The sequence below is a fragment of the Erpetoichthys calabaricus genome, chromosome 7, assembly GCF_900747795.2.
Source record: "Erpetoichthys calabaricus chromosome 7, fErpCal1.3, whole genome shotgun sequence".
NCBI classification, from domain to species: domain Eukaryota; kingdom Metazoa; phylum Chordata; class Cladistia; order Polypteriformes; family Polypteridae; genus Erpetoichthys; species Erpetoichthys calabaricus.
In genome coordinates, this window is record NC_041400.2 from 159,693,468 (window position 1) to 159,981,825 (window position 288,358).

The 288,358-nt window shown below is 38.0% G+C and overlaps 1 protein-coding gene across 1 annotated transcript; it reads right to left on the reverse strand.

The window, feature by feature from the left end:
- Positions 1-20,016: 20,016 nt before the first annotated feature.
- itga1 (integrin, alpha 1) lies at positions 20,017-229,130 on the reverse strand. The gene is given in 31 exon segments (XM_028805627.2): positions 20,017-22,585; positions 29,630-29,743; positions 31,426-31,524; positions 31,613-31,717; positions 36,761-36,862; positions 40,807-40,920; positions 41,061-41,163; positions 44,285-44,374; positions 50,036-50,112; positions 54,370-54,447; positions 63,143-63,278; positions 64,994-65,079; positions 66,795-66,905; positions 78,720-78,856; positions 83,174-83,340; positions 89,674-89,804; positions 96,265-96,321; positions 96,323-96,520; positions 99,617-99,760; positions 103,870-104,012; positions 107,588-107,732; positions 112,485-112,558; positions 124,552-124,717; positions 135,617-135,767; positions 152,339-152,487; positions 154,354-154,481; positions 160,251-160,365; positions 162,571-162,659; positions 172,004-172,116; positions 180,221-180,341; positions 228,825-229,130. Coding segments are annotated over 31 exon segments (3,552 nt in total). The 5' UTR covers positions 228,868-229,130; the 3' UTR covers positions 20,017-22,519.
- Between the last annotated feature and the right edge of the window lie 59,228 nt (positions 229,131-288,358).

Below are 288,358 nucleotides of genomic sequence, written 5' to 3' on the forward strand. Positions count from 1 at the left end.
CATCTATGTAACAAGGTTTAGAAAATAAGATTGACAATAAATTTTCCAATCATAACCACTGAAAATATGTTAACAGGAGGCTCTCAACTAGTAACTTACAGAACTTACTAGGAGGGAAACATGAACTTGGCAAGATAAGCATGAATGATGTCCTGACAAAAAAACCCTGGGGGTTTTGGGGGTTTGTGCCTTGCGATAAACTGGTGTGTTGTATGTATCATGAAAATTCAGACAACTTCTTGTAGACCACTAAGAAGAAAACTCAAGCTATAGATCTTCCACGGTTTTAACAAAATAATTGCTTTTTTGATTTGAACACGGCATCAAGACTCAAGAACCTTTTAAGGGCATCTCAAGAGACTTAATAGAATGTCTCACTGATTATTCCAAATCTTTAACAAAAACTTCAGCTTCCTCTTGCAGTGCTTGAGCCTGTTTAGTACAGCATTTACATCCTGCATAGGGCCTTTGAATCTCTCTTGTCTTTTCAGGAAGTAAACTGATCCAAGGTCTTTTGGTTCCCCTTTTTATTTGTCTTTCATGGGTCCCATAACTGAATATGGTTTTCCGTCTCTTCAGATTCTCTCAGTGGATGGTCTTTAAGACTTGTTTTCTGGAGTCCTAATTGGTCATGCTCATTGGAAGCTGGTTTCTGAACTTCGCTTGGGATAAAAGGAGAATATACTTTGAAAAATCAGGACTTCTTTGATTTTTGCCTCAGATTTCTAATGTGCTCTCAGCCCACAAGTGAAGTAAACCTAGAAAATGTGTTACTTACTTTTAAATAATAGAAGGAATGTCCACAACATAATAAATGTTGTAAATAATTAATTTTAACAGGTTGCTCTGCTAGAAAGGTGCTGTTAGGGTCAGAAATGATAGAGGGTGGGCCACAAAGAATAATTAAAAAAGAGGTAACTTCACTTGTAAATGAAAATTAATTTAATTTGTTATTGTTACATGGCTACTAAAGGGCTGTGTGTCATGAGGGTTTAAGTGGCGCTCCAGAATCACTGTGTGAAAACTAGGAGATTTACCCCAGTGCACCCCTCCTGATTATGATGGAAGGTAGGCAACCACAAAGGTTATCTTGCTTTTTAAGCAAGTACTGTTGGAACACAAGACATGTCCAAGGATTGTTGTGAGAATGAAAAAGTAACCAGGAGATGGTCAAAAGGACAGAAACATAGCTGGGCAAAACAAGAGGTCTTAAGTAAGTAAAAAACTGAATATGGTAATCACGGACCAAGGGTCAAGATGTAAATCAGGAATCAATCCCAGCAGACCTGTTATTGCCTCTGCAGCATCAAGAATAAAGGATAGTTCAACCAGATGAAGAAACGTTATCAAAAAGCCACACCTAGATTCTTTAACCAAAAGTCCTTCCTATCTTTCTCCAAAACTGAGTGCCATACAGAAATTTCAAAATCAGAGAACAAAAAATGGATTAGGTTACACCAGAAAAATCAAAGAAAGTGCACACAAACAAGGAAAAGTTTGTTATTTAATCTCAGACATCAAGAAGTGTATAAAGCTGACCTTTACACAACTGAACACCAACATGCAGTGTGACCCTTGCCATCACCCATAGCATCTGCTAGCACAAAATCTTTGCAAAATAGTGGTATCCATGAAAAAAATTAAGTTGAAGGAAGCCATAAAATATTTTAAGGAACCTTAAAACAACAGAATCCCAAAAATCTAATCCAAAAAATCCAGCTAATGCAAAATCCTTAACAGAAAAAAGAAAGATCAAAAAGAAGTTAAAATAAAGCCAGAAAACATTAATTATGAATCTAAATCATGACAGAACAATACATTTGAAACTACAAATAAGGAATATTTTTTTATTTGATGAGTGTCCCCTGAGGAACAATGCATACTATGATCATATAAACTACCAATATGCTGTATATAAACTAAATAAATAATAATAATAAATTTTATTTATATACCACCTTTCCCATGCACTTATATATATTGTAAAGACCCCATATAGGAAACAATGAAAAGCACACAACAAGTTGCGGATATTGTCTTTTCAAACGGGCTCAGAATTGAACTGACTCAAAATGGCAGAATTTCTGGTCACATGGGTTCCAGGCAAGAAAAGGCGGATCCAGGAGGGCTGATAACAAAAGAGACGTCAGTAGTGTAATGGCCGTCAATCTTCTGTTCTGCAAAGGGAGGAAGAGAAAAGGCATTAGAACACAGTGCCAACTGCTGGTTCAGTGGGTAATTGCTATCACCTGAGCCCTTATGCTGTCTCCCATATGCACAAAAAAATATATATATATATACATTAAATTACTCCCATGATGTCATCAGTACAATAATTGTGATGACATGATGCTGTCAACACAGTGTCATGTAAATAAAGGAAACGTGAGCAAAAATAAACTTTGACAGAAATGGAATCATTGGGTGAAAAAGACATAAAATATGCAAAAATTCACATATAACAAAACATTAATATAGCAAACACTGGAGCTTAAGAGTGTAGGAACACCAGTGGTATCGCTCAAAGATCTAGGAGAATGGCCAAAAACCCAAGTCCATTCCCTCTCTGCACTTCTTTAGTTTTCCTCCCACATCCCAAATAGGAGCTGCTAGGTTTTTTGGTCCTTTATATATGTGCATTGATCCTGTGATGGGACGGCACACAGTCCAGAGTTGTGCCCATTGCTTTACGTTTAGTTAACTTAAGCAAGTTCAGGGGGGCATTTTTCGTACGTCGCTTAAATCATCCGAGATCAGGTGCCTCATCTTGGATAAGTTAATGCCAGTGAAACTCATCCAGAAAAGTCGGTTTTTCAAACACAGCCGTGTATTAGATTAGTCGAGCTGGATCTAATCATACGAGATTAATGCGCGCGCCCGCGCTGAGTGAAAAGCCCATATATATTGAGTCTAGAAAACATGATCAGCAAGTCTTTGATAGGCTGTAACAAAATGATGAAAGAACGGGCGCATTTTTTTTTCACACACGCGGCGCAAGACCTTTTATTCGAAGGACATGAAGAATTTCAAGATTTAATATGCACAGGGGGTAACACTGCAAAAGCAGCCCAGACCAGAAAAGACGGCCGGCAAAAAGTGGCCGACAAATTAAACGCTAAGTAGTGTGCATTGTACTTACTGAATGCAGCGTTTCATTTCCTATGTGTCAGATTAATTATTATTTAATATGTCATAATTCCAGATCAAACGTGAGCACAAGGAGAACATGGGAACAGGTTAAAATGAAGTACAAGAATATACTTCAAACTGGTAAATATTGGTATATAACTATTTAAAGAATTGTTGACATAAATAATCATATATAATATAAAAAACATTAATTTTAAAGCTAATAAGAAGGCAGACAAGCAAAAAACAGGTGGAGGTTCACGCGGTCCAGACCTAAACCCTGCAGAAGAGTTGGCTCTCCAGCAAAATGCCCATCGCCCTGTTTCTGAGGGCATTCCAGGGGGAAGCTCCTCCTCAGAACCAGTGGCAGGATGCAGTGGTCACTTCATTTCAGGTAAAGGATGGTCATTGCATATATTTGTCCTCCATGTGTCCAACAGGTATGTTCCATATAGCCCTCTTTTTTGTTGGGTCAGTTGCAGGGAATGTCATATCCCTTGAACCTGTGTCTGACCAACGAGATATTGACGAAGGTCAAATATTTGATGAAGACACTGTGTCTGATTATTCATCAGGATGAGAGGTACATTTTCCAAATAATGTTTGATCAAACTCCACTGTGATCAGTCCCATGTGCCCCAATCACATTTGGAAACCCTGATAATGAGAATGTTAGGCTGATTGAGATTCTTCATGGAATTGTGGGTGTTTTTGCCTGTGTTGCCTACCTGCAATGGCATGAAACGCCTCTTTTATTGTCTGCACACGCAGGTGTCCAGGAAACACTATGAAAACCCGAAGGAAATATTTCAGAGCCAAACAGACTTTACGAATTGCCTGGCAAACTGCACTTTAAGTTAGATTTTCCGCATCGCCTACAGTATATAAAAAAGTATCGCTTGTAAAAAACCTCAAAGCAATGCATACATTCAATGCAGTCATAGTTTGACTTCGAATATAAGGTGCTAATAAATCTTTGAGGTACAATATTCCCCCTTGGCTAAAGCGGTATCTTTCGAAAAGAATTTCCTCCAGGAGCAATAAAGGATCTTGCCGATCGCACAAAACCCTCTCTATATGAAATTCTCTTCTTATAATTTGCGCACCAATATCTATTGGTCGCTCATTCATGAACGGCGAAGCCCTGACTGGATGACTTCCACGCACCGTCACTGATCATGTGTGTAAACTAATCCTTGTTTACGTAGAACATACCTGCTCCGAGCAGGTTTGCCGATTAGGATGTGTTGCTATGACAACACTTCCAGCAAGAGTTTCGAAAAACCGACAGATCCAGGATCAGGGCAAATCGTCAACAATTACATCCGGCTAAACGACTAATCCACGTACGAAAAATACCCCCCAGGAGTGGATGGGTGAACAGGCGCAAGTACAACCAAATGAAATTTATTCACTTTTAACGCAACTTTGTAATAATAAAATTTGATGAAATATTTTAACTCTGCTTTACAGAAAATGGTCTGTAATTCCAAACAATGTCAGCACTGTTTTCATATTGTGAGCTAAACTAATAAAGCTAAGTGAGAAGATGCTTTCTTTTAAATGCCATAAAACAAAATTTCAATTACTAGATATAAAGTGCTTAATAACACGGTGATGCAGTTGCAGGAAAGCATTCTGGAATCAATTAGAATGATATTTAAAGTCAGGCACAATGGAGCTTAGGTTTTTCCACTACATACCAATTTGGCTTACTTTTGTGTCTCTGTAGATACAAAGATTTAAAAAAATCAATCACTTCCCATTTTCTGGAAAAAAGCCTTATAGTAATATACAGTACCGTAATAGTGTAAGACTGCACCTGTAAAAGCTGGAAATCTTGCTGTTTATTCTTCCCATGAGGAATTTGAGATCATTTGATGATTATAGGATCTCTAAATGAATGTGTCTTATGTTTTTGGTCTAAATCAGCAATTGATTTTTTTAACTTATAACTAAGTTTTAGTTAAAGTAATTGATGCTCTCAAAATAAATCAACAAAATGTTGACCAGTCTGCCATTTGCATATGTGTAAAGAGAAAAAGGGCACTAAGAGGTTGTAAAGCAGGAAATGGACCTTTGAGAAACCACATGTGAAGAACGGATGTGAGAGAGGGGTTACGCAGCTATGGCTGTTCAATTGGTGTCCCAGTCCCTGAAGCACTAGATTAATTGAAAAAACACAGGGCCAGACTCATCCACTCCTCCCAAACCGAAAAGCCAAAAACATCAAGGAAAGGATGAGGTAGAATGCTGCAGTCAGTATATTAGGGCACACTGCTTGTGACAGAGTTCTAGTGATGGTGCTGTGCTGTGTAATTTCTTCGAGCCTTTGATTTTCTGCTGTTCCTGTGTCTCTTTACAGTTTCAGTGCTGTAGGTGATGGCTGTTTCACTGAAATCCCCTTCCTGTCAAAAACTTGAGTTACCTCCCATTCTTATATTTTAGTATTTCTTCTGCTTTCATTTTTTCTTGATCTTGAAATGTGTACCTGTCTAAATTGTGAATATTTTATTCTGATTCAGCTGTTGTTTTTCCATTAATCATTAACAAATTGTGTCTCAATGAATATTCTCAGTGAAGCTCACTTTGGTACTGGTACAATGGAAGGAAGTGGGCACCTGCTAATTTAGACAATGTTGTATCCAGGGTGCAATTTAAAGTGGAAATTTCAACCTGGTTCAACAAATTTAGTTTAATGGTGATGAATGGATTGTTACATATAGACGTTTGAAGATCACCTTCCAGGCTCAGAAAAGGTTTGCAATACTCTGCTGGGGCATAGTGGGCTCTAACATTAAGAGTGCCATCTCCTTCCCTTCTGTAGCTCCAAGAAGCCACCCAGTGAGGACACCTCCGCCAGACCCCTTCTGGTTGGGATGGCATAAATTCGAGGGCTTCTCAGTCTGAAGAATACAGTCCCATATGACGGAACTCTCTGACCCAGACCCGCTCGAGAGAGCTGATAATTTTGAGAATCCACAGAGGCTAAAAGGGGTGCCACCACATTCTCATTTTTGTTCTTTGATTTGGACACTGGCAGTAAACATGGTGGCCCGATTGACACCCCAACATTACTTTGGTTCTCCTCTCCCTCATTTTCACCTCACGGGATTTTCATTTGAGCAGACCTCTAAGTCACCAGAGATGCCCAAAATCATCAGAAAGTAGTAATGCATGGTTTTCGTTTGGGCATTTGGAAAGAAACTAACATCAGTCTTGTCTGTTAAAAGTCACAAGTCATGGTCATACATGTGGTGCAATTTCTTAACAGTCCCTTCATATGGGTTTATAATTCTCCAAATACTCAGAAGAAAAAGTGAAGGATTGTGGGTAGAATCTAATACAGTGCAGGGGTTTAGTTCACCCAGGGCTGAGTTACTCACACTGTTTATAACCTCCTGTAACTTCAGTCATGAATCCTGACTGACAGACTAACTTTCAATGTAGTTAGTACAGGGCATCATCAGCATGCATCTGCAAAGGCATGATCATAGCCACACTGACCTCTCTGTTTGTGTTCTTTCACAGGTCTTCAAAGACCCTTTTCAAAGAAGAAAAACAGCAGCTAAACTCATTCTCAGCTTTTCTCATTTACCTTCTTTCCTTTTCAGCGTGAAGTAACTTTCAGTGCGATGAACCCTAAATTAGAACCCTAAAAAATATAATGTAATCTTTAGAAACAGGCTGATGAAGTACTGACCAAAGTCCATCCATCCATCCATCCATCAATTGTCTAACCAGTGCAGTGAAGCACTAACTGCAAGGTGGGAATCAACCACGGCCACACTAGCTGTCCGTTTTAGTTCCCACTTACATATAGAAAAGAATAGAGACAGAATAGGAACCATTACATAGTTTTTCGATTTTTAAGAAAAATATGTTAATTTTAAAATTAAGTAGATAATACAAGCACTGCAAAATAAGCCCTGGTTGATTGATGTGAAGGATTTCCCAGTTGGCAAGATACTGACATGACTAAGGGCAGTAGCAAAATGGCAGCGGGCAGGGGTGTGTCCCATGGAAAGCCTCTAAGCAGCACAAAATAATTAGCAGTGATGGGAATGATTCTGCATGTTATTGTGGAAGGATAGAGGATGATGTGGGCCCAGAAGTGAAACTGCTAAGGGTATCAAATAGAAAAAGAGAGAAAGAGAGTAATGACCTGAGAGGAAGCATGCAATGCTCTCCTATGTTGCTAGAAGGCAGGCTGGGATGATGAGCTCTGTAATAGTACCTGGGACATTGAGGATTCCTGACCAACAGGGCACAATGCAGGCAGCCAGGGACAATGCTGAATATTCAAGGAAGCACTCAAGAGAACTGGTCAGCAGGCCAGTACTCTTTCACCTGGCTGCTGGACAGCAGAGCCTGTCCATGTTCTCAGTGTAATTGGGGTCAGTACTGGACCAGGCACTAAGTTTGAAAATGTCCCTGTCCTGTGTTAATGAGGTGATGTGATACAAATCAAAGTTATTTAGAGAAAAGCCATATCATACATTCAAACTATAATTATATTTGCTATAGAAATCTCAGAATATTGTGGCATACATAAATTGGTCATTAAATTCATAACTACAGATTTAAATAAAGACAGAACTAAATTAAGTATTTAAAACCTCTGCATGTCTCCAGCATTAGTACACTTGGGAGTGATTTGCGATTCTTGCCTTCATTTAGCAGTCCTGCTGTGTCTGCACACGCTGATTTGTAACTGCCACCTTTTTATTTTATGCTGCTTACAGCTCAGGGTTCACTGGTGCAAATATGAATTTAAATTAAAGATAATACTTTTTTTTCTTTTAGCAAAGCACAGGTTACACTACTTAGTAAGGTGGTCAGAAATGGTGAGTGGAGAGATCAAACCCGAGCTTGGATACTAAATTGTCATCATCATCATGCACAGCTCCTGCTTGGGAGGAAAGCACAGACATCAAAAAAATATTGAATTGTGAACTCAAAACTGAAGTACATAATGTATTGTGAGGTTTGTTTATTGTTAAACCAATGGTGTTTAGACACTTTGAACATTTCCAGATTAGTGCACACAGTAAAATACACAGGAGAAGCTCATAAAGGTTAAGTACTAATTTAACACTGAAAATTTTGCTGTGTAAATGCTTTGGGATTTTAAAAATGATGTCTTCTTAAATGCAGTTTTTCCTGAGCTTCTTAATGATTTGATGGGGGGTGTGGAGATTTTGAATTTATCACTAACTCCTTTTTAGAATTTACTTCCAACAATGTAATTTTTGCTTAATGTAACATTTTATTTATTCAGTGATACCATTTTATTCTTTCCTCAGACAACGCGATTTTGATGTGATATCAATAAGAGCTGATGGTCGGTTATCAAAGCTTTGTCATCAGAGAGTATGCGACATGACACTTTAAAATTCATAGCGGTGTCCAAGATTGTGGATATTCCTTATAAGCAAGTTTCTAAAGTTCTAGAAAAAACTTCTGGACTGGCTTAGCTTCTTTCTCTTATTTTGGTTTTGACACTAGTGGTCTTTAACTTATCATTTTTGAACAGGTTTATCCTCCTGAATCTTCAAAAGAGTAACCCTTGTGGCCTGCCATATCATCTTTAATCATGAGGTAATGGTAGTTACGCAGTATAATGTTTCTCTGCACATTTTATAGAGCAATTTAACCTGATTTTAACAACCTATTATGATGCATTTTGGGGAGCTACATAGATTTTAATGACACTTCCACAATAAATTTTTGATTATTTCTCTTAGTTGAGCAAGGCCCTTAACCTGAAAATTTCTCTAGGCAGGAGCGGACCGGCCATTAAGGCATTTGGGTAATGTCTGGTGGGCCGCAGACTCTGGTCTAGTCATGGGCCAGCCGTTTCATGAAATAAATTTTATGTACTGGTTACTGTTTTACATTAAAATTAATTTTCTAAACTACTAAACATTATCTGTCCAGTTCTGTGATTTATATAGTCCTATATAATATATCGTATTACGTCATCAAGTTGTTTTAGTTGTCAGTACACAACGTTGCAACGAAAAATTTGGTCAAAACTGCCTTTTTCCGATTTCTGTTTCGATACCGCTACATTTCAGTTAGCCTATAAATTACAAGGTGCTACTCTGGTTGAACCTCTTAACTGATGCTTACAACAGCATTGGGGTTGCCTACAAGCTACTGCTAACACTGCTTGTGCCACAAGTGCAGTGTGTAAGATCATTCTCTGCGTTGAAGAAAATCAAAAGCCGCCTGAGAAGCACAATGACGCAAGAACATCTTCAGGCATTCATGTTGATGTCGGTGGAGAAATGTATCCTAGCCAAACTTAACACTAACAGTATTGTTGATGATGTGGCTGCTAAAAGCAGCGAACTGTGTAAGCTACTAACCTACTAGGATACTGGCACTTGGACATGACACTGACATCTGACATGTACACGTGTAAGCCGTGTTACTAAATTTTTATTTTTCATTACATTTATTTCTAAGCATGTCGTGAAATTTTAAGTTGTGTCTAAACAATAGTGTACAGATTAAGTTTGGCAACAGTTTAGATAGAGTTCATATCATAGGCTCATAGCAATGATATTCCAATGAATAATGGGCTGAGTGGGTTAACCTTGTCACTTCACTCATTGAAGGAAGTTTTGAGACCCAGTCTGCTCCTGTCTCTAGGGGTGCTGTGCAATGGCTTACCCTGTGTTCTGACCCCCAAAAGTCATGTTAGATGACCAAACAACTTCTGATAGAAGTTAAGTATTTCATTTAAGGTCCTAGCCTTCCATATATTTTCTAAGAGTGAACAATCAGGTCCAGATGTGTCTGATCAAGAAAAAGCTTCCCACCACAGAGCAGTATAGAAACCTGTCCCTTTTTAATAATTAGCATTAATGCATACCTAAAACTTGGAGCTATGCCTGGGACAGAGGAGACATACCCATTTAAAGTGGGAGCCCCCCAAAGGTCACACAGCAACACCTGTGAATCATTTATTTTAAATAATTCTACACAGCTTTATAAAACGTTAATAGAATGTAAAGTGTTATTTAAAATGACTGACGCTCTCTGGTTCTTTTACAAGTGCTGCATGAAACCAAAAGAAAGAGGACAGGGTGAATAAATGAGATTAGTAGAATTTGTTAACTCGATCTACTTACATTTTAAAAAGTGAAGAACACTTTGATTCAATTTTTTTTATCCACTATTAGCAGCTGACAGATGAAAGTAGAAAAAATATAATAAAAGAAACATGTAGTAGTTCTTTCTTGTGTGGTGATCCACTTTATTACAGTTATGGGAAGTCAAATATTATTACAAGAGAAAATTTCAGTGAACAGATGGCACAGAATATGGTTAGCAAACTGTATTGTTTTTAACTTTAACCTTGGGAATTGTAAACAGCTTGTTGCTTGTTTTGTTTTAGGATAGACAGATGACTTTTATTTTCTAATTGCTCTTTACATTCAAATGCACCACAATCTGAGAACTAAAATAGTTTTTGGACATCAGTTTTTTACTTAGTATAGTGACGATTTGCATTCTGGAAAGACACAATTCAGTTTGACGACTAGGATCTCGCTTTTCTCTAATGATCCTACTATACTTTACTCTGCAGAGCTACACAGAAAAGCTTTCACATTGGCCCACCCTGCTTGGGTAAACAGACCTGCCTATGGAGAAATGTGCCCTGAAATATTCACACAATCTTGAGAAGTGATGAAGTGCTGATCTAGTAGGAGGAAGTGTTGCAGCTACAGTTTTATTTTTTCACTGAAGGAGCATATGAAAAAAATAATGTTACCTTTGTGTTTTTGTGCAGCTTGCACACTGAAAGGCTTCTGAAGGAAGTATATAGATAGATAGATAGATAGATAGATAGATAGATAGATAGATAGATAGATAGATAGATAGATAGATAGATAGATAGATAGATAGATAGATAGATAGATAGATAGATAGCACTTTATTTGTCCCAAGAATGACATTTAGCTTTTACGAAAGCTCAAGAAATATGACAAAGAGCAACAACTCCCCTCAAATACATCCAAAGAAGTAGAAATAAGACTGACTTGGCTAAAAGTAAGAGAGCAGTCACAGTGAGGCATTATCAAAGCATATTGCCATATGAACGAGCCTCGGTTCTGACACACATATGTTGAATATAATTCTTTGGCTAAAAGAAGTGCCTGTCAAAGCCAATTTGAAGTCCTATGTGAGGTTGACGGATGTGCCCAATCATTTCCATAGCAGGTAGTGGGGATTATTAGATTTCATTGACCAATTAGGGGGGTTCCCCCTCAGTGTCTGGAGCACACAGCCCTTAAATAGCACAAACATCTCTCTTTTGTGCATATACCACAAACTTTAAAGGAACATGTTCTTGTTGGTGTACAGAGAGTGCACATTTTACTTTCATTAATGGCACACAGCAGATAACGCCACCCAAGGAGGCCACGTATGTCACCTAATGTATTGAACAGTAACGATGTCCACTCATTATCAACATATTTTCATATTTTCATTTCATTTAAGTTTGCAGGCATTAAGGGTGGTAAAGTTTGTGGTTTGATGTTTGATGCTGCAGTGTTTCACAATTTCTTAGGTCTCAGGCTTCATTAGAGGGGACGTGTCTGCTTATTGGGACGTGTGTAGTCAAACAGATGATATCATTTGGTGATGTGTCATTTTCAGTGCTTGTACGCACAAGGTATGGAGTTGGAGGCAAAGCAGAAATAACAGCAAACCACTTCTAGACTGTGTTCCTCTATTCTAAAGAGGGAAGCAGACATCATAAATAACCATTACACCTCTGCACCATTTCCGTGGTGTAACCTTAAAACAGTCCCTGTGACTTGCCATGGTCCATTTTCTTGTACTGTCTACTTAATGTAATGTGTGAATCAGAGAGGAATCTTTAAAGTAAGTTCAAGTTATTATCATGTGCACATGGCACAATGAAATGCTTACTTGCATGTCTCTTCAGAACAGTAACAATGATACTATACCAACAAAGAACCACACACAAAAAGAGAGACCCAAGTAAACAACGAAGGGTTTTTATTTAAAGATGAACACACATACAAATGGTAGTAAGAACACCAGCTAAAGGATTACCAATTACTACAAAACTAAGAAAGACTAGAACCTCTCTGGGTCCATCTAAAAACATCAGTGTTCCTCTTTCCTATGCAGAGTGGCTATTCCATTTGCTAAAAATTCAACAGTCAAGGAGATGAAAAGAAAACTAAAATAAGAAGTTACAAATGAAGAATCAGCAGTATAAGGTATATAATACTAGTAACTCCAGCATTAAATTTAGGGCATATGACAGGACGACAGCAAAGGTTAAAAAGAATATTAGGAAAGCTAAAAAGCAGAGAGAAATAAAGTAGAAAAGATGAAAGATAATCCAGAGAGATTCTTTAGGTATTTTATTAGCAAAAGAATAGTTAAAGGGGAGGTGAAAGTTATTAGGAATTGTAAAGGCAAGCTAGAGTTTCAGAAAATATAAAGGGAGAAGTGCTGCTTAGATTAAAAATGCTGAAATCAAACAAATAACCAGGAGCAGATAACATTTATCCTAGAATCCTTAAGGAAGTTAATGAGTGCATATTTATACATATTTTTAAAAAATCTGTGCACACTGAGAAAACTCCTGATGATGAAACTTACAAATATTATCCTATTGTATAAAAGGCATGATTAGTTTCATCTAAGTAATTACAGTCCAGTAAGGAAATGATCAAGCAGCACATATCGAAAACTGCTGTATTAGCAAATGGTCTGCATGGGTTCATACAGTGGAGATTGTGTTTAACTAATATTCTGTGAGAAAGCAATACAACAATATGATCAGAGAGGTGCATATGACATTATTACATTGATTTTCAGAAGGCTTTTCATAAGGTATCACATGACAGGCTATGCATCAACCTAAACAAGTTGGAATTCAGGGAGCAGAGTGTAGGTAGCCACAAAATTGTCTCAAATATGGGAAGCAAAGAGTTTTTGTGAGGAAAGTTTTCGAATTAGGTGATATTCAAAGGGATGTCTCTCAGGGATCTTTGCTGGGGCCAAATCCCTTTTTAATACACATGATGTGATGATGTTGATATGAATATTAAAAACAAGTTGGTTCAGTTTGCTGCTGATACCAAACTAGGTGGAAAGGAAGATAATGCAGAATGAGCTAAATTGTTACACATGCAGACTATATGGATAAGTATAAGATTTAGCTGGTTTAAAAAATGAATTAATGACTGCTCAAATAATGTAATTTTACAAATTACTCATGGTAAATTATCCACTTTGAATACAGAACTAGGAAGAACATTCCTGTCACAGATTAGGAAAAAGCCCAATTGAAGAAAATCAAATGGACACTGTGACGATATTAGGATGACACCCTGGCATTTGTTTGTGTAGGGAGAAGAGCTAAGTTCCAAAATACAGTAAGCTAAAACTTTACTTTCATTGATTTGTTTCATTGGGTGGGCAGACAACTCATTTGTGTAGGCACTGTCCACGCCCTCCACACTTGTAGCTACCCCCTTGATGAATAGCCCACTCCACATCTCAAGGCAGTGTAAACAGAAGACAAAACAACGTCAGTGTGTTGGGGCACCACCCTGGTGACCCCGTATAATTGAAATAAGAAAGTAAGGGAAAACACAAATAAATAATTGGACGGGAGCTCAGAACTGAACTGAACTCAAAATGGATGCACTTCAAAGTCATATGGGTTCCAGGAAGAGGCAGGGTCATGAGGGTGGATAATGGAAGTGATGTCAGTGGTTGAATGGGCATCAATCTGCAGAGAGAGAAAGAGAGAAGGCACCAGAACACAGCAGCAGCCCCTGGTTCAGCAGGTAACCATCACTAGATCCTTCAAGATGTCTCCCATGTACATGTAAGTGACAGTAGGTACACAGAGGTTGCCATAGTGTAGGCAAAAAGGTGTTAATCCATTGTTTTATGCTAAGTAGAATATGAACAGCCTATCCTTGAATGTTCAAATCTCTCTGAGGTAGTTGGTCCTGTCAAGGATGAAGAATCTTACTGATGATGCAGGCAGGTTTTTGGTCTAACAATATTAAATGTTATGGCAAACCACAAGCAGGTACACTGGCTTCTTGTCTGATAAGGAATCGTCTTCCACTAGATGATAAAGATATTAATTCCAAAACCTTGGATTATATAAAAACATTGTTATATAATGAAGTTAAATCAATATTCAATACATCACTGTGGTCTTTGTTTTTAATAAGCTTTGAACTCAGATACAAAACGTGTTTTAGAAATATGACTTTAATTTATATTTACATTTATTTGCTTTTATCTAAAGCAGCTTTACAAAAGAGGTCATCATAAACAAGTAAACATCAGTCTTGGGGGGCTGTTTTAGGACAAGTGTTAGAGGACAAGGTTACAAAATTGATCAAGACAAGTGAAGGGCTCATAACATAATACAAGGTAGTAACAATTTATAGATTTTAAAACTTAACAGTTAATATCATTTAGACAAGAATTCACCAAACAGCAGAGTCTTCAAATGCTTCTTAAACATACTAAGAGAGTCAGAATTTCACAATGAGGTGGACAGATCGCTTCACCAGCCAGAAGCTAAACATAAAAAGTGTCTGGAGTGGGATTTGATACCACGCAGAGGTGGCATCACTAAACGTCATTCAACAGCAGAACTGAGCGGTCGAGAAGCAGTATAGGACCTCAGAAGTGTCTCCATATATATTGGTGTTGACCCATTGACAACTCTGTAGGCATGTATTATGGATTGACACTTAATAGGTGCCAGTACAGGAAGCCAATGTAGCTATCTGAAAAGAGGAGTGACACGTGCCCGTCTGAGCTGGTTGAATGTCAGGCGTGCTGCTGCATTTTTTAATCATTTGCAGTGGCTTGCCAGTAACACTTGCCGGTACTCCTGCCAGTACAGAGTTGTAGGAGTTCTGCTGCACACTTTGCAAAAAATTTCAAGAAATAAAAACTGTGTTTCACAAGAATAAAGGAGTTTAGTTCCTGTCTGGAATTGATTACATGCGTTAGTTTCACATGAACTTGTCGTTTAGTATTTAAATAAAGATATCTAGTCAGGAGATAAAGAAATCGCCAGACTTATTTCCTGTCATGTGTAGACATTGTGTTGAGCCACCAGATGTGTTCTGGTAGTATAATCCCCTTTTGCCAATTACTGTATGATGACCATCTTGAAAGTTTTAACTGTAAAAATTCATCAGAGAGTGCATATTGTGTACCTGTTTTGCAGGAATCAGAAACAGCAAAGCTCGGCCCTGCGTAGGTTCGGGTTTCCTGTGTAGAGATTTTCCATTGCAGAAAATACAGAATTGTGCACAATGGTGAGTTCTGGTGTGTCTCTGTGTGGAAAATATGAAGTATGTCACATTTTGAGAAAAGTTCAAGTTCAAAGTTTATTGACATGTGCATAGTAAGGAAACACGTTTCCCTGTACAATGAAATTCTTTCTTTGCTGTCCACAACAAATGACAAAACCAACGTATGAAGATAAATATAAATAATAAGTAGCAGATAGATAATAAGTAACAGAGGCAGCATAAAGTATAAAAACAGAAGCATAAAGTGTAATGTGCAGGTAGGTGTGTGATGAACAAGTCAAACACAGTTACAGTTGTGAGAGGTAGATAGAATGAGGTGAACCATGGTTATAAACTCCAGTCAGTTATTTAGGAGTCTAATGGCCTTGGGAAAGAAAGAGTTCTTTAGCCTGGAAGTCCTGCATTTCATACTTCTATACCTCCTGCCTGAGGGTAGAAGTGTGAACAGTTCGTGTTGGAGGTGGGTGGGCTCCCAGGGTGGGTGGGTTCCCTGAGGATCGAGGCAGTTCTCTTGCGGACTCTGCAGTTGTAGATGCTCTGCTGAGAGGGCAGTGGTGTCCTGGTGATCTTCTCAGCAGTCTTTACCACTTCTTGCAGGCATTTGTGGTCCATAGCAGTAGTGTTGCCGTACCACATGGTAATGCAGCTGGTCAAGATGCTCTCAGCCATGCAGCTGAAAAAGTTGCCGAGAATCTTAGTCAAACAAACAAGGCACAGCACTCCTCCAAAGTGATGTAAATGAAAGGCACAAATGAACTGATTTTATTGAGGTACAAAGGCTGAATGCATTATGCAGAAAAAAACACAGAAGTGTGAACAAGGCTTTAGGGCAGGGGTGTCGAACTCCGGGCCTGGAGGGCCGCAGTGGCTGCAGGTTTTCATTCAACTCTTTTCATAATCAGTGACCTGTTTTCACTGCTAATTAACTCCTTTTCCCTTCATTTTAATAGCCTTGTTTTTAAGGATTCAGTCCTCTGAATATATTTCTTTCTTCATTAAATGACAGCCAAACAGAAATGAGATGTGAAATGAGCCAACAGATGACCAGCTAAACTGGGATTTCAAACTCCAACCAATCTCTTAATGAGAAGCAGATTCTTGTTGTTAATTATTCCCATTATTTAATTCCATGGCTTGTTGTTGCTCTCATTCTGCCACAGAAGACATTTCCAAAACTGTTGGTTTTCTGTTTTTTCTAAGAACACCATCAAAATGTTTGGGTGATTTTGGAGATCAGCCTTACAGAGACCTTCGCCTTTCTTTATTTTCAGATACTGTGTGATGGGCACACAATGTGGCAGCTTGTTTTGTGTCTCATTATTGTTTGGCTATTAATTAAGGAAAAAGAGACAACTAAGGGGCCTGAGTCAAGTTAATTAAAACTAAGGCCAAAGAAGTTAATGTGCAGCAAAAACTGTCACTAATGAAGAAGATGGTTAGAATGAAAATCTGCAGCCATTGTGGCCCTCCAGGACTGGAGTTCAACACCCGTGCTTTAGGGAGTGATATTCTTTGTTTTCCACACAGGAAAACTCTTTTCAATGAGTTTCACATTTCATTACTGTGAAACTGCATGCAAAAAGAATTTCTGTGCCAGTTTCTTGCCAGTTTTGCTTATTACTAGTATCAACCATTAAGTCTTGGAGTTGACAGCATGATAGCTCCCAACCACAATTTGTTAACCATTGTGTTTTTTTCCCTACAAGCACCCTTTGTCCAATTGACTTGTATAGTGTGGCTAGAGTTCAATGTGAGAAAAAACTAAAAATGTCATCTGAGCCAAACTGTTCACATTTTCCGACCTGAAGGACACTAGATAAAAGGTAATTTAGCAGGTAAAGGAAAAGTAAAGACCACAGTACATATGGAAATCCTTAGGAGTCAGTGGACCTTACTGGTTGAAAAGGGATTCTCCAAGTGAGTCAACGGGGAACTGTGCATGTAAGAAACTGGCATGAGGCCAAATGTAGCATTTAAACAATTTCTAACAAATTAGAAACACCTGAAATGTGTATCTGAGAGTCTTAGTGTACTGCATGAAAGAGGCTCATCCTTCAGGAATTTTGGCAGCTCACTGAAGTTGGAGTTTTGGTAAGTGGTGCCAGAATGGCTGGGACTGACAGTTAAAACATTACAAAGGTGCATTTTTTTTAGTATTTATTAAATAAACAGATTCAAACAGATTTTAGTGACAGTAATTCCAAATGATTTTTCTGTGCCTTTAACAGTATATAATATAAACCAGTGCATTACGTTCCACATAACTTAAACAGCACAAAATGATCAAACTAGCATATAATACAATTGTTCTGTGATCATAGATGTGTGAAGACTAATTAATCTTGTTTAAATGTTCATGGATATTATCGTCATTAAAAAAACATATTTTCCATTATCATAATCTTTGCAAAGACAAAAAAAACAACTAGTGCAACAAGTGCAAAACTATGTATTCATGTATATATTATTGCCTTTCCTGCTCCCTGAGGAATGCACCAACCCACAAGGTCTTACAATAAGAAGGTCCAGTGGAACTACTGTACTGATACAAAGCGTGCTGTTGTCTCCTTTTAATACAAACACACTAGAAAGTCGGAGAGGTCCACACAAACTGATTATCACTCCAGAGGTAGTCACTCGCTCCGAGTGATCCCCTGATGAGAGATTCTAATGATCTGTAAGCAGCATGAGCTGAAATGGAAGTGAAAATCAAAGCAAACATGTATGTGGATATAAGCCATGAGGAGCAAGGTATAAAAAATATCTCAAAATTTTACTGAAGTCTTAACTTAATTGTTATAATAAACAGGAAACCACAGACCTGAAAGGCAAATAAAATCACTAAGCAGAAAATCAGAATGCACAGTACACTAAGTGCTATACTACTGTATAACATGCACAGAAACAGCTACACTCTTAAAAATAATGGTTCTTTAATGGTATTTTATGGCTCTTTACTGGTTTGTGCGGTTCCTCATAGAACTATTGCTTGACAAAGTCACCATTTCATTCTGAGAAGGGTTCTCTGAATATGAAGCTGGTTATTTGTGCTTTGCTTCCTAATATGTAAAAAGAAAAACTGAAATCTTTAATGGTTTGTAGGCTACCTATCAGCAGACTATCCAATTATAAAAACTTGGACATAGTCTGTGGCATAGTAAGCAGCAAACATCTCTTTAAAATCATGGCCAATTAACATTTCACAAATCTGTTACCATCAATTCATGGTTATTTACTGTATGGAGCCTGTTACAGATCTAAATAAATAAAGGTTCTTTCTGGAACCTTCATGTAGATGGGCCTTTTAGGAACCAAAGATGGTTCCCTTAAGGAATTGCTCTGAAGAATCACTCTGGCACCTTTACTTTTAAGAGTGCTGGTGGCTATTACAGAAACCAGAAGTAACAGTTAAAGAGCAATGGAGAAAAACCAGGCCCCCCCTTATAAGTCCTTTGCCACTCACATAACAAAGCCTGGCAGATATGCAGGGATGGTGCGAAGCAGCACAGAAAAGGGAGGCTCAAGGACAGAGCCCAGGCCCTATTCAGGTGCTCAGCACACACTATTCATTTACCTATCAGGACAACACCTCCCATGTTGATGACCGGTCGAGCAAAGGAACAGCACAACCCAACAAAGTCACACTCACCGTGCCACTTGGAAGGCAGAAAGGAGAAATGAACACCTTTTCTAATAGCTAGAGCGATCACAGCTCAGAAAGAAACAAGAAAGCAGTGGCAGGTAAGAACCTTGAGTCAGATAACATATTCAAATTTGCCTCTCAAATAATTAGGAAAAACCTGAACAAGACATTTAGGCAGCTACAGTGTTCTAGTAAAACATGTAACCCTGAGGTTACTATATAGTATATATATAATATATATATTCATAGCATTCGTAGTCTGAATCACAATCTGATTGCATTATTTGACAGTAAACTATGTAAAATATATATATATATATATATATATATATATATATAAACTGAATATATATACTCACACATATTTTATATATAGCAAGTATATAATATGCTGTATATATCCTGCATACAGTATACAGCACATGACTCTGAGTTAAGCAGGTTTCACAATATTTGTATGTATTTATCTTACTTCAAAAAAAAAAAAAAAATATATATATATATATATATACTGTATACTGTATATATACGTATAGTTAGACACATAAGCCTGGGAGTGTCTTCCTATTTTTGAGCAGTTTAAGACAGGGAAGAATAATAGTGAAACACCATCATTAATTGTCTCTGTGTTGTTTCCCTTAGAGTGGATAAGGACTATTCTAGCAAACTCTGACATTCCATTGGTCCCTGAGAGCACAACTCCGCCCCTTCCGGCCCAATCCCTACAAAATCAGAAAAGCCACTGGAGGTTGTATGCCATCTGGCCCCCCTGTAGAGACAGTCTCAGTTAAAGACATTGTAACAGACACTTGGTTAGCTTTGTTTTGATGCAAACTTTGTATCTCTTTCTTTTCTTTTTTTACTTTTTAAATTAATAAATGGAGTTGCACTTTTGATGCACCACTATCCTGCTGACTACACCACAATAACAGACAAGCCACACAGAGCTTCAGGGTGTTGTGGTTATAATGCCTTTAACTGCATCCATTAGTTCTGTATGGGATCAGCGTTCAGATTGAATACCAATTTCCAGTGTCTTTGCTGGTTATACTGGGGCTGGGGTAGAGTTGTGCTCTGCAGGGTGGAACTATTTGCCCAAAGAGTCTTTCTCTATTCTAAGCGAAACAACATATGTAGTTAGTTTCACAATTATTCTTGTCCTGCTGAAAACCAGGAAGCTGTTCCTGTAGCTAGAATGTGTAAGAATATATACATGTATATTTGCTATTTTGTAAAGAAATACAAATATCTATTTTAAATTATCAAAATAAAAGGTGAAAAAAAATTAGAAGCAAACTAGAATTTATGTAAGCCTGCTGTTGTGGATGCACAAATAAATAACATTTAAAATAAGAACAATGTAGTAAAAACACATTTGACAAGATTTTGCATAGTAATTTAAACAATAAATACATTGTATAAATTGAACAGTAATAAAGGTAATTTAATGTTGGCATGTATTCAAATAAATTCTACTGTTAATTTCATCAGAGGTTTTAAGTTGCAGTACATACTGCTTGCAAGTGACTGTTACTAGTCTAGCAGTTCTTTATCAATCAAGCAGCGTGCCATTTTAGTCTACAGTAAAATAAAGACCTTTAAACAATGCCAGGTGGGAAACTAGTAATGTATTGACACCATAAAAAATCCCAGGTTTAGATAAATGTTCAGCTAATCTGTAGTCTGGTATTTTACATAACTGAAGTGGGTCATCTTGTAGACAGCATTATGGGGGTCTCTAGCCTAATCATTATGTCAATAATGAAGCTTTGTTCCCATGGATTGCCAGATAGCTCAGTGACCCGTGATGAAGAAGGTGTTTCTGACATTTAACTACATCTAGGGAGTAAATGGCTTTTCCCTGGCTATCTTTTAGTGTTCCATGGGAGAGTCATAGGCAAAGATTTCCTGGCAATGGGAAGATGTGCATTAAACTAGAGAGCAATGATGCATGAAATGGAAAAAAGTTTATGTCCAATTCTTGCTAGCTGCGTCACACATAGTAGGGAATCCTTACATCTAGCGCCTGAATGGCCTAAAAAGAAACAATATTGTATTTATTGCTCTGTTATTACATCATTTGTCTATTTCTGAATACCTTTTCTGGTTTGGTGTGTCCATAGGCCTATACTTTGACTTTATAGTTATACAAGTTTGTACTCTAATTGTCCTATAGGTTTATAAAGGATGAGAAACCATTAAATGTATTGCTTAAAGCATTTAACTGATCAGCCCAACAGAAAAACAATTAAACAAACACAAATTTTTATAGACTTTTCTCATGGTATAAAATTACGATTGTCACTTAAAATACATGGATTGCAAACACTTTTAACTGAAACACAGAACAGTGTAAGAAATAAATAAAGAAATTACAGGGCACTTCAGCTACTTGAGCATTTGCTCTGGGAAACAAAAGAACATCAATCAGTGATGAAATGATGCTGGATCTTCCCAAAGGAGCTGAAGAGTCACATGTGTTACCATATGTTCCTCTAACCTTTCGTTGCTGGCTCCAGATGTTTAACTTCCTATATATTAAAACGTACATCACATCCATTTCTTCTTGTTGCTCTTAGGCACGTGGTGTGCTTGAGGTTTTCCCACAACCTACTCATCTCAAGTTTCCATTTTCATTTTCATATCTAAAAAAATGTAACTCCCACATTGAGCCTTGGTCCAATGGTTCATAGAGTTCCCACAGCTCAGTTGTGTTGCTGTGAATTTTCTCTCATCTGTAGGGAACTTCCTTGTAGACAGCATGTTTGCTTTATAAATAATTTTAGACATCTGTCAAATTCATGTCATCACTTTCTTTAAGACAATGTTCATGTTATAATCATCTGGTTTCACTGCGTGAATTATCTAAAAGACTGATGGATAATCACAGTTGATAAATACTGTCCAAAAGAAGGCTTTCAAAACTGGACAACATCCTGAGCTTCCATGGCTTTGACAAAGTGTACATTTTGTATACACCATTGCTTTCATTACTTTCCGCAGCGCAAGTCAATATTTGCCTGTTTCCAATTGTGTTTTATCCCGTTGTTATTGCAAAGAAGTGGGAATCCATCCTGAGACAAATGGCCCGAAGTAAACAGTTCACATTAATAAACAGGATGAAAGACGAGACCCCAAAGTAAAATCACATGACAAGCACAAACTTGCCACATCACGCTTGTTGTGTCCGGTGTGTCCGCCATTTCAACGATAGATTAGACAATGTGCTACGATGAAACTGCATGTTAGCAAGCAAAAAAAAAAATAACTGTTGCATTTATAGTTCCGTAATAAGGCCAAAACGAACTGAAGATTATCAAAGCAAACCTGCAAAATGATTACCATTACAAAAAGTCCTTTACAACAAGTGAAACAGACCAAAGAAGCAATGTTATATAACACTTTGGTTTTGTTTTTCATTTTGTTTTTCCTTCAAGGGTCGCTTGAAGAATCCATACTGTCAAAAAGAAAACATAAAATAATAAGTTTGGAGTATTAGTATAAATTTTTCATTAAACAATAATTAGGATATTAACTGAATTATTTTAAAATGACTACTAACTTCAGATTGTTAAACAATTCACTCCCCCAGACAAAAAATAAAATGCATGCTTAAGGGCACCTTAAGAAATAAGGAAAAATGCATTTAACCTACAAACCTGGAATCTGAAATGAACTGCCATTTTCTGCGGTGGCAGCAGAGATCCTTACAGCTTTTTGGAACTGTCTGATTTAAAATTTAACATTAGGAAACATTCTCAATACTGCTTAATCATAGTCAGGGTTGGAGAGCAAGAGCCTATCCTGGCATCACTGGACACAAGGCAGAAAACAGCCAGGACACACACCACCAAAAATGACTGATAGACTGAAAATAGAATCAACTTGTATCACTCCATTAAATTAAATGCTTGGCTGAACAGATGAGCTTTTAGCTGCTATTTAATTACTCTAATAGAAACTTCTGTACACAAAGCAGGGGGAAGACTGTTTTATAATCTTGGTCCACCAGACCAAAAAAGCTTGATCACAGCATGTCTTCAGTCTTGTACATGGAACAACTAAAATGTCTTGGTAAGATGATCCTAGAGCACAATTAGAGAAATGACAATAGTGGTAATGGTAGTAATTTGCAATGCTACTTCACAAAGACATACAATTCAAGGGAACTGACAGTTCACCCAATTCTTAACTCATTTAAACAAAGTTTAAGGTTTCTGGGAGTTAAAAACTCTCCCAGCAGTACTGAAGGTAGAACAGGACCCCAAGCTTGATTGGTTGACAGTCCAATCACACACTTGCTTAGTGAATATGTAGAATCGCTCATTGCTTTAACATGTGTGCCTTCTTGGTATGAGAGGAAATCCAGAGTATAAATCAGTTGTTGCAGACATAGGGAGACTGTGTAAACTCTACATTAGTGGTCTCAAACTCCAGTCCTGGAGGGCCCCAGTGGCTACAGGTTTTCATCCATCAATCCATCCATCATCCAACCCGCTATATCCTAACTACATGGTCATGGGGCGTCTGCTGGAGCCAATCCCAGCCAACACAGGGCGCAAGGCAGGGCGCCAGCCCACCGCAGGGTTTTCATTCTAACCCTTTTCTTAATTAGTGACCTGTTTTTGCTGCTAATTAACTTCTTTTGAATTAATTTTCATTGACATGTTCTTGAAGGCTCAGATGCCTTAATTGTTTCTTTTTCCTTAATTAGCAGTCAAACAATAATGAGATATAAAACGAGCCAAAACATGACCAGCAAACTGTGTCGATCATACAATAACTGAAAATAAAGAAAGATAAAGGTCTCAAGAATGTTGATCTGCTCAGGTCCCCAAAACATTTTAACTGTGCTCTTAGAAAAGAAAAAATCAACAATTTTGGAAATGCATGCTATTGCACAATAAGAGCACCAACAGACCATGGAATTAAAGAACGAGTTTAATTAACAACGAGAATTGGCTCCTTGTTAAGTAACTAGTTGGAGTGAAATTGGTTGGAGTTTGAGGCCCTGACTCAGTTGGTCTTCTGTGGGCTCACTCACTTCACGTTTCATTTCTGTTTGGGTGCCATTTAAGGAAAGAAATGCAGCAATTCAGAGGAACATCTTTTAAAAAAACAAGTCAATTAAAATTAATTCAAAAGAAGTTAATCAGAAGCAAAAACAGGTCACTAATTAAGAAAAGGGTTAGAATGAAAACCTGCAGCCACTGTGGCCCTCCAGGACCGGAGTTTGAGACCACTGCTCTAAATAGACAGTGAACTGGTCTCAAATTTAAACTGGAGCTGTGAGACAGCATTGTTATTCACAGTGCCATGCCACTCTAGATATCTAGGGTCATCTAAATAATTAAAAAAAAACTTTTTTAGTGCTTTAATTGCATCTTTTGTTACATTAACCTGTACACTAATATTCAAAAGTTTGTAATCACACAGACATTTTCATGTTTATGATAGAAATAGATACATTTTTTTAATCAAGATACTATTAAACTGATTAAGAAATACTACATTACTAGTGTAGCTAATGGCTATTATTGTTTGAAACAACTGACTTTTAATGTATTAGATTAGATTAAAACAAACTTTATTAACTCCAAAGGTAATTTTAAATGCACACAGCAGCAGAAATATAAAAAACAAAGACATAGACTCACAGGACAAAAATAAAAAATAAAATACAATAAATAAATCCATGTATATTTGTGCAGACAAAGCACATTAAATAGTATAAAAATGTAGTCTAGGATGTCGAGAGGAAATATTGAATTGCCTGATAGCAGAGGGCAGAAAAGACCCCCAGAGTTGCTTCTTAGCACAGCTCGAAGTGCTCCAAGACATCTCCCTCCAGAGGGGCTAGAGGAGGTTTTTCATGATGCCAACCATCCTCTTTTCTGCAAATAGCTTCAAGTGTGTCTAGGGTTATCCCTGTGATGGAGCAGGCTTTCCTGATACATCTGTTCAGGCATTGTGCATCCTTTGAGCTCAAGTTGCTCCCCCAAGACACCGCAGCATAGAACAATATACTTGCTACTACGGACTGGTAGAACATATCTAACAGCTTGATGCGTACATTAAAAGACCGGAGTCTTCTTAGGAAGTTTTGTCTGCTCTGCCTCTTGTAACAGTGCCACTGTGTTGTCAGCCCCATCCAGTTTGCTGCTTATGTAAACCCCCAGGTACTTGTAGCTCTGCACCACTTCCAAGTGCTCCTCGGGAATGTTGATTCGTCTCAGAGGCTCATTTGGCACAGCCTGAAGTCAGTCAGCCATTCTCCAACCCACTACATCCTAACACAGGGTCATGGGGGTCTGCTGGAGCCAGTCCCAGCCAGCACAGGGTGCAAGGGCAGGGTGCCAGCCCACCGCAGGACACATACACACACACACACACCCACACACCAAGCACACACTAGGGACAATTTAGGATCGCCAATGCACCTAACCTGCATGTCTTTGGACAGTGGGAGGAAACCAGAGCACCCAGAGGAAACCCACACAGACATGGGGAAAACATGCAAACTCCTCGCAGGGAGGACCCAGGAAGCGAACCCAGGACTCCCCAGAGCAGAAGTCCACCACCAAATCTTTTTTCTTACTGATTCTCCCTGCACCACAAGACAAAGTCTCCCACAAGCCTCCTCAACTCCGACTTGTCTGCCTTATTAATGGAGCCTATGATGAAGGAGTCATCAAAGAATTTCTGTAGATGGTAAGTGGCAATATTATACTGGAAGTCTGCTGTGCAAAAGATAAACGAGAAGGGATTCAGGACTGTTCCCTGAGGTGTCCCAGTATTACGCAGTACCATTTCTGACACACAGTCCTTCAGCCTCACAAACTGCTGTCTGTTTGTCAGGTAGTCCATGATCTAAGAGATTGTGGGGGCATCAAGATGCATAGCCTTGAGCTTTTCCACCACAGTTGATGAGGCAGAATGGTGTTAAAGGCACTTGAAAAATCAAAGACCAAAATCCTGACTGTGGTAACTGATCAGACCATCCTCCCTCTACGCCTGTGTGTGCAGAATAGGCAAACTGCAGAGCATCAAGATATTCTGAAGCTTCTCAAAGGTCTTCCTGATGTATGAAATAAGAGCAACTGGTCTGATGTCCTTAGGATCACTGGAATGTATTTTCTTTGGCACCGGGTTCACACAGGATGTTTTCCACAGCTGGTAAACCAAAGGAGAACAGGTGCTGAAGGACCCTACAGAGCTGGCTAGCACATGTTTTCAGCACCCTGGGGCTGATTCCATTCGGCTCTGCAGCCTTGTCCATGCAGGGCTTCCCCAGCTCCCTCTTCACATGATTGGCAGAGCCATATTTACATTTGACTTTTCTGCAAGGGGCCCATTCTAAGTAGCCATGCCTTCAGTTGTTTCCTAAAGGTTAACTCCCTTATCTTATCTTTAGTTAGTCACATATAAATGCTAATTGATAATTTGAGAAACCTTTGTAATTGCATTAACACTGCTGAAACCTGTTATTCTATCCAATAAACAAATTGTCTTTCCTTGGGTTGTAATGTACTGGTATTTCTAAGGTTCAGGTCTGGGTTCAAAAATAGCTACATTGAAACATGTCAATCTATTGTTTTTTGCAAACTGAAAGTCATTCCATGTGACAAATTGCATTTCATGCAGAGATGTCTATTCCTATTTTAAAATGTTTAGAAGAAAAAGCCATATCTGAAATTGGAAAAGGTTAAAATGACCAAAAGAACATGGACATTGAATGGAAGATGACTGGAAAAATGTATTATGGCCAGCATCCTGGGGTCATCTGTTCTCTGTTGCAGATGATGATAGTGTTTGGTGTTTTACTAATATACTAGAATGTTGTACCGTGTTAGCCATTACGAATGTAGTGAAGAGTCAAGCAAAATGACACCTTTAATTGGCTAACTAAAAAGATTACAATATGCAAGCTTCCGAGGCAACTCAGGCCCCTTCTTCAGGCAAGATGTACATGCATATTGTAATCTTTTTAGTTAGCCAATAAAAGGCGTTTTACTAAGAAAGAGAGCAAATGAGGACATGTGAGGCATTTGTTTCTCACACCACACACTCTGATGTCCTTATTCTCTTACGCATTTGTGCATCTGGGCCTTTCCCTTCTTTTCCTGTCCTGGTTAAATCCACTTTGCCCAATTCTCTCAAGACTGCAGTACACATATTTGTATGAAATCTTCAGTTTCTTAGCAATCTGTCACATGGAATAATCTTCATTTTGCAAAAAAAAAAACCAACAGACTGATATGTTTTGTGAGAAAGCTGTTTCATTTTGTCATTTTTTGAACCAAGGGAGCAACTTCAGCAATACCTTGCAACTCAACAGTATACTTGCTTCATTGAACAGAATAATAGGTGTTAGCAACACTGATTCAATTACAAAACTTTCTATAATAATCAATTAGCATTTAAACATGACCAAATAAAGAGGAGCTGTGGCAACGCACTGTAATCAGTGCATACTCCCAACCTAAGGGAGATTACAATTAAGACAACAAAGCAATGGATGCTGAAAATGGGAGTTTCCAGTCATATGTACAGTATATAGTAATTCAAAAATCAGTCGTTTCAAGCAGTAATAGCCATTAGAAACACTTGTAATGTCTTGGCTGTATTTTTAAACCAATTTAGTTGTATCTTGATTAAAAAGGTATCAATTTTTATCAAACACATGAAAATTTCTGAGTATTGCAAACTTATGACTAGTTGCATATGTTTGTGGTTTGGTTGTGCAATGATTACATCAGACAAAAATGCAGGAAACAAAATCTAAGAGTGCAAGTTTGAATAATTTTAACAAACGTCTACCAGTCAAGGAGGACAATGTCTTCGGCATTGTCACAGCCAGAAGGATACCTCTATTACAGAGATTGTCAACTTCCTTGGCAATTACTGTCTAGTCTATTTCTTAGTTAAGTGAAGATGAAAGTGAACATCAGTGTATGTTAGCAGGCCTCAACAAACATTTATCACAATCCAAGTTAAAGCATTAAATCAATTTACTACAGCACTAATCAAACACACCCTGCTGTGGCCCGGTGCCTCGTCCAGATGTTGTTCCTGCCTTGGGCCTGGTGATTGCATGATGACTGCCAATATAGGATCCTCTTGTCCTGCGACCCTACCCTGGATTAGTGGGTTAAGAAAATGAATTGATGGATGGACTTATTAGTCACATACTAATGAGAAAATGTTTAAGTGATTTAAAGCATGAACAGCAAACCTGAAATGTATTTCTAGGTATAGGCCTTCCCTGCTACCTCAGAGCTTCTCTTGTTCCAGTGAATATATTTACATGGATATACATTGTGACGGATGGCCGGGGCCCATGCCTGGCCGGGGCACCCCTTCACCACATCTGCCAGGGGGACAAGGGTGGGAAGCCCAGTATCACCCCTTGGACGCTAGATGGCAGCCTCCCTGGGTTGCAGTGGTACCTCAGACTCCCCCAGGGCTTCATGGGAGTTGGAGTTCTATGCAGCTCTGTGGGGTTCCGCATGTGCTGCCAGGAGGTGCTGTAACAGGAGCTGCTGGCCCCTTTTGGACACTGATTTCGCCTTACCCAGAAGTGCAGCCGGATATCAGCAATCAACCACCTGGAGCTCTTCTGGGTACCCAATAAAAGGGAGCCAGCGACCACCACTCAGCGGCCAGAGTCGGTTGGAAGGAGGACAAAGCTGTGGAGGAGTGGTGGTGAAAGAGAGAGGAGTGTGGTGATTCAGTGTTTAGTGCTTGGGACTGTGTTGTGGCTGGAGGAATTACGGGGAAGATGTGTCCTCCAGCTGAAGAAAAATAAAAGTCTTTTTATTTTATACGTGCCTCCCGTGTCAAGTCTGTGCCAGGTCAGACGCAATATAGCATCTTTCTTACAACATATATACATATATATATGCAACTTTTAAGAGTATAAATATGGTCTTTTCTTAACTTGCAGAAATTTTGAATTTAATAAAAGGTCTATTTGATGAGAATTTTTTTGTTCTCTTTCACTTAACAATCAAATAGAAATTCTAGTTCACTTATAGATTAATTATATATCAATTACAGTTCATTTTTGGATGCAAGTTAAAAAAGTGATTTATTGGTTATTAGCAACCATCCATCCATTATCCAACCCGCTATATCCTAACTACAGGGTCACAGGGGTCTGCTGGAGCCAATTCCAGCCAACACAGGGCTCAAGGCAGGAAACAAACCCTGGGCAGGGTGCCAGCCCACCGCAGGACACACACAAACACACCCACACACCAAGCACACTCTAGGGCCAATTTAGAATCGCCAATGCACCTAACCTGCATGTCTTTGGACTGTGAGAGGAAACCTGAGCATCCGGAGGAAACCCACGCAGACACGGGGAGAACATGCAAACTCCATGCAGGGAGGACCCGGGAAGCGAACCCAGGTCTGGTTATTAGCATGTTTCTAGTAAATATATCTTGGGAATACAATTTTGACAAATCTTAGTTTCAAAGTTAATGATAAAGCTTACCTTCCATAATACAAAAATCACCAGTGCTAAGAGCAAGAATCCTATAAGAATACTAAGTATAATTGGCCAGTACGATATCCCCCCTAGAGGCTGCTTTGATACATATATTGTTGCCTAGAAAGAAAAAAGAATGAGAATATTAAAATTCAAAAGAAATGTAAAGTTTGCATGATTTAGAAAAATAAGTTGTTTTCTTCCATGGTTCCCTCCTGTGATAAAAGGCAATGAAAAAAGTATAAATAGTTGGCATTACAGAGCTAGTTTGGAGTTAAATATACTTGATAAGAACTGTGCAACTGTGTAATGCACTTTTTTGGGAAAAAGCAAATGGTTGTGTCTAGTTATCATTTTTTATCTTTGTGTTTCCAGGCCCGGTCTTAGGTATTATGGGGCCCTAGGCGAAAGGGGGGTCCAGGGGCCCCCTGAGGGGGGCAGAGACCCCCTGGAAGCTCTGTGAAATGCGTGAAAATTAGACCAAGGACTCGATCTGGGGCCCCCCGGACGCCGGGGCCCTAGGCGGTCGCCTACTTTGCCTATGCCTAAGGCCGGGCCTGATTGGGACAAATAATGCTGTAGTATATTTAAGTATATATGACAATTGCTCACTCGGACAATTTGTTTTGGGGGCCCCCAAGAAGGTGGGGGCCCTAAGCTATAGCTTGTGTAGCTTATACTTAAATCCTGCACTGTGTGTTTCTACTCAACAGTTTCTTTTTGTTATAGGCACAGTAGTAAGACAGTGCTATGTGTATTTTTCTATTTCAAGATAATGGCAACTTTGAAAAAATGACAATCTTATTACACAAAAAGACAAAGCAGCACTAGAGAAAGTCTAAAGAAGTGTGTTGCAAGGCTGATTCTGGGACTAGGAGGTATGAACTATAAGGAGAGACTGAAGGAGCTGAACCTTTTCAGTTTAAGCAAACATAAATTAAAAGGGAATGTATTTTGTGTCTTGCTATATGGTTGCAAGACATGGATGTTATCCAGTGACCTGAGACGAAGACTGGACTCCTTTGGTAGTACGTTTCTTCGGAGAATACTTGGGTACCGTTGGTTTGACTTTGTGTCGTATGAGCGGTTGCTCATGGAGTCCTGAATGAGGCACATTACCTGCATTGTGAGACAGCGTCAGTTATGGCACTACAGCCATGTGGCACATTTCCCTGAGGGTGATCCGGCTCGTAAGATCCTTATTGTTGGGGACCCGAGTGGCCAGACCAGGCCAAGGGGACACCCGTGTAACACCTGGCTGCGACAGAGAGGGGGTCATTTCCGGAGGGTGGGACTGGACTGTGTATCTGCCTGAGGGGTTGCCAACCTGTTTCGTTGTGTGGTGGGTGTGGCAACACGCTGTACCAGTGCATGCTCCCCAACCTGACCTGATGTGTTTAAATTATGAAAGAAATTAGTACGTAGCATCCAGGGTGTCACTTTAAAATGAGTTCAACAAGAATAAAAAGAATCATTAACACATTGCATACATTAACAAGTAGTACGGTGGCAATTAGGACTCTTGGAACTTTTAAATATCGACTTGATGTTATTTTGGAGAATCTAAGTGAATAGAATGGGCGAGCTTATTGGGCTGTATGGCCTGTTCTTGTCACAATTTTTCTAATGTTCTAAATGTTTTTTTTGTTTTATATGTCATTAATATACATAAATCAAATGTTACCAAGTTTTGATTTTATTCCCTGCATCCTCATACATTCATGGACATTTTCACAACTATGAATGAACACCCAGTACTGAAACTTATGACAGCAATTGGAAGACTCATAGCAATGACTTACTGGTCTTCTGGTACCATCTTTATTTAAGATGAAAACTGAAGTCTGATCAGTGATTTCAAGCACAGCATCTATGCTTAAGGACAGATTAGAGTACTCTGCCTAAAATAATAAAAAATAAAATTATTCCAAAATCTATATTATTGGTAATACAAAGGCTTTATAAAACATAGAAAGTTATTACACTTACTTTAATAAATGTAGATTTCCATATTCTCCATGCAACAGTGACTTTTGTTGATTTTGATGGCTCTATCTTACATATTAAAGATCTGCATTTCAGAGTTTGACAGGTCTACAAAAATATTGAAATACAAAGAAAAGAACATCCTTACATTAATATTTACTAAAAGTTCAGCCATTAGTATGATTAATGCAATTTGAATTTAACTATTTCAGGGCTGATGTCGACTTTTGTCAAAAGGAGGAGTTGATGATGGTAATCGACTGTAAACGGTGACAAAACCAACTGTTATGTTTTAGTTGGTCTCTCGTTGCTAGAAGGAAAGTTAGATTCATTGGTTTGACCGAGATTTTCTGCGCTTGTGTGAGTAGCAAGGCGCAAACAACAGCCAAAATGGAACTGACATCTGGCGAGAGATCAAAGCAAATGCATAAAGCAAAATACTCCGCGGATGACGTTTTGCCTATTATTATCTCTGAACTGGACTATGACTTGTCGGATTCCGATTTTGATACAAGTGATCGAAAACGAATGTGAGGTTCCATCTTCAGCTGATTGGTCCCCAGCTAATCGTTGTACTGACAATGTTCGCCAGGTAGGACTGCCACTTAACAATGATAAGAGGTAGAAACCAGATTGCAATACACTGCAACCGTGACCGCCACACGAAGACAGCCTGGCAGCAAGCCATATTCTTGGCAAACTGGTAGCTACAGCATGCAGCAACAGGCGTTTTATGTTGATTTCTGTGTTAAACCATTGCTTTTCAGAAACTGTCTTTGGGAAAAAATATTCAGCCCTCAGAGAGTTAAAATTAAAGCTACAATAGATAAGGCACTAGCAAACCATCCATCCATCCATCCATCCATCCATCCATTCTCCAACCCGCTGAATCCGAACACAGGGTCACGGGGGTCCGCTAGAGCCAATCCCAGCCAACACAGGGCACAAGGCAGGAAACAATCCTGGGCAGGGTGCCAACCCACCGCAGGACACACACAAACACACCCACACACCAAGCACACACTAGGGCCAATTTAGAATCACCAATCCACCTAACCAGCATGTCTTTGGACTGTGGGAGGAAACCGGAGCGCCCGGAGGAAACCCACGCAGACACGGGGAGAACATGCAAACTCCACGCAGGGAGGACCCGGGAATCGAACCCAGGTCCCCAGATCTCCCAACTGCGAGGCAGCAGCGCTAACCACTGCGCCACCGTGCCGCCCTCTAGCAAACCATAAGGGTTAAAATATTTGTATTCAATATAGACTGGAATGGAATGTTTCAGTGCATGAACTTTGCAGAATAATTGGTAATACTGAATTTAAACCACAAATACCAAGGGTAGACTTTCTTGATTTCATGAATAAATCTGATAAGCAGGGCTTATCCGTGCAAGCTGGGCCTTTTTTCACTTTAACTTTGGGGACGCTGGTTTTCCTCCCACCTTCGAATAATTTGAGGTATCAGTGAAGTGGAGATTTTAAATCATTTTCATATTGTTTGTATTTGTGTGAGAGGGTTATGTATTGAAGTTGCATCCATTTCATGGTTAGTTTCTGTCTTATCTCTAATGTTGCCAGGATAGGCTTTGATACCTTGAAACCCTGAATTGAATTAAATGGAAGAATGTGATGTGAATTGATACTAAAAAATTGTTACAAAGGAGAAAATTGGTATAATGTAAGTGTTACTGTGGTCAGCGTTTAAAGATTCAAAGACAAACCTTGCACATAGATTTGCTAGAATTAAGAAGACTACATAAAAAATTAGATGGGATATTTAGGACTGTATATTTTAAAATAAGCTAGTGTTGTGAAGCTGTTTCCATTTTGTTGTACTGGAGATGTTTTCACTAAATCATAGATAGTGTGATGCTGATAATTTCACATGCCTGAGGAAAGGGCCTGAGTTACCTCGAAAGCTTGCATACTGTAATCTTTCTAGTTAGACAATACAAGGTGTTATTTTGCTTAACTTCTTACTACACTGGAATAAAAAAACTCACACTTTCCTACAGAGAAACCTGACAATGCACTAACAGTAGAAATAAATTATTGAACAGGACAAGGAGGAGGACAAGATGAAATCCAGGACTTCCCATCCATCCACAGGGGGCACAATAGTTTGATCCCTTTAAGAGGGTGGGCAGAAGAGAGACTGCTAGAGAGGCCCTGGCACTTACTGTAAATACTAATGGAAGCTTAGTGGTGTAGGGACACTAGGGGCTGCTAAAAGAAGGTCTAGCCCGGTGTCATATTTGGTTTTGGGGTTCTGCTTAAAGTGACCTCATGTGTTTTGTCATTTATTTGGTATTTCTGCATTCTCCCCATGTATATTTCTCCATTGTGACTTTCATCCACTTGATATATCTTTCTTATATTTTTTGGCATCTTTCATATTATTCTACTTGCAGAAGGGCTTTAGGAAAGTGCACTCTTCTGTTACAGTATAAGTAAATTTTGTCAGAATATTTTCATTCCTGGTAAAGATACCCATGAAAAATTGACCTAAGGAGGAGGGTGAAATGAAGATCAATCCAAAAATAAACCTTCCATGATTGATCTGACTAAACTGAGTGGAACTGTTTTATACTGGATTACTCATACACAAGGTTCTGCAAAAAGTTTCCAGTTTTTTGAAGTTATTTAATGTGAGGTACTTTGCTGAGTTGTTGCAGTATTGTAACCTGTGGTCTGGTGGTTTGGTACCCTGCTGCTGTGTGCCTGCTGTCAGTTTGCAATGCATTCAGTAAGTTGACAGTACTTTACCTCACCAAAGTACATACAGGTGGTCAGAGAGGTTCAAAAATGGTCCGACTAACATGACACAAAAAAGGAGCAGGGTTGACCCAAAGCAATCATCCTCACCAACGTCAGAGTATAGACAGAAGAAAATCAAATTATAACTAGGAGAAGTCATTAAGTGGCAGGTGGTGATGAAGTAGAAGAAGCAGAGTGTAATTGGCTTTGGCATTCAACCAACAAACATGTTTTATGTAAATCATACAGGAACAGAAGGAAGAAGTCTGTATTGAGAAGTAAGGAATATGAAATGGTTGTAAAATAAATCTTTAAATTTTTGAAAAATACCAAGGCAAATCAAAAAGTAAAGGAAATCTGAAAATTATGCAGTAATAGCAATGGATAGAAACTGATACAATACAACACATCCACAATGGCTGATAGGTACTCTGAGCATGCACACTGCAGCACTTTGCTATTAGTTTAGTTCAGCAGTTCCCAACCTGTGGGGTACGCAGTGGACTGGTTGGAGATACGTGAAAATAATATTGGTAATGTCGGAAAACACCAAAAAAAGAACAAATGACAAAATCAAGTCTATGATCAAGAAATTGAATGTTTGGGAATAATGTTTCAAGAAAGACCAGTGTGAAGTTTTTGAGACACTTCACAGTTTCTTATCTGAGAACAAGCTGTCAAAAGTAGTATAATAGCTCACTTAAAAGGACTTAAGGTGTCGTTCAGACAGTATTTTCTGAAGAGAAATAGTGAGGATAACTGGATTTTAAATCCATTTAATGAATTGTTTTTCAACAAGCCAAAAAACCATCAGTTTCTGAAAAAGGAAAAAACTGATTGAACTTTCGACTGGTTCTTCTTTACAATCTGATTTCAAAAAAAGAAATGTCATTGACTTCTGGGCAGCAGTGAAAGAAGAGTACCAAGAACTCGGTGATAAAGCAATAAAATATTTATACCTTTCACGAACACAGAGCTTGTCGAAAGAGCATTCTCGTCTTATGCATATATTAAGAAAAAAATATCACAATAAGCTTGACGCAGCTCCTGATTTGAGGTTATATCTGTCTTCATTTGAACCTGATTTTAAAAAAACTTGGATCCATGAAACAAGCTCAAGGATCGCATTAAAATTATTAAGAGCCACGTTGGAAGATTTGTATATCAAGATGAATAATTGTTATGTACTTTCATCATAAGTTAATGTGGGTAAAACTTATTTTAATGCTGTTTTTATTTGTTTTGATCTTCTGTTAGATTGCTCTTATAGAAAACTGAAATAAATTGTAAAATGTAAAATCAAAAATAAAAGCCTATAAATGTCATTACATTAATTTGCGTTGTTTGATTATTTAGCTAACCTAAGGAAATTAAAAAAAAAATTTTTTGAGGGATGGTGAGGGAAATGAAGAGAGGGGGTGCTCATAAATGAAAAGCTTAATCAAGGCGTACAGGAGAGAAAAAAGTTTGGGAACATCTGGCTTAGTTGAAGCCAAGGTCAAATGTACATGGACACTCCACTGTGGGATTGCAGCATTGCTGAACAACATGCCATAGTGAAATTTCTTTTGGCAGTGGGAGTGAAACCTGCTGAAATTTACTGAAGGATGTCGGCTCAGTACAGAAGTGAAAACAGCATGACTCAACGAAAAGTTTATGAATGGATAGAAAGTTTAAACTGGGACGAACGAGCATAACTGATGAAGCTTAATCTGGTCAACCATCAACAACTCCCACAAAAGCCTACATCGACATGACAATTGACTTCATCAGAGAAGACCGATGGATTACATTGTCTGCTGTTGCTATACATTTGAACATCAGCTGTGAATCTGCATATGCCATTGTGCGTGATGGCATGCGGTACGGTAAAGTTTGTGCAAGATGGGTACCCAAACAGCTCACTAATCCACACAAGCCAACATCTTTTCGTGAATTTCAACAGGTTTCACTCCCTGGACCCATAGAAATCTCACTATGGTGCCTTGCAAACAATGGTGCAATCCCGCAGCTGAGGGTCCAAGTTCATTTGATCTTGGCTTTAACTAGACTAATGGTACCGCGCTGAGCTGTGTGCATTCAAACTACCCGTAAGCAATCGCGAACGTGTGGTATCACGTCAGATTCAATTCATTGTGGTTTATTTTTTGATTTACCCGGCTAAAGTACAAAACCCTGAAGAACACTTGCAGCACACCAAAGGACATACAATATTAATTAAGATATTCTGTTTGTTATGAAGCTAATCAACAGACTCTTAAGATTTTAATTTAAGGATAAAATAGTTTAGATTCACCTGATGCATCTATCCAATATTGTATGGTCAAAAGGTTTGGATACAACACAGTAACTGTTATGCAAAGTTCTATATGGGATGCAACGTACTTACCACCACATAATTGTTAAGCGTTTCCTTCTTTGGCGATAATTCATGAGGATTGTCTGGTCCAATTTTTAATTTATTAACCAGATTGCCTTCACATTTCACATTCTGGAAAACAAAACAACATAAGATAACACAACTGAATCAGTATAACGTTAATTTCTAAACTGGCTACACTAGAATGTGACAAGAGAATCCCTTTCATTACTCAGGTTACTGTTTTTATATAATTATAATTAAATGTAAACAGCACATTTTAACTAATGGATGCTGTACATTTGGATATTTCATCTCCATATTCTAAGAATATGCATATTTTATAAAGATGTATGCATTATTTTGTGTGAAGTACATCCTGAAGTGAATCTATTTTATACATTTTATAAGAAACTTTTTAATATCTTCAATTATATCTGCAGTTTAACAAAACCTTCCATTTGTGTGGACGTACCTTTATTTACTACTTGTCAAATGTCTTTATTCCATTCTCCTCTGCCTGAATTGTAATTTGCAACAGCACAGTAGTAACTTGTTGATAAAAACTTTGTATATGCCATAATGATTAAAAATAAGATATACTGTGTGGCTTATTCCTTATTTACAAGTAATCTGCACTTTTCTTTTTTTTCAAACCCAGATCACTTATGTTGGAATCTGAAGTGAAAGGAAGATGTACCAGCGATCATTAGAAGCAATTTAGACAAAGAGTAGTGAATGTAAAAGCCATTACTGGAAGGTATGAGAATCAAAATTGAGGCTCTTAATTCTGGATATGCCAAAGAGTGAAAAATGCATTAGAGAAAACAGCAGAGAATAGGAGGAAGGAGGAAGTGAATTTCTTTTGAATATAGTGTACTATTCACCTATGTGACAGTTCACTGACCTGCTCATTTAACTCTGTTTCTAGCCTACAGTTGATTGAGACTGTTATTTTAAAATGTGTTCATCAAGAACACAGAGACACAGTTGGAAACTTGTTGTGGTAGACCGTAGAACTTTATAGACTTTCAAAACAAGATTTGATGCTATTTTTTAGAATTAAGTGGACAGCACTGGCGAGTGTTATCGAGCTGAATGGCCTATTCTCATCTAGATTGTTCTAATGTTCTAATGTGATAGTAATATGGCCACCTTATTAACAACAAAAAATGCCAGAAACATTAAACAACAGAATGTAAACACAGGAAACAAAAACATATAAATATGAATTGTGAAAAAAAACATTTTTGTCAGCTCTGAAACCTCATAGTCACTAGTACGTACTGTATGTCCATCCGTTAGGCTCATATGTGAGTCTTCCACATTTGGCAGAAGAAGTAATTGACAGTGCAATTACATCTGTTGAGCATTTCATTAAATTTATAAATACACAGACCTATGAAATTTGGGCACCAAGTAACAGGAACAAGGTTGTTACCCATGTTATTGTCAAGGTAAGTTGGTGGAGCCCTGATGATACCACAAAAAATATTACAGCCAGTAGATGACAATGTAAGAAACAGCCATCCATGTTGAAGCAAAACACTGAAATCTTTGAATATCTGCAAGAGTGATGACGGCTCAGAGAGAAGAAGACTGAAAGCAGTGTCCTGCATTTTCAGAGTAATATAATAGTATCTCACCCCAGTGAGAAGCAGATAAGTACCATGAGGATGGGATGATGTGCATCCCGGCACTTACACACAGGAGAGTAAGTGGTACTGACCAAAAACAATTGTATTATTACTTGCAAATGCATTTTATTGAGGATATAAGACCTGTCAGGTGGCAGGGTGATGCAGTGGTTAACGCTTCTTCCTTAGAGATGCAGAAGTTTCTAACTGTTTACAGGTGTCTCTGTTGACATCACAAAGACATTCAATAGGGTTTAACTGGCAACGCTAAATTAGTCTGGTGGGAATGTGTGTGTGTGTGTGTAGTAAGTTTTTCCTTTTAAGCATCAACATTAAATCCAGCACTGGTTTGTCTTTTTGTGCCCAATGTTGAAAGGCTCTTCATTTCTGTAGGAGATGTGCTAAGTACAACATTTAGTAATTCAGTTTTCAGGATGATGACATTTTTTATATCAGTTTGAAGGACTTTAGGAGATAAAGTCTTGGGCACCTCTAGGATGGTGTACGGCAGGGCTAGACCATCAAAAGAAAGCCTCTAGGAACAGAAAGACAGAAAGCAAAGGAGACTGGCAGCAGTAAATGCTGCAAGGAGCTGGTACAACTGTATTATGTGGTTCATGTCCTGGAAGGCAAAAGGAACCAGCATAAGAGAGTGAGAGAAGGACGGGGGGGTGCAGAAGACTGTGGAATTATGCAATGTTCCCTCAGCAGGCTTGAGGGCAGGTACTCCATGGAAAGAAACACAATAACTTTCAGGACAAATGCTACACTAAGGGCATCTTATCACCAAAACAATGAGACCATGATGGAAATGCCACAGATGGCAACATTTCCTGGCACCAATACAGCCCTCAGTCCCAGAAGTACCGTATATACCCACAGATAAGTTCTCCCGTGGATAAGTCAGGACTTGCTTTTGCAGTATAATATCTGGTATTTTATAATGTCGCTCGTATAAGTCGAATGTGGAAAACTCACGCTATTGGTCCAAGAGATTATGATATGCTAATGCCCACTTGAGAGAGTAACCACGGAGCACACTGCCTCTTTTTTCTATGTGGGTGCAATGTGCTGTAACCTCTCTTTTTCTATTGTGCCTACGTGACCACACGGTAATACCCGAAATATTCTGTAGCAACGTTTGCACCTTTTTGTGTTTTTTTGTATCTCCCACCCTCATAGCGCTTTGAGTACTGAGAAAAGCGCTATATAAATGTAATGAATTATCATTATTATTATTATTGTTATTATTCACCTTTATCGTAAGAGCATCCCTTGTCAACGATGGAGCGTTCAATCAGAAGAAAATATGAAGCTGGTTTTAAATTAAATGTTGTTGAAGTAGAGGAAGAAATTGGTAACTGCGCTGCTGCAACAAAATTCAATGTGTCTGAGAAACTGATGTGAGATTGGAGGAGGCAAGAAGATGTAAAAAAAAAAATGTAAGGGTCGCATTTTTGAATGGGTGTATAAGTCGGGGTCTGATTTTATGATCAATTTTTCAGGATTCAAGACCCGACTTATACGTGAGTATATACGGCAAATGTGTGGGATCATGTGGTCCTTCAACAGAACACACAGCTGCGAGCTGATTTGATGATGCAGCTCAATAAGTATACCTTAAAGGCCAGGGGTACAGGGACACTAGGAATCGTGATACAAAGTTCCTTTTTTGTGTTTCTGTAAAGTTAGAGCCATCACTGACCCTGGTAATGAATCTGGAGCTCAGCCTGGAAAGATCCAGAAAAGGCCAATTGAGTGCAAAGTCAGGAGGAGAGTGGGGAGAACGCTCAGCTGGCAGGTGGAAGACAGGCCAGGTTCTGAGAGAATAGAGAAAGAGAGAGCAAAAAAAGAGAGAGATAGGAGGTAGCGCATGGTGTTGTACTCTGATAGTTAAGCAGGTGATCCACCTCATTGGAGAGGTAGAGTACAAAACATTTTTATTCAAACCCAGAGTGCCACAGGTTTGTACACTATTTATTTTTTGTGTTTTCCTTTTATGTTTCTGGCCTTCTTGTTTTATTAATGGACACCCTTCCATCATAAGAGGTACGAGGGATCAGTTTTTCAAATTGTATTTGGGGGAACCAATCCTGGAAGAGACGCAAATCCATACTCATGCCACTCTTACTCACAAGGGCCAATCAATGTCTGCAAAATCTGAGAAGATGTCTGTGTCACTGCAGATGTAGACAAGCGACCCAAGGACAAGGTACACATTATAACTTCACATAGATGATACCTCAGCTAGCATTCAAACTAGTGTCCACATCAAGATACGAGTAGTTGGTAGGTGGAAAGTGGTAGGCCAGGTGCTGCCTGCTGCACAAACTGCTCTTAAGATATGCAACAATTTTATGAAAATCCTGGTGATGGCTTTTAAAACATGAAATAAAAATGTAAGAAAATCTATTTGTGGTCATATGTAAAATAACTTACAGGAGAAGATGACACATCTGACAGGTATAAAAGGATGTTTTTTTGAAGAGAGTGATAAGGATATGTGACATTCAATGTAAGAGTTGGCATTGGTAAATCTCTGACCTTCTCAATCTGATTAAGAACAGAAAACAAAATTAGTACAACCACAACAAATGTGCTACTTAATAAAAAAAGAGTATTATTATAATGAGGATTTGCAGCTTTTTTCATGCATCAATCTTTTAATAAAAAGACTAAAATGGCATTCTTACCGAGTAAGTGACATTTACTTCATCTCCGATCAGATCTGTTGAATTAATAACACTTGGCATTCTTTCGTCTCTTTTAATCACAAAATTATAATCGTGTATGGTTCTAGGAAAGAAAAAATCATCATAATCAATGAATATGACAAAAATGCTGCTTCTTTAAACTAACATAATTGCAGTAGTAATGGAAACACTAATCTGTTTTTTATTCAAAGAGAGATGCCTTATGTTGTCTAGAAAGCAAATTATTATCATAGTGTATTTCTGTAGACACTCCTCTGCCATTCAAATGCTATAATACAGATAATTTCCAGAGCATGTACTGAATAATACAACATACAGTTAGGTCCATAAGTATTTGGACAGTGATACAATTTAAATCATTTTTGCTCTGGGCGCCACCACAATGGATTTGAAATGAAGCAATCAAGATGTAATTGATATGTAGACTGGCAGCTTTAATATTATACTTCTGTAAGAACCAATCTTAGAAAGTTAAAAGTTTTGAGTTAAACTCATATTAATGTTTGCTTAATTTGAATAAAATATAATTTCTTCCATAGTCATAAACAATGGCACGGTCTTTTCCCCCTATAAGTTAGTAAGAGATAGAACCCTCTTGCTATAACTGAGAAACAGTGTGATAATAAGTCCAGTTGTGTTTAGAACAGGCCCCAGTAAACAGGGACTTGAAAGACCCATTTTTAACTTAGAAATGGGATAAGCATACAGTTTTCTGAATTTTTTCTCTTTTTTGCTATTTTAATTTTCTTTTTTGTGTGAACTGTTTTAGTTTGAAACTTAACTAAACTTTTAAAAATGAAGATATTTTGTCTGTGGAATCATTTCTGCGTGTCAGGCTTTTGTTGAATCCCCTTTTTTAAGTTAGAGTTGCTGAACTTTGGTAACTTTGGAAAAACGCAGCTACAACTTCTTTGCCTTGAAAAGCACTTGATTTTGCTTTCACTGTATGGTGTGGCTCATTGTACATCTGTACTGTCAAGCGTCATCCTATCAGTTTTGCAGCATTTGTCTGAATCGGACCAGACAGTATAGTCCTGTACACTTCAGAAATCATCCTGCAACTTTCCTTGGCAGTCATATCATCAATATACACCATTGGCAGTCACACATGCCCATGCCATAACCATGTTTCACACCATGTTCCATAGATGACGTGGTCTACAGATTATGAACAGTTCCTTCTTTTCCTTATCCATCATTCTGATACATATTGATCATAATTTCTTTTGTACAAAGAAAACTGTTCCAAAACTGGATTGGATTTTAAAAAATATTTTCTGGCAAAGTCTAATTTGTCCTATGCTTGAGTATTACCGATAGTTTGCACTTTGTAGTAAAACCTCTGTATTTACTTTTGTGAAGTCAACTCTTGATTGTAGACTTTGACAATGATAGGTCTACCTCCCAGAGAGTGTTCTAGCTTTGGCTAAATGTCGTGAATTGGTTCTTCTTCACCAAGGAAAGAATTCTGCAATCATCCAGCACAGTTGTTTTCCATGGTTGTCCAGGCTTTCTGGTGTTGCTGAGCTCATCAGTGTGTTCCTTCTCTTTAAGAATGTACTACATGGTTGATTTGACCCTCCTGGTGTTTCTGCTATGTCTTGCATGGGTTTGTTTTGTTTTCTCAGTCTAATGATGGACTGTTTTACTTGAATGGACAGCTCTTTGGACCTCATATTGAGAATTCCAATATTTGAAATTCTACACTTGGAATCAACTGCAGACCTTATACCTGCTTAATAGTTAATGAAGTAATAAGAGACCTGCTCACAGCTGGCTATGGAAGAGCTTGTCAGTCAAATGTCCAAATACTTTTGAGCCTCTGAAAATGGGAGGGACCATGTATAAAAATGGCTGTCATTCGTAAATGGCTAATACGATATTTTTGTTAAACCCTTTGAATTACTACTGAGCGCCTACACTTCAGTCATGTACAGTAGTTATTTCTTAATTTCAAATCCATTGTGGTGGAGTATAGAGCCCAAATTATGAATATTGTGTCCACTGCTGAGACAAACAAAGGTTGTTCAGGCTGGATACAGCAATATTGGAAATGTTGGGAAGTTAAATATGTTTTTCTTCATACCGCATAGTGGACGACAACTTTAGGACTGAATAGTTATGTTATCACCGTGGCGCAGTGGGTAGCGCTGCTGCCTCCCAGTTAGGAGTTAGGTTCGCTTCCCGGGTCCTCCCTGCGTGGAGTTTTCATGTTTTCCCCGTGTCTGTGTGGGTTTCCTCTGGGTGTTACGGTTTCCTCCCACAGTCCAAAGACATGCAGGTTAGGTGCATTGGCGATTCTAAATTGTCCCTAGTGTGTGTGCGTGTGTGTGCGTGTGTGTGTGAGCCCTGCGGTGGGCTGGCGCCCTACCCGGGGTTTGTTTCCTGCCTTGCGCCCTGTGTTGGCTGGGATTGGCTCCAGCAGACCCCCATGACCCCATAGTTAGGACATAGCGGGTTGGATAATGGATGGATGGATAGTTATGTTATTGAAACTACTAATGAAACAATTGCGAATACACAACAACATGTAAGTAAATTTGCAATGTAAGGTTTGTTATATAATTTACGTACAATGCTTTTTTTCCAAATTTTAAAGTAACCAAGAGAAAAATTGGTCTTTCTTAGTAGAAATGCATAGATTTAAAAAAATAATCTAAAGTGATATTAAATAAACATATTACAATATTATTTATTTCATATATAGATTTCAAACAAAATACACTTGCACTACTGGATATCCTGGAGCTCTTGGGAATCTAAAAATGGCTTTGATCATAAACTACATAAAAGAAAGAAGAAATTATAAAATGCCTATAAGATGAGAATACATTTTAAGAATTGTAGCATTAGGGAGACTAATTCAATTCATTTTCTCAAAAAATAAAGCATTTTTTAGAACAATTGAAATGCCAATTAAGAAAATTATGATAGAATAAAAATAAACCAGAATCAATAGCATAAGTAATATTTCAAAATGTACAGAATACAAACTATTAGATTGTTTCAGCTTACTTACAGTACTTTAAAGACCTTAATTCTAAGTAATTTTTAGAGTTTTCTGAAAGTACCAGAAGTCTCATTTTGTAACTAGTAGAAAGTTACTCGTTTTGGGGCATTTTGACTTCCTCTAATTTGTCAACTGAAACTCCAGCTATATTCAGAAGGCATTTTATTATTATGCTCCTGATAGATCTACATACCTTAGGAAATGTATCTCAGCTTCATATTTCACTGGGATTATGATGCTGTTATAATTATCAGAGTAAGTGGATTCAGGCTCCTCACTGTCACTGCAAAGAAATATCATCATCTTAATGGTGCAGCTATACATTCATTCATTTTCCAAATCTACTTTTTGTATTAACAGGACACAAAAGATTGAGGCCTTGCCTTGTACTATCACCTGCAGGCCAGAATACAACAAGCAGTTGATCACAGTCTAGTGTATACTCTCTCTCATGCAATCTCCCAAATTGTGATACATTTCATTTTAACAATATAATTAAAAATGAAATTGATTTTGCTAATAAAAAAATCATGAAACACACATCACTGGGCTTTTAGAGCTATAGCAAGTTCTTTTGTTTTTGTCACTGATGCCACGCTCTTCAAATCACTCCTTGACCCCTCATGCTCTGTGAACATAGACATCCTAGAAGATTGCACTATCATCAGAATAAAATCTCTTCATCCTACAATACCTCTGATCACAAAGAACTGCTTTGTAATTATTGCACTCACCTTGCACTTTAAGGAAGTTAGTAGATCCATGTAATGCTAGGAAAATGCATTCTACCTCATTAAAGAATTCCCAGAACTATGGCAAGCCAAATTAACATTTAGAGATATCTCAAAATGAATTTTATGATATCTGGAAATGCATTTTAGATATCTCAAATTGAATTATAGATATCTAAAAATACATCTATTTTAAGATATCTAAAAAGAATTGTATGATATCTCAAACAGATTTCAAGATATCTTGAAGTGATATGCTGTTCATTTTGAGATATCTGAAATGCATTTCAAGATATCTTAAATGCAATTTGAGATATCTTGAAATATGTTCATGTGCATTTTGAGATATCTCAAATACATTTCAAGATATCTTAAAATACATCTGCAGGCATTTTGAGATATCTGAAATACATTTTCAGATATCTTAAAATAGCTTTCTGCACATTTCAAGACATCTCAAATACATTTTCAGATATCTTAAAATAACTTCCTGCGTATTTCAAGATATCTCAAATACATTTTCAGATATCTTAAAATAACTTCCTGCGTATTTCAAGATATCTCAAATACATTTTCAGATATCTTAAAATCACTTCCTGTAAAATTTCTTATACTTTCAATGGAACTTCCTGCCTATTTTAAGATATCTTGAAATGCATTTAAGATATCTCGAAATGCAGAGGAAGTGATTTTGAGATATCATGAAATGTATTTGAGATATCTTGAAATGTGCAGGAAGTCATTTTAAGATATCTCAAAATGCATTTCAGATATCTCAAAATGAATTTGGGATATCTTAAAATGAGACGGAAGTTATTTTAAGATATCTCGAAATATAATTTAGATATCTTAAAAAGCATTTAAGATATCTTGAAATTCATTGTTGTTTCAGATATCTGAAATACATTTTTAGATATCTAAAATTAATTTCATGATATCTTAAAATGGGTCTCTGCTCTATTTCAGATATCTAACAATGTATTTGAAGATATCTAAAATTGTATTTCAAGATATCTAAAATGCATTTTAAGATATCTTTAAAATGACACTCAATTATTTCAAGATATCTCAATAGCACTTTCAGATATCTACAATACAATTTAAGATATCTCAAATACATTTTCAGATATCTCAACATCACTTCCTGCTCATTTCAAGATATCTCAAATACATTTTAAGATATCTTATAATAAACAAGAAGTCCCATTGAAATAATAGGCAGTTTTACAGGAAATGATTTTGAGATATCTTGAAATGCATTTAAGATATCTTAAAATGCATGAAAGGTCAATTTAAGATATCTGAAAATTCATTTGAGATATCTTGAAATACAGACACAATTATTTTGAGATATCTGAAACTGTATTTGAGATATCTTGAAATGCATTTGAGATATCCTGAAATGTATTGCAGATATCTTAAAATGTAAAGGAAAGTATTTTAAGATATCTCAAAGCGAATTTCAGATATCTTAAAAAGTAAATTACATTTTAAGATATCCGAAATTCATTTTGAGATATCTCTAAATGTTAATTTGGCTTGCCATATAAATGCTTTTTAAGATATCTAAATTATATTTCAAGATAACTTAAAATAACTTCCTTCTCATTTTAAGATATCCCAAATTCATTTTGAGATATCTGAAATGCATTTTCAGATATCTTAAAATGACTTCCTGCACATTTCAAGATATCTCAAATACATTTCAAGATATCTTAAAATGACTTCCTGCACATTTCAAGATATCTAAGATACATTTCAAGATATCTTAAAATGACTTCCTGCACATTTCAAGATATCTCAAATACATTTCAAGATATCTTAAAATGACTTCCTGCACATTTCAAGATATCTCAAATACATTTCAAGATATCTTAAAATAACTTCCTGCACATTTCAAGATATCTCAAATACATTTCATGATATCTCAAAATCACTTCCTGTGCATTTCGAGATATCTTAAATGCATTTCAAGATATCTTAAAATAGGCAGGAAGTTCCATTTAAAGTATAAGAAATTTTACAGGAAGTGATTTTAAGATATCTGAAAATGTATTTGACCTATCTTGAAATACACAGGAAGTTATTTTAAGATATCTGAAAATGTATTTGAGATATCTTGAAATGTGCAGAAAGCTATTTTAAGATATCTGAAAATGTATTTCAGATATCTCAAAATGCCTGCAGATGTATTTTAAGATATCTTGAAATGTATTTGAGATATCTCAAAATACACATGAACATATTTCAAGATATCTCAAATTGCATTTAAGATATCTTGAAATGCATTTCAGATATCTGAAAATGTACAGCATATCACTTCGAGATATCTTGAAATCTGTTTGAGATATCATACAATTCTTTTTAGATATCTTAAAATAGATGTATTTTTAGATATCTATAATTCAATTTGAGATATCTAAAATGCATTTCCAGATATCATAAAATTCATTTTGAAATATCTCTAAACACCATTTTAGATTTAATAGGAGATTTATGCATTAAAACACAATTATAGTATTGTCTCTGTTAAGTTCTCAGTGTTTTATTGTTGGTGAATAGTGATAAGTGAACCCCACAAAGTTTGCTTCTCTGACAGTTTGGTGAAATTGTGGAAATGTTTGGGAACTTCACTGAAGTCTGTGAAAAGCATTGAAGTGAATGGGGAAGAAGAAATTAACTATAATGGTACAATGGTCTTTAAAGTGTCCCTGAGGTCTAGGGAAGTGTCTGCCAACTATGCTGAACCGATTATTGTGGCCAGAAATGAAACCTGAACTGCAAGGCAGCAGTGCTAGCCATTGTGCCACAGTGTTTCAAGCAATATAAGACACAAAAGAAGCTTTAACCACAAACTACATGCAACAAATGGCCACAAACTAGAAATAAGTAAAAGCATATGTATCATTGTGCTCACAGAGCTCCAATCTTTGGGGCACTGATTGGCTGTTTCATGAAGCGGCAGCGTGAGACTGGCCCTTTCAATTAAGACACGGTTTCATGTCCTTTTTTGTTTCTGATCTCTGTGCAGATGCTTTGGAACTTTTTTCTTTCATCAAGAAGACAGAAATGCCTATTAAATAGTAATAAATCTTTTCTTATTATTATTTCACAGGGTATCATGTGTTTTCTGATTCAAGGATGATGAGAAAGAGGAGGGGGAGGGCTTCCTTAAGGTCTGTTTTGACTTGTCACTGCACCACATGGCTAATTGATTATGTATTCAGCCAGTAATTGAAATTAGCAACATGACGTGGTGGCAAGAAATTGAGTGCACAGCACTTTTCAGCAGTACTTATAATATTCTCATTATGGTCAGTTATTGAAGTTACTGCATTTTTTTTTAATGCATGCAGAGGAGTATGGTTACAGTACGCATTCATGAAAGTTCTGTGCATGTTGAACTTGCAAAGCATCATGGGGCTCTGTGAAAAAAAGTGTCTAAGCCAGCCACAAAGTGAATTTTCAGGAAAATATTTGGTGAACATGTAAAAAAATGTTTTGCCAAATTTGAAGAATCAACTCTATTAGTGAGACTTTTGTTCACATCACAGGTTGACATTTGTAGGCAAAAGTTTCCAAGGTTTGTCTTTTTCTCCCTTGCTTTAAAAATAAACGAAAGACCACCATAGTCAAGTTAATGTCCTTTGGCCCTAGACAATATCTTAATCTCTGCCATTTATGCCAAAATAATCCAATCCTTGCCAAATGGGGTACCCAGCAGTTTATTTTAAGTGCTTAAGCATTATGAGAGGCTAACACCTTAAAGACAGAATTGTCTCAGACACGGACAAACAAAAGGAGTGTTTTACAAAAGCAGTGAAAAATATCTGATTATTTACCAGGAGTGGAAAACTAATGGAAGCTAACTGAAAATAAATAATCCTGGTAGAATAAAAGCTGACACCTTACTAGGAGAAGAAACCAGTGGAATGAAATCAATTGGCAGCTGCCTCTTAAGCAAAAGACTTGTGTTGCAAGGCATAGTGGGTAATGCCAGTCTGTTCTATACAACCCATAATCCTTGATTAAAGTTCCCTTTAGTTTTCATGCTATGACATGGAGCTTGCAGTATAGTGTATTCAACTAAACAGACCCAACATACATCTGCTCCTTCACAAAACTGGCAGCAGTACTGCAGTGGTAAGACATTAGCAAAAAAGGAAACCCTCCCATGTGTGACATTTGCAGGACTCATTTTAATAGTATGGTGAATTTTTTAGAATTGAATTTTTTTTAAGCACCATACTTATTGTTGTGTCACTTGGTGTTACATCCAGAAGAAGTTAATTATGAGCAAAAACAGTTCACTAATTAAGAATTACTGTAACTAATTAAGGGTTAGAAAGAAAACCTGCAGCCACTGGGTCCTCCAGGACCGGAGTTGGGGACCCCTGTCCTATACAAATTGAGTTTGCTTTTAAAATATTTTGCTGGAGTGTTTTGAGGAACTCTTGTACCTCACTAAAATGGTTTGGCAAAAATAAGAAACCTCTGACCCTACATTGCTCAAAGACATATTTAGAAAAAAGGCTATCTTCAAGGTCAGGGTAATGGCCTTTGTCCAATATGCTGTTTTGTTATTGACAATCAAATTCATGATTGTCCTGTTCCTCTCAGCTAAGTAAGACCAATATATAGATAATGCAGACAGTCTGGTGGGATTACTTTTTTTCTTTTCACTTTCCCCCTATATTTGTTGACATCAGATATTCAGATATTCAAACACCCAAAATACCTAGACTCCAACCTATGTCCTCCTATTTTTCCTGCAAGATGGTCCAACCACCTTATGTGCACCTAAATACCTTCTTGACAACCCAATTATTATGTTGTAGTTTATCCAAAATGACATACTGTAATTGTCCATACATGTGAGAAGAGCTTTAATTCACCACTGCCAATCCATCCAAGCACATTGGGCGAAAAACGTCAAGCTCATTGAGTGAAACAAAAACAGCAAGTAAACTATTAAATCTGAACCTTATATGTTGTGCACTAGAGACAGGTCTCCTATCTTATGACTATAAATTAAGTGCACACTTTCCTATGTCTTCCACTTCCCTCTTTTCTCACTTGCAGGCCTATTTCATATCCTGCACTAGTCTATCAGGATCCTGGTTTTGTACTTATTGGCCACCATAATAGCATTAGCAGAAAACATATTAGTTCAAATAGTCATTAATGTATAACCAATAAGTACTGATACATACCTTGTGGCATATAAATGGATTGTGATATTATCCAAGAGAGAGGAGGTATTAAATTGAAATATAATTTCAAATGAATCCTGGTAAAGAAGAAAAACAATTAAACTGTGTTAACTTGGATGTGTTGTGCACTTTTGTAGCTCTACATGGAAAATTTTGGCAAAAATAAACATAACAAAGCCATACACAAAATCAATTAATATCTTGATAGCTCATAGTGCATAATGTTTTGTCTCAAGTGTGCTGTCCCCTTTGTTATATTTCTTAAAAAACTAAACAGACAAGAGAATTATTTTTGTATACATAATGTTAGCCTGTTAAGACTAACTTAAAGAATAAAATAATTGGTAGGTCTGAACATATTTTATTGCTTTTTCGGATTCCATTGTTGTTTTCTTCAATTGTGTTTTTTTACAAGCAAATTTCTCACAGCCTCAAATAAGGTATGCGCGATACATTTGATCTTGGTCTCAAATTAAACCGAAGAGTGCTACCTATGATCTGATATTTCATATAACAGTGCCTTTCGAGAACTGTGATCTACACATGATGGAGAAATCTGAATTCTTGAGGGATGTTTAAAGCTATATTTTCAGGTACATTGTGCTTCTGGAAGGGTAACCATCGCCAGTTGGTCTAAGGAGAAGGGCAAAACAATGGACAATCCACTAACAGGCCACTAAAAACAAATGTTCACTCACAGCAAAGAAAATGAGAACCACCTCTGCACCGAGCCAGCTAATATATAAAAAAGGCTAAAAAAAAAACCAAACACAAAGAGTTTGGAGATCATGTGTGACCTTGGCAATTCAAGATGACCCTTAGGAGGCATGTTACTTTAAAGGAAAAATCGAAGCTAGAGATTGTGAGAGATGTTGAAGAGTAGTGGATCAATATACTGTATTTGAACTTGACTCTACTCCCAACTTGCTACTTTATCAGGAGTGAGCTATCTACTCCACTGGACTTGCTCACAATAGAAATTTTAGTAGGATGTGGAAATTCTAAAACTATACTGAAAAAGAAATACAACACTCATTGTTTGACTGGAAATTTGCTGTTCATGGCTGAAATGACAATATATAACATTGAATAATAGGAAAAGAGTGCAACAGAAACCACAACAGGAAAATAATAACATATTTGAACATTAACAAGAGTCATCTTGTGAGTCTTTCAGCAACTTGTGTGACTGTCTCTTACAGCTAACGTTGCTTGACACATCTGGTGCACAGAATCAATGCGACTCTAAATCTGCAACTGTGGAATGTTATCCCATTTCTGCTGAAGGGCATGACAAAGTAGCTGGTTGTTGGCAGTTATGGGGGTCAAATCTCCAGATGCTGCAATCCAGGGCATCCAAAAGCTGCTGTACTGAGTTAAGGTCAAGAGAGAATGCAGGCAAAGACAGCACCTGGACATCATTCCTGAGGTCAGTTGTGACAATAGAAGAGTGTGGCCTGGCATTATCTTATTCTAGACCTAAGTCACATTGTAAGCAGAGGGCATCTGACAGGTCATCTAAAGCCAGCATCATGTGAACCAGTACCTCATTATCCTATCACTGCTCTGAACTTTGCATCTGCCATTCACCAACAGTATGCATGGCAAATCTGAAACAGTCTCATAGATAGACCTGTCAGATGAGTTTGTTTGCTTTTGTGTGTACTTTTGAATGGATCTTGGAATGTTCATCTCTCCTGATGGGTAGGTGAAAACTTGCTTGCAGTCAGAGCACAGTGGAGCTGCTTAACCAATTCTGTCTGGCAACCAAATCAGAAGATGTATCAGCCTGCTGCCAAGCCAGGAGTCCACCCCCTTGGTTTTCTGGCAATTCTTGAAGCATTATAGAGTAGAAAGAAAAATACTATAAATGTGCCGTTAATCTTTTGATGTAACCTTTGAGTTAAGGCCTTTTTTTAAGTTGACCTAACCAGACATCCAAATCTTATTAGTGTGCCTAACATACCTTAATAGAAGAGGAAGCCATCTTAAAAAAAAGAGAGACCTTGTAAACAGTATTAGCCAGCGACTCTCTGGATCAGAAAAACTGGTGGTTCAGGAAGTCCAGAGCTATGGAAAGGCAAAGCAAAGCTCTGGATTTGGGATGTGTGTTAAGATCTCCTACAAAATGACTTTTGGGTGACCTCTAATAGGTTCTTGCAAACTGATGATCCAACAAGAGGGAGAGAGTTGCCCAGTTGTTCCTCTCAGAAAATAGAGCAAAAATTAATTTTGACTTGGGACAGTTTGAAAATACAAAAGAAATACATTAAGGAAATGTTGTCATTAGTGGACAAAATTTCTCAGTATGCAGTCCAGAAGCATCTAATGGGATTGTGTACTTTGCAATGGCTGAGGACATTGCAGTTGTTGGGAAGATAGAAAAAGTAAAAACTGCATGTGTGATAAGATGTAGATATGTGCAGGATAGTGATACTTCATCTTGAATAGTGAACCTTTTTACGTTTTTTTTTGGAAAAATATGGACATTACCTGTGACTGGAACACAAGTTTTAAGCAATTTTCCGAAAGGAAAGCAGAATGTTTTAAGTGGTTCCACTCTGTGCTAACCTATGGAATGCTTATGAAAAGTTGAATCTAATGTAAAATAAATCTCAGCTTTAAGATAATCAAGTAAAGTCAAGTGGCCTTATTGTCATACTATCAATACACAGTATCGTGGCATACAGTGGCATAAAATCATGTTTTTCAGGACCACAGGTGCAACATATACATAAACACAGGATAACTGCAAGACAGGTAAAGAATTATACTATACTATACTGTACCAACTATTAGAAATAGATTGTAATAAAAATGAATAATAACAACTAAAAAAATCCCTTCTGGGAAAGAAGCACCTTTCTTGCTCAGCTCAGGTCCCATGCATGATTTGCACGAAGAAGGCTTTTTTGACTATAAGTCTTACAGTATATTGTGAAATGCTAATAGTTTTCATATTTGAGTGGTAAAAATTGTGTCCACTTTCTTGGTGTCAGTTTGAATCTATTAAAATGAGTGCAGCTCTAAACAGTTGTGCAGCTCTGAGCAGTCATGCACAGAATATTAAAGTTCACAGCGTATTGGATGCAGCTCTGCTGCTTGTGGGTTTTTTTGTTTCTTCTTTTATTCTTTGATTTTGATCTGTTGTTTCCCAGGTGGATGGGATTTAGCATATCAGGGTCTGGAGTTATAGCTTCCTCTAGGATGTAAGAGGATTACACTCTGAAAGCAAACCTTGAGGGAAGGAGCAAAAACATTTTGAAGTTTTGCTCATGAATCATGAAACTGAAAAACTGATTATTCTTCATGTGGAATGGTACACCTGAAATGAGGAATAAAAAAATGAAGAAACACTTTGGACTTGAGTACAGTGAAGGTTTCTCCAAATTGGGAGGTGTTGGTTGAGATTCTTTGGGCATCTAGTTATGATGCTTCCAATGTGTGTTACACTAAGCAGAGCCAAACTGAATACTCAAGAACAGGTCCATAACAAGAAGGAGTAATTTCAAAAATTCTAAAAGCTCTTGGGAATTCCCTATTAGGAGCAGTAAATTATTGACTGTTAAGTGTGTCCTGAATTGTTACCATTATAGCCTTCAAAAGGACTAATAAATGGAACATAGTATAAAATGAGATGAAATGTATTCAAAGACTAAAGTGGATATACTGTATAATAATGGAGCTTTGCAGTAATAAAAATGGTGTAGTACAAAGAATATTGAGATGGTTTTCAGAATGAAAAGAATGACAAGGATACAACAATGTCCTGAAATTGACAAAGTCAAAGTATATTACAATATAATATTCTATAACAAGTTATTCCAATTCAAGTGTATAGAGAACCAGAGCCTATCTCAGCTGCATTGGGCACCAGTTCATCACAGCTGATGCACACAACTTCACCTTCACAAGGCCAATAACAAGCATGACCTTTTTCATGTAGGAGGGAAACTAGAGTCTCTTGATGGAACTCAAAAAGAAAAACCCTCCAAAAGTATAGATAATATTTTATTAGCATTCTAGCACTATTCATGGACTACTCAAAGCTAGAGCAACTTTTATACAGTAGTAAATTATTTTCTAACAACCTTATGCTTAAAAATAATTTTGTGAATAGCTTAGTTTAATTATATTGTATATCACTTCATGTGGTTTCAGAGTTTGTCAAATAAATGTTTCTTGTTGAAAATGAGATTCTTAGAAAATGTGAAGAAGGGCTAGGATTTAATGAAAGCTGGCCAAAGAAAATGTGGCAAATGACATAATAGTAATGGATGTCTTCCATCTCATCTCCTGTAAGTGAAAGAGAAAAATTAAAGAAGCTTCCATACCTTTTCATTATTCCTTAGAAATGGATATCCAACTGCACATGTTATATTATGATTGGATTCACAGTCTTTCTCTCTTGGCTGTAGAAAAATGAAAAATACTTTGAGAAAAAGTTAACATGCACTTACCTTACATTATATTAGCTATGCATCTATTTTCTGAACTTACTTGATGCTTTTCAGGGTCTATTAGAGCCTGAAAGATTTCGGAGAGGGGCTAAGCCTATTTAGTGCATTAGTCCACTGCAGCATACACTCATTCACAAACCTTCACAGAAGTCCATTTCCTTTTTCTGGCAGCAAATAATGTGCTGTGTGACAGAGCCAGTGTTGTACAAATTCTTTACAGGTATGGCAAATTCAGCTACAATCTTTCCCTTCTTTATTTTTTTTCCATTCTTTCAATGTACATAAAAAAGATACATCAGACAGGCAAGCCTCTCTTCTTTTTGAGAGGTTCAAAACTACTCTTATTCCTTGTTCCTGGTATTTGACTTAAATGCATTGCACTTCTGGGTGTGATCTCATTGGCTCTAAGCTCTTGCATATGCAGAGATCAACTCGATGATTTAAGACTGTTTCACTTTGTCAGGGTGAGTTGCAGAATTGTTGGACTGAGTTGCTGGAAGATGTGTATCTTGACTGCCTCTGAATTGTTAAAATTATATAAATAAAGTCTGAAACTAAAAATCATGGGAAAAATCATGTAATTTGACAGGGCCTTTAGATAACATTTCTGTTAAAATCAAGATGTGTTTGCATTGTGTTGGAAAAGAAGGATAAATGCAGGTTTGTTTCTGTACTTCAAATTTGGTGAACTCCTTTTAACCTTATGATCCATATCTTTACAACTCAATTCTGACCTTTGCTACAAGGAACTGAACATTTGTAATGTTCTTTTAATCTCTGTCACTTGACTGAGTGATTTGTCAGGACTTTCATGGAACAATCGTAAGAGGAACGACAATTAAGAAAGACCTTATGTGAGTGAGCTTTCAGTGCCAGTGCTGTATCTGTTTAGTAAATGGCTCAAGTCAATTATGATCAGGACTAGAAGAATTCGTCAAGTGTACTTATCAATCATCTACTTTATGCATGATCTTATCTTATCCATAAGATGCTTTTAATTCTTGTGTTTTAGTAGGTTTGTGTTAACATGTTGTGGGTGGTTCATTAATGATGATTTTTATTGAAATTTGGTTGTATGTTTGTATTTTTTTACATGTATGGGCTTTACCAAATTTAATTCCATTAAATGGATGTAATATTGGCAAAAAAGTATATGTTTTTTTAATTTTACTTAAGATTTTAAACCAGTTCAGTATCAAAAATAAACAAGTATGGCTGATGCTGTAGAACATGGCTGTCCAACCCCAATCCTGGAGGGCCGCTGTGGTTTCAGATTTTCATTCTTAGTGACCAGTTTCTGCTGCTAATTAACTTCTTTTACTTTATTTGTAGCTAACTTGCTATTTAAGAAGCAGACCCCTTAATTGTTCCCTTTTTTTTTATTAACAGTTAAACAATAATGAGACATTAAGTTAGCCAGCACACGATTAGCAACCTGTGTCCATCAATATTTGAAAATAAAGGTAGGTGAAGGTCTCAGTAATGTTGATCTGCTCAGGTCCATATAAAACTTTGATTGTTCTCTTAGGAAAAGGAAAATGGACTGTTTTAGAAATGTCTACTCTGGTAGAATGAGAGCAGCAGCAAGCCATGGAGGTAAATAACGGGTTTAATTAACAACAAGCATTGTCTTCTAATTAATAAACTGGATAAAGAGAAATAGGTTGGAGTTAGCTGATCATCTGTTGGCTTACTTCACATCTCATTTTTGTTTGGCCGCCATTAAAGGAAAAAGAATCAATTTAGAGGATGGATTTTTTTCAAAACACTGCAATTAAAATGCAGAAATTGGTCCTTGATTAAAGAAATTGTCAGGAAGGAAAACCAGCAGCCAATGCTGCCTTGGGGATCAGAACTGGACACCCCACCATAGAACACTTTCAGGAATTACATTTTCTGTGATGGAACTTGGCATGGTTAAAGTGGAGAAATCTTTCCCCCAAGTAAAACCAACTGACTCTGGGACCAGACTGCATATAAGGGTGTCTTTCACACCTTTCTCCTTCTCTTTAACTGGTCTCTGAGCTTTGATATTGTATGTGACTTGTGTAAAAAAGTCAGTTATTACCTCATTTTCATAGGTCAGCAAGAAAAACAGTCTGGATAAGTATAGGTCAATAACCCTGACTTAGATGTCAATTAAAGGCATTCAGCATTTGGTGAAGAACATCTTAATGCCTGAGACTAAATCCTTTCAAGATAAAAAACAATTTGCTTATTGTGTAAACCATATAGAGGACACGTTGCTGGTTATCTTACTCTTGTCTTGATAAGCCTGATTCTAATCTAATCTTAGAGTGCCATCTCTGGATTTCTCTTTAGCATTCAATACTGTCCATCCATATAATAAATGTTGAACCATGTATTGTGTTTCAGATTCTGATTTTTCTATCTATTTGTTTGCATGCTGTTAAAAGGCATTCAGTGAAAAAAATGTGCACTTCAAGATAGTGTATCTGTTTCTTTTACTATTTACCATAAATATCAGTGGCCAGAGACAGAACAATGACAATTGTTCCATTGTCAAGTATGCAGATAACATAATGATGATAAGAAGCATAACCAGGCAGAATGAAAGACACTACTTAAATCAAGTATGTCATTGTTGGAGACAGAAATCTGTATGTTCACCACTCGTAGACATTGGAAAGTAGGTGGAAATAGTGATTAAATTTACACACTAAGAAACGTGCATTAATAGTAATCTTAAAGGGAATATTAATATAAAATACCAATACTAAATGCAATTAGCACACATTTCTCCCAGATAAACTAAGACTTTTCAAAGTGATGATTGACCTCCAACTGTCCTTATTATTGTTGTGTAATTTAGATTGTTATCACTATCAGCTCCATTGCCTGATTTAGTGACCTGAGAAACAAAATTTAAAGAAACTTAAGGATGTTACTAGAGAGGCAGCCAAAATGATTCAAAATGACTGGGATCACTTAATAAAAGTGATAAAAGAACATGATAAACTGATGGCTGATGGAAGTCACCCATGACATGAAGATACCCAACTTATTAATGCAAACTACTACTGTAGTTCTTTTGTCTTGGCTCCCCCCCCCCCCCCCAAAAAAAAAAAAAAACCACAGTTAGCAAAGTTTTAGGAATAGAGTGTCTTCATAGGTATGGCGATAAGATGTAGCTAAAAAGATAAATGTAATTGTGTAGATGTGACTAAATAAAAAACCTTAAAACTGAAATGTTGGTAAGCAACTAAGATTTGATGATGCTTGAAAGGTCACTGCCTTCTGAGGCAGACCATCCATACATTTCCCAATCTCTAAGGAATAACAGGAGATTCGCAGGTACTACACTATTACAGTCCTAATGGATGAAAGAAAACCTGAGAGTATTCAATCCTAAAGTATGTCTGTAGAAGTTTCAGGAATTCTGTGTACCCTAAAGACTGTAAAGTGATAGTGATGCATGAAATCTCGATCTGCAATCACGTTACTGAACAATTTATTTAGGTGTGACTCCAGTATGAGATGCATAGTAGATTATGTGCTATATCAAGGCATCTTTAAGAAAATGAGGTCCAAAACTCATCAAAAGAAGGAAAAGAAACTAAATTGTAGCATGAATATGAGAAACCAATCCAAGCCCACCTAACGTTTTTTTCAAAAATCCATCTGCTAAAGGAAAGGTAAAAGCAAAAGACAAGTCTGCTAAGGAAACGTGTGCAGTGGGTTTAGAAAAAAACAATAGTTTAACAATTGACTTTTTTGTAACTCTGTGACTCTTGTGATAATAAGATTAATTTGCAGTATAGGCACCAGGCAGACTTACCAAAACTGTTACAAGTGGATAAATGATACTCTAATGAAAAACTTAACAGGATTCAATGACTTTGAGTAAGATGCAGTATAAAAATATATGTGATATTTATAATCTTTTCATACATAATCTGAACCCTATATTTTGACTGAATGGTAAACCAGTCTACTTCAAACCAAGCTCTATTTTCTCTTTAATTTTATTTTATTTAATATAACAAAAAATATATAACAACACATTTCAAACAAAGGAACAAACATGAAAAAAACCATCAAGCTAAAAAGAAATGCACAACCTAATTTTCCTGTCTAAATAAGATTAGCTACTGTATATGACAAAAGCTCACACAGGGAAACCACCGTGAATATACAAACTCCACAATGAAAGTAAACTGCAGTTTGTAACTTAGCTGTTGGACAAATGCAGTCAGGTAACACCAATTTACAACAAACTACATAACATCTGCTCAGTTTAAGTCTGGGAGTCACGCTGGGCCGGAGGTTGTCTTGGCACCCTCAGTGGCCAAAGAAGAAAACAATTCTTTATGGAGTGCCAGTCCATCCCAGGACCCATTTTAGAATTTCTAGTTAACTTAATATACATGTCTTTGAGGATTTTTGGGGACAATCAAATTACCTGGTAAAAAACCAACCAACATATACAGTTAGCACCATACAAAGAGCAGATGAATGTGAAATTCACACCATGATTGCTACATCAATGGGTGGATCAAACAAAGAGAAAACAGAGATGATAATCTATACTAATAAAAGGCAAAGCCCTCACTGACTCACTCACTCACTGACTGACTGACTGACTGACTGACTCACTCATCACTAATTCTCCAACTTCCCGTGTAGGTGGAAGGCTGAAATTTGGCAGGCTCATTCCTTACAGCTTACTTACAAAAGTTAGGCAGGTTTCATTTCGAAATTCTACGCGTAATGGTCATAACTGGAACCTGTTTTTTGTCCATTTACTCTAATGGAGGAGGCGGAGTCACGTATCGCGTCATCACGTATTACGCCTCCTACGTAATCACGTGAACTGAAAACGAGGAAGAGATTTACAGCACGAGTCAAACGCGGGAACAAAGGTAAATGACGTTAATTGTTGAGTGTCTTTTAATACTGTGTAATTGTTGAGTGTCTTTTAATACTGTGTAAGCATACATATTAACACATGTGCAATTAAACGTGTGCATTTACGGGGTGATTTCTCAGGCTTAAAAGCTCGCCTTTTATCAAACGCGGGAACAAAGGTAAATGACGTTGTTGAGTGTCTTTTAATACTGTGTAAGCATACATATTAACACGTGCAATTAAACGTGTGCATTTACGGGGTGATTTCTCAGGCTTAAAAGCTCGCCTTTTATTAAAAAGGTAAATGCAAACTGTTTTCATTCTGAAGGGCACAAACCACGTTAGATTTCAGACGTTAAACGCGCAAAAATGTCGGTACACCAGATAAATAAGCACAACATATTATCAGTTGTATTGTATGCTTACAATACATATAGAAATGTGTTAATCGTTAACTAATATTATGGGATGGTGTTTTTCGACTCGCGCCTTGATTTAAACGATTGCATTTCTTGGTGGGTTTGCATAGCTTATTGTCAATATCTTTACACCTCTTTTTAAGACTTAATTTAAAAAGGTTTTCTTTTCTTCTTAATTAAAATTTAAAAGCAATACTTCACCGCTGCGAAGCCCCTCTAGCACTGACGTCCGAGGTTCGATTACCGTAAGCGAGTGCAGTGAGTGTGTACGCCTGATGAGCCAAGAATAAGGGGGAAAGACGTGTCGCGTACTCTTTGCATTATTTGACAGTAAACTATTTTCAACCATTCTATGATCTGCTTCTCACAACTGAAGGCACCGCGGCTGATGTTACCTCACTTGCTGGCCAACCATAAGCGTTACCTGGTAGGTAACCAGCCACTCACTTCACTCCCTTACGGGAATCGAACCTTGGACGTCAGCGCTACAGGCGAAGCCCCTAAAATTGCGCCATGGCGTGTGGTTCGTTTATTTGACAACATGTAGATCGGGGTAATTACATTCACGGCATTCGTAGTCTGATTCACAATCTGATTGTATGGGTGGTTACCTACCAGGGAACGCTTATAGTTGGCCAGCAAGTCAGCTCGAAGTGATCACTCGAGTGAAGGCAGCTTCACAAAAAAACAGATCCTTAACAAACTGTTATTAGTATATTTTCCCTCAATTTAAAAAGGTTTTCTTTTCTTCTTAATAAAAATTTAAAAGCGGTACTTCGCCGGTGCGAAGCGCGTGGATTTGACCGACTGACACATACAGACATATTCATGAGTGCAGGTACTTCGGAAAGAAAGCACCGTGTAAACCTAAAGTTTAAATTAAGTTCATAGACCTACAAAAGGTTGCCATTGATTTGAGGCAAGATTGCTTTTCTTCTGTACAACTATACGTTGCATTCTTGCACAGCTTCGGATATAGATATATATATATATATATGTATGTATGTCTATATATATATATATGTAAGCTTATAAGTACTGCCTTACTTCTCTTTAAGAAAGGAAGATGTAATGATACAGTAATCCCTCGCTATATCGCGCTTCGCCTTTCGCGGCTTCACTCCATCGCGGATTTTATATGTAAGCATATTTAAATATATATCGCAGATTTTTCGCTGCTTCGCGGGTTTCTGAGGACAATGGGTCTTTTAATTTCTGGTACATGCTTCCTCCTCATGCTTCTGGTTTGCCCAGTTGATTTCATACAAGGGACGCTATTGGCAGATGGCTGAGAAGCTACCCAGCTTACTTTTCTCTCTCTCTTGCGCTGACTCTCTCTGATCCTGACGTATGGGGATTGAGCAGGGGGGCTGTTCGCACACCTAGACGATACGGACGCTCGTCTAAAAATGCTGAAAGATTATCTTCACGTTGCTATCTTGTGCAGCTGCTTCCTGAAACGACATGCTGAACGGTGCTTCGCATACTTAAAAGCACGAAGGGCACGTATTGATTTTTTTATCTGTCTCTCTCTCTCTCACTCTCACTCTGCTCCTGACGGAGGGGGTGTGAGCTGCCGCCTTCAACAGCTTTGTGCCGCAGTGCTTCGCATACTTAAAAGCCAAACAGCCCAATTGATTTGTTTGCTCCTTTGAAGAGGAAGATATGTTTGCATTCTTTTAATTGTGAGACTGAACTGTCATCTCTGTCTTGTCATGGAGCACAGTTTAAACTTTTGAAAAAGAGACAAATGTTTGTTTGCAGTGTTTGAATAACGTTCCTGTCTCTCTACAACCTCCTGTGTTTCTGCGCAAATCTGTGACCCAAGCATGACAATATAAAAATAACCATATAAACATATGGTTTCTACTTCGCGGATTTTCTTATTTCGCGGGTGGCTCTGGAACGCAACCCCCGCGATGGAGGAGGGATTACTGTACTTGATTTAAACGATTCCATGTCTTGCTGGGTTTGCTTAGCTTATTGTCAATATCTTTACACCTTTTTTTAAGACTTATTGACTGAAACGGGCTTTCACGAAAAAAGTTACGGCTTTGCTACAGGATACACCCTCCACAAGTTAAGTAAGTAAAAATAAAATATATATTTCTGTTTTATTTAAACCTTTTAAGTTCGTATGCATAGCCCCATTTGGCTGTTTTAGTTTTTTTTTTCTTTCTTCAGTAATATTTAATCTCCTTAAAGAAAAAGAACATATGCATCTTACTTTTTTTGTATCTCTTTAGTAATATTTTAGTGTAAAAGGATAACCAGTATTTAAACCTTTTATGTTACTTTATAAATTTATGTTACACAATGTTGAAAAATTAATAAGAAAGCTACATATTTTGGCAGCTGCTGCTTTAATTTTCAATGAAATGAAAAAAGCTCTCCAAGAGAAAACGTCAATGAAGAAGAAACAGTTTGCACTATCTAAAAATGAGAAACTCTCATTTATAAAGGTTTGCTGCAGATGACTTAACTGAAAATAAATGAATAGTTCCTATGTGTATAATACATATTTATCTATTTTACTTATGCCTTTATTCCAGCAACTTACAACATCTGAGGTACAATTTGTTACATTACGTTTGTTTTTTGCAGCACAGGCAGGTGAAGTGACTTCCTCAGGGTCACACAGTGGTGTCAGTACCAGGATTTGAACTGACAAGCTCCGGGTTTACTGAAATATTACTGAAGAAAGAAAAAAAACGAAAACGGGCAAATAGGGCTATGCATACAGATGTCCATCCATCCATTATCCAACCCGCTATATCCTAAATACAGGAGCCAATAAGTAGATATGTATATATACAGTGTGTATATATATATATATATATATATATATATATATATATATATATATATATATATATATATATATATATATATATATATATGTGAATGTATGTATGTATGTATGTATGTATATATGTATGTCTATATTTATATGTATATATATATATGTAGATATGTAAATTTGTATATGTATATATATATGTATATGTGGATGTGTATATGTGTATATATGTATGTATATGTAGATATGTGTATATGTAGATATGTATATATATATGTATATATGTTTATGTATATATATGGTTACATAACCTCTTTAACACACTACTTCTCTGCTGCGAAGTGCGGGTATTTTGCTTATATATATATATATATATGACAGCAACACTCATAACAATGACAACACAATTACACTGACAATCATGTTACGTTATTTTTAAAATGTTTCCTTTTCTTTTTCATAACCTCTTTAACACACTACTTCTCCGCTGCGAAGCGCGGGTATTTTGCTAGTAAATATACATATATGCCATTTTTATTTAAAATTAAAGGCTACTTACCTCTGTCCTCACGTAATTAACATTTTGAGAGTAGCCAATCAGGATTCTAGCATTGTAGGCGCTATCTCTTTTGTTTGTAATTGAAACTGATAGTGAGAACTTGTCCTGGTCAGGCTTGATGATGTAGGGGTGAACACTGCAAAACACCAAATTACTCAATCAATCAAACACAAAAACAAGATCTTTCAGGAATATGATAAATATATGATAACACTGCAAGACACAGACTTAAGCATAAATAGGTAGAGATGAATTGATGGGTGTGTGTGTGTGTAGATGGACTGCATAAGATCACCATACAGCACAAAAAAAAAAACAAATATAGTTGGTACAGAAGATCAAACTAGAGAATACGCTTACAGGTATTGTCAGTAAACAATGCAAAAACATGCAAAAAAAGGATAAAGCAATAGGAAATAACATTTAATAACAACAGCTGATTGCCATAGTAAGAATCAAGAAACCAGAAAAAATTCTATTGCTCCTTTTCATGCCAGAAAATACCAACATTGACCTACCATTCAGGTAACAAGTTAAATTTAACTTTGACATTAAATTTCCATATAGATATATTTGTAACACTTTTAATTGACACTTTACATTACCACACAGAAAATAAATAATAAAAAAGAGCATAAATGTTTTGATGATAGTAAACCTAACTCTAATAATACGATTCTATTGTACATTACATCAAGGAAGGACTGACCTAAGATGGGCACAGTGGTTATATGCTGATATACTGTATAATAGGAACACTTTCAGATCTATATTTCGAATATCTGAAAATATGTGGTCTTTACTGTTATAATCTCTCTAAGTTAATTTGTTCTATGAACTGCTACAGATTTTCACTTTTTAGATCAATTACTTTTTTATTTGTAAAAAAAAATGTGTACAGTAAAAGAAAAGAGCAAAAGACTGAAAGGAGGCAATAGATTTATTTCACTTAGTAAATAAACATTCAATTTGTTGTTGAGTATGCTAAACCCTCAATACAAGGTGTGAAAGCCAGGCCGACCACAGACAGACAGACACCATCTTAAGTCCACCACACACAATTTATTTACACTATTTACAAGGTCCACCACAGTCCCGCTCAGCGCACCGTGCTCGAGCCCCAAACACCACTCTCTCTGGCCTTTCACTGGTCCTCTTCGGGTCGCCTTCTCTCCACTCTATGAAGCCTTGTCTTCTTCCACCCGACACCAGCTCCCAGGCAGCCCCTTTTATAATCACCCGGATGTGCTCCAGGTGCTCGTTGATGTCCTTCCGGCGGCACTTCCTGGTGTGGTGGAATTGCTGCATGAGCACCCGGAAGCATTCCGGGCGTCCCTGGAAAGTCGTTCCTCCACCTTCCCAGGTGTGGCAGAAGTGCAGGTCTCCCAGGCTCCATGATGCTTGGGGTGCCCCCTAGCGGGGGCCATGTGTCCCAATGGGTTTGAGCCTCCTTGCTCCGTACCCGTGGCCCCCTCATTATCCAGAGCGGTTGCCCTCTCGTGGCCCGGGGGGACGTATAACCCGCCTCCCAGTCCTTCCAGGCATCCCGGCTGGGTGCCCATGACAAAGGGTAAAAGCAAAACACAATTTAAGACAAAGGACTGGGGGAGAAGGAAAAACATAAAACAAAAGCCTAACAAGACAAAGGTAAGGGATTTGGGGAAAATATAAACATTCAAAGAAAAATGAAAACAGGGTGAGGCAATGTTGTGTAACCCTAACACAGATCTCAGTGCATAATACATTTTCAGTCTATCCATTCATTTTCCTTATCATTTGAGTTGTGGACAGATCTTAAAAGTAACAATTCAAAGAATCCCATTTAACCATTTTATTAAATAATAAAAATACCTATTTCCTGCAATGTTTGCATTTGAGGTAAGTTGTAGGTCCGTAATACACTTCTCATTGTTCTCACAATCCATTGTGAAGGGTATCTAGAATAGTAGAACACATGTATATATATAAGCTGTATATGCAAATTATCACTCTTATTGTTATCATCATTATAATGTAAATAAAGGCCCATATTGTTCAGTCTGTTTTGCTGTAACATACAAGTCCAAATTCCACACAAACTCATAAAATCATAAAGACACTGTTTCTGTAGTTGGCCAGTTATTTTGATTTGATATAATATTATGTTCTTCTCCTGTCCCTGCAGCACCAAAAAACCGCCTGGCGAGGGCACCTGACTCCTGTGGGAATAAGGCCACCTGATTCCTGGAAGAAGGCATCATTGACTAAAGGAAGTTACCATTAGACAGAACCTCCGACCATGACTGCCAAGGCTAAAGCCAAGGCTAGTTTTCCCTCCATGACATGCATTATTTTTGTTTATTTTGCCTTACAATTAAACAGGATGATCCCGTTGTCACCCCAAATCATTATACGTTTGTCTGTCATTCCTTCACATGCCCACTGTATATATATATATATATATATATATATATATATATATATATATATTTTCATGGCATATTCTATGACATGGCTTTAAACCCTCAGTCAGGTTAATTCTGAATCATGTTTGGGATCACCATCTAGCAGCTCCAAGAGTCTTTGTTTCCTTATACTATCAGTCACTCTTAAAAGGCCAATTGTCAGTCACCAGTTAAGTTAAAGGCACAACACAGTTATAGTCTACAAGGTCAGGGAATACATATTGTATCCTAGCAGTTAGGCAGGACAGTACTGACCTTCTAGCAGTCCTCACTGGAATTACCATTGAATAAGAAACCTGACCTCAGTTTCTCAGTTCATTGGACGTGGTATCACCGGCGCATCAGGGGATCTTGGAACCTCTTGCCTACCCTCCCTTGCCTCACGTCCCCATCATGAATCACTATTTCTCTACTGATGAGTCACCTGCCTCCTACCAATGTAGAGAAACCTAGCACACTGATGTTTCTTTCTCTGCTAATCTACTGCCACCATCTACAGAGTATCCAGCATATTTACAACCCTCTATCTGTCCCTTGTGTTCTCACATGGAGGTTCTGTCCAATGGTCAGTGTTGTCCTCTCTAACACTTGAACATCCGGACTTCATGGCCAATTTCCAAACCCTGATATTAGGATGTGAAGAGGGTAATGAAATCATGATTACAACTACTCTAACTGAAGACAAATGGGAACAGTTATATTGTATCTATATTGTATCTGTTAAGATGTTTATACAGTATCTCAGAACCAACAATCTGTCTGAAATGTCTAATAAAAAGTCACTCTCAGCAGACACCTGATAGTTGAAAAAAATTACATTTAGCAAAATGAATTGACAAAATGCCTTTGTATCAACCATAATGTGTTGAAAAGTCACCCAAATGATGCTGCAGATAAATGTAAAAATATGTATGAGGCATGTAAATGAATTCAAATAGGCATTCCACACTGAACAAAAATTGATAAAATAAAAATATATATTTATTTTGCAGTTCATTCAAACTTTATGCCTAAAGATGTTGGTATAGGCTACAGTTTCTCTAATAAGCACGTGTAAAATAGATGACTGGATACAATTTTGAGACATGGTTCCATATTACTTTACATTTTTTAAACAAATGTTACACTAATCAAATCATTTTAATAAAATATTATGTTATTTTATTAGAATGTAATGAAGTAAGGAAAGAAAACAGTATAAAACTTACAGATTCGCTTATTGATGTAGGAAGTTGATCATTTAAGACGGGGCCATTTTCTTCATCAGACAATTTAAATTCGAGCTTAACCTTTACAGGATCCTTGAAATCTGGTTTGTCCTTTAAAAAAAGAAACTCAAAATTACATTTTTAAAGTACTAGTTTTCTAATTTTTAGATGAGTTTTGTTTTTAAACTATTAGAAGCTGAATATGAAATCATATCAAAAAATTACAGACCACTTAATATAACACTTAGCTGCCAGTATCTAAACACAGCTATACCATATTTAAATCTAAATTATATAGGAAAAAAGACAAATATACAACAGCAATAATATTTTTGCATATTCTATTTCCCCATTCAAGGTCAATTTATAGTAATCAGTTATCTAATGGCAAAAACAAAATACCCAAACCAAATACTCAGAGAGACGTGAGAAGATCACGCAAATTTATACAACTCTGACTGCAATATCCTTGAGATGTCAGGAAACAACACTAAAAACCATTCTGCACTTAATAGTCACATAGCATATATTCAATTTGTTATACTGACTGTTCAGTGTAAATGAAATGTTTTTTCCAATTTCTGACAATTCACTTGAACTCAAGCTAAAATCTAAATTATTTCATATAAAATAATCAAGAGAATTACAAAAAGGAAAATGCAAATGATTTGGTGGGATCACTTTCCCCATCTAGAGTCTTCTTCAATATCTTTAAAACACTAGATAGTAAATGGGAGTCATACAAGGCCTATTTAATGTCTGTCAAAAGATTAAGTGAAGTGTCAAAAGATCTGTCAGCTTATTTTAGAGATAGAAGGACCTTGTTTGTAACTGAGAAAACATACAAAGACTCAAACCAGCTGAATAACTTTCTTGTACTTAAATGAAACAGTGTGAAGCAAAAGGGAGGAGAATTAGAACCTCTAAACCTAAGGGAAAGAAAAGAGGAGTTTAATGAGGACAGAGTCACATTGCTACCGTAGATCAAAAGAACTCTTTGAGGTCATCAGAAAGAAGGTTATAGATGCTTATAATTCTGGGAAAAGATGAAGATCTCTAAACAAGTGTAAATCAACCATTCCACTGTCCAGAAGGTCATCTACAAGAGGAAAAGATTTCAAACAACTGCTGACTTGTCTATGCAAGTTCAGATGTCAAGTGGAATGCAAGTTGCTGGAAAAAGTTCTCTAAAAATTCAAGAATTTCATCACGAAATCTACAAGTAACTCTTGCCATTGTTGAGGTGAAGTTACATGAGTCTACCATTAGAAAAGGCTACACAAATTAAGACTGCTGCAAATGGAAGATGCGCCAGGAAGAAAACTTTGCTGTCGAGGAAGAACATCAAGGCAAGACAAACTTTTTCCCAAAAAAATCTAAGCAAAGACCAGGGGCCTCATGTATAACGGCGTGTGTAGAATTCACACTATAACATGGCGTACGGACAAAAGTGGAAATGTTCATACGCACAAAAAAAATCCAGATGCATAAATCTGTGCGTTCGCCAACTTCCACGTTCTTCCGCTACATAAATTCCGGTCAGCGTGAAAAGTAACGTACGTGCATGCGCCTGCTGTCCCACTCCAACTCCTCCCAGAATTACACCTCTTTGAATATGCAAATCAATATAAATAGCCCTTAAGCTCAGCCTTCTGTGAAAAGACAATGACAAAAGCACGGGGTAAAATATAAGAATTTAAGCGAATACCAAGTGGAGGCAAGGAAAAAGTTACTATTTGTTGGTTTAAACAGTGATATAATCAACAAAAGGAAATTGATCGAGTGACAGAGTGTCGGAGAAACTCGAAAGTTCAAGTTCACAAAGTCACACAGTGTCCAAAATAAAAAAGAAGCGGTCAGATATCAAAGTTGATGTGAAAAGGCAAGTCGTAGCCCACCATCTGAGTGTCATATGAAAGCTTATTAGGGTACAAAGAAAAGAAAAAAAATACGGACATAGTGAGAAAAAAGCTTGAAATGCCAGCTGTAATCTCGAAATTTCCACTTCAATCACATAGTTTATTTTGTCATTAAAGTAGAACATCATAAACTTCATCTTTAAATCATTTAATTTACTAGTTTCTCAAATACCATCATAACTAAAGTAGCACGTTAAATGCTTTGTTTAGTATATGTTCTTCTATGTGCTCTATGTGTGTGAATCACTACGTGCTTCTTAAACGGGCTTTCTCTTCCTCCGACAGGACACAGACCATTACATTTGTGATATTACAGCTCTCTGAATAATTAAAATACTGAGATGTATACTTGATATAATTTTCATGATGATAGGAATTAAAGCATGTTATTAAACATGGGAACACAGTGGCGCAGTGATAGTGATGAGCAGGCGCCTCCTGCATTGATTGTTCCTGCCTCCCGCAAGATGCTTGCTGAGCCGTGTGCGACCTTCGATGAAATAATTTTAAATACCTTCGTAGTACATGTTTAATTATTCTATCCATCTGTCTTTCCAGTGTCATGCCAGCCTCAGCAAGAATACAGTGCAAGGCAGGAATAATCGGGGCGCCAGCTTGACGCTAGCGCTGCGACACCATGTCCTTACATATTTAATTATTAACAATAAAGATTATTTAAATGACATTAACATTTTATCTGTATAATGTAATAAACATATTTTGCTGCATTTCATCTTAAAAATGATATCGTCATCATATGTAAATACGCGCTTTATAAAGTGGCGCAGGTTGTGCAATGTTAAAACTGTATCGCAAGTTTACAGTGAGGTAATTGTAAACTTTTACAATACCTCTGTAAGTACAAACAGTTCTATAAGGAGCACTTGATGGACTGATTGAGTGTGTTTATAGTTCTTGAGATGAAACTGTTTCTGAACTGCGAGCTCCGTACAGGAAAGGCTCTGAAGCGTTTGTCAGATGAGAGCAGTTCAAATAGGCAGCATGTGTTTGATGCTGTATACCGATAATTCTCCCTCCGATCAGCTGCTCCGAGTGGTGCAGTGAGAGTGATATGGAAAAAAATGATCCACTGTGGCAACCCCTAACGGGAGCAGCTGAAAGTAGAAGAAGTTGCGGTGAGAGTAACAATGCTAAAGCAGCTATTGTATTTGGAAATAGTCTGGCTATTCCATGGACCATTATATTGTTACAGGTTAATTACAATCAGATGCCTTAAACTAATAAACAGTATGCGGTTAATTTCAATGTATTTGATAAAGCCATGTCAGGGATGTGGATCTAAAAAGAAAGGGAAACCACTTTGGAGCAAAAACACTGCTTTGACGCTGGGTGCGGCCTGTTTGCAAAACTGAGTGTAGAACTTGCGTACACCAGGGTTGGAGCTACCATGAAAATGTGCGTGGCCTTATGCCAAGTTTAGGTTTTATACATCACGATTTGAGCATGGAAACGGGCTTATGCAACATTTTTGTGCATATGCACCATTTACAAATGAGACCCCAGGACTTCTGAAACCATATAATCTGGGCAGACAAGCCAAAGATTAACTTTTTTGGCCTCAGTACCTGCAGAAATGTTTGGCAAAAACTAAAGACAGAATTTGACCAGAAGAACATGATCACTGCTGTAAAGCATGGTGGTGGAAATGTTATGGTTTGGGGCTGCTTTGCTACATCATGGCCTGGGCAGGTCACCATCATAAGATCCACTATGAATTCCTCATTGTACCAGAAGGTGCTTGAGTTTATGTCAAGGGTGTATGAAGATCAAATCCTGATATATCCAGATACAATATTTTAAAAAAGATGAGGAAGGTATACCTGTTTACGTTTCACATGACTGTAAACATATATTTAATTACCAGGTCCATAAATTACTTCATACATATTACAAAATGATTGCATAATAAAGTACAGTACATAAAGCTCTTGTTGCATATATACTTTTTAAACTAACAGCTTTACAAGAATATAACTGACAATATTAAAACTTTAAATTTGCATGTATGAATGGAGAACTATTTAACAGCATAAAACTTATAATGAACATGGATACTACAGAGTGTAGGGGGCTGATGGACTGCCTGGAGAAGAGGCAGACCTTCGAGTATGGACTGACAGAAACACAACAGAAGAGAAACCTCAGGAAGACAAAGGAAAGTTGGCAGAGACTGTCACTCAGAAATTATAAGTAGGACCAGCCAGTGCTGGAGTAGCAGTCTTTTCAGAGTGGGGTGACATGGATGATAAATAAAGAGAGGAAGGGCAAGAATTATAATTTTATGTACTGCCCCCACTAAGAATGTGACTGCATAGGGAAAATAAAGCGTTAGAGTAGTGTGGCATTGTTCTCTGCTCATATTAGTTATTTTGGCAGGTGTTTCCCATCAACCAAACAACAGGAAGGAACAACAAGTGTGTCAGGTTTGCAGCATTTCTGTTTAGAAATAAAGGCAGCAGTTTAGGCTTAATCATATTTTTGTGTGCCTCACAGCTTTTCTCACAACTCCTTTCATTGGCATTGGCAGCTCGCAAGTATCCTGTATAATAAATGTTACTTATTCTTCAATATAAACATTTGTCAAATTCCAAAATAATACTTCAACAAAAGATGTAATAGTGTAAAACTTTACAAGGCTTTGTTAAAAGTTACCAATATAGCAGTAGTTCAAATTAAATGGTAGACACTCACTGAACTGAAAAAAAAATCATGTAAATTGAATTTCCCACCTAAATAATCAGAATACGTACAGTGGCACACCTCAATCAAGTCATAAAATTGGCCAGCAGAGGACGCCAAAACACATAAATATTAAAACTCAGGAAGGACCAAAACAGTATCAGCCAGCATAATGAAATCAGAAATAGTCTGGAAATAGTCAGAAATATTTAATAACTCACACGTACTTCCTTAGGTAACAGTTTAGTTTAGGTACAAAAAATGCATCTATTACTCATTTACTCTTAAGTAACAAGATCTTAACTAAGGCTTCTTTGGGTCTTCATAACATTACAATGCATCAGTAAAATGTTTATTCATGTCTGCAATGTGACCAACTAACAAAACATCACTTTATAGTGGTCTGGGGCGGCTTAACTGAGACACATTTCTCTTGATATTATATATTTAATATAAGATCTGTGAATCCTTCATATTAAGTAATTTTACCATCATGTCAATATGCCACATTTCACAGAGATGAATACCCTGTCTATAATTGTTATAAGTGTTATGAAAACCAAAAGAAGCCTCTGTTAAGATCTTGTAACATCACAGTTGATGAGTAACAGATGCATTTCTGCAGTACCTAAACTAACGTTTTACCCTACCTTTTCATATTAACTGTCATTACTGTCTTGGCTTGTGACATGTCCAGTGTTGGTTTCTGCCTTGCACCCAAAGGCCTCTGCTCCCTAAGACCCTTAAGTGTATGATGCAGGTTAGATAATAGAATGATGAATGGATGTATCTTTTCCATTAAAAGCTAAAATGTTTTAGTTAATTGAGCAGTAGCAAATTCTCACTTGCTACTGTGACTTTGAATTTGTGATCGGCGAGTGAATTTTATTTTCACATTAGAAAAAAAGAATAAAAATACAAAATCATATAAGATTTGCTTCATTATGAATGGCCTATTATTGTATAGTGGAGTTTTTAATGAAAGTTATTTTTGTAAAAATAAATACTGTATCTGTTAATTATTATGCATTGTAAATACTTTCGTTTGCTAAGAATCAAACAAAATATTTAGCTTTCTACTTAAATTCATATGTGGAACATGTGTTTAGGATCAGTGAACATCCAGAATAGTTGTATGAGTGCGTCTGCTGAATCTTAAGAGAGAAACGACCGGAGGCTGATCCTAACAAACATGCCATTTCCTAACATTTATAAGCGCCTATATGAGGTAGATGTCCGCGTTTAAGGAATTCATTTAACCACTTTATGAACTGATGAAGACCACTTCCATTCTGGAAGTCTGTCCTCCAGTTATTGTCTTTCCCTCTCTGGAGTTTGCTTTTCTTCACAATCATGGTATATATTACAACGTAATTTGCCAAATAAAATTTTATTCTAAAGTGAAGCATATTAAAAATTACTAGCCTGATCACACATTTTATAATGGAGCTAATTGGTACTGGGGACCCAATGTAAAAAAAAACATTAATATCAGTATTGAATAATTAATTAATAGTTTATTTAATGGGACACCAGCCCATCACATTCATCACAGAACACTCCCTCCTCTAGGTCACATATTTTGGATTTCACAGAGAAACTGAGTACTTGAAGAAATCTCGAGCACAAAACAGGAGAATGTCCCAAATTCCACACAGGCAGTGACTTGGCCAGGTGGTGTGACACATAATCACTGTCCAGCTGAGCCTGCCTTACTAGTTATTATAATCTTACTGCTACTAGTCTACTACTACTACTATTACTTGTCATAATAAGCAGTTTTGTTACATTTTTCTTAGATAGATAGATAGATAGATAGATAGATAGATAGATAGATAGATAGATAGATAGATAGATAGATAGATAGATAGATAGATAGATAGATAGATACTTTATTAATCCCAAGGGGAAATTCACATACTCCAGCAGCAGAATGCTGATAATGAAAATATTAAATTAAAGAGCGATAACAATGCAGGTATACAGACAGACAATAACTTTGAATAATGTTAACGTTTACTCCCCCCAAGGGTCGCATAGTGTGGGGGAGGAACGATCTCCTCAGTCTGTCAGTGGAGCAGGAAAGTGACAGCAGTCTGTCGCTGAAGCTGCTCCTCTGTCTGGAGATGATACTGTTTAGTATAATAGTCTTGGACTATTTATAAGTGTTTAAATTAAAGTATACCTCATTCTTAGGATTTGTTAACCCAAATAATTCCTTTTTGACATTTGTTTTTTGTTAGAAAGCTTCCCTCAGAAGGTGATGTTTTGGCATTATTTTTTAACACTATTTTGTTTGGCCTTCAATGCCACCGTTTAGGGCAATTTGTTTTGTAGTGGTTGCAATGGCATTGCTACGGGTGACATCTGGGGTCACATTGTGCATGTCATTAGGAATCAAGAGTATAAAGGTCAGCTCTATACACTTTCATGTTTTCAAGAATGGACAACCTTATGTGCTTTGCTTCTGATCTTTTCACTGTTTTCCAGATGTCCTGCTTTTACTTTTTGACTTTGCTATTTGGTTTCTGTTTTAGACTTTGACAAAATATAGGATTGACATTTTGGTGACAAACTTCACTCAGTTTCTGACTCCCAACCTTTAATTACAAAGAAATATTTCTACTTTTCTCTGAAGGCAGTTACAATACTACTACTACTGCTACTACTACTACTACTAATAATAATAATAGGGTAAAAAGAGAAGCTTTTAGTAAAGACCATAATGTTATGAAACATAACAACTTGTAACTGCTTATAACTTCCTATTAAAGGTAAAGGCTTTAGGAATATATGAATTTATATTTAACCATTCTAGACAAGCATGCAAGGTTAGATAGATAGATAGATAGATAGATAGATAGATAGATAGATAGATAGATAGATAGATAGATAGATAGATAGATAGATAGATAGATAGATAGATAGATAGATAGATAGATAGATAGATAGATAGATAGATAGATAGAATTGAGCATGTAAAATTCACTGTGTCAGCTGTTACTCATTGTTGCTGGCATGGTGTGATGTGCTGTAAATTTCCATTCAAAAGAATTAAGACTGACTACAAACCTCGTGGTGTATGTCAGGATCCTTCACTGTCAGGGGAACAACACCATAAATTTGTTTAGTAAATCATAAGAAGTTACACCTTAAAAATGAAGTGGCTTCTAACAGTATTTTGTTATCATTTCATCTTCCCATGCTAATGAATGTGCTTCCATTATATGCAACAACCTTCTTTTTTTATTCTGTTACATTTTACATAAATGTTTATACTGACAGCTAAACTATTGCAACTGACTGTTCACTTCATCAAAGTGTTACAGTAATATTTCCTTTTTTCTAGAGTTAATAATTCAATGCTAAACACAGCATAATGTTTTTGAAACTGGCTTTAATACATACCTATATGTGTAATTTCAGTGTTTCTTCCTATTTATTTAAGTGCATTTTTTTCCTGGTACTATTTGAAACCCATCATGTCTAATTTGTGAACTGACACAAAAGTATGCCTCTTTCTAAATTTCCCCTTGTGCCCTTTTAATTACAACACAAAAAGTGGAACATATGGCCAGCAATATGTAATTAGCATACAATCCATTCATGGGGCCAGCACAACTCAGACACGAAACAGAATGACTGCTGGACAGTTGACAAATAACCCATCCTCATTTCCACTTTGTTTTAACTGTATTAACATGTCCCACCCGTATGTTTGAAAGAAAAGTTTTGCCCCTGAGTATACAGCTATGACATAAGGGATCTGCTATATAACAAAACACTAAGGTCTATGTGTCCCATCCTCCTGAGCAATCTGATTGGTCAGTTTGGGTTTTGTGTGATTTTAGTCACTTTGACTTTGGTGATGTGATGAAAGAGAAAGTGCAAGTGTGAGATGCATGAGGAGTAATAAAGGCATATGAGGCCTGCTGAGAGAGTAGCCTTCATAAGCATAAACACAACAAGGTTGAAAGGTAGGGAAGGTGCTTCAAAAATAATGACAATGCCTGAGAAGCAGGCTTTATGGGAACCCGCTCAAGAGAGGAAGCTCTGGTTAAGAGATGTTCTCGCACGCAAATACACTAGAAAGGCACTGAAGGTACATGTAGGGCAAGGGATAGCAGATATTATTAAATTATTCTATTACCTGTCAAGTACCTTGGCTAGTACTTCTAAAATATGCCAATGCATACATATTTAAAGTAGCTTTGATTTGTTTTGTTACATTTTCATGAATAATTTGCACTTAACTAATTTTTAGCTGTAAACAGTTCTTGTGATGACTCTGTTATGTATTAAAATGTTTCAATTTCTTGTATTCCCCGATTGTAGAGAAACAATTAGTGGTGAAAAAGTATATTATTTGCTCCTAAACGCAGATGAAAGCATGTTACTTTACTAATCTTCCTGGATATGAAAGGCAGAGCAAAACAGTTGCATTCATGCTAGAGGGAAATATCCTACACGTGATGAAACACTTTAGAACAGGGCTTTTAAGGATTTGCTATACTGTATTTTATCTATTAGTTACTTATTCTTATGTAACACATACAAACACACCTAGATAGATAGATAGATAGATAGATAGATAGATAGATAGATAGATAGATAGATAGATAGATAGATAGATAGATAGATAGATAGATAGATAGATAGATAGATAGATAGATAGATAGATGTTTGTCTAAACACACATTACAATGACTAAAAAGAAAGAAAATTAAAATTGCTATTGATTTAAAGGAGCCCCAATAACTTTTCTTGATACACTTTTGCTGAATAATTAATTGGCTGAAAGTCCTAAGTGTTAGTGTGTCAAAGAGAGCATTGTTCATAATGGCACTCGGTTTTGTTTTAATTATTCCTTTTGCATCTAATACTATTGTGAATATGTATGCACCCGTTTATTCTGTGTATTATATTTCATCACCTAAGGTATGTGGTACCACCCCGGGATGAGAGGGGGCACTGTTGCTAACAGTCTTGTCTCCTTTTTCCCTCACAGCACTGAAAAACCACCCCTTGTGGGCAATGGAATCAGAGAAGCCCTAACCCTTTCAGGTGGGGCATCCCCAGGAAGTAGCATCTCCTTTGGACCTGAGAGGCTGACTGTCAGGAACAACTCCAGACCTGGAGTACCCAGAAAATGCTGTTCGAGGGCAATAAGAGGTCATTGCCTGTGTTATTTGCTAGTGCCATTGTGTACCTGTTTTCTTTTTCTTTAGTTTAAAATCAAACAGGGTTTGCCTGGTTGGCACCCCAACTATTTTGGGACTTACTCTGCCTTCTCACTCGCCCCTACAATTAGTATTTAATTTAAACCCCTTTTGCTTTCACTTTGACATTCAAGAGTCTTTTTTCTGTTGATCAATATCAAAAAAGCCAAATTAAATTCACTCTGATTCAATGTTTTACAAAAGTAAAATGTGAAAACTTCCAAGTGGATAAATACTTACAGTATATTAACACTGTAGTAACACAGGTGACGAAGAATACTTCAAACAATTGTTTACTGAATCATTCAGAGCAGTGTGCTAAACTTAGTACGTCATATTCTGCAGGATTTCTATCCAAAACTTACCTATAATTAGTTTTTAGTCTTTTATTAGGTTTTGCTTGTCCAAAATCAACTTAATATCTGAAGAAGAGTCATAAGCTACAATAATGCATTAAAAGAGGTTGAGGGGTAGTCAGGATTAAAACAGTAGGGAATCAAAGGAAAAGTGAGGAATGAAAAAGATAAGCAAAGAAAAGCAAGCAACACAAGTTCAAGCCTCAGATGCCACACCAAGCAGGCCAGAGTTCCTAACTCAAGCCCAACATCTAACTCTTAAATCAAATCCTTAATTCTACTGAGGTGTGAAATGGGAGCATTACTTGGATTTTGTTTTGTACTTTGATATAAATGTGAGGTGTTTATTGCTACTGCCTTTATGAAGTACTCTATATCTAAATATATGTCAATGTATGTGTGTGTGTATGTATGTACAGTATGTCCCAGCATCACTTCCAAACGGCTGGAGCGATTTTCATGAAACTTGGTACACATGTTTCTCATTGGTGGACTAAAATGACTGTAGGGTGAAATCAACTCAAGCTCCGCCCCCTTCTGGGTAGGGTTGGGGGTGATCTTGTGGTCATGTATGCATGTTATTATCCAGTTGACACTCGGAATGACCACCAGAGGGCAAACTGGAGGTGACTGCCAGCATTCTTTATGTTTGAGCACCACCGCGGCCCTGTTGCTGTTGAAATGATAGACAAGCACATTAGTGAGTCTTCATTGTTTGTTAATTTATTTTTATTTTTAAAGTTGTGTTTTTTTATTATATTTTTCTCAAACAATTAAAAAAACAACTTTATTTTCCTCCCGGGCAATGCTGGGTATTTCAGCTAGTTGTGATAAAAATAAAAGGAAGTCCAACAATTTATGCATCTCATGTACCCTGAGCTAGCACAGGATGAGTGGCCAGTACACCATAAGGCACAATGTCTTTTCTAGGATTTCTTAAGAGTTTATTTGTTCTCCCTGCAATCACATAGGTATTCTCCCACAATCCAAAGTTATGAATATGATAACCAAGAGTGTGCCCTGTGATGAAGTGTAGTTACATGCATTTATAGTATCTGCCCTGCTGACATTATTTCCTAATCAACGTGAGTATGAAAAAGTGGATATAAAAATTCAGTGTGTAAACAGTTAATCTTATCCTGCTTTTAACTGCATCATTTGCACTGGGTATTTACAGCGTTAAAATGCTGAGAATGCTGTTATCCATATGTAGTAATGTGATGTGAATTTCCCCTTGGGATTAATAAAGTATCTATCTATCTATCTATCTATCTATCTATCTATCTATCTATCTATCTATCTATCTATCTATCTATCTATCTATCTATCTATCTATCTATCTATCTAATGGCTGATTTTTATTGGAGTGACAAATGCCACCTTCAATTGCAAAATCATTCATGTCTGATAAGTTACAAAAATGATTTTTGACACTGAGGGGTTAGCTGCTGACAGAAGGGAAGTGAGCAAGATTCACAGTACAAATAATACAGCTGATGGTCAAAGATTATGAGTCCTGCTGAAAATAAAGCAGACATTTTGTCCTTAATGCTCCACTAGATGCTGTACTGGTTAAATCAAGTCAAAATATTATCACAACATTTTATGTTGACAATAACCTCTTTCCATATTAATTTATTTTATACCTTTAAGATGTTTACTGCAGTACATATTTTCACTTGAAGGTACAATATCATTGACAGCTATGTGAAGGTGATATGATTTACTTGCCAACATGTAGAAGCGATGCACTCTGCAGACCGAGTTGAGGACAGTAATATTGGAATGAAGTTTACGTTCTGAAGTTTCAGATAAGAATCCTCTTGCTAACAGCCTCTGAAAGTCTATTGTTAAATTGTAATCAATGCCTAGAAAAAAATGAATGAAATAATGCAGTTATTTATATTAACGTATAAATGAAAAGAAAAAAAATACTTTGCAACAAAGTCTGATTGCTGGGTACCCCAACCCTTACCAGTGGAACACCAGGAAGTCCCATGGCTACTGACTTTACAAATACAATTTTAAATGAATTTTGCTCTATCATGAATACATGTATTTAATTTAAAAATTGATTTACAATTTTGGGGTGGTGTAGTCTTCCTCATGGTACTGGTGTATTATTAGACTTCATTCCCATATTTATCCATCCATCCATCCATTATCCAACCTGCTATATCCTAATTACGGGGTCATGGGGGTCTGCTGGAGCCAATCCCAGCCAACACAGGGCGCAAGGCAGGAAACAAACCCCGGGCAGGGCGCCAGCCCACCGCAGGACACACACACACACACACCAAGCACAATTTAGAATCTCCAGTGCACCTAACCTGCATGTCTTTGGACTGTGGGAGGAAACCGGAGTACCCGGAGGAAACCCACGCAGACACGGGGAGTACATGCAAACTCCATGCAGGGAGGACCCGGGAAGTGAACCCGGGTCTCCTAACTGCAAGGCAGCAGCGCTACCACTGCACCACCATGCCGCCCACATCCCATATTTAGTCATTTGTAAATTCACACTATACCTGTAGGGATTTTTCTTCTGATACTCCAGTTTTTTTACATACATCAAAAGAAATCCATATTATGATAAATGACAATTCCAGATTGGCTCTATGCACATTTACGCCTGATTTGGCCAGGAAACAGACTGGCATGCTAGTCAAGGTTAGTTATTAATGCCACCAAAATAAGATTAATCAGGTATGAGGATTTATGTTATGTTTTACAGATTCTACAATGAGTTTGCCATTGACTAATATGCAGAAGTAAATGATTTACTTTTCAAAAAATAAAAATTATGTTGTGTATGTTCCCCACATGATAAGCTAGCAAATCTTTTTAATTTCTTTTATACTAAAGACAGACAGTTGCAAAGCAGCCTAGATTTATTTTTTATGATGTACAGTATAGAAAAGATTAAAAGCAATAATATTTGTGGTAATGTGTTGGCTTAGGTATTACAAGCAGCCATTAACAGTTTTGTGACCAATAGTGTTAAAAAAACAATTAGAGTACACTAAACAGATAAGAAAAGATTCTTTACCCTAAGAGCTATATGAAGATCATATGTCCATTCATTATTTGTACCAGCAGCTACACATTCTTCCGATGTCTGGGTGGATTTTTCTAAGGCTATTCCAGATTTCCCTCATATTCAAACATGCAAGGGATTGATTAATTGTTAACAATTCTCCGTCTAAATACAGAAAGCCAACTGCTACTTATTACATTTGTATGCATTGTTTGTAGAAATACTGTGAGTGAGCTGCCTTCCAGCGTAGTGCTCTTTATTTGTGGCTTGCTCTATCCACAACGTGCCTGTCATGAGCTTGGGAGTACCTTAGCATTACGTCCCACCAAGCATAGATAAAAATCCCCAACAAGTGGGAGGATCCGTCAACCTTTGGCTCGTGGACATAGAGAGCAGATTTTTTATACATAGAATAAAGTATCACACAAAAATGCTCTTCTTAACAAAAGCTCCAAGGAGTACAAAAGACACAGTAGGAGTTGCCTGAAGTAGGCAGTCCCAAAGAAAACAACATCCCAAAAAAAGACAAATCCAGAAAGAATCATCAAAAACAGAGAATGAAGGTCACAAAATCCAGGAAGTACAAGTACACAAAGGCACAATAACTAATTACAACTTACCAAAACTACTGTGGCGGATGGCTGGGACCCATGCCTGGCCGGGATGCCCCTTTGACACTGGATCCGGGGCAGCAGCCATGGGATGCACATTACGTCCCCCAGAACACTTGGTGGCAGCCCCCCTGGGTTGCACTGGGGCCACAATTGTGTTACACCGGAGCCCATCCCTGTTGGGCTCCATGGCCACCGCCAGGGGGAGCTGCACGGCTTCCAGAGCCCGTGTGGGCGATTCTTCTGTCACACCCGGAAGTGCATCAAACACCTGGAGCACTTCTGGGTGGACTATAAAGGAAGTCAGCAGCCACCACTCTGGAAGCCAGAGACTGGAGGACAAGGACAACACTTGCCGGGAGGAGTGGTGGCGAAGGAAGGTTTGCTATATTTGTTTTTGAGTCTTTGCTTGTGTGTGTTTTGGGGACTGTGTACTGCCTGAGGGACACGGGGAAGACGTGCCCCATGGGTGAAGAAAAATAAATCTTTTTTTAGTTTTCACGTGCCTCCGTTGTTAGTCTGTGTTTCAAGTGCGCTGATGAAACGCTAATCTCACACAACCAAGTGCATTCAAATGAACCACAAGGAAATGCTTGTTTTCTCAGCCTTTATCAGGACTGAGAGCAGCCTCTTGATGGTAATAATAAGCAGGTGGCCTAACCTTTAAAGAAACCACCCAGAAAACACATGGAACACAGAAGGACAAATAGAAACTAAACTGGACACATAAAACACATAAAAATAAAACATATAATAACTCAAAAACAACAATATAATACATAAAGACCTGTAAAAACATGACAGTACCATTTTGCATGTTCTCCTTTACCCACATCATTTATTCTGGCCGTGAACTCTGTATACTGAGAGCTTTCCTGCTTTATCAGACACTTGGCACACTTCATGCACAATTGCATTATGCGTTATAAACAGAATATAACTGTAGATGAGCACTTATTCCCAATAAAATGTTGATGCCCTTTCACACAGTGTAGGTCGAACATACCAGATAAGCCTGCCATCAGATTTTGGATACCTGCTGATGTAAATAACAAATATATACTACACACCATTGCCTATTTGGAGAAAGATTACACTCTGTTAGTGGGGAAAAAGAGTCTGACAATCAATAGGCACAAAGGTGGACTCTTCCTAATGATATTTCTTCAGGCTAGGCACAAGTGACCGATATTTTCTAAACTGAAGTTGAAATGTATATACTTCTAGCACATACTGTATTTAATTTGGTCAGTTACTGTAAACCTCCTTCATTGGTACAGTTCTGGTGGAAGAGGCTGCTTGCTTATTGTACTGATAACCCATGGCAAGGGGCTGTGACTGCATGCTTTATAGCTCTGTATAACATGAATTTTTGTCTGTGAGAAATATGGGGAATGGAAAATGGTCTTAAAGAAAACTACTTCTTCAAGTGCTACAGAGTTAAATCATATTGACTTATAAGTCGTATTGAGAGGGTCCCATGAGAAATGGGCAGTTAGGAAGGAAAGACACAAAGCCCATCAAGGCATATTGCTGCCTACTGTGAGCAGGATTGAAGTCCAATTTTTTGTCCTTATGTACCCTTATGTCCATTTTCTAGGTAATGTTATTTATATAACATTATTTATATAACATAAGTTATCGACTGAGAACAAGATCAGGGCTGAAGACCCTCAGCATTTTAGATAGATAGTGTAGATACCCCACAGGACGATTGGGTGTTACACCCAGGACTGTGGTTGAGTCCTAACCTGGCCAAGATGCCATAATGGAAGGATGGACTAAACAGAGTCAATACAAGGTCTGGATGCCTTATGATCCTCGTCCTGGGTGGGATACCTGGAGATTGCAAGAAAAGGCCAGAGATCATGGCAGTGTCCCTCATATAGTGTCCCAGTTTGGACACCCACAGGGCTGCATGGTAGTCTGGAGGAGCAGTCCTGTAGAGGTCCAAACTGGGACACTATATGAGGGACACTACCGTGCTCTCTGGCCTTTTCTTGCAATCTCCAGGCATCTTGGCGGAGGGTAGAGAGCACTACCCAGGGAGGATCTCCCTGGCTTTCCTCATAAGTGTTTCCAACAGGCTACATCAAGTCACCATAAATACTCCTGGGTCCTCAATTAAAGAGACTGCACTTCCTTGACCAGGTGAATTAGAGCTGGCAGTGGAGATGAGCAACATTCAACTGGAGGAGTAGTGGTGCGGTAGAGAGAGATAGAAAGACAGAGAGTGAGAGAGAGAGAGAGAGAGAGAGAGAGAGAAAGAGAGAAGAAGAAACATGGTGTTTAATTGTTATACAAGGGTTTTGTGTAATAAAACCCCTTTTATTTGAAGCAGGGACTGTGTTTGTATATTCGTGCTTGGGGTTTGGGAGTCTGTGGCACCCCCTAACCTTCACAATAGACAGACAGACAGACAGACAGACAGACAGACAGACAGACAGACAGACAGACAGACAGATAGATAGATAGATAGATAGATAGATAGATAGATAGATAGATAGATAGATAGATAGATAGATATTCAATCTTACCTATTTTTGATTGACTGGCCTGATCAGAATTTAGTTTGTAATTGAAACAGATTGTAATATTGACACAAACTGTTTCCTTTCCTTTTTCGTTACATAGTTTCTTCTGCATGTTGATTTTACTTGGATCAAAACTGATATTAACTCGCACGTCTGCTACATCCCGTGACCTGAAGAAAGAAAAACAAAAATCATAAGAATAGCATTTCTAAATTTTAAAAGTGAACATAAAAGTGCAATGGAGGCTGTTAGATAGGTTTGAAAGAAGTAATTCCAGACAGTAAAATAAATAGCAGTTTAAAAAATGTATTGCATTTGATATCTGTAACTGGCAAATTGCAGGGTTTCTAACTTTTTGTTATTTTTTTTAAATGAATAGATAATGTTTTATTTTTCATTTATATATAGCACATAGATATAGACATAGATCCAATACAACTCGGAGTCCTGCCACGTGCAAAAGTTCGCTGATGACACTGCTATCGTGGGCTGCATCAGGAGTGGGCAGGAGGAGGAGTATAGGGACCTAATCAATGACTTTGTTAAATGGTGCGACTCAAACCACCTACACCTGAACACCAGCAAAATCAAGGAGCTGGTGGTGGATTTTAGGAGGCCCAGACCCCTCATGGACCCCGTGATCATCAGAGGTGACTGTGTGCAGATGGTGCAGACCTATAAATACCTGGGAGTGCAGCTGGATGATAAATTAGACTGGACTGCACTGCCAATACTGATGCTCTGTGTAAGAAAGGACAGAGCCGGTTATACTTTCTTAGAAGGCTGGTGTCCTTCAACATCTGCAATAAGATGCTGCAGATGTTCTATCAGACAGTTGTGGCGAGCGCCCCCTTCTACGTAGTGGTGTGCTGGGGAGGCAGCATTAAGAAGAAAGACGCCTCACGCCTGGACAAACTGGTGAGGAAGGCAGGCTCTATCGTTGGCATGGAGCTGGACAGTTTGACATCTGTGGTAGAGTGACGGGCACTGAGCAGGCTCCTATCAATTATGGAAAATCCACTGCATCCAATAAACAGTGTCATCTCCAGACAGAAGAGCAGCTTCAGCGACAGACTGCTGTCACTGTCCTGCTCCACTGATAGACTGAGAAGATCGTTCCTCCCCCAAACTATGCGACTCTTCAGTTCCACCCGGGGGGGTAAACATTAACATTTTGCAAAGTTATTGTCTGTTTTTACCTGCATTATTATCAATCTTTAATTTAATATTGTTTTTTGTATCAGTAAGGTGCTGCTGGAGTATGTGAATTTTAGTACAGTATCTATCTATCTATCTATCTATCTATCTATCTATCTATCTATCTATCTATAGAGGTGGCATGGTGGTGCATCCTGGGTCCTCCTTGCATGGAGTCTGCATGTTCTCCCTGCATCTGCATGGCTTTCCTCTGGGTGTTCTGGTTTCTTCTCACACAGTCCAAAGATGTGAAAGTTAGGTGGATTGGCAATGCTAAATTGACCCAAGTGTGTGTGTGTGTGTGAATGAGTTCACCCAGCGTTGGACTGGTACCCTGTCCAGTTATTGTTTCTGCCTTGCACCCTATGCTTGTTGGGACAGGCTCCTGCTGAGGATTGAGCAGTCATGGAAAATGGTATGGTGTATATAGCACATAGGAAGACCTATCATATTATTTTATGTACAAATTCATTTTAAAATTTGCCCTTCAAGATAAAAAAAGTTATTTTCATGTATGGAATAAACATTGACATTTTTAAAAATAATTTATATTATAACTGAAGAATGTTTTATCTGTCCCCTTCACAATCCTCTGTAATTGACACTGTTCTAATTTAAGGTCTGTAATAGATTTCTCCAGCAGATGGCAATCTTGAATCAAGTTAATTTTAATGGTGGACTTGCTCATCATGTTTTGAGGTAATTACTTCCTCTGAGTTCTTGTGAAGTCAGTTTTCACTTTTATTTATGTGATGTTTGTGTACTGTAAATGCATTAATGTTTTTGTTTAGTTTAGCGAGGGAAAAGTGTTTCCCATAGCTCTGGGGGTTTTCAGTTTTCTGAGTACAAATATGATCATATCCGTTGTTTGAAATGCCATGTACTGTAACTTATCTTTTCATGATATAACTTTGACAGGCTGTTGTAAGCTTGGGAAGCAATGCTCATATGTTGAAGACCGGACAAAATGCAGAAATTAAGGAATGGACCCTATATGTCTATTGTTTGATTCAACCACACAGTTTCTAAAAAAACAGTTCTTTGGGTCTGGCAGAGAGCCATGTGTTATACCTTTTACATAACACAATAGGAGAGCCTAATATGGGAATAATAATCCTTTGCTTTCTATGAAGTAAAAAATGCAGTTAAGCAAAAAATGAATAATGCCTCACCCTTTTACTGAGAATTTAGGAAATCATGGATGTGTATCTTTGTAATATAGGGATGCCCTGACCATGTATGCTATTCAGATCCTGAACCTAAAGTTAGTTACAAGATGGGAGGATAAATGGCTGACCCTATCAGGAACATATAAGCTTAGAGCAGGGGTCCCCAACTCCAGTCCTGGAGGGCCCCGGTGGCTGCAGGCTTTCATTCTAAATCTTTTCTTAATTAATGACCTGTTTTTGCTGCTAATTAATTTCTTTTGATTTCATTTTAATTGACTTGCTCTTGAAGACTCAGACCCCTTAATTGTTTGTTTTTCCTTAATCAGCAGCCAAACAATAATGAGATATAAAATGAGCCAAAACATGACCAGTAAACTGTGTCGATCATACAATATCTGAAAATAAAGAAAGGTGAAGGTCTCAGAAATGCTGATCTGCTCAGGTCCACAAAACATTTTAACAGTGCTCTTAGGAAAGAGAAAATCAACAATTTTGAAAAGGTTTGCTATTGCACAATGAGAGCAGTAACAAGCCATGGTATTAAAGAACAAGTTTAATTAACAACAAGACTCAGAGCCTAATTAAGCAACTGGTTGGAGTGAAATTGGTTGGAGTTTGAGGCCCTGACTTAATTGGTCTTCTGTTGGCTTACTCACTTCACGTTTCATTTCTGTTTGGGTGCCATTTAAGGAAAGAAATGAAGCAATTCAGAGGAACAATGAAGAAATTCTGTGGGACAAATCATAAAAAGTAAGTCAATTAAAATGAAAACAAAAGAAGTTAATTAGCAGCAAAAACAGGTCACTAATTAAGAAAAGGGTTAGAAAGAAAACCTGCAGCCACTGGGGCCCTCCAGGACTGGAATTGTGGACCCCTGGAGTTTCAACACAGTGAACAAACCAGGATTTAAGAAATATTCACTATGCAGGTAAAGGTGAGAGTGCCTAAGAAATATTTTGTGGTGTGTGCAAAGTGAACAAGAGGCACAAATTTACTTTAATCTTCCAGAAAGGACCAATAAGTGCAATAGGATCAAAGAGGGTTACACATTGGGTTTTTATTGTTTTGTTTCTTTTGTAAGAGGTTATATAAAGAATTGGATAATTGTTTTAAATTTGGAAAACATCAGGGGCCTCATGTATAAACGGTGCGTACGCACAGAAATGTTGCGTACAAACCTTTCCACGCTCAAATCGCGATGTATAAAACCTAAACTTGGTGTAAAGCCACGCACATTTCCACGGTAACTCATTCCTTGGCGTACGCAATTTATCCGCCCGGTTTTGCAGACTGGCGGCACCCAGCGTCAAAGCAGTGCTACTGTTCCTGTGTGATCACCCTTTCTTTCTTAGACCCACATTCCTGGCGCGGCTTTATAAATACACTGAAATTAACTGCATATTGTTTATTAGTGTAATGCATCTGATTGTAATTAACCTGTAGCAATATAATGGTCCAGGGAATAGCCATAGTATTCCAAATACCATAACTGCTTTAGCGTTGTAACTCACTGCATGTTCTTTCAGCTGATCCCGTTAAGGGTTGCCACAGCAGATCATCTTTTCCCACATTACTCTCACTGCACCACTCGGAGTATTTATATCACTGTATCTGAGTGGGAAATCACAGCAGCAGCTGATTGGAAAGAGAATTATCGGTATACAGCATGAAGCAGATGCTGCCTGAGCCACAACAAACGCTTTAGTCCCTGTACGGACTTCGCGGTTTAGAAACAGTTTCATCCCAAGAACTCTAAACACACTAAATCAGTCCATCAAGTGCTCCTTGTAGAAATATTTGGACTTATAAGTACAATTACCCCACTGTAAACTTGCACTACAGTTATAATATTGCACAACCTGCGCCACTTTATAAAGCGCGTATTTACATGTGATGACGGTATTCATTTCTAAGACGAAATGCAGCAAAACATGTTGATTATATTATACAGATAAAACTTTAACTTCATTTAAATAATCTGTATTATTAATAATTAAACATGTGAGGACACGGTGCCGCAGCGCTAGCAAGTTCAGTAATTGTTCCTGCCTTGCGCTGTATTCTTGCTGGTGCTGACGCGACACTGGAAAGATAGACGGATAGAATAATTAAACACGTACCACTAAGATATTTCAATGTTCCTTAAAAGTTTTGAAGAATCGAAGTTCTAAGCTTACAGATGGCTTCACGTCTATTACATAGCTTATTGTGTGGCGATTGACTTTTTGGAGAAAGAAAAGTAAGGACAGGAATTGGAGGTTAGTACGTTTGAAAGAGACAGTACTGCTGTGATAAATTATTTAATTGAAGGTCGCGCATGGTGCAGCAAGCCTCTTGCGTGAGACATGAACAAGCACTGCGCCACCGTGTTCCCATGTTTAATAACATGCTTTCATTCCTATCATCATGAAAAAGATATCACGTATACATCTCAGTATTTTAATTATTCAGAGAGCTGTAATATCAAGAATGTAATGGATTATGTGTCCTGTCGGAGAAAGAGAAAGCCCGTTTAAAAAGCAGGTAGTGATTCATACACATAGAGCACATAGAAGATCAAATACAGAACAAAGCATTTAACATGCCACTTTAGTTACAATAGGATTTGAGAAACTAGTAAATTAAACGATTTTAAGATGAAGTTTATGATGTTCTACTTTAATGGCAAAATAAACTACGTGATTAAAGTGGAAATTTCGAGATTAAAGTTGACATTTCGTGCTTTTTTCCCCACTGTGTGCCTTTTTTTTTGTCTGTACCCTAATAAGCTTTCATATGACACTCAGACGGTGGGCTACGACTCGCTTTTTCACGGCGACTTTGATATGTGATTTCTTTTTTATTTCGGGCACTGTGCGACTTTGTGAAGTTGAGCCTTCGAGTTTCTCCGACACTCTGTCACTCGATCAGCTTCCTTTTGTTGATTATACCACTGTTTAAACCAACAAGTAGTACGTTTTTCCTTTGCCTCCACTTGGTATTCGCTGAAATTCTTATATTTTCTCCCGTGCTTTTCCCATTGTCTTTTCACAGAAGGCTATTTATATTGATTTGCATATTCAAAGAGGCGTAATTCTGGGAGGAGTTGGGGCGGGACAGAAGGCGCGTGCACGTGCGTTACTTTTCACGCAAATCGGGATTTATGTAGTGGAAGAACGTGAAATTTTGCGTGCGCACAGATTCCTGCATCTGGATTTTTCTGTGCTTACGCACAATCCCGCTTTTGTGCTTACGCCATGTTATAGTGTGTTCTACGCACGGCGTTATACATGAGGCCCCAGGTGTTTTGTATGTGTGTGGCCTTTTGTAGAATGGTATTGAATTTTGAATTGTTTCCTACAGGTGCAGATAATGGCTTTTGGGAAAACCCATGTGGTCTGCACCTCAGAAACAGCACTCATAAACCTCCAGCCTTACACTGTGATTTGTTATTTGAAGTGAGCAGTCACTTTAGTTTAATTACATTAATTGAGCTACCAACCCTCCACACGTTCAATGTTAATATACTGTAAGTATAACTGCTTCAAATAGATATGAATAAGAAAGAAGTGTACAACAAATATATTTGGGCAAAACAGATATTTTTGATAAGGAAGTATAGTTTCTTACAATTTCCCTGCTCCTCTAAGAGAGGCCTGGAATAAAAGTATAATCTCACTAAAAAACTCGTTCAGAAAGTTTGAGTTAAGGGTACAATTCCATTGCCAAATGCCTGATATTCAAGCAGTGACACTTAACTTTCTCTGTTGTTTCTTTGCTGTCTTGTGTTTTTATACTCCACACTTTTACCAAGTACATTTTTGTTAATATGTTATGCACAGTTATTGCGTGGCATGGAAGTGTACTTGCTAGTGATGCTGTTTCACAGATGGAAGATGCTGGTTTCAAATCTAAACCTTGGTTTCAATCTGTTTACAAATTCTCCTTGTGCCTATGTGACTTTTTTTCTGAGGTAAATTTCAAAATATGAACAAAGTTGTTTTGGTAAAAGTGAGCATAGATATGTGAATGAGTGTGAAATGGAAAGGACTGGCCTCCCATCCTGGTTTGGTTTCTGCCTGGCTGTATCATTGAATTATACAGACAGAGCGGTAAACACATTTATGAATTAATTGGATGATATTAAACGTTGCTGACCAGAAGAGAGAAGCACCTCCAAGACCACCAATGGTGACATCAGTTATTCCATCTCCATTCAAGTCAAGAACTCCGTGTATGGATTGTCCAAAGAACTTCTGTTTCTCTCCATCACCACCTGAAGCAATTCGCTTAAAAATATAAAACATATCACTATAAACAAGTATAGATTTTTGAATTGCTGAGTGCAGAGAAAAAATAAACTATGACAGTTCTGAAAGAAATCTTAAAAATGTCTTTAAAAATTATACTGAATTGAGTCAGAAAATAGAACTATTAATTAGGAGTCAGAATAATAAAAAAATAAAACTTTAATATGTATGTAATTTTTTAATATATTTACTATATCTACAGTGATAAGCTACCTATATATATTTGACAGGCTGAAAAAGTGTCACACATCAGGGACACAGCCCAGCAAGGCTGAGAAGAAAGAAAGAGGGAGACAGATGTATTATGGGAGCAGGAAGCCTAGCAGGAGCTAATAATCACTGGAACTGTGATGAAGTTGGGGAGGAAGCTTCAGAAGGTTGGCAAGAGGTTGAAAGACTTCCTGGTTGATAAAGAGGACTAACTGGGCCCTAGGGCAAAAAAAATGAAAAACATTGGGACCATTTTGTCTTTTAAAAAGGCCGTACTAGCCTGATGAATAGAAGCAAAAGGTCAAAAAGTACAAGGAGTGGGACTTTGTGCCCTTCATAAAGGAGGCAACCTAAAGCCACCTGGGTAACCTGGACTTTTAAAGGATGCAGAAGGGTAAGGAGTGCAGTGGTTAGGAAGTCCCAAGATTTTAGGCACATACTCCTGGCCTAGGAAGTTACCCTGGAGGGCAGATACGCTGGCAGAAGGAAGAGAGTTCAAGTTAAAGAGTATGATAGATAGATAGATAGATAGATAGATAGATAGATAGATAGATAGATAGATAGATAGATAGATAGATAGATAGATAGATAGATAGATAGATAGATAGATAGATAGATAGATAGATAGATAGATAGGCTCTTCAGGTTTTGTTCTTTTATTATATATTTATTATGTTCTTTTTACTTAAATTAATCCCCCACTTGTGTTAATTTATACCTTTGAATTCAATTTCAATGCCCAATTTAGCAACCTTTGAAGCATGTTAGCGAAAGGCCCCACATCCCCTTCAGAAGGCTTTATTTGGACCGATCGCACTTTCCATTTTTGAAATCATTCTCTGCACTTTACTCCATATTTCAGAACCACTAACACCAGATTACAACTGAAGCCAGGAAGCACTTCTTCAGGTTTTTGTCTTTCAAATTAGATTTTCATTCCAGGACTTTTCTTCAAATCCCCTGTGCTTTAGGCTGGTCATGGCAGATTCTCTGAAGGTTCCTCCCAGATACGATAATAGGTGATTTTCCTTTGCTGAACTCAAAACTTTGTCCAACTGTCATCTGCTTAGTTGTGACTATGGTGTCATCAGCACTTTTGCAGATACTAACCAGTTGTCTACACCTACAGTCATATAAAAAAGTTTAGGAACCCCTCTCAGCCTGCATAATAATTTACTCTACTTTCAACAAAAAAGATAACGGTGGTATTTCTTTCATTTCCTTAATGACAGGTTTAAACTGTCAGTTTCAACTGTAAGGAATGTAATCAGGAAATGGAAGGCCACAGGCACAGTTGCTGTTAAACCCAGCAGGTCTGGCAGGCCAAGAAAAATACAGCAGCAGCATATGAGCAGGATTGTGAGAATGGTTACAGACAACCCACAGATCACATCCAAAGACCTGCAAGAACATCTTGCTGCAGATGGTGTATCTGTACATTGTTCTACAATTCAGCACAATTTGCACAAAGAATATCTGTACGGCAGGGTCATGAGAAAGAGGCCCTTTCTGCACTCACGTCACAAACAGAGTCACTTGTTGTATGTAAATGCTCATTTAGACAAGCCAGATTCATTTTGGAACAAAGTGCTTTGGACTGATGAGACAAAAATTGAGTTATTTGGTCATAAAAAAAGCTCTTTGCATGGCGAAAGAAGAACACCGCATTCCAAGAAAAACACCTGCTACCTGCTGTCAAATTTGGTGGAGGTTCCGTCATGCTGTGGGGCTGTGTGGCTAGTTCTGGGACTGGGGCCCTTGTTAAAGTCGAGGGTCGGATGAATTCAACCCAATATCAACAAATTCTTCAGGATAATGTTCAAGCATCAGTCACAAAGTTGAAGTTACGCAGATGTTGGATATTCCAACAAGACAATGACCAAAAACACAGTTCGAAATCTACAAAGACATTCATGCAGAGGGAGAAGTACAATGTTCTGGAATGGCCGTCAGAGTCCCCTGACTTGAACGTCATCGTAAATCTATGGAATGATTTGAAGCAGGCTGTCCATGCTCAGCAGCCATCAAATTTAACTGAACTGGAGAGATTTTGTATGGAAGAATGGTCAACAATACCTCCATCCAGAATCCAGACACTCATCAAAGGCTATAGGAGGTGTCTAGAGTCCGTTATATTTGCAAAAAGAGTCTCAACTAAGTATTGATGTCATATCTCTGTTGGGGTGCCCAAATTTATGCACCTGTCTAATTTTGTTATGATGCATAGTGCATATTTTCTGTTAATCCAGTAAACTTAATGTCACTGCTGAAATACTACTGTTTCCATAAGGCATGTCATATATTAAAAGGGAGTTGCTACTTTGAAAGCTTAGCCAATGATAAACAAAAATCCAAAGAATTAGGAGGGGTTCCCAAACTTTTTCATATGACTGTATCTTTATCAGTGCCCACCTCACTTTTTCTCTCTACCCTGTCAAGTACTTTCTGCTGGTGTGTACAGCTTATTTTTCTTTCTCTTAAATATTGTTTCATTTATCTAACAACACTGTACACTTGCCTTACTCCCTTTCAGTATATGAGTACAAATGACATTTCATTAATTGCCATTAGTTCACTTTTCTTCTCTCTTTCAACAACCTCGGCTCGACTCTAAAAGCTCACTTGATTAGACCCTCACTCCAGAAATATGTGCAGACGTCTTTTAAAGCAAGCTATTAAGTCTGTCTCCCTTAGATGCCATTATACTTCGACATCCTTAACTGAATTCAACATTTCAGACACTGCTCCAGTGGTACTTGATGCATCAGAGCTCTTCATCTTCTTCTTTAGTACCCTTTCAGTAACCTCTTGATATCATTCAGCTAGTTTCTTACATTTTCTGGAAACTGACATCATTATCCCATTTGCTAATTCACTAACTTCTATGTGTACTTCTTCCAGGACATCTTGATCTCATAACTGTCACTTGGAATGTTTTCTTCAGCATTTTAGTAGGGACTCACAACAAATGCATTCTGGCTCTTTTATTTTTGTAATCTGAAAACAGTCTCTTTTCTTTCTTCATTTTCAGCTCACTTGAAGACTGCTTCTTAGTTTATTGTGCTTTTGCAATCACTTTTTATTATTTGCTTCTTTGTAGATGTCATTGACTCTGTTCTTCTCTAAAAACTTTTTCAAATACTGAAAGCACTTTTTCGGTTAACAGTGTACAATTATGTTGAATTCTGTCTTGGTGGTTCTCAATATAAATCAAAGTTCAGATGTCTTCTTTTTCTGCAACCAAAACCTCTTCATGGTTTCTCTTACGCCAGTGAGTTGGAGGTATAATAAGGTTAAGAATAAGAATAAGGCTCCTGCTCTGTGTTGTAAAAGGCAGGTAAAGAAGGCTGGCATCAAGAAGAGCATTTGGACATTAAAAACCCCAAGATTTGGGTTGTACTGGGCTAACCTGGGTGAACCCAGGAGATGGCTGGGCAAAGTGAGAGACACTCCTCATTGTTTCCTTATTACCTTCAGACATTAACTCGTATTACTATTGTCTTAGAAAATGTATCTCCCACATTATTCAATTAGCTTCCACACTCTCAGCTTTTAGATATTCTTCCTGTTACTTTTTCTATAAGCTTCTGACCAAAAATATCACCTATTACCAACCAATTTTGTGTCGTTAGACAGATGTTCCCAAGCAATGCATTCACATTTTTCAGGTTGTCTGTGTTGCTTCTCCCAAATAATAATAAGCCCTTTGTGTTCTTTATTCAACTAGAAACAAATTTCACTATTTTTTTAAATTTTTAGCTTAGTAGTACAAATATTTTCATTGTGTGAAAGAGCTACAGAATTATTTGATTTACCTCATTTCTTCTAGTGTGTCCCTTTGAACTCCATTATAAATACTAATATTGGCCCCAAGATTAGATTAGATTACATTACATTACATAAAAAAAAAAATTAATCCCATGGGGAAATGCAGATGCATACAGCAGCAGAAACATAAAAAACAAGGATACAGCCTCGCAGGATAAATAATATATCCAGTCAATTAATTAATCGATAATAAATAAATAAATAAAAATAAGGCTAATGAGTACATCAGGTAGAAGCATTGAATTGCCTGATAACAGTTGGCAGAAAAGAACGGCAGATGCACTTCTTAGCACACTGTGGCGGAAGGATCCCGTGGCTAAAAGTGCACCATGAAAGCACCCCCTAGAGGGGACAGAGGAGATCTTTCATGATGGCATCCATTTTTGCCATCATCCTTTTCACAGCAGCTTCCAGTGTGTCCAGGGTTGTCATGTGGTGAGGCAGGCTCTCTTGATAAGTTTGTTCAGGCATTGTGCTTCTTTTGAGCTCAGGTTGCTTCCCCAGGAGACCACATCATAGAACACCACACTGGCTACTATGGACTGGTAGAACATTTCCAGCAGCTTGCTGCACATATCCAAAGACCTGAATCTCTTTAGGAAGTGCAGTTTGCTCTGGCCTTTCTTGTACAGCACCACTGTGTTTTTATTTGTTGTTTATGTGAATGTTCTACCATGCCCCCCACTACACCCCCCCCCCCCCCCCCCCCACCAAATAGGTGACTGGTCACAGAGACTTCTTGGCATGCCGGAAATCCACCAGCAGCTCTTTTGTACTCTATGTTCTTCTAAGGTATCACACAGTATGTTAACCTGCTCTGAAGGTATCCCAGATGTTATAACTACAAATCAAAATTTCTCCTTCATTATTTTGCCCAGCATATGCTACAACCACAATCAGTAGTTGTGTTCCTACAATTACCTTTAAAATTATATCACACTTATTTGCCATCTGAACTACGATATTTTTGGCCTCAGGTCTACCTATTCCACAACTGTCACTGTAACTCTACTGCCAGAAAATTCAGACATGTTACACTCACTCATAAACTTCTAATCTCCTGCATAAAAGATACTTCTTTTTTCCTGCTTGTCAACTCCACCAGTTTCCCCACATTATACCATCACACACGCAAACCTGCAAGTTAACAACTTTTAACCTTTTTATACACAATTCTTCTTGTAGCCTTCTCTTACTTATCTTGCTACCAAACCAATTCCCACAAAGTATATTGGGTCCATGGCCACCATTACAGTAATTGCATTAGTGGTAACTGTGGTACAAACAGATTATCTGCTGCCCGTTTGACAAAGGCACATGCAATAAGAATATTCAAGGGGTAATTTTTTTAAAGATTTATTTAATAATGTAAGAATCTCCAAAAATTGAGCAAAACTTCAATAAAAGCAAGCTAGGTTTGCTTGCATCTTACATTTTTGTATTATTATTTTTATGAATGTACAAAATTGTAGACTATTTAAAATATATCTGCATATATTTGAGGTTATAAGTAAACAGACTGTTGTGTTACAGTACAGAAAGAAAGATCACGGCAAACACCCTTCAGTCAATGAAAAAATATTACTGCATAGTCTTTCACCAGGTTATAGAAGATATAAATGTAATCCTTGTTTGCTACTGTTTGCTAAAACTCTCTGACAACAGCCTGAGAGAAAAGTTGATCTCTTCCATTGTTATAAAGTTCATTTATCATATTAATCCATTGTTCACATGTTGGAGACTCTTTTGAGAGCTGTTTTCATGTAATTGCAGTTAGCAGAATGTGCTTTAAATAGTTACTTTTTACCTCTGCTTGATTAAATGCTTCATTTCTCATGTACGTAACAAAAAATTCAAAACATATATTAAAATTTATGAAACTGTTAAGGGCTGTATGTATAGAATTTCAATATTTCTGTGATTTTGTACAATGACCAAAACACAGGTAAGCATTCAATGGTTACTTTTAATGAAAAATTATAAACTACTTACAAACTGCATCAGTTACTGGCAGACTATGTTCTAATAAAACTGTAGCCAAATTATTTGAGTCTAAAAATTCAGTTTTGATGCCAAACTATTATATTGTTGAGTTCAACTGAAAACATTCTATCCCTGTGTTAAAAAATTAACAAACGAATAGTGCAGAAATCTACAGATTAAATATAACCGCAAGGTCCTCAATGCTATCTAGAATGTCAAATTATATCAATAATTACTTCCAAGCAAATACACATTTAGAAAGACTTTCATAACATATTTGTAATGCTCAGATGTGCTACTTACCATTAAACCGATGCAATCTGTAACATTTATGGGCCACTAAACCTCTATTAAATTATGTAAGATCTTGCTTTATCACATTAATAAATCAAAATGATTTAAAAATCCAAAGTCTTACCTGTACATATTCCTTTCTGATAGATTTGCCTGATCCATGGTAGAAATATACGGCCCCCCCTATGGTCATCCTCCAACGGGGCTCCAATAACTACATCATTAAATCCATCAAGGTTAAGATCCTTCACCGCGGCAATGGCTGTCCCAAACCGTGACCCACAGGGCTCATTTTTATTTGAAGTAGTACAAGATCGTGAATGTACTGTGCAACACGTCTGATTTTTTGGTTTCAGGATCATCTGAAGTTCAAATGTATGCTATGAAGGGATGGAAAACTCAGTTATATTTTATTTATTTTTAAAAACAAATACATTTGATTCTGCAACAGTTAAAATGTCTCAATTTGAAGTTTCAAATGTTACCATCAGGCTCATCTTTTTGACTTATTACTAAGGCTTATGAGCAGTAGATTCTGACATCTTTTAATACCAGGACTTTAAGTATTTTGAACTCTAATGTACAAAGATGGTATTGGTGAAGCGTAGATCCTGTTAAACTTGAAATAAGTGAACTTAAGCCAAGTGGCTTTGTTTTCATTCATACATCATATTGCAGCATACAGTGGCACAGCATAATGTTCCCCAGGACTAGGGTACAAGGACACAGGACAAGTGCAAGACAGGTAAAAAACTATAATATACTACAAATAGGTATATAGATAAAAAAATAATAAATAAATAAATAAATAACAGGTAAGTAAATTAGATAGTAATAATATAAAATAATAACAACAACTAATAATAAAAAACAACAGCAGTAATAAATGTAGCAAATGTACTGCATATAAATAATCTGTTATGAGCAGACCTGCGGGCAGGGGGCAGCACAGAGTTCAGAGTCCTGATAGCCAAGGAGCAGAAGCTGTTGCAGAACATGACAGAACTGGTCTGGATGCTACACTACCTTCTACCAGATGGAAGTGAGACAAAGAAACTGTGGGAGGGGAGGGAGCAGTCCTACACAATGCTGTATGCTTTATGAATGTATCACTTTATAAAGATGTCTTTAATGGAGGGCAGAGAGGTCCCAATGATCTTTTCTGCTGTGTACACTATTCATTGTAGAATCTTATGTTCAGAGACACTGCAGTTCCCAAACTAGACAGTAATGCAGCTGGTCAGAGCGCTCTCGATGGTGCCCCTGTAGAATGTGGTGAGAATATGGGGTGGCAGACTTTCCTTCTTCAGCCACTGAAGGAAATGGAGACAACGCTGCATCTTCTTGGCTATGGTGATGTTAACTGACCAATTACAATTAGAGATAAATATCATTATCAATGTAAATATCATGATCAGTAATATTACCAATGGAAATATTAGATGTGTGATCAGATTATTGCAATTATAGTATTCAGGGGCTCTTGGAAGATGATTCTGAACTTAAGCAAGACAAAACATAGCTTAATAACAATTAAATTAATAATTACAGGAGGAAAGAGTATGAAACATAAAAGGGTAAATTAACAAAACCTATGCCTCAGGTCCAACCTATACAAGTAGGGTGCCTAACTATTCCGTTTGGGGTGGCAGGCCCACTTGCCCGCTATAAATCACAATTTTCCACTCAGTTTCCCTCAACCAAATCACTCTCATTTTGTACCTCTGTCTTTTCTTTTTCCAGCCAGTGGAAACCAGATCAGCTACTTCCTCCCAACTCCAATCTCATCAATCGACCTTTTAAGTTGTAGCCCACAATCACTTCTGGGTACCCCGTGGTTTTTTACGTCTTTTATAAGTTCTGGTGTTGTATGGGTATGATTTAGTGGTATGAGGGTTTCCTGCATCTTTTTCTAACCTTAAAGTTGATTGTGTTGGTTTGGACATGTGCAGAGGAGAGATGCTGGGTATTTTGGGAGAAGAATGCTAAGGATAGAGCTGCCAGGGAAGAGGAAAAAAAGAAGGCCTAACTGAAGGTTTATGGGTGTGGTGAGAGAGGACATGCAGGTGATGGGTGTAACAGAACAAGATGCAGAGGACAGAAAGATATGGAAGAAGATGATCTGCTGTGGCAACGCCTAACGGGAGCAGCCGAAAGAAGAAGAAGAAGTGTTCCAAGCCAGTTACCTCATTCCTTCAATCTGATTGCTTTATGTTGCTGGACCTGAAACTGTGTATGCAGTATCTGTGGACTTATACTGCAGTTTCTGTATCTCTGATGCGATGAAATTATCTTCTAGACATAATATAGCATTGCCAAAGTGAACACGAGTGCTTCTGTAAAGGAGAAGGACTTTATTCTGTCTTATCTTATAAAATTAATCTTCTTGTCTTGTTATTTAAATTGAATAGAAATGCTTCTCTACAGTAGGAGAACTTTAATTTGTCTTCTTATAAAATTAATCTTTTCTTTCTTTGTTATTTAAAGCAGTGCCTTTAAACGAATCATGCAGACTTTACTAATTTGCAAGTAGCTAATTCTGATAACACATTTAGACCCAGTTGTGCAAACTGCTATTCAAATTATGTAAGCCAGCTTTGTCTAGCTGCAGAGAGGACCTCTCAGATTTTAAACACCCCTACCTGCTTTAAAGATATAAACCTTTCTGCTACCGAAGAAGGTGATGGGACATGGGGGAAAGGAAACACTCGGGTGCCTTTTTTACAGAACACACACACACACACACACACACACACATTGTTTATTTCATGTTAAATTTCACAATTGCCTGAAAGCTTTTAAAGAGAGTAGCAATTGTGAATATCTAGGTGTAACAGCTCTGCTGCCTCAGTTTTAGGAAGATAAGTTCAAATTGTTCTCTGATTTCTATCTGTGTGTAGTGTGCACATACTCATGAGCACAAAGGTTACTCCACGGTTTCTCTCCCATCCAAAACTGGTCCTGGACTGTTTTTTTTTTTTGCGGTTTTAGACTCAATTTCCTTGTCATCCTGAATTAAACTAAAAGGTGTTGATGGATGAGTGACTGGAAAAATAAAATATGCTCTATATTTGTAATTTCCCATCTGGGCTTCATTTCTACTTGTTTTTCAGTAATATGTAACAAAAATAGTTTGACAGAAAACAATTGCACTTTTTTAATAGATTTTAAAAGCCCTGGAATAATCATTTGCAAATCATTTTAAAGAAAGACTCCATAGTTATGGGCTATAAAAGCACTATCCCGACTTATGTATTGTAAAATTTAAAAGAGATGTGAAACTTTGGACATTTGAGACCACACAGCAGGTGACTTTGCTAAATGTGAAAGCATCAAATATAATAGTTCATTACCTGCCATAGTTGCAGTTTCAACTATAGTTATTCCACAAGGTGGATATCACAGAAAAAACATTAAAACAGTATATTTAGACCTAGTCAGTATGTGATAGGGAAACCAGGACTCTCACCACTAACCTTGTTAAGTGTGTACACATACACCTGCCCCTGCTCGTCTCTTTCCGGCCCCATAAACATTGGAGCACCAATCAGGAGAATGTCAGTAATGTTATCATTGTTCACATCAACTGCTGTCAGGACGCTTCCAAAATATGAGCCAATCTAGAGAAAAAGGAAAACTTTTTAAAGCAGAAAGTCACAATTCATGGATAACAATATTCACTTACACCTTCCAGTACATGATGAGTCATTTTTTGCTTTCCTTTTTTATTGAATTTTTCAGCATTGTTTTTTGTCATAAATTTTGTATTTGTATTTTAGCAAGTTTATAAATAATTGTGACTCCAGTTTTTATCCACGGAATAGAAATTGAGGTGGTTCTGGCATAAAGTTCTGGGGAATGAACCTGGACAGAAATCTGGATTTCTGCAATCACATTGGCTACAGAGAAAAAAGGGAAGCATTAGTTGTAGATACTGAAGAGGCTCAGGGTTCTTTGTGTCAGCAAAACTTTTTATGTAAGCATTCCATTAGTCTATGGTTATAAATGTGCTTTTTTTTACACCACGTTAAGTTATAACAGTAACATGCAATGGCTAATTCTTCAGTGGTGTTTCAAGGAGCACCTACTGTGAATAGATATTACGATGTACTGTAACAACTACCTAGAGTGTTTTTTTCTGTCAATGCAATATGTCCATTTTAATTATCTTAAAGACATATACTATCTATCTATCTATCTATCTATCTATCTATCTATCTATCTATCTATCTATCTATCTATCTATCTATCTATCTATCTATCTATCTATCTATCTATCCATCTGTCCTGCAGTAAAAAAAATATTTCAAAATTGTACTCCCTTTTCCTATGCATGAGAATATATTATGTAAACATCTTTAATAAATGCAATAACATATTGCAATATATAAAGTCATGTGATAAGATAAGTATACCACATGAAATGTTTTTTTAAACATATGTGGACATATCCAGATTTAATCTTCATGTAAACAATATCTTTAGATAAAGGTGTTGTAATTGGAAAATATAATGAAAATTAATTTATTTAAAGACAAATGAGCAGATATGCCATTCCTGTCTGTTGAAAAGCTAAGTACACTATAATCACTGGTATTGCCCCCTTTGGCAGAAACAACTCCAAGCAGACATTTCCTGTAACTGTCTAACAGTCTCCTACATCAACTGGCAGAAAGTGTTTCTCACTCCTCCATTCAGAATTCTGTCAGCTGTGTGATGTTTGAGGGGTGTCTTGAATGTGCAGTTCATTTCAAATCCCTCTCAGCATCTCAATGGAATTCAGATCCAGGCTTTGACTTAGCCATATCAAAACCCTCTGTTTCTTTCTTTACAGTCACTCTTTGGTGGAGTTACCAGTATGTTTAGGGTCATTTTCATGTTGCAAGGTCCACTTTTGATTATGCTACAATCTTCTGACAGATGGTCTAATATTATTATTAATTACCATCTGGTACATTAAAGAATTCCTAGTGGATTCTGTGACGGTGAGCTGCTGAGTACCCAGTGGAACAAAGCAACCCAAAACCATAACATTCCTACCACCATGTTTCACAAGTTGAGGTCAGGTTCTACTAGTTAAATGCTGTCTTTGGTTTTCATCAAACATGTCTTCTCGTACTGTGGACAATTAACTCTATCTTTGCCTCATCTATCCAGAGCACATTGTTCCAGAAGTCCTGGACTTTGCCTAAATGTTCATGGACAAACTTTAGTCTTCCCCTTATGTTCCTTCTGAAGAACAAAGTCTTTCCAACCTTCAATGTAAACCTAATTTGTGCTTTCTAATGGTAGACTCATGCACTTTGACATAAACAGTAACAACAGCTACCTGTAGATTTCCATAATGAAATTCTGATGTGCTTAGAGACTTCTTTCAGCATTTTGTGTTCTGCTCTAAGGCTGAACCAGTTGGGGCAGCCTGGCTTAGACAAGTTGGTAGTTGTTTGAAATCTATCTTCCAGAACAGTGGAATGGTTGATTTCCAGTTCAGAGATGTTCTTAAATCACTTCCCAGATATATAAAGATCTATAACCATCTTTCTGAAAGCCTCACAGAGCTCTTTCAATGAAGGCATGTTGATAACACATACTTCACCAACAAAGAGCAAACAAAACTAAATGGCTAAGTTTTAAATAAGAGAGGCTAATTCAAGATCTTCTCTAATGATGTTCTGATGGGGCAACAGAATCTAATTTTAGGTATCTGAGGTAGTGGTAAATGTAGGGGTGTTACTACTATTTAAAATGCAAAATTTGCATTTATGTTTATTTAAATTATATAGTGGACTACAAAATATAAATGTCACATGATGTTTGTTATATTTTATCATCTTTATCAATCGATATTAGTTCAAATATTGGTATGTCCACATATATTATTATACATGTCATTAAATAAATAAAAAATATAGTATATATGAGCCAAGGAGAGTGGACTGGAACGTGCATGTGTGAACAATGACGACTTCACTGGACTAGTCAGTGGGGGGCTAGATGCCATTGAGTGAGCATGTGTACTGTGTGGCCATCGCATTCAAAATGACTGGCCAAGTAGAGTAACGAATCTGCATTAAATTTTGCGTTATGATTGAACATTCGTCCACGGAAACTATTTGGATGATTCAGAAGACTTTTGGGGAAGATGCTGTGAAAGAAAAATTACTTGCAAGCTACGGAAGTTTAAAAGCTAAACAAAGCCGTTTTGCTATAGTAAAAGGTTATTCATACAGGCATCTGTCATAAGACAGGGTGCAGCAAGCTGACCTAGGACAATTTCCAGTTTCTTTAGGAATGCGTCTGTTTGACACAGGAAAGATGACCTTTCCTTCTTTAGGGTCTATCTGACAAGTAAAAAAAAATAAGAACAGATGGCCCATTAGCATAATAAAATAAAATGTAAATGATATTATGCTTTTTGATTAAGTAAGGGGAAGGGGAGAGCAAAAATATAAAAAAGCAAATTGAAAAAGGAAACTTTGCTCTTCTGCCTTGCAACGAAGAATCCATGAACTCATCTGTGACTGAATAAAAATCTAATTGATCAAACTATTCCTGTCTTCCTCAGGGGGTTTCTTCCACAATCCAATAAGTACAGCGCAAATAAAAGTGTGACACAAATGCTTCAAAGATGACCGAGAATCTATTGAAATTGATCCATGTCCTGGACTTTCCCTAAACTAAAATCACCTTTGAAAGGGAAGCGATTTCAAACTGTTAATGAGATTCAGGAAAATATAATGAGGCAGCTGTTGGAGATTCTAACAAAGGATTTTGCAGAGAGTTTTGAACAGTGAAAGAGACTCTGGGAGAACTGTGTGAGGTCCCAGTGCCTACTTTGAAGAGGACTGAGGTGTCATTGTCACCTGTACAATGTTTCTTGTATCTTCTTCAATAAATATATCTATTTTTATTTTACATGGCTGGATACTTTACGGACAGTTAGGAACATGAAATTGAAAGGTTTATAATGAGCAACCTAAAATCCCAACCTAAGAACTATAAACATACTGAGTCAGAACCTAACCAGAAAAGTTAATGGGAGGAAACCCTCCAAAGTTACTAATCTGAAATGGTTCACAATGGAGTAGTGGGTTCATTTTACCTTCATCAGTTTGACCACCCAATTAGCAATTATTGTAAACATCTGGCTGCATTTATTGAAATCAGTTATTGAAGGTAATGGAATAATTACTTTTTTAAAGAATGACAAAGGACTTCTGATGGCTTTCCTCAACAACAGTAAAGACGTTATAAAATGTAAGCATGATTTCTTCACTCAGGAATCCTTTATACATTTGAAAGATCCAGATCATAATCTGATAATACTTGAGGTCAACCATACGGAGAGATTTATAAAGTTAAAAAGCGATAAATATTTTTTTTAACAAATTGTTTGAAGTTCTAAGAAAATTAGAAGTTCAATTATCTGTAGCATAGCCTTACAAAGTTTAATCAGTCTATAGCCTAAGCAAACTAAGAGTTACAGTTAAAAGATAGAAAGGAACACATTTCCACAATCAACAGCTGCTCTTTACATATTGCTCAAAAATGCATGCACATATCATTCAGAAAATCACTTTATAAGCTGGACATGAAGGATTCCTGAGAAGAAGTTATAATTTCAAAGAGATCATACTGTAACATATGGGTATTTGAAACAGAATGATTGTGCACTGCATTGATGAACTGTATAATGAAAACACAGTGTCTGAAACATAATGTTATTTACCTGTTCTCCATTTATTGTCTGTGTGATGCTCATCTCATCACCATTCATGGTATACACAATAACTCTTCCAGTATGATTGTACCGTGGAGCTCCTGCAATGTATAGCACTCCATCGGCCACAGATGCAGAATGGACATCATAACCTGGAAAAGAAGTTAATTGCTGGAAGAATTAAGTGATGAAAATATAGTGTACATTGGAAAAGTTGCTTTTTAACACTACAAATAGTACATGATAAAGAATAAAACTTTGACAATTAGAGGAAAATTAAAACACAAGGCAAATGGATTCTTCTTTGTTAAAAATTTCTTTTATAAATTTTTTCTTTTATAATTTTTTCTTTTTTAAAAAATTAAACTTCAATCCACATTACCCTTCAACTCCTTGAAAATGTTAAGACATGTAATCAAAATAAGTTCAACCCATGATCAAGTTGAATCTAATTTTAAAGATTTTTCAGTGATCATGTATGGAAAAATGTGTTAGACCAAGTGGAAGTTAACTTCCATCCAGCACAGACTCAGGGCCTGCGTGATCCTGAACTGAGTTAAGCAGTTGAAAGTGAATAAATGGCTGGATGGATCTGTCAGAGAAAAGATGTCACGTGCCACAGTCATTTGCAAAGTAATCTCTGAGTTCAAACAGAACAATTTTGATTAATGCTTTAACCTTAAAGGCATGAGCAGAGGAAAACAAAGGGTAATTTGCTAAAAGTACTGTTGCAATTTCAGAGAAATAGGGGAGATAAAATAGAAAGAAGAAAAATGTAGTAAAGATAAAGCAAATGGGAGGCTACAGTGCCTCTGGTTTAAAAGTCAAGGCGGCGGAATAGAATTTAGGAGTAATCATGGACTCTGACCTAAACTTTAAATCACATATTAACCAGGTTACTAGAGACTGCATTTTTTCACTTAGGGAATATAGTAAAAGTTAGACCTCTAATAACTTTACAAGACACTGAAAAATCAATTCACACTTCTGTTTTTGGTCAGCTAGATTGCTGCAAAGCACTCCTAACAAGACTACATAAGAAATATGTCAGTCTTCTGCAATTAATGCAGAATGCAGAAGCCAGAATTTTAACTAGAAAAAGAAAATCTGAGCACATCACATCAGTTTTAGTGTTGTTACATTGGTTACCCTTTGTCATTCAGAACTGACTTTCAAATATCACTAATAGTACTTAAATAGCATTAAATAATCTGCTAATAATTCCGGTCTTAGAAGAAGCTGTGAAGTGGTCTTATGCTGTTATGCATCTAAAATCTGGAATAGTTTACCAGGAGAGATACGCCAGGCTAATACTGTGGAACATTTTCAAAAACTAATAAAAACCCATTGTTTTAATTTGGCTTTTTTGGAGCTGCAATTCAATTTTACTCTTAACAGACGATATATTGTAGAATGCCCACTGGGTATTGAGCAGTGTTTTGGCCATGACTCCCACCATTACTTTTGTTTTTTCTGTCCTCCTGGCCATCAGACCTTATCACCAGACTCATCTTTAGAGTCTTACATCATGAAATTGTGTATAAGGAAGCTAATCTTCTACAAGATATACAGTATATCTGTTTTATAAGATCGTATAGATTTGTTTCTTTCTTTCTTACTTATTCATTAATATTTTTTCTTTTTCTCATGTAACTATCTTTTGACATCTTGTAAAGGACTTTGAGCTAAATTGCTTGTATGAAAATGTGCTATATAAACAGACGTTGTTGTTCATCTGATTTCTGTCTAAGAGTAGATACAAAACTAGGCACTTCCTTTTGCCATCTTCCTTGTGTGTGTTTGATTGTATCCTGAAGTTATAGCTTGTAATGACAAGAACCCATTTTGTTCTGGTGCAGCACCTCCAAAAGCACAGAAACCTACAAAGAATGAAAAACTCAGTTTTCAATGAAGTGATTGTGAAGCATGTCTGGTAGTACAGGTTCCAGTTTTTATGCTGATGTTACTTGTCTTGGAGCCTTGATAGCCAAGGTTGACTGATTACTGGAGTTGCTATAAGGCTCAAGAAAAGGTGGCAGGAGTTCAGAGCAACTATATAGGGTATGTATATGGGATATTAGCACCATCCCCTTCAAAATGAACGCATTTCTTTCTTTTTTCCTTCCCCAGTGATATAAAGCAACTTTAAAATATTATTCCATGTTTCAAGTGATTAGTACTACAGTTTTGAAAGGTTTTTTTATACAATAGGATTACTCTCCTATGGAAACAAGCCATCCTGTTTCACCATTTTCATTTTCCTTAAACAGATGAGCAGTGCTTTGCTTTTCCTTCAGGCTTCCTTTGTTTTTATTAAACTGTCTAACAAGGAATGTCTGTAGAATGTATTGTTCAGCTACTAAGCCATTGCAAGAGAAGTTTTACGTCTTGATGATGTGCCAGATGACTGGGTTTATGGTTGTGATGTGTGCTAAACCTGTACTGTATAATAAACGCTGGCTAACAAATATGATCCTGTGTCTTTTTTTTATTAACAGATGGTCAAGCTCTGCAGCTGTAGAGACTAATAATGAGTACTTCATCTTAGAACCTTATAAGGAAACGTAAGTCTCAATTACCAGACCACCTCTTATTGCTGACTGTTCTAATATCTAATTTTTGTACTTTTTGCTTGTTTTTTTACAGTCAGATGGTATTCAAAATATACACAAAATATTAGTTGTGAGAAAAAAGAAGACATTTCATTAACACTACAGCACAATGAACATTGGACAGGGGCAGCAGCATCACAGGAGAAAGAACACAGCTTAAGCCTATAGAAGGTGCAAATATTACATCTAGAGTAATAATACTTTAACAAGAAAATACTATAATAATAATAATCGCAGACCAAGCTCATCCAAATCAGGGCTGTGGGAGGACAGAGCCTATTCAAGTGGCATTTGGGGCGAATTGGGAACCTGTCACAGACAAGGTCGAGTTCATCACATGGTCCACTCATGCACACCTTCTCATGAGGCCATTAACCTGAGCTGCACGTCTTGAGTTGAAAACTCAGGGAGAACATCAATGAGACCCATCCATCTTAATCCATCTAAAATCATCTAAGGAGAACATTAAAACTAACACTGCTGGTTGATACCTATTGCCTAATGGCTCCAAAAATGGCAACTTCAGATACAAAACTTCCTTGTTATGTGTATTTATAATATGACATTCTTTAGTAAAAGTTTCTTTCAAACGTTTTCTATCTGCACCCCTGGATTTATCTTAAGGCAGCAAATAACAGACTCATTTATCATCCGGTGAACATTTGTAGTGATTTATAAAATATCCACCCATCTATCATCAAACCCACTGAAGCCGTTTTCAGAGTTGTGCTTGTCAAAGTATATCTCGGCAGCATCACACACAAGGCAGCAGCCAAACTTACATCGCAGCGCCAGTACATTCCAAGGATTATACAGAACACTGAAATGGGGCCAATTCAGAGTTTCCATTTAAATGAATATCTTTGCAATGTGCAAAGAATGCTAGCTACCTGGAAAAAACCTACGTAGATGCAGTGAAAGTATGAAAACTCCAAATAGAGGGATCCTAGGCCAGATTTAAAATCAGGGGAGCACTGCTAACCACTACTGTAAATCACATTTTTGCCAGTTTAGAAAACAGTAAAAAATAATCAACGAAGTAAGAAAGTGCAGCTTAAAGCAATTCAAAGATTAACCTCATCGGTCATTGTATGCAAATTTACTGAATAACTTACCAATATACCCAGCGAGAGCGTCATATGTACCCATTGGTGGAGTGTTAAATGCACTGTTGTTTGGAATTATGAAGTCATTTCCATTTTGCATGACCACTGTTCCATTCCAGTCATAAGCTCCAACTGCTCCCAGCATAACGCGCTCCTGCCAATATGCAAAAAGTGCTCATTTAAAAACAAACGCAACAACAATGATTAGCCATCAGAAAGCAAACTGGGTTTCAGATTTCTTTGTCTCAGCAGCACCAAAACAAAACTACAGTACTAGGGTGATGTGTATCTATCTTTTTGTAATAAAATCAGCTGAACAGCAATAGAGAAATTACTATTTCCTTTTTTTTAACAAAAAATGTTAATCTGAGAGCGTGCATTACATTTCTGAGACCATTTTTGCTGATTTCGATGTTTTTCTACACCAATATGTTAGATTGTTTGACCACATTTACAACCTGTCATGAAGAACAAAATACAGCCGGATATTTCACATACAAATTTCCCATATTTCAAAGGTTCACTATGTAAACCAAATATTTATTTATCTGCTATATTACATTTAATGATACACAAAAAATCCAGTATGTATCAAAAATCCCCAAAAACTTAATTCACCCATCACCACTCACTCTTAATAGGCATAAACACCATGCACCTATTTTAGTACCAATATGCTTTACTTTAGAAGTACATTTCCAAAAGAGCTGAATAGATAATATACTGGAAAGTGAAGGCATTAATACCAGGGTGTCAGGACACCAACCTCATTGAGATCAGTAGGGTACAAGGTGGGAACATTAGTGTTCAACTGTGATTGTGACAACAATGTCTGTCTGTTAGATAGATAGATAGATAGATAGATAGATAGATAGATAGATAGATAGATAGATAGATAGATAGATAGATAGATAGATAGATAGATAGATAGATAGATAGATAGATAGATAGATAGATAGATAGATAGATAGATAGATAGATAGATAGATAAATGTACTTTATTTATCCCCATGTGGAAATTAAAATTATATAGAAGCTCAAAAAGTATATATAAATATTGTAATAAAAATAACAACCACCCCAAACACACACAAGAACTTCTGGCTTCGATTATAGAGAGCTGCTGCTTTCAATTACAGGTTTTTATGTGGCAGTAAAATGGTCAGCATGCTCATATTGTACTAAAGGTTTAAATTTAAAGTCATTAATATTTGAATACTGTAGAGCAGGTCCAGCTTGTAGTGTCCATGAATGGAACATACTGATAGACATTGGTTTCCTTGTTTGAAATCACCAGCATTCAGAATGTCTCATCATTAAGATGTTGGTACCGTTTCCATTGCTGAATCAGCCAGGACATTATCTTTATATATAATCTTCATTTGGATCTTGATCTTTGTTTGTCCGCGAATTCACTGCCTTGTGTGGTGTTCCTGCTGTGTTCAGTAGAGGGCAGTAGTGATGGAGGAGGAGAGGAAGTGAGGGGGAGAATCGTTGGATGAGGTTGGAGTGTGGTGATTAAAGAGGATTGAACTAAAGGAGACTACATGCTGTTTGTACTGGCTGAATACACAACACCTTGGTTGTTACTTTTGTTTACAAACACTGTCGATAGCACTCTTTGTGTTTAGATCTGGTGTCGACACTGTGCTTTGTGTTTAGATCTGGCGTCGACACCTGCTTTGTTGCCGAGACTGTTGTTTTTTTGTGTTTCTATCGTCCGTCGTTGGCAGCACTTTGTCCAAATCGAATGTTCACCCACTTCTTGGAGTCGGCAGTCAGAGTATATAAGTCGGACACACTTCTGTGATTTTCCATCAGTCGGCGTTTGGAGTTCAAGAAAGAAGTATTGGTTCTTCCTTACTCTTTGGATTGCCACAAAGCAGCCTGCGAGATTGGAGAAAGGTTGAGAAGAGATCGTGAGAGGAAACGACAGCGTCATGAAAACGAGACGGACTGTGAACGGAGAGATGCAGAAATGCTCCTCCACCACCACATAATTACTATTCGGACAGTGATTCCGAGTAGGCCGTTCCTATCGAATCAATGTCCAAGGGTTTTGTTTTGTAATTTTGTTTCCCTTATAAAAAATCATAATGCTGTGCGACGAAGGGCCCAGTTCACGACTGGCAGCCGCGTTTAAACAGGGAGCCCTTCACAGACAACTTTAACACGCGCAACGTAGTTGGGAGCACATGGCTAATAACTTATATTAGCTTTATGTCAGGATTTTATTAATATCACTTTCAATATTTTTGCCTACCTATTGTTTTTTTCTTTTCACAAATTTGTGTAACTGTGGCTCACATTTATAAAAATGCAAATACTGGCAGAATGGTAGAGAACACCACCTAGATCATTTCACACGTTTCATTGCAGAAGATGTGAGACAGTACAGTATATGTCATAAAAGCATTGCAATAGTTTTCATCAGTATTTTACTGAATATTAAACCTGTTTTATTGTCAGTTATGAGGATGTATAAATAAATGTTTAAGGCAATAATGTTTTAAACTAACCACATATGACCCATCTGGCTAATTCCTGCAAAACTTCACTGAAGACATATCTCGTGGATCTGGTGTAAACCAATGACTAAATAAATAATTGTAAAATTGTTTTGTGTGCACTGATTTTGGCCCATATAAGTATTTTTAATCTGATCTTGATGAAATGAAAGATACAATTAGCTGATATGGTTTACTGTATTTTATAAATGCTGCTGTGCACCAGAAACTTTGTACAGTTGTCCCTAACAATTAGCACTATGACTGAATATCTGTAGGAAAAAAAACCAACTTTTAACCCAGGGATTACTGCCCAGAGTTCTGAAACACAGCGGAGTATTAAGAGCACATGTAGAGTTGAGGGTGTCACAGAATCAGCAAAACATTCTGGGATATCCAAACAACCAGGTGTAATTCTAATGAAAATGCTGCAGACTGATTAAAAAATGAAATGTTAGTCAAAATATAGGATTGGGTGGAACCAATAGAGTCTGGTTTTAAGATAATATAACCATCTTCAGCAACTTTTTGCTTTTTTTAAAAATTTTAAGTATTTTTATTCAGTTTCATTGTTTTATATTTTTTATTTTGTAAGGCACCTAGAGATGAGTATATTATTTACATGCTATTTACAGGTTTATGTGTTTATAGCATGTTTACTGTCACGACGACTTGTCTAGACAGCTATAAAATGTATTATTATTATTATTATTATTATTACATAGACCTAACTTACAGTCTCCATGATGCTATATCTACATTAAGCATGTTTGAACAATATATCTCTCTATTATATAAAAAAAGTCCTGGGACGAGATGAGACTTTTTCAGAGAGATACTTTGACGTCCCGCGAGAGGAGACTTTGTGCTAAGAGATTTAACCACACCTGGGGCCGGAAATAAAAGACAAAGAATAGATGACAACGTAGAGCGTTGTAAAAAGGTTCAAAAACATTGGCATGATACACATGCAGAGCAGGTTAGAGATAATGAAAGCACTAAAATTCGAAAGTCTCAAAAAAATTATAGTAAAGATCACATTAGCACAAACAAACAGAAATTATTAATCGGTGAAATAATGGAACAGTGAAAAGAGATTGAAAATATTGTTCAAATTTAAACTTTAAGTTGGAGACTTGTAGATTGTCTAATTCATGTTGCCATCAGGGAAAAGTAGTGTGGTTTCACAATGAAGAGGCATAACCACGAGAATTAAAAGATTTGTTGTTTGGTGAAATTGAAATCCACATCCACGAGCGGCAGAAATGCTGAAGTAAGTAGACGGATGATGAAGTGGCTGGTGCATAGCGCAGGCCATGGGGTTGGCAAGCAAAGCAAGCAGGGGGGCGAAGCCTCCTAGTGAATAAAATATATATAAACTATTCAGCAAATCTAAGCAAAGACAACCTTGGAGTAATATTGGATCAGTGTGTCTGTATCTGGTCAGTCTGAGAAGTCCTTTAAGGCCAGTACATTGTTGAGCTATATTTTCAGAATACCAGAGTACAAATCAGAACAGAGCCTAAACCCACAAATGAATGTACGGTTTGAAACTCTGGTGAAAATTTCTTATGAAACAATATATGTTTTTGGATTGATTGAAGACAACTTGGATTTTAGAAATCTTAGTTGCTGGACAAGAAAAGAAGGAGAGGAAAGTACACATAAGGTTAATAACTATCTCATAGGATAAACCAAAAATAAATATATAAATAAATATTTTCAAGATTTCTTTGTCTGGAACCTGGCTGTTATGATTGGGAATCTGAAAGCATGCAAGTCACAAAGCACTTCCAAAAATGACCACTAGAGGGAGAAATCCTGTTAAAAAAAAACCTGAACAGATAAAAAAGGGCCACGTAGAAATTTTTTAAAAATACTGTATAAGATTTATTATCCCAAAAATTCTCTTTAAGTATATGAAGCTCCCTAGGGTACACAAGGTAAAAAGGAGTTGTCAGCAAGGGCAATTCAAAGCAAATAAGACCAATATACAATCCAAGTCAAAAACAGAGAAAAATGGTCAGGAATCCAGAAAAAAATCACAAAAGTACAGTAGAACGCCAAAAAAAACAAAAAACTCACCGACTCCCTATCACATTTGGTATGATCTGCCAGGAACTATGGGAGATTTATAGTGTGCAGGGCAGTTCCTGGCAGTGATTGGTAGGTGGAGGACCACCCACAAAGCACATGGAGCACAGTACAGGCATAGAAAACAAAGAAGGTAATAAACAAAATATTAACATACCTCAAGGGTTCAAAATTGAAAAAAAGACATAAAATAGGACTTTGAACCCCAGCCAGAGATGTAACACTGGCAGGTACAATTAGAGAATGTTAGGGAATATAAACTTCATGCACAGTGTACAAGTATTTCAAGAAACTAATGAGCTTACCTTTGAAGAATGGGCACTAAATCCAGCCTGTGCCATTTCCATTTCAAATGATACTGCCAGACTATCTGACGTAGCTGGAAGTTTTAGAAAGAGTTTCAGTTAGTTTTAAAACAGGAATAACATCAGAGAGTGCAATTAAAAATATGGAAAGTACCACGATAATAATTTCAACTGATGTATTGTGCTTATTGAATAATTACTAATCATTCACTGTACATTTTTCAGCTATCTTTTGCATTATAGGGGCCATTTTATTTAAGACTTGGCTATGAGATCTATCATTGTTTTAATTTTTGCTTACAAAGGCAGACATATTCTTAGCGTGAAGAAGACTACTTTCTGTGACAGATTCTTTTAGAAGGTTTTTACCTGTTGGTTTTAACCCAGCTTTATTTCCAGTTTTGAGTATGGATGGGGTTTAAAGGCCCCTCCCAGTGGATTCATGAGGATAATAAAATAAACCAATAATAAAGGGTACCTTTTTTCCTCAAAAGCATTTTTAAAAGAGCACAGCTAATATAAATATGTCAACAGTCAACAAATATAATTATACATTGTACAGTATAATGCATATTATTGTATGCGAGTACGGCAATTTGAGCACTTAGGAGATTTTACCTAAATGCACTGTGCCATTGTGACATTCTATTAAGTTAATACAATTAATAAAGCTATTGACTAAATAAGCTATTGTAATAATCATAACTTGCATGTCTTTTTCGATACAAACAACTTGTATAATTTGCATACAGTACTTCTCTTTTAAATGGCCAACAGGTCCTCAGCAGTCAGTCCAAGCTATGGAAATGGCCGCTGAATCATGCATGCATGCCTTCAGCTTATTCCTGAATGTGCTGCCTATGCAAACAGTAACGTGGCAGTCTCACACCACATCAGTCTATCACACATCACACACACTGTCGTGACAAAATATTTAATAAAAATATCTCTTTCATGAAGTAAATAAAAAATGTAAAACTCTCCAACTTTCAAAACAGTTAACCCAATCCCAGAAGGCACCTGAATATTATGCCACACATATTGTACATTTTCTAACTTGTTTAAAAAATAAGAAATTGTTTATTTTGCCACAATTACAATAAGTAAAAAACATGTTTTCTTTCAATTAAATATTGTTAATATTAAATTTCTTGTGCAACTAATCTGATTATTTGGTTCTGTCATTGAATGGATCTAATGAAATGCAACACTGTGTAAAGGATTTCAACACCTAGGCATAGAGGAAGTAAGGTCAGGTTGGGGAGCATGCACTGGTAAAGCGTGTTGCCACACCCACCACACGACAAAACAGCTCGGGATTACAATTGGCAACCCCCCAGGCAGACACGCGGTCTAATCCTACTCCTTGGAAATGACCCTCTATCTGCCACAGCCAGGTGTTACGTGGACGTCCCCGTGATCTGGTCCAGCCACTCGGGTCCTTAATAATGAAGATCCTGTGAGCTTGCTCACCCTCAGGGAATTACATTACATGGCCGTTGTGCCATGTCTCACTAGTCTCACTAGGGACTTCATGAGCAACGTCTCGTTTGACACAAAGTCAATCCACCGGCACCCAAGGATTCTCTGAAGAGACACAGTACCGAAGGAGTTGAGTCTTCGTCTCAAATCGCTGGATAGCATCCATGTCTTTCAGCCATACAGCAAAACAATAAGCACCAGGATTCTAAAGACTTGGACCTTCATTCTTTTGCAAAGATTTTGGGAATGCCACACACCCCTTTTCAGTGACATCATTACCTTACCCCCATGCTTTCCCAATCTGTCTACTTACTTCATATATAAGTTAACCTCTTGACAAGGTCGACACTCTCTCCGCAGACAAACACACTGCTGATGGCTGTGCCCAAGAGGTCATTAAAGGCCTGGATCTTGGTTTTTATCCTAGACACTCACAAGCCCAGACACTCAGATTCCTCGCTCAGTCTCTCGAGAGCCCCCATCAGAGCTTCCTTTGACTCCGCAAAGATCATAGCATCATGAACAAAGTCAAGATCAGTGAATCTTTCTTCACCAACAGATACCCCACAGCCATTAGACCCCACAACCCTGCCCAACACCCAGTCCATGAAAGCATTGAACAGAGTAGGAGCAAGAACACACCTCTGAGAACCCCAGAATCAACTGTGAAAATGTTCTGCCTCCACTCTGCACAGCACTCATATTACCAGTGTACAAACCAGCCATGATTTCCAGCAACTTTGGGGGAATCCCACGAAGTCTCAGGATGTCCCACAGGTCAGGTCGACTAAGAGAGTCGAACATTTTATGAAAATCGACAAAGGCTGCAAAGAAACTCTGTTGATAGTCGCATTTACAGGATCAATGCGGTCAATGGTAGGCTTCTTAGGCATAAAACTAGACTGCTCCAATCGCTGGTAGGTGAGCAAGTAATCATGGCCCTTGCAAGAACCTTACCCAGCACCGAGAACTGTGTTATCCCTCTGTAGTTACCACTATCCAGGCAATCACCTTTCCCTTCCCAGATAGGGATGACAAGTCACATTCTCCAGTCAGTTGGAATCTCCCAAATGGAAGCAAAGATTGCTTGCAATGCAAGGAGGACAGCCTTATCACCAGCCTGGATAAGTTCACTGTGGATACCACAAGATCCCTACAGCTTTCCCTGCCCTCAGCTGGTTCATCACCTGTGCAATCTCAGTGAGAATGGGTGGTTCCCAGCTAATTGGAGGATCAGCCTCAAGAACCGTGGACCCAGAGATGTCCAACATTCTAGCCAGAGGATCAATTTTAAACAGCTGTTCAAAGTAGCCAGCCCAGTAGGTCGCAATTGCAACATCACCCGTAAGGACTACTGTATTCCATCACCCGCCCCAGCTGTAACTCTCTGAGGAAGAGATTTGGATGTATATAATGCTTTGATTCCATAGTAAGCAGGATGTCTGTCACTAGACCATAGATGGTGTGTCACTTGTTCACAGATTTCTATAACAAATGCCTCCTTATCTGTCCTCAGAGCTCTCGCAGCCATCTTTCTTAGTTCCCGGTACAGAACCCATACGCTACAACTCATCTCGATGATATCCAGGGTGCCCTGCAAGATGAAACACCTCCTTCTGGGAACACCGGTAACACCAACACAACCCTCAGCAACCTTCAGGGTCTTGTCATAGAAGGTCTCCCACATCACATTAGGATCAGCAGTTGCACCAAAGTCTGCAAGTTCCTCACACAAACTGCGTGCAAACTCATTAGAAACAGCCTGAACTTGGAGTCTGGTCAGGTCCATCCTTATTCTCCTAGCAGGTGATAACCTACTGACTTAAGCTGGATCTTCAGAGTAGTTAATAAAAATACAAGTAAGCTATGATAAAATAACTATAATGTATAAGTGAGATTACATTTAAAGTAATGTGTACAATTAAACTCACACGTAAGAAGACAAAGAACAGCAACTAAATGCATCTACTGTATGGGCTAAAAGGCATATTCTGTTCTGACCTTCTATTTGAAGTTACTCTGTTCAGTTTTAAACAGAGAGAACCATGTGAGATGCTATAAAGTTTTTCATCAGTACTTCAGTTTCATTTCCAAGTAATGTAACTTAGCCATCACATAAAACATCAATTTCTTGTGGGCTCAAACAGAGATTAAGCTTAAGTGAATTCAACAGAAATCAAGAAGTACTTCAGTTTGAATCAAACCTCCAAGTAATGTAACTGAAGCAGACACCATATTGAGTAGAAAAACGATGAGCCTTGGGGGCCACTTAGGTACTAGCTGTCCTAGTGAATTTAATGAATCAAGGGATCTACTTCCCTTTCTAAATGTATTACTATTTCTTCATTTTACAGAACAAATTCCTTTGCAGACAAAGTAATGTTACAGTAAGCATTTTTGTATCTTTCAATAGGATCTTCACACAGGAAGGGGATTTTTATAACATAATACATTTAAAGAATGTACACAAGAGGGAAAATTAAAAGTGTTTAGAAATAAAACTGTCACATTACCAGATGAACTGAAATTATCCGGGCTGGTCCAATACAGTGAAAAAAAATGTATATTTATGTTTGCAAGCACAACTCATTCTCTTAAGAATTTTTGTCATCATCTTTTCGAACAAGATCATCTCACCTTATCTCATCTCATTTTCTAAAATTGCATTTCCGGTAGGGGGTCATTGTAACAGCTAGCCAAGGCGGTCAACCCAAACTTTCATGTCCCCAGCTATAGATTCCACCTCTTACTTGGGATTTTCCAAGCATTCCCAAGTAAGCTGAGAGATAAAATCCCTCTAGCAAGTCCTGGGTGTGCCACGGGGTCCCCCACAAGTGGGACATGTCTTGAGCAGCTCTAAGGGTAGCTCCCTAGGGGGCATCCTTAAGACACGCCCAAACCACCTCAATCTCGATCTGGAGAAGCAGCAACTCTACTCTGAGGCACTCCTGAATTGCTAAGCTTATCACCCTATCACAGAGTGTCAGCTTAGCCATCACATAAAGAAACCTAATTTCTGCTGCTTAACAGTTTCATTCACCTCTAGTGTCCACTATCATTTTCTAGGGTTGCTGCCATGGGATGCCCCGACTGCCTTAAGACCACAGCTTTTAACAGCAGCTTCCACAGTTGAGGTATTTAACAGAGTCCATTCGGACTCAATATCCCTGACTTCACTTTGCACATAGAAGAAATTCTTTCAGAGGAAGGAATTGAACTCCTTAAGAATGGAAGCCTTAGCCATACATTTTCAGGACACCCTAACTGCTCATAAAGGATAACCTAGTATATTTGGCCTACACCCCACACTTTGAATTCAACCTACTACAAAGTGATGATCAGCTGACAGCTCAAAGCATATGGCTTTAAGTCAAATGACACAACTAAAAAAGTTTATCAGTCTTCTGGACAAGGTGCTCTGGTAACAGGTACAGGTACACTTACAATCCTCTTTATGTTCAAACATGGTGTTGTTATTGACAATCTATGTCTAACACAGAAATCCAATAACAACTCTCCATTTTAGTGTAGATCTGGAAGGCTGTTCCTACCAATCACATTCCTCCAAATATATTTATGTTCATCATTACGGATGTAAGCATTGAAGACATGCAATCAGACTACAGAGTCAGTGGGAAGCAGCACTCTTTCAAGCACCTCACACATCTTCTCTAAGAAGACTAAATTCTCTGAACAGTTGTTTGGTACATATGGACAAATGACAGTCACAGTTTTCCTCTGTGACTCATAGCCACATTGAGGCAACTCTCTCATCTACTAAAAAAAACTCCAATTGCACGGCCCTCAGCTAAAGGGCTTGTGAGTATCACCATACCTGAGATCTTTCACATAGAGTAGGAGACAGACAATCAAGAAGTTTCAGAACCCATGCTACTGTATGTGTGGAAGTGATTGCAGCTATACCTAGCTGGTATTTTTCCATCTCCAGCACCAGCTCAGGTTCCTTCCCTGTCAGAGAGATGATGTTCAGAGTTCCCAAAGCCAATCTCCATTGCCAGGGTGTAATCTGTCTAGATCTTTCCCGCCAAAGCCAATCACTAAAGTGGCATCACACCCAAGATGCTGAGCCTACAAGACAGATTCACATCACCATTTTGGGCTAAGCCCATCTGGTTTAATGTTCTGTTGGCCAACCACCAGGTCTTCATCGGTGAACACCATCCCCAGGCCTAGCTCCAGGTATGGGTCCCAGTAATCCTATGACACTTTCCTCTAATTTGTACCATCACGAGCTGTCGAGCTATCATCATCAATCGTTCCTTGTCTGACTTTTCAGCCCAAACCTGTTCACCAGGGGAGACCCTATCAGGCACAAAGCACCAGGCAACCTAGCTCTGAGCATCCCTTAGGTGGTAGCCTAGGGTGGCATTTTTTAAACAATACAAACCCTGACTTATAAACAGACTCAATACGGCTGTCTGACTTCCTTAACCTGGTTATATTCTTATATATTATTTTTACATACTAGTGAAGTTTGGCCTTAACATTTTAGAACCTGCAGGAACCATTATTGTGGTTCTCCAAATAGCAGCATGTACCCCAATCAATGTACCCCAGTGGCACTCTTTACACCGCAAGTCCTTGTTTCTCTATTTTCGTCAGGTGCATATTTGTAGTTTTATTTGTTTGGTTTTCTGCAAGTTTGCTTTTATCCCTTTTCTCTTCCTAATCTTGACATTGAGTTGATACAGATTTTGAATACATGCAGAGATTTTTCTTCCTGTCCTGCTCCTTATTTTGCAAGCTTGGAGCATTGTTCATTACCAGCAGATTTAGATCCTGTATTTGTGAGAAACAGAAATACTTGAAGGCTGGATTTCTGCCTAATGGCTGAACTGGTCAGCACACAATTTATAACTTTGGCATTTCTTGAATTGCCTATATAATACTATGTGTATTATGTCTGTTTTATATTATCCAGATTATATTATCATTATTATTTTACATTGGTATTAACATGAATCATTTCTGATATTAAAGAAAAACCTGATTATATAATGTAGCAGTCATTTGTGTGGTGTATATAAAATTCAGTATATATGGCTAAAGTGTATATATATATATATATATATATATATATATATATATATATATATATATATATATATATATATATATATAATATGTATGTATGCCCTTATAATTCATTTATTTCTCAGCAATTTCATCACTGGAAAGTGAACTAAAACAGTGGATTAAAAAATGTTTTTAAATTTACAAAGATGATATCAAGAAAAGAGCAGTTTTGAATATCAGTGACTTGTCTTTATATATAATACGCTACTGTGGCTGTCCATTTGTCTGTCCAGGATTTTAAATCACCTGTAGCTCGCAAACCGTTTGACCTACTGACCTGAAATTTGGTACACATATACTACGTGACATCTACTATCCGCTTTCGGGGTGATGATTGACCTCCAAGGTTATTCCTCTTTATATTTTTACTTCATTTCATTGTAGAATCAACTCTCGGCAGCGCCCAGCAGCTACAGGCGCCATTCTCATCCCTACCACCTTCACCATCACTTCCCCTACCTCTTCATATCTTAAATCATTCTTGAGGCAGATTGAAGACTTAAGTGCCAGCTTAAGGGAAAAATTAAGGAAAACGTACAAAGTAATTTCAACACAAACACTGACTTAATCAGTTTTAACGTGAAAAGCTGCCGACAAAAGAAAAGAAGCGGGCCGCTAGGAAGGAGAAAAGAAGAGCTGCTTAGGAAGCAGCAAGCGCATCAACTTCTGAGCAAATAAATGCTAAAGGTACAAAGAAAGAGGAGGAAAACTATGAACGCTTAAGTCAAGTGTATTCAATGCACGTTATCGTGCAGTGCACTGTTACTGGTATTTTTATAATTGTAAATACCTTTAACTAAACATATTATTGTTTTTTAAAACTAGCATTCTCTTTCAAAAATTTAAATACCATCCCACAATTAATTCATTTTTATTCATATTGGTATATCTATGTTTAAACATTTTGAAAATAAGATATATTTAGTTCTAAAATTCATCCATTTTCCAAACTCACTTATCTAGAGCATGGTCACAGGGACATTGAAGCCTATTCCAGCAAGCATTTGGCACACTGATTATTAAATTAATCAATAACTATGAATAAAGAAACAGCTGTCCTAACACACTATATGGACAAAATATGTTGACATCCCTCCAGTTTATTGAGTTCAGTCATTTCATCCACACTCATTATTAGCAAGTTCATAAATTGAAGCACATGGCCATGCAGTCTTCATTGAAAACACTGGCAGTAAAATGTGTAGAGCTCAAAGTGGAAGGGTCAAGACTTAAGGTGGGTAAAGCATGCCCCCATTGGAGTATGGAGCAGTGGAAATGTGTTCTCTGGAGTGATGAGTCACACTTCACTATCTAGCAATCTGGTGGATGAATCTGGGTTTGGTGCAAACCAGGTGAATGCTAAGTAAAGTTAATGTAAAGTTTGGTAGAGAAGGGATAGTGGTCTTGGGTTGTTTTTCAGGGTTTGGTCTAGGCCTCTTGGTTCCAGTAATGGATACCTTTAATGGTACAGAATACAAAGTCATTTTTAATAACTGTGTGCTTCCAATTTTGTGGCAGCAGTTTAGGGAAGGCTCTTTTCTGTTCCAGCATGACTGTGACTCCGTAAACAAAGCGAGGTCCATAAAGACATGGAGGAACTTAAATGTCCTGCACAGGGCCCTGACCTCAAACCTACTGAACACCTTTGGGATGAATTGGAATGATGATTGTGAGTCAGGTCTTCTCATCTAACATCTGTTTGTGAACTCACAAATACTCTTTTCACTAAATTTTCACAAAATCTCACAGACACATACCCAAGTCTTATGGAAAGTCTTCCCAGAAGAGTGGGGGCTATTATAGCCACACAGCAGAGGCAACTCTATGCTAATGCCCATGGGTTTTGGAATGGAATATCCAACAAGTTCATATATGGTAGGTGTGGTGGTCAGTTGTCCAAAATATTTTGGTCATATAATGTAAAACATTTATATTCTGTAGAATGGTAAAGAATGTATAACATTCTTTACCATTTATGATCAGAGGTCCTAGAATTGTAAAAAAGTAAACAGTGCATCAAAATATATCCTGAAATGTATATTTTAATAGGTTACTTTAGTAATGTCAAATAAAAATCGAGCAAAGTTGTAATGCATAAATTGATGCACTGACCAGCATTTGCCACCAGTCAGCTACATGCAAAGTTGTGCTTATGTGAATATTTCTGGGGAAGGGGGTCCATAGCTTTCATCAGGTTCTTAAAGGGGTCCGTGACTCAAAAAAGGTTAAGAATCAATGCGCTAGACTTTCAGGCCAGTTATAATTCTGCATGTAACATGCTATGGAAGATTTCATAGGTAACTTCAAGAATTCAGGTGGCACAGTGGTAGCACTGCTCTCTCACAGTAAGGAGATCAGGGGTTCACATGGCGGGTCATCCCTGTGCTTTGAGTAGTGAGAAGAGTGCTATATAAATGTTAAGAATTATTATCATTATTAACATTTTGTCTTCCTGCTGCATTCTGCTCACATACATTTGTAGTTGGATGTTTAGGAGGAAAGAGTGATCACTGTGGCCTGATTTTTACTAAACAAATTTCAAGATTTTATCTGTCCTTTTGCTTGTGAAAATAAAAAAAGCAAAAGAACAGAGTTAGGTGAACATTTCATTCTTTTAATATATAACATAGCCAGATAATTTTATATAACAAAGTCAGGTGAGAGGTCAGGGTTATGACACAACTCAATGAATCTGGACAGTAAAGTTATTCTCCCTCAGTAGTTACCACTTGGGAGTGTAAGTGTTAGAATACAAGCCATTTAAATGGTTGCACTTGGCATAGCACATGAACACAACACATGAGCACAAGAAAGAGAAGCTAATGTGACTCCCAAACACATGTAAACAAGAATTTTAAGTGGAATTATGAATGAAGAAATCATACAGCACCCAAGAAGACACACATTAAAAACGACAGGGACAGGAGCGTATAGTATAGTTCAAATTCAACCGAACAGTGAGAAAAACCCCTCACTTTCAAGAGAATGAAAGCAAGCAAATGCTTAAGTAAGCATTAATTAAAAAGGCACAAAAGAATCAAAGGAACTGAGCCAATAGCAAACAGTAAATAAACTAAGGAAGCGTTCTGGTAAACTTTAAAGATAAGTTCATGTGAACTTTGACCTGTAGCTGTAGTACTCTGTACTTTTTTAAGCAGATCCAGACCTTTGTAGTGTGTGTGTCTTGTGCCCTTAGAAATTCTGTATTTTCTTTGCTTAGATTACTCCAAGTTTTAGCCAGCAGAAAATAAGTGGATTAATTGTTTTCACAGGAGCGGCACGGTGGCACAGTGGTAGTGCTGCTGCCTCGCAGTAAGGAGACCTGGGTTCATTTCCCAGGTCCTCCCTGCGTGGAGTTTGCATGTTCTCCCCATGTCTGCGTGAGTTTCCTCCGGGTACTCCGGTTTCCTCCCACAGTCCAAAGACATGCAGGTTAGGTGGATTGGCGATCCTAAATTGTCCCTAGTGTGTGCTTGGTGTGTGAGTGTGTGTGCCCTGCGGTGGGCTGGCACCCTGCCCAGGGTTTGTTCCTGCCTTGTGCCCTGTACTGGCTGGGATTAGCTCCAGCAGACCCCTGTGACCCCATATTAGGATATAGTGGGTTGGATAATGGATGGATGGATGTTTTCACAGGTAAGGATTGTTTTAAACTGAAATTGGAAACAGAGGATCACCAGGCTACTCTAACATTTACATACAGTGGAAATCTGTATTAATCAGAATAACAGGACTGCATATGTATTATTGTACACAAAGAGCTTCATTGTCAACTTTAAGGCAACAATATGTGTGTTAAAATAGGAATAGTTTTGTGTATTTTACTGTCAACTGCTTAACGAATCAAGAAAACTTTATTAATAATTGATGCACAGTGTTTAGTATCATTTTCAGTCAATACCACAATACAGAAAAATATGGTACTTATCACTTAGCACACCATTTTACACAGCCTTGAACAAAAATATTTTCTTGCTTCCAAACTGCTGGAGGATTTCCCACAAAACATAACATCCTGTTGGGCTATTTCCATTACAATAGCCAGAGTTTGTTGACATACTGCAGCCAAATATTGCATAGACCCAGTTCCAAACCAATGGGTGCCTACTTCATTTACTGTATTGCCTTAGAAGATTATATTGCTGTGTTCTTAATTGAAAGGTATTACTTAATTTAAGAAAATGACATTTATTTCAGTGGTAAAATGATTTATGTTGCTGCTTTATGGTTCCAGGAGACTGGGTTCAAATCCTGCCCTGTTCACTACCTGTGTGGAGTTTCCAGATCCCCTCCATGTCTCTATAAGACTTTCTCTGGGTACACCATTTTCCTCTAGCATTCCAGAGATGTGCACTTTATGTTGGTGGGTGATTCTAAGATGATTCTGTATGCTACATGTACCTGGGGGTTCACATAAACAGCAAACTGGACTGGTCTGACAGCACAGTGGTGCTGTATAAGAAAGGGCAGAGCAGGCTGTACTTACTAAGCAGACTCGGAGCAAGCTGATGGAAGGGTTCTATCAGTTCATAACAGCCAGTGTCTGAACAAACTTATAAGGAACGCCTGCTCCATCCCTGGACATATTGGAAGCTGTTGTGGAAAAGAGGATGGTGGAAAAATTGGAAGCCATCACAAAAAAATCCCCTCCTTAACCCTCCAGGAGGTGCTCTCTTGGAATAGCCAGAGGCTCATTCCACCACGGTGTGCTAATAGGCTCCTCTGGGGATCTTTTCTGCCCACTGCCATCAGGCAATTCAGAGCTTCCTCATGACATACTCTTTAAGTTCATTTGAAATGTCTGCATAGTATACATTTATTTATTTGTTTTACTGATTGATTGATTGGTTGTATTATTTGTGCTGTGAGTCATTGTTTTTTATGTTTCTGCTACTTTGTGCATCTAAATTTCCCCTTGGAATATAAAAACGTTTATCTAATCTAATAATCTAATAAAAAAATGTGGTTATGTAAGGAATTGAGTTCTGCCTTACTGGGCAGGAACCAGCCAAGGATGAGATGTCTATTGAAACATGTATTATTATTATTATTATTATTATTATTATTATTATTATTTATGATAATGCCATCTTTGATGTTAAATAATAGTTTAGTGAGTTTTATATTCTTTCCCAGAAAACAAAGGAAACAGAACAAAAAAACCACTTCTGTTGTGGAGCTTTGGGATTGCTAAACAGTTTCTGGCTTTTCTTCACAAGGATCCATGCTTATGCACCAATTACTCTCCTCTTAATAGTAGGCCCCGGTGAACTAATGTATCTATGGGCATGTGGTTATAATGTCTTAACGTCCCCCACATACACACACACACATACACACACACACACACACCTTGTGGATCCTCCTTGCTTTATGAATTAGCCATTTCCTACGACTGTAAAAGCACCTGTCATATCGCAGACTTTCAGTGTTAATTAGGATGCAAACTCTGTCTAAAAAATCTGCTTACCAGAATTCTTACATTTCTTACCTTCTAGTGCAAAGATCCTTTCTCCAAGGGCATCAACAATTGTAACCAAAGCAACTTCATCTGAGACATTGAAGAAGTGTTTCTCTGTAGGCTTGCTTGCAATTGATTTAATTTCCTTAATGAACTTATCAAAGGTTTTATTTGTCCTCCTGTAACTGCCTAGCACCTACAATATAAATGAATTTTTAATAAATAAACTAAAACTGAAAATAAATACACTTAATTATACTTTCTAATATTTTATTAAAGCAAATGTAAACACTGTTTGAAGTTAAACATGTATTTTTTAGAATCAGCCTTTGTTTTATATACAGTAGCACCCTCATAAAGTATAAGAAATATATATAGTATACAATAATAAAGCAATTTCAATCTAATCTAATATACTGTATAAGGTTGTGTCTATCTATCTATCTATCTATCTATCTATCTATCTATCTATCTATCTATCTATCTATCTATCTATCAGTGTGTTTGTCTGGTATGCAAATCCACAATATTGAAACTGTCTCGGTCCAATTTTATACATATTCCCCATTGGTATAAGACAAGACTATATGCTATGTTTTGTCCTCAATTTTTTCCCTTGGGGAACTTTATTTAGTGATCACATGTTTTATCATGGGCTCACACCACAGACATCTCCATTCATGCATTCGCATTGCGGTGGTGGTCAGCCGTAATCCTGTGATGTCTGACTCAAAAGCAGCTCCTTACAGGTAATAGCAGAACTCCTAATCCAGGCCACACAGATACTGATTCTAAGAACTGCAAGTGGAGTGTTTCCTGGTGATGTCAGCTGAGCTCTCCAGGCAGCCCCCACTTTTTCTGTACAACACAGCCATACACTCCACCCCTACACAGTGCAAATCTTGCCGACTACACCAAGTCTCTTGTTGTTGACTAACATCATCAGCATCTCCGTTCACACATTTGCAATGTGGTAACTGGTGGTAGTCAGTCACAAACTCATAACATCTTGCTCAGAAGCACCTCCTCATAGCCTGAGCTAATAGGAGAATACTCAATCCAGGCCACGCAGAGACTACTTCTAAGCAATACAAGTGGTGTGCTTCCTATACTGCTGCATGCAAAGTATGGATTTAGAGAAAAAAAACAACTTTTATAAAATTTAATTGTGAAAAGATCTTAAAACCATCTACAAAAAATTTGTTCTGCTATGTGTGTCTGATCTACTTAGAGAATACCAGATCAGAACTGGTATAAACTGATCTCTACATGCAAGTTGTAAACATGTAAAAATAAAAAACAAGTCTGGCATAGCTCAGGGCTGCAGTAGAGGGGTGAGATGACAGAAGTATGTCAGGCCTAAACAGGATTGGTCAAAGGGCATGAGTACTAAACTAGGGCAGTTGGCAGTATATTATGGGATCCCATTGGTCCTGAAAGTACATCAAGGAATCAAAAGACCAGCATACATTTTGACTAAAAGGGAATTCTACTGTCTCTATCAGTCCATCATCCAGAGGCAATGCTAGACTAGAGACCAGTCATCTTACTAAGATAAAAGCCACCTGGTTATCTAGGCATATTGGAACCTAACGAGACAAACTGCTGCTTATCCAGGTTGTACTGGTATTATCTTGTCACACTCATTTTACTTTACTTCTGCTTAGGTATGTTTAGAAAGTTTAGGTTAATACACTGTATAATGCATGAATAACTCTATAAACCTCCTATCTTTCTTGTTTTTGTAATCTATCTTATCACCTGGGGTTATAGATATAAAAGAAAGGGGAAAATGCAGCCACATATTGCAAATGTATCTTTGTGACAGGTTGGTGAATGTAAATTTGCACGTGCTAAAATGGGGATTTGGGGCATACTGTTCAGGTCTATATAAGAAAGAGCCAGAAACTGAGAATAGGGTCACTTTAGGACCTTTCTAGGAACAAAACACACCTGTTCCTTATCACGGAAGTGCCCGTAGGAGGCCTTTTTAGGACTTGGCACAGGTATACAAAGTTGATCCTTGCAAATGGGTTTAGTCAGGGAAATCTTGGTTTGGGCCCAAACCTTGAAACCCTGCTAGTATTTTTAAAAATTTAAGTTAAGTGGGCAAATACCGTAAATGAGAATGACTTACCAAATTAGATTCACAAATACGTACATGCTCAAAGTATGCTTAGCTTATGGTCAGCAAGTTCCAGCCATTACAGCCACATTATACTTTTGAAATACAGACTTAGTTGGTTTTATAAATTATGCAATACTAGCCGTAGTAGTGAAACAGGAAATCAATAAACAAACAGGTATTGCTAGCTAAGTGGAGGCAAGGTACACTACAAAACGTGGGCAGAGGTACAGTGAATCGAATGGACGCTGCTGCTTGAGTGAGGAGGGCCCTGCCCAGCTCCCTACTCCTGACGTCACACTTCCCCCTCACATCAGCCCACAGCCTCTGTCTCGGAGATATATCTCTCCTGCAAGCGAACTGTGATTCTTAGCGTTATGAGAGAAGATGCAAAATCAACCGAAATGTTCAAGCAAAATATAGAAAAAACCCAATGAAAATCCGTTAAGTAGTTCTCTCGTTCATCAGCTAAGTGGAAGTAAGATACTCCCCAAGGCTGGAGTGTGAATGAGGAGGGCCCTGCCCCCCTCCCTTTGGCCCACTGAGTCTCTCTCGGATTTGTGCAAATACAGCGGTTCTGCATCGAACTATGATACATAGCGCAATGAGAGAATTTGCAAAATCAACCGAATGTTCAAGCAAATTATACAAAAAACCCAATCTAAATCCGTTTAGTGGAAAGCAGACAGACATGCAGACAGACAGACAGATGTTGGATTTTATATATAAAGAGATGATATTTAGTGAGGAATATGCTTTTGATTAAACATCTAAGCTTGCTAGAGACCAGACATATCTGGAAGTGGATGCTCAATGGAAAGGTAGTGAATGTATTTAAGAAACCCGAGGGATTTTATCACTGCATTTCTGCCAGATCCTTTTTGTTAGTGCCATTTTTGATAGGATTATTCAGGTGCTGAGGTAATGAAAAGAGTCAAAAGCAATTCAGCTTAAATAATCAAATCATGTAGATTCATCAGATGTTTTACAGATCCCTGAAATGCCTGATTAAAAATTGAGTTTAAAATTATAAATAACTTAACACACAACCTGTCGAAGACAAATAATAGAATGATTAAAAAAAAAGTCCTGTCTCTTCCCTTACGCGTACCTTCAGCGCCTTTCCTCTGTATCCACGTGTCTGAACCTCTCATGACTGCCGCTCCCTCTCTCATGTAATAGCATGTAAAGATAACAACTCTGTCTATAGTACCATGTTTGGACTCTACACATGATCAGAAATTGTTTAGTATGGTTGAAATGAAAGTGTGTGTAGAATATTGAATGAGTTAAAAAATATCTTTTGAGTGTGAGCCAACATCAAGATTTTCTACCTTCTTGGAAAATTGACAACTGAAACATTATAGACTAAAACAGCAAGGGTATGGCAAATGAACACATAACCACAGTGCTGTGTTAAGCCCAGCAAAGAAAGAGAATCTCTTTAAAAATATGATAATGATACATATTGACTACATCTTATAAATGCTATACAGTATATAACACATACAGCAGGTATTTGAAAGCATAATCCAACATTCTCAAACATGCTTCATCCAAATTAGAGGTACTGTGAATAAAAAAAGAATGCTATAAAGAAATCTAACATTTTCTATTTATGATTCTGATTTATTAAACTTGCCAAATTCAACTTCATGTTGCAACCAACCAGAGTGCCAGTCAGCTACACGACCAATTTAAAGTCACCAGTTAACCAGATGGGCCCATCTTGATGTGGACAGACCCCAGAGTATCCAGAAAATTCCCTGTTAGGTGTCAGAAGATATGCAAACTTGACATAGACAATGACCATTGAAGAGGTAATGCAAAACATAACAATATTAAATATACTTATTCCAGTTCAAAGGCCTGAGGGCTTTTAGCTTATCAAGACAACATTGCGCATTAGGCAGAAACAAACCCATTGCTAGGCATCATCAATCACACATCCACACTCACACAAGACCAGTTTCTGAGGGAATCTGCTCAAATAACTGGTGCTGTTTCACTGTCTTGCTATTTACCAGTCTTACCATTCAGAATTAAATGGGGTCTCTGTAGTTTTGATTGTTTTTTTGTTTTTTTTTACAGCTGTAAGGGTCTTCTTGCACCTTATCTTTCTTATCTTTCTGTGTTTTTATTTTTTCAGTGCTGTCTTTTTTTTCTGTGCTTTGTCTTTTCTACATCAGCATCAGATGGAAAGAGAAGTCGTGAGATGAACTAGTACATCATGCAGTCATCAGGTAATAACTAAACATACAAACAAATGGATTGGGACCGGGTTGGTTATAGAGTAGCTGCTTTTGCTACATAAACAGAGAGACCTGGGTTTCAGTCTTTAGTTGAACTCATTAGTTGTGAAAATTTTCCATGATCTCCTTATGATCAAGTGGATACCCTCCAGGGACTTCAACTTTTCCATTATTATAAAAAACTGCAAGAAAGATGAATGGGTGACTCTACGGTAGCCATGATGGAGTGTGTATTTTATCCTGTTCTAAGCTGGGCTCTATTTGGTTCCCCATCACCTTGCAATAAAAACAAAAGGTACAGAAAGTCAATGGATTGCAGATCCAGAGCAAGCAAATTGAAGCTGTGGCAAACAGAATGATTCCTATAAAGGGCTAACTATGCTGTTTAAAAGATTTATGGATGGCTAAAAATACCCTGTATTTGATTTCCACTATCTGATTTAAAGGCATGAGCAAAGAGGCTTGGCTAATTTTTAGGCCTTTTCATAATGCCCAACAACTGTCTGGTTTGAGTATTTCTGTTTACCAGAATGGAACAATTACAACAAATGCTTAAAATGTAGAGAAAAGAATAAATAAATAAAAAAAAACAATTAACGTCATATTTGTCTGCCAGATGTACATTTGTCCTCATAAAACTGTTATCACCATACAACACTGCATATGGGCAGAGTTTCCAGAATTGCAACAAGGCAGATGGTGTTTCCAGCTGGACAAAAACAATAAGACTAAGATTTAAAACACAAATGCATTCTGGGGCGGCATGGTGGCGCATTGGTAGCGCTGCTGCCTCGCAGTAAGGAGACCCGGGTTTGCTTCCCGGGTCCTCCCTGCGTGGAGTTTGCATGTTCTCCTCATGTCTGCGTGGGTTTCCTCCCACAGTCCAAAGACATGCAGGTTAGGTGCATTGGCAAATCTAAATTGTCCCTGGTGTGGGTGGGCTGGCGCTCTGCCTGGGGTTTGTTTCCTGCCTTGTGCCCTGTGCTGGCTAGGATTGGCTCCAGCAGACCCCCATGACCTTGTATTAGGATATAGCGGGTTGGATAATGGATGGATGGATGGAAATACATTCTGACTACAAGATTCTCCATATTATTGGGTATATTTTCCTTTCCATTTTAAAGATATTTCTGTTGTTAATTTTGAAAATTGCTATGCAAAAAATAAACATGGATGGAGACATTTAACTATTCATCCATTCACCTATTCTGAGTGCTAAAGGCTGTCCCAACAGCGCAAGGCCAGGACAATCATTACAGGCCACACGTGCAGAATCAGTCAATTTTGAGACTATCAATCAAGATCATTGGAATGTGGACTGAAACCGGATTACCTAGAGAAACAGACTTAGATATATAAGAACACGCACACTCCGCACAGACTGTGACTTTTCTAGGATTCAAATCCACTTCAGAGGAGCAGTCACTTGGTACAGTGCCAATCTTGAAGCACTTAGTGACCGTGAATATAGTTACAGGATTTTTCTATGAATGCCGCAATTTCAAAAACTGTGAGAGAATAACAATCCCATGACTCCCATAAACTAAATTAAAAATGCAGGCAGGCACAATAGCCCAGTATGGGGGTGCAGTTGTTATAGCTGCACCCTTCAAGTTTCAGTAGACTGTTTTTAAATTTCAGCTGTAATTGTTAACCCGTTTCATATATTTATATGTGGTGTATTTGGCATATTTTAGCATGTAAATTTTGTTTTTGGTTTTACTAATAATTTTTGAATTATTTTAACAAAGTTTTATTTAGTTTCTGTCCTGTTACTTCCTTTGTCTATACATTGTGGTTCATGTGACTGTGACTGTTGCATCTAGCAATGGCATAAATATGACAGCATTTCCTCTTTACTTTTTCCCTCAGTGGATTCACGTCCCGAAATCAAAATCTTTATTAGCAAGAGTTAGTTTCTATAACAAGTAAGCCCTGGCATCAGGTTTTGTTTCTGGTTATTTTTAAACTGTTTCTCATTCTTCACTTCAATTCTCGTTTTGCCGTCATGTTTTGTTTGCCTTTTCTTTCAGTGCCTGTGGCTTTGCCCTTCCTTCTCTGATTATGATTTTTAGGTTACATTATTACTTCCTGGTTGTTTTTGTTTTATCTTCTTATATAATACGCTACTGTGGCTGTTCGTTTGTCTATCCAGGATTTTAAATCACCTGTAGCTCGCAAACCATTTGACCTATTGACCTGAAATTTCGTACACATATACTACGTGACATCTACTATTGGGTGATGATTGACCTCCAAAGTTATTCCTCTTTTTATTTTATTTCATGTGATTGTAGAATCAACTCTCGGCAGCGCCCAGCAGCTACGGGCGCCGTTCTCATCCATACCACCTTCGTCATCACTTCCCCTACCTTTTCATATCTTAAATCATTCTTGAGGCAGATTGAAGACTTAAGTGCTAGATTAAGTGAAAAATTAAGGAAAATGTACAAAGTAAGTGCAACACAAACATTGACTTAATCAGTTTTAACATGAAAACATCCTGCCGAAAGAAGAGAAGAAGCGGGCTGCTAGGGTGGAGAAAAGAAGAGCTGCTCAGGAAGCAGCAAGCGCATCAACCTCTGAGCAAACGAATGCTAAACATACAGAGAAAGAGGATGAAAACTATGAACGCTCAACTCAAGTGTATTCACTGCACGTTATCGTTCAGTGCGCCATTACTGTGAATTGTGAATTTCCCCTTGGGATTAATAAAGTATCTATCTATCTATCTATCTATCTATCTATCTATCTATCTATCTATCTATCTATCTATCTATCTATCTATCTATCTATCTATCTATCTATCTATCTATCACAATAACTCTCAGACACCTGATGTCTCATAACATTAGCCCACTCACATACAGTCAAGTGTGGATTCTTCCTTGTGTCTAATTGTTTTTTTTCATGTACTATGGCACCCACCATTGAGATTTGCAGTTATGTTCAAATTCAATTGATGGAGTGGTCCAAGTCGTTTTTTGTGTGTGATTGAGATAAGCAGGCTCTTACTTTTGGAGGAAAAAGTGAGAAAATAGTCAATAAACAAGCCGGGTCAGATAAATGTGAAGGCATGCAATCTTTTGTCAAAACCGAGATTAAAAACCAGACAAGTTCCTAACATGAGTTGCTTTTTTTGTTGTTATTGGTGCTGGAAAAAAGAGAAGTGGCCATTGAACCCTTCCAAATGTTTAACTCAATAGCTTAAAAGTAATACTAAATTTACTAAAGTGAACTGTTTATTAAAGCATAAGTGTGCAAGAAATAATCAAGCTTAAGATGAAACAAAACACATTCAAAGTATAACAGACAAAAAAAGGAATAATTCATCATTAAAACGTAAAGGAGAAGAGAAGAAGAAAAACAACATTCTAATGCTCAAACTTAAAGGGCAAATCCCTAAAACGAAAGGCAAACACCAAAATATCAATATTTCCTTTAACAAGAGAACGATAACAATAAAATAACAACAAGGAGAGGGCATCAACTCCAATGGAGGGTGCAGACAAAGATAAATTCTCAATGCTGCAGTGGTTAGCTGGGAGATTGGGGGTCTTACATAGGAACCCAGGAGGATGCAATAATTGCATATAAGGGTGCTCTGTAACCTTGGTTTAACTTTTAAAACACAAGAAATTACAGAATAATCAAGCAAAATAGACAAAATATATTATTAAAGAATGAACTAATAAGACAATTGCAGTACAAACTCTCCTAATAAGAAATTTAACTTACTTTAGGTGAGTTTGTAGCAGAATATAACAGTAAAATGGAAGAAAAAGAGTGCAAAAATTTAAATACTGCACCATACAGAGTGATGTGCATTTTTTATATTGTGCAGGAGGAGACTCTCAGTCCTGTCGATCTTTCTACTGCATAACTGTATCCCATATTCTTGCACTTTCAGACAGCACTCCCAGTTAGAAGGAAATGGCCACTGGGTATTCTCATTCTCCCCATCACTTCGTCAGTGTGAAAAGAGTCCCACGTACTACAGCAGTAATTCATTTATTGGAGCAAATGGTGATGAGTAAGCGAGTAAGACAATCTTAATGTCCAGATGCTGTTCAGCGTAAATGGTCATCTAATACATCATGGCCGCCAGGATGTCATTGGTCAGCTGGCACATACTTTGCATCATATGCTTAGCAACCAAGCCAATCACAGTGACCAGGAGCACAAAATGATGGCAGTCATGAAGAACAAGTGCTCTCACAAAATGGTAATGAAACGATGACACCAAAAAAATATTATATTTAAAAAAACTGATAATGTTATTTTCATCAAAAATGAAATTAAGTTAATTACGCACCTGTCAAAGGCATTCCTGACAGGCATGTCAGGTTAACTGGTGACTCTAAATTAGCCTGATTTGTGTGGTACCCCATAAAGGATGAGTTCCTTGTGCCTTATGATACACTGTTTTTGTACTAAACAACTCAGAAAATAAACAAGCTACAATGAAAAACATTTTAAGGAAAAAAAAAAATTCTTACACTTAAAAATACCATGTAAGGGAGTGCTGATATGGCATATCTAAAATATTTAACATTTGTAAGAAAAGAGAAAAGTAATTAGTTTTGGTATCTGTGGAATTAGATGAGGGGCAATGTATGCAAAGCATGGCGTGCTAAAACTCCAAGGCTAACAACAAAATTACTGCAGAGGAACTGAATTTCAAGTACCTGCTGTTTGTTATTGTTTATGGTCAATTGACTACCATGGAATGTGGAGCTGGGGGCACAGTGGGTGGCATGCCTGTCTCACAGCTCCTGGAGCTTGGGATCGGTCTCACTGTGGCTTTTTATTTTTTATGTAGACTGCTACAGTTTTTGCCACATTTTGAAAATGTACTGGCAGTTCTAATTAAACTGTACACATGTCTGTGTGTGTGTTTGTGACCACAGGAGTGTGGCCTGCACTGGTTTGGCATTCCATTCAGGGTAGGGCCCTGTCATAAGTCAAATTTCCTGCTGTGATTAGTTTCCTGTAATCTTATAAATAAATAGAATAATGCACATTACAACACATTACAAGGATATACTGTATGTCATGTAGATACACCATGCATTGACTCCTAAAAAATGAAAATGTCTTAGAAATATCTGTTCTAGACACTACTATCAGATGTTATGACAATCTAACTTAAGATAAATAATGAATACAGCTTTAATCAGACTTGGGAAAGCAGATAAAGGAAATTCTACAAATAACGCTTTGTTTGTTATAGCCTTTGGAAAACGACTGAAAGTTTATCAAGAACAGAAGTCACATACTGTATGCAGTCAGCGTAGCTTGGTGTTAAAGTGATGGACTGGAAGCTACAAGGGATACAAATTCAAATCCCACCATTAGGGCATAGTCTAGCCCTCTTGTAGTATATTTTATTATCAGATTGTACTGTCCTGCGGTGGGTTGGCACCCTGCCCGGGATTGGTTCCTGCCTTGTGCCCTGTGTTGGCTGGTATTGGCTCCAGCAGACCCCCATGACCCTGTGTTCGGATTCAGCGGGTTGGAAAATGGATGGATGGATGGATTGTACTGTACACCATATTCTAAATCTCGCTGTAAAAACTTAGTGGCAACATTCCCAAAAAAATGCTGCATAAAATAAAGGAAACTCTTAAAAAAACTAATATTAATAATACTAATAATAATAACTATAATGTATATTAACTCTTTTTAAACTCGTACAGCACCAAAAAGCCTGGCAAATTGTACTTTTCAAAATAATTACATACATTACATTCAAAGTTATTTTACATGTTACAGTTAAAAACTGAGATTCTTATTCCAGCAGAGGAATGCTATGATAGGACAAAAAAGGGAAAAAAAGTCATTTAAGGATCAGAGACCTAGTGCAAAAAGAACAAATTGCAGCAAAACTGTCAGTCAGTCAGTCATTTTCTAGCCCATTTATTTGTGCACAGGATCACAGGGACGTACTGGAGCCTATCCCACCTAGCAGCATAGGGTGCAAAGCAGGAACAATCCCGCTGACAGGGCACCAGTCCATTGCGGCGCGAACACACACATACATCCACACACTAGGGCTAGTTTAGTGTCGCCAATGCACTTAACCTGCATGTCTTGGGACTGTAGGAGGAAACCCGCGCAGACACAGGGAGAACATTAACCTCCATGCAGGGAGGATCCGGGAAGTCAACCCTGGTCTCCTTACTGCACTTGTGAATTTTGTATTTTTACTAATTTATGGTGGGTAAGGGTTTACTGAGACCCATCGAAAAACTGAGCACTCACTAGTCTGACTTGTTAAAATTCTCATATTAAGAAAGATGAAAGTGCAATATTAAACATCATTTGGCCTGGAACCCCTGCAGATTTTCTTTTTTTGCTTTTCTCTGGTGTTTATTTTTTCTGTCCACCTTGTCCATCTGAACTTTGGACTGTCATTTACAAATTAAAAAAAATAATTCTGTGTTTAAGGACTATACTTCTCTTAATTAAATATCCTTCTTATTTGAGTGTGAATTATGTATTTATGTTTTGCATACTATTTATTTATTATTATTCATATCTGTATGTAATTTGTTTGTTTTTGCCTGCAGCTACTTCTTTGACTTGTTGTAAAGCACTTTGAGCTACATCCTTTGTAAGAAAATGTGCTATAGAAATACATGGTGTTGTTACTATCATTGACATTTTTCATTTTCAGGTTATCCTAGAATGTTAGCTGCTTTGTGTTCCTACTTACAGCAATCGAAAACCTCTGAATTCCTTCGTTTTCACAGTCCTCAATGACATTATCAAGATTGTAGCTGTCATGTGATTCTCCATCAGTTACAATAACCATGACTTTCCTTACTCCTGGGCGAGCTCCTCTCTCTGGAGTAAATGCTTCTTTTCTGAAAACAAACAAGTAAAGAGTTTATTGTTTAATTTTCACTTCTTGTTCACTTCTACTTATTTTTTTATTTCTGCAGTGGGTATTTGTTGGGTTAATTACATCCATCCATTTGTAATTTACTCATCTATCCAATGAAGCTGGATTCTAGTAACTAATCTTGGACGAGGTGCCAGTCTATCACAGTGTAGAATTATGTTCACACATTATTAATGTCAACATAAATAAGGAGCGTAAATTAGCAGGTATTACAGAATGTGGAGGTGTTTGGTGCCCTGTACTAGACTGACCACTTCTCCAGGACTGGTCCCTGCCTGTAACTCACTGCTGCATCCCATGTCAATGTAACAGAAGAAGCAGTTTCACAAAATGGAGAGATAGAAGTGGAGAGATGGAGATTATTCTCCAGACCCACATATATGAACACTTGCTGTGCCTTGTGTGTCAACTGTAAATTGGTCGGGCATAGGTTTGTACCTGAGCATGTGCTGTGGTGGATGGAAATTTCATTCAGGATTTGTTTTTAAATCCCAATGATTGGTGCAGAGATACTTCATCTTTTTATGTCTGTAATTGAAAATGACACATAGACAATTTGTTTTTCAACCCCTAAAACCACTTTATTATCTCTGGTCTATGTGAGTTTGTCTTGTGAGTTCTATATTATTCTGTTCCCCCATTTTGTATTCTTTAATGTATAGACTTTATCAGAATACCTCAAATCAGAATACCACTGTTTATAAGGTATTGAACTTTATAACTTCTCCCCACCTTCCCTTCTACAGCTATAACTTCAGGCAATTATATAGAGTAAAAGACAAGCAGGAGTTAAGTTACAACTTTAAATAATGTATTTTTGGTAATATTGATAAAATAATAACAATAAGCAAAGTACATGTGAATATTGGCAACCATACAACATGATAAACGTTAGGTGTGTAGTTTCAGGCAGCACAGACTCATAGTTTCTTAAATGTCTCTAGTTAATTCATAACTTCAAGTCGGCTTTCTTCAGGACATGCCAAAAGCCCGTCTCAATATAGCTGTTGAGTTGTGCTCCTCAATATATTGTCTTGATGGCCATGGTGAGAGAAAGAAAGATAGGGTGTGGTAAAGCGAATAAATGTATAGATTCTCTGTCCAAATGCTTACACTAAAATGGCCTCTGATTCAAAACCAATCCCAAAAAGTCAACTTTAGACCAATAGAATTTCGGTCCAACTCATCCCCTAGATGCTTTGTTTATGACTTTGTGGATGGCTTTTAGGCCCTCAGTCCAAACACAGTCTGGTCTGATGCTCTATCCCCCACACTACCTTTTCACACCTGCACTCAAGACCATTTGTTGAGCTGAAGCTTGCCAGCTAATGTAGGTTTATGGTTTTCCTGTGGGGGATGCCAAACTGGTTTGCGGCACTTCTCCCCCAAACCCTGCAATAAAATTCACATCCTGAGTCAGTCCTAAAGACTCAAGTGGGTTTGTTTAGTTAGACATTAAATCATTGCTGTTCTCATCAATGAAATCCTAAAACACTAATATTACATTTGCTTTGTCTAACTTACAAATAAAGACATACAAAATATTTATCAACTTATACACAAAATTTCATGCCACCACAGATGAACTGGCATGCCATTAAGAATTTGTTTCTGCCTTGTACCCAGCAATGAAGGCACAGACTCTAGCTCCTGCGACAGATGGCCAGAACACTTGCCTGGCCAGGATGTCCCTGTATCGGAAGGACTGGAGGATAGACTGTGTTCTGGGAATTACTTTCCCTGGGACACTAGAAGGCAGCCACCCTGGCTTGCTGTACAGCCTTGGGTTTGCTGGAACCCGTGGCCACCGGCAGAGGGCGTTTGGACTTTTTTGGAGCCCTATGTTGCACACACATTCTGCCGGATGCCGGTCAACAAGCAAATGGACCACTTCCAGGTGTCTTATAAAAAGAGTCAGCAGCTACTACTCCAGGGACCAGAGTCGGGTGAAAGAAGACGAAGTTTACGGGAGGCAGGGTGTCGGCATGTAAAGGCAAAAGGAAGAAAAGAGCCTGGGTTTCTTTATTGAAGAGCTGTGATGTAAGGGTGGGAAGCAAGGGGAAGCTGTTCCCACACCAAATAACAAAGGTGTGTTGCACCTGCACTTGTGTCCATGCCTGTCTGTGTCAGGTAGGGCGGCTGGTATGCCCCCTGGTGGCCCACACTCCATACAACCCTGGAATGAAGAAAGAGAAATCATAAGATGGATGAATAGGTGGATTAATAGATAGATGGATAGGTGTATTTATAATATTTAGTTTAAAATGACTTTTCATTCACATTTTAATATAACCTAATATTCTCAAGTCTACTTAATAAAATGCGGGATCATGGGGTGCTGACAACTACACAAGCAACGTAGGACTCAAACTGTTTTTTAAGTCTCGAATAAATCTGAGATGGAATGACTCCTCCATTTGTCAAAAATTTATAATAATGTGCTGCGCAACACTACTGTATACCTCCTGCTCCGACATGTCGATTACAACTGACAGGAAGGGGGGAAAGAGCAGCTAGCACTACTAACGACAAGTTCAAATATGTGTGTGTTTGTCCAATGAGTCATGTCTACCTAGCACTATTTATAAGAATCGAGCATGAAAATCCCTGTTTATAATTGAACACCCCTTGTAGTATGGTATGATTACCCAGGATGTATTAGGGGCTCATGAACAGTTTTTAGAGAGGTAAAACTGGGATATGGGAGATACAAGGGAAAAGACTGAAACACAGTTAAAAAAATAGCTGAAGTCAAAAACAATTCAATAAATACAAAAATAACTGCAAATACCTCCAGACATAAACGTGTTTTCTTTGTTCCTAATTATCAACAACATTTATTTATATATCACATTTTCATGCAAGCAGTATACCTCAAAGTGCTTTTACATGATTTCAAAGAGAAAGTTACAAGAAAAGAGAAACAAATAAGATTAAGCAATAATATAAAAGAATAAGTAACAAAGAAATAAAAAAACAAATGAATCTAAATTATCTTAAAAACAGATTAAGATCAAGTATTAAATAGAAGAGCAGCATCGGGCCCTTTTGGTTTTTTTTAGAAGCTTAGAAATAAACCCACACTTGGTTAAGATGAAGATACGCAATGCCATCTTATACATGTTAATCAGAATGATGTCCAATCACGACATTAGCAATGGGTCGTCGTCATAAACAATATGCCCACAGCCATCAATCAACCCACATACTGTAAATGGGGACTCCAGCAACAAGATATGTGCCATGGTGATATTACCAAGAGAATAACGAAAATAATAAACAGGAACAAAAATGCTTCAAAGACATCTAAAATAACACAGATAGTTTCCCCAAAGGGCAGAGTGGTGGCTCTGAGGCTAAGGATCTGTGCTGGTATCCAGAAGGTTGCCGGTTTGAATCCCCATCACTGCCAAAAGAGATCCTACTCTGCTGGGCCCTTGAGACAAGACCCTTAACCTGTAATTGCTCCAGGGGTGCTGTACAATGGCTGACCCTGCGCTCTGACCCCAAGGTGTATATGAAAACTAACAAATTCCTAATACAAGAAATTGTATAAGGCAAAATAAAGAGCAAAAAAAAATGTATCAAAGTTAAGGTTTATCACAGAACACAAAGGCATAATTTTGATTTGATAACAATTAAGTTTGTTAACAATTTGTAACATATTTTTGTATGTCGTCAACGTAAAATTTCGGAAATATTAAATTCAGCGTTGGTAAGGGCTGTGTTTGAGAGGCCTGTATATTGAACTGGAACACTGAATAGACAGATAAAGACACACACGTCTGTAAAATGGAGTGATCTACAGGAAGATGAAAAAAGACAAGTTAGGAAACTTGCTTTACTGGTTTCCTGTGTTCATTGTAACAGCAGTATGTTTCACATCACCTTAACAATATTTAAGGAATGACATTCTGATTCTTGAAGATAAAATTGCACTATGGTAGTTTTATCTGTTAATAAAAGTCAATCCCTTTTATATAGAATGTTGTTACTTAGACATGTAAAAACAGTGATGCTTTTTTTTTCCATCTTCAAAGACTGTGCAAGGCAGCACTGAATTCTTAGATGAGAGCCATGTGGACTGTTTACAAGTGACAAGGTGCAGCTGTTGCTTTCTGCTCCCAAATACCAGACATAACAAACTGCTGTTAAAAGATTACTTGCAAACTCAAGAACTCTCGAACAGCAGAACACAAGACAAAGGACAATAATTTTTATTATTTAATGGTACATACTGAAAGGCAAAGGGAAATAAAATCAAATTTTTGTCAATCATGATCTACATTATGGTACACAATGTGAAAGAAAGTGATATGCTTAGTATTAGGAAAGCTCAATAAATGTGTACTATAGGTGATTTTAAGGATTTCCTGTGTACTATTACAAAATTGAAATTATTATGTACTGTGTGACGCCCAGGGGCATGTACAGCCGCCCTAACCCCGACACAGACAGGCTGACCACCACACAGCACAAGGTTTTATTTTCAGTCGGGAAGTGCTTTTCTCTGCTCCCCAAAGCAACACAAGAGCCCCAGCACAGTAAAACGCAGTCCCTTCTCTCAGCTAGTCACGCCTCCACTCCTCCTCACCAGCTTTGTCCACTTCCTCTCGACTCTGGCTGTTGACTCCTGGTCCCTTTTTATAGGGCACCCGGAAGGACTCCAGATGCCTAAAAAGCTTCTTCCGGCAGCACTTCCGGCTGTGGAGGAAGTGCTGCCAAATAGGGCCCCAAAAACATCCATGCGCCCCTTCTAAGCTCATGACCCGTGGTCCCACTAGAAACTAAGGGGGCTGCCCTCTGTCAGTCTGGGGGAAAAACTGTACAGGAAATACTCTCCCCCAAGGTCCTTCCATAAGGCCCTGGCTGTCTGCCACAACTGTTAGAACCCCCATCCAAACTGCCCAAACAGCTTCTGGTTCTCCACAACCATTTTTTAAATCAAGCAAACTTGGAAAATGTGTAAAATGGGAAAAAAATTATATTTTCATAGTCTGATCCACTCTCTTGTCTAGAATGCTTTGGGAGAAGGCTGGTGGGTTGCTATAATGGGAACTGAAAACCCATGATGCCTCAGTCCCTGATCTACTTTTTCCTCAGAAGGGAACCAGATGTTCCATACTTGGAGGGTGACCAGAAGTGCTGGAGATTAGGTTCAATCCAGGAATGTCCAGTAGGGAAAACAAGTGAAGTATCCCTTCAGGACACCCTTCACAAGGAAAGTATAAAATAGAGACAAGATGAGTGGATTTGATGATCTTTGGCATTGAGGTGAGAACTCTACCATCATCATTAAAAGACAATTGACAAGAGTAGGACATATGTTATGAAGTGAACCAAAATAGCCCATTAGAAAACATGCACTATATGACCCGTTAGAGAGACTCTAAGTGTCTAAACAAGGTCATTCAATTAAACCGACATCATCTGCACCACAATTCGGCTTTCCCCAAATGAAATCAAAAATGGCACGCAGGATCAGGAGAAGTGACAGAAACTTGTTTTTGACTGCACAATGTCTGGCACTTAATTGACAGCTAATTTGATGATGAAGATGATAATGGGAACTCTGCCAGGTAGGCTGCTCCAGTCTTCCAAATGGAAAACCAAATTGCCCTTTGGGGCCTCATGAAACAAGAGAATTTCACTGTGAAACTGAAAATAAGCACACCAATATATGAAAAAACTTTCAAGGATATTATATATTCAAACAAATTGAATGTCTGATTGCTGGGCAGCCTCTAGCAGTCACAATATTCAAATGCTGAAAGTAAGTAAGAGCAGAGCCATTTAATATACTCTATATGAAAATTTATCAATATGATTATCATTTCAATGGAATTGAAAGTTATTATTGAAATGTAAATAAATGGGTTGGACTCATCCTGTTGCTGACCCTAAAAGTGGTTTCAGGGATACGTCTCTGGCTTGGGCTTTAAAGCTGCTTCTGGTCAGACGTCCAGTGAATTTGTAGTTTGGAGGGAAGCAAAGCAATAGTTCCACTGACAGGTGGAAGTGAGGCCAGCGAGTGGAGAGACATACTGTTGGTACGAAAGTGGAGAGTTTATCTGTGATGTGTTGTTTGCAAGACACTGCACAAGAGAGGCAGAGGTTCAAAACCTGTTAAGAAAGGCATAGAAAAGCAGTAGAGTTTTTTCGTAATGATGGCAGTTTAGTTTTATTCTCACCCAGGCAGTCGCTCCTGTCCTTTTGCTTTTCATTCTAATCGTCAGTTATTTTATAGAAGAATATTTCCTTTTCAAAATAAAAAACACATAATAGCTGTAAATAAAAACTGTTGCTTTGCTCATCAGTCATTATTCTCCAGTAAAAAGTCACATTTTGTACACAAAGTTTCCCTATAATCACTCTCCCCATCTCTTACATCAAGTAATGAAATCATAGGGAGACTTGAAGTTTCCATCCCTTGATTTTGGACATTGAAAACCCTTTTATGTTTCTCTCATAAAAAGTAATTTCGGGAAACAGAACAAAAGAACTTCCACATGTGCTGCTTAAAATAAAATGAAAGGCTGATCATTTTCAGCAGCTGAGTCATTTTGAAAGCAGCACGTACAAAACCAGCAGTTGCAGCCTGGTGGTAATTCCTAATAATACAAACACTAGCAGTTAATTTATTTAACTGCGGTTACAAAAATAAATTTATATTTCTTCAGAAAATAAAATCATAAATTCAGAATGTGGATTGGAAGACTTGACCATAGGAATAACAACAAATTCAACCAAAAAGTATATTGTATAATAAGTATTGTGGCATGTATCATTTACAGTAGTATTCCAAAGTCAAACAAATCTAAACGTGTGCAATACATTATAGTAACACTTGGCCATTTAAATTTTAGTTTTCATTATTATTTACAGTAAATAGTTGTTTAACTTGAGAAGTTCTCTAAGTCTATTGTATTACCCATCTTGATTTCTGCATTGCACCCAGTGCTGCTTGAACAGACTTAAGCCCCTGGAAGCCCCGTACTTGATTTAAACAGTACTGGAAAACACTTAGATGGGCTGAACTTTGTTCAGGCTCTGGATGTCTTCACAGTTATGTGTTCAAGGTTGCTGGTAGGCATATGTCCCCAGTTTTCAGGTAACTTCTTGAAATCCACAGGAACTTTAACTTTTGCACAACCAGCTACGTGCTTCTTTTCTTGCCGGTATCTATCTGTGACACATGTGGACTAAACAGCCTTTTTCCACCGCAGGCACCATGTGAGGTCAGGATGTTGGTATTCCGGCACTCGAAAATGGGTGACAGGCCTTCTCGTATTGACTCTGAATGTTGAGTGATGCTTCCTCCTGCAGTGTGCCCTTCTGTTGCTGCCCCAGCAGTTTCTCTTCGGGAATCTCCATGAACCTGCCTCAGAGCTAAATCCACTGCATCACACTTGTACGTCAGTGGATCATCCTCTGGGCTCTTCTGAGGTATGCACTTCGGTCGAGAGGGGGTTGCAGGCGTTAACCTTATCCTCTGTTTCTCCCTCCACAGTTCCAAGAAGATACCCAGTAACTGACCACACTCTTTCCGGTTTCCCTGCTACATATGTTACTTTTGCTGGAAGGAGGCGACACTCATTACGAGAATGAAGAGCAGAACGGAGCTCCTTCTGCACCAAAAGCAAAGAGAAATATCCCTCGACAGGATGCTGCTTTTGTTTGTTTATTTAGCTCTATCGAGTTTGTGTTTTGTTGGACTCACGTTTATTAAAGAGGAACGACTAGGTTGGCGCCACAATATTTACTCTTGTGTGAACCTGCAGTTCTTCCAACAACCACAATTGTCACGTAATTGTAATTGTAACTATGCAGTTTCAAGGTGATATAGTGGTACCGTTTCATAACATGGTTTCATAACCCAAACAACCTGGGTTTAATTTCCAGCCTTCAAATTTCTTCTTTGAAATTTTCACTAGTCTCTTTATGAATAGCCGTTCTATTCAAGTCAGTTCTTTTGGTGAAGGACAAGAGTATCTTATACACACACAAATGGACGGACTGAGAGTTTAGTAACAGCAGTGGAAAACATCTGATAGCAGGGTGCAGAAAACTAATCTAAGATGACAACTGTACCCTTTCTTTCAAAATATAAGAAGAAAAAATAGAAAAAGCACACAAACAAACAAATCATCTTCTTCCTTCTTCACAAAACAAAATCAAAGAGGTCAAAAAACTGTTATCAAAAGCAGAAGTAAAAAAAATAGTTTTGCAACAAGCTCTCAGCAACTCCCTCCAATGTCAAGTCGGCCCCTGTTGTGAGTCTCTCAGTGTTATATGTCAGACCCCCATTTATCTGGCCAATATCTCTCACAACAGCTGGACATAACACATTCAGTGAAGACATTCTGGCATACACAGATCTTTCTTCCCGTTCAGGTGAGTGTCTTCAATATTTACGCCTTCACAGATGAGCACAGGAGGCCACAGGCGTGTAAAAATGCATGTGACTACAATTTTCTCTTGGACTTAAACTGTTTTGCACAACAGGTTACATGATCCTTTTCATGCCAGGATCTTCTGCAGCATATGCAGACTAAACATCATCCTTCCTCAGCAGGCACGATGTGACCAAGAGATTTTGGTGTGCTGGCACTTAAAGACAAGCAACAGAACTTCTTGAATCGACTTTGAATGGCCAGAGATGCTTCCACCCACAGTGTGCCCTTGTGTTACTGCCCCAGCAGTTTTTCTCCTGGAACCTCCATGAACCTACCTCACAAATTAGTGCACATAAATGGAAAAGTAAAGCTGTAATTAGTTACTGTACTTTCATAAACCGAACCCTGTAAAACAGTCTATCACTCTCCCCCTAGCATCCACAGGTGCATCTGCATTGCTACAGTACCTTAAACATTTTCTAATGAAGACCAGATAAGCTGACCAAATCAGTGCTTTCAGAGTGAGAATCCTTAATATAGAGCTTGGAGAACAAGAAGTTAGCTAACCAAAGCTCCTATCTTTATTGATTATCTAAGAGCCTCATTCTTGCTGGCAGTGCCCCCTGCTTATTATGAATGATGTCACTACCATGGCATACTGGATTCTGAGTGTTTATGCCTCTCTTTGTGCTTGTTTTTCATCTATAAACATACCTTTTTTGATGTCTTGAGATCACTAGAGTTATTCTTAGTTATAAATTGTGCTAGATATTTTCTATATGGCAAGATACAGTATAAGTGTGTATATATAAATATATATATGTATATATGTGTGTGTATATATATATATATATAGTGGGAGATGGCCGGCTGTTCATCCCGGCCAATACCCCCAGGCCGCTAGATGGAGCCCTCCCTGTAGCATGGGAGTGCCCTGAAGACCAGCAGGGAATCATGGACAATGGAGTTTTTATTCCCGACCCTGCTGGACACTGTGGGGCTCACCAGAGGACGCTGCAGGGAGGCTCAAGGACTTATACGTGCCCTATAACCCGGAAGTAAGTCCTGATCACATGACCAGAAGGAACGATGTGCTTCCGGGATGAAGAAAAGGACTTTTAATCTGACCCGGAAGTGATAACAAGTCATGGACTGCAGGGTTGGAACCACTTCCGGGTCAGGGACTATAAAGGACTGTGGGAAACCCCAGACGAGTGAGCTGAGCTGGATGGAAGGGTGGCAACACGTCTGGGAGTGGAGGAATTGTGATTGTTTATTGATTATATGAGTAGTGTGGAGTGGAGGGTGCTTTGTGCACGTTATTATTATAAAAATAAAAAGTCTTGGACTTTTACCTGGTGTTTGCCGTGGTACCTGAGGGTTCAAGTGAGCAATAGCGCCCCCTACTGTTACAATATATATATTGTCACACACGTGCACATGGGAGGCGGTCTGTGGGCTTAACTAAAGGGTTGACGAAGTGCACTGATGTCTTTTCATCCACCTCTGCAGAAAAGGGAAGACCAGCTACACCCCAACCAGGTTCCACTTCCATCTTAAGACTGTACCTGCCTTCTGTGTACAGTAATACAGTACCCGTATTTTCCTGGACTCACCTGCCTGTCTTTTGTGTAACTATGTGACCTAAGCTTGACAATACCTATATACAACACAGCACTGTTTTCGCATACCCCTTGGGGTCAGAGCACAGGGTCAGCCATTGTACAGTGCCCCTGGAGCAATTACAGTTTAAGGGTCTTGCTCAAGGGCCCAGCAGAGTAGGATCTCTTTTGGCAGTGACAGGGATTCGAACTGGCCACCTTCTGGATACCAGCGCAGATCCATAGCCTTGTATAATGTTGCTCCTACACTCTCGCAGAACCTCGTTGAGACTGCCCCAGACCAGAAATTTCGCCACAGACTGTCACTTTCTTTTGGTCTAACAAGAAGGAAACAGCCTGTTGCAGGTTTCCAGAGACTCAAAGAAATTATAGGCATTAAGTATTTTCTGCATAACATTATTATCTTCGGTAGCCATTTTTGGTCAAAAAAATGTTATACTGATATTTACATTTCACTAAAACAAAATTTGTTAAACATGATGTTGTATGAACATTTCTCTGGGCTAATAAAAAGTATTCATTATTCAGAAAATGTTATTACTTTGGTATTCAGGATTTGACTTGTATACATAGCACGCATGTGCGCATGGGGACCAACAGGAAGCCTCAGGTAGGCCAGCCAATACCACTCGACAAACCCCGGCAGATGATGCATTTATGATGAAGCAGAACCAAACAACTGTTTTCATTGTATACCAGATCTTTTTGTTATAATGTCAAATAGACGTATGCAATGTAAAACTAAAAGGTAAAAAAATGGTTAGGTGGCAGAGTTTCTTTAACCTTTTTTTTTGTTATTTTAAGATTTCTAATTCAATCAATTAACTAGAACAGCACTGATGTATACGTCATAAACAGTCAAAAGGTGCTTCTTTTTTGTATAGTTTCATACACTTCAGAGATGTATTGAATGTATTCAAAATATAGATGCAAAAGTTTATGCAAGCAATGACGTGCTAAAAGCTTTTTTACATCCCAGGTTACACAAAGAAAAAAATGATATGGACACAGTGAATGCATTTTAGAACTGGTGAAATGAATAGTCAGTTTACTTATGACATTACCACAAATTGCTACCAGCATTGCAGTTAAGCAAATGTTGGGTTCACCTGAAAAAATACAAAAAGTAAGCATAATCTATGTCCCACTAAGTGCTAAAATTAGCTAAAGCTAACTTTTGTCATTTTTGTTCATAAAATGTAATCGAAAATACAGAAGGCACATACTGTATGAAATCATAATTACAACTCATAGTTTGTTAGCATAAATGAATTTAAGGGCATCAATATATAGTTCCAAGAAATGTTAGGGACTCAATTCATCAATTCTAGTTACATCCATGAAATGATTACAACTGCTGTACATAAAGGAAAAAATTAACAAAATTGTCAAAAAAGCAAGATATTTTCTAATTCAATGTAAACTAATTCAAATGTATAATATAAAGTCTTGAAAATTAAAGCAAAACATAAATTATGTTTTTGGTACAGCTACTTAAATCTATAAGACAACTACTAGCACAAAATTAGCACAAAAATTGTGTGAACCAAGCAACTTAAAATGCAACGCAGAAATGTATTTGGTTCTGAATGTGTTAGTCAGAAACTCATTTAATAGAGAAAATAAAGTGACAAATACATTTGCAATAAATATTCAAAAAGCAAATGAAAAGTGCCCTGCGGTGGGCTGGCACACTGCCCGGGATTTGTTCCTGCCTTGCGCCCTGTGTTGGCAGGGATTGGCTCCAGCAGACCCCCGTGACCCTATGTTAGGATATAGTGGGTTGGACAATGACGGACTGACGGACTGACTGACAAATGAAAAGTAAAATCCATTGGTGCCACCTTACACGTGTTTGATCGATACAACCTGCATTTGGCTTGTTGTAGTATGAGACAGTGGCATGGCACTGTCATGGCACATGGCTTGTTGTTTATGTACTCCGAGGCATGTTTTTTTTTTTTTTGTAATGTAACTGCGCACCAGCCTCCCATGAAAATCCAGTGTCCTCTTCTAAATTTGCCCTGGTGCTAACCTTGCATTGCAGTAGAGTTATGTGCATATTGTTATATGTGTTGTAATTTTCACAAGCACAGGAGCGGGAATGTCAAAAGGGTCATGTTTGCAGTGCATTTTTATTTTATTAATCTGCTTAATAATATTAATGCTGTTCAAATTCTGATACTTTTCTGCACTGACTCAGATAATAAGGTTCTCAAGCAATACAGTATGTTAAACTCTGATTTCTGTGTAAGCAGGCAAACTCATTGAAATTAGCGTTTTAGTACATGGATGACCAATAAAATAATTATTAAGATAAAAAAAGTCAAAGATAATTATTAGGGCCATAACTGTCTGTTTGTACTACTATTGTTGATTATTATAAAAGGTTAAACTATTTGCAATATACAATAAAACCTTGGATTGCGAGTAACTTAGTCTGCGAGTGTTTTGCAAGATGAGCTAAAATTTTTAATAAATTTTATCTTGATAAACAAGCGACGTCTTGCAATGTGACGTTTGCTGAGCATCACGTGATCACAACTGAGCTGATGGTTCTTCTCTCTCTCGCTGCGGGATTGTGGGTAATCATCTCCCATGCTCGGTCTCAGTCAGCGTGCCTCACTCATATAGTGAACACTTGTACGAGAGTAAACTGTTTACTATAGCATTGTAACCACGTGTGTGTGCTGTGACGTGTGAGTCCCCGTCTTGCACCCCAAAACATGAAGCTGAGTCCCAATACTTTAGCGACACCATCTTTATTCAGCTTGAAACAGGAACAGCACGGTTATTTATTGTAGCAGGATCTGCCACTCTCCTATACACAGACACAGCAGTCAGGCAGGGTCATGGTCAGGTTAGTGGCCAAGTAATACTGTGCCCTGCATTTATAATTTTTCTTGTATCACCCATCAACGGCAGGCGCTTATAGCATGTCCGCAATATTTTCGGATTCGCTTTTACGGCAAACTGCTACAGCGCTGGGAGCCTGCGGTTGCTTCAGGACGCTCTTCCGTGTGTCGTCCTATTGGGTGGAATCCCAAAAGAGTTTAGAAACCTTACAGTGCATAAAGCATTTTTTTTAATTTTGTATCCAAGTGTAATGACTCTTCAGGCAAAAGGAACTGTCATTGGATAGGTTCCTTGATAAAGTCGCAAATTAAGAAAAAGATTCCAGTGAGCCGACAGATAGCAGGGATTCCGTTAGTTAGAGTGAAACTCGTCCTACACAATAACCCTCCTCTCTCTCATCTCCCTCACTCCAGCCATGATTCTTTTCAAAGGTAAAGTGCAGTTTAATTTGTTTTATGTATTTTACTTTATATTTTGTATTAATCATTTTTATATGAATAGTTTTAGGTTGTAGAATGAAGCATCTGAGTTTCCATTATTTCTTATGGGGAAATTCGCTTTGATATACGAGTGCTTTGGATTACAAGCACGTTTCCTGAATGAATTATGCTCACAATCCAAGGTTCCACTGTATCTTCCAAATTTAGAGTGAAATCATTCATTTATCATTAGATGTGTTGCTTATTTAATATAACCATTCGCTTCCTTTCGCTGACTTTGGTTTTATTTTTATGATCTTGACCTTTTTCTTAATCCAACCCTCTAGTGTGACCTCCATACTTTCAACTATTTCAACCTTAAGGGTAGGTATAATTAATTATGCTGGGGTATGTACCGTACTTAATAATATTCCACAAAAAGCATGTAATACTGCAATGACAACTGTATTCAATTACACTATATCTACTCTATATATATAAAATCCTAAGCCTAAAAGTGCAACAATTTTATGTGACGTCTTATTGTCACGTTTTTTGTCACGCTTTAAATCAGGCTTATTTTAAAACCTACATATATATGTTTGGTATCATTCGTTTCAGAATTTATCGAACTTTAATGTGATGTTGTTAGATTTTCAGATTCTTATTCTGTTTCTAAATTATAAACTATAAAATATCAAGAGCTTATGTCCCGCGAGACAAGACTTTGTGCCAGGACATTTAACCATGCCTGGGGCCGGAAATAAATGACAAAGAGTAGATGACAAAGACTGCTGCTGTACAAGCTTATAAATGTTCGAAGCGCCGCAGCACGGCAGCAGCAGCAAGCCAGCAACTGATCAAGCAAAGAGGAGGTAAAAAAAAAAAAACTATTTGTTTCCCATTGTATCACCGTTTAAGAGGGGGTTTCGGAGAAGTGACTGCGTCTCCTTGGTGTGCATTCAGCCCCCCTCTTCACAACATGAACAGCAAAGATGCGAAGTGGCTGGCATGTAGCGCAGGCCAGGGGGGTTGGCGAGCAAAGCAAGCAGGGAGTCGCCCCCTAGTATCTATATAAAAGGACAAAACATCTGGCATCTGTGCCCAGGCGTAATTTCATCTGGCATCCACAAGAGGGCTACAATGTCTGATGAACAAAGACAATAAGAAGCACAAAGACAGAGGGACATAAGAGCTGGTATATCTGGTGACCAGAGGTTCCTAAATGCACAAAAAGATCAAAACAGATGGACTTACCAATGAACCATTGTGCCCATTTTAATAAATGGGTGTTTCTCTATGCTAGTACTAATATAAAATGTGTAGGCAATATGGAAAAATAAATTTTATATTTAATATTTGGAACAGAACTCAAACAGCCCTTTCTTCAAGATCAATTCCAGGAAAGCCTCCAGAGATAAAAAGGTGAAAGGCCATCCTAAGCTGACCCCGTGCTCTGACCTCTAAAGGTCATGCGAAAAGATAGTTTCCCTTTGGGGATAATGCAGTGTAACAAATACCAAAAACAAATAAAGCAGTCTGCATGTACGTGCTGTACAAACATGCAGTGTCCACAGTTCTGACTAGATGATGTGAATGTGATGGCTCAATGATGATTCATATTCAATTCACAAGTGTATCCATGGAAATGCCCCACAATATCTTAAAGAACTCCTTATATTACAATCCACTACAAGAAACCTCCATTTTACAAATACCCACCGCCTTTGCCCCCTTGTGACCAAACTTCATACAATGGGTGACGAGTCTTTACAGTCGCTGCTCCACGGCTCTGGAATGCCCTACCAGAGAGCCTGAGAACACAGCAGATTGTGGGCTGTTTTAAAAAACAGCTAAAGACTTTTCTATTTAGGAAAGCTTATTAACAAGAATGCTATAATTATTGTTGTTTTATCTCTGTTTTTATCTTGCCTTGCCTTTGTTTAATCTTTTTATCTTGCACTTTGAGATTTACTGCTAATGTAAAGTGCCCCTATAAATAAAATGTATTATTATTATTAATATGTTCAATTTTTATTGTGATTTTATTGGTGATTACACTGAATATTTCATGATGTGCTTTAAACCACACACACACCCAACACCAAGCACACAGTAGGGACAATTTAGGATCGCCAATGCACCTAACCTGCATGTCTTTGGACTGTGGGAGGAAACCGGAGCGCCCGGAGGAAACCCACGCAGACACGGGGAGAAATTGTCGAATAAACATTCCTCAAAATTATGTTAATATACATGTGCAGAGTTTTGAAATTTGATAGTTATCAATTTTAATGCGCACAATGAGTGCTGCTGTTTGTGTGCTTGAGAATTAAACTTGTATATCTGAGTGTTTATAAGTTCTGTATGTTATTAATGTCTGGTTTAGATGAAAACATATACTGCTTTTCTCAAATGTACAATAGGAGCACTTGTAAAAAAACACTACTGCAATAACTATGAACCCGATTACTTCAAAATATGTATACCTCTTCAATGGGTGAAAAAATGCATATTTTATCAACAGCCTATTTTACTAAAAAAAAAAAACACAATTAATAATAATATGCAGATTGGCAGCCTAACATAATAATTAATTGACTTACAAGCTTTTGAACATTTGCATAACATTTCACTTTATAGTCTGAGGTCTTAGGGGTTTTTTTGATTTGATATACTTTATTAATTGTTGAGGGACAATTGCCTCTTTACATGACCTTTGGTGGTCAGAGCGAAGGGTCAGCCATTGTGCAGCGCCCTGGAGCAATTTTCAGGTTCATACTTATAATAATTATAATACTCACTTATAATACTATTAACCTAAAAGAAGTCACTGGCAGCCACTTTCAGAAGCTTTCTGTGTTACTACTACACTTTACTTTCTTATGCAATTTATTTAATGTATACCAGCTTATATAGTAATTATGATTTTAGAGAACAGAAGTTTGCATCTATTATTTCTAAACACAATTTATGGCAGACCAGCAATACATTAAAAAATTAAAAAGTAATGAACTGTGTTTTAATATCTAGACAAGCTGAGATATAAAATTCAATTTAAGTTAGAATAACCATATATGGCTCTTATGGTGAGAGCGATATTAATAGTGTATAAGTAAGAATGCAAACTTTGCTGACTCTGTGAACACTGATTCATAATACACTCCCGCCATATGAGGATTACACAGCTATATACTGTAGTATGAGGTTTTAATAAAGCAATTAAAAGTCTGAACTTACCTAGCAGTGTCGATGCCAAGTGCTGTCATAGTCCTATCTCCGCCTCTCTGCTTAATTTGTTGTGCTGCTTGCAGTATATCGTGAGTATTGTTAAACTGGCTTAGATTAAAAACATGACCCACATCCGATCCATACTGAACAATTCCAACCTGCAGTAAGTGTAACTTCGAGTTAGAAAGAGCAAAATTTCACAGTTTTCCAGATAGTTTACACATTATTTTTGAGGACACATATAAAATTATTTTGGTTGAGGAATGACTAAAAGTGTTATTAGCGGCACAACTACAAATGCATGCAAACTGCCTTATAGATGTATTTAAAATAAATTGCAGTACTTATCATATAGTGACAAAAATACAAAGACTGTTTTTTTCTAAATGATGGCTAGAATAAAAGTCATAACTCTTATCAAATATAAAAATAAGACACACAGGGAAGAAGCCTATTAGTGTGGTCATCTCAGATAAGAAATGAATATAGCAGAACTGAACAATGTGACTTATTTACTTTCAAATGATTTTTTTTTCTTTCTGCTATCTTGGATTGTAATAAGAGAACAAAGCAATAAATAGATGGATAAATGAATAAATTATATTTAATGGAAGAGGAAAGAAAAGAGAAAAAGATGACAAATACATATTAATAAATAATTAATTACAGAAAACGGTACAGGAAAAATTAGCTTTTTAAAAGTGCATTAAATGCCGAGTGCTGAGTAAACTAAACATGATTTCATTTTTCAACCTGAAAAAACTCATTCTAGCAAATTTGTTTGCAGTGCCGAGAAAATGTAAATAAGAATGAATCAAATGATTAAGCTGATTAGCCATTCATAAAGTTACGTTGCTTGCAAAGGTCTACTCCATACTTTGTCTCTGCAATTTAAAGCATTCATGCAAGGCAATATTTGAATGCCATGTACTGTAAGGGCAAATGGAAACTGAATATTTTTCATTGGCCCAAATTTGTATGCTATTTCTACATTTGGATTCACTGCTAGGTAAGACTTATCTGAATTAACATTACTTGAAAATAAAATGCATGTGCAACATTTTCTAAACGGTCTTCTTCCTCTTCATCTTTGACCATTTCAATGTGGGGTCGATGTGCTTGATTAACCTTCTCCAAACAGCTTGGTCCTGAACCTCCTCGCCAGTCAAGTCCTTTTCCTTCAGATCTTCTTTTACTTTATCCATCCACTTCTTGTTTAGCCTCCTTTGCTTTCTCTTCCCCTGTACTTTCAAACTCATCATTCTTTTGTCCACATGTTCATTGTCTCTCCTCATCATATGTCCATACCACTTCAACCTAATTTCCTGTACTTTCATAAATATCTCTTCTTGTACCTCTGATTGTCTCATTTCTTGTTTAGATATTTTTTTGTAATGTTATATGTCCATTTCAAAATTCTCATTTCTACCACATCTAACTTTTTCTCCCTGTGTTCCTTTTATGTCTCAGATCCACACATCATTTCTGACTTTACCACTCTCGTAAAAAACATACCTTTAGCCTTCACCTTAATTGTTCAGTCACATAAAAGTCCTGACACCTTCTTTCAATTGTTGTTTTGGGTTATCTCTGTATTTAGTTTTTCACCTTGGGCTACCACTGATCCTAGTTATTTAAATGTATCCACTCTTTTCAATAGCTCTCCCTGCAGGCTAACTTCTGAAACCCATCATCATTTAACTTCATATATTCTGTCTTCTTCCTATTTATCTTCAACCCTCTATCTTCCAAAGCCCTTCTCATTCTTACAACTTCCAAACTTCCACTCCACTTTCTCTTTTCTGGTGCTGCACAACACAAAGTCAGCAGCAAAAAGCCTACACCAGGGAGATTGGTCTTTTATCCCATGACTCAACACATTCATTACCAGATCAATGTGGTAAGGACTTAACAAACATTTTCTAAACAGTGCTGAATAGTACCTGTAAAGAACTGACCAGTCTCAATAAGAGTTATGTGACAATAGCATAGTGCTTACAAATGTGTTCAATAGTTACACTTACTTGTGACTGATTAGGCCCAATATCTATATTAGCCAATAATTTTTTCAGGAAATCAATAACACTGGTCCAGGGATAGATGCTGTTAGAGCCATCAAGAACAATCACTATATCAAGCTGAGTCTTACATTCTGAAATACAAGCATACCATAAAATTAAATTTGATGGAAACTGAAATTATAATTATTAATTGTATTCAAGGCTATGGGTTACATTTTTAATGAGACTTCTAAAGAAAAAAATGCATTCAATCTGCAACAAGGAAAGCATAAGTACGTGCATGAACTTCAACACACATACACATATGAACACAAAGAGCACACTAATTAGGTCATTCTAAATCCGCTTTTCTTTTGTTTTTTATATAACGTATTAATTAGAGAGTAGTTGAAGACAAAATCAGGTGAATGAGAAAGTGCTGTCTCAGCCACGTCCAAGGACAGGAAACATGATGATGACCATTGTCACCCCTGGAAGATTCTGAAAGGCATCCCTATTACATATAATCAATAGAATTCCACATATTAAAGTAATCCACTGTGCCATCCATGATTCTTAGGTGTGCCATTGGATTTAATTGCTACAATTGCTACAATTTCACAACTTTATCCTTAACATGCTCCTGTCATTTATGACTTACTGTAGCCCTTTTTGATATAGAAATGCTGTGATGTTTTAATTAATTTTTCAGATATTACATGTGTTACAGAAAACCTACTTCTGCATATAGGGCAAAATTAATTACAAATATAAAACGCAAAACATAGTTGACTTTCACCCCTTTCCTGTCAGTATTTAGTAGATACACAGGTCTCTACCTATCAGTTTTGCATATCTGGACACTGCCATTTTCCCCATTTTGCATTATAAAACCGCTAAGGTATCTATCAGGTGTGGGGATCAGGAGTGAACAGCCATTTTCAAGTCCAGCCACAAATTGTCAATTGGATTAAGATGTGGACTCTAACTCAATCACTCCGGGACTTTAACACTGTATGTCTGTTTGTGGAAATGTTCTGAAATATTTTACTATGCACTAAGATAAGTTGATAGACTTGTCTGAAACACAGCAATAGCTCCTCTGACATACTGTATACTGTACCTCTCATTATCTTAGCTTTTGCTAAACAGACATATTCAAATAAACATGAAGAAGCTTTTATGGTGCATATGGTAGGTAGTGGATTTTAACAACTTAAAATAAAGTGCCAAATACATTACCATTGTGAAATGTGCAAAATGTGTAACTCAGATAAAAATAAATCTGTCTGCACCTTGATTTGAGCTTTTGCACTTATTAATAATGTACTAAATTAATATCTATTAAAAGCTATCTAATAAACTCCTTAATCTTATTTTATTTCAAGAAAAAATGTAACAAAGTATATGTACGCATTGCAGCAGAGTTATCATTATCTGAAGTTTTTGCTCCGCACTGTATATCAAATTAATTTAAGTTTAGAATATTAATAGTGATAGGCTACACTACCTGTACACAGGTGTGCATTAAATGGCTTTACACTGTGGTACCTTTTTCTGAGCATTATGCACTAGACAATACTGCAATGAAATGTTTAAAATATTTATATAAAATTTTAATCAGATGAAAAAAACAGCTTAAAAAGTGTGTGTGTTTGTCTGGTTTCTATGTCTCTGTCATTCCAAAAGATGGCTCATCATAAACATTTTTAGTAGCAAAATGCATTGCACTTGTCACTTCAATAGATGGTGCAACACAAACTTTAACACTTGTTTTACAAACCCCATTCCAAATGGCAAATAACAGAGACATATGCATTGTATGGTGTACTGAAAACATTATCCCTGAGGTCTACGTTGGTGGCTTAGATTTCCACCCACCTTAGACGAGTAGCACAACTAGCACTAATTAACTCAACTAAGTCAAAGTTTCAGGAAACTGAGTTTGAACCCAGTGCTATCAGTGATTTCTTTTGAAATCTATGTGGTGTTTCATCAGGTGCGCAGGTTTTATGTCACATCCTTAAAATGCTCAAGATAAGTTGATTGCCAGCCATGAATAAATGTCCTCTGCAATTTGACTGTCCACATACTTGTACCACCTTGCGCTCAATGCTTCCAGAATTAGAATGCCACAGTCATGTAAAGGAATAAGTAGGTGCAAAACTAACAGGGAAAATGATGTCAGTTTAAAGAGGTTTTTGAGTGCTAACAGGACTGGTCCTTTATTTAACAAATGTATACATTCCAAGGCATATACTATGATTACAAGTTGGAGGTACTTATAAACATTTCAAGGACAAATAAATCTACTGCAGGAGGCAGACCCTTTAGTTTAACACTCCCAAACTATGGTATGCTTAATTTACTAATATAAGGTCTCAACATTTAAATTCCGGATAAAAACCTAATAACTTTAGCTTTGCATAACCTTACTAGAGCTGCAGATTAGGCTGATCATTCTATTGTAACATCTTGTTGCTGCGTCTTTAAGTAAAAGCATAAAAACATCATTACCAGCTGTTTGTGACCCTTCCCTATTCTCTCTTTCTGCTTGATATGCTGACATGGTGCTGGGTGCCACTAATACCCTGACCAAGTCACTGTGGTGACAGAAACAGAATCGTTACATTTTACTACAGTTATCAGGCTTAGCACATGGCAGGTTACACTGTAGGATGGGGCACTAAAGTGTGAGTGCCACCAGGTATCTTATGTCACCTGAACTGAGACTTGTATTTGTAGCAGATGACTCCTCGGGGTTTCTTTTCTCCAGGAATGCTGTAAAATTGAAATTTTTACTTTTTTTTTCCTGGCGATAGCTTTTGTTAGTTGGATTATTTGCCAGCTAATTTGTAAAAAAAAAGGAGCCACTCTTGAGTTATTCCCCAAACTTAGAATAATTACATCAAATCTAAATTATCAAAATACAACATCCTTATTACAGAAATATGAATATTAGTATATACAGTATAACTAAAGTTCCCCTTAAACCTGTAGTGCAAATAAGGGCCTTGCTGATATGATTCTCTGTCTGTGACTATAAAATGGGGTGCCTCTCTAGACTGTGCTACAAAGGCTACATTTTTTCCTGTCTTCTCTTACCACTCTGTATGACTTCTGTTGTCTTTCTTGTCCTGACTCCCCTCATAAATCTATATTCATTTCAGCATTTTGTGTAAGCTTCCTTCTGTTTCACTTTTTGACAAGTCCCAGAGCTATTTTTGGTGAGGGCTGCAGCCATATAGTTAGCATCTCAAGTTTTTGTTTAACCTTAAAACATAGGGGCTCCCTTTTGACGCAGGATCATACCACTGTATCAAATGCCAGGTTTTCGGACCTCTAGCTCTAAAATAACATATTTTCACTTATGTTTCACTTCTTTTCTTTTCATTTTGGTGTTTTTGCCTGTATCTTTTCCAGGGCATACCACACACGCCACCCCACTGGTTTCAAATACCTTCAATGTCATGACAACTTATGTTACCCTTGTACTGTCTTTCCACTATGCTGTATCATGTTGGGATAATTGCAATTACAGTCCTTACATGGTACCTCTCTAATGTCACACATGCATGCCTAGGAGACAACTTCAAGGTTTGTCCACTTGTAATTCCACCCCAAGCCATGGGTTCTCCTCTCCTCCCTTCTATACTATACAGTAATCCCTCACCTATCACGGGGGTTACGTTCCAGAGCCCCCCGCGATAGGTGAAAATCCGCGAAGTAGCGACCTATATTTATTTTATTATTTATACATATTTTAAGGCTTTATAAACCCTTCCCACTTTCTCACTCTCTTGTTAACCTTTCCCACGCTCTTATAAACACTTCCTATGTTCTTAAACACTTTCTGCATTCTTAAACACCGCAGACCAACACTGCACACTGCACGCAGCGATCAGACGTCAATGTGTCTGCACTCGCTTTGTGAAGGGGGGCAGCTGAACTGACGCCGAGCAGATATGGACTTTGTGCTGCTTCTGCCAAAATGCCTGCTTGTCGCTCTGCGCGTTCGGAAGGAGGAGTGTGTGTGTGTGTGTGTGTGGGTGTGTGAGAGCTGAATGCACCTTCGCTCAAACCCCCCCTCCCCGGAAGTGCAGTATGCTCCTGCCACTTCGCATTGTCAAGGGGGTGGGGAGCTGAATGAACGCTAAGGAGAAGTGGACTTTGTGCTGCTTGTCGCTCTGCATGTCAATAATTTAAAAGCCTGTACAATCAGGCTTTTAGGTGTACATCACCTATTTTCCTGTCTCACTGTCTTGTCTTGCGTGAAGTTAAAATGTTTTATAATAGTGAGATGTTACTCATATCCTTAGCCCGACATCCACATATCATATGTGTTAACAAAGTGTGTTTTATAAGTTTACATGTGTTTAAAGCATGTGGGATGGGTATTTTAAGGCTTAAACTATAAAAATGTTTATTTATATGGTCTTTCTATATCGCGGATTTTCTCCTGTTGCTGATGGGTCTGGAACATAACTTCCGCGATAGACGGGCAATCACTTGTATTTAAAAACCCGCGAAGTCGTGAATCCGCGAAAAGTGAACCGCGAAGTAGCGAGGGATTACTGTATTGTGATAAACCCAGGGCGTCAGCAAGCCCCAAACCCCAACACGAACACACTTGAACAGTTCCGGGTTCAAATAATGGAAGGTTTTTATTAGAAATACCTCCAAAATGTAACACAAGCACAAACACAGGTCTTCCTCTCGCAATACCTCCTTTCTCCCTACCGCACTACCCTCCTCCACTGAAGCGTTGCTCCACTACCTCCCAGCTCTGACTTGCTTGAATAAGGGAGTGCGGTCTCTTTTATTACAGACCTGGAAGTACTTCCGGTGCCAGGACAACTGCTCGATGAAAGCATTTCCGTGTCTCATGGAAGTCCATAATATGGAGCTTGTCTCTCTACAGCTCCCTCTCGTGGCACCCAGTGAGACCAGCAGGGCTGCTCTGCTGGACTATATTTCCCGCCATGCCCTGCTAGCTTGGTACTGTGCACTGACCTCTGGGGCTGCTGCCATCTAGCATGTTAGGTGAATAAAAAATCTCCAGCAACCTCTTCTCTTTTTAATGGGCTGTTAGTCCACCATTTCCAGTCCTTTCTTCCAGGTCTGCTCCCTCTCCTGGCCGGGATGCCTGTCCAGCCCGTGTGGCATCTACAACATCTAGAAACCAACAAATTGTGGGCCTATGACATTACTTCCGGTTCTGGATGTCCTGGACCCATCCCTTCCACCTCACCACCTTCATAACTGGCACCACCGCCATCTTTCTCCAGTTTAATTGGAGACTCACATCTGGAAAGACACTCATGATACGTTAACTCGTGTTTGTTATGTAGGGTTTGCCTGTGGGTCCCTAACTCTTTTTCTGTGTTTCTGTGCTATATTTTCACTGCATAATACCAATAGCAAATTTTAAGAATCTTTTGTACATCTGAGTCAGTTCACAGTATGAGCATGCTGCCGCACTATATTCATAAATCTGTATAACCCTTTTTCTTCAGTAATGTTGGTTTTATAAGAAAATAAATTGGCTTTTTCTTATTTTGTAGGATAAACTATTTTCATTTTGATGAAAAATGAAGCTTGTGGGGAAAGCTTGAGTTTAGTTTTGTACAACTGAAATATCTGACTGGAGAGCTCTCATGCAAGTGTAGATGAGGTCACTAGACACATCATCCCCATAAAAGCATTCTGTTTAAAGGATGTTTACATTACATCAGTCCAAACATTGCAGCGAGGTGAGCCAATACTGGTAACGGCAGGACGAAGTGGATAAAATCCTTTCCCTAAATTGGCAATGAGAACAACTTAGAGGAAAGGTTTACAAATTTTTGGTTACATCTTTGCTCACATTTATCTTGTTGTATACTTAGTGTTTTCCAAAACACACAAAAGAAATTCCTTACCTTTCACAGCAGGCGCAACAGAGTTAATGACTTTGAAAGAGGAGCTGACATTTGAACAAATACCAGTGGTGTAGTGCAGGCTTCCACACCTATAAGCATACAGTGGTCCACATGCCTATACAAATAAAGTACATGGTTAGACGGGCACAGATATTCTTTTAACAGTCAAGCTTATGCAGGAATTTAGTAAATAATGACACACAGATTAAATGTTATAATTGTGATTATTCTAAAATACTGGACATCAATCTTAAAAATAGTAATGCACTGATTTTAAAATGACTATGAAAATGAAATATAACATCACCTAACATTGTCAAATCCACTTCATATGATTTATGGACGTAGCAGGCCAGATCGTGACAGCCCTGCACAGGTCCCACTTGCCAGTTTTCCTACCCTGCACATCTTGCGAACACAGAGAGAATGTGAAAAACCTCATTTGGATCCATGAGAGAGTAGCACTCCCTAGGGTGACCTTCATCAATGAAATTATATGTATAGTCTTGAATATGGATGGTTAAAACTAAAAAACTGTTTTTTAAACCTCTTAATCATTAAATTAAGGCTTATATATGCAGAGTGTAATTAGTCACTAGGGTACTGTAAATTATCCCTTTGCAACTGAGAGTGTTGCTTACATTTAATTTGGTTACTTCTAAACAATAGTGGGAAGGGTGGGAAATAAAACCGGATAATTAAATATGTGGTACTGAGGAAATAAATATGAAACAACTGAATTTGAACATACAGTAGTCCTTAAAGAATGCTTTGAAAAATATAACTAGCTCTTTACATGAAAAAAATAGTTTATAGCTTTTAACATGGTAGAAAAGGAGAGGAAAAAATAAGAGTTGTAAAACAACCACATGTGTATTGTCAATTTGGTGAAATTTAGTAAGCTGCCCTGAATAGTAGTTTCATCCACTGTTCACTATATGGCATGATGGGAAGTGTTTTGTGTATACTGCACCATTCACCTGTGCAGAGTGCCTGTCAATAACACTTGCAATATGTCACACCCCGCACATCCTCTGTTCACTTTTCTATCAAGACTAGAGCACCTAGACTTCATAACAAGATCAGAGATGCATCAGTGCCATGTCTTCTATGCTCATTTTATAGATGTTTTGTTTCAAATAATTTTTTGGGCTGTTGGTGAAGCATGGTTGTTATCATCATAATAATGATTATCATCAGGATAATCAGCAGGAACAAGACAGAATACATGTGTGTGAATGAGAGGGAGGTCAGTGGAATGGTGAGGATGCAGGGAGTAGAGTTGGCGAAGGTGGATGAGTTTAAATAATTGGGATCAACAGTATAGAGTAATAGGGATTGTGGAAGAGAGGTGAAAAAGAGAGTGCAGGCAGGGTGGAATGGGTGGAGAAGAGTGTCAGGAGTGATTTGTGACAGACGGGTATCAGCAAGAGTGAAAGGGAAGGTCTACAGGACGGTAGTGAGACTAGCTATGTTATATGGGTTGGAGACGGTGGCACTGACCAGAAAGCAGGAGACAGAGCAGGAGGTGGCAGAGTTAAAGATGCTAAGATTTGCATTGGGTGTGACGAGGATGGACTGAATTAGAAATGAGTACATTAGAGGGTCAGCTCAAGTTGGACAGTTGGAAGACAAAGTCAGAGAGGCGAGATTGTGTTGGTTTGGACATGTGCAGAGGAGAGATGCTGGGTGTATTGGGAGAAAGATGCTAAGGATAGAGCTGCCAGGCAAGAGGAAAAGAGAAAGGCCTAAGAGAAGGTTTATGGATGTGGTGAGAGAGGACATGCAGGTGATGGGTGTAACAGAGCAAGATGTAGAAGACAGAAAGATATGGAAGAAGATGATCCGCTGTGGCAACCCCTAATGAGAGTAACCAAAAAAAGAAGAAGAAGGTGAAGCATGATTACTGGCACCCTTAAATTCACCTTTTTAAGATCTTCTAATGGATCAGATTTTAAGTAAAAAAAAGGTAAAAATTGACAAGATAAAATAAAAAATGCAATTTTAAAGCTTTAGTTTCTTAAGGGTGTGTAGAGTTTTGATAGTCAGTTTAAACAAAGAAGTATGCAGTAAAACTGCTAAAATCAACATTTACATCTAACAAAATCAACATCTTAACACATTTCTTTATCTATCTATCTATCTATCTATTTCACTGTTGCACAATTCATTTTGGATTACAATTTAATCCTTGCTTTCTACTATCTTGCAAACTCAGACTAAGAAAAAAGCACATTTTTTATTACCTGTTCCATTATTCAGTAAGATTAATGAAATCTATAAAGGGATGTGAATAAAATTTGCAAATGTTTTCTCTTACCAGAAATCCCCCATTTGGGTTTGTGACTAATGTGGTTCCAAGCGTCATGTTTTCCTTGACCTCAGTAACATTAGGAATTGTTGTAAATTCTGGAATTAAACACAGTTTTGTCTGTCAATCTATGGGACAGTTTCACTATAGCATTTTTAACCAACTCTTCTATTGAAGATTAGCAAGAAAAATGCAGGATTCACAAAAATAAATATTCAACAATAAAGCTCAAAATATAAATATGAAAAAAGTCAAGATCACAAAAATCCTGTATCACCCACTCTGTATCACCATCCTTCTGAAAAGTCATAATCAGATAAAAAGAAAATATTTAAACATAAGATGCTAGGACACACCAATGAGAGAGCGGTGTATCCAGACAACAATCCATGGGGATGAGAAGATTAAGGAGCGTGGCAACAAAGATCACAAATCTTCAGATCAACTGCATCACGATTTCACATTTAGCAATATTTGGGGTTGGCATGCCATCAACCCCCCTGCTGAAAATTCACTAAGAGCGAGATTGAAAAGAGAAGCTTCCCAGGGAGGACAACATGGTGGGATCAACCACTTTCCAGTGAAAGGCTAGAACTGACTTGACATCAGTCATGCCCAGAGAGATTAGTCTTCATTTGGGTGGAGAGATAGACAAGAGATGTTCAGGATAGGGTAGATATGAGGATTGTAAGGTTAATAAAGTGGGTAGCAGTGAGTAAAGAGGAAAAATAAGACCCAAAAGCAAAATCCAATGGACACTCCCCAGAACATATGTAAAAATGTGCCTGGGATATTAGCCTGACATAATTGGCAGTTTGTAATTGAAGCCAGACCCACGGTAAAGGACTTGCTGGGGTTATGTAGAGATGATAAATAACCTTAAATTAAATATCTCTAGAGGAGGCACAAATATTCCTGAAAACTGGTCTCAAAGAAAGAGCAGTTATCCCATCACCTGCCAGACAGAATTAATAGGTAAGGGTTTGTAAGATGCCTCGTATTGGAGAGTGTGTATTGCTGAGGCCGGCATCAAGGAAGATAGAGAATTATCACAGCTCCAGAGAACATGTGAAGTGAGAGGAGAGGGTAAAAAGACATTTCAAGTCTTAGGAACAGGAGTGAGAATAACAAAGTTCTTCCTTAGAGATTAGAATGGACAGGGCTTCAGATTTTTAAAGAGGTGAAATGCCTTGAGAGGCAAAGGAGAAAAGGAAATGGGGTTGCCATTGACATAAGGCTGGTTTATTAAAAACTGAGGCATGGCAGTGCCAAAATACACAGTGGCCCAAGAGAGTTTCACCATAAAAAAGTGTGAACGGCATCAAAAGTCTTGTTCCTTCAATAATCCCTGATCATGTTTATTGAATGATGTAACATGTTTTTGTGTGTGTTTAAGACAATAGAAACTGGATTTGTGACAAACTGTTTTCATAAATTTGTGATGCCTTACATATTACAGAACTGGATGTGATTGCTAATTAATCAAAGAGATAATTACAGATCCCTTAATCCTGCATATGATTAAGTGGGGAGAGGGAGTACAGGAAGATGAATAGACAGCTGCAGTTGTTTAATGTTGATACTCTGGTAACCAGATGCCTTAAATAGAAACTGTTGCAGCCAACAAGCTGATCCTTTTCAAAGCATTCTTGCTCTGAAGACAAATGGAGGAGACCAAACAAACTGACACTATCACTCAAAGATTTTCACTCAGTCAGTTTCATGTCATAGTAAGGGATGCAGTAATGGAATTCAATTTTCCTGATAATAGTCTCTGGTTTCTTCTGAAGAATTCCTTCAAATAATCTTCATTCAGGGTTTCCTCCTAGCCCCTCTAATGGGATGTCTAACTTGATGCCCTAACTTGCTGAAATAGCTTTTTCTACAGTTCAGGGAAGAAGTAAAGTAACTCCACTCCAAGGCTCATTTGGATTTTTGATATCCTCCTTCTGCCAGATCTACAGAATAACCATATTTTAGCTGCTTGTACTGTTAATCTCATTCATTCAGTCAATGCACAGACTTATACTGTAGTTGTGAATTCAAACACATATCCAACCTTGGCTTCTTAGTTACAAGCTGACAGAGATGGGAGTAGATTCATACCTGGTCTTATGGATCGTGGACTATCTTATAGACAGACCTCAGTATGTGCGTCTCGGGAACTGCAGGTCTGACATTGTGGTCAGCAGGACAGGAGCGTTGCAGGGGACTGTGCTTTCTCCGGTCCTGTTCAGCCTATATACATCGGACTTCCAATACAACTCAGAGTCCTGCCATGTGCAAAACTTCGCTGGTGACACTGCTATTGTGGGCTGCATCAGGAGTGGGCAGGAGGACGAGTATAGGAACCTAATCAAGAACTTTGTTAAATGGTGCAACTCAAACCACCTACACCTGAACATCAGTAAAACCAAAGAGCTGATGGTGGATTTTAGGAGGCCCAGGCCCCTCATGGACCCCGTGATCATCAGAGGTGACTGTGTGCAGACGGTGCAGACCTATAAATACCTGGGAGTGCAGCTGGATGATAAACTGGACTGAACAGCCAATACTGATGCTCTGTGCAAGATGGGACAGAGCCGACTATACTTCCTTAGAAGGCTGGCATCCTTCAACATCTGCAATAAGATGCTGCAGATGTTCTATCAGACGGTTCTGGCAAGCACCCTCTTCTACGCGGTGGTGTGCTGGGGAGGCAGCATAAAGAAGAGGGACGCCTCACGCCTGAACAAACTGGTGAGGAAGGCAGACTCTATTGTAGACACGGAGCTGGACAGTTTGACATCTGTGGCAGAGGGACGGGCACTGAGCAGGCTCCTGTCAATCATGGAGAATCCACTGCATCCACTGAACAGTATCATCTCCAGACAGAGGAGCAGCTTCAGCTACAGACTGCTGTCACTGTCCTGCTCCACTGACAGACTGAGGAGATCGTTCCTCCCCCACACTATGCAACTCTTCAATTCCATCCGGTGGGGTGTAAACATTAACACTATACAAGATTATTGTCTATTATACTTGCCTTGCACTCTCCACCTTGCTTTTTTTTAACTTGCACTGTGTTTTTATTGCTCTTTAATTAATATTGTTTTTATCAGTATGCTGCTGCTGGAGTATGTGAATTTCCCCTTGGGGATTAATAAAGTATCTATCTATCTATCTATCTATCTATCTATCTATCTATCTATCTATCTATCTATCTATCTATCTATCTATCTATCTATCTATCTATCTATCTGTAAATAAATATCTTTGTCTATGGACTCATGCTTACCTTTCACTGTCCATGTCTTGCACAATATCCATATTCCATTGCTGCACAAATTTATATGTTAATCTAACAAAATCTTTTGTAAATATCCTGAGGTACTTAAACACCTGTATTTCTGCCAACTCACCAGCAAGGAGAGAAAATCACAGTTCTTTCTCAGGGAAGCGTGACTTCAGATATAGATGTGCCCATTCTCATCTTGATAGTGTCACACTTGTTGCAAACCAGCACGATGTATAAACAATTACAATCAGATGAAGTCAAGTGATAAACATCTTCCTAAAATCATACAGATTCATCCCTCATACCTTTAAATAGAACAATCTCTAAGCCTCATATATGCCTTAATATATTGTTTATAAAAATCTAATCTGATCTGATCCAGTAGGCATGAATGGTCTAGCCATAAAACTACCAGGACAATTTCTGGTTTCTCCGTGAGACGTCCTATTGGGTCACAAGCTAAAAGACAAATTGAAGTGAGAACAAGAGAGAGAGAGAAGTCACGCCCTGAGTGGCCTACATTGCCTTATTAATGCACCTCTCCAATCTCATGATTCTACTAATCCCTTGAGCTGTTTCCCACTGTCTAACCTAAACATTTGTGGAGCAAAACAAAAAATCGGGAGAAGTGAAATACACTTATCACCCACAACATTAAAACCACTGATAAGTGAAGTGAATAACATTAATCATCTCATTTCAGTGGCACCTGTCAAGGGGTGGAATATATTAGGCAGCAAGTGAACAGTCACTTCTTGAAGGTAATGTGTTGGAAGCAGGAAAAATGGGCAAGCATAAGGATCTGAGCGACTATGATCAAGGCAAAGTTGTAATGGCTAGTCAACTGGGTCACAGCACTATGAAAAAGGCAGGTCTTGTGGGGTGTTCACGGTATACAATGGTTAGTACCTATCAAAAGTGGTTGAAGAAAGGAAAACCAGTGAACTGGAGACATGGTATTGGGTGCCTTTGGCTTACTGATTCATGAGGGTGACAAAGGCTAGTACTGTACATCTGGTCCATTCCCACAGAAAAGCTACTGTAGCACATATTGCTGTAAAACTTAATGTTGGCCATGACAGAAAGGTGTCAGAACACACAGTGAATTTCAGCTTACTTCCTATGGGGCAGCATAACTGTAAGTGTGCCCATACTGACCTCTGTTCACTGCCTAAAGCACCAACAATGAGCACGTAAGTGTCAGAACTGAACCGTTTAGCAATGGAAGAAGGTGGTCTGATCTGATGAATCATGAATCATGTCCTCACAGGGGGTGCAGTGGTAGTGCTACTGCTTTGCAGTAAGGAGACTGTGGAAGATTGTGGGTTCACTTCCCAGTTCCTTCCTGTATGGATAGCGCTTTGAGTACTGAGAAAAAGCGCTATATAAATGTAATGAATTATTATTTTTATTATTATGTTTTCTATTAGAGCATATGAACGGCTGGCTACATCATTTAGCTGAGGAAGAGATGGCAGCAGGATGCACTATGAGAAGAAGGCAAGCCGGCTGAGGCAGTGTGATGCTCCGGGCAATGTTCTGCTGGGAAACCTTGGATCCTGGCATTCATGTTGATGTTACTTTGATATGTCCCACCCATCTAAAGCTTGATGTTATTGATATTAGGCAGGTGCTTTTAAAGGTGTGGCTGATCGGTTTATACAGTAGATAGATAGATAGATAGATAGATAGATAGATAGATAGATAGATAGATAGATAGATAGATAGATAGATAGATAGATAGATAGATAGATAGATAGATACTTTATTAATCCTAAGGGGAAATTCACATACTCCAGCAGCAGCATACTGATAAAAAACAATATTAAAGAGTGATAAAATTGCAGGTAAAAAACAGACAATAACTTTGTATAATGTTAACATTTACCCCCCGGGGTGGAATTGAAGAGTCGCATAGTGTGGGGGAGGAACGATCTCTTCAGTCTGTCAGTGGAGCAGGACAGTGACAGCAGTCTGTCGCTGAAGCTTTTCCTCTGTCTGGAGATAATACTGTTCAGTGGATGCAGTGGATTCTCCATGATTGACAGGAGCCTGCTCAGTGCCCGTCGCTCTGGCACAGATGTCAAACTGTCCAACTCCATGCCTACCATAGAGCCTGCCTTCCTCACCAGTTTGTCCAGGCGTGAGGCGTCCTTCTTCTTTATGCTGCCTCCCCAGCACTCCACCGCATAGAAGATGGCACTTGCTACAACCGTCTAATAGAACATCTGCAGCATCTTACTGCAGATGTTGAAGGACACCAGCCTTCTAAGGAAGTATAGTCGGCTCTGTCCTCTCTTGCACAGAGCATCAGTATTGACAGTCCAGTCCAATTTATCATCCAGCTGCACTCCCAGGTATTTATAGGTCTGCACCCTCTGTACACAGTCACCTCTGATGATCACAGGGTCCATGAGGGGCCTGGGTCTCCTAAAATCCACCACCAGCTCCTTGGTTTTGCTGGTGTTCAGGTGTAGGTGGTTTGAGTTGCATCATTTAACAAAGTCCTTGATTAGGTTCCTATACTCTTCCTCCTGCCCACTGCTGATGCAGCCCACGATTGCAGTGTCGTCAGCGAACTTTTGCACGTGGCAGGACTCCGAGTTGTATTGGACGTCCGATGTATATAGGCTGAACAGGACCGGAGAAAGTACAGTCCCCTGCGGCGCTCCTGTGTTGCTGACCACAATGTCAGACCTGCAGTTTCCAAGACGCACATACTGAGGTCTGTCTATAAGATAGTCCATGATCCATGCCACCAAGTATGAATCTACTCCCATCTCTGTCAGCTTGTCCCTAAGGAGCAGAGGTTGGATGGTGTTGAAGGCGCTCGCTAGAGAAGTACTAGATGAGTAGAGGGATGAAAAAAATATCTTCAAACAGTGGCATGGAAGAGAGGAAAAATCGTTAAATATATATCCAACAAGAAGCAGCAAAGTTGAGAATTGTAATGAAGTATTTGGACTTTCACAGAGAAAGGGAATGCAAGAGTTAAGGTGTAGAAGTGGTCAGCTCAACAACTGGCTTTCTCTGACTATTTACGATGGGGCGCAAGCCAAGAAAGTTTGTAAAAGCATTGATTTGACAAATTATTTATTTAGCAGCCACTGCAGCGGTGACTACTAAAAGTTTAGGAACACAGTGTAAATGTCCAGTGTTAAAATAGGTAACTCAGAGTTAATGGACTTGATGGGGTGCAAACCAAGACGATTCATGAGAGCACTCAAATGAAAAGAAATTTAAAATTATTTATTAAGCAGTGACTGCCATGGGCAAGAGTAAGTTGAAAGTTTAGGAACTTGGTGTGAATGTTCATTGTTAAACAAGGCAGCATCATAGTTAACAGACTTCTCTTTAGTTTTATTTCCTCTAGAGTAAAGGAATGATCCAGCCAAAATTTTTTTTTAATCTATTTCTTAACCTGTGTTGTTTGAAGTGATAGCTAAGAAAATCCTTTAATGTCTTGTTTTCATAGAGAGCAACAATTAGATATTTTAGGATACAATGGGCTTTAATGGGGCCAGTTGGAGGCTAATACTGAACAACCGTAAACAGTATTAAAATGTCCATTAAAAAAATCTCAAGTTACTAGTATCACCTACAGTCATATGAAAAAGTTTGGGAGCCCCTCTTAATTCTTTGGATTTTTTTTATCATTGGCTGACCTTTCAGAGTAGCAACTTCCTTTTAATACATGACATGCCTTATGGAAACAGTAGTATTTCAGCAGTGACATTAAGTTTATTGGATTAACAGAAAATATGCAATATGCATCATAACAAAATTAGACAGGTGCATAAATTTGAGTACCCCAACAGAGATATTACATTAATACTTAGTTGAGCCTCCTTTTGCAAATACCGTATAACAGCCTCTAGACGCCTCCTATAGCCTTTGATGAGTGTCTGGATTCTGGATGGAGGTATTTTTGACCATTCTTCCATACAAAATCTCTCCAGTTCAGTTAAATTTGATGGCTGCCGAGCATGGACAGCCTGCTTCAAATCATCCCATAGATTTTCGATGATATTCAAGACAGGACTGTGACAGCCATTCCAGAACATTGTACTTCTCCCTCTACATGAATGCCTTTGTAGATTTAGAACTGTGTTTTGGGTCATTGTCTTGTTGGAATATCCAACCCCTGTGTAAATTCAACTTTGTGACTGATGCTTGAACATTATCCTGAAGAATTTGTTGATATTGGGTTGAATTCATCCGACCCTCAACTTTAACAAGGGTCCCAGTCCTTGAATTTGCGACACAGCCCCACAGCATGATGGAACCGCCACCAAATTTGACTGTAGGTAGTAGGTGTTTTTATTGGAATGCGGTGTTCTTTTTCCGCCATGTAAAGCGCTTTCTGTTATGACCAAATAACTCACTTTTTGTCTCATCAGTCCAAAGCACTTTGTTCCAAAATGATTCTGGCTTGTCTAAATGAGCATTTGCATACAACAAGCGACTCTTGTTTGTGGCGTCAGTGCAGAAAGGGCTTCTTTCTCATCACCCTGCCATACAGATATTCTTTGTGCAAATTGCGCTGAATTGTAGAACGATGTACAGATATACCATCTGCAGCAAGATTTTCTTGCAGGTCTTTGGAGGTGATCTGTGGGTTGTCTGTAACCATTCTCACAATCCTGCGCATATGCCGCTCCTGGATTTTTCTTGGCCTGCCAGATCTGGGTTTAACAGCAACTGTGCCTGTGGCCTTCCATTTCCTGATTACATTCCTTATAGTTGAAACTGACAGTTTAAACCTCTGAGATAGCTTTTTGTAGCCTTCCATTAAACCATGATACTGAACAATCTTTGTTTTCAGATCTTTTGAGAGTTGCTTTGAGGATCCCATGCTGTCACTCTTCAGAGGAGAGTCAAAGGGAAGCACAACTTGCAATTGACCACCTTAAATACCTTTCCTCATGATTGGACACACCTGTCTATGAAGTTCAAGGCTTAACGAGCTAATCCAACCAATTTGGTGTTGCAAGTAATCAGTATTGAGCGGTTACATGCATTCAAATCAGCAAAATTACAAGGGTACCCACATTTTTGCACAGCCAGTTTTTCACATTTGATTTAATTTCATACAACTAATTACTGCTTCAGTAAAAATTTCTGTTTGGAAAACACCCCAGTACTCAGACATACCACTGTTATCCTTTTTGCTGAAAGTAGAGTCAATTATTATGCAGACTGAGAGGGGTTCCCAAATTTGTTTATATGACTGTAATTCACATGTTAGTTCTCCAGTCAATGGATGTATTTTTTGCTAACATATTGTTAAATAAACATTTCTGGAAAATCAAAGTATTGTATGAACATAAAGTACACTCGTACTGGATCGAACTTTGAATTGAAGAAAGGACTCTTGACCAATGAATGTGTGAGAGAAGAGGATCTTCAATTCTGTTTGCTACAGACAATTTCTGACTATCACAGAAATCTAATAACTTACCGGCCACATCTACCTCAGGCAGGCCATTCTTCTCAATAGTGCTTCTCCAGATATGTCAGTCATTATTGTTAAACTATTAAAGTGGAACTGAAAAATCAGTGGGTGATAACCATTTAAAATTATACCCACTGTTTCTAGTTAGACTTTATATTCCAAATAGTTGCTAGGAACATGTAAGTATACTGTATATAAGTTCTAGGATAGTAAGCAATCCCCGTTTAATCGAGAACCAGAGCTAAAAGTGCATATAGAGGCAAATAAGAATGGATATAATTAATTCTTCTAAACCTATGATATTTTCTCCATATCAGAGTTAATATTGTGAGTTTATGTTCAACACACTCTCCTATCATTTTTTTTATATGTGGAACGTAGGTAAATGGTGTACCTGTTTCTATACAGTTTATGAAATAAAAGCTAACCTGGGCTGAGATGCTGAGTTGTGGAGGGTAACCTCATAATTTAAAGAAAACACTCCTACTACCTACATACTGTATATCAACCATGATGTTGCTATAGAAGGGGCTTCTTTACTATTGCACTTCAAAGCTAACATTAATGTAATGCAACAATATAAAAATGAAAATCTATGCATAATTATCTTTAAAGGTTGATTTTTTTCTAAAGCAAGGCAAAGATTCATTTTATTACAGGAGGAAATACAGTCAAATGTAAATGCATCAGTGAAAAAATATCGTCTCTACCTGGTAACTCAAGTTTAATGCAGTCTGATGGTTTGCCTTGGCCAACTGGACACTTATAAACATCTCCGGTCCTTTTTGCTGGTTGTCCAACCAAAGGAGACCCAATCAAAACCCTAATGAAAGAATGACAATCTGTTATTTAAGAGTATGGTAGGTGTAAAAGATGTTTTTTTTGTCACATGCAGAATTAAAAAGAACAAAAACACAAGATAGACTGATAAAAAGATAACTGATAAAAAGACATTTTGGCAATTGTTTTGTTTCACATATATTTTTTTAACTCTAGAAAAATGGATGTCGACATTTTAATGTAAATCAAACCTTTATATGCAGTAGCTTAAATAATATGAACACGAAATACTAGCAAACTGAAATTTGGACCACACTATTTCATTCTTAGAGAGTATTGTATCCTAATATTTCCTGATTTGTGACACACCGTCTACCCTTGACCTTCAGATAATGACATTCTCTAACTGGCAGTTTCCTGCCTGACCGTGAAGTTGTCATTTTTAACTATGTATGTTTATTTTCCCTGTACCTTTTGTTTCTACTTCTGGACATTCCTTTCATTGTTACATTAATCTGAAATGTTGAATCCAATTATAGTAATGTGAAAAAGTAAGTACACCCAATGGAAATAATCTACTTTTTCAAAATATTGGAACAGACAAACATTAGAATTTCATGCAAACAGTACCGACTGATAAAGGTAATATACTTGAAAAAAAATTACACATAAAAATTTACATGGCATATAATAATCAAAATAAATAAAATCCCATCATCTATATTAACAAAAATGCAGATTTGTCATTTGCAAAAAGTAACTACATTTATCACCACTTCAGATGTAAGTAAATTAGAATCAGGTGTTCCAGAATAGGTGTCAATGATCCAGCCCTTCCTAGGGAGTATGTAGGGGGATTCCATCTTATTTAATCAGCAGATACCTCGGGTCTGGTGTTCCCTTTGCTACTGACATGTGTGGCGTCATCATGACAAGATCAAATGACCTCTCTAAGAACTTCAGAAAGAAGGTTGTGGATGCCTCTGCAGTTTGACATGGGATTTTAAAAGATCACAAAATAATTTGTAGTCTATCATTTCACTATATGGAAAATCATCTACAAGTGGTGTAGATTTCAAATGACTGCTACTTTTTCCAGGACTTGCCAGCCCAGCAAATTCCTCCCAAGAACTGATAGTTTGATACTAAAGGAAGTCTCCAAGAACCCCAAACGTTCATTGTGGGATCAGCAGGTAACTCCTGCAAAAGTTGTGTCAAAGTGCATATATCTACAATCAAAAAAAGATTGCACAAATATAACTATCATGAAAGTGAGCCAGGCTATCCAAAAAGAATATTAGAGCAAGACTGCCATTTGCCATTGAACATCTAGGCAAAGACCAAGCCTTCAGAAACAAAATGCTCTGGAAGGTTGAATCAAAAATAGAGTTATTTGGCCACAGTAACTGTAGAAATGTATAACACAAAATGAAGACATTTCAGGAGAAGAACCTCATACCATTTGGGAAGCATGATGGTGGAAATGTTATGGTTTGGGGTTGCTTTGCTGCCTCAGGGCCTGAGCATCTTGCATTCATCAAGTCCACTTTGAATTCTGCACCATACCAAACTGTGCTCGAGGAGAATGTGAGGTCATTTTTCCAAACATTGAAACTGAGCTGGAAATAGACCTTTCAGCTCTATAATAATCTGAAATATGCTAGCAAATCCATCAAGGAGGCTCAAAAAGAAGAATTGGAAGATTATGGTCAAAGCCCTAATAAATCCTTCTTCAACCAGAAGTGCTTGCAATATTCACAACTGTTGAAAATATTTCCTTTTCTTCTTCTTTGTAATACACAGAATAATAAAAATAGATTAATTTTTAATTTGCCTTTATTAAATTTGCTTTAATAAGCTTAATTATTATCTTTAAAATTTCTGAATTCAAATGGAAAGACTTTCACTAATAAAATAAAAATCAGATACTGTAAACAATTTGCCAGACTGCAAAGTGTTTTCTGAATCCTCCTGTGCACAAGTGCTTTTGTTCTTTGGGTAGCAGCAAAGCCTCTTCTTGTTTAATAGTTTTTGAGCACTCTCTTTGTTAGAAAAATTCTTGTTTTGTTCCTTAGAATTTACTGTGTACCCTTTAACTCAACTTCCCTTCTCTGACAATCAGTTAACTGTTGCCACTTGATTTAATGAAAGTGGTCCACCAGGACTTATACAGAGTTAACTAACAGTAACAAGAAAAAGCACAGCAAAAGAATTCTTCCTTTTCATTCTCATTTAGGATATTAGCTGTTTGAATTGTAGCAGGGGTGGCATGGTGGCACAGTGGCAGCGCTGCTGCCTCGCAGTTAGGAGACCCGGGTTCGCTTCCCGGGTCCTCCCTGCATGGAGTTTGCATGTTCTCCCCGTGTCTGCGTGGGTTTCCTCCGGGTACTCCAGTTTCCTCCCACAGTCCAAAGACATGCAGGTTAGGTGCATTGGCAATTCTAAATTGTCCCGTGGGTGTGTGTGTGTGCCCTGCAGTGGGATGACACCCTGCCCAGGGTTTGTTCCTTGCCTTGTGCCCTGTGTTGGCTGGGATTGGCTCCAGCAGACCCCCATAATCCTGTAGTTAGGATATAGATGGATGGATGGATGGATGGAATTGTAGCATAAACTTGGCTCAAGCCTTCTTTAACAATTCAACAAGTTTTATTTTGACAGATAATAAAATATTCTTATAACTCAATTTATAAATGTTAAATCATTTGTCAAAGCCTGTGTTTGTCCATACTCTTTAAACCTTCCCCTCCAACATCTGGAAACATGCGTTGTTCTGAAATATCAAAATATTAACAATGCTGTATTTACCAATATTTGAAACTTAAATGAAAACTTTCATTTACATTAGTGTTCTAATAGGCAGTTTGCTTACTTTGATATACACCTGGCAATGCATCTTGCATTAACTGCCATATCACATTTAAAGACACTTACACTATTAATCATATTTAGGCTTCATCTGAACAGCACACAATCCATTGGTATCTAAATACCAGCTTTAAACAGCATATTATGCTCACATTTATTGAGTTGGCAATTACGTGGGAACCACAGGTATAACAAAAAAATTTACACCATATATGATTCTATACCTATTAAAAAATTTGTGAATGAAGGCTGAAGATATTTATTTGGCTACAGCTGTAACTGTGCAGCTACACATTCACATGACATTTGACCCCATAAGTAGCATACCCACTGACTAAATCTCCAGCTTCAAATCTACTTCCTCTCTAAGTCTATCATACACAGACAGCGCATATAGGGGGTATGGACTCCAGCTGTCCAGTAAAGGACTCTCCAACAAAGGGGGTGGCAGCATTCATAGGACACATTGATGAGTTGCCTAGTCCATACTCTGCAAACAGCCCTAAACTCTCGCCAGAAAACACTGTAACTTCATTCTAATATAACTAATATACAGTACTTACTGTAAATGGACAGTGATCTGTGTTTCATGACTCTGCAGTCAGTGTCGTGCCTAATTGTATAAAAATGTGTTAAATTAGGTATTGTAAGAAAGGCGTGTATTGTGCCTGACCCGACACTTATTCACACAGAGGCACATATAAAAATCAATAAATTTTTATATTTCTTCTGCTGGAGGGCACGTCTTCCCCGTAATCCTCCCAGCCACAACATAGTTCCAAGCACAGTACTAAGTAATCCAAACACACTCCTTTCTCCTACCACCACTCCTCCGCAAGCTTTGTCCTCCAACCTCCTGACTCTGGCCGTTGAGTGGTGGTCGCTGACTCCTTTTATGGTTCACCCGGAAGTGCTCCAGGTGTTTGATCGCTGAGTTCCGGCCACACTTCCGGGTGTGACGAATATGCTGCCCACACGGGCTCAGGAGTTCCAGGTACAGCACCCCCTGCCGGAGCCTGCGGGACCCAACAGGGCTGCACCCAACTCCAAGTCCCATGGAGCCCTGCGGGAATCTGAGGCACAACTCCAACCCATAGTGGGGGTCATCTAGCATTCAGGGGAGGTATTGCACTTTCCAGGGCTGCTTCCCCTGAATATAGTGTGCAGGGGCGTCCCAGCTGGGCATGGACCCTGGCCACCTGCCACAGTATGTTTACATTTCATACAATAAAGCAACCTCACTAGCTGCTCTTCCAGGCTTTCCGTTTACAGGTTCCCTTAACTAGGCTTTCCCATCTACCTCCACCAAAGCAGTTATCACTCATGTGCAAGTAAGGATCAGCCGAAAGGCTCATTTAGGCTCATGGTAAGCCCGTTCATACCTCATCAAGGCAGGAGGGGATGCTGTTGCTGAAAATATCTCTGCAGCGGTGCACAGTCACCAGAGAGGGTGAGTGATCACCTAGATGAGTGCACTAAGCTCCCCTCTTCTGAACCCACAACCTCTCAGGTCAAAGTGCAAATACACCACATTGCCTGCCGCTTCTTCACCTTTTTTCTGTCTTGACCCTAGCTTCTCCTTCTTCTGCCACCGAGCCTTCATCTCAACACTCTTACTGATCCTAGATTTCTAAGTCAGTTAGCCGGACGTGGCTTTACACTTATTCTCCTTTCTAGTAACAAGAACAGCTCACTTCTTGAATACTGCAGCACTAGACTAGGATTCTTTAAAGAGTCTGGGATCAACACCAGCACTGTTAACCACAAGTGATCTCTTTTTTCAACATTAAAGGAGAAGCTTGGTATTTTTCAAGTCAAAGTTATTTCTTCACTAACATGGTATATATTTATTTGTCATGTGAAATTATGTTCTAAAGTTAATAACTTTCTAAAAATCTCACCTCCTTTTTACATTGTAGTTTATGAGACACAGAGGAGAAGCTTAAAACCTTACCAAATATGTAAATTTTGCAAACCAACACAGTTGTCATGTATTGATCCACAATTATGCACACACATCGTAATATAGTTTATACATGTCATTTTTGAAGAAAAAACACCATTATTATGAGATCTGGCCATTTTAAAAGAAGACCATCTGTGCATAATAGTTCAGCACTTAAGTCTCCCTGCAAAACAATCTTTCCCTCCATATGGGGTGGCGGGTTTCCTCCCAGTACACCAAATCACTGTAAACTTTTATGCCACATGAATTGTTTTATTTTGATTAACTTCCATATTTATGTGAGAATTCGCACAAACGTATCCTTATTACGAGAAAAATAGTACCAAAAATATGTGGCAAAATGATTATTTCGAAATCCTTTTAGTTGTCACAAACATGCACTGGAAACACGGATCAATACTAAACGGCTGTCTTGGCTTGAAAAATGGACATATTTGGTAAATTTTTAAGTTTTACCTCCATGCGCCAGTAAAACCCCAGAAGAGAGAGCGTATTTTTTAAATTTATAGAAAACACTTAGCTTTAAAAACACAATTTCACATAGCAAATGCATATATACCATATTTGTGAAGAAATAACTTTAAGTATATAGCCAGGTCCTGTCATTCTTTGCCATGGACCTGTGTGCTTACACCTATGAGTCATTCTTTAATGACCTCCATCTGAAAGTACAGGTTCAAGCCCTACTCCGCTAGCATCCTGAAAAAACGTGCTCAATTTCTTTCCAGACCACTCATTCTTACACGTCTTCATAGAATTTGTACAGGGGGGCACCATTCACAGTAGCAATGAACACTTCAAATGGGTGTTGAGTGCCTATCCACTTCCATGGGTCCAGGGCCCCTCCTTTAGCCAGTATGGGTCCTACTGTTTAGAGATTTCCTACAGCACTCTCTGCTGCCATGTGCCACCTTGTTCAATGCAGTCTGTTGCCAGCCAGATGTTAGGAATTGGCTGAGACCCCAGTCCTCCTTTTTGCCTGCTATTTAACTAATGAAACAATAAAGTTCAAAATCTGCAAAAGGAATTAAGTGCAACATGTAATTATCCTTGTTGCTGGCTGCCGGGGCATCTAGGAATTATCCCCTTAATCTAGAGGTATTCTGTGTCTCTACATTAATTTAATTTAATCAAAAAACAGAAATTGTTATGGCTGAAAATTAGATCACATTCAAAACCTGGAGTAAAATTGGTAAAAGTTTATAATAAGGGTTTTAGTAGCTAGTAGTCACCTATAATTATTATAAAGTTAATTATGGTCATGGCCTGTATTTGGAGGTGTTAAATACCTTCGCAACAAGGAGGTCGATCTTAAAAAGTAAAAAGTGTTCCTTGAATTATTATTACAGGGATGCAAATACAATGGAAGGACTGTGGGAAATGCACAATGAAGATTTATACGTTCCCTACTCCTGAAACTGGTGGTAAGAAAAAGCTACTATTGAGGCCCCTACAGGGTTTTTTTTGTGCTTTTATCAAACGTGAATATGGAGTCACTAGAGGGAGCTATGGAGGGATTGTCCCAGGAGTTCTATAGGGCTATGTGTGGCCTACAATTATTTCAAAGGAGATTAGAAATACACCCCATGATGAGAGTTAAAGAGACTACTGGACCCAGGTCCGATAAGCTTGGAGTTGGAAGAGTAGTGTTAGCCAAGGACAAATCTGTCATGAGGAAGAGTGGCCACAGTTGTTGTGCAGGAAAGGGGTCTAGCCAGGACATGCATGAGTGTTTATGGTGGGTGTAGATCAGCCACCTCTCAGCCTAAAAAGAGATATGCCATTTGTTTGATTATTTGGCCTTGGAACCCCTGCAGGTTTTGTTTTTTTCCCAGCCTAAATTGATTTTTTTGGTTTATTTTGTCTGACTTTATCTTTTTTTGTTATTTACTCTTTAATATATATTGCCTAATCTTTATCATTTTTCTCTTCTTGTAACTTTCTTTTGTCCTCTTATCATCACTTTGAGCTATATTGTTGTATGAAAATGTGCTAAATACTGTAAGTAAATGTTGTTGTTGTTTAAGGTACAGAATAGCTCTAGTGTTATATTTTTGTATATTTTATTGTTGTTATTTTAACTCCTGTGTGTATAATTTGTAACTAATACAATCCGTCTCCCTCTGGTTGTTTTCTGAGCTCAGAATGTGGTGTAGTGCTGTGATGGTCTGGGTAAGGTCCTTGGAACTGTCTATAATGAAACCAAGGATGAGCCAGGCAAATGAGGACACACACAGTTAGCAAGAGCTGGGATAAAGTGTTTCAAGTACTTTTAAAAAAACAAAGTGTTCAAAAAGTTCAGTGCCACAATTCTTCATAAATAACCCAAAGAATTAAGGTGAGCAGTATCTGTTAAAAGTCCAACAAAATGACAATAAATAAATCCATAAAAATAAGGTTTAAACTCCAGGCAGGTATTCTTCTCAAAACATGAGGACCAGTGCAACTCTCTAAATCTGGTGTCTCTTCTGCTTATCCTGTAAGGACGTTCCAGCACAAGAAGATGCCCACCGACAGTCGCAGTCAGCCATCAAAAACCAGACTCCTGTCCCATGCTTCTATTCTCTGATCTTATACTGGGAACCCACGCTACTTGCTCCTACTCTTGCTGCCATTCCCCAGTATCTGCAGAACTCTGCTCTGAGCACATGGGTCACTCCTGCTCTGTGAGGTGCTCAGCAGGAATGATCATCTTCAGACCTGTTAATCATTGGCCATATGCTCCTCTCTCTGGGACTCACACCTGACCACCTGCCTTCACCCCAGACCGCATGTCTCCTCATCCTGCCTCTCACTCTCTCTTTCCTTTAACCTCTGTTCCTTTTTTCTCCTCTTTTGAATCTCTTTTCTTACTTCCCGCCCTTTTATGCACTGATCAGGTGCAGGTGCTGTAATCACCTGCTCCCAGATGTGAATGAAGCACCTGACCAATCCGTTCACATTTGCACGTGAATGCGTGAATAACCAAGCATCCCAATCAGTCTCAGTTTCTTTGTACACCTGCACCCGCCTGGAGCCTGCACACTCCGAGACTTCCATTTAATTCTTTAAAATGCACAGCACCATGAACTTCTCTCATCAAGAGCGTCTCCTTCAGGTGACACTATGTCACACAAATTAAACTTCTTAAGCCCTAATTACATAAGTGAATAATAAAAGCATTAAAGGTGGTCCATATTATAAGCGCCACTGGTGCTTTGTAAGTCTTATTAAGACCAAAAACATTGCTTGCTAAGGTCTTGTTGCAGACAGCAAAAGTAACTGACTAATATATGTACCTAGGTAGCTACTATTTAAGAAAAAAAGAATAACTTACCATTTACCTTCCTCATTTTCAAATTGTTGAACACTATAGCCAAACATGTCTTCCACTGGGCCAGTAAATTGCATTCCATTTTTTTCATCCACATTGAATAATGTTGCAAAATGAATTACTCCTGTTGAAAATAAAGTATTTTTTTAAACTTGAATGCGATATTTTGTTCCTAAATACAGCTTCTGCATTGCCCCTGACTGAGTGCAACATGTTCAAAAATGAGACATTTCTATCAGGATACCAGAACATTTAGGGCACAAAGGCCAGTGAAGGAAGGAAAGCTGTGCTCAACTGGGAGTAATGATTCTCTCTCTGTATATTTTCTTGATGTGTCATCAGGGAGAAGTGTGGTTTCTGAGGTTCCTGTTCTTGGTCAAAAAATAAACCCCTGGATTTCCTCACTAATAGGTAGAAGCCCATGTTAGAAGTACTGAAGCCCCTTATGTATTATAAAAGAAACAGCAGTCATAAGTGTCTGGCACTTTAAATACTTTAGCTCTAATTTAGGGCTGTATTGCTTACAATTGCCCTCAGGAGACGGGCGGCTCTGGGTGAACCTAGTAGGCGGATGAAATGTGTCCTTTGGCAAGGGAAAATGTTGATGATGGTGAGGGTGATGGGAAATAAATCCTAGTGTGTGGGGAAATCAGGAAATTTGCAGAAAAACATAACATTCAGAGTTTGTTGTTGTTAAACCTACTACATGTTAATGGCTAAGGTTTATTTTGTAACTATTTAGGGATGGTGTAAAGAGTGTTTATGGACCCGACTGGAGAATTATATGCATATTGATCAAGTGTGTTTGATATGTGCTTTACTTCAGACCCACAGACTTAATCTTATGACATCTCCTAAATGTAATTTTTAGCATAATCAAGGGAGGTTTAATACTTATTTTTTGAAGAAGGTGGTTCAGCAGTGTGCTTCTAAAGATATACAAATATTACTGCCAGGAATATATACTATTTATTATTACTTTCCATGGACATAAGACAGATTCATACAAAATTTCAAGATTTAATGGGTCAGAAATGTGGAAATGTGTCTGGAGGCAGGTTACAGAATTAGTCTATGCATTTATAACAATATGGGTCAATTCCTACATTTTCTCTTTCTAGTTCGATGCCGGTCCCAAGCCCGTATAAATGGGGAGGGTTACGTCAGGAAGGGCATCCGGTGTAAAATTTTGCCAAATCAATATGCGGACGACAATTTTGGATGATCCGCTGTGGCAGCCCGTAACGGGAGCAGCCGAAAGAAGAAGAAGAAGAAGTTGAGGTCTGTGTCCAGTATTTCCTCTCTTTTCCTCTCTTTCAGTTCATTCCATGAACTCATTTGCTTCACCCCTTTCTCATAAGTTTGTGGCTTCTACTCCCACTTCTGCAAAGCTTCCCTCAGAACATTCTTAATAATGTCTAATTGACTAACAGACCTCTTTATATAAAAATATGACTATTGTGTAACACAGTAATGCAGTAAAAATCACAAAGAATGTTTAAATGTGTTAAACATGACAAGACACCTGACTAGTAGGGTTAAACAAGCAACTGTCAGTTAATTTAAATGTGGCTGATAAAAACAGATACTGCTTATTCTGTCATACTAAGTATATCTGACATCTCCTCCTCTACACTGTGTTAGCAAACCTCTTTCCAAGCATTACAAAACTGCTCTAAAAATCCTAGTTATCAGCATACACAATTTGAGTTTGTCTACAGAATGTACCCTACCCCCCTAGAGACGTCATCTAATGGGACTAAAACTAAAACCCTATGTCATTTTTGCCCTCTTAAAGTTCTTGGCATCTTCCTCCACATGTTCTGGCATTATGTGGCTGAATCCCTCTCCATGATTCTTTCTCTCCCCATTTCTTTGTCTATTCAGATTCTCCTCCTAGACCTTTGTGCTCTTTCCTCACTTTCCCTTTCTATTTCCCAGAGGAAGCTTTTAATGTCTGCAACCATTTGCAGCAAAGTTGCTTTTAGCCACTTGCTGGAAATCTCCCGCCTTTGTCCCTTACACCTCTAAAAGTCTTCATTTTACAATCTTATCTTTCTTTTACTTTCCGCATCTCAGATCAACAAATCTTCCAGGTCTATATCAACAACTGCCTTCATGCTGTTCAGTCAGTAAAGTGCAGGTTGTGGTTGCTCCATTATGCAGTTTCTTCTGTCCACCTTTCTTCATTCTTTTTTTTTCTGTTACTTTGCTGTGCACTCCTGTGTGTGTGTGTGTGTCTGTTTGTGTGTCTGTGTGTGTCTGTGCCAATTTACCTGTCAACTTTTTCTTGTTTTTTTTTTATTGTGCTTCTGTCTAATTAGCCATCTCAGGAGGTGAGAAGTGTGGTGGCGTGGGTGGGCGCCAGTGGGGGCTGCTTTTGTTTTTGTTATTACATACCATTATTACTGCTTTCCTTTCCCTTCTGTTTTTTTCATTTTATTATTAAAAATTTGATCACAAAAAAAAAAAAAATGTGATTCAAGTTCACCAAACTCACAAGTGACTGAACATTTTATACATTTCAAATAAAAGTGATTATATTCTCCATTAAAGGCACCATATAAAGTAAACATTGTGAATTTTTGTTTTCATATTCCTATAATATCTGTTTTTATGTCTAATTTCCAAATGGCTTACAAAATCAAATCGTTTACACCAAAATATACATTCTAAACTGTCTAAAGAAGAAAATAGCATGTTAATTATTTTGATTAAAGTTCATCACCTTTGATCTCAGCCACAAGGTATAACATGAGATTTTCAACTTCTAAATGCTTCAGACAGGATGTGGATATGGGTGGGGTTTCAACTATTTTAGGGCAGTAAGACATTTGTTTCAAGGTGGCAGATAAAAGAAACTGACTTTTTACTTGTTTTTTCCTTTGAGTAAAATATTTGGGTGTTTCTTTGTGCTTTTCCTTTACAAGTATATACATACGTGAAGCACTGCCAAAGCATACTTTGATTTGAAAGTACAATATTTAATGCATACTCAGTATCTGCTACATCATATTAAATAAAGAAGATTAAGTAACAATGCAAATTATTAAATTACAGACGTGGAAAATCAGAGTCATTTATCCAAGTACAAGTAATGAATCACAGTATAAATATGACAATACTTTGGCAGACTATATAGGGTGAAATAACCTTCATTTTATTATGTTATTATGTGTAGGAGATCTTTATTGATGCATCTAATAAATGTCAAAATATTAGTGTTCTGTCTGGTACTCTAAAGAAAACTGCATTCTTGAATACTCTCCATACTCTTCTCTCTGAAAATTTAGATCATTGGACACAGATCTCTGGTGGCACAGGTCAGTATTGTAGTTGATATGAAAAATATATTTCAGATGTAAATGCTGGATGTGATAAATAAACAGGCTTGATGGACTGAATGGTCTCCTCTCATATGTCAAATTTCTTATGTACTTATGCTACTGACATATAGTCATATTTTTCATTCACATTATTTACAGTATATAAGAATATAAAAATGTTAATGATGAGTTTTGACTGGTATACTGAGGCAAAGTCACCACCTTTCTGGGTTTGAAATTACAAGTTTTCTTCTTACAAGGTGAATTGCTCAATGGCAAGTCAAGCAAAATGACACCCTTTATTGGCTAACTGAACAGATTACAATATGCATGCTATAAATACAGGGAAGTTTCTGTAGTACAACTTGCCTGAAGAGAGGGGTCTGAGCTGCCTCAAAAGCTTGCATATTGTAATCTGTTCAGTTAGCCAATAAAAGGTGTCATTTTGCTTGACTTCTCATTGCATCCATAATGGTTAACATGGTACAACACCGTACTACTACAAAAGTCAATGATAGCTGTGGTGTAGCATAAGATGTTTGTATTGATGCAGAATCCCTGGTCAGTAGCTGTAAGCACTAGGTTTCATGGTCAGGGATGATAGGGCCATGTTATCTACATAAGGTTAAATAAAATAGATCACTGGAGGCTGGGAGCACTGGTGGTGATCCCAGACTCTTTATGGAATCCTAGCCTAGTGTCTCTGTATCCACAGTGAACTGTTCTTAACTCTAGAAATGAGAATGAGTGTAAAGCCACCTCAGACTAACAGACATGGAAACCTAGGGGGTGAAGGCTGAGCCGCAGAAGAAGAAGCAGCTAGGGTCAAGACAGACAAAAAGGAAAGGGAGGTAAAATGAAACATGATTTTGTGCACAAGAAATTTCCTCAAAAATATGCATTAACTTATAAAGGAATGGTCCAGTATTTTCAAGGTGATATGACATCTCCCTTTAGTGCTGCCTTGCCTGTGTGATATCTACCAACCTTAATCATTCCAGATGCATTTTTTTTTGCTTTAATAGAGGAAAATTTTAGCTAAGAAAGCATTGTTTATCTCGACTATATCGTGATGCAGACATCTAAAAAGAAGCTACATTTCAATTCAGGATGGCAACAATCCAACTAGAAGGAGGCCTTATATGTCAGATATACTCAGTTTGACATAATAAGCAGTATATGTTTTCATCAGCCACATCTAAATTAACTAACAGTTGCTTGTTTAACCCTACTAGTCAGGTGCCTTGTCATGTTTAACACATTTTCACATTCTTTGTGATTTTTATTGCATTAGTGTGTAACATAGTAGTCATATTTTTTATACAAAGAGGTCTGAAATTACAGATCAGCTTTCCTATTTTATCAGAAACAAAGACTGTTATTTGAATGTATTTAGCATTTTTTTCTTTAGGTATTTTCCTTTACATGCTATTTTTAAATCATTTTTGGTACAAATTGTGTGCTTTGTTTAATTCCTATTCCATCACTCTTTGGGTTTTGTGGTTATTACAAGCTAGTTGCTCTGTTTGTGTCCTCAGCCTAGATCTCTTGTACTGTAATGCCTTTATTTTAAACTCTTGCTAGCCTAATGGTCTGTTAGATCTTTTAACACCACCTGCTGTTTCCTTTGTTTTGTCTCTTTGTCACTGCTGCAACATGCCTTGTGTCTCAGTGGTATATATTTGTCCCCATAAAACATCTTTTTGTTTTAATAGTTGTACCCACTGAATCCAACTTATTAAAAGATTAAAAAATTAAGCAGTAATTCTTGTTTCAAAAAATTCTCATGCGGGGCTCTAATCACAGTTTCTTGAAACAGTTTAACATCTTTAGATGATGCACGACTTATACGACTCCTGCTCAGACTTGTTTTTCATGTCAGTTGTTGAGAGTTCAATTAGAGCACATTATATCTTTTTAAAAAATGAATTATATGATTAGGAATCTGTACTCAGACATCATTCCTCACTAGTGATGATCGCTGAAATTCACAGAAGCATGCTCGACAGTGACCTTGTCCTGGAAACTCATTTTTTTCTCAGCACCCAGCGTGAAATCACAGAGCTGAAGTAGCCATGTGCAGAACATAAATGCATGCTTACTGTAGGCCTACTCCATCTCATATTCTATGACGCTGTCTCATCAGCTTCATACATATGTGATATCACTACCTGCTCAGTACTCCAGCTGGATTTGCACCTCACCTCCTTAAAAAAAAAAAAATATATGAGTACTGCCACTGCTTTTTTAACATTGATCACTGTGCACTCATTCACTTGCTGCAGCGCCTCATGGCTAATTTTGTATGCCAGTAAAATGCATGTGCAATTAGCCAGCAGCGAATCAAAACAATCCTTAAAGGAGATGAAAAAGAAGGATGATTTTGTGCACAAGATATTTCCTCAGAAATATGCTTTACACTTATAAAGACATCTTAGAGGATTTGTTTTTAAACCACAAAGCTTCAATAAACACTTTACACTGTTTTCCAGGTAAGCTTTGGTGATGTTATGTGCACATTCACATCACATTCATTCATTTTGTCAAGTCAACATGAGTGAGATATAAGAATTTAAATAAAAGTTATGAACAACAGCATTGTAATTTTGATTACTGCACTGGACTGTATGTAACGAACCATTACAAATTTCTGCACTAACTCAGCCCTAACCCTGACCACTTGCAGAACAAAATGCAGCACATTTCACAAAAGCATATTTCCAGGAAAAAAAAAACCTGGAAATTCTTTATTCATGTTCCTTTTATCAAATCTTTACTGCTTTTTACTAAACATTTCTGAAATTCAGCCTGCTAGGAATTAACCAAAGAGAGGCAGATATATTAACAGGTTTAGAAAGATTTAAAAAAAATGGATTTTTAAACAATCAAGTGTCAGTAAAAGTAACTTAAGTCAGAGAAAACCACAACACACATGCCAAAATTAATTTTTTTCTCAAAAAACAAAGCCAGACTTAAGCCCTTAAATTCTTTCTAATTTGAGTGGCTGTTACCTTTAGATATTTTAATGTTTAAAAGCCGGGTTATGCAAGCTACTATCTTTTATAAGGGCAACAGATTGATATCACTAGGTTGTAAAGCATATGACTAGCAGCAGGATTTATTGCTACAAAATAAGAGGCGTCCATGAAAATGATGATCAGAACAAATACCCACCATGAAATAGCACTATGATGACTTCACAAATATAATGTTAAAATAAATAAATTCCTCACATACCCATAGCATGTAACTAGCGTTTACGTCAGAGATCCAGTAAGCTGTGTATGAATCGTTGCCCTATATCAGCGTTTTTCTTTTCCTAACAGAGACATGTATGTTAAGTTGATTAATAACTCTCAGTTAATAGTGTGTCAGCCCTTGAATGGAAGTGTGGTTATGGGTGTGAGTGTGCTTGGTGTTCGATTATAGTTCTGCATGGGGATGTTTTCCTGCTTAGGGTCTGATGCTACAAGGATGGATTCTTGCTAGTGTAAGAAAGTCAAAGGATTGTGCTGCAGCATATTTGCATTATAGTAATGAAAATTCATAACATTCATGTACATGAGTTAAACACCTCTGTGGCCTCAGCAGCTATAGTACATATTGACCAATTCACATACAGCTATGGAATATCATTTGTGCCTAAACGAAATAAATAATCACATGAAAAGCAATAGTGATATACATTGTCACGCATGCGTGTCTGAAGGTCATCTTGCTGGCTCTGATTAGGTATGCAATACCATTCCAGGGTGACAAGGGGCTCTGCCATTGACTGACTTCTCTCTTAACCTCTACAGCACAGCGAAGGAGGCTGACGCCCGCCCCTTCTGGTCAGAAACACATAAAAGTAACCCGTCCCTGGAAGGTGGTGTTTCACTTTGACTCAAACTTGCAGCAGGATTAAACTCCCAGTTAGACAAACCTGAAGGATATTTTTTTATTCTAGCACCCTAATGTGGCTGTTTATTTAATTGCGACCTTAATGCTTTGAAAGAGATATTAAATCAGGTAGCCCTGGTTAGCACCCCAACTATTTTTGGGACTGTGTAATCTCACTTCTTCTCCACTATATATATATACTAGCTGTGTAAACCCGTGCTGTAAAAAGTCCAAAAGTCAGGTACTTGAAAGGAACTACTCTGGGCATCTCTCTCCTAGGAGGATTCGTTTTGCCGAATTGCTCACATCACTTGTGCATTAGCAGCGGTAGGAAAAGTAAAAGGGATACCATTTTATCATTTTACCACAAGTGAGGCCAGCACGGCACCAGGTTTTGTTTTGGTGACGTGCTGGCCTCACTTGTGTTATTAGCAACTAACCGAGTTTTCTGTTTCCTCGGAGGTCGAGCTCTTACCCCGACTTCACCTCTTACTTTCGGGCTGGATAGACACACACACTTCCACGTATAGAATAGGAATAGGTCCAGCCCAAGATGAAACCATCATAAATGGAGGCATTTTTGAAATAAATAGCAGGGCCATTACAATTGTCCTTTGGAAATTTAGCATAAAGAAGTCCTAATATTAAATAAAATGGTGTTTAAAAATAAGTCAGTTTTGTTATAAAACTGACAATAATTAAATTTAAGATAACTACATTGTTGACCCAAAATAAAATGATAACACTATACTTCATAATAATTAAATGTGCTTATCTCACAATTTAATGTCTCATATATATTGTATATATCACTGTAATTTTACATGCGATTATGATTGTTATTTTATTTATTTCATTTTGGCAGAAATGGTATTCCATAGGGGGCTGATGAATGTTAATGTCTTTTGAGGGAAGTAAGTTTATTTTTGTGCACAGGCTCAGAGAGATGTACTGTAACAAGTAAATAAACTGATCTGACCTTACAACAAGCTGGGTTCATGTTTAATGATAATAAGGACCATGGGATTATTTGTAAATATGCAGATTATAAAAGACAACTCTCAAATCAAGAAAATATCAAAACAGAATTCAGTGATTACCAGAACACATGAATATAGGATCTTGGTATAGTTGCTTGTATTACATTTACCCAGAAAACAAACACACATCAGATCTTGGGAAACCAGATATACAAAGTATAGGGAAAGTATTGTAATCATCCACAGTTTTGATGTTGATATTTTGATGAATCTTGATGTTGCAGACCTCCCCGACTTTCTCATATACGAAGTATAGGGAAAGTATTGGAATCCTCCAAAAAATTCCATTTTGAGATTTTGATGAAGCACGACCTGTAGACAGATTTATTCAACTTTACTTTTATAATAATTGCTTAATATATTATTAGTTTGATTTGATTTGTTGCTGATGGTTCTTTAATGTACATAATATAAAAATATAATCATTGTCTTGTGGTTTACTCCTCAAATATCTATCCCGATATCTGAGTATATGAGAAAGTCTAGGTGAGACCACTCCCGATTTTTTGTATTTATATTTAAATACTTATTACCTACTATTTGTTATTTTTTTTCTGTAAGCAATACGATTTTTTTAGTCTGCTCAGTAGAATGGGCCTTTCAGCCCAAAAAAGCCAGCCAGTCCTATCCACTTAATTCTTCTAAAATAACATCAAGTTGAATTTTGAAACTCCCTAATGTCCTACTGTCTACCATACTAGCTTAATCTTAAGCATCTTTGCCTATTGGGTATTGGATTGAGCCCCTTTAGTTCCCTTTATAACCTTTTCGTCTTTGACATAGAAGCACTGTAAGCTAACTCTATTCTCATGCCATTTTTGGATCCAGTTAACAGTACTGTGCAATGCACTGGCTGGAATTTGTCCTTTAATTGCTTTCTCAACAGACAGCCCTTTCAAACATAAAAAAATGTCAGGCATGCCTGGAGGCTCTTGCACTTTTTAATTTTATTTCTCAAGTTCATGGTTATCTGGAGGAAGCACGGGGTTTGATACAAAATTTAACTATGCCAGTGCTGAAAATGAATGCTTCCTGTTAAAAAATGCCTTTCAGTAAAACAGTATGATACTTGTTTTTTACCCAAAGTGCCATTTTACTCAGGCACATTCTTAAATAGAGAATTCATTACATTCATGTAGAAAATATGTTAAAGCATCTAGAGAATCACATACATCTTAGAAAAAATAAACTCCTCTTTCTTTACTTAAAACAAGAGCCCTTTTTATCATATGTGTTAATTTTAAGCAGACCATGCAGTTTTTGTTTTTGGTTATTAGTCATATGAAAAAAAGTATTGGCCAAATTTCAAATACAAATACAATGATATGTTAAAGGCAAGAGACTAATAATTTCAAAATGTGTCAGTCTTCTTTTTGTGCAATCTTTATCAAATATCTCCACTTATTCCCCTATTCACTGTTTAGGTAATACTAGTCCTGCTTAGAGATGTACCATAGTTTTCTCAGAATTCCATCTATACTGTATATGTTATAGGGGTAATAAATTAGATGCTTAATTTTAAACAATTATACTGAACAATTACACTTTTACTAGAGTTAGGAGTAACATTATAATCTTTTGTTTTGTAAATGGACTTCCTTGCAGTTAATGGTGTATTGTACCATGGATACAGTTTTCTATGCCTGCTTAATCCTGAGCAGGGTCACAAGAGTCTGTCCCAGCAAGCACGGGTTGCAAGGCAGAAACAAACCCCTAGACAGGGCAGCAGTCTATTGCAGGGGAACAAACTCACACACATCACACATACCCTACTAGGACCAATTTAGTATCACCAATGCAACTAACCTGCATGTGTTTGGACTGTGGGAGAAAACGAGACCACCCAGATGAAACCTACACAAAATCATGGAGAACATGCAAGCTCCGTGTATTAGAGGAACGAGAAAAGTCATGCTATAATATTGCACCCATCTTCCAATTAGCCACAGATAGTAATCCTAAAGAAAGTAAATTACCAACCTTTCTAATGAGGTGAAGATCCCTGCCAGGTCATACATGTTGTCTTCCTAATGGGTGGAATTATACAGCAAGTCAAGTCAAGTTGGGTAGCATGCACTGGGTTCCCGCACCCACTACATGATGAAACAACTCGGGATCCCGGTTTGCAATCCCCCAGGCAGACATGTAGTCCATCCAACCCTCTGGAAATTACCATCTATCTGCCACAGCCAGGTGTTACGTGGGCGACCCCTTGGCTTGGTCCAGTCACTTGGGTCCCCAGCAATGAGGATCTTACGAGCTGGATCACCATCGGGGAAACATGCCACATGGCCATAGTGCTGTAACTGACGCTCCCTCACAATGCAGGTAATGTGCCTCATTCGGGATTCCATGAGCAACCGCTCATTCGACACAAAGTCAAACCAACGGTACCCAAGGATTCTCCGAAGAGACACAGTACCAAAGGAGTCCAGTCTTCATCTCAGGTCACTGGATAGCGTCCATGTCTTGCAACCATATAGCAAGACAGGAAGCACCAGGACTCTAAAGACTTGGACCTTCGTCCTTTTCCAGGCCCCTCATGGACCCCATGATCATCAGAGGTGACTGTGTGCAGAGGGTGCAGACCTATAAATACCTGGGAGTGCAGCTGGATGATAAATTGGACTGAACTGCTAATATTGATGCTCTGCGTAAGAAAGGACAGAGCCGACTATACTTCCTTAGAAGGCTGGCATCCTTCAACACCTGCAATAAGATGCTACAGATGTTCTATCAGACGGTTGTGGCAAGCGCCCTCTTCTACGTGGTGGTGTGCTGGGGAGGCAGCATAAAGAAGAGGGACACCTCACGCCTGGACAAACTGGTGAGGAAGGCAGGCTCTATTGTAGGCATGGAGCTGGACAGTTTGACATCTGTGGCAGAGCGACGGGCGCTGAGCAGGCTCCTATCAATTATGGAAAATCCACTGCATCCACTAAACAGTATCATCTCCAGACAGAGGAGCAACTTCAGCGACAGACTGCTGTCACCGTCCTGCTCCACTGACAGACTGAGGAGATCATTCCTCCCCCACACTATGCGACTCTTCAGTTCCACCTGGAGGGGTAAACGTTAACATTATACAAAGTTATTGTCTGTCTGTATACCTGCATTGTTATCACTCTTTAATTTAATATTTTCTTTATCAGTATGCTGCTGCTGGAGTCTATCTATCTATTTAATTTTTAGTTCATGTTCATTCAAAAATAATAAATGTTACTATATAATAATTTAAATGCTGTATTAGTAACACTTTATTAACACTTTTAATAATGAACATTACATACTATTTTAACAAATCAATTTATTCATTGGTTGTAGAGTCTTTTCCAGTGCAGTAATACTACTAAACTACTATCCATTCTAAACTAATGAAAGTTATTATAAAGTGGTATCAGTGGATTTTATTTGGTTCCTTTGTAAAATTTTTATGCGTGGTGGCTTTGATTTTTTTTTTTTATATATTTTTTTATTTTTCTTCCAAAATATACATTTTTGAAGTGATCTAACAATTGGCTAAACACATTTTTGAGTTATTATTCTGTTAACACCATGTTTCAGATAAGCACCACATTTCCTACTAGAGGAAAGTTTTTTCATAACTAAGGTAGACAAGACACAGCAGCTTATTTTACAGCTGGCTTTTGAGACGGGAAGTAACAAGTAGAGTGCAACCGGACAAATGGCTTACATACACAAACTGGAATTCACATACTTACAGTTTATTACTTCTTACACTTCAGAATGTAAAAGAAGAGCTACAAAATATCACTTAATTTGCACTACTTAAATAACTAAAAAAAAGGAAAGTTGTGTTTTTATAAAGTACAGTATATAATGTAAGATTACCTACAAAGTTGAGCTTCTGTGGAGTACTGTATATTTTCTGTGTACAGGCAACACATATAAACATAAAATGAGGTTATAACTCACTGAGGTGCACCCTAGTGTGTTAATTTATTTTACTATCACTTCAATGTTATGCATTGTGTGCTTTAAAAGTGCTGCACACAAGTGATTTTACTCATTTTTAAAAATGTACAAGTGTTGAAATTATGCTTAGCCTGATAACTGAGAGTAGCAGTGTCATGTGTAAGCAAATATTCCATAATAAGCTATTTACTGAAAACACTGTACTATTTACATACTGTATTTATTGTCAGACACGTGTGCATGGGAGGCAGCTAGAGGTCTTAAATAATAGTAATACCACGCCAGACCAGGGGGTGGCGAGCTGCAGTAACTGTCTCTCTCTATCCTCTGCAGATTATATTCAGGAAATCCCAGCATTTTTGATGAAGTCACTTCTGGCCCCGAACATGGCACTTCCGGATCTGGCGCTCTGGATGACATCATTTCCTGTCACGACCTTTAAAACCGCCACTTTACTCAACCTAAGTCAGTTCTGTTTTGGACACTGTATCATGCACAGCTCATGGAAAAAACACCCATTTTGCAGCCTGGGATATTATACAGGTGGCTGCCCCAAACCTTTGATGTTTCCTATGTCTTACTGTGACAGTATATAAAAATTTCACTACAGAGCTTATAATTAAATATGAATTTAAATATTTAAGTAATAGGTTTGACATAATTAGAATTATATACAGTAGATAACATGTGATTTTTTTAAATCTTCAGTATCTATACAGAAAAGCTTTTCTACTGAATAATTCCTAATTATTGTTTTAAAACCATTATTGTTTTTTTAAACCATGGTGGCACAGTAGTACCGCTTCTGCCTCGCAACAAGGCGACTGGGGTTCACATCCCAGGTCCTGACTGCAGAGAGTCTGCATGTTGTCTGTGTGTCTGCGTGGTCTTCCTCCCACAGTCCAAAACATTGACGGTGGTAAATTGGTCCCACGTGTGTGTGTGTGCGGGTACATGTGTATTCACCCTGTGATGGCACCCTATCCAGGGATTATTCCTGCCTTGCCCTCAATGCTTGCTGGGATAAGCTCCTGCAACCCTACTCAGTATAAAGCGGATATGAAGATGGATGAATCAACAAATTTATCAGAACTGGTAGAGGGAAATATAGGTTCAAGGATTACTTCAATATGAAATGTTTTCCCTCATCAAGTGTATGAGTCAGCTGTGTTGACTCACTCTTAGGTACAAATAAGAGGAGAATGTTCTTCATGGAGTGAAGACAACAGTGGAGTCCCTGAGGGGTCTGTCCTTGGTCCTTTATTTTTTCTGATTTATATTCATGACATTGATTCTGGTATAGTTAGTAAACTTGTGAAATTCACAGATGACACTAAAACTGGAAGGATGGCAGACACTGAGAGGCAGCAGTCACAGCTCTAAATAACCACTTTGTTTTGCAAGTCAATGCTGCTTTTCCGCGCCAGTCTTTTCACAAACTTTCACAGAAAACAGGAGAGATGTTACAGCAGTTTGCGACTTAACTCAGGCTGCTAGAGACTGTGCTTTTGCGAGCGACACTAAAAACAATTAGAGATGCAGTTTTAAGTAAATGCTGTTCTGGTTATGTGCACCAGAGGCTTCTTTAGAAAGGTCGCGTGCTTATACTCACTCACACGCTGGAGGTGTTATCCTTAAGTGAGAAAATTGAAGAGCAAATGGCAGCAACACTGTTGGTGATGCTGTGATTGCACAAACACAGCCTGTTAACTGTGTTACACAGAGACCAGATAAAAATGAGAGAAAAAAAAAACCAAACACAATTTGGAGAAAAACAAGACAGATAAGCAATGCTCTAGAAGCAGAATTGCAGACCTCTTGCAAAATGTCAGTCATGTCACAAGTGCAGTGGGGAAGATCGTTTCCCAAAAATGTGCAGGATGAAGAGTTCCAAAAAGCAATCTTTTAATAGCATTGAGAGACAAACGGAGTATGCCTTTGTGGCTACTGAAAATGACAGGTCAGAAAGACTAAATGTTTGTCTAGGAGGTGTGAAACTTAAAAAACTTTGAGGTACTTTTTTGTATGAAAATGTGCTATATAAATAAATGTAGTTGTTGTTGTTGTTAAAATGCTTATTGACTCTAGTGGAATCTGTTACATCATCGATGAACAAAACTCAGAAAAACTGAAACATGTGCATAATAAATATCAATTACACATTCAAATGACCCAGAATAAACCATTTACTTATCCTTCTAACCAGTCATTATCTGTGACAGGAGCTTTTAATTGTGAAGTCAAGGTAAGAGACCACACTGAATATGCAGAGTTTGTCATTATCAAAGGGAACGGAGAAACACTGTTAGGCAAAGAGACAGCCATGAAGCTTGATGTGCTAAAACTAAGCACCAATACAGCCGCTGTGATTAATCTAAAACAGGTACTCTAGCTCCAATACCCAGAAATACTGTATTACATGGTGTGGGGAAGGAGAAAATTAAGCTGATTAGTTTATATATTGATTGTAGTGTTTAGTCAGTAGCTCAACCATTGGAAAATACCATTTAATTTAAGAGAAAATATCAAGAAGAAAATTAAAGAAATGGTTGGATTGGTCATTATTGAACCAGTTAATGGCTCTACCCTGTAAGCAAACTTAATGGTTCGGGTGCCAAAAGCCAGCTCAGAAATGAGACTTTGCATTAATATGCAACAAGCAAATTGAACAATTGTCAAGGAAAGTTGCCCAATCCCAACAGCAGATGAACTTTTACAAGGCATGAATAGCTCTATGGTCAGTCAGTCATTTTCAAACTAAATTGGCTCTATGTGGTTTAGTAAAGTAGATCTGTAATGAGGCTACCATCAACTTAACCTAACTCCTAAATCACTCCAAATTACAACTTTTGTTGTTCATAATGGGGTGTACAGACATAAAAGGCTTTTATTTAAAGTATCTTTAGCCAGTGAACAATATCAAAAAGATATATCTGGTGCTTTAACTGGTATAGAAGTAGTTGAGAACATCTCAGATTATATCATTTTTTAATGGCCACAATCAGGCAACACAAAAAAAATGGATACATGCTGTATTGAAAAGACTGAGAGCATGGACTGACATGGAACCCTAAAAAATGTCAATTTAACATGGATAGTTCGAAAATCAAGGAAATATTATTGACACAAAAAGGAGCTGGTCCTACAGATGAGAGAGTTGGAACAGTGTCTTGGTCTTGTCAGCTAAAGCTGATTTATTCCCCATTTTGCAACATTATCAGAACCATTGAGATCATTTTCTAGAAAAGATACACAATTCAAATTAGGAACAGAACAAAAAGAAGAATTTATTGCCCATAAAAAAGCACTAGCTAAAGTTCTAACTTTAGCTTACTTTGACAAGGATGCACCAACGTGAGTGATTGCTGATTCCTAATTCCTGATGCAAGCCCAGTTGGATTGTATTAGTCCAAAAGCAACAGGGTGAGATTGTTCCTGTTTGCAATGTAAGCTGTTTTTTATTGGAGTGTGAAAATGATATACACAGACAGAGAGAGAGGTCCTTGCTCTTGTATGGGAATATGAAAGACTTCATCCCTATGTATATGGCAAAGAGTTTGTCCTAGTCACTGACCATAAGCGACTAGCATCCATTTAGAGCCTGTGCTCAAATTCTTCTGCCCAGATTGAACATTGAGTTTTGAGCTTGCAACCCTACAATTTTACAGTTGTTCACATATCTGAAAAAAGCAACATCACAGAACAATTGTCACGTCTGGTAGGAAGTATAGCAATGAGAGAAAAGCACTCACTGTAATCATACGGGTATGTGAGATTTGTGGCTTAAGTACTGCACCAAGAGCTCTAAATGAGGTGGAGGAGGCATCTTCTCTTGGCCCTGAATTTATTAAAGTGAGAAAAGCTCAAAGTTTTTGCACCAAAACTAATGAATTATTTGTACTGAGATCTTTTGTGCTACATGGGACACACATATTAATGCAACAAGCACTAAGGGACAAAGCACTAGCATTGGCTCCTGAAAGACATTTAGGGAATGTTGGGACAGAGCAGCATCTTAGAAGCAAACTATGATGACCTGGCATGGAAAAAGAGGTAGAAAGACATTGTAAATTACAAAATTGTTGAACGTCCAAAACCACCCGAACACTTAACGACAACACCACTTCCAGAGGGACCATGGCAAGATGTTGCTGTTGAACACATAGACCACTGTCGTCCAATCACTTAATTTTAGTAGTGATAGATTACAACAACAGGTACTATGAGTATGATGTGCTTACTGTAGTTCCACTACTACAGAAATGATAATTGTCAGTTTAGAGTCAGTATTTAGTCTACATGGACTTCCATACTTTGAAATCTGACAATGGTCCACAGTTCATATTGGGAGAATTCAGGAATTATTGTGCGGAGAATGGTGTTAAACACTTAAAAACCATTCCAAGATGGGCATAAGCTAATGAAGAAGTGGAACTCCAAAATGCATCATTTATGAAACGTATTCAAATTGCCCAGTCTGAAGGTCTTGACTGTAAAAGGAAAAATATGTAACAACCTACAGAGAAATTATCCATGGAATAACAGGTCAAAGAATTATTGTTTAACTGGAAGATAAGAGGCAAGTTATTCGAACTTACATCTTTACATACATAGTGACTTGGAAGTATGTGATTGAGATACAAAGCAGAAAGCCAAATCTAAAATATATGCAGATGATTGTTGGGGAGCTAAATACTCCAATATTAACATTGCAGATCTTGTTCTTGTGAGACAAGGGAAGGCGGACAAATTCACTACACAGTTCAGTGCAACACCACACAGCATAGTGAGCAAGACTGGCAATAAAGTGACTGTAGAACCACCAACAGGGTTGCAGTACAGTTGCAACACAACTTTTATGAAGAGATTCTGGATAATGAGACTGCCGATCAGTCTCAAGGAGTGACAGCATTTGATGAAAACTTCACAAAGGGCACAGGAAAACAAACACCCATTAACAAGCTGAGAGATTCAGAAATGAGCTTGGAGGATTCCAGTCAGTCCACAACACTTTAAAGGTCTCAATATCTAAGAAAGATACCTCAGAAATTGAAGGATTATTTGATTGAATGATAACAATCCAAATAAGGAAGTGTTTAATCAGCTTTACTGTGCAGTGTATTATTAAATATTGAAGCTGCTTGCAAAATATATATTGATATATAAGAAGGAATGCATGTGGCTAGATGGATCAGGTAAACTAGTAATAAGATGGAGCAAATTGAATAAGGTGGTAGTTTAAGATTTGTAACTGAGTTAAGAGGAGGATATCATGTGCTGAGAAGGTGTTTGTTATTTTAAGTAACGTTGTTGTATGATTATTATGGGATGTTGTTATATGTCGTAAAGAAAGGTTAGAGGAAAAAATCGGGAGTGGTCTCCCCTAGACTTTCTTGTATACTCAGATATGGGGATGGATATTTGAGGAGTAAACCGCAGGACAGTGATTATATTTTTATATAATGTACATTAAAGAACCATCAACAACAAATCAAATCAAATTTATAATTTATTAAAATAAATTATTATAAAAGAAAAGTTGAATAAATCAGACTCTGCAGCTGCATGAATAAAAGGTAAAGTACCACTTCTGGCTAACGGAAATACCCCAAAAATTGATAGAAATCTATGTTTTGTACCTAATACTTGTATGCAAAATTTGGTTGACCTAAGTGAAAGTGTACTCAGGTTATCATGTTTACACACACACGCCCACACACACACACTGATAGACACACAGACATAATTCCAAAAATGGTAGTTTCGGACTCAGGGAGGTCTACAATGTCGAGATTCATCAAAATCTCTAAATGGAATTTTTGGAGGATTCCAATACTTTCCCTATATTTTGTATACGAGAAAGTCAGGGAGGTCGAAAACGTTGAAATTCATCAAAATATCGTCATCAAATCTTTGGACGATTACAATACTTTCCTTGTACTTAATAGTAAAAAGGATATTTAGAAATTAAAATGTCGGAATTGTTTAAGAAGCCATGTGTGTGACACTGATTTAATTTAGAATACCTAATTCATGCATTAAAATTATACAGTATATATAGAACTTTATTTGTTCTCAGGAGGAATTTGGCTTTTTACAGAAGCTCTTTAAATAAATAAATGCATAAATATTGTGTTTATATATCAAACATCGATCACTTCCATTATGTGACGACAAACAACACAAAAACTAGCACAATATTAAAAGGATTAGAGAACTTTTTATTTCCATTACTTTTGTTCATATCCTTCTGTGTCCCACATCTGTCCAATTCTTCAGAGGCTGTACTACCTTTTACTAATGAGAACTATTTTAAACTTGCCCTTTTTTTAAAATATGTGCAATCTTCTTTCCCAAGGTGTTCCATCCACCCAAGCTGTTAACTTTGCAAGTGGTGGGATTGGTCTGCACTATACAACCTAATATTAAGGCCATGATTTTGATCCAAGTAGCTTCATCTGTTGTATGGCAGCAGAAATTACTCTGCAGTCATTGGAGGCTTATTTTTTGCTGCTTTCCAATAAATATAAGTACACTTGTTGAATCAACTCAGGAGTTAATAAATGAGTCACTTCCTTCAGCCTCTTGATTTTTTCTCTTTTTCAATCTGTTATTAAAGCCACTAACATATTAGCCGGCTGACACTTATTTATCCCTGCATGACCAGTTTTCAGTAAGTACCATGAAGAAGGTGAGACCCACCACAGATAGAGGTTCACCGTTTTCTTTTCCCATTCACTTTCTAAACCCAGTTATCTAGAGCAGGGTGACAAGAGTCTATCCCAGCAAGCATCAGGCTCAGTCTCTGGATGGTGGGACCACTCAATCACATGGTGAATATGCACACATGCACACCTGAACCAGGGGCCAGTTTAGAATTGTCAATCCACTTAATCCACAAGTGTTTGGACTCTGGGAGGAAACCGAAGCAACCAGAGAAACCTACACAAACATAGAAAGAACATGCAAACTCCACAGAGGGAGCATGCAGGAATTGAATCCTGGTCTTCTTGCTGCAAGGCAGCTGCAGCACTACCACTGTGCCATCAAAATATAAGGACTTTTCAGGTAAATAAGAAAAAAAGATTAAAGTAATAAATGTGAAAATGTGTAATTTGTAATAAACTATCAGTAAATATTAGTTTTCACAAATCCTGCTACAGTTTAGAAAACATTGCTGTACAAAAAAACAAAGATAAATCACAGTTAAAATGTTAAACTCTTGATCTTAAATTTTCACTGTTTTCCCAAAGCAAAAACGATTTTGGCTCATATTCTACTTTAAATTTCTTTTAACCTTTTAATGCTGCATTTTGGTCTATTGGATTGTTCGTATTGATTTCATCATCGCTGTTAAATTGGATTTCCCTTTGATCAATGATAGTTACTTTACCAAGAGTAATTTAGTCATGAAATATTGAAGCTGATGCAGTTTAGTAAATTTAGAAAGTGCTCATAAGATAATTAACAGAATACATTAATTCAATTATAATACAGTAGTTTGTGTATAAAGTAGGCTTGACTTGAATTTATTTTCTGGATAGTTTTTGAGTGTTTTCACAGAGTCTCTTACAGCAGTAGGGTTTTACGGCTTTTTGAGCAATGCTTACAGATACACAGATCATCTCTGTGTCCAAATGTTGTCTGTATGCTCATATCTAAGTTCACTTGCATGTAAATGTACCAAAAAGAGTTTATTAATTTTAAACTTGTGACAGTGTTTTGTGTAACATGATACTAAGTCATCAAGTGTGGCATTTCAGGAAAGTGTTTAGCACTGCTGCCTCACAGCTTTATGGTTCTGTTCCCCTGTTTGGTGTTTGTCCATTCTCTTGATGTCCAGTGGCCGGTGTCCATTAATGAGTGCTTAGCATTCGTTTAAAAAATAACTTTTCAGATTTACAGGATTTCAGGGCTAATTTTACGTGACCACGCAACAAAATGTAAAATTAAGTGTCTATGGAAACGTGACTTGCTTTACACTGTAAGAGTACCACTTCCAGATACTTTTTAAAATTTTTCCACTCAGTCTTCATGACTCAATAGATTTTCTTCAGGTTCTGACAACACTTCATGTTAAGAAGTGCTTCCTATCTTCTGCCTTGACTTTACGCTTATGTTCTCAACTATTTGATTCATTACTTAGCTGAAAGAATTCTGATGGATCAAATATATTGATGACTTTGAGAATTTTGAAATCTGGATTTGATATGCATGGGACTAAAAACAATTTAATTCCTTTAAAATCTTATAACAGGATACACTCTTTGGATCTGGGATACACTCTGCACAGTTTCTAGAACTATAATACCTTTTTATACCATACTTGCAAAAACACTCAAGGGCCAGTCTTCCTGGGTAACTGCAGAGTCTGGGCATCAGGCAACTTTATTTTATATTCAACAGTTTTTAGGAGTGTTTGTATATAATGTGAAAGCACCTACTGCAGTCGCCATGACTGTCCACCTGTCTTTCTGCATGAAACAACTCGACTTCCACTGGAGTTCATTTTTTTGAAATTTGACACACTTAATCTTTAAGGGAATTTGTGGGGAAACTAAATTTCATTGAGATATCTCAAATACAGTTTCAAATTTAGGAAATTTCAAAATCTCACTTTGAAAATCAATGGTGAATTTAAAAACCTGTGTCTTAAACAGAGAAACATTCTGTGCAACTTAAACTATGGATTATCTTGCTGTTTCAAATGTACTTTGAGAGGGGTCACTTCAAGTTGTACATTTTATATATTTTCCTTTTTTACTAATTTGACAGCCACTCCTGCCAACAAAACAGGTCATCAATAGAAGTTAGGCATATGCTGAGTGAGCCACGCACACACAAGCTGTTTTTTTATACAAGCTCACTCGAGGTATGTTAACTGTAAAGGTAAAAAAAAATAAAAAAGAGCAAGTCTCACTTATCTAGAAATGAATGTAAGAGGAAGGGAATTATGTAAGTGTTCTCTAAGCGCAGAGCAAACAAATATGTACTAAGTATTTACTGTGCGTTACACTAAAACAACTTTATGTCTGCACTGTCTTCACAATATAATGATTTTGTATTTCTCTGATTAACTGTATTCACTTCTGTATTCATCTTCTGATTCACTTTGACACAGATAAAGTATCAAGAACTTAGCGATAGATAAAAAAAATTTGCAAAGAATCTGTTTCTGCTGTTAAATATGCTGTCACATAAGAGACCCCTATTCTGATGGGCTGCATTCCTGTTTCTGAACAACTGCTTATTTCAAGCTTTAAAATTAAAGATAAAGTTTTAATATGAAAGTGTATTTTGAATTATTATGAGATTGTGTGTGTGTGTGTGTTCGTGTGTGCAATGATTAGGTATTTACTTGAGGCTGTGAAAAAAGAGGCATTCTTCAGGTAGTGTGTGTATGCCTGAAAAATATAAGAACATCTTGTCTCTGGCTCTCTCTAATTCCCATCTACATTTTATTCTCAAGACTGATGCATGACAGATAGCTCCCAGACCCTAAGAGCCATCCTATTACAGATAATCTATGTTGAAAAAGGCCTTGTCTCATTACATTATGTAGTCAGAAGCTATTTTTTTTTTAAATAGACAGTTTCTGGCTTTAAAACCATTCAATTGATCTGTAGTATGTTGTAGGAACACTCATCATGGCAACAATGACGTCGTTGCGTGTATCCTCATAATGAGATCTGCTACTTCTTTGTTTGAGTTAAGGTGGGGGTGCTTGTTTCAGATGTGACCACTGACCAACTCTTAAAGAAATATTTTTTTCTGAAAAACAGTAGAAGAGGCAAGAGTTTTATTCTGAAACTCTGTCATGCTTCCTGATTGATTACTAAGTGACCCAATATCTATTAATATGGGGAACCAGGATATTTAGTTCTCATCTGGTGCTACCATTGATCATCACACTTTTCTTTTCTTGGTAGGTTTTGAAGTTGAGCTAGGCTGACCTGGCTTCCCTGCAGGTTTCTTCAAACCTTCCATGGGAACTCACAGACAATTCCAATACAATCAATGGATGTAATCCCTCCAATATGTCCTGAGTCTGACAATTAGTCTTCTACCAGTATCCTATGTTTTGTACACTCACCATGGCAAGTGTTCAGGTAGCTTCTTAGCTGCAGACCAAAACCACCTGTACTGACTCCTCTTGAACCAGAGAATCAGCGGTTCTTCTCTGAAGTCCTTCTTATTGCTGCACTTTTCACGCTGTCATGAAGAGTCAGGGCAGAAACCCTGTCCAAATTTCAGCTGCTTAAAATTCTCATTCTTTCAATGACTACCAAGAGTTTGGTACAATTGGTGAGGATGGCAATGTAGACTGACCAGAAAGTCAACAGTTTAGTCTGTGGATTTAACTCCTGCTTCACCACCAACATATGGTACAACTTTTGTAAAACTGCTTTTGCTACACCAATTAATTGGACAATCCCATGAACAACAATTCACGATACATGAACTTCTTGGGGCAACTACTCATCCCTTACCTACTGGAAACAGGGAAGAACACTTTGACCTCAGATGCGGGATTGATAATTCTCCTCACAGTCACATCACATTCAACTTCAACTCATTCCAGTGCACACAGGACAGCACACTTTGATGAGTCCAGGAGGATAAAACTATCTGCAAACAGCACAGATGCAACTCTTATGTTTCCAAAATGAATATAACCCTTTTTATTCTGTCCTTAAAAATCAAGATGCAGTCTTGGTGGAGCCCAACACCCATACTAAACAGCCTTGACTTAATACCACATATGTAAACACAACTTTCAGGGACTGAATGGCATGAAGCAGTGGGTCCTAGGACCCATCCTTAAGTATTTGTGCTAGAATGAAAAGTTGGTCCACTGCTTCATGGTCACGAAATGATTGCACCTTACTCTTCCTGAATCTTTCTGAATTATCAGACAGAGTCTCTGTTTCAATACCTGACACAGACTTCACCCACAATCATTTTTGCTTCTTCTTAAAGATAGGGACCACCACCCTTGTCTGCCAGTCCCTAGGTACTCTCCACACCTTTCATGTAATAGCGAAGGAGTACATTAGTCAACACACATCAGAGCCTTTTAACTGCCATAAGAACCTCACCAATAGAGATACATTATATTCTTCGACTGCAAATACACTGAATGTATGGGTTCCTCAAAGTGTTCCTTTTTACCCCACAGCTGAAGGGAATAGTTCCCCAATCTTGCCGGGAGCAGCCTGGCCAACTTACAGCTTATCTTTAATAAGTTGTCAAGAAGATTACCACAACTTCTTGGACGCTGCCCAAAAGTCTTTCTGCATTGTGTCATCAAATTCCACCAACCTACTGACTTTTGTTTTTGCCACTGCTGCACCCAACTTCATTTTGACCAGATGTTAACTCCTTGTCATATCTAGAGACTCTGTTGTTAAAATTCAATGAAAGGCCTTCTTCTTCAGCTTGACAACTTTCATTGCCACGTGTCCACCAATGGGTTCTAGGGCTACCGCCATGATGGGTACCAACAATCTTTTATTTATAGCTATTGTCAGCTGTCTCAACTATTGAGATCTTAAACAGTGTTCACTGGGACTTTGCCTGTTTGATCTGTCGTAAGATGTATTAGATAGAATCTTCTCTGGAGACGAGTTTTCTTAACAGAGATATTTCCTAGTCATTCCCAGCTTGTTCTTTTTAATCATTTGGGTCTTCCAGGTCAGTTCAATGGGCACTTATTCCACCTGAACCAGTTTACTGAATCTAGTTTAGCTGAAATCTCAGTATCTCCCTTCATGCTAGTGCCCAGAACAAATTCCACAGATCAACAACCCAACAACAAAGTTAAACTATTAATTTTTTGGACTCAAGTACCTTGGTATCAGGTACACTTATGAGCTGCCTTTGTTATGGACAATCCATGAATACTATACTATAATCTTAATCACTCCTTACATGAGACTTAAAGTCGTCTAGTAAGACTAAATATATATATTTATATATATATAGGCAGCAACCAAAATGTTCATCTCTGAGTCTTAAAGTTACATAGGGGGAGCCCTCTTGTCCAGTGAAAGATATTCAACTGTATTGCACCCAGCCTGGGGCCTGTGAATACCCCATACCTCTCCCGTGCACAGAGATGAGACTGACTGTGTCTACCTGGTACTTTTCAACCTCCCACATAAGTTTCAGTTCCTCCCCTACCATTATTGAGGTCTGTATGTACTGTGGTCAAAGATGACATATTGTTATCTTTGTTGCAATTATATTGGCTGAAAGTGTGAACTGTTTAAGCCTAGGTAATCCACCACCTGTATTTTTGACATATATTTTTTTATTTTTAATTTTACACTTTCTTTGTTTTATTCAAAGTATACCATGGCAACATGATAGACGCCAGTCATGCTTTAGATCCAGACTAGAATGCTTAATCTGCGAATTGGATGTTTCACAGTGTTTACATGGATTTCCTCCCATAGCTCTGGCTATTTCCCACAGTCTAGCATGATGTCAACTGAGCTGATGCTTTTAACTTTTCACAGTGTGAGAAAGTATCTGTGTGTAGCAGTGATTATGTGTCCTGCAATGGACTTGGTTCTTCTCAAGGGTGAATTCTTATCTGCTAGATCTAATACTCTGTGACCCTGACCTGGACAAATATATGAAACCTATGTATTAAGATTAGAATAACACTATGAAGTAGGTCTTGAAAAGAATAGCTTCATGCCAAATTTAAATTGATGATAAGAAAATTGGATATTGAATAGAAGTTTAAATATAGTATTGGGACTATGATAATTGACTCTGTGGCATGTTGAAATTCTCTGGGATATTTTTGGAATATTATTTTATACATTTCATATGGAAACAGGAAATGTAAGATTAGCATTTCCAGATGTAAATTGTCAAGTGGCTGATCTGCCGCTCAAATAAATAATCTCCAGGTTTTTTCTGTTACCCCTAAACTGAGAAGTTTTACTAGTGAAACTTCTCACAAGGAATGAAATTACTCATGCTTAAGACTCCCCAGATATGTAGTGTATATTAGTGTGGTGATAAAAAATAAAAATCTAACAAGCAGTACAGAATCACAGGATATCCTGTTTCACAGATGGCTATTTAATACATTGTTAATGTTAAGCATATCTATTTGAACCAAAATTAGTCAATAATGAGATACTTCCTTCCTTTGCACAGCTTTGCTAGTCAATAGCAATGTCTCTATTTTACTAAAAAGAGACTCATAAATTATATATAGTGCTTGTAAATCATATTCACCCCAATGGAAGTTTTCACATTTTATTATTGAATCATTGTGGGTTTACTGTAACTTTGCTTTTTTAACACTAATCATTAGAAAAAGACAAAGTCATGATCAAATAAGAATTCAAAATCTATAATATGACACATCTAAATCATCACTGGTCCAGTCATTTGGTTTTAGAAGTTAAATGGAGATCTCCTGTTTGTAGTGAAGAAGTTTCAGTTGAATGTATTAGAAATACACCTTATGTGGGAGGCAACAAACTCCATTGAACAGTGATTAAATAGCAGATGTCAGGGGTAGATATGAGAAAATATCCCATGTAGTCCAATAAAATCAATCAAGAAGAAATGGTAAGAGTATGGCATTAGAAAGTCAGCTCTATTACGTCTGAAAGAGAGACACTGACAGCCTTTATGTGCAACACCAAACTCTTTTTTTAAATCCTTCAAGAACTCCTCAGTCCAAAGAAATCAAACTCTCATCTCACAAATGCAGACCTATAGCAAATGGCTGCATAATCGAACCCTTAATTCAATTATGACATAGCACACATATATAACAGGCCCAAGGAATGTTCTGTGGTCAAATGAGACCAAACATTAGCTTTTTGGACATTAGACAAAACACCATATTTGGTGTAAGGCCATCACTGCAAATTATCAAAAACACACCATCCCCACTGTGGATGCATTCTGGTTGCAGCATTAAGTAGTGAGGAGGCCTCACTGCAGATGGTAAAGGGGAAAATGAATAGAGCAATATATGGGGAAAATTCTAAAGGAAAAACATTTGCAGTCTGCAAGAAACATGCGTCTTGGGACAAGACGTGTTTTCCAGCAAGACAACAAACCCAAAGATAAAGTCAAAGCTACACAGCTTAACAACAATATTACTTGTATAAAAATATTACAATAAGTACTGGAGTGTCTGAGTTTAAGTCCAGAACTCAATCCAACTGAGAATTTGCTGGATGGACTTGAAAAAGGCTGTTCACTCCATTAAACCTTACAGAGCTTGAGCAGATTTGAAAATAAGAATGGGAAAGAACTGGCATGTGTAGAGCTGACAAAGAGATGTGTGCTCACAGACTCGAGGCTGGCATGGCTGCCAGAGGTACATCAACTAAATACTGACTTGAAAGGTGTGAATACTTATGAGATCAATTATTTTATGTTTTATATTTTTAATTAATTTAGACCACGTTACAAAGATCTTTTATCACTGAGAGTTTAAAGAGAATTTTTCTGTTGATCAGTGTCAATAAGACAAACTGAATCCACTGTGTTTCAATGTTCTATAAAAATAAATGTGAAAACGTCCAAGGGGGTGAATACCTTTTATAGGCACAGTATACTAACTGAAAACATTGCATACATAATAGTCAGTCAGTCCAACCCGCTATATCCTAACACAGGGTCACGGGGGTCTGCTGGAGCCAATTCCAGCCAACACAGGGTGCAAGGCAGGAACCAATCCCAGACAGGGCGCCAACCCACCGCAGGACACACACACACACACCAAGCACACACAAGGGACAATTTAGGATCGCCAATGCACCTAACTTGCATGTCTTTGGACTGCGGGAGGAAACCGGAGCACCCAGAGGAAACCCAGGTCTCCTTACTGCGAGGCAGCAGCACTACCACTGCACCACCGTGCTGCCACTACTACTATTACTACTGCAATAAATCAGTCATAGGGACTTTTAAATTATGAACACAGGTACTGACTTCAAGACAAGGTGCAAGAAATACTCATGATGCATTTAATAGACATGTGTAAAACGTGTTGCTACGTAACTAACCATAACAGAACAAAATATGACTAGATAGGAACTTATGACCCCAGGCCAACATATGTACTATACATCGCTTTTCTTGATTTCCCTCTACATAGGCAGGATGAGAAGCAATTTCAATACAAAAGTAGTGCCAAAATAAAGAATGTCCTCACAGATTAAAAATGTTAGTGGCTGATTTGTACTACTGCAGTATACACTGTACAACTATAATTGTGAGATGCATTTAAAGAGCCAGAAAACTCTGAAATCCTTCCCAGTCAAACACCCTCTGAAAACTAAGAGAGAAAGAGAGACCATCTCTACGCTCTGAACATGTGGCATGGTGGTATTTTAATGATCTTCTGTATTTCTAACCACCTAGAATCTCCATAGGAGAGTAGCTTCTCATCATTGCCAGCATTCACAGCTTTAGCTCTTTTCATTGACATTTCAATCATAAAGAGTGTCTTCAACTGTGCGCTATATACAGTTCAATATTTTTCTGTTATTTCACATAAGCCAGTTTTCTGATGCATCATTTCAGACTACATGCTGTAATATTAATAGCAGGTATAATATAAAATAGATCTTTTTTGATGTCATGGATCAAAACTGCAGTTTAACAGTCCTCTTAAAATCATGACATTGACTTATTTTTACTTTGATTCATCCATCCATTATTAAACCAGCTTTGCACAATTCAGAATGGCAGAAATTAAGACCTTTATTATCAGCACTGGGAAAATGGCAAGTCTCCAGCACTGAATATGGCGTCAGTAAACCAAAGGACACACTCTTACACACATTCCCCAGGAAACTTAGAGTGAACAATTAATCCAACATGCACGTCTTTTACATGTAGTAAGTAGACAGGAGTACCTTGGCAAAAACCCACATAGACATATGGAAAGCATGCAGACTCTTAAGAAACAGTGAATGGGCCAGGGATTCAGATTTGCTCTCCGATAATAGCATTAACAACTGCAGCTCAGTGCTGTTCTAAAATCTAAACAGACATGTAGAAATTACCTGGAGTTATTAAGCTACGAATAGGTGGAAAATCAAAATTTCTAAACAAAAACATTTACGTAAAAATATCTAATATTTTCAGCTGAAGGTATAAAAGGCACTACATGACCTCGTGTTTCTTTTCTACTGCTATTATTCTTCTGTAAAGATACATCACCTGAACATCAATCTGTGGTGGCATTACAAATGTGTCTTACTATTTAATTTTGTTATTTAGTAATATATTTCTGTTTAACACTAGTGAAACATGAGGACCTATAGTTCTTAAATAAAGGTGGTTCATATAGAGCAAGCTGAACTTTTCCATTTTGGCAACACATTCTGTCGTTTTCCCCCTGAAACAAGACATCTTCATAGTGATCACATTGGTGTTGTAACTTTCCTAAATAGTGCTCATTTGTCAGCATGCATTTCTCTCTTGTTCTCGTTCTTGCATGCTATATCCTCAATTTTGTCTTGCATGCCTATGAGCCATTGCTTCTGCTTGCTGCTCAGTTGGTCTGTCTTCAAGGATAAGTTGGGTATTTTTCAAGTCAAAGTTGTTTCTTCACAATCGTGGTATTAATTTGGAAGTTCTGAAGTGAAGCGTATTTTATAAATTTTAAATAGGTGAGTAAAATATCCTTAAAACTTGCCGAATACTTTCACGTTGAAGGAGCAAAGGTTTTGATTTAAGAAAATATGCCTTCCATGTTCATGAGACATCCTTATGATAAGAAAAGGAAACTAGAAATTATTATTTCATCACAGATTTTTGGAACTATCTTTCTTGACGTACGAATACATTTCCTTTACACTTCTCCGATCACAGCCACTTTTGTAGATGGAATTATGACATCCTGAAAAGCCCAGAGTGCCAAGTTATATTCTGCTGATAATTCTACTGTTGTCTCTGCAATTCCATTTTTTCAATAGTTATGTTCTACCATGGCTTGTAATAACATACAAATGCATTTACACATCGTGATTATTTTTTCTTAAACAGTGCTTACATTTCATTTATTACATTCTGTCAAATTAAGATTCACACTGACTGTCATCATAGTGAAAAGAGCACATAAGAATTTCATTGTTCTTTGTACAAATAACATTCAGTCTGTAAATGCATGGGGAGGACATGCTAAACTCATGCAGACCCTGGTTCTTTGAGGCAGGAATGACAACTCTGTGCTCCCTGCAAAGCATAAAAGGAGTTCTGGAAGCAGTAATGGCAGCAGCAGAGGACTGGGGGGCAAATACGGCAGAGACAGCACTTGCTGAACCTATAAATTGCCACCCTGTTTGGTAGAAAAATGCCGATTTATGAGTAGCTGCCGATGAACAGCTTGGCAAAAGAGTGGCATGCAGGTTGCTCCTGACTCTGTGTGAGCAGAGTGAGGTAGGAAGCCATGTTGCTGCACAGTGGAAGCTTCCCTATAACAAAAGAATAAAAGTGATTGTAAGTGTGCCTTTTTAGGTATTATTGCCTAGTTGTCTACAGAACAAAGACCACAATTTACACCAGGGAATCAACATTCACTGTCAGTAGCGGCACTTGGTGATGACTTACCAAGGAGAATCCACACCCTTGGCCCTGAACGAAGCGGAAGGAGAACACAAGTGGCGGTGTAAAGAGCACAGACTCCTTTTAAAATGGCTGAATGCCCCAAAAAAGTTTAGCTTTGTGGTTTTTTTTCCTTCTTAAAATGACATGGATATGCTGTTACATGATATGTATGCAATCTCAAGATGTGGATCAATACCCAGTAACATTTTTGCCTTGAAAAATTGACATATTTGGTAAGTTCTAAGAATTTTTCATTCACCTATGAACACATGTATCCATAAGTGCCATTGTAAACTGCAAGAAGAGACAAGGAATTGTTAACATTTATAAAAATACGCTTCATGTTAAAACTCAATTTAATGTTGCAAATTATTATATATCATGATTTTGATGAACTAACATTGACTTGAAAAAAAAAAACTTATTCTTTAAGCACCTTCTGTGAAGTTCTTGATGCTGAGATGTCACCAGTCTTCTTTTGTTACAGAATTCTTCATCATGTTTGAATAACCGTAATACTTACTCTTGATTCTGAATTCTGGATACGTATGTACCATATCCTAGGGGGTTATCAAAAGGTGGGCTTGTGTGAGCCTTGTTTTAATTATAATAAGCTCTTCTGCCCACCAGTACAGTGGCCACCAGGTTGCCATAACCTAAAAACGTATCAAGCTATGTTCAGGATAACTTTTTGCTTATGCGTGTGTGTCAGCATCTTGTCTGACTGTTCTTACTTGGACTTGCAAATGCAAATTGGTCTCCTTTTTCTTTCTGCCATGTCACTTTGTTTGCCTTTCACTTTGCCATGAGAAACTGTCAAGTTCAGGTCAGTTTGTTGAAGCTGCTGCTACCTCCGTTTTTTTTTTTACCAGCACATATCTCATCATAAACTTTCAAGCAAGACCAAGATCAAGGTTCTAACACTAATACTTCGTAAGGAATCAGACAGACAGACAGACAGATCTTAGCATTTTATATATATAGATTAGGTCAATATGATCACCACATCACTCTGATGATTTGGTCGCTTTCATTATGCTGTTATATTGCTGTAGGGTACGGCATCCATTGTTAGTCATGTGGCTATGACATCATCACAGCAACATTATAAAAAAACACACAGTCCAGCATCCAAGCTTTTGATTTGCTAAATAAAATAATGAATTTAACACTGTAGAGAGAGAAAGCGTAATAATTTAATGTTTGTATTTAATGGATTTGTTTTTTGAACTTAACATTTTGGTTTTGTTTCAAAGTATGATGCTCTTTTTCTCTCATTTATTTTGTAACCTGACCCTTGACTATTTACGTACAGTTCTTTTTTCTTTTTTCCTATATAAACTGTCCTTCATTTCCAGATCCTAAAAAAAAAAATGAATCCTTCTTGCCATTTTTCAGTCTTGACTAATAGAAATGGCAAAAGTGTTCACTAGAGTATGCACAGTATAAACCAAAATATTAGGTAGCAAAACATAACTAAAAAAAAACCACATAGACGAAGGGTGGATGTGTCAGCTCGACAAAAACAATCACCAGGCCAGGATTTGAATACAGACTCTTGGAATTGTAAGGGAGCAGAGTAAACCACTGGGCTACTTTAGCACTCAGGTAAGATGTAACCACTTTGTCTTGTCTTAGTCAACAGACCACAATATAAGAATTCAAAATTTTCATTTTACAAGACTTAATCAAATTATCTATTATTGTGCTTCTGAAATGTCTAAAAAGTAGGTGTTGCAACTCTGTAGAACTCATGAAAAAGTTAAGATTTTATTTGCAGCCCTTTTGTATAGTTTTAGAGGAAGACATACAATACAACTGAGCCTGATCACTTGTGTTTTGTGTATTAGGAAGCATATCTTTTTAAGTGTCAACTCTTACAAATCACTCTCTCTGATGTTGAGAGGGCATCCTCCTGGTCTGCTTCTGGGCCACGGGATCAGAGCTTAAAAGCTCAACCCTGTTGGGGCCCATGGCCACTACCGGGTGGCCTGGATGACTACAGAGCCTTGGACTGCAGCACTTCTGCCACACCCGGAAGTGCTTCCAGAAGATCATTACAGAGCACCTGGAGCACGTCCGGGTGAACTATAAAAGGGGCCACCTCACTCCAATAGATGAGCCGGAGTCAGGAGGAAGAGGACAGAGCTTGCGAGGAGAGAAGTAAAGGCTACAGAAGATTTGAGAAAGGACTGTGAGCAGTTTGTGGTTGTTTAAAGCATTGTGTGGTGGTGTAAAGGCAAGAAGGACAATAAATGTGTGTGTTTTTGGACATCTGGTGTCTGTCTGCCTGTGATTGTTGGCTGAACTTCCACAAGAGTAAAAAAGATAATTCACTATCCTGGGTAAAAAGATGGTCTACTGTATGTATTTATAAACTGCTTTTCCAAACTCTTTTACTCTTTGCTAAGAGTGTTTCCCAAAAGCCTTTGCAGCACTTTCAATGGTCCAGTCCTAATTAACAGGAAATGCCTGCAACATAATCTGTTGTTAATTTGAAATGTTTTCATGCCACTGCAGTGGCACATTAAGTTTCCTGTTGCATTTGCAGGTGGCATTAAAAATGGTGTTATGCATTGATGTGTGTTTTAAAAAATGAACTGTTATTGGTTTTGTTGTAGCAGTGAAGCGATCAGGAATGAACATTTACAGGGTTTAAAAAAATTCCACCTCAAAATGCCATCTGTGTTTAATGATTTTGGATTTATAAATAGGTTATTAAGAGAATAGAAGTAGTAATGATATTGTCACATGTACAGAGTACAATGAAATTCTTACTTGCTTGTCTGATCAACATACAACATGTCACCATTATGTGAAGATGTGCCTGTGCTCTGGAGGGATAAAATCATAACTTTGGAACCACAGACACTATATTAAAAAAGCAAGCTGCAATCTGCCTCAATTACAAGGTTTTTGCTCAGACAGACTGTGATGAACTATAAATTAACTCTTTGAGACTCTTTTACACAGATTAAAGCTGTTATATATCTATGCCTTATTTCTTTCTTGTCTTTCTAAGTATATAATCTTAGTTTAGAATGCCAGGCTGTTTATGACCTACAAGTAAAGAGAACTGGAGAAAACTCATTAAAATACCAATTCAAAATAAGCAGAAACTGAGTTTTATATGTAGGTGGCTTACATGCAGGGACAAAGCGGATTAGTTCTGGCCAAGGCCTGCCTGGGGGATTGCGTTATACCTAAACAGGTCTTAACTGGTCAAAGGGTATGAAATCTGCATCAGGGGAAATGCTCTACAATGTCCCGTTGATCTGAGAGGTCCATGAAGAGGCCAGCATAAATTTAAGCAAATGGAGAAGCTTGGAGTCTCTCTATCATCCCATCAACCAGAAACCAATGAGCGGATGAAAGACACTATTGACCTTGATACATCAGAATGAGTTCCACTAACCGAACACTGAAGTTGTTGTCCATGCACTGGCCTGACTACTGAATTTAAACAAACTGCCAAGCAGGGTGGACACTCTCTTTTGTCGTGTTTCTTTTGCTGCTTCTCATCAGTAAGCTTTTTGAGTTTAACGCAAGAATGCATTTTTATTAAGGACTATACATTCAGACTATCAATTTATATTTTCTATTATATTTTCTTTTTGCTGCTCTTGTTCTATTATTAATAAATATGACTTTGCAGTTACATTTCTTGCACCTCTTGAGTTATTGAAGTTATAAAGTAAATACAGGGCATCTGCTGTTAGGGAGATTTCCAATTCTTTTCCACAGGGTTAGTAGGCCGAGGGAGACATCCCAATATAGTTTATAGCGCAGTGAGAGTTAACACATTATTGGTTGATAAGTGACTTTAATCGAGGTGTATCTGTGTTCTTGTGTCCCAGGGACATTCATGTGTTGTTCATGCCAAGGTTAGTGTGTCCCTATATGGAGTACTGAGGCATGACTGGCAGTGTAGGCATCACTCATAATCAGCACTTGTGTGGATTATCTGTGTGTGTATTATGTTTAGGTTGTGAAGAAAGTTCAGTTCAATAGTGAACTTGGTGAATTGCATCATTCCCATGATAATACAGCCTGTGAGTGCAGGATTCAGAGTAGTACAAAAAGGAGATACCTGCTCTTGTTTCTTACTGTTTGTAGAAAAATGAAGTGTGTAGAAAATGCATCAAGTTATACTATGAGTATATTTTAACAATTCTAATAAATTTCTGACAACAGAAAATTGTACTGCGACATATTCTGGGTAACCATATACAATATGTCACGTGTACAGAGGCTCTCCTTTGCAATTAACCTTTTAACGTGTAAAACACATGGAACATTTTCAATACTGCTTTGAAAGGTGTAATTGTTAGCCTTTGGTTACCCAAGACAACCACAATATGGGTGTATTAATGCATACATTCAATATAGAAGGTTGGTGGTTTAGCATTGTGGCATAACAGTTACCTTTGCTTCATCACACATTTAGAACCACATCCATAAGACACGTGTGTATTAGGTTAACTGGTGTTTCTAACCTGGCCTAGAAACAGTGAATGCAAGGGTCTGCATGACCAAGTCCTGTAATAGTATGGATTGAGAAAATGTACAGATAGAAGGAAATGTAAAGACAAGGTGGAATACAAAATGCACATTGTGAAAATACCACAAGAAAATTATTGACAAAAGAAAAAAGTGAAAATTAAACATCAATCCAAGAGTGATCCAGATTGTTAGCTGTGTGGCCAATTGAGAGAGCTATAACCCGACACACAGACACAGGAGGCACAAGTCCACAAGGCACACGTGAGGTTTATTTACAATTTCAGTGTCCAAACAAGCATAAACACACTCTTTTTTTACTTTACTTTCTTTCTTTTCTTCTTCTTTATTTTTCTCTCTGTTCTTTTCTTTTCTTTCTCCACCGCTCTCCTCGGCAAGCTTCGTTGTCCTCCTCCCAACTCTGGCTCACCGAGTAGTGACTGCTGTCCCCTTATATAAGGCACCCAGAAGTGCTCCAGGTGCTCAGTGATGAACCTCTGGCAGCATTTCAGGGTGTGGCAGAAGTGCTGTGCTCCAGGGCTCAGTGTCTGCTGCAGCACCCCCTGGTGGTGCACATGGACCCCAACAGGGCTGTTTTAAACTCCAACTCCCATGGAGCCCTGCGGGAGTCAGAGGCACTGCTATCACTGCTATAGTGGCTGCCACCTTGCGTTCGGGGGAGGTAATGTTCCAGCCACATCCCCTCCCCTGCTCCTTCCGGTGTGATGGCGTCCCGGACGGGCAAGGTCCCTGGCCATTCATGATGGCTGCTATCTGGTTGCTTTTAATTTCGCTCTTGTGTTTTCTATAAAACATTTTGTGATGGGGTACTCCAAAAGAACTACCCACATCCCAATTTAATAAACTCACTTTTAACCATTGTCACATATGTGCGCTTAGGAGCCAGTCAAAAAGCCCGGAGGTGAGCGATATTTTGTCCAACGAAGGGTTGAATTTGGGTACTGATATATCTCTCTCTAAATTTACAGAACCAAAGAGGAAAAACAATAACAATCCACACTCACTAACAACATTTCTGGTATTTGAAAATGGTTCCAAAACAACCACTTCTTCCGAGATGACATCCCCACGACGATTATGCCACTTCCGGTCAATCCATGTGACGTCACTTCCAATCCCTTGATGATGACGTCACTTCTGGCCAATCCAGATGATGTCACTTCCGGTCCCTCAATGATGACGTCACTTCCGTCCCTCCCAAATGACATCACTTCCGTTACCCTCTAACTTCCTGCCAACTCATTTCCTGTAGCCATTTTCTTATATAAACGATCATGTCGGCACTGTTGTCTGTCAAATGTTTGAATTATTTCAATTAGTTTTTGGCCAAGAACTACCCAAACAATATATGGGGCAATTCCCCAACACTTTTTGACGTGTTGTCAATTTTAATTTATCACAATTGGCGTAGTCGGCAGGATATAATTGTTCCAGGATGTCAGAGGAACAAGACCTGAATGCCTGAATCCTTACCACCATGATGACGGATTTGCAGCAAGTGAAAATACAAAAGCCCAGGAGGTGGCGGCGGTAAGAGCGGAAACTTCGCGGTCTATTCCACCTCAGTTAACTCATTTGACTTTGGGGGATAATGTAGAATCATATTTTTTAATTTTTGAAAGAACCGCTAAACGTAATGGTTGGACGCAGGCAGAGTGGGCTTACATTCTGGCACCCTATCTGAAGGGAGAAGCGCAGAGAGCTTATTATGACCTTACTGAGGAGCAGGCCACTAAATACGAAATACTTAAAAAGGAGGTTTACAAGCGCTCCAGTGTATCTGCGGCACAGCAGGCGAGGGAATGGCAAGAGGAGAGGTTTGATCCTGAACGATCTGTCCGTACCCAAGTCTTTGAGGTATGGGGCAAAGTGGGCCGTTGGCTAAAGCCAGATGTAAATAGTGCCCAGCGTATGGCCGAGTTACTAACATGTGAAACCTTCATTAATGCTCTCCCCAAACAACTCGCCCAGCAAGTCTGCAAACAAGAGGTAACCTCTATGGACAACCTCATTGAGGTAGTCGAGCGACACTGGGCGGTCTGCAAATTGGACAGGTCAGAACGGTCCTCTCGCCAAACCCAACAGGTTTGTGTGTCTTATTCCTAGCCTACCCGTCCTCCTTTTGAAGTCTCTGCTTGGAAATAGGAAAAAACAGTAAATTTTGGTGGTTTCAGTAAATGGACAAATGTCCTTAGATCCTCCACCATGAATGCCCTACTTTGTAATTAAAAATTATTTATTGTACCGTGTGGCAGAGCGTGAGGGAAGAGAGAAGAGTGTTGCTGCTAATTCCACGCACTTATCGTTGGCAAGTGTGGGAGTTAGCACATGCTCATCTCCTAGGAGCCCATTTGGGGACCGAGAAAACATTACAACGAATTCAGTTCAGATTTTATTGGCCAGGAATAAACGAGGAGGTCAGACGTTTCTGTACTTCATGTCCTGAATGTCAGATTTGTCAGATTCCTAGGAGGGACCACGCTCCTCTTATTCTTCTACCCCTGATTGTCGTCCCATTTGAAAGGGTCGGAGTGGATCTCGTGGGACCCTTAGAGCCCTCAATGCGTGGTCATAAATATATTTTGGTTATGATGGATTATGCCACACGATTTCCGGAAGCTGTTCCCCTGCGCTCAGCAACCTCTAAAATAATCGCACGGAAATTAGTAGGGATTTTTGCTCGTGTTGGGATTCCCAAAGAGGTATTAACAGACCAAGGAACTCCCTTCACATCGGAGACATTCAGGGAAGTTGCTGGATTACTGCAAATTAAACATCTTAAAACCTCGGTCTATCATCCCCAAACTAATGGGTTGGTAGAATGATTTAATCAAACACTTAAGCAGATGTTACGCAAGGTAGTTAGCGAGGATGGAAGAAACTGGGATCAGTTACTTCCCCTCATGCTCTTTGCATATCGGGAAGTCGCACAGACCTCGACAGGCTTTTCTCCTTTTGAACTCTTTTATGGAAGACAACCCAGAGGTCTATTGGATATGCTAAAAGAAGGCTGGGAAGATGAGGTCCTCCCATCTTCTAATATATTAGAATATATCACTCAATTACACGATAGATTGGCAAAATGTAGACCTGTACTTAAAGAACATGTAGAAAAAGCTCAAGCAGTGCAGGCGCGATATTATAATCGAAACACCGCCCTTCAAGAGTTCCACCCGGGGGATCGTGTTATGGTGCTCGTTTCTACTTCACATTACAAATTATTGGCGCATTGGCAAGGCCCATATGAAATTAAGGAATGAAAAGGGCTCGTTGATTATTTAGTTAAACAACCTAATCGTCGACCGAGCGAGCGTGTCTATCATATCAATTTGCTGAAACCGTGGAAGGATAGAGAGGCGGAGCCTCTCTCCAGTCAGCCGCACTCCCTTTTCATAGAACATCAACCCCTTAATTTCGGATCTAATCAGTCATGGAAACAACGACAAGAGCTGGAAACAGCCATTTTGTCCATTCCCGAAGTAATAAGCGAGCAACCAGGTCGCACTACGCTGATTGAACATGATATAATCACTGACCCAGGTGTGGTTGTCAGAGAACTCCCATATAGACTTCCCGAGGCAAAGAAAGCAGAAGTGGAATTGGAAATTAGGTGAATGCTGGAGCTGGGTGTTATTGAGGAAAGTTACAGCCCCTGGTCCATTCCAATCGTCTTAGTTCCTAAGCCTGACGGCTCATGGATGTGCTGTAATGACTTCCGTCGACTCAATCAAGTATCCAAATTTGATGCTTATCCGATGCCTGGAGTAGATGATCTCCTTGAACGGCTAGGAAATGCTCCATTTCTAACTACGCTTAATATGAAGAAAGGGTACTGGCAAATTCCCTTAACGTCCTCCGCTAAGGAAAAAAACGCCTTTAGTACACCTAGTGGACTCTGGCAATACAGGGTCCTTTCTTTTGGTTTGCACGGGGCACCGGCGACATTTCGTCGTCTGGTTGATACACTGCTACAGCCCCACAATTCCTACAGTGCCGCCTGCCTGGATGACGTAGTCATCTATTCTGGCACATGGATGGAACATGTATAGCAGGTTATGGCTGTTCTATCCACACTAGCACAAGCTGGGCTGTGGATCAACCCGAAGAAATGTTTCTTCGGATTGAGGCAGGCCAGATATTTAGGCTATCTGGTGGGGGGGTGGTACAGTACAACTTCAGTGGTCTAAAATTGATGTCATCATTAAATGGACCCGTACAACTACTAAGAGGCAAGTTCAACGAAGGGTTGAATTGGGGTACGGATAGCTCTCTAAATTTACAGAACCAAAGAGGAAAAACAATAACAATCCACACTCACTAACAACATTTCTGGTATTTGAAAATGGCTCCGAAACAACCACCGAGATGACGTCACTTCCGACTCCTGCGGATGACGTCACTTTTACGGTCCCTTGATGATGACGTCACTTCCATCCCTCCCAGATGATATCACTTCCGTTACCCTTTAACGTCCTGCCAATTCATTTCCTGTAGCCATTTTCTTATATAAACGATCATGTCAGCACTGTTGTCTGTCGAATGTTTGAATTATTTCAATTCGGTTTTGACCAAGAACCATCCAAACAATATACGGGGCAATTCCCCAACACTTTTTGATGTGTTGTCAACTTTAATTTATCACACCATATTTTTATGTTAACAGACGTTTCAGACCCCTTTCTGGTAGCATCAAGTGCAATGCAGTAACCAGCACTGGACAGGGTGCCAGTTTTATTACAAGGGGTCTTACAAAAAAGAAGCATGGCAGCCCAGTTTCTTTCCTAGCTGGGATGGCTTCTGTGGAAATTAACAGTTGTTATCTGTGTCTAGTCCCGTCTAAAGATGTGTGTTAGGTTGATTAGAAAAACTAAGTTGACTCTGTGTTAGAGTATGCATGACGGTGTCTTATGATGAACTGGCATTCCATGCATAGTTATTTCCTGTCCCATTTTTTATACTTCTGTAGTTCTACTTTCTCTGTTATTCTTTTAGAGCGCCACCACCACCTGATCAAGACACCATGCAGTTGTTACATTGATGGATTAAAGGCCAGATGTCCACATGACCATCATCATCTAATCCTTCCATGTGGAGCCTGAAAACCATGAGGACTGTTTGAGATCATTTATGTTAGGTAGAATGCCCAGTGGGGGCTGAGTAGTCTCATGGCCTTGGAACCCCAGCAGATTTTGTTTTTTTCTCCAGCCCTCTGGAGTTTTTTTTTTTTTGTTTTTTTCTGTCCTCCCTGGCCATCAGACTTTACTTTATTCTTTGTTACTTAGTATTGCCTAAGCTTATTTTTATATTTTTCTTTCTTCATCTTGTAAAGCACTTCGAGCTACATCATTTGTATGAAAACATGCTATATAAATAAATGTTGTTGTTGTTCTCTTTCACCCTGTAGTGGAAAGTTTCTAAAATTGTTTCATAAAGACAGTGAAAGGTTTACTCAATGCCAGGCGTTGACATAGGCAATATAAGCAATGCAGTATGAATCATTGTGGCAAGACAGTACGAGCCGCTAAATCAGCATGCAGCATTAAAGACTTCAGTAGTTTGGTAGTGCTACTTTTTTTGGCATGAGCACAATGACACTGCCTGGAGCTTAGGTAACATATAAAGTCATGCCATTATGCCGCTGAAAATGGACTTTACCCCTTTTATGGAGCTTTAGAGGTCATTGGGCAGAATACTGAGCAGGCAGCCTAGGGCCATAACTGCACAAGAGGTGTCATTGGAATCACCAACAATCAGATCATTCAAAACCCAAGCAGCACATGCAGTATTTCATGGTTTCTCAATAAGTAGTCTGTTATGACTGATTTTTATATAGTTGCTTTTTATAAGTGACCCCTTGTGGACTAATTTGCTTTAAAAGATTACAGTGAATTAGTAATTCAAAAATAAATTAACACTGGCCCCTGAAAGCAATTAAATTAACATTTACAAGTGAGGGTAATGTATGCTTTATAGATCTACTGGAACTTGAGGCAATTTTTATATGAACACATGGCCCTCTGTATGTGTTGATTTAGACCATATGACCACTGATGACTGTTCACTTAATGCAGAAATGGGACTTTTAAAACTCAAAAAAAGATTTGGTTAATGAAGGATTAAAATAAATAAGTAGAATGCCAGTATGATATAATGGCATGCCATTACACCATTACTATACCTGCATAACAGTTTCAGGAGACTGTCTTTCATTCAAGGGCTCATCCACTGGGTTCGGCTGGGGCTGCTGCTCTTTTTAATATGCATAAACAATCTGGACAAGAATATAATCAATAAATTGGCTAAGTTTGCAGATGATACCAAAATAATCGGAAGGGCAGATAATGTGGAATCAGCTAAATTGTTACAAATGGACTTGGACAGTATACAGGCGGGACAGATTTGTGGCAAATGAAATTTAGTGTAAGTAAATGTAAACTACCATATTACATGTAAGAAGTAAAAATTTTAGATCAGAATGCATGATGGGAGGTTTGAAACTTGAAAGTATCCTAGTGAGTGCCACCCGGCACTCCGACCAGAATGGGAGCGAATTCCTTGCCAGGGCTAGAGACCTGTAATGGAAGGGCAAGGCTGGGTTAGCATCCCAACTAGGATGAGTGCCAGTTCATTGCCAGCAAGGGGGGCCTGCTTGGAAGGACAGGAAATGGCTGATTCCTAGATTTATGTCTTCCCTCTATGCACACAATGGCAGCATCCCACTGGTGGTACTCACATATTGATATTCACAGGCAGGCTGGGAGTTGTAGTACTTTAAGACAACCCTTTTGGGGTTCTTGGGCACCGCCAGGGGAACTGCAGGGGAACAGTATACCTTCTGTGAAGGATATCCACCTGGCCTAGGAATGCTTCTGATGTGCAAGGTGGGGACACAAGAAGTACTGCTTCCGACATAAAAGTTTTTAAAGTACCAGTTTCCTGAGCCAGTAGTCAGAGTTAGAAGGAGGTGGTTAAGACTACATGGAAAGTGTGGAAGGAAGAAAAGAAGCTTGCAAGTGTATTATATTACTCTGGAAGAGGATTTGGATGCATAAAGGGGCATTATGTACAATAAAACATCTTGTTTTTGGACCAAGGAGTGTATTATCTAGTTGTATCTCGGGGTTCGGGGTGCTCACATGCCCTGTAGTGTTCACACCACTTATAAGAAGGACCAAGGAGTCAGAGTAAACTCATCACGATCTACATCAAGACAGTGCATAGAAATAATCAAGAAGGATAATGGGATATCAAATATCACAACGTGTGATATACATGTCATGGGGGTTATGCTTAAGTTATATAATGAATGCACTAGTAAGGACTCATGTGGAATACTGTGTATAGTTTTGGTCTCTATAATACATAGAGGCACTAGAGAAGTCTAGAGAAGGGCGATTAAGTTGATACCAGGACTAAGAGGTAAGAGATCTGAGGAAGGATTGAAGGAGTTGGACCTTTTCATCTTAAACTAACAGAGATTAAGAGGTGATGTGATTGAAGTGTTTAAAATTATGAAATAAATTAGTTCCATAGATCTCAGCAGTTACTTTAAAATAAAGAACACAGGCACACTGTTGTAAACTTCTTAAGAGCAGATTTTGCACATTTTCGCAAGTTTTTCTTCATGCAAAGAACCATAGACACATGGAATAGTAGTATGATGAAGAGTAGCACTTTAGGGATTTTCAAATCATGATTTAATGTTATTTTCAACATTAACGGAACATAGATAAAATCCTAGATAAAAATGTATATCCCTCTACAAGAAATTAAAACTAGGGAAGAAGTTTACAATTTAGGAATACGATTCAAAACAGACTGCTATAACAACACTGCAGTTGCTTAAAATGAAAAAATGTGATGTCCTTGAGAGTTAAAGCTCTGTAGGTTTTTGCTAGGACCTCCAGATTGATGTTTATCAGCACTCCCCAAATAACCTGGGCAAATTTTTAAAGGATGAATGAAGAAATATTATTCTATCATTATGCAAAAATGATTACTAGCTATTACATCTGTCAGAGTTACTCAGCTGAGTACAGATGTGGAGGTAGGGAAGTAAATATTTTAAAAAATACATATTTCAGTGTTTTTCATATTTATTTTATTTTTCAAATTTTTTTACTTTGGGGTGTGTTCATGAAGGAGAAGGTCTGACTCACTTAAATTTCCAGTGAAATGCATAAAAATCCCATTTGCAAGATTGATTGCTGAATAGTTTTTACAAGACACCATATACTTCTGTTTCTATGATATACTTTTAAAGTCTGCTAATGATCTGAGACTTTGTTTAAAAATCATTTAAACTTAACCTCCTATATTCCATTAATGAATTAGTATCCCACCCGATTTATTCTGTCAAGTCTAGCTATGCCCTTCTGACCTAGAAATGAAATTAGTAGTTTAGAAATATATAAAAACACGTACTAGTTCAGCATCTTAATATACAGTATATCATGCAGGGATCAGACTGCGTCCTGTCATGCAACATCTGAAATACCCCAGGCAATCAGGGCCATGGTAACATCTCAAAAGCACTGTTGGCATATCAAAATCAGACTATAATATAATATTCTCAAATTTGGTTAATCCAATTAGGGTTTGGAGACAAGTAGCAGCCAGTCCTTCACAAGGCTAATTCAGGTGAAACCAATTTTGTGTTGCCAGTTTCCCTAATCTATACAATATGTCACTGTCATGCAAGAGAAAAAGACTTGCAGATACAGGGAGAAGGTGGAAACTCCACACAGGCAGTAATGAGGTGCAGGATTCAAAACCAGGACACTGGATCTGTTTGCAGAAGTGCTAATCACTGCACCAACTGCTATCACATTATGGCAACAAATCGTCATTGCCCTCCCTATGAGCATGAGTCGGATAAAGCTTGTTAGATAATGGATGAACTGACGGATGTACAACGTCTGAAATTCTGATGAATGTTTGAGTTGGTGCAAGGGTCCCTTCAGTTTTAAATATTCTGTGTCAGAAAATGGGACAGGTTTAGTTTCTAGCTATGTAGAAAACTAACTGTGCTTTATTCTTTGTTCTTTTCTGAAATCAGGCAATGTCAGATATGCATCTGTGTCAACATGGATGACTTCTGGAGTTTAGAGCCAGGGCATGTCATGGAATAGATGAATTGATATTTTTTTAGCAGATAAAAACCAGTGGATGATGGCAAACAGGGAAGGAGTGACTTGTTATTCAGGGACACTCATGGAATTTTCTACTATCTACTGCAGTTTTTTTCCCTCTTGCATTCTTTTGGTGTTTGTTTCTTACAGATTAGGACTTAAACTGGATAATACCGGTTGAAACTGTACCAGCCAAAGTTATTCTTTAGTTTCTTTAGGTTCTTTAGATGTCTATTTACAACTGAGAAATGGGCTGTGAGTTTAGTTAGTCTTTCAACATTTTAGCTTCTCAGAGCATGCAAAACAATTCATCTACTCCTTTTCAAACCTGCATAATCCAAGTTAGGGCCCTTGTAGACTGTACCCTATTCCACCATCAACAGGCAAAGGGTGGTAACCAAACCTGGGCAGTGTGCCATTCTACCAAAGGGCACAGACACAAACACTTTCATAGTTACTTATACGGTGCCAGTTAAAGGCACCAATTAACCTAACCTGACATTAGCTTTGACATGTAGGAGGAAACAAGAAGTAGAAGGAGGGAAAAAACACTTAAACATGAGGAGACAATGCAGATAGCACTGACAATGACAGGGCCAGAATTTGAACTCTGACTCCTGGAGCTGTGAGGCAGCAGCTCTATCCACTACAACATCAATGGAAAGAAATGTACAGTCAAAAAATAGCAGATATAAACCATATGACTAGAAAACATTAAGTTAATAATGAAATAAGTAGTGAAAGCTTATACTATACAAATCGGTCAGATATCTATGGAGAAATCTCAAAAGACGAGGCAGAAATGGTCTGGTTTTAACAGTGACCTGAAATACAGAAATCTCAACAGCAGTGTGATGCATTTTTAGAAAATGCATCTTTATGCAAAGATAAAACTATTTTACTCCATTTTAATACAAAGCATCACAGCTTACTTAATTTATGAAAATCCATTTGCTTATTTTTCAGCACAAGGTCACAGAGAAAAAGAACAGCAGTGAAATCTGGACGATTCAGTAAAGAGGAATGAAATACAAAAAAAAAAAAAAAGATATTATGCTGAAGCAAGAAATTTAAAACTTTTAGGTTGCGGAACCTAGTGGTCATTTTGTTGGTGGCCACAAAATTTTAATGTACTAAAAGCATGCTTCCCAGAAGGCCATCTATTAATAAACCCCCAGGATATAGTGCATATGTGTTCAGAATTCTTAATCTAGTGCAGGGGTCTCCAACTCCAGTCCTGGAGAGCTACTGCTGCTGCAGATTTTCATTCTAACCCTTTTCTTAATTAGTGACCAGATTTTGCTGCTAATTAACTGTTTGCCTTAATTTTAACTGATGCACAACTTAAGACTCAGGCCCCTTAATTATTTCTTTTTTCCTTAATTAGCAACCAAACAATATTAAGATGCAAAATAAACCAACACATTAACAACAACCTGCATCCATCACACAATAACTGAAAATAAATAAAGGTTAAGGCCTCAGTAATATTGATCTGTTCAGGTCCACAAAACATTTTGGCAGCACTCTTAAAAAAGAAAATCAACAGTTTTGGAAATGTCTGCCATGGCAGAATGAGCACCATGGAATTAAATAATGGGTTTAATTAGCAACAAGAATTAGCTTCAAATTAAGGAAATGAATGAAGTGAAGTTGGTTGAAAGTTTGAGGCCAAGAAAACATAAAAACTATTAGCAGCTTTACTAGGTTTTTTTTTTCTTTTTATCTGAAGTGCATTACTTCAAAAACTATCCTATATTATAGGGGACATCAAGTAAAAAGAAACGATTTTAAAAATGTCTTTAGTACTGCTGAGTAGTGAATTACCCATGCACAGTATGTTGATTACTCAATAAAAAACTCTTACTCTGTTACAATACATGTTCAGATATGAGGAAACATATTAGTTAAATTGGGAAATTTCTGGAAAATTGGCATAGCAGAGACAACTTGAAATCATAATAGTGAAAAAACAGAAACCTTATTATAAGCACTGATCTAAACCAGCAAAACTCAAATAAAGGAAAATTGCAGAAAGGTACAGTTTAATGGAGGCAAATACAGTACTAGCACTAATACAATGCTAGTAAAAATGTACATCCAGTTATGTTCTTTATTCAAACATGAGAATATAAAACAAATGAAGAATCTTCAAACACGCCCACACGTGAATTCACATTCTCAAGCAAAATTGTTCAGTTTCCCAACAGCAAAGGTCACCAGCTAATATCCCATTTTGAAAAAAGTCCAGCACTTATTGGATTAATTTTTACTGGAAACATGCTTCAGTGGAAAATCAAATTTTGTGCTTTTTGGCTTTTTTTTCTTCTTCAACTATCATCTAAGAAGAACGTGTTCTCTTCACTTATACTATAAGTTCAAGAACAAGACCCTTAAAATGTGGAGACTAAACAATTGCGCAGGAAATGTGTCTTTGAGACTTTATTGCTTTTGGAAATATTTTCGCTACCCTATTAATTGCACATACATTTTGCTTAATCCATTAATAACGGTTTTAGAAGTGGTAATCTGGCTCGTACTCCATATGGGACTAATTAGTACTGATTAATAAATTTAATACGCCTTCTTTAAATACAGAATGTGGAAGAACTGCACATTTAGTGTGGTACAGTAGATGACCCATTTAGGTGTCATGGGAAAAAAACTCCAGATGAGGCCCATATAAGAAGAGAATAATGACAGACGCAAAAAAGAAATGAATTTCTTTACCTATCAGATCTGCACTATGATATCATACTGTGCCATATGAAAAATGTGCATGTGTGTGTGTGCGTGTGTCTAATAAGAGTGACCAGACAGCATTCAGAGGTGTACTGACTGCCTTTTAATTGGACATTTGTTAAGTGAACAAAAAAAGAATCTTGAGCAGAATGTTTTTTTCTTGATAAAACATTTGGTATGAAATCCCCATGATCAGTCACAATAACGGGTATGGAGATAGTGGGGGTGCAGTTCTGTATGAACCTGGGTCACATCTGAACAGCAGACTGAACCTGAAAGTTAGCACAGACCGTTTGTTATGCAAAAAAGCCAGTGATGTGGTTGACTGAGATTGTAACACCAGCTCAGAAGACACCACATGCCTGAATAAAATTATGAGGACTGTAACACTGTATTACTGCTCCAACATGTCTGTCTGTCTGTCTGTCTGTCTGTCTGTCTGTCTGTCTGTCTGTCTGTCTATCTATCTATCTATCTATCTATCTATCTATCTATCTATCTATCTATCTAACCATGTTCTTACTTACATGTCAGTAATGAGCAGTTTACACTAACATGTTTGGAAACAATTTAAATATATAATTTCAATATACTCTGTTACATGCTTTGCCCTACTCGGTGGTCTCTTTTTTACTTTCTCGTATACAAAGTACAGTATAGGGAAAGCATTGTAATCGTCCAAAGGTTCGATTTCGAGATTTTGATGAATCTCGACATTTTAGAACTCCCTGACTTTCTTGTATACGAAGTATTAGGCAAAGTATTGGAATCCTCCAAAAATTCCATTTAAAGATTTATTAATGAATCTCGACTTTTTAGACTTCCCTGAGTCCGAAAATACCATTTTTAGAATTATGTGTGTCTGTCTGTCTGTTTGTGTGTGTGTGTATGTAAACATGATAACTTGAGTATGCTTTCACAGTCAACCAAATTTTACATACAAGTATTAGGTACAAAACATAGATTTCTATCAACTTTCGACTATTTCTGTTAACCAGAAGTGGTACTTTACCTTTTATTCATGCAGCTGCAAGAGTCAGACTTACTGTATTCAGTTTTACATTTGTACTAATGGTTCAATATATTATTAATTTGATTTGATTTGTTGTTGATGGTTCATTAATGTACATAATATAAAAATATAATCATTGTCTTGCGGTTTACTCCTCAAATATCCATCCCCATATCTGCGTATACGAGAAACTCTAGGGAAGATCACTCTCAATTTTTTTAAGTGTATTTAAAAAGCTATCTAACAAAGAGACCCCCAGTGCCAACTCCTCTACCAGTCTTGGATCTCCTTGAATGTTAGGCTTGTCTCTGACATGTGAAATAAAAGAAGCTTAAAATCTGAAGTCGGTGGGTCCATCTGTTTGTTCAGATTGCTCAGGACACGCACATTTCTCACTCACACATTCACATTTACTCATACAAGGACCACATAGAGCTTTCAATCCCCTTAACTGACCCATCTTTGGAATGTTGGAGGAATAGGAGAGTGCATACAAATCCCAGACAGATGGGGGCTGAGTGAGTTTTGAACCCAGGACTCTGGAACTGTGAGGCAGAAATTCTAAGGAAACAACTCAAGAAAAGCTGCCTTTATGCTTTTTACTTTTCATTATTAAATGTTCTTAGAAGCAACAATAGAGCCCTCTCACAATGACACCCTGTGGTTTGGGGTTTAATTTAGAACCACCAATGAAAGGTAATAAAATATCACTGCACATGAAAATTGCCTACTAAAGTGTTAAACGTAAATACAGTAATAAGTTACCTGAACAAGGAACTTAGCAAATTTTCATTAGGAATCTCTGTTAACTCCATGATCCAGAACTGAATTACTCAAGATTAAGAATGCTATGATGTTATGTAATTTTAATTAAAAATTTTCATTTACTTTATATTTGCACGGTGCACTGTATCTATTTGTAAAAGATGAAGTGCACCCTACTATAACAATTGGCAGATAAGAAATAACACAATACAGAAGTAGCAGCATTTAATTTTGCCAAATATATTTTGTCATCAACCCTTTTGTTTGAGAATCATTAATATGCAGTACGTCTTAATATACAAACATTCATTGTGTCTTTTATAGTATGTAAGTAAGGCAGTTAAAAAATGTAAAATGAGACAGGCTAGCAGGGAACTGCATAATAAGCCCAAATGACTGCGTCTGAAGATAAGGGTTTGTACTCTAAAATATAACCTTGCTTTCTAAATATCACAGCTCCACATGTTATATCTCACTAAATCTCACTAAATAAGCTGTACTAAACATGGAGAAATGTTTTTAATAAAAACATCTGCAGCAACACCACTGCTCTTTGTTCATACAAATACCTTCCAAAAATCTTTTTTGTACTTTTGTTTGTTTAAAGACTAAGCACACGCAATATTACGGTAAAACAGAAATTGAGCTTACCTTGAAGAATGAATATACTCAAAGTCCCCCTTCTGTGTAACATGTTTGGTTTTCTGCAAGTGCTGGAACACTTCTCCCTTGTCCTTTCTGTCTCGCTGTTGAACTTAATGACAACCCATAAATTCTCATGGAACACTGGAGTGCTTAGCTATGAGAAAGCAACAGCAGGCATTTCCTGTTGTACATCTGCGTCAAAAATATCCTAAATGGCAGAGTATATTACTGTACTTTGAAAATCTGCATGACTGATTTGATTCCAGTATTCTAGTAAAGATGTGGACACGATGTTACAGCTCTGGCTTGCATCTCAAGAGCCAGAAGTGCAATGTGGTGGTAGGCGGGGGGTGGAGAAGCTCAGCCTCCTGCAGACACAGAAGAGAAGACAGAACACCACGCGTAGTGCTTACAATAGAAAGCCTTTTTAACTTCTGGGTAGATCCTGAAAAGTTAATAAATAAACTGCTAACTACAGAATGACCTATTCATGATGTAATAGCTCTTTTACATTATACTTTAAATATACGGCTAGTTTTCATTATAATATTTTAGTTGTTTGTCTTTATAAGTGTACAGTATTGAGTTTTTCTTTTCTGGTTTTTATTGTGTTATGAATATATTTTACAATAGCATTGATGATTTAATGGAGAGTACTATATATGGAGGTAACACTAGATGATATGAAAAAATTATGTGGGGTCAGTACAATAAGAACAATAATTGGTGCATCCATTCATCTCTGATAAAAATGCAATAAAAAATATCCATTCTTAAGTATTGTAAAAAGACTAACTGTAGCAGCCTACATTTGCTAGAAATGCTGAATAAGGTTTTCTTTGCCTGCTTCCTTGTTCACAGAAAACTGTAAGCACCTGCTGCAACATGATTAAAGTAATGCCTGCATCTTTAATATAATGAATGTCTTGTCATCATAATGAAGACAGCATCCAAGAACTGGCTCATTTCATTAAAGGAAGCAACATCTCATTACATGCATTACGTTTACTGTCCTCTGTAGTATGCCTATATTTAGACACGCAATTCCATAGGTGAAGGTTTCAATCAACAGATGGATCATTTTAAGGAAAAAACTTTTTAAAGTAAGCTTTCAATGCCTTGAAAAAAAACATGAATTTTACAGTGTCACACTCACAAGTGGAGTCTGTCTTTTCTGGAGTTTGATGTAAAGAGTACAATAGGAGTTGGGACTCGTCACCACAGCCGAAATCTTCTCCACTTCCTTCATCTGCCAAGAAGACTTTGACCAATCACAAGACTAGTGAGATCACTCAAGCCCCACCTTCTCTCCCTAATATCTTTTGCTCTGTACAATATATTAACAACAAACAACCAGAAGTTACCATCATTGAATAACCAACACTGGAGATAAGACACTTCCATGTCAATCTAACAAAACTATTTCTAGTTACAACACCATTCATCGTCAACTGTTTTACATAGCAGTTTGTTGCAGTACCATCCATCTTCCAACTGCTGGAGCCAATCCCAACAAACACAGGGCACAAGGCAGGAACCAATCCCGGGCAGGGTGCCAACCCACCGCAGGACACACACAAACACAAAGCACACACTAGGACCAATTTAGAATCATCAATCCACCTAACCTGCATGTCTTTGGACTGTGGGAGGAAACTGGAGCGCCCGGAGAAAATCCATGCAGACACGGGTAGAACATGCAAATTCCACGCAGGGAGGACCCGGGAAGCGAACCCTGGTCTCCTCACTGCGAGGCAGCAGCACTACCACTGTGCCTTGTTGCAGTACCATGCAAACATATTAGGCCACCCAAGAAAATAATTGTAAACTTGTCATCTAGGCAGTATGTGTTTATTTGCTCAGGAAAGCAAAATTAGACTAAACATAAACACAACTTGCAATATGTCCTACAGGACTATTTCTTTTAAGGCTTCTTCATATAGTTAAAGTTTGTGCACTGGTGACAGATGATTCTGAATGATGTTGAACAAGCACTTCCCTGGGTTTCCTTCAGTTCCTTAAGGAAGTAGGCTTTAAAATAGAGTTCAGATGCAGACAGCTTTTTTGGGTCTTCCACTATATTTTTTTATCTTCAAGTCCACCAGTTTCATTAAATTTCTTAGCATCAGATTGAATGCCATATCTTGAAACTTTGGTTTGGTGTCATTGATGCAACGCTGTGATTTTATGTTTGTCAAAGCATATTAGCTTGGAAATGTCCAAACCTTATTCCAAAGTACCCCAATATACCTATGTATTTGATAATTTGCACCATTAGAACACCTGGTTCACATAATTTCTGCCCCATTAATTTGAATCAAGTGTGCTGTTGAAGGGATTTAACAAGTTCATGGAATGGCTGGGGTGTATCTAGGCTAGAGCAGATATGACTCCCCCTCATCTTACTAATTCTAAAATGTCCTTCAGCCAGTAGATGGCAGTAGTGAGGCAGCAATAAATGAATAAAGAACCTGTCATCAGGTTTATTGTTGCAGTTCTGGAAAAAAGTAAGGTTGTTGCTGATTTGCTGTTCAACCTGCACAGAAACAGTTAAGTTAGATGTTTATTATTATTATTATTATTATTATTCTGTGGTGGGCTGGCGCCCTGCCCGGGGTTTGTTTCCTGCCCCCGTGACCCTGTAGTTAGGGTATAGCGGGATGGATAATGGATGGATGGATGGATTATTCTTATTTTTTTTTTTTTATAAGAAAATCTGCTGAACACTTTCAGCTTGTACTGTATTGCTCCAAAAACAATGCAGCTAAGCATGTTTCAGCATATTGCATGATGTAACGCGAGTAACTCAGAAACAGATGTTGCTTCTTCTGTAGCATGCCGTACTGTTTGTTTTGATTACTGAACAAGCTTTATCAGTTTCAGAGATGCTGGAAGCATTTGGTAGAATCTAAACCAGGACAGGATGATAGTTCATCAAAGGACACATGGATACTCTTCACTGGAAGACAGCATTTAAATTGACAGAACAGGAGAGCTTTGCCTGCAGAGCTGATTACCCATGACAAGTGAGCAGTTGCAGAAAACTGAAGTCATATTTGTTAAAGTTCCTGTGTCATTTTGTACATATGAATTGCGCAAGTTTGTTGTAGATTTTCTGGTTGACAAAACAAAAAAAAAAAGCAATTAAAGACTTTATTATTATTATTAGGGACAAATCTATCTATCTATCTATCTATCTATCTATCTATCTATCTATCTATCTATCTATCTATCTATCTATCTATCTATCTATTATTATCATTATCAACATTATCATTATTATTATTATTAGCACAACTAAAAATTATATTGCATTGTTCCAAATTCAGTGCATCCAGAAAAAAGAGCAATGGTCTCAACATATAACATGATGTGACATAAGTAAACGAGAGATTCGTGCTGCCTATTTATTTTTTTGTCTATCCCATAGCTTCTAAAACTATAGGCCGTGACCGATTTTAGGTCTCGTGTTGTCTTAATTTAGGTTGTGAATCACAATAGTACTCAATAGGAAAGGATTGCATATGTCAGCGGTTCTCAAACTGTGGGGCGCGCCCCCCTGAAATAACAAAAAAGGGGGCACAAATGTTGCCATTAGTGGCGTAATTTCGCTATTCGTAGGGAAATTTTAAACTTGTAGCAGTGTATCGGCAGAAAAAAAATATAGGAATAAATTTTATTAGGGTTTCAAAAAACGTAAGGGGGGGTGCGTGATTAAAACTGTTATGAAAACTCGGGTCGCAAATACTGAAAGACTGAGAAACGCTGGCATATGCGGAGTATTTTCAGTGGGTCACCGCGGGCAGCTCAACCAAACAGCATTGCTACGCTACAACTCGTGTTGATGCTTCTCCATGGGTAACCCCTCCCTGGGATGACAAACAGCAGAGATTCTCCAAGGGGGAAGGGATAAGGTTCAGGGGGCAATTTTTCAGATGGGTCCCCTCCGGGAAGACAATTTGCTTTCTCCAAAGGGAAAAACATGACAGTTGGCAGCAATTATGGGTCCATCCATCCATCCATTATCCAACCCGCTATATCCTAACTACAGGGTCACGGGGGTCTGCTGGAGCCAATCCCAGCCAACACAGGGCGCAAGGCAGGAAACAAACCCTGAGCAGGGTGCAGCCCACCTCAGGGCACGCACACACACACACACACACACACACACACACACACCCCACACACCAAGCACGCACTAGGGACAATTTAGAATCACCACGCAGACACGGGGAGAACATGCAAACTTCACGCAGGGAGGTCCCGGGAAGCGAATCCAGGTCTCCTAACTGCGAGGCAGCAGAACTACCCACTGCACCATCGTGCCGCCCGCAATTATAGGTCTATAAGACTAAAATAGACAAATTTGGGTCATGCAAAAAAAACTTAAGGACCACTAGTCTATCTGATTACTGGACTACTTTAATTTATTTCACAAATACTGGAAGCATTTGAAAGAATCTTGAATTTAAACCAGACTGAGATGATATTCTATCAAAATTCCACCTACATAGACTTCATTTCTAGATGGTGTCTGGACTAACTGATATGAGAGACATGACAGACATGAGTGAGAGTAGCATTCGTTAGCAATGTTTTGGAAGCTTCAATGTGGATGAACTAACACAAATAAAAGACTTTGCCTCTTTTACCTGGCCATGTAAACCTGGGTTATAATTCATTTCTATTGTTATATGTGGTATATTTGTTAGATAGATAGATAGATAGATAGATAGATAGATAGATAGATAGATAGATAGATAGATAGATAGATAGATAGATAGATAGATACTTTATTAATCCCAATAATAGATACATAGATCTATCTATGTGCGTGTCCTGATAGATAAATCACACTGGCCATCACAGACTTGTAGATCATGTAAAGGAGGTCACTATACTAACATCAATGAAGCCCAGGAGAGGTCTGCTGCTCTGCTATCGATTTTGATATTTTCAGATCTCTTCTCTAAAACCTTTATTCTTGCATAGGTGGAACTACTTTGAGAGAACACCAGAGAAGCAAGAGATGCTTTATGAAATCTTGTACTTTTCCCATGTCAGAGGATGGCCTGCCGACTGCAGAGAAGCTTCACTTCTTAACAACATAAACCTGAGTGTGAAATATGTAAACAGTCTAGATATAATGAAACAGCTGTTAGGTTCTTGCCTGTGCCATGTACTTTGCATCTGCTGCTGTCTCCCAATCCTTTTCTTGTTACCTATTAATTCCTGTGGAACCAAAGGGAGCAGAGGCCATGGGCCTGAGGTGCTGCAGCTGATACGGCTTTACTTACCTGAGGGATATAAAAGATTTCAGTTTGCCTCAGTTTCTCTCTTGCCATATACAGATTTCTTCTTTTGTAGTGTTAGTCTCTTTAAGGGTTACATTTATGGTCAAATATTGCTTTAATTCTAATTTAATTTTTGCAATAACTGAACTTATTCCAATTGTGCACCTTTAAGGATGTTCATATCAAGTTTCTTTCATTTTGTATTAGTTATTAATTCTAGTACTTAGCTTGTTCAGATCAAATTACTTTCCTTATTTGTCCAAAGATTAGGTTTATGTGGAGGGTAAGTTGGTTTTAAAGCATTCTAGTATTTTTTAATTCATTTCTCGTTTAATGTTCTGTTCCTATTTCTAATTTCATTTACAATCACGCCCATGGTCCAATCACTTTTTTTTTCGTGTGAATGGTATTATCAGACACAGTTCCTGCACACTCAGCTCCAAGCTAGGTCGGAAATAAAAGACAAAGAGTAGAAGAACGTCATAAAGAGATTCAAAAAAGTTGGTGCAATACACATGCAGAGCAGGTTAGAGATTAAAGTACTAAAATTTGAAGGTCTCAAAAAACTGATAGCAAAGATCGCATTAGCACTAACAAACGGAAATTATTACTCTGCAAAATAACGGAACAGCAAAAAGAGATTGAATATATGGACACAGGTGATATGACAGAAGTATGAAGTTATTGTTCAGCTTTAAACTTTAAGTGCGGAAACTTGAAGATCATCCAATTCATGTTGCCATCAGGGAAATGTAGTGTTTCTTCCCAATGAAGAGGTGTATCCGTGAGAATTAAAAGATTTGTTGTTTGGTAAAAGTGAAATCCACATACACGAGCAGCAGAGATGGAAAGTGGCTGGTGCATAGGCCAGGGGGTTGGTGAGCGAAGTGAGTAGGGGCAAAGCCCCCAAGTGTGAATAAAGAAGAAATTTTCTACAGAAGAAGTAAGTTTACAAAGATCATAAAATCATGTCAATTATAGGGTTGTGGGGAACCATAGCCTCACAAATAGAGCGAAACAGACAGACACGGAAAGAATATGCATTATGTACCAAGACCAAGTGCCCAAACCAAGAACTGAACTTAGAACCGAGGTTTGGTGTCTCATTAGGTAGGAGAGGTGCTTTTTTAACTACAGAATCAATTTAAAGGATCCAGCACAAGTTATTGTGCAGTCTTCAAATTTCTTTTCAGTATCATTAAGATTTAGAACTGTAAAAACAGCTCAACAAAATTGGGATATTAAAAGTTACAAAACTGAATTGATTTGTGAAGAAAATTTAAAGTGCTTAACAAATATGCAGAATCAAAGAGATCTGTATAATGGCATACTGTGCTGGTACTTCCAAAATTGAGAAGAAATGCTAAGCAAAGTGAATTACCATATGAATTAGGTATAGTTTTACAGTTTTTATATAGAATTTGGGTGTTACACTGTAGGTATTAAAACTTCCCTTTAGAATGAGCTGTGAACCAAAAACATTTCAAAGAACTTAAAAAGAGTATGAATATACTGTACGATAATGATGTAATAATGTGTGGAAAGACACCAAAAAAGCATCTGGCAATGTCTCCAAGAGCCCTGGAGCTGGTTCAGTGGTTTGGCCTGACATTATAGAAAAAGTAATGTCAGTTCAATAAAAGCCAATTGACATTTTTAGAAAAGTGCCTATAAGCAGAGGTTATAAAACTGGACAAGAATACAGTGCAAGAAACGAGAACATGTCAAAACCAATGGTTAAAATAGTGTACTGGGCATCATTAGTTTTGGTACCCTTGGAGCCTACATTATGGAAAAAAAATTGTTTCAAACTTGTCAGAAAAACTGAAACAACTGCTACGAATAAAACATTTGGTCAAAGTAATAGTGTCAAAATGAAGAATTTGAAAAGCTGAATGAGAGCCTGCAGGCCAAAGATGTCCTACGACTACCACAGAAACATAATGGTGACTAGAAGTAGTGACTAGATCACAGAACAAAAATATATAAATGGAAAAAGAATGCTTCAAGTCTAGTGTTTGTTTCAGAGATGCTTAATTCTTTAAACTATGGGTTGCAAAAACTAAAAATTAAGGCAGACCACAACACTTTAATTACCATCTCAAAGAAACATTTTAATAACATGTTTCCTCATCTTCAAAGAATAGTGAAGCAGCTACAATAATAAGACTACACCTTGATGCAGAAGGCGGGGAAGTATCCAATTTTAGCAGATGTCTTATCTAGAGCCTGTGTAGCATAAACATCTGACATACAAGGAAATGCTCTATAAATGTGGTGATGGAAGATGATAAAATAGCAAAGACACTGCAGGGAAGATTAATTCAGAGAATGCTGAATCTGCATAGCTATAAAACTTCATGAAGCACATGTACAGCTTTTGGTCAGACTAAGCATATCTTCAGTAATATGCTTTTAAAGAGAGGTTTGCACAGATTACTGCCAAAAAAAATAAAAAGCTCAAATTGTGATTGCTGATTCATTAATATCTTAGGTAGTGCATAAAGGGGAGACAGTTATGGATTCAGATATTGGCATAGCACGGTCTCTGTGAAAACTTTTATTTTCTTTGCATTCTTTATTTTTTTCACTCTAGTATGAAGGAAAATGGAGGAAAGTTAGGTGGGATCCCTATTTAATGGCTGATATCTGCCAAAAAAAATAAATGTTTAAATGAAAGCCTCTAGGAGATGAGGGGTCATTTGCAGTGTGCTGTCAGCTGGGGATGATCCTGTGTTGATATGGTCTTAGTATGTATACTGCTCAAAAAAATTAAAGGAACACTTTTTAATTAGAGTACTGTATAGCATCAAGTCAATGAAACTTCTGGGATATTGATCTGGTCAGTTAAGTAGCAGAGGGGGTTGTTAATCAGTTTCAGCTGCTTTGGTATTAATTAAATTAACAAGAGGAGCACTAGAGGGGCAACAATGAGACAACCCCCAAAACAGGAATGGTTTAACAGGTGGAGGCCACTGATATTTTTCCCTCTTTTCTGACTGTTTTTTCACTGGTTTTGCATTTGTCTAAGGTCAGTGTCACTCCTGGAAGCATGAGGCGATACCTGGACTCTACAGAGGTTGCACAGATAGTCCAGCTTCTCCAGGATGACACATCAATACGTGCCATTGCCAGAAGGTTTGCTGTGTCTTCCAGCGCAGTCTCAGGGGAATGGAGGAGATTCCAGGAGACAGGCAGTTACTCTAGGAGAGCTGGACAGGGCAGTAGAAGGTCCTTAACCCATCAGTAGGACCAGTATCTGCTTCTTTGGGCAAGGAGGAACAGGATGAACACTGCCAGAGCCCTACAAAATGACCTCCAGCAGGCCACTTATGTGAATGTCTCTGATCAAACAATCAGAAACAGACTTCATGAGGGTGGCCTGAGGGCCCAATGTCCTCTAGTGGGCCCTGTGCTCACTGCCCGGCACCATGGAGCTCGATTGGCATTTGCCATAGAATACCAGAATTGGCCCATCCACTACTGGCACTTAGCGCTTTTCACAGATGAGAGCAGGTTCACCCTGAGCACACATGCCAGATGTGAGAAGGTCTGGAGAAGCCATGGAGAACGTTATGCTCCCTGTAACATCGTTCAGCATGACTGGTTTGGTGGTGGGTCAGTAATGGTCTGGGGAGGCATATCCATGGAGGTACGCATAGACCTCTACATGATAGACATTGGCATCTTGACTGCCATTAGGTATCGGGATGAAATCCTTGGACCCATAGTCAGACCCTATGCTGGCGCAGTTGGTCCTGGGTTCCTTCTGATGCATGACAATGCCCGGCCTCATGTGACGAGAGTATACAGGCAGTTCATAGAGGATGAAGGTATTGATATCATTGACTGGCCCCCACACTCGCCTGATCGAAATCCAATAGAACTCCTCTGGGACATTATGTTTCAGTCCATCCAACGCCACCAGGTTGCACCACAGACTGTCCAGGAGCTCAGTGATGCCCTGGTCCAGATCTTGGAGGAGATCCCCAAGGACACCATCCATCATCTCATTAGGAGCATGCCCTGAAGTTGTCAGACATGTATACAAGCACGAGGGGGCTATACAAACTACTGAGTACGATTTTAAGTTGCTGCAGTGAAATTTCGGCAAAATGCATAATTTTTTCACTTTGATTTTTGGGGTGTCTTTGAATTTAGCCCTTAGTAGGTTGATAATTTTCATTTCCATCAAACAACATGGTATCCTTTTGTTCCTAACACTTTACCCAGTCCATATCAGTATAGATATTCAGCATGATATTTTTCCCATTGAGATCTAATGTGTTTTCAATGTGCTCCTTTAATTCTTTTGAGCAGTTTATTTACAGTAACAAGGCTAACTTTCAGGATTAGTGATGCTGTAGTGTACCCCAGAGCTATGGTTATAGCAAAAGTTAGACCTCTTATTACATTGCAAGATGCTGAAAAATTAGTTCACGCTTTTGTTTTCACTCGGCTAGATTACTGTAACGCACTCCTCTCAGGACTACCCAAAAAAAGACATCGACTGCAACTAGCGCAGAATGCAGCTGCTAGAATCTGAACTCGGAAACGAAAATCTGAGCACATCACCCCAGTTTTGATGTCACTACTCTGGTTACCTGTGTCATTTAGAGTTAACTTTAAAATACTGCTTATGGTTTACAAAGCCTTAAATAATCTTGGTCCATCTTATATTTTGGAATGTCTTATTACACCTTACACTTCAAAGTGTAACCTTAGATCTTCACATGAGAGTCTACTTAGAATTTCAAGAGCTAAACTTAAAAGAAGTGGAGAGGAGGCCTTCTGCTGTTATACACCTAAAATCTGGAATAGCTTGCCAATAGGAATTCGCCAGGCTAATACGGTGGAGCACTTTAAAACACTGCTGAAAACACATTACTTTAAAATGGCTTTCTCATAGCTTCATCTTAGTTAAATCCTGATGCTCTGTATATTCAATTAATTATTATTCATGGTGGCGCCACAATCCGTACTAACCCCTACTTTCTCTTCTGTTCTTTTTCTAGTTTTCTGTGCCACTACCACCTAATCAAAGCACCATGATGTCCTTACATTGATGGATTAAATAAAGGCCAGAAGTCCACATGACCATCATCATCAAATTTTTCCATGAGAACCCTGAATACAATGAGGACTGATTGAGGTCGTTTATGTTAGGTAGAATGCCTAGAGGGGGCAGGGCAGTCTCGTGGTCTGGAGCCCCTGCAGATTTTATTTTTTTCTCCAGCCGTCTGGAGTTTTTTGGTTTTTTTCTGTCCTCCCTGGCCATCGGACCTTACTTTTTTTCTATGTTAATTAGTGTTCCCAAATTTTAATTATTTATTTTGTCTTTTTTCTCTTTCTTCATCATGTAAAGCACTTTGAGCTGCATTGTTTGTATGAAAATGTGCTATATAAATAAATGTTATTGTTGTTGTTGTTGGACTAGCAGTGGATCGAGACTAAGACTAAGTTCAGTTGCACTGTGCTTCTTGGAGCTGGAGAAAGGGAACAAAGATTGTGTACTAACTTAGACCCCCTTGTGAACAGGTTTAACTTACTTAGTACGGTGGGTAATATTACAAAATTAATTCCATGTGCATCAGACAGACTATTACAGACATGGCAAAGCACAAATATGCCATTAATAAAATATGGAAACCATATTTGATATGTATATTTGGACTGAAGTATAGTGTGATAAGGTATCAAATATATTTAACTCAATGCATGTAAATATTTTGTATGGTACTATCTCAGGTACACTGAAGCTGACCCGAAGAGGTGTTCAAAAGAAAAAAAGGTTTGGAAGATCTAAAACGGGTCCTGATTCCAAGAGGTGTGTCTTTCTCAGAAGCTGGTCCACTAATTAATGCCATCTTCTGATTGCAGGGTTTTTAAAATATCAAATGGACCTGAAGGGGAGAGGCTTCTGGGAGTCAGGTGGAAGTGATGTCAGCATTTGTCGGCCAAACAGGAAATGTAGTTACAGGCTGTGTCACCTAATCACCCCTCATCATCCTTCATTTGGGTTCTTACCTGGTCAGGGCCCATAAAATTGCTCCCTAAACAAGAATTTTTGACAATGTGTGTATTCTGATATTATATTTAATGTATATTACTGGATTCATATGTCTGTTATTTGTATTAAGACAGCGCCAGTAAACTTTAATTTAATTTGGAAGAGGTGTGTGTGTGTGCCCTGAAATAGTTAGTTTGCTCCTGTCTTGTTTCTAGTGTCACTAGGATAGACTTTGGCTCTTTATGATCCTAATGACATAAGCAGTTTTAGAAAATGCATTGTAAGTAAATAAATGCCAGGGGAACTAAAGAAGAGTTGTGGCATCTCACAGAGGACCCCCATTATTGCTGGTATGGCATTTAGTGCAAAAAGGTGCAATGCAACAACACCTGTGTCACCACTGATAGTAGTTTTATTGCTGATTATTCTTGATTCTTATGTTATGGGATCTGGGAGGGATAGAGAACATGGTGGAGTGAAGGTGGAGTTAATGGTCTTCTTCCAGGTGATATAGATAAAAATGATACAATCTCCAAGTCCTTCCTCCATGTCCCCTTTAAACCAGTTGTGGTACAGTCACATACTGTATATCTTATCATAACATAAATGGCTGGATTAATGAATAGATACGAAGAAGAGAATAATTATATCAAAAGAGATGTTAAACTGTACTGAATTGAGAACATGAGTTGAAATCCAAATGTGCATTTGGCCAATTTTTATTTTGTTGTGTGAACTATTCTTTATGTAATTCTGGAAAAAAAACAATTGCAAGGAAATATCTGAAGTTATCTTTAAGCTTATGTACTTTTCAAGATTTTAGGAACTAAACTCGCTGAATTTCCATATCTTTTTTGGGTGAGGGTCACAGTAGAAACAGGATAACAATAAGTTTTATTTATGTAGTGCCTTTCATACACTCAATGACACTTTACAATTCAATAAACACATTAACAAGACACTAGAAATTACATACAAGAAAATGAATAATACTTATTGAAGAGATGCGTTTTTAACAGGAGTTTGAAATGAATAATAGATTTTTCCTTGTGAAGGCTGAGAGGAAGAACTTTCCAAATTTTAGGGGCTATCACACTGAAAGCTCTGCCACCCATAGTTGCTAACCTGTATTTAGGTAACAATGAGTAAGTTAGCGTCCAATGATCTTAATGCATGGGCAGGAGTGTAAGGAAGCAGCAGCTCAGACAGATAATCAGAGGCTAAACCATGAAGGGATTTAAAGGTGAGAAGAATAATTTTATATTTGATTCTTGAAAAGACGTTACCAATGCAAATCATAAAGGACAGGAGTGATGTGAGCAGATTTTTTAGTTTGTGTAAGTAGATGAGCAGCACAATTCTGAACATATTGTAATTTATTGATATATTTAATCGGGAGGCCATAAAACAATGCATTGCAGTAGTTTAGACAGGTAGTGATGAAAGAGTGAATGAGTGTTTCAGTATCCTTCGCACTGAGGAAAGAATGCAGATGAGCAATGTTGCGAAGATGAAACAAAGCTGTCTGTACTATTGAGCTAATGTGTGGTTGAAAAGTAAGGAGCTGATCAAAGATGACACCCAAAGTACAAACTGATGCTGAGGGTTCAACCAGGATCCCATCAATGTCAATTTTTAGCCCACGAAGGGTAGAGAGGACAGATTTGGTACCAACTAATAAGATTTTTGTTTTATCAGGATTAAGTTGTAAAAAAATTATCTGTCATCCAATGATTGATTACCTAAATACAATCAGTAGGTGCAACAGGTGTTGCAGTTGCATCAACAGTTATATAAAGTTGTGTGCCATCGGCATAGCAGTGGAACCTTAGACCATACCGACGAATAATCTCACCTAATGGGAGCACATAGATGTTAAAGAGAATTGGACCTAAAACTGACCCTTGAGGGATACCTATGTGAGGGAAGTAGTGGCAGATTTGTATTCCCTAATTAAAACATAATACTTGCGATCACTGAGGTAGGATGCGAACCAAGAAAGAGCAGTATTAGCCAGACTTGGCAAACTCCAACAACAATCTCCAGAAAACAACAAGCTTAGAAAATGAATGGAAGAATTGCAACATTAAGTTAGTCCAAAACTTATACGGCTATTTGACCAATGCCGATTATTACATTCTAATGTGATACATCCTGACTACTACTAATACTACAGTATTTTATTAATTATGAAGGAATGTTAAATAAGCACATTTCCATTTCTGTGCACTGGAACCATTACAAACATTACATTGCAATTGTTGCCTTTTGTTGAATTGACATAACAGAATAAAATGACAGGAATGTACAATTGCCCTGGTTAATGTTTTACCATTAACACACAGAATAAACAGCATACTGTATTCTATTTTTATAGCCCTGCTATGCATGTTTCACATTCAGGAAAGAATGTTAATGCTGTACACTCTGTGAATATCATGAATTCAGTGGAAAACTAATTACATTTAAAAAAATACTGAATTATTAAGGCCAGTATTTATGAACGTTTTGTGCTGTTATAGAATATATTTGATATTTCAGACATTTGATGTCCGTCTGTGATTTTGTTCTCTAAACCAAATCACATTAAAGGAAACAAATTCTCATTCATTGTTAAAACAAATACATCATTCATTTCAGATTTTGTATTTTACCATCTATCCTAGTTAATCCACTAGAGGTTCATAAGCAGATGATGCTTATGCAACCAGCATAAGGAAGGATACAACCCTTTAGTAGATGCCAGTTCATTACAGGGTACCCTTCCACTCTCACGCTACCCATCCACTCTCAGTCCCACTTAACACAGCACACATGAACAAAATAGGACGTGTCTGGGTGGGGTGAAATCAGTTTCAAACCCATTTGTCAATGAGAAGAAGAGAGACAGTAGCATCTAGATGAAGAAATAAGGATAAGAACTGGAATTGTTTACTTCTGCTGAAGGGCATGCCATACCAGACCACCTCATAATTTTCATACTCTTTCTCTTTACGTTTAGGATTCGTTTGCTCAGAGGTTGATGCGCTTGCTACTATTATATTGCCACCGGATACATAACACTGATACCTGTGCCCAGGAGTAGAGTACTGCACGGCTAATTATGTAAGCAAATTAGCCATGTGTGCATCTTCAAGTCCATTAAAAGACCTCTATCCCCCCCATCCCCTCCTCAGAAAACACAATACACACTGTGAAATAATGAAAACACAAAATGTATTACTATTTTCAAGGCATTTCTTTCTTCTTAATGGAAGAAGACAGTGAGAAGCATCTGTACAACTACACAGAAAACAAAAAAGATGTTCCTGCTGAGCCCACAGCCACGACTTTAAAACAATGGAACAAGCCAGTCCCACGCAGCTGCTTTGTGGTATGACCAATAGTGGAACTCTGTGAGCGCAATGATATACATATATATATATATATATATATATATATATATATATATATATATATATATATATATACTGTACATATGCACTGTATATATATATATATATATATATATATATATATGCACACTATATATATTTATATATATATAAATATATACACACACTATATATATTTATATATATATATATACTGTACAGTGTTGCGTTAAGAGAATTTTGGTGAACAGTGCAGTTGGAGGGTTGTCAGGGTCTCAAAACAAAGTGACAGTCTAAACTGGGCTCAGCCACACATGAGAGGATGCCAGCGTTGATGTGCTTCAACCAGGACAATGGCAAACATCAAAATCAAACAGCTTCAAGGTAAGAAAATACCGAGTGAGCCAGGAATTCATATCCTCCTGCCTGCAGGGTCACTAGAGTGGGGTGTGGTCAGTCACCAGGGTAAACTGCCTACCCCACAAGTAGTAGCAGAGCTCTCCACCACCCAATAGACTGCCAAGCATTCTTTCTCGATGGTCGAGTAATTATGCTCCTTGGGAAGCAATTTCCTGTTTGGAAACATGATGAGATGTTCTTCCCAAACAAAACTCTGAGAAAGTACAGCCCCAAAACCAAACACATTTGTATCCGTCTGTACAATGATCTCCTGAAAAAAGTGTGGATTTTGAAGAAACTGGGAATGAAGACAAAGCGGTCTGTAATTCAGAAAAGGACCTACCACAATCATCAGTCTAGAATATGCTGCAGTCCTTTCTGCCCATCATCAGGTCAGTGAGACCTGCAGCTCTTTGTGCAAAATTCAGAATGGACCTCCTGTAATAACCAGCGAGTCAGAGGAAAGCATGAACCTGCTTCTGCATTTCTGGATGTGGCTATGCAAGCACCTCATCCACCTTGTCCAGCTGATGTCTAATAAAACCTCAGATATACTCAAATTATGCTTCTTAGGGATAGCTGTCAACCCAGCCACCCTCAAACTATCAAGTACTGCTTGTAGGAAGTCAAATTGCGACCGCCAATTGTTACTGAAAATGACTATGTCATCGAGATAAGTCAACAGTGCGCCATGGAGACTAAATGGGAGTTTACTGAATTTGAACAGCCCATCTGGGGTGGCGAATGCAGTTTTCTCACAGTTGGTAGTCAGTCAGTAACCCTTTGTGAGATCCAGGTTAGAAATATGTACGGCATCAGATACACATCAAATTTGGAAATCTTTTTCAGACATTGAAAATCTATACAAAACCCAACTGAGCCATCTGGTTTTGTTAATAAAACAATTGGACTGCGCCTTTCACTTTTAATTTTGTGAATCACACCCATTTACATCTACTTCACCTCCTCGCACATCACAGTCCTTGTTGCTCCCAGAATATGATATAGGCGTATCTGTACTTTAAATCCAGGCAATTTCAGTCTGGTCATGCACAGATGAAAATACATCAGAGTTCCTTCAGACATCAGAGACCACAGGGGTAGTGGCCAACACCTCATTAGGATTGTGCCACTCCTTCAAAAGATTAACATGTAGGATTTACACAGGCTTGTGCCAGCTGAGAATTCTAACTTTAAATTTCACATGACTCATGTGTTCCTCCACTACCACAGGACCAAGCCATTTTGCCAGAAACTTAAGTGGGTCAGATGGGAGCAAAACAAGCACCTGATCGCCTTTTCTGAATTCAGGAAGTTTGCTTTTCTATCATAATTACATTTCTGGGCCGCCTGTTCATATTGCCGATACTCCAAAGCGATGGATGACAATTTAGAAACGTGCCCTTGGAGCGAAGCAACCTGATCGACAAATTTACCCTGTCAGCATCAGTGCAAACCCTGGAATTGGAAAGAGTATGACACAGCTATAAGTTTACCTAGAGCAGACCTTCTACTAAAACTGAGTGATCGTGCAAGTAGAAGACTAGTGAGGGAAGCCACCAAAAGGCCTACAGGTATGTTAACTCTGAAGAAGCTGCAAGCTACAGTCAATTAGATTGGACAGACTTGAACACACAACAACTGATGCCTGGGAGCTTCACCACTTGCAGCTTCATGGGAGAGTGGTCAAAGAGAAAGTCACTGTTTAAAAAAATGGCCGACTTTGCCAGAAGGCACACAAGAGAATCTGAATGTTCTATGGGCTGAAAGAGATCAGAACTGAAAATCTGACTTTGCCAGAAGGCACATAAGAGAATCTGAAAGTTCTGTGGTCTGAAAGAGACCAGAACTGAGTGTTTTTGGACAATCACTCCATATGACAATAGTATAAAGGAAATACTGCATATTTTCAAAAACACACATAAAGCATGGTGGTGGCAGCATCAAACTGTAAGCATACTTCCCTGTAGCAGGCCCTGGAAGGCTTGTGAAATTAGATAAGAAAATAAATACAGCAAAATCCTGGGAATGTAGGCTGCAAGAAACCTGTGCCTTGGGAGATTTATTTTTGAGCAAGACTATGACCCCAAGTATAAACCAAAACCTATATAGGTATCACTTATAAACAACAATGTTAATGTCCTGGAGTGATTGAGCCAGGGTCCAGATCTCGATCCAATTGAGAATTTCTCGCTGGATTTGCTCACTTGCTTCTTCTTTTTCTTTCGGCTGCTCCCGTTAGGGGTTGCTACAGCAGATCATCTTCTTCCATATTTTTCTGTCCTCTGCATCTTGCAATCTCCATTAAACTTAACAGTGCTTGGGAATAAATTGCAATGTGTAGAGCTGGCTGACTGAGAGACCTGCGCTCATACACTCAAGGCTGACATGGCTGCCAAAAATGCATCCATTAAATACTGACTTGAAGGGAGTGAATACTTATTTTGCATTTTATATTTGTAATTAATATAGACAGCTTTGTAGAGATCAGGTTAAACTTTGATATTAAAGAGAAATGTTCTGTTGATCAGTGTCAAAAAGCTAAATTGAATCCACTGTGATTCAATGTTGCATAAAAATATAATGTGAAAATGTCCAACTGGGTGAACACGTTTTGTAGGCACAGTATACAAATTGAAAACACTATAGAACACAACATACTGTACATAATATCCACTGGCAAATCATAAAGAAAGTTAAATACAGATAAGCACAGTTTAATGGAAATCAACTTTGCAAGCATGTGTCAATCACATTACTTGCCAAAAATGAATTTGTCATAATGAAGTATATTGTCATTATAAAGTGCACTTAAAACATTTAAAAAATCAATTGACTGTAAAACAATTATACACTCTATGCAAATAAGAAGTCTATTGTTCTTGTGACATACACCAATCATTTTTATAAAAAATACCAATATTATAATTAACACTCCTCTTCCTATCCTCAGTGTCCTGCTCTGGCACTTGCTGCCAGTATTTCCTATTTGTTTCCCAGCCCTTGGAAAAGACACCTGAAATGCTGGTAGCCTTGAAATCAACAGACAGTAAGATTGTGTCATCATATTAGACAGCCCAGCAGAGACTAATTCTGCAGAATGCTCAGAAGGGGGTGGGAGGCCAGTTGGCCTAGTTTTCTGGACTGCATCTGATCTTATCTTTTGACTTTTCCTGTTAGAACCGACTGCAGACCCCTCAGAGGTTAATTTTCTCCAGGGATGCTGCTGACTGGAGTTATTTTGTTTTTTTTGTTACTCTAATACATGGTTGACTGGGCATGGACAGATATTGCTAGGTTATATTTATGTTCCAATATCTTCCATTTATGTTATTCAGTTTGGAAATGCTTTTCTTTATTGTGTTTTTAAACAAATGTTTATGTGTATGCATTATTTAATAAGTAATCTGTAAAGCTGCAATTGCAATGCTACACAAAAATAAACTGAATTGAATACAGATTTAAAGCATCAATTACACCTAATTAAATAAATAAAATACATAAAACATATAATAGTTTTATTTCTGTTCACAGTCACTAATTTCACACATAACACCATATTCTCAAACCCATTTATTCCAGTTTTGGGTTAATGGGGCCTGTCCTTGCTGGTTATTTGCACAAGGCAAAAACAAACCCAGGAGCCCACTCTCACTCTCAAAATTCTAAACTGCAATCACAAGTTAACCTAATATTTACATCTTTGGGGATGAAGAAGGAAAACCGGAGTATTCAGAGGAAACCCTGAGATGCTGGAAAACCTCACAAAAACAGGAACCAGGTGTAGGGATTGAAAACTGCATACTGGGTGCAGTGGTGGCTCTGAGGCTAAGGATTTGTGCTGGTAACTGGAAGGTTGTCGGTTCAAACCTTGTTATTGCTCTGTTGTGCCCTTCAGCAAGGCCCTTAACATGAAAATTTCTACAGGGATGCTGTACAATGGAGGACCCTGCACGCTGACCTCCAAGGTCATGTGAAAGGACAATTTCCCCATGGGGATTAATAAAGTGTACCAAATACCAAGGTGTCACCCATTGCACAGCTGCACTCAGATCTCAATCTGGGTGGTTTGTCATATGGTGGGTGTGGCAACACACTGTAATCAGCGCATGCTCCCAAAAAATAAAAATAAAAAAAAAGAAAAATAAATAGCAAATAAAAAAAATCATGAGGCAAACAACCTTACCACAGCACTACCATACTGTCCCAGATTAACTGCAAAGTTTTAATTACTATTAAATTAATAGTGTAAGCAGTAGGGGGTGCCACTGGGCCAAAAACCACATTCACAATATCACCCTACACAAGGACGGTCTTGAAATAAAGGATTTTTTATTTCCTCCAACACCTTCCAACAGTGAACACAGCCAAAATGCCACAATAGCACAGAAAGTAAATGCTCTCTCTTGCTCCCACCATTCTCCATGTCAGTTTGGCCCACTGCCTACTGACTCGGGTTACTTGAGGTAAGGCTGTAAGATTCTTTTAAGCCAGACCTGGGAATGCTTCTGTTGTCAGGGCAGTGATCATCCAAAGCACTTCAGGGTCAGGTGGACACCAGGGAAGTCCTACCCCAGCAGTGCCACCTGAAGGCACCCAAGGACCTCGACAGGGATGCTCTTCTACACTCCAACTCCATGGAACACTGCAAGAGTCTTAACTGGGACACGCCTGGAGGAACACTGCCACCTATTGCATGGGGGAATGAACTACCTCGAGCATCCATGTTTGCCCTGTTCATCCATTGTCCTTCTACCCCAACTGGGATAAGGATCACTAACCATCCCCAACTGGTTGCAGCTTGTTCCATGCTGTCCTTCCATTATGACCTCACAGCCGAATATGAAGTCACTCTCTATCCCAGTTGGGATGCCAGTCCATTCCCCTTGGGATCTATAGTAGTCTTGTTGTTAAACAAGCTAGTAAATGAGCATAGTTAACTGATCTGGCGGAAACAGTGGAGGTTTAAGCATCAGACAGTGCAAGCTTAATTCAAACTGGACAGGAAAGCCAACTTCAACATTAAGTTCAAACTTTGTTTCACTACACCAATATGTGAAAATACTTGGTCTGCACTATCATCTCTCACATATTTATCATATTAACATTTCACAGCCTCACAAAGACACACATAGGAATGAATTTGGCAAATTTCATGTCTCCATTTTTTTCAAATGCTATGACTTCTCTTTTGTTCCTGCTGGCTGTAATAGCATATGTGCTTAGTGCTTTCAATTTTTTTTTTTATAAAGTTATACAAAAAACAATATTTTTAATATACTGAAGATAAATCATTGAAATTGTTTTACATAGAAAAGGTGAGGTTAATCAAGTGTAAGACGCAAATATATTTCTTTGCACAAGAGTTTATAATGTTAAAAAGGACACATTTTGCATACCAAATCATAAGATGGCAAAAAACAGCACAACAAATTGCCAAATAAAAATGTTCACTGTATGTGTTAATTTATATGAATTTCAGATATATGAGGCATAAGCTTTTAAAGCTAGAACTTTTAAATTACATTTAATAAGATTCAAATACTGTATTTTATACAAGCATTTCTACAGTGGATATCACCCCTATGCTTAAAGAAGTATTTTCCATTGTAAAAAGACACGAGTTCAACAACCAAAAAATGCGACACCATTTATATTTTATAACTGGAGGGAATCTGATTTGTTTAAGGGAACACAGAGAATTAGTGTCTGGGATTAAACCTGGAGCCTTCAGACTTAAACACAAGGACACACTGCCTGCCAGTTAGTGTTCTACTCAGCAGTACTACTAATTATGACATTGTTACCATTATAACTGACAGAAAATTGGATTAAGGAAGGCTTGTCGTTAGCAGTGTAAAAGGCAAAATAGAGAGCTGCATTTGCCGCCAAAGAAGTCCCTCATCTGTGCATATAGCTTTAGCTCTCTAAGAATGTTTATAATTAATCTGCAGCTATTTGTTTATTCTGGAGTGTTTTATCTTTCTAGGTTGTTGTGAAGACAGCAGAAGTAACCGCAGTAAAATGGTCACTATTCTGCGACAGACAACATTGACTGTTTTATGTCTGAGATGGAAATGTAGGCCAGAAAACAAAGCATAACAGGACAAGGAGATCAGTCAGAAATAGGCAATGGTTTATTAACAAAAGACCAAAAACAGAATCCAATCAGCAAGATCCCAAAAAGATATCCAAAAATCAAAGTCGTCAAACAAAAGACAAAATCATTCATACCTGGAATTTGTAAACCCTCTCTACACTAACACATGAAAATGTTTTGCTATTTACCCTTAAACGTCAATGATCAGCTACCAACTTAAACAGTGATGTTAGAGGACACAGACATGTATCAGCCATACATAGCAACGTTAAGCAATACGGCAAGTCAAGTCAAGTCAAGAGTATTTATTGTCATTTCATCCATATACAGTAGTACAGCATACAGTGAAATGAAACAACGTTCCTCCAGGACCATGCTGCTACATAAAGCACAGGACAATGAAGAATCCACAACACATAACATAAAGACACATATAACAAAGTTCATGTGAGTCAAATGTGCAAACATGTGCAACCATGTGCAACACTGCAGAACAGAACACATATATCAGATATCAGTCCAGTCCATGAGTGTTCAGGAGTCTGACTGCTTGAGGGAAGAAACTGTTACACATTCTGGTAGTGAGGGCCCGAATGTTTCGGTACATTTTTCTCAATGGCAGAAGTATAAACAGTGAATGTGAGGGGTGTGTTGGATCATTCACAATGCTGGTGGCTTTATGGATACAGCGTGTGGTGTAAATGTCCATGATGGAGGGAAGAGAGACACTGATGATCTTCTTAGCTGTCTTCACTATTTGTTGTAGGGCTTTGCAATCCCTGACTATGGACCACCCTGTATGGTTCCTCTGTAGAATGTTGTTAGAGTAGCTGGTGGAAGATGGGCTTTCCTCAGCCTGCAGAGGAAGTAGAGCCATTGCTGGGATTTCTAAGGCTAAAGAGCTGATGTTGTGAGACCAGGTGAGGTTCTCTGCCAGGTGGACACCCAGGAATTTGGTGCTATTGACGACCTCCACAGTTGAGCCGTCAATGTTCAGTGGCAGATGGTCACTCTTAGTCTTCCTAAAGTCAACATTGCTCACGATTAAACTTTACCAAATGGTGGCTGTACATGAAACAAAATGACAGTATGAAACTGTTAAAGAAATTGCAATAGAGCATTAAAACAAGGTCAAAGCATCATTATACAATAAAGTCAAGTGCAAAATTTGTTTTTGAAACCAAATCATGACAGACTGATGCTCATACAAAAGAGTCTCCTAAATTTGAGTAGCTCAATAGTTTCTTACCCTAGTCTAGCCTAACCATAGTCTAACCATGTTACATGTAGAAAATGAACATATTTACAATACATGAGCAAAACAAGTAGACATCCTAACAGTAAAGGACTAATGAAAATAGAGTTAATGAAAAATGACAGTCCAGACACTCCATTAGAAATAGGAATCAAAATGAAACATACAAAAAAAAACAACCTGGGAAGAAATTTGAATGAGGGTAGCCATGAAGTTTAGGATAAATGATTAACTTGTTTGCAGTTATTTATTTGCTTTGTGAACTTCTATTTCAGTTTCAAAGTGCTGATACCCTTAGCCTAATCCAGAAACTTGAAATTCAAGACATGGACCAGCTTGGAATGGGACACAAGTTCAACAAGATGCACATTTATATATACTTTACGATAGATTGTACTTAGAAATACATTTAAAGAAAGGTTTTTCAGCATATTTACATACTGTATATACTATATACGACTGATAGATCATTCATTAGATCACATTTTTGGACAGATGCTATTTTTGCATTTTTCATTTTTAGTACACAAAACAGGCATTGAAAAAGAACAACATTTATTTATATAGCACATTTTCATACAAAAAATGTAGCTCAAAGTGCTTTACATAATGAAGAAAAGAAAAATAAAAGACAAAGTAAGAAATTAAAATAAGACAACATTAATTAACACAGAATAAGAGTAAGGTCCGATGGCCAGGGAGGACAGAAAAAAAAAAAAAAAAAAAACTCCAGACGGTTGGAGAAAAAAATAAAATCTGCAGGGGTTCCAGGCCACGAAACCGCCCAGTCCCCTCTGGGCATTCTACCTAACATAAATGAAACAGTCCTCTTTGTATTTAGGGTTCTCACAGAAGAGTTTGATCATGATGGTCATGCAGACTTCTGGCTTTTAATCCATCAATGTTGGAACATCACGGTGCTTTGATTAGGTGGTGGTGGCGCAGGTCGCCACCACAAAGAAACCGGAAAAAGAAATAGAAGAGAGAGTAGGGGTTAGTACGGATTTTAGAGCCACCATGAATAGTTATTATAATGAATTGAATATACAGAGTAACAAGATTAAATTAAAGTGAAGTTATGAGAAGGCCATGTTAAAAAAATGTGTTTTCAGCAGTTTTTTAAAGTGCTCCACTGTATTAGCCTGGCGAATTTCTATTGGCAAGCTATTCCAGATTTTAGGTGCATAACAGCAGAAGGCCACCTAACCACTTCTTTTAAGTTTTGCTCATGGAATTCTAAGGAGACACTCATTTGAGGATCTAAGGTTACGATTTGGAATATAAGGTGTCAGACATTCCGATATATAAGATGGGGCAGAGATTATTTAAGGCTTTATAAACCATAAGCAGAATTTTAAAGTCAATTCTGAATGACACAGGTAACCAGTGTAGTGACATCAAAACTGGAAAAATGTGCTCGGATTTTCTTTTCCTAGTTAGGATTCTAGCAGCTACATTCTGCACTAGTTGCAAACGATTTATGTCTTTTTTGGGTAGTCCTGAGAGGAGTGCGTTACAGTAATCTAGTCGACTGAAAACAAAAGCGTGAACTAATTTCTCAGCATCTTTTAATGATATAAGAGGTCTAACTTTTGCTATGTTTCTTAAGTGAAAAAATGCTGTCCTAGTGATCTGATTAATATCCGATTTAAAATTCAGATTACAGTCAACAGTTACCCCTAAACTTTTTACCTATGTCTTGACTTTTAATCCTAATGCATCAAGTTTATTTCTGATACCCTCATTGTATCCATTATTACCAATCACTAAAATTTCAGTTTTCTCTTTATTCAGCTTGAGAAAATTACTATTCATCCATTCAGAAATACAAGTAAGACATTGTGTTAGTGAACCAAGAGAATCGGGGTCATCAGGTGCTATTGATAGGTACAGCTGTGTGTCATCAGCATAGCTGTGGTAGCTCACGTTGTGCCCCGAGATAATCTGACCTAACGGAAGCATGTAGATTGAGAAGAGCAGCTTACCCAGGATAAAGCCTTGTGCCCCAATGCATTATGGGATTGATTTCCATGGCAATGGACAATGCAATAACCTCCAACAGCGATACTGGTCAACTAAACAAATCAGTGTTGAGACTAAAGATAAAAATGATAATGATAAAGATGCTAAGCCAGCTATACCCCATTTGGTATTCAGCTTTTTAAACAAAGTCCAAATATAAACAGAAATTTGCATGCACTAATCCATTTTTGAGTTCTGTCTTCACTGCTCCTTATGGATCAAAAGACAAACTCCTTTGCTTGGTCATTCATTTTCACAGTCTTAGGCCTTTGGGTTGCCCCTTGGGGAGGTGGGACAAGGCCTTCTCTGCTTGTTGACTGCTCAGTGCTGTGGAGAAAACAGAAAATATTGTTAGCAACAGCACTCCCTCCTTCCTTGGAGTGGCACCAGTGCACTTACATGAGCTTTACGGGTGCACCTTAAGCACATATGCATGACACTATGTATGACAACCCCCCAAAACAAGAATAATGTAATATATACAAATGCTCAGAGAATACAGGACAAATGATGGAAAAAATCTCAATTATGACAGTCTACACTGTCTACAAAATTGGTTAAAGGCCTTTAAGAAAAAAAAGTTTCACAAAAAGGTGAAGAGGGAAAATTTTAAAACAACAGACCCTTAAAACAAAACAAAGGTTTTTTTTTTTTTACAATTAAAGATTTATTAAGATGAAAAAAAGATCACAAAGCAAAGGCAAGGGCAAAGGCAATAAAAAGAGAAAAAGCAAACAAAGCCAAGAATCACAAAACCAAGAACAGTATTGTAAACCATTGGTTCACACTCAGTCCTGGGGATCCACTGTGGCTGCAGGATTTTTTTCCAACCAACATCTGTTTTTAATTGGACCACTAGCCCGGTTAAGTAACTTGTTTTTTCCCAGTTTCTGTGTTTTGGGGTCAATGAACAAATTACTAAACTGAGTTTGGTAAATGTTTATTAAAATGCAATAAGAACTTGCAATATATGGATCGTTTTTTCTTTTTTTAACAATTTTCATCCCAGTTTTCATTGTGCTTTTCCAGGTGCTCTGGTTATTTGATCCATAATTTACTAACCTTAGGGTCAGACACTGAAGTAGTTGCAGCCTTTTATCATTCAGCACCATTTGCCCCGGTGTTTGCTTTGCTTGTTTTTCCATCCTTCCATCCATTTTCCAACCCGCTGAATTCTAACTACAGGGTCACGGGGGTCTGCTGGAGCCAATCCCAGCCAACACAGGGCGCAAGGCAGGAACCAATCCCGGGCAGGGCGCCAACCCACCTCAGGACACACACATACACATCCACACCAAGCACACACTAGGGCCAATTTAGAATCGCCAATACACCTAACCTGCATGTCTTTGGACTGTGAGAGGAAACCGGAGCACCCAGAGGAAACCAATACAGACACGGGGAGAACACACACCCGGGTCTCCTAACTGCGAGGCAGTAGCGCTACCACTGCGCCACTGTGCCGCCCCTGCTTGTTTGTAATTATTCATTATGTTATTATTAGGATACAATGAAGGGAGCAAAGAAAGAATAGGAAAACAACAGTTTCTAAATGTCTTATAAATTTAAAAACCATACTCTGTGCTTTTCTGAATATAGAACATGACAAGAAAAGAAAAGACAACTATATGAGATCAATTATTATCACTGATTGGGAATTTTGGAATCTGGGCTGAATTTAGGAAACACTGCCTTAAACAATAGCAGGGGTCAAAAGCCAGAAAAAATAAAATAATGAAAAATAACAAATAATTGGAATCCAAATACAAAGACACAATGCAAAGGCTGTTGATCCTTTTTCAGACTTGGCTTAAATACTGGTGGGACCAGTACCCAAGGTCCCTAATTAGATGGCCCTAATTTGGGAGCACCATCTAATGAGATGCAACCAAAATGTAGAATTTTTCACAACATTTATTTATATAGCACATTATCATACAAACAAAGTGCTTCGCGAGATGTCAAAGACAAAGTTACAAGAAACGAAAAAACAATTAGATTAGCTAAGAATATTAATGAATAAGTAACCAACAAAAAATAAATAACTATATTAACTTATAAAATATAGTTATATAATAAGTAGAAGGGTAGAGTCCTTATATACAATATCATAATATAAGTCTCTAAAGATGAGTCCAGAGATAAGATCAAATGGCCAGGAGGACAGATAAAACAAAAAAATCAAAAACCAAAATCTGAAGGGGTTCCAAGGGCAAAAGACAGTCCATTCCCATCAGGCATGCTTCCCAACATAAATATTCTTAAGTCATTCCTGTTTGTTTCCAGGCTTCGTCTAAGACGACTTGATGAAGTTGGGGCACCTGCCTTCATTCCAGCATCACAGGTGACTGCACTGTGCCTTGATCAGGTGGTGGTCGACAGAAGAACTAGAAGAGAAAGCAGAGAAAAACAAAGAGTAGTAAAGAAGGTGATGTCAAGGGTGCCCCACAGGAGCAGCAGGAAATACAGCAAAGACTCCCTAGTGCCAACTGTTCATTATGCAAGAACTGAACTGAGAAACCCTGTGGAAAACACGGCTCCATAATGTACAGCTGACTACACACACCAAACTTAGACAGCAGACTTGCAGTCAAAGATGAAGCAGACATGTTAATGTAGGAAATTAGTTTTATACAAATCTTGAGTGAAAGACAAATCCACAAGGCAGACAAGAGGTCATAAACAAAAAAGCAACACGTGAAATCCAAATAAGGCAAAAACTTTAATAATCCAATACAAGAAGGTCAAAAACACAGGAAATCCAAACAGGATCCAAAAATCATTAGACAATACTCAAAGCGGAGAGGAACAAGTGATCTGCACGGTGAAGGAATGAGGGCAGAACCCCAGCCAATCCCAGAACGTATATGTGTTATCTCTTGAAGAAAATTTTCAATTCTGCAGTTTGGCTATGAACAGAGCATTGAAACATAAATCACTGCGTTGTTCAGTGGGAAAGGAGTATCATTTTCATGTTTTTGTTGGCAGAGCATTTTTGCTTTTGGTAAAATTAAGATTTTGTCAGCTAACATCTCTGTTACTTGCTTATATAACCATCCAAGTTTTATCTGCACAGGAGACTTCCATGGAGCCAACTATGGCCACATTGCCTCATATCTCTTACAGCACCCTTAGACTTTGTATGATAACTCTAATCTGAATCATATGCATAAGATTTGATCAATTAAATAAACGCAGGCAAAAAAAAACCCACAGTGAACTTGACTCAATACTACAGTGAGATAGTGAGTTTTAACTTGGGAGGAGCAGTAGGCTTGGGATTTACAGAAAATATAAAACAAAACAAGATACAGTTAAGATGAATGACTGAAAGTGTGCTGTGCATTAAAAAAATATATTGTGTTCCTTTATTGCTGCTTACTTTTATTTTTTATGGTCTGGTACCATTTTCATTAATATCTATGTTTGCTTTAGTCACAAATAAAGTATCTGTGTTTGCTCCTCTTCTTTCCCAACTTTTTTTTTTTTTTACTTATTTTGAAGCAGTCTTTTTATTCTGTATTTATAATTTGTGTCTTGCTGCACCCTCTCTTAGTGTTAGGAAAGCAAGGAAATGTCCATTTTCAGCACTATATTATTTCACAAAAGGAGCTAGTTTCTAGGAAACAGAAGAATTGCTCCTTGAACAAACAAACTGCTATCCAAAAGTGCCTTATATGGTTATACTACTCAAATGCAGCAAAATAATTTAAAGTTTATATTAAAAGTTTAGGTTTTTATATTGTTATGTTTACATCTCTGATCATTGGAGCATATAATGTAGGGAGGATCAGCAGATTCAAATTTTAAGGAGTCACCACCACTGTAGTGGACACAACACATTTCAGCTTTTGTCAAGGAGGCTCAACAACAGAAAATTGATCAGAAAAATTCAATAAAGTGCTTTTTTGCAGTGACTTTCTTGGGTTCTCTGGTGACCTCGTTCAGAGATTTTTTCCTGAATATTTGCTATACAATCAAATAAGGCAATATTATTTTTCTCAGCACGCCATGATTCTGTTTGGGGCAGACATGACATCTCAGAGTTGTAGCAGCCAATGGTAGATGGGCCAGCCTCCCGAAATATATGAAGCTGATTTTAGTAGTGGGCGGTATGCCAAATCAACTAGTATACTAAATTAAATTCTTTTTCTGGTATGGATTTAATAAGAACTGTTTTACTGACATGCTTAAAATTTGCTGAAAATTTGTGAATACAAACACACAAAAGAAATCTGGAATTGTGTCAGTGTAATTGTGTCTTAAAGGTAGTGCGTTCTTGCATTGACTTATATGTGACTTGTATGGGACCTGAGTAATATGTAAGCTTACCATTTTAATAGTACTGTATTACCCAGAGTGCAATGAAGTTGATGCAAACAGGAAGGAGTGAAGAAACCATGTGCTTATGTGTTGCATTTATTTGATAATGGCAGCTACGAGTAAGCAAATATGTAAAGGAAAAAAAAAACCTGTAATTTCATGTCCAAGAGAGGTGAGTACCTGCTATTGAATCTGTGGGGGTGAAACCTTAGTGAACTCATACTTCCTACTCCGTTTGCCACTGTCTGTAAGACATTTTACTGTTACAATATTGCATTCTATTAATTTCATCTCAGGGACACACAGCTTCACAGCTCAGGTCACATTTTTGGCCAAAACAATCGGTCCAGCATAGTTGAAAGCTGCTTCCCTGGGGACACTTAAAAGACCATTGCACCAATATAATTCACTCATAATGAGTTCATTATGAGTTCATCTCATTATGCAGATTTCAGAAAAGTTCCTGAACATTTCCACAATTTTGCTGAAATTGAGGCAAGGCAAATTCAACTTTGTGCAACACTAGATAGATAGATAGATAGATAGATAGATAGATAGATAGATAGATAGATAGATAGATAGATAGATAGATAGATAGATAGATAGATAGATAGATAGAACTGTATTTCTCCCCAGGAGGAAATGTGGCTTTTTACAAGAGCTCTTTTAATAAATAAATACATAAACAAACAGATAAATAAATATATACACACTGACACAGTTCAATGAAATTCTTACTAGCATGTCCCCGTAAGTGACAGTAGTAGAATACCAACAACAGACCAACTTCTTCTTCTTCTTTCAGTTGCTCCTGTTAGGGGTCACCACAGCAGATCATCTTCTTCCATATCGTCCTGTCTTCTGCATCTTGCTCTGTTACATCCATCACCTGCATGTCCTCTCTCACCCCATCCATAAACCTTCACTTAGGCCTTCCTCTTTTCCTCTTGCCTGGCAGCTCTATCCTTAGCATCCTTCTCCCAATTTACCCAGCATCTCTTCTCTGCACATGTCCAAACCAACGCAATCTGGCCTCTCTGACTTTGTCTTCCAACTGTTCAACTTGAGCTGAGCCTATAATGTCCTCATTTCTAATCCTATCCATCCTCATCACATCCAGTGCAAATCTTACCATCTTTATCTCATGCTTTCTAGTCAGTGCCACCATCTCCAACCCATATAACATAGCTGGTCTCACTACCGTCCTGTAGACCTTCCCTTTCACTCTTGCTGATACCCAACACATATAGTTATTAATTACTCTTACTTTTTAATGCAAAACAAAATCACATTTTATGTTTTTTTTCAGTAGTATTTATGTTTATTTCTCTGGCTTTACTTGCAACATAACAGATACAATACAAAACAACTATTTCTGTATGGATACTGTCCTCTGAGGCATTTAGGGTAGGCTTAGGCTTAGGTGACAAGGTATCCTAAAAACTGCTGCGCCTCATGCTACTTTATGTTTATACTCACTGAACACATATTTCTTCCCATCAAGGTACCTATAGCGTATGTAGTTGTACAGTTTAATGGCATAAAGAGGAACACTTACTCATGCCATGAGATACTTTGTAACATCAAGCCTAATTGTTGATAGTCATAATGCACTGGTTATGAAATAGTAAAAGTGTGCATCAGTAATTGGGCAAAAATAAGGAAGTGGGTGTGTGTTCTTGAGCACATGGTTCAGTGGATTGGCAATGTGTGCAAGATCAGTACCAGACTTGTACTCAGTATTATTGGCATCCACTTCCCTGCATTACTACAAAATAATATAAAACACATGGGTGAATGGAATATTATAAAATAATTGTGGCTTAACAAGCTATACTACAGTGATCTCACAGACCTTGATGTATTTAGTTCAGTTACAGAATTTACACAAGACCTTTTTGAAGGAAGAAGAATTTACTAGCAATAACCTGCAGCACATGAAAGAATATGTGAACTCAAAGCATGAACAGAGAACATAATGCAATAATTAACCTACAGCTGAGATCATCAAATTGCTTGATTTTCGCTATTAAATTTAATTTGGATGACATTCAAATTACACTCATTAGCTTAATTCTGAATTATATTTAATACCAACCTGGCACAATGATGAATTCAGTGTGAAATTATGCTGAGCAAGAAGATTGAGCTCCTTCAAATGTGAGCTAGTCTTTCCTGAGTATCTAATAAGAAGCTGTGAGTATGTGAGACACAGAGTTTATTCTTATACTTTTATCTAGTTACTAATTATTGTATTATTTATTTGTATCATTTATCTTCTCCTTCTTATTATTATTAAAGTGTGCTTGAGTGTAGCAAATAGACTACAAAAATGTGCAAATAATGAAGGCCAGCAATTTGAGCACTTGCGAGGTTGTAGATAGATAGATAGATAGATAGATAGATAGATAGATAGATACTTTATTAATCCCAGGGGGAAATTCACATACTCCAGCAGCAAAAATATTAAATTAAAGAGTAATAAAAAATGCAGGTAAAAAAAAACAGACAATAACTTGAATAATGTTCAACGTTTACCCCCTCTGGTGGAATTGAAGAGTCGCATAGTTTGGGGGAGGAATGATCTTCTCAGTCTGTCAGTGGAGCAGGACAGTGACAGCAGTCTGTCGCTGAAACTGCTTCTCTGTCTGGAGATGACACTGTTTAATGGATGTAGTGGATTCTCCATAATTGATAGGAGCCTGTTGAGTGCCCGTTGCTCTGCTACGGATGTCAAACCATCCAGCTCTATGCCAACAATAGAGCCTGCCTTCCTCACCAGTTTGTTCAGGCATGAGATGTCCTTCTTCTTAATGCTGCCTCCCCAGCACACCACTGCGTAGAAGAGGGCACTCGCCACAACCATCTGATAGAACATCTGCAGCATCTTACTGCAGATGTTGAAGGATGCCAGTCTTCTAAGGAAGTACAGGCGGCTCTGTCCTTTCTTGCACAGAGAATCAGTATTGGCAGTCCAGTCCAATTTATCGTCCAGCTGCACTCCCAGGTATTTATAGGTCTGCACCCTCTGCACACAGTCACCTCTGATGATCACAGGGTCCATGAGGGGCCTGGGTCTCCTAAAATCCACCACCAGTTCCTTGGTTTTGCTGGTGTTCAGTTGTAGGTGGTTTAAGTCGCACCATTTAACAAAGTCCTTGATGAGGTTTCTATACTCCTCCTCCTGCCCACTCCTGATGCAGCCCACGATAGCAGTGTTGTCAGCAAACTTTTGCACGTGGCAGGACTCTGAGTTATATTGGAAGTCCGATGTATATAGGCTGAACAGGACCGGAGAAAGTACAGTCCCCTGCGGCGCTCCTGTGTTGCTGACCACAATGTCAGATCTGTAATTCCCGAGACGCACATACTGAAGTCTGTTTGTAAGATAGTCCACGATCCATGCCACCAGGTATGAATCTACTCCCATCTCTGTCAGCTTGTCCCTAAGGAGCAGAGGTTGGATGGTGTTGAAGGCGCTAGAGAAGTCTAGAAACATAATTCTTACAGCGCCACTGCCTCTGTCCAAGTGGGAGAGGGATCGATGTAGCATATAGATGATGGCATCTTCCGCTCCCACCTTCTCCTGGTATGCGAACTGCAGAGGGTCGAGGGCGTGTTGGACCTGTGGCCTCAGGTGGTGAAGCAGCAGCCGCTCCGTGGTCTTCATCACATGTGATGCTAGAGCGACAGGCCGGAAGTCATTCAGCTCACCAGGACGTGATACCTTTGGGACTGGGGTGATGCAAGATGTTTGTAACACAGTGCATTGTGACATTGTTTTGAGTTAATAAAGTTAATAAAGCTATTGAGTTAATAAAGATATTGTAATAATCATAACCAGTATGTCTTTTTCCATATAAACCACAGTAAACCTACTTTTGGCCACACCTGTATGTATTGTATATTGTCATGGATGTCCACTTCAGGGTTCATCCTTCTGGCTCTGGCAAGGTAAGCAGTACCATCCCACAGCGAGAAGGGGCGCTGCCACTAATACTGTCTTCTCCCCCTATGGCAGTTCAAATAGGAATCCCCACAATGATGGCTAACTACAGCCTTTAGCCCTGAGATGGCTCCACCACTTCAAGTTGAAGCACTATAAAAATGGGCCAGCCCTGAAAGATGGAACCTCATTCTGGAACCAAGTAGTGTAGTGGATAGAATTCCTTACAACATATAGACATGCTTGTTTGAATTGACCAATTTGGGCCGTTATTTGACTATTTGTAGCGCAGAAGCAATGAGACAATTTTTATTCCATTTTTTTTATTTTGTGAATGGCAACAATTAAATGGATTAACTTGGCTGGTACCTAATCTATTTCTACAAGTTCTCTCCCACAGTCTGCCACCAGTCACAATACAGTGTGTATATATATATATATACGTGTATATATATATATTTATATACCGCAACTACGAATGCCGTGAATATATATATATATATATATATATATATATATATATATATATATATATATATATATATATTGGATGGAGTGATGGAAACATGTTCTGCGGAGAGATGAATTAGGCTTCTCTGTTTGGCAGTCAGATGGGTGAGTCTGGGTTTGGCAGATGCTAAGAGAACATTACCTGCCTGACTGCATTGTGCCAACTGTAAAGTTTGGTGGAGAATGGATGAAGGTGGGGGTTTTTCAGGATTTGGGCTACGCCCCTTACTTCCAGGGAAGGGCAACCTTAATACTTCAGCACACCAAGACATTTTTTACAATGCTATGCTTCCAACCTTATGGAAGCAGTTTAAGGAAGGCCCTTTTCTATTCCAGGCCAGTATACAAAGCAAAGACCATACAGACATGGTTGGATGAGTCTGAACTTTACTGGCCCGCACAGAGCCTGACCTCAACCCCATCAAACAGTTTTGCGAGCCAAAATCAGTGCCTGTCCTCATAAATGCTCTAAATGGACACACATTCCCACAGAAACACTCCAAAATCTTGTGGAAAGTCTTCCAAAAAGAGTGGAAGCTGTTATGGCTGCAAAGGATGGACCAACTCCATATTAAAGTCTATGTATTTGAATGCAATGTGATTAAAATCCCTGTTGGAGTAATTGTCAGGCATCCTAATACTTTTTTCCATATAATATATATTTCTGTATATATATGTATGCTGTATATATATGTAATATATATCCATCTATTTTCTTAACTCTTTTTTCTAACCCACTTATCCAGGACAGAGTTGCAGGATAGCTGAAGCCTATATCAGCAATAACTGGACTATATATATATATATATTATAGATGCCACATGGGCTAGACGGGCATCCTGGCCAGAAGAGGGGATGGCTCCTTACCCAGACGGGAGGCTCCTAACAGGCAAATAGGCATCCCAGCTTGGGAGGAGAAGGAGATCAGACCCGGATGGAAGGACCAGAAGGGATGTACGGACTGCCCACTGGGAAGGAAAGACATCGCTGGGGGCTTTCAACCCCCCCCCCCCACTAGATGGCAGTAGCCCCGGATATCAGTGTCCAATGGGAAGCCGGCAGAGCAGCTCTGCTGGGGTCACTGGGTGCCACAAGAGGTCGCTGCAGATAGACAAGCTCCCTGTTATAAGGGACTCTCATGTGTCCCGGAAGTGCTTCCATCAGGCAGTGGCCCTGGCACTGGAAGTACTCCCGGGTCCTTAATAAAAGTGACCTCTATCCCTTACCCAGGTGAGTCGGAGCTGGGAGGAAGGAAGGAAACACTAAACTGGAGGAGGGCAGTGAGTTGGTAAGAGTATTGTGGAGAGAAGAATTGAGAGAGAAAGAGAGAGAGAGACAGAGAGAGGGAGAGAGAGAGATCACTTGTGCTTTTGCTGCTTGGGGATGATTTGGTAAATAAAGCATCCTTAATTTGAACCCGGGACTCTGTGTGTGTTCGTGTTGGGGGTGGAACTAGCTGAGGCCCTGGTTTCCATCACAGTATATATATACAGTATATATATATATATATACGTATATATATATATATATATATATATATATATATATAGTGTACTGGGTGAGTCAAAATTATGTAAACATTTGAATGGCGGAAACAATTTATTCACAAAACATACAACATATGTGTAAGATGATTTATAGGAATGTCTCAACCTGTTCGCCATCATGTTCAACACATGTATCATATGTGGCACATATATTGTCCACAAAAATTGTATACAAGTATATACATAGCAGTACCATTAGTGTTAACATCATTTTCACTCACGTTCTGTATATATATATACACTAGCAAAATACCCGTGCTTCGCAGCGGAGAAGTAGTGTGTTAAAGGGGTTATGTAAACATATATATACATATACATATCTACATATACACATATATACATATACATATCTACATATACATATATATACATATATATATACATATACACATCCACAGATATATATATATATATATATATATATACACACACACATATCAACATATATATACACATACATATACACACATACATACACACACACATACACATATATACACATACATACATAGTGCGTTGTAACACGGGCTGTGATTGTTACATGGGAGGGAGACGACAAATCACAGCTTCCCACTTTCTAATCGGGCCTGTGATTGGTGCTTTGACGGATGCCCAGATCCCACAGTATTTCCCCTTAGGAGAGGTGTTAGGCAAGTGTAATTGAATAGTGGTGCTGCAAGTTTAGCTTTACACCTGTTTTTAAGGCTTATTGACTGAAAGGGGCTTTCATGAAAAAAGTTAGGGCTTTGCTACAGGATACACCCTCCACAAGTTAAGGAAGTAAAAATAAAGGTATATATTTCTGTTTTATTTAAACCTTTTAAGTTTGTATGCGGGCGGTATGGTGGCTCAGTGAAAGGTGCCAGTTAGGAGACCCGGGTTCGCTTCCCTGCGTGGAGTTTGAATGTTCTCCCCGTGTCTGTCTGGGTTTCCTCCGGGTACACCGGTTTCCTCCCACAGTCCAAAGACATGCAGGTTAGGTGCATTGGCGATTTTAAATTGGCCGTGGTGTGTGGGTGTGTGTGGGTGTGTGCGCCCTGCGGTGGGCTGGCACCTTGCCCGTGGTTTGTTTCCTGCCTTGTGCCCTGTGTTGGCAGGGATTGGCTCCTGTATTTAGGATATAGCGGGTTGGATAATGGATGGATGGACATTTGTATGCATAGCCCCATTTGCCCGTTTTCATTTTTTTTCTTTCTTCAGTAATATTTCAGCAAACCCGGAGCTTGTCAGTTCAAATCCTGGTACTGACACTACTGTGTTACCCTGAGGAAGTCACTTCACCTGCCTGTGCTGCAAAAAACAAAAGTAATGTAACAAATTGTACCTCAGATGTTGCAAGTTGCCGGAATAAAGGCATAAGTCAAATAGATAAATATGTATTATACACATAGGAACTATTCATTTATTTTCAGTTAAGTCATCTGTAGCAAACCTTTATAAATGAGGGTTTCTCCTTTTTAGATAGTGCAAACTGTTTCTTCTTCATTGAGGTTTTCTCTTGGAGAGCTTTTTTCATTTCATTGAAAATTAAAGCAGCAGCTGCCAAAATATGTAGCTTTCTTATTAATTTTTCAACATTGTGTAAAATAACTTTATAAAGTAACATAAAAGGTTTAAATACTGGTTATCCTTTTACACTAAAATATTACTAAAGAGATACAAAAAAAGTAAAATGCATATGTTGTTTTTCTTTAATTAGATTAAATATTACTGAAGAAAGAAAAAAAAAACTAAAACAGCCAAATGGGGCTATGCATATGAACTTAAAAGGTTTAAATAAAACAGAAATATATACCTTTATTTTTACTCCTTAACTTGTGGAGGGTGTATCCTGTAGCAAAGCCCTAACTTTTTTCGTGAAAGCCCGTTTCAGTCAATAAGTCTTAAAAACAGGTGTAAAGATATTGACAATAAGCTACGCAAACCCACCAAGACATGCAATCGTTTAAATCAAGGCGCGAGTCGAAAAACACCATCCCATACTATTAGTTAACGATTAACACATTTCTATATGTATTTTAAGCATACAATACAACTGATAATATGTTGTGCTTATTTATCTGGTTTACCGACATTTTAGCGCATTTAATGGCTGAAATCTAATGTGGTTTGTGCCCTTCAGAATGAAAACAGTTTGCATTTACCTTTTTAATAAAAGACGAGCTTTTAAGCCTGAGAAATCACCCCGTAAATGCACACGTTTAATTGCACATGTGTTAATATGTATGCTTACACAGTATTAAAAGACACTCAACAATTAACGTCATTTACCTTCGTTCCTGCGTTTGACTCGTGCTGTAAATCTCTTCCTTGTTTTCAGTTCACGTGATTACGTAGGAGGCGTGATGACGCGATACATGACTCCGCCTCCTCCATTAGAGTATATGGACAAAAAACAGGTTCCAGTTATGACCATTACGCGTAGAATTTCGAAATGAAACCTGCCTAATTTTTGTAAGTAAGCTGTAAGGAATGAGCCTGCCAAATTTCATCCTTCCACCTACACGGGAAGTTGGAGAATTAGTGATGAGTGAGTGAGTGAGTGAGTGAGGGCTTTGCCTTTTATTAGTATAGATATATATATATATATACACACACACAAACATCATGGCACAACGTTCGACTCTCCCAAACAGCCTTGGCATTTTGTAACATCCTACTGTATTGAGAGCTTGCATTATTTGTTTTGACCATGACATCTCATTTAAATAACTTAGTTTATGCTTTGGCCACTAATTTCAGAGGAGATGTTGCTCCTCTTAAAGCTAAGCACACTTACACTGAATCAGAATTGTATACCTACATGAAGACCAAATCAGGCATTATTCCCTGAAGCATCATAAGGTTGTAGGGTCATCTTGTAGGTTTGTCATATGGAGAGATAAGAGGTGATCTTAGCTGTTGTTTTTTACTTAACTAGAACCTATTTGCCAGGTAACTAACCCTAACTGAGAATGTATTCAGTATTGACAAGAAAAAAGTATGCTTACATTTCTGTTATTTATTCAAAATTAATTTATTATATTCATTGTTGTGAATCTTATTTTTATTCTTTGGTGTTTAACTTTGGCTGACTGTCTCTTTCTTTTACAAGGAATAACCTTAAAAAAATGTGAACTTGTGGTGTATTTGTCAAAAAATATATGAATAAGTGTATCCTGGTCTTATAAGACACACTGGAAAAAAACATTGCTCAAATATTCAATAATATTAAAGAAAAGAGTTAATAAAATTCAGTCATTGACAATTATGCAAAAAGTTTCACTTGTTCTAAAAAAGGCAAACACCCATGTTGAGCTTGTATGTTCTCCTTGTGTCTACATGGGATCTCTAAAGCATTTTAGCATTTTCTTCCACATCCCGGAAATGTGTACATTACATTTATTGGGAACTGTAAACTGGTCTGGTATGAGCAACTGTGTGTGTGTGTTTGTGGCGGATTGCATTCTACGATGGACTAGTGCCCATTCCAGGATTGACTAATTCTAAGTGCTGTCAAACTAAGCTCCTACTCTGTTCAACACTGTGCGTAAGTAAATGGGTCAGAAAATGTATATGCATATACAACAAAATACACTTTATTAAGAATAACCAGACTTCATAAGAAATAACAAATCAGCCACTAAACAGCACATTATGAATTAATATAAGGGAAGCAAAACCTATTATCTGAATATGGAATAACAGGAAAAGGAGTTAAAAAGGCCGTTCAAGATTGCCTGTGCTGTCTGTTAAAATGTGGAAATGAAGATTGATAAAATTAAAGAAAGGTCCAATTAAGGAGGGTAAGGTCAAGGAAAAATAAACATAGAAAGGCATTTGTTTGGTTTACTGCGATAGGAACACATTCCAAAAACATACTCTTTAAATTATGACACGAAATAAATAACTAGAATATGAAAATGGACACAAATGGGATGCTGTCTAGGAGAATTTCAGATAAAAGCAAACGGACCCCCACTTTACAAATATTTGAATCCACAAGTAACAATCCTCATTCCCTTCCATTGTTGGGACTTTCTAAATTTACAACTACACTAGGACATAAAAGTATTTAATATTTTAATCATTTTGTTTTTGTTTATGCAATATTCTTTGCTTCCTCTCTCACCAAACCTCTATAACAGCATTCTGTTATTCAGGCCTCTGTATTTATAACCTTCTTTTCCCAGGGTCATAATGAGCTAGAGCTTACTTCTATAGCAAAATGTTTATTGCTGAAAACAGCCAAGGACGACATTCCAGTCTCATAATATTTTTGTTTTTTAATTCTCACTCATTTTGGAAGATAGCATTGTTAACCATGTTACAAGCAACATTCAATATTTCCTTAAAAATGTATTAGTTTATATATTTGTCCATGTAGAAGTATTAGTTATGACTATAAATGTGCCAAATTTTATTAACTGACTATAAACAATTAGTTTAGATTATTAGAATAACTGTATTAATCCCAAAGGGAAATTCACATGCATTCAATATTTCAATGTCAGGTTCCTTAAAAATGTATTTGTTTATTTATTTGTCCGTATAGAAGTATTAGTTATGACTATAAATTTGCCAAATTTTATTAACTGACTATAAACAATTAGTTTAGATTATTAGATAAACAGTATTAATCCCAAACGGAAATTAACATGCATACAGCACTGAAACATAAAAAACAAGGATTCAGACTCACAGGACAGATAATAAAGCCATTCACTCAGTCACTCAATCATTCGTTAAATAAATAAATAAAAATAAACTTAACGAGTCCATTGGGTGGATGAATTGAATTGCCCAATAGCAGTGCCAGAAAAGACCCCCAGATGTGCTCTTAGCACACCATGGTGGAATGAGCCTGTGGCTAAAAGTGCTACAAGAGACCACATCCTGGAGGAGGTGGAAGATATTTTTCATGATAGGATCCAAATTTGTCACCATCCTCTTTTCCACAACAGCTTCCTGTGTGTACAGGGTGCTCCCTGCGACAGAGAAAGCTTTCCTGATAACTTTGTTCAGACTTTGTGCTTCTTTTAAGCTCAGGTTGCTTCCCCAGGAGACTGCAGCATAGAACACCGCAGTGGCTAATATGGACTGGTGGAACATTTCTAGCAGCTTGCTGCATACATCAAAAGACTTGAGTTTCCTCAGGAAGTACAGTCTGCTGTGGTCCTTCTTATACAACACCACTGTGTGGTCAGACCAGTCCAGTTTGCTGTTTATGTCAACTAACTGGTACTTGTAGTTCTGCACCACTTCCACATCCTACCCCGAATGGTGATGGGACTCAGAGGCTTCATGACACACCAGAGGTCCACCGCCCATTCCTCTGTCTTCCTGATGTTGAATTACAGGTAGTTCTCCCTGCACCACAAGATAAAGTCCTCCACAACCTTCCTGTACTCTGACTTATCACCACTATTAATGCCATATCCTTTGCATTTCATACCATATAATAAAAACTGTTATGCCAGAGTCCTGTTTATAGACTGCAGCTCGGTATTTAACACTGGTGTACCAGCAAAACAGACCACCATATTACTCAATTTAGGACTTAAGGCCAACCTCTCTAAGTTGATTCTGGACTTCCTAACCAACACACGTCAACGTGTGTGACTTGGCAGCATCACGTCCACTATGTAGACCCTCAACACAGGCAATCAACAGGGTCATATGTTGAGCCACTTTCTGTACACCTTGATCAGTTTTCACTGTGGGTCGAGACACAGCTCCAACTCCACTTTTAAATTTGCTGATGAAACCATCATCATCATAAATCTGATAAACAACATTGATGCGATGGCGTAGAGAGAAGAGGTTTACTTGCTAATCTCACCCTTAATGTCAACTAAATCAAGGAGCTGGTTATAGAAATCAGAAGGCAGACCACAGTTTTATTTACATCAGTTTGGGATGCTGTTGAAAGAGTCAGCAGCTGTAAATTCCTCTTGTCAAAAAGGCAGAACTGCTACTTCCTCAGACATCAGAAGACAGCTTGCATTTCTCCATCTGTTCTCACAAATTTCTATGGATGCACATTGGAATCCATCCTCACCACCGGCTACATAACATTCTTGATACTGCACCTGCTCAGTTCAAAACTACAAAACACTGAAGAGGGTGGTGAAGGTTGCACAGAATATTACTGTTACCTAGCTGCCCTTGTTCATGACATACAACACTCGCTGTCATAGAAAAGGCAAAAATGATCATTAAAGACCTCATTCATCCTATAAAGCTGCTTTTTCACTCCTTTCTTCTAGCAAACATCAGGTACTCATGGGTGTAGATTAAGGACAGTTTCTATCCATATATCATAAGGTTGCTGAATAGTCAATTGTAAGAATTCAAATGGCACAACATGAAAAACTGTTTAAAAATTCATCATACTTGTACATATATTATACATACTGTATATAATATATATATACTGTATATATATACAGTATATGTATGTGTGTGTATGATTATATATAAATATTGTCACAGGTGGCTGGAGGGGGGCAACCCGGCTGGGACGCCCCGAACAACCGGAAGAGGGCTTACTCCTTCCCCAGACTACGTGTGGTCGACCGCCCTGGCAGCTATGGGGACCATGGGTACAGAGCATGGAAGCTCATCCCTGTAGGGGCCCGTGGTCACCGCCAGTGGGCGCCCGATGCCTTGGGAGCCCTGGATCTCAGCACTTCCGCCACACCCGGAAGTGCTGGGGGGAAGAGGAGCAGGGACACCTGGAGTGCTTCCGGGGATGCAGCTGGCACTTCTGCCACACTGGGGCGTGTCGGTGTAAGATTGCTGGAACACCTGGAGCACATCCGGGGGAATATAAAAGGGGCCACCTCCCTTCATATTGTGACTAGAGTCGGGTGGAAGACAGACGAGGTCTGGAGGAGAGAGAAGGAGGCGGCCTGAAGAAGGAAAAGGCATTGTGTTGTGCCCAGGACTTTGGGGACTTGGGGACTTTTGAGCACATTTCTAAATATGGAGCACCAAAATAAACGTGTGTTGGGTGACTTTAACGTGTCTGCCTGCCTGTGTCCGGGTCATGTTCCACAATATATTGTGGGATATGGCCGGCCTGTCACCCTGGCCAACACCCCCAGGCCGCCAGATGGAGCTGTCCCTGCTGCATGGAAGTGCCCCGAATACCAGCAGGGAATCATGGACGATGGAGTTTTCCTTTACAGCCCTGCTGGATATCACAGGGGCCAACAGATGACGCTGCAGGGAGGCCCAGAGAGTTGTTTGTGCCCTATAACCCGGAAGTTCGTCATAGGTAAGTTCCGGGTTGAAGAAAAGGACTTTTTATCTGACCCGGAAGTGATAAGAAATCACATGGACTGTAGGATGGGAAACACTTCCGGGTCAGGGAATATAAAAGGACTATGGGAAATCCCAGATGTCGAGCTGAGCTGGGTGGAAGGGTGGCAACGCGTCTGGGAGTGTGGAGGATTATTGATTATTGTGTTTATTATTGATTGAGTATTGTGGAGAGGAGGGTGCATTGTGCACATAATTGTCTAAATAAATATTATATTTGGACTTTTACCTGGTGTCTGACGTCTAGTCTGAGGGTTCAAGGGGTCACGGAGACCTCAATCTATCACAATATATATATATACTGTATATATATATATATATATATATATATACAGCACTGGGCAAAAGTTTTAGGCAGGTGTGAAAAAATGCTGTAAACAAAGAATGCTTTCAAAAATGGAAGTGTTAGTCATTTATTTTAATCAATCAACAAAATGCAGTGAATGAACAAAAGAGAAATCTAAATCAAATCAATATTTGGTGTGACCACCCTTTGCCTTCAAAATAGCATCAATTCTTCTAGGTACAGTTGCACACAGTTTTTGAAGGAACTCGGCTGGTAGGTTGCTCCAAGCATCTTGGAGAACTAACCACAGATCTTCTGTGGATGTAGGCTTCCTCACATCCTTCTGTCTCTTTATGTAATCCCAGACACACTTGATGATGTTGAGATCAGCACTCTGTGGGAGCCATACCATCACTTCCAGGACTTCTTGTTCTTCTTTACACTGAAGATAGTTCTTAATGACTTTGGCTGTATGTTTGGGGTCGTTGTCCTGCTGCAGAATAAATTTGGGGCCAATCATACGCCTCCCTGATGGTATTGCATGATGGATAAGTATCTGCCTGTATTTCTCAGCATTGAAAACACCATTAATCCTGACCAAATCTCCAACTCCATTTGTAGAAATGCAGCCCCACTATGCTTCACTGTTGCCTGCAGACACTCATTATTGTACCGCTCTCCAGCCCTTCGACGAACAAACTGCCTTCTGCTACAGCCAAATCAGTCCAGAGCACCTGTTGCCATTTTTCTCCACCCCAGTTCCTATGTTTTCGTGCATGCTTGAGTCACTTGGCCTTGTTTCCACGTCAGAGGTATGGCTTTTTGGCTGCAACTCTTTCATGAAGACCACTTCTGGCCAGTCTTCTCCGGACAGTAGATGGGTGTACCTGGGTCCCACTGGTTTCTGCCAGTTCTGAGCTGATGGCACTGCTGGACATCTTCCGATTTCAAAGGGTAATAAGCTTGATGTGTCTTTCATCTGCTGCACTAAGTTTCCTTGGCCGACCACTGCGTCTACGATCCTCAACGTTGCCCGTTTCTTTGTGCTTCTTCAAAAGAGTTTGAACAGAACATCTTGAAACCCCAGTCTGCTTTGAAATCTTTGTCTGGGAGAGACCTTGCTGATGCAGTATAACTACCTTGTGTCTTGTTGCTGTGCTCAATCTTGCCATGACATGAAACTGTCTTCCACAACCACACCTTGGTAGCAGAGTTTGGCTGTTCCTCGCCCAGTTTTAAGCCTCCTACACAGCTGTTTCTGTTTCAGTTAATGACTGTGTTTCAACCTACGTGTGTCATTGATGATCATTAGCACCTGTTTGGTATAATTGGTTGATCATACACCTGACTATAATCCTACAAAATCCCTGACTTTGTGCAAGTGTACCTATAAGAATTGATGCTGGTTTGAAGGCAATAGGTAGTAACACCAAATATTGATTTGATTTAGATTTTTCTTTTGTTCGCTCACTTTGCATTTTGTAAATTGATAACAATAAACCATCATTATTTATATTTCTGAAAGCATTCTTTGTTTACAGCATTTTTTCACACTTGCCTAAAACTTTTGCACAGTACTGTATATATATATATATATATATACAGTGTATATATATATACAATATATATATATTGTGAAGCGTGAGTCAATGTCTTGCACCCCAAAACACGAGGCTGAGTCTTGGTACTTTAGCAAACCAGCTTTATTCAGCTTGAAACAGGAACAGCATGGTTATTTATTGTAGCGGAATCTACCACTCTCCTACACACAGATACAGCAAACAGGCAGGGTCAGGGCCAGGTCAGTGACCAAGAAATACCGTTCCCTGCATTTATAATTTTCCTTGCATCACCCATCGACGACAGGCGCTTATAGCGTAACCGCGCTGGACTTGTTAAGTTTGCTTCCGTGGCGCTCAGCTGTAGCACTGTGAGCCTGTGGTTGCCCTGGCAACAGATAAGCAGTCTTCCCCATACGTGGCAGATGCGGGAATCGCTGTTCGAGGTGCATTTAGGCATGTTGTCCCAATCGGGTCCCAAAAGAGTTCAGAAATGTCACTATATATATTGTGACGCTATAGCCTCACAGTGACACTGATATATTTATAGTACAGATAGATATATGTCAAGACTTTCAATAAGTTTTACGTATTAACTACAATGAGCAATGTACTAGCGGGTTTGCAATGAGGGAAAAAAAGAGGAACATTTTTTTTTAACTTTTATAAGATTTTTGGTCTTACCATCAGGTTGTTTGTTAAGTTTTTTTTTTTAGATGTTTCGGCGTATGTTTCGGGGGCAAGACTTGCACATAACATACCATTTTTACCGACTTGTGTTTTGAAGGTGGCGCAGACGCTAAACGCAGTCACGGGTGCCAGGGAAGGTCAAATGATAGCTATAGGAAAAGTCCAAATTGTATTAGTAGTGTACGTGTACCGTAATGTTTAAGTTTGTTTATTAGTAACCTCGTGGTTAGGCATAAATGTTTTTGTTGTTTTGTTGTTTATTGTTTTATTAAGTATATGTTGTTGTCGGATATTTTGATTTGTACTCGAAGGGTACGATTTCCCTAGCAGGTCGTAAATGGTATCTCCCTATGATTAGGTAAGCTGATCCTGGTAATGGAAAAGGCTTTATAAGCACAGTTGTGGCCGCAAGAGGGGAAACGATCGTTTGGAGAGAATTAATAGGGGTTAGGTAGTGCGAGGAACGCCAGACTAAGAGGTGCCTGGTGGCTGAGCAATTGGTTGCTGTAAAGGAGTGTGTTAGGCTCCTGAGGACCAAAAACGACTCCTGAGATTTTTTTTGTGAGGAGTTGTACTTGTGACCTGGACTGAAACAGAGTCCAGTTTTGTATTATTTTAAGGCTGCTGATGCCCTTGCATGGACTGGAATTGATTATATATATATTAGGGTAAGAGCCTCTGTGTTTTCCAATTTCTATTTTTTTTTTCTTCATAATTTGATTTTGTCTTGTCACTGGATTATTTACACGTTTTTGTGCATCCTTTTTACATCAAAATTAAAATTACCTTTTGTTTTGAACATCTGCCTCTCTTGTGCCTCTTGTATTACCCCCTCAGTCCTGGTCGGTCCCAAACTACTAGCAGGCCATCTGTTTTAGTAGACGGCCTGAGACATTTTGGTGGCAGCGGTGTGATCGACTGGGGGACTTGGAAGATCGTAGAGAGAGCAGAGATGGCACCCAAGAAGGTTTCTGTATCCGTTCCAGCTTCATTGTTGGGAGAAGAACCACAGACACAGTCCCCAGAGTCATCGGAAGCAATGTCTAAAGAGGCACAGTCATTGGAAAGAATGTTCCAGCAGTTTCTATAAGCACAGGAGAAACAACAAGAGCTGAGGTGGAAGTCGTTGCAGCATCAGTTTAAGTTACTTCAGGCGGAGGTACAGCGAGGACACGAGGGAAGTCCTTCAAAGAACCCTGGAGTGGTTCGTTTACCACCTGTAAGTCCCAATCTAATGTACACGGAGGGTGCGGAGGCTAACACCAGTAACTCTGCTGCAGGATCTACCAGGTGGGTGGAAGGTCCAAAGCTCCTCCCCTATAAGGAAGACGAGGATGTAGAGATATTCCTTGCCACATTTGAAAGAATGGCTGTTGTTTTCTCATGGCCAAGAACTGAATGGGCAATAAGATTAGTACCCCTATTAACTGGCAAGGCTTGTGCAACTTTTGTGGCCATGGATCCTTCTGAGTCATTAGACTATGAGTCACTCAAACAAGCCATATTGAATAAATTTGAGATTAGTATAGAGAGTTATCGTCTGTGGTTTAGAACTGCAGAATGGAAGGATGGCGAATCTGCATTAGAGCTACAAGCCAGATTGAAGGATCTATGCACTCGTTGGCTTAAACCCCAACAACATGATAAAGAGATGATAATTGACTTCATTATTTTGGAGCAGTTTTTGTAGGTGATGAGCCTGCCTGAGCTGAAGACTTGGATTTTAGAACATCGGCCAAAGTCTTCACGCCAAGTCGCAGAACTGGCAGAGGTCTTTCAAACTGCTCAATGCCATCCCAGGAATCTACAAAAAGTGACCCAAACTAGTACGGCTCCAATGACTTATCCAATCCTCCCTGGTGCATCCAAGGTCGTGGTAGGTCATGGTTCTCTTACCTCTAAGAGCAGGAAGGATGGGGGTGTAGCCAGTGTAATATGTTATCTTTGTGGACAGAAAAGGTAGTTAAAGTAAAAACAGATGGTCGAATCAGAACAGCACTGATTGATACTGGGAGTACCCAAACCCTGGTGAGACGAGATATTCTCGATGATAAATTGCTGTCGACATCCAGGAAGGTGGTTCTGAGATGCATCCATGGAGATGAGGTTTCTTATCCTCTGGTGAAGATGTGCTTTGAGATAGGAGGCCAGATGTATGCAATGTCAGTGGGAATAGTGGATGACATGCCATACCCTGCCTTGCTTGGGCTGGATGTGCCAGACATTAATGGCATATTGCAGCAGAGCCTGGTACAGGAAGCCCGGGTCTTGACCAGAGCAGAAGCAGCTGCAGCCATAGAAAGTGACCAGGTGGACTGAAGCACTTTGCCTTTTTCCTAGGGGAATGAGGACTCAGTCCGTAAGACCCGTAGGCAGCGGAAATGGGCAAAAATTTTGGGCACACCTGCCCTAGATACTGGCATTACTCTTTCCTCCGGAGATCTTGACTGCTCACCTTTCATTACAGAGGAGATAGGGGCTTTACAACATGGCGATCCCAGTCTGCAGTCCTGTTTTGTCAAAGCCGAAAAACAACATCAGTCAGTTACAGGAGAAACCTTTGTGGTAGACCAGGATATTCTTTACCACCAAGAACAGCATGGCAAACAACTGGTATTACCTAAAGATTTTAGGGAGAAGGTGTTAAAAATGGTGCATGATATCCCATGGGCTGGGCATTTAGGGCAAACTAAGACTAGTGACCGAATTGCTAAACATTTTTATTGGCCAGGTTGGTCTAAAGATGTAGTCAGTCATTGTAGGAGTTGTCCTGAATGTCAGCTTGTAGGACCTGTTAAGAAAGGAGGCAGAGCTCCGTTAGTGCCATTACCTGTGATAGAGGAGCCTTTTAGTAGAATGGCAATGAATATTGTAGGTCCTCTACCACGTAGTAGTAACATACTGGTCCTATGTGATTATGCAACGAGATATCCAGAGGCATTCCCATTGAAGAAGGTCGAGGCTACTCAGGTTGCTAACGCCTTAATTCAGTTGTTTTCCAGAGTTGACATCCCTAGGGAAATGTTGACCGACCAGGGAGCTAATCTTACAGCTGGGCTGATTAAACAGGTGTATGGTCTGTTAGGGATCCAGGGTTTGAGAACCACACCTTATCATCCACAGACTGATGGCCTAGTAGAACGCTTCAATGCCACTCTGAAGCAAATGCTAATAAAGTTTGTGTCTGACACTGGGGCAAACTGGGATCAATGGCTGCCATACTTGCTCTTTGCTTACAGAGAAGTCCCTCAGGTTTCCACAGGATTCTCACTATTTGAACTGGTCTATGGGCGAAATGTTTGAGGCCCTTTAGCTGTGCTGAAAGAAGCATTAGAAAATGGCAGTGGCCAAGAACACATGAATATTCTAAGTTATGTTATCAGAATGAGAGATCGACTGTCGGCAATGGCCGAGTTGGTTAAAAAGAACATGTTGCAGTCACAAAAGAAGTAGAAAGCCTGGTACGATCAAGCCTCACGTAATTGCAGTTTTCAACCCGGTCAGAAAGTCTGTGACATATATATATATGTATACAGTGTATATATATATACATATATATATATATATATTGGTAAGACAGCCCACAGTACATAGACACGACACCAGATGTCCAAAACACACACGTTTAATGCTTTTCTCTGCACTATACAGCACCACACAATGCTCAATTAGCCCACTCAGTCCCTTCTTTCTCTCTCTTCTTCTCTTTCTGCTGACCTCTTCCTCCCAACTCCGGCTCAACTAATGTAGTGAGGTGAGCCCTTTTATAATACCCCGGATGTGCTCCAGGTGCTTTGCAATGATCTTCTGGTGGCATTTTCTGGTGTGGCGGAAATGCCGCATGAGCACCTGGAAGCACTCCGGGTGTGCCTGGAATTTCTTCTGGCAGCACTTCCAGGTGTGGCGGAAGTGCTGCAATCCAGGGCTCCACAATCCTCTGGGAGCCCCAATAGGGTTGAGCTTCTAAGCTCTGATCCTGTGGCCCCGATGCAGACCAGGGTGGCTGTCCTCTCATGGTCCAGGGGAGGTATTGCCCCTCTCCCTGTCCTTCCAGGCATCCCGGCAAGGCAGGATCCCCAGCCATCCGCCACTATATATATATATATATATATATATATATATATATATATATTTATTTATACAACATATATTTACAGTGATCCCTCGCTATATCGCGCTTCGCCTTTCGCGGCTTCACTCTATCGCGGATTTTATAAGTAAGCATATTTAAATACATACCGCGGATTTTTTGCTGGTTCACGGATTTCTGAGGACAATGGGTCTTTTAATTTCTGGTACATGCTTCCTCAGTTGGTTTGCCCAGTTGATTTCATACAAGGGACGCTATTGGCAGATGGCTGAGAAGCTACCCAACTTAGTTTTCTCTTTCTCTCTCTTGCACTTTCTCTGATCCTGACTTAGGGGGTGTGAGCAGGGGGGCTGTTCGCACACCTAGACGATACGGACGCTCGTCTAAAAATGCTGAAAGATTATCTTCACGTTGCTACCTTCTGTGTGCAGCTGCTTAGTGAAGCTTCGCATACTTAAAAGCTCGAAGGGCACGTATTGATTTTTGCATGTTTGTTTTTCTCTGTCTCTCTCTATCTCTCTCTCTCTCTCTCTCTCTCTTTGCTCCTGACGGAGGGGGTGTGAGCTGCCGCCTTCAACAGCTTTGTGCCGCGGTGCTTCGCATACTTAAAAGCCAAACAGCCCTATTGATTTGTTTGCTTTCTCTGTCTTTATGACAGTCTCTGCTCCTGACAAGCACTCCTTTGAAGAGGAAGATATGTTTGCATTCTTTTAATTGTGAGACAGAACTGTCATCTCTGTCTTGTCATGGAGCATAGTTTAAACTTTTGAAAAAGAGACAAATGTTTGTTTGCAGTGTTTGAATAACGTCCCTGTCTCTCTACAACCTCCTGTGTTTCTGTGCAAATCTGTGACCCAAGCATGACAATATAAAAATAACCATATAAACATATGGTTTCTACTTCGCGGATTTTCTTATTTCGCGGGTGGCTCTGGAACGCAACCCCCGCGATGGAGGAGGGATTACTGTATACTACATGGGATCAATATATAATGTGTGTGTGTGTGTATGAAAGCAAAGGTTTGTGATACGGTTTGCATATTTGTAGCTGGAAACCTACAAAGGGAGAAAATGAATCACATATCTTAAAATAGTTTTTTAATTCCTAAGCTTTCGACTCCTGTCAGGAGTCATCATCAGAGGAAAATGAACTGAACATACAAGAGTCCAAGGCAATATATAGCAAATATGGAGGGGAGGGTAGGTGGATGTGGGTGGTGAGGATTAATGAGGTAGGGTTTGGAGGGTGTTGGTCATAAAGTTTTATTCATTATGTGCATGTTCCTCTTTTCAAGCCTGAATATTCTGGGTTCATGTCCAAATATCTGTTAACGAAATTACGAATTTCATTGAGCACATGTTGACTTGCAATTAAACCAAAATGTGAAATCCTCAATTATGGAAAATTATTTTAGCACATTTGTGTAAACTTGGTGTATCCTCACCTCAGAGCTCCACTCATTATATGCATGACCATTAATGCTTATAGAGACAGCAGACTGTGGCAGTCAGTGTCAGCCCAAAGGTTCTCGTTCCCTTATTAATCCTTCCTCTTTATACTTAACATTGGTTTGCACTTTCATACTTATCTGCTGCACAATACCAAACTAGCACTGGACATGGACCAAGACTCATAAATTTCTTGACATGTTTAAGTAAATATCTGGAGAAGAGAGGAGAAAAGAACTTAAGTTATCTGGGATTTCCTGTGTGCCCTGTAGCTGTTACAGTCATGAAATAAACTAACATGTTCTGAATTAGTTTCAAGCTGTTTATAGAAATTTCCTAATAGTTTGTCTGTATGTGTGATATTTATTCACCTATTTTAAAGAACACACATACTGTATTGCCTTTTAGGTGATATACTGTAAATGCAGTGTATAACCCCATTGGTCTTGTGCTGCATACAGAACCAAACACTCCCCCTTGAGCAGCATTCAAAAATGTAACAAGTATGGTCAAGAATAAATTAACTTTTTGGCTCTCAGTATTAGTGGAGGAAGAGTTTATTTTAGGAATATTTTTAAGTCTCCTGAAAATACTGTAACACACACTAACTTTCTAAGGTGAAACCAGAGTCTGCCTCGCTGGGGAAGTGTACACTTATTCAGATCATTAAATTTAAAAGACTTTTGTGGTGTTTTTAAGAATTTAAATGCTAAAGAATGTAGAAAATAAATAATAAAATTAAAGTTAATAATGACTTTAAGTGGTCCTTTGATGCCCACATATTGGTTCATTACTCATGCATTCAACAATAATTCCCCGGGTTAAATAAAAAGTGTGAGAAAAGATTAAAGGAAAGAAAGGCAAACTGAAAATACTTCAGTCAGCTTACGCAGATGCCGACTTAAGTCAGAAGTGCACTTCTTCAGAAGGTCACATTGCTAACATAATCGTTTACCACTTGGGGGTTTTAAGAATTTACTTGAAATGTAATAAGCAGTGTTTGATATATAGATGCAAAAAAAACATTTTATTCATTGCACTCTTGAGAATTATTTAAATAATCTACTCCCATAATGAGTTAAGGAAACTGTTTTTCATCTTAATATCTTTCCGATTTCTCTTCATCTATCTCAAAGCACTACACTAAAACCACAGTATTGATCATTTTATGCACAGAGTGCATGCAAACTAGTAAGAATGTTTATTTTCTCATCAGTTAATGTACTGTTAAGAGCATAATACAGAAAATTATAAAATAGTTTGAGTGGTGCAGGGTACTTTAATTTTCCTTCAATATCCTAAAGCTATAGTACATGTGTGTTAGCTGACTCTAAATTGGTCTCATGTGTGATATTGGTGCCCTGTTATGTCTGATAGGGCTCTGGTTCCAAATGCTGTGAATTGGCTGAAGTCTCCTTGGTGTCTTTAATTGCTCATCTTATAAGTAACTGCATGAATCTACCACTCAAGTCCTCTCATGGGTCCTGTGATGGACTGGAGCCCCATCCAGGTGTGACTGCACCCTATACTGACAAAAATGGCTCTGCTTCTCATGACCCGTATAGTAATAGACAGGTTCAAGAAATCAGTGGATAGCTGAGGGGTTAAGTAAGTCTAGATGGGTGTATGTATGCATGTAAGTGTGCCTTTTAATAAACTGGGGACCAGAAAAGTTTGGGATAAAAATGCAAAAAATGTAAAAACATTGTTAAACCAAAAGGAATACCCCATTAATTGAGGATGCAGGTTGAGAAGTTGGTGGGTATCGTAGCACACCATCAGCAATGACTACAATTCCACATGGTAAAATGAATAATCAAAATGGTCTTCAGACAATATGGGGATATGTATGCAATTCTTTTTATACCTGTGCTACTGTAAATGTGGACCTAATTAAACATAACAATATGATATGAAGGAAGAAGCATGGTCAGTTCAGTATAGCCAGAGGTTATGTTGTACTTTCAAAAACCTCCAACAGAGTGCCTTAGGGCGCAGTGATAGAATCAGCCTATGCTGAAGACACTCTGCAGATTGAGCACATTGTCATGCTGAGGGTGTGAGTCATTGTTCATGACAGCCACCAAGGCAGAGAGGCCAGGCTAGGGCCCAGCATTCTTCAATAACTGGTTGTGTCTGTTGGAATGCCTTCTTCTTATGTTACTGTCCCATCATACCACTGTATAATAATATAACACATTTACAGCTACTGACATAAATATACTTATATATATTGGCCATAGAAAAAGGACCTGAGACACCCAACCCAGTTGATTCAGGCACTTTTGTATACGGCTTTTGAGTTTGTGGCCCAATGCAGAATTCTGTCCCCAAGCTTCCAGGGCTATGTGTTTTATATACCTGAACCACCTCAATGTCTACTCAAAGGATGGTAACTAGAGTCAGAAAAAACATGCTCTTCTTGAAGTCTTTAATAGAAATTCAAAAATTAAATTTGCAAAAACAGAAATAGAAGTTAAAAGTACTTAGGGTTAATTATTGATGATGCTGGATTAGATTCTGGTTCATAATGATTCAACAGTGTAATGTGCAAAAATGAATGAATAAATTGAGCTGTAGAAGAAAAATATGGAGTATTTTTCCAGATTTTGAAAGGTTCAAACACTTTATATATTTTATATTTATTAACTTTGGTATTATAATTCAGAACATAATCATCTCTCTTTTCAATATAGACTTTTTACATTGTTACTCGACTTTTTAACTTCCAAATAAATGCTCAATTTAAAACCAAAATTATATGATATTTTAAAAATATTATTTTAAGATATATTTACACTCTAAATATCTCAAACTTGAACTTGGAAACTAAAACTCTAAAACAATTACTATTTAGGCCTTGTATACAGTTGCTCCATTTAAAACAAAAGAAATGTCAACTTTGGATTAATGAGAACACTTGGGCAGCTTAAATTAAAATGCTGCAAATTAGTGCCTAAATAGAGATAAGCAAACTTGCAAATATATCATACTGAAAATACTCAAATTTATAAAGAAGCACTTTGCAAAGAATAATTTTATTACATTTACAGATTCTTCTTCTTCTTTCGGTTGCTCTTGTTCAGGGTTGCCACAGCGGATCATCCAAAATTGTTGTCCGCATATTGATTTGGCAAAATTTTACACCAGATGCCCTTCCTGACATAACCCTCCCCATTTATCGGGGCTTGGGACCAGCATGAAGAAACACATGTAATTATTAATAACCCTTGAGTTTTACTTCGATAGCTAACTTCACAAATTAGAAATCTTTATTGACTGACATACACTAATTACACGTAATACTACTAGCAATGACTTTATACATTTCTTTAGTAATAAAGTAGATAACATATAATTGCAAAATGAGCAATCAGAGTCATCCTGTATCATCAAATTTTTCAAAGCCCACCCTATTAAATTCAATAATTTATTGTACATTGGTGCATATTATTTAAGTAATGACACCTACTACATGTCCTGCAGACCCAATAGCAACTAGTTTGGTGTAACTAATAGTTGTACAACCAATAGTGAACACACTATAATTAGTAAATGACCATACAATTTCATTCTACATGATTGATTAAAAGTAGATTCTTTAAGACTTCAAATTAGACCCTTAGCTATAAACCAATTTTGAATTAATATTTATTTTTAAAATTTCAGAGAAAAGCAGAACTGCATAACTTGATTTTTATCCTAAAAATGTGTTTCTGAGATCATTATATGTGGTACAGCAGAGAAAATGCTTTAATTTGTTTTGTACTTTATATTCTAATCTACTCAGATGGAGGGAATTCTACTAAAAATGATCCTTTTAGACAACAGAAGTGCTGCTTGTTGTTCTAGCATTCCATCACATGGCCTTGAGACTTTAGCTGGCACTGTTCTTAACTTGTTTACTTATTAGATCATTTTCAATATGTGCAGAAGTTTTAACTCATTCCTGCCATCAAATAACAACAAAATGTATTTATATAGCACATTTTCATACAAATGTTGTAGCTCAAAGTGCTTTACATGATAAAGAAAGAAACGTTTATATGAAACAAAAATAAGATTAGGCAATACTAAGTAACAAAGAATAAAATAAGGTCAGATGGCCAAGAGGGCAGAAAAAACAAAACATACAAACAAAAAAAAAACCTCCAGATGGGCTAGAGAAAAAAAAATCTGCAGAGGTTCCATGGCCAAGAGACCTCCCAGCCCCCCCTAACATAAATAATTTAAATCAGTCTTCTTGGTTTTCAGGCTTCACGTGAAAGAATTTGAGGATGACAGTCATGTGAACATCTGGGGTACTGCCTTCAATCCATCAATTTAGGGACTGCATGGTGTCTTGATCAGATGGTGGTGGTGCAGATCAACACCACAGAAAAAACAGAAATAGAACATTAGAGAATAGTAGGGATTAGTATGGAATGTGAAGCCATGATGAAAATGATAATACAATTCACAAATAGTTTAACAAGGGTACACTAAAATGTAGCTATGAGAAAGCCATGTTAAAATAATGGGTTTTTAGGAGTTTTTTTTAAAAATGCTCCACCATAATAACCTGGCAAATTTCTATTGGTAAACTATTCCAAATTTTAGATAACATTAGAAGATTTTCTGCATAACAGCAGAAGGCTGCCTCATCACTTCTTTTAAGTTTAGCTCATGGAATTATAAGCAGACAAAATCAAAGGACGACTCTGAGCGTAAGATGACAGGCATTCCAAAATATAAGACGGAGAGAGATTATTTAGCAGTATTTTAAAGTCAGCTCTGAATGGTATGGGTAGCCAATCTAATGACATCAAAACTGGAGAGATGTGCTCAGATTTTTTTTCCTAGTTAAGATTCTGGCAGCTGCATTCTGCACTAGTTGCAACCGATCAATGTCTTTCTTGGCTATTCCTGAAAGGATTGCGTTACAGTAATCTAGTCGACTAAAAACAAAGGCATGAACTAATTTTTCAGCCTCTTGCAGAGTTATAAGGGATTTAACTGTTGCTATATTTGTTATGTGAAAAAATGCTATTCTGGCAATCTGATTAATATGTGATTTAAAATTTAGGTCAGAGTCAATAATTACCCCTACATTCCTCACCTCCATCTTGACTTGTAAGATTAATGGATCAAGTTAATTTTTAATACCCTCAACTTTATCCATTTTTGCCAATAACTAAGGTTTCTGTTTTCTCCTTATTTACTTTGAAAGAATTACTACTCATCCATTCTGAAATACAAGTAAGACATTGTGTCACTGAACCTAGAGAGTCAGGGTCTATTGATAAATAGTTTTGTGTCATCAGCATAGCCGTGGTAGCTCACGTTATGCCTTGAGATAATCTGACATAATGGAAGCATTTGTAATATTGCCTGAAACAGAATAAACAGACGGTGGGCTGTGATTCGCCTTTTCACGTTGACTTAGATATCTTACAACTTCTTTTTTATTTTGAGAACTTTTGAGTGTCTATGCCATGCTGTGTCACTCCATAACTTCCTTTTCTTGCTTATACCACTGCTTAAGCCAACAAATAATACATTTTTCCTTGCCTCCACTTTGTATTCAGTGAAATTCTTTGTTTTTCCCACGTGATTTGCCATTGTCTTTTAACAAAACACAGAATGGAAGGTGACATTTACATTGATTAGCATATTAAAATACACAAAATTCTAGGAGGAGTCGGGGGGGGGGGGCTGTAGGCGTGTGCACTTGTGTTAAATTTCATGTTCATTGGAATTTATACAGAGAAAGTGCATGGAACTTGGCATATGCACAGTTTTATGCATCTGGATTTGTTGTGCATACGCACATTTCCAGTTTTTATCCGTACTCCATGTTTTAGTGTGAATAATATGCAGTCTTATACTTGAGGCCCCAAATCATTAATCTCTTCACTAGCTTCCAAATAATTTTACAACTGATTTTGAAATCCTCCTTCTCCAAAATGGTTTAGCTCCCTCTTAAATTCAACTAACCAGTGCCTATTCTCCAGAGTGTATTTCGTGATCTCATGACATATACTCATCGCATTATTTCAAGGATACATAAAACTACCCTAGGAGGCACAGGTTTTAGCTTTAGGGAGTATAAACTCTGTATATATTTACCTACCAGTATTAGTGAAGTCATGTCAGTGTCACCATTTAAATCAAAGCTGTAGACATGTTACTTTAGCACAGGATACTCTTGTTAGACCTGCTTTTTGATACAATTCTCCTATATTGTTTGTTGATTACCTGTAATAATCATTTTTGTCTTTTCTGCTTTCTGTGTCTGTGGTGGTACTTGGTCAGCTTTGGAGCAGATATATTGTCATATATGCTGTGTATATTTTCACAAATGGAGTGTTTAAAAAATTGATAAATGAATAATCCATAAATAGATTAAAAGCCAAGGTTAAAACAAAAATCACACTCTGTCTATTCAATCCAATATGAGCCTTGGTGCATCTATTCTAAACAGATGTCTCCTCTGCTCACCCTTTAAGATCTCCTAGGCAAGAAAAGCCATCCAGTGGCAAGCATAGTCATACTTCAATCTAGATTAGTTTACCAATACCATCTCTAGGCGTTCAGCAATGAACCCTGTGAGCCATGCTCTATTCTCCCCGCTGTTGTCCCTTGTCATTCAGTAAGTGTTTCTCTGAGCAGCTGGTCACTCTTGGTCCTTGGGCATTCAACAGGAGCAACCCTTCCCTGTGACAATTGTATGGTTACTCCACCTACAGACATGTTACAACTGCTTTCCTCCACACTACAGCATTTGCTCTGCCACAACCCTGCCTCTTCTTTCTTTTATCTTTCCTTTTGGTTTAACCTCCAATCTTTCTTTCTTTTCTTTCTTTCTTGTTCTTTGTATTTCCTATCCTACTCAGGCTCTTTTATACAAATGTGGGCTTAGTTGCCTTCATTTTGATAATGAGGGAACTGGTTGAACTGACTGCAACTCCATGCGAATGCATGATCAGTCAGTTTCCTCATCATTTCACCTGGTGCTCACCAGGGCACCTCAGCCATGCTTCCACATGCCCCTCCACCCTACCCAGAGTCTGAGCCTGCCAAAGACCCCAAAACACAGTTTAACAAAAAGGGGTTTTCAAACAAATTGTTATGGACAGTAGTTAATGTTGAGACACAAGTCATTTGATCATTCAAAAATGTTAGTAGGATTTTATCAAGGTCAGAAGTTAGAATCTTTTTCTTAAATTATTTGTTTGAGTACAAGTCTCACAAAATTAATTATTTAAAGCTTGGACACCTCTCATTGTATGCAGCCATCTTGATAATGTCACAAGTCTCATGCATCACATGTGAGACTACAATATGGTGGCATCTATAAAAACAAAACATAAAATGGCGGCACCCATGAAAAATGGACAAACAGACAAATTTGCGCAAAATATGTATGAGATGACATCATCAAACAAGTAACGACAAAATATACAAACAAATGGAAAAAAGTGGAAAAATTTGAGTTAATAATGCATTCCTGATAATTGCATGATGTTTCTATGTTAATGTTTCACTATTATGTTTTATGTTCGTTGCATTTAATTTCTAATATAATTTTTTAAATTTCTATATATCACTCAAGGGTTATACGAGGAAGTTCTATTAATAATTAATATATATTGATATTTTCTTCAATCACATTTTTTTCCAGTCCATTTGATTAATAAAAAATAAATACACCTTTAAGAAATCTAAATTAACTCATAGTACTGATGTTAAATGTTTCATATCTTAATAGAGCTCACTGTCTTTAATTGTACTCCATAACAAATTACTGATCGCTTGCCTTCCTGGTTCTGGTTACACTGTACCCTGTAACCAGAACCAGAAAGGTAAGCGATCAGTGATTTGTTATGGAGTACATAACAAGCACACACTTGCTTTATTTCCACTCCTCTATATTTCATTTGTGGTGTTTCTCAAGAAATTTTTTTCAGGTGCCATTTCCTTCCTCATTTGAAGACCACTTCCATTTTCCCTCATTTCCCAGGTTTTCATATCTCCTCCCATGATTCTTCCTTTTTAAGAATTCCTAGAGGTCTTATATTTGAAATACAGAGATGGATACTTCTCATTTCATATAAACTCAGTTATGAGAAGTTTACTTACTAGACTCTAATACATGAATAGTGTAATGGCCTATCTGTTTAGTGGGGTGCCAGTTTTTTAGCAGGGATATGTGGAGTTTACATAGTTACCTTTGTCCTTGGGAAGTTCCTACTAGTTTTTTATCAGTCAGAAGAAATGTTCTCAATCTGATTGTCAATGAGTTGGTATGGCATGAATGAAGGTAGGTGTTTTTTCTTTTCAGTAAACACTGTTACTGGTTGTCATCGCTTTAGGAGGGATTCCAGTGTGCACAATGACAGACCAGCACCTCCACAACTTAACTATTATAATAAATAGAAATGGTATGTACCACTCTTTTGTTTTGCCTATCAGAATGAAAAACAAATGAGAAAAAAGTGAATTCTAAATTACCGTAGATACTCGCGTATTAGTCGATCTCGCAGATAAGTCAAGTGTATTTATTAAGCCGAAAATTACGAAATTTGTTATGACCCACGTATAAGTTGAGGGTAAAACTAATTATAAATAATTATAATTATGGCAATCGTTGACATCTTCCGTTGGTGCTTGGGCACGGCCTCTGAAGCAGTAGCAGGAGCAGATCGATTTGGAGCCATAACGAAGGGCTTGACTATGCACAAAGATAAACACAAAAGAGCACAAAAGTTAACTCTTTACACAGTGAAACACGTTGATGTTGAATGAGCGAGACGAGACTTCCTGGTTAACGCAGCGGAATCGAATTTGGCGCACCGTCGCTGAGCCAATCAGCACACAGGAACTTAACTGCATGCTCTGATTGAGTAGCTTCTCAGCCATCCGCCAATAGCATCCCTTGTATGAAATCAACTGGGCAAACCAACTGAGGAAACATGTACCAGAAGTAAACATGCTGGCTTATAATTATTAAATTGTGTTGCCCAGCAGATAAGTCGACCCTGTTTTTTTGAATGAATTTTAAGGCATACATTTTTCGACTAATACGCGAGTATCTACGGTAATCAAAATTTCTTTCTATAAACAGTGCTATAAGATATAGTACTTTTAATTAAACATCCATCCATTGATTATAAGCTTAACTGAGTTCAGCATTCCAACTTGGCAAATTTAAAGCTGCCAATTTACTTAACACTCATATATCGGGAATTAAGAGGCACACAGAGAGACCCAGTGAGACTATGCAAACTTCTCTCAGACAGCAAAAAATTAGGAGTTAATAAAAGGACTTTAGAAGCTGGGAGGCAGGAGTGCTGATCACTGCACCACCCTACTTTCAAGGAAATTCATAAACATATGTGT